The sequence below is a fragment of the Lutra lutra genome, chromosome 2 (assembly GCF_902655055.1).
Source record: "Lutra lutra chromosome 2, mLutLut1.2, whole genome shotgun sequence".
Lineage (NCBI taxonomy): Eukaryota > Metazoa > Chordata > Mammalia > Carnivora > Mustelidae > Lutra > Lutra lutra.
Window position 1 is genome coordinate 58,337,466 of NC_062279.1, and position 288,358 is coordinate 58,625,823.

Here is a 288,358-nt window from a genome sequence, read left to right on the forward strand (position 1 = left end):
AACTCTGACCTCAGTGAGCTCTGAGCAACCTAAAACAGTCTCTTCAAGGACCTGAGCAGATCGAGCAGTCTCTGAAAACAATGGTCCTCCAAAGAAGAGGAGGCCCAGTCAGTGGAGAAGGTGTCAGGTGAGGGACAGAACTTGGGCTGGCCTGGAGGCACGAGCTGTGTTTGAAAGTCCGGGAAGATAGAGCTGGATACTGGGCAGCGGGTGAAGTCTCAGTAGGTGGGTGTAGAGAAGGGACGGGCCTAAGTGCCAAGAAAGAAGGGGGTGGTGGTCAAAGTGAAAGAAAACAAGACTGAGTGGACAGCCATTGGCCTGGTGCAAAGAACTGAAACTCACGCTTTGGGTATCCAGCTCACGGACTTTCTGCGCTACACTACAGGACGGGACGATGAGGACAAGTGCGACGTGGTCGCTCCCTCAGGAAGGTGACAGGCAGGATTGTATTATTGTCCTTTCAGAATAAATGGCTTCTCCCACACTCCAGTAGCATAAGACATCTTCCACTGACTGGCACTCAGAGGAAAGACCTTCCAGTTTTCTTAAAATTTGTTTTTGTTTAAATTGTAAACAAGTCACCTGACTACCTTAGCTCAGAACTTCCTTCAGTGCATCCTGTGGAATACTAGCCCTGTTCTCTGTGTTCAGTTAAAAATGGAAAAGCCTTAAGACTACATTCCCACCCACCCCCCTACCTTTGTGGAGAGTCACCGTGCTCAATAGCGTTTTAAAGGCTCTGATAAGTCCTGTAAATAAGGAACACCTTTTGCTTTGACCAGAGAATCCTTTTTCAGGACCCTCCTAGGAACATCTTATGACACTTGTAGGCTCATACTATCATCTAACTTAACCCATCTGATCCTCACAACTACCCCATGATAAGAGATGATTATCTTTAGGTCTACTGAGAATATTGAGACCAAGAAGTCTGGTGATTGCCCAAGGACATGCAACCAGGAATGGTCAGATTAGAGTTTGGACTTGACACTTTAAATCTAGGGCATTGTCCCTAATTCAGCCTTACAAAGTCTGAGCCATCTTTTTTTTTTTTTTAAGATTTTATTTATTTATTTGACAGAGATCACAAGTAGGCAGAGAGGCAGGTGGCGGGGTGGGGAGCAGGCTCCTTGCTGAGCAGAGAGCCCGATGCGGGGCTCGATCCAAGGACCCTGGGATCATGACCTGAGCTGAAGGCAGAAGCTTTAACCCACTGAGCCACCCAGGTGCCCTGAGCCATCTTTTTAAGAGGTTATTGTATTTTTTCCAATTAATAGAGTATGCATAATTATTTTGTGGGGGAAGATATAGGAAGTTCCAGAGGAGGAACTAAAAATCACCAAGAATGACTTCAGGCCGATCAGGCGTAGACGCTCCCAGAGGTTTGGGCTGTTTTTTCACTTGGAAGCCCTATTCTTTGGATCTGTCTTCGCTCCCTCACATTTAGCTCTTATAGGCAGAGGGCAGGGGGTTGCTGTCTGGGGTGATTAGTGGGTTTCAGTTAAGACCAGAGGAGTGATTTCAGAAAAACAATAAGATGGTGAGTCAGAAGGCATACAAAAAGTTATAAAGTCACAAAAGCCAAATTCTGATATCACTTTGTGTGTATAATAACCACTTTTTACCAAAACTATCTCCTTAAAAAGCCTTAAGTTGATGAGATTTATTGTATCATTAAACAGTAGTTACTTTGAAAAAAATAGGCAACTCCAAATTCTGGGTTTTGAGAAATGACGTAGTTGTCACCAGGATATTCTGCAAAGCTGAACAACAGAAAAAGATGAACACTGGTTTGTGAACAATGGACAAAAACTGTTTTTGAAATATTTATACTTCACATACATTGCATTAAAAACTAGAGAAAAAGAAAATTCTAAAGACAAAAATTAAGAATATATGTTTTGGGGATACCTGGGTGTCTCAGTCAGTTAAGCATCTGCCCTTGGCTCAGGTCATGATCTCAAGGTTTGGGGATCGAGCACCACATCTGGCTCTCTGCTCAGTGAGGAGCCTGCTTTTCCCTCACCCTCTGCCTCTAGCTCCCCTTGCCAGTGCTTGCTCTCTCTCTGTCCAATAAATAAATAAAATCTTTTTTTAAAAAAAGAATACATGTTAAAAAAATACATATATATATATATATATATATATATATATATATATATATGCTTTATGGAGCGGGCCACAAATCCTCAAACGAAGAAACAGCAATGTTACTAGACAGTCAAGTTTGTAGAGACAGAAAGCAGACTGGGGGCTGCCAGCGGCCAGGAGGTGGGGGAAATGGGGAGTTAGTGTTCAGTGGGTAGTTAGTTAGTGAGTAGTTAGTTCAGTTAGTGTAGTTCTATAAGATGAAAAGAGTTCTGCAGTCGGGTGGGAGTGGTGGTTGCACACAGCGTCAACGTATTTCTAAGCTGTACTCTTAAAAATGGTTAGGGTGGTCTATTTTATGTCATGTGTACTTTAGTACAATTAAAAATTTTTAGAAATTAAAGAAATAGCAAATTAGAGTGAAGATATAACATAATAACATTTGTGTGCCCTGTGAGAAGAGGGAGTCACATAGAAAGAGCAGCAGCCTGGGTTTCTAGCTCTACCCAGAATAAGACTCAGGCCCTGTGGCTCTTTGCCTTCATCTGAATTTTCTGTTCTCCAGCCACACAGGCCTCTTGTCTGCCCCTCCAGAATGTCCACTGTGTTTCCATACTGGGACCTTAGAACCGCCTTGTTCCCAGGACCTAGGATGCACTTTCCACGGATCTTCAGCCAACAAATATTTATTGAGCACTTAGTATGCACCAGCCACTGTTCCAGGCCTTTGGGAGGTGTAAGTGAGCTGCCTTTATGGAGCTGATCTTCTACAGACCATAAATAATACATTAGTGATCACTGACAAGCATAGCAAATTACATAGTAAGTTAAGTCAATGAGGGTGATGGAAAAGAAAAAGAAAGTGGAACAGGGTAAGGAGAATCAGCTGTGCTTGGGGGTAGACAGCAATTTGAAACTGGACCACTAGGTTTAGCTTCCCTGAGAAGGTGATATTGGAGAAACAGTTGGAGGGATGCAAAGGAGTGAGACTTGCAAACATCTGGGGGAGTCATTCCAGGCACATGGAACTGCCCACAGAAATCCACCAGGCAGAGATCAGTTGGTGTCCATGGAGAGGCACAGAGAGCAGGAATTACAGACTTCAGGTAAAAAATATTAGAGTGACTAGGCCACTAGTCTGACTCTTACTGACTCTGACCCCTGGGCCAGATGCTGAAGGATGGGCTCTGGGTCTAATTCATGTTCGTAAGAAGATTTGGAATACCCTGCCTAAAGGTACACAACAGATGTTTGTTGAATGAATAATGGAACGTATGGAAGCATTCCTTGCAGATGTAGATGCTCTGGAGGTCAAGGACAGTTGTGGATGTTGTGTCCAGGAGCCCAGCATCGTGCCATTCAGGTTCAACACTGCTCAGTTCCTCCCTACGGAGACAGGGGATGATAACTCCCTCTCCACCCCCACCCTAGAAAGTCACTGGGTCAATCAAATGAAATCATTCAAAGACTGCAGGAAAAGTGAGCATAGGGACTGTGTTCCGGTGGGCCTGACTGGCTTCCGCGGCCAGAGTCAGAAGTATGTTCAACTCTCTTTCAATGCAATCACATTTTCAAAATACTTTCTGGGGGGAAAATGCCTATTATAAATGCCTTCTGTGACTGAATGGAAACAAACCAGTTTGGGGGCCATTCTGATTTTAGGTGACAAGGAGGTGTCATTTGAGCTACCACCTGTCTGAAGGACTCTCAGCCATTAGAAAACTTGGCCTGCGGGTCATTCTTGTACTTCACTATCAAATGTGCCCTTGCTTGTTTGGGTGACTGTACTCAGAGCAGACAAAAGGTCGGAAACAGCCCAAATGCTCTTCAACAGGGGAATAAGCAAATTGTGGTCTATGGAATATTACTCAGCACAAAATAAAAATCCAAGAAGGAACCACTGTATATGCAACAACATGGACAAATCTTACCACTATAAGAAGTGCAGTGAACCAGAAACAAAAGACAGAAATGGCCCTTTGCCTGAAGCTACAGGTTTTAAAAGGATAAGCTTTGCTCCTCCTGAAATGTTACAGTTTAACATTTCTGTGCCTACTTGTGGGTCTCATGGGCAGACACCAGACTCTGCCATTTGTGTATCATTGATTATCAATGGTAAGGAGAGGCTCAGCCAATAGCCAGGACTGCATTTGGGTCTGCCTCCTGCCCTCCCTCCAAGCAAGGGCACACCAGTGTGGGAGAGTATTAAAAAGTATTCTTTGTCTTAGGTGGAGGAGGACATCACCAAGGTCTTACTAACCCACAGGCATTTCTTTCCAATATGCACATCCCCACATCAAAGATCCGTGGACAGAAGGTGTTGAGCACAGTTCTAGCTGTTTTTAAGATTGCATTCCTAGGGATGTTTGTGAATTGATGGGTAACTAAAGGATACTTTTTCATGGTTAGGGCACGAAACATTGCCTAGGGCAGAATCTAGCTCTGCTGCTCTATGCTGTTTGACCTTGGACAAGTTACTAAGTGTCTCTGTCTCTACAAGTGGGAATAATAACAGGACCTACCTCACAGGGTTAATATATGGAAAGCCCTCTGAATGGCCTAGCACATGGTATAGACTCTAAAGTGTTTTTCTTCCACTTCCTGCCTCTCCCTTTCCCCTACCCTTAGCCCCCTGCCTCTCCTCCTCCTCCTCCTGCCTGCTCCTCCATCTCATCCCCTAGCTATATTATTATTATTTTATTATTATTACTACTTCTGTGTTTTCCCTCTGTGAAACGGAGCCTCAAATCAGAGCTGCCTCCCAAAGATGACCGGAAGGTTCAGTCACTAAAAATGATGAGGACATTTCTGACTCAGTTGTGGGTTGGCAGCTACACTGTGGGGAAGGCTGGGCCTTGGCAAACTGCCCTCTTGTACGAGGTCTGACCTTCTAGTATCGAGACTGAATTTTTAACCAATAAATGGGGAGGTGTCTTCGTGACCATAACCTTCAGAGCTCTATCCTCAGGGTGGGGAGGGGGGTGGTGATAGAAGGGAGTTGGGGGGGGGTGCCTTGTAAATTGACAGTGCTGGCCAGTGGCTCAAACTATTTTTGCAATTTTCCTGACACCTTTCCCTATCGCCACCCCAATCTGAATGTAATTACTCTCTTAACATTTTGGAGAGATTGCCTCTTGAAAATGTTTTCGGTCCTGCTTAGGTTTACAGTTATTTGTGCCTGAGGGCCCCCTCTTCCTGGATTGCAACCCCCTTGAGGTCAGGGAGCCCTTCTTACTCCTGGATCCCCAAGTCCTCATGCAGTGTCACTGCTCCCTAAGCTCTGGTTTTGTTACCAAGGTGCTTTGAGACTGTCTTTGCAGAGTTCCTGCAGCACTCACAGAACACTCTTCTGCAGAGCTCCAGTGTGGCCAGTCTGTGTCCTTTGCGGGTGGATGGGACCACAGAAAAATACATAAATTCATTCTAAGCCAAGTTTGGTGAATGAATTGAGCAATGCAAATTCGATCCTATAAATAAGTTTGTAAGACTGGTATCTTGAGTGGCTCCTGAGCCAGGTCTAGCTGCCATTCCTGTAGAAGCTTTCCAAAAATTCTTCTGCGTCGGGTTTTAGGAGGAGTGCGGAGTCCGTGGCTGAGGCGGATTTCCAGGCTCTGGACTGGGCCGGGAGGACGGCGGGGCTGCAATGCTGAGATTGGCCACCAGAGGGGGGATGTGTTCCAAACCCCAGGGGAGCTTCCGCGACTGCTCCCAGAACTTTGTATTTATAAAGATCCGCGGCGGCCCAAGCAGCTGCAGTTCCCATCTCAGTCAGCATCTAGCACGGCCGCTGGTGCCTCCACAGAACACCTCCCGAGCGCTGCCTGTGGCTGACTGAGGCGAAGCACCAACAGCACAGGGACTCCCCAACCACAGGCCTGACTCAGGCCCCAGGGTTGAGTCTTTCCTTCTGCCCTGACCCTCCCGGAGAAGTGACCCCTGAGACAAGTGACTGAGCACCGGGGCAGCCTCTTTCTATGCCTCCGTCTGGCTTTGGCTGGCTGTGGGGACGAGCTGTGAGGGGCTGCCTGGGTCTCAGTGCAGTGACGGCGGCCAGCTCTTCGGTCACCATGGCGAATGCCCGGAACTGAGCAGACCCGCGCTTCTGCGGCCTCCGCGGGCGGCGCTCAGGTGAGTCTTGGCACTTACTCTGTCCTGGCACCTGAGCCTAGTGTCCCAGAGGCTGGATGTGGCCGTCGGAGCAGGGCGCTGCGTGCAGGCATCTCACTATGTGCAACCCGAGGTCGCTGCGGCAGGTGGGAAGGTTCCAGCTGTGGGCCTGTGGGGATGCAGCCGGTGTGAGCCTGGATTTGCAGACGCCGATGCTCTAGTGGCAACTCTACCTAGTCGGTGTCACATCTTGGAGCCTATGGCGGGAGCCGACTGTGCGGCTAAGTGTGTGAAGTGTGTGTGCATTGTGCATGCCACTGGTGGGACGTGTGAAGGGAGAGCTTAACATCTGCACCTTTCCAGCTTCGGGTTCTGATTTAGGGGAACTGTTAGAGGAGAGGGCCCCCTGATTTTTACTTGGTTTCAGTGAGTTTGAAGCTATGCCATTCAAAGAGAAGATGCGAGCCCAGCAGAGTTAGATGCTGGAACCCAGACACACTGTCTCTACAGCAACAGGTGAGGCTCATGCCATTTTCAGCAGGAAGAATCAGTCGAACCCTTCTGCTGCCCCGAGAGTGACTTGCCCCGAGTAAGGGTCCTGATTTCGCTCTGGTCCGTATTCATGATTGTTGTTTGCAAAGGGAACCCCAAAGAGCACTGTTTCTGGGCCTGACTGGCATGAGGGAAGCCTCAGGAACTTAGAGACCACACCCCTCTCCCCTAACTACTTGGCAGGATCAGAAAATGCCAGGGTTGGAGGTGGGGGGGGGTTGTTTCTCTCTGGACTCCAACTTGCTGTGTACCCTTGCTCGTAAAGCCCTTCCCTGTGCACTATTCCACTGGAGGCTGGAAATAACTGAGTGGCTGGCAGATGCGCTTTTCCCCTTCACAGAGGTGATAACCTGAGGCTGAATGAGCTCAGCGGATTGGGCCAGGTTCCCGAGGAGTAGGAAGTGACTCCAGGACAGGACCCCATATCCTCTGAGCACCCCGCCCACCCCACCCAGACCTGGTGGGGTGAAGCTATGGATGTCTATGTAGCATCAAGGCATCCCTAAGAGGACAGTAAGGTATCCTGTCCCTGGGGGAGGAAGGCCCCATCCTTTGACTTGAAACACAAAATTCCAAGCTCCTCGAGATTTCTCCTTATGTCACTTTGGCATCCATACCCTGCTCAAGTTTCTACTGTCCTGGTCCCCTCCCTTCCTGCTCTTAGATCCTTTCCTTGGCCCCAGGGCTCCCACTGACCCTCTTCACTGCCTGGTTTGGAACCCCTAAAGGTGGCTCCTGAGAGGGACAAATACATGCTTTCTGGACGAAACAGCCCTGTGGCTGGGTCCGTGCCCTGGGTGGGATGCCTTTCCCTGGTGCCTCACCCTTGCCTGACATCATTGCCTCTTGCCTCTTGGGGCCTGGACTGGCTTATCTTTAAAGCAGAAGCAACACACTGATGCTCCCTGACCCCCTCACAGTGGTCCTGGGGGGGCAGAGAGATCCCGGATGACAACGGGGCATGAGCACACGCAAGGCGTATCACCACACTTGGCAGCGAGTTTGCACCTTGCTTGAGAGCACAAACTTGGCCCCAAAGGCAGTAAGACCAATGATCGAAGGGTTCAAATTCCTGCCCCTCATTTCCCAAGAAAGAAAAATAGCTCAAAATAAAACCTGGGGCAGACAGAACATTCTTAGGTTTCCTTCCCAAGTAACAAACATTAGCAGAGCTGGCCAAACACTTCCAATCTCATCTCACTCACATCTGGCCTCTGCTCGGCCCGGGGCCTCTCTTCTCAACAGGCTCCCCAGGGCTCCTGCTCCACCAGCCCAGGGGTGGGGAGAGGGGTAGAGAAGGGGCCGCCCTATAGACACATTCCAGATAAGGAGCCATGCATTCCAGCTGTGGCCCAGGGGCTGATCAGCAGAGGGGAAGGTGGAAATGAAGATGGGGCTAACCTGGCCCGAGCTCATCTCCACACCCCACCGCCAGCATGGCAGCACCCCATAGAGCAGACCTCTGGGCAGCAGCGCCTGTTGCCTTTGGCAGAGAGAGGATTATCGCTTGCAGAAGAGACACTGGCCTCCTGCTTTGCAGCTCCCCAGGCCAGAGGGAGGGGTGCAGCACTTAGTGCTTGTGAAACAAGGGAGGGTCCCCTGCAGCTTAGCAGCAGTGGAGTCGCTCAGGAGGCCCCACCTAGAGGCTCATAGTGGGTGGAGAACTTGGATGGAGCACGGGTGTTGGGAGGTTAGCAAACCGGACATAACTGCAGCACAGAGAAGCTGGGTGGGAGAGGTTTGGGGGCTCTAGGGAACCCCTGGGGCAGGGAGGGGAGATCCTGGCAGAGCTGCAAGCTCCCGCTGCCCCCCGTCTCCTGCAGGCTGGAAGAAAAGGCCCACAGAGGCTGTGAACACCCTGCCCGCCCGTGCGTGCGTGCGTGTGCATGTGCACACCCCATGCAGGCCGGGCGGCCTCTCCTTACTTGAAGAAGCCCCTGTCCGTCCTTCCTGGGCCATCGGAAGGACAGTTGTATGGCAGCTGGCCCAGTCTGACCTCTTCTCAGCCCTGAAGTCAGAGGTCTCTGGAGACAAACGTCAAGCCATGAAAATAAGGGGTTTAGGTTTGACTCTGCCTGCCAGAGCGGTTCAGCCAGCCTCCTCTTTATCCCTGTTTACTGACACGATGCCAATGCCTCCTGTCCCACTGCCTCCGAAGAGGAACTGACTGGCTTCTCCCTTCAGGCATTGTGCCCCCCCCATGCCACCTGCTAGGTCCCTGTCATCTTTTCTCAAGCGATAGACCCCTGGCTCCGCTCTCTGGGCCTCAGAGTTGAATTTGCTCCACACCAGTCCTGGGACCCATTTCTTCCTCCCAGCAGCTTTTATCTTCCAAAGAATTTGCTCTTAAAAATGGATTTTTGGTTCAATATCCAGAGAGTCCAAGAGCATCAGGACCAAAGGTCAAGCTAAACTTATGGCTGGAACGGAGCTGAAATTAGAAAGTAATTTGTCAAATCACTGAGCATATATGAAAAAAAAGAGAGTAGCAAGTGTTTTATGTTAAATAAACACTTTTTAATTTGGCTCCCAAAGTAGGTTTTTCTTATTACACAAAGAATGCAAACACGTTGTAGAAAAGCCAGAATATCCAGCAAACAAAAATAAGCACAAAATCCCCACAATCTCCACCAGAGTCTTCTGATACAGAACAACCCGGAACATCTCCAAATATAATCTTCCTTGTCACGTACTCAGGACACGTGTATATATTACAAAATGGGATGGCATTGTATACACTCCGGAAATGGTGCTGGTTTACTTCAAATCGGATGCCTTTTTCCCAAGTCAATGGGTACATTCCTAGAACACTATGGGGTAGACTCTGAGCCCCAGTGACCTGGCTTCAGGAGCCCATGCAGACTCTGGTCCCTCCCCTGGTCTCAGGCTGCCCAGGTCTTAGTGTCCAGGGACTCCACCAAGGCCACCTGCTCCTCAGGCTTGCCTGGGAGATGAATCCCTGCTGCGGTCCCACTGCAGCAGCTCCAGCACCCCAAAGTGGGAGCAGCACCCCAGCTCCTTTGGAACATGCCAGCCTGGTCAGCACATTTGCAACACAGAGCAGGAGCCCAAGTCTCTCTAATGTGCTCAAATTTCCAGAGACTAGGAGATCACTCCACTGGGGTCAAGAGGCCCCTCCAGACCCTACCGAGCATGGCCCTTAGGGCCCCTCTGGCTCAGGTTCTGGCCCCAACCAAGGGCTGTTGAGACGAATAGATGGATCCAGTGATCAGAAAGGTCCAAAGGGCCTCAGCCTTCCCAAGCACCGAGGAAGCTGGGCGGAGACTTGGGATCCCTAGGACCTGGTAGATGGTACCCGTCCATGAGGGACCACTGGTGTTCAGGCTCAGAATCTTGGGGATGGGTGCCTTGTTCTGTGCGTTCATTTCTGTCTGCCTATAGTTTATTCTCTCTCTCCCCGCACCCTTCCTCCCTCTCCTCTCCCTTCTCTGTCCTTCCTGCTGCTGCTGCAGATCAGAATGGAGAACAAAGCCATGTACCTGCACACGGTGAGCGACCGGGACACCAGCTCCATCTTTGAGGAGCCCTTTGACGGCAGGAGCCTGTCCAAGCTGAACCTGTGTGAGGACGGTGAGTGTATCTGGCTTCGTCTTACACTGCATGCCCTGCCCTGCCCCCATACCCACACCTGTCATTGCCCCAGGGCAGCAATGACTCCCCCCTCCCCCGCCTTGGAAGTCTAATACTTCCTATGTGGAAATTCATGCTTTGAAATGTCTTTTAATTGACACATCTCTACATATCTATGTGACCTGCAAGATGTGTATCCATTTCACAGGTGAGCTGGTGGGGCTGGTGTTTAAGGATCATACAGCCCGTCAGTAACAGAGGCATTCCAGCACTGAGTCTCCTGACTCCTAGGGCAGGCTTTTTGCCTCTTTGCCTTCCTCTCCTCTTAGTGGGTCAGGCTGGGATCAGGCAAAGGCATCTGAGCTAGCGAGCACAGACCTCAGGTGAGGAGCCCCCAGTCCATTTCCCAAAGCATCTGTGAGGAGAAAGCATACCTCGTCAAGGTGCTCAGCCTCCCTCTAGGTCTGAGGCTCCAGATCAGGCCCGCAGGAGGGAGTTCCCCATGCAGTGACCCACTGCATCTGTGGGAAATGGTTATTTGCTAAAACTGAAAATTCAACTGATGCTTACTCCAAAGGAGCCCAAAGCACCTTGCCAACAGACAGAATCCTGTATTCCCAGGACCAAGCTTGACACTTAGTAGGTGCTTAATAAATGCTTGCTACATCAATAGACACACTCCTTTTTGCAGTGAGCACAGGGGAGGACAGCATTGTTCCCACTTCAAAGCTGAATAGAATGAAGTTTACAGAAGAGTCTCATAAGGACTTATGGCCAATTAGGTAGAGACGAGCTGTCATAGAGTTCTCCAGAGAAATGGAACCAAGGGGATATATATGTATATACAAAGTTTTATTATGAGGAATTGGCTTACATGATTATGGAAGCTGAGGAACCTCACGATCTCCAACTTCAGACTGGAGACCCAGGAAAGTGGGCAGTATAATTTGATCTGTGTCAGAAAGCCCGAGAACCAGAGAGCGAATGGTGTAAACTGCAGTTTGAGGGCTGGAGAAGTTGAGAGGCTATGTCCCAACTCTGTGGGCAGGCAGGAGGCAAAAAGCAAATTGCTCTGCCTTTTGCTCTCTAAAGGCCCTCAACTGATTGGATGCAGCCCACTCCCACTGGGGAGGGCAATCTGCTCTACTGAGCCCACCAAATCAAATGCTGATCGAATCTGGGAATACCCAGAAATGATGTTTCATCTGGCCCCTGTAAGCAGTCGATCTGACAGGAATTAACCACTACGCAGGCCTTTGTTCAAGGCTCTTTCAAACACCATGTTTTCTCTCCACTCTGCTAGCTGCCTTTGTCTCAAAATTACTCAAAGACAGAAACACCTCCCCATCCTGCTGTAACCGTGTCTCTCCTCCTAAAAGGCGCCAAGTGCTGGAAGGGAAGTTGGGTAGCTCAGAGATGCAGGGATTGGGGACAGTCTCAGCAGGGAGAGGAGACAAGCTTTGGGCTCCTGACCAATAAGCCCCCACAGCCTGCCCTAGTAAACTGCCCACCACTATAGCTCTTCTTCTGAATTCCGTTCAACAAACATATTTTGAGGATCTTCAATGTGTCAAGCCACGGGTGGGGTGCCAAGGATGCTCCAAAGTGAAATCGAACCATCCTTGCCCTCCAAGGGCTATGATCTCAGCAGAAGGGACTGGCCTGGGGACAACTACCCATAACATAAAGTAGGCAAAAATATGTGTCAGCATGGTAGTCCCCCCTTTATCTGTGGTATTGCTTTCCATAGTCTGTTTTGCACACCAAACTGTGGTCTGGAAGCAGATGACCCTCCTTCTGACCTATTATCAGAAGGCCAGCCACAGCCTAATGCCATCACGGTGCCTTGTGTCATTCACCTCACTTCATCTCATCACATAGCCATTTTAGCCTCATCACAAGAAGATGGGTGAGTGCGGTATAATAAGATATACTGACAGAGAGAGACCACAGTCACATAACTTATTACAGCATACTCTTACGAATGTTCTATTTATTATTAGTTATTGTTGTGAATCTCCTGCTATGCCTGATCTGGAAATTAAACTTTATCACAGTGTGTGTAAATAGGAAAAAAACAGAGTACATACAGGGTTTGGTACTCTTGGTGGTTTCGGGCATCCACTGGGAGTCTCGGGAGTATCCCCCATGGATAAGGAGGGCACTTGGGTACTGAAGTTAGGAGTAGTCTTTCCAGAAAAGGCTTTAAAGACTGAACACAATTTTGTAACAGAAGAGGAGGGTGGGGAAGGGAGCCACCAGCGGTGTCACATCAAGCCAGGTCAATGTTTCTGTCAGGTTCCTGTCTTCTGGGAAGGCCGGGTCGCTGGCCAGTGCTCAGCACTCCCCCATCGGCATAGACCAAGCTGGCTTTCGTATCCTTGATCCTGCCTACTCCCTACCAGCCCCTCAGGAAAGAGGACTGGCTTGGCAAGGAAGAACGGGGGTACAGCACGGTGGGGGAGTCTGGAGGACTATTAGGGCCAGCCTGGGGTGCCAGTTGGGGCAGGGCAGGGGGAGGCCAAGGGTTTGAAGCATCACCAGGCCTCATACCCGTTACATCATCTTGCTCTTTTTCTGCACGCCAGATTTAAAAAGAACATTTGGACCAGAAGGACTGAAAATAATAGTAGTCTCAGCGATTGTGCTTTCCAGGCCCCCAGGGCAGAGATCCCATCAGAAAACAGTTTTAGAGCCCTGCCAGTAAGAATCCTCAGGGGTCTCCTGAGGCCCGGCACTCCTGAAATACGGACACAAGTTGGAAGATGAGAGGTGGAGGCTGACTCACCCCTCCAGGGCCGTGTGACCTGACTGGGTCACATCCCTCTCTGAACCTCAGTGTCCTCATCTGCCAAATGGGGGCAGGGCAGAGGGGAGGTCTCTGTGAGGTTCTGTCCAGTTCTAGAATTCTGTGTGTCGAAACAGATCTGGTCATTGCATTCAGGGTGTGGTCCTTTGAAAACTTAAATCAGAACATGATGCTGCCCTGAGAAAGCTCACAAAACATCCCCCCTCAATGAGAGTAATAACCCAGGTGCTAACAGTAGCCAAGGAGGCTGCGGACATTCACCTTGACCCTGCTGGCATACTCACCTGGGGCCTGTGCTCTTCCACCTCCTTCCCGTCTTTGCTCAAATATCACCTTCCCCATCAGGTTTCCTTCCACTCCTGGCCCTTGCTTCTCTTTTTCCTTTCTCCCACAGTCCTATTCCCACCCCCCCAGCAACACACTATGTAATTCTTATTTTATTACGTTTATATTCATTGTCTGTTCCTTGAGAGAAGAATATAGGCTTGACAAAAGCAGGCACCTCTGTTTTGCTGACTGATGGCTCTTAAGCCTGGCACATAGTAGGTGCTTACTAATTCTTGATTGGGTGAATGAATAGCTGAATGAATGGACATTGGGTTCTTGAAATCTAAAGGTGGCAAAACAAATACATCCTAAGCCTGATCTCTAAATTGTCTGGTCTCCCCCACTCTTCAGTGATCTGGCCTCCAGGCATGGGGATGGGGGGTCAGTGTGAGGAACCCAGAGAGACCCCAATGTTGAGATGAAATCAGCCACCTAAGCTCATGGGTTTCTGGTTTGACATTCCCCCCTTCCCTTTTATTTCTAAGAGGAAACCAGTAAGCTCTGACTTGGGGAAATTCAATCCAGATTTGATCTGTTTCCCCAGGATTTTCTTCTTTGATCCTCATCTCTGGAGAGTGTAACTGGAGAGGGAGGCTGATTGGAAAGCAGAGGCGGGCAGAGATGGGGAAAGGGAGGGAGGCCCGAGCTGCCTCAGGGGCCCTGAGTAGATTTAAACAGTAACGTCTGGTAGGACTTGCAGGGCTCTGAGTCCCTTCCAGGATTTTCCCCTTAAAGGAAAGTAGATGGGGAGGAGAGGTGAGTGTCTCCTCTTAGCCCTGGGGTTATTAGGATCTGCTGAAGCAAAGTAGCAAAAATGCAGCCCCGATATTAAGGTGTGACTCAGACTTGAATGCAGGTGGGACTTTAAAGACATTAGGGCCTCAACTTGTTATTTCAGGGGTAATACACTGAGAAGCCCCTTCCCCTCCTCTACCTCCCCCCTTTCTTAACTTGTCTTCTCTTTCCCTCCCACCCTGTCTTTATCTCTCCCCTTCTTTCCCTGTAGCAGGTGAGAAGAGAAGGGGAGGGGCTGTTACCTGCGTGGGTTCTTCTGTCCCCTCCCTAAGAGGCCGTCTGGCCCAGTTCCCGAATTGTGCATTGCCACACCCTTCAGGCCCACAGTCCCTGCTTCCCCACGTCTAGGGACCTCTCCCCGCTCTGCACCCCTTGTTGGGCCATGTCTCAGGACCCTGCCTGCTCCCTTGGGTCTGAGCTGTCAGCCTCCCCATCGGAGCCCCCCTGTTGACAGACAAGCCCCAAGGGCAGGGCAGCACCCCCTCTGTGCCACCCCAGGGGAATAGCTTCCCTTCCACCTGTCTCCCTGGAATTGCATGGAAGGGCTGATGGCAGAATGCGACCTCCCATGACCTCCACGACCACTTCTACCTCCCTGTGAACAGAAACCCAAAAGGGGCCAGCTGGACCTGCTTGCCCCTCTCCCCTCTTCCCTCTGCTCTCACCTTCCCCGGTGGTGCGGCCTTTCCTTTCCTTTCCTGCCTGCCTAGCTGTAGCCCTCCTCTTTCTGGCGCCGGGAGGTGGAGAAGGCGGAGGGTGCGTGTGGGTGGTGTTTGGCCCGGCCTGGCTCCTCCACGGCCCTTCCTGAGGGCCAGAGAGAGGTGTTAGTGTCAGAAAAATATTGTAGTCATGCTCACCCCGTGGCCTCAGACACTCCACCACGCTCGCGGCGTCATCAGGCAGCCGCAAATGGGAGGCTTGCGGAGGTAATGAGTTACACATGCTCCTGGCCTCGCCCAGACGCCTGCAGCCAGGCTGCTCGTGGAGTGGAGGGCCCGAGGCCCCTGTGCCGGCGTTCCTTCCCCCATGAAATTCAATTATTCTCCTCGGGGAACCCCCTCATCTGCCTTCTTACCAATCAGATCGCCTTGGTGCATCTTGGCGCGGCTTAGCGCTGGTGGGAAGCCGCCCAGGGGAAAGGGTGGGTTTCCTGGGCGGGTCTGGCTAGGGCCTCCGCTGCGGAGGGTCACCGCCCTCTACAGGTTGGAGAGTCCCGCCGCGGAGCAGGAGGAGAGCCGAGGTATTAACTGGTGCAGCGACGCCGGGCTTTATCTATCCGTGTTCCCCCAGGGGCGGCCAGGCTGGGTCTAGATGCTGGGTCTCTCTTGCCCAAACGGGCTGTCCCTCTGTAAGATGGGGAACAGCCTGGGGAGGTGACAGGCGTGTGGACATTGCAGTTTGGCCGGTCTGGGCTCAGTGCAAGGGTGTCTTGTGTTTTGCTCCCCACTCCTTCATTCCCCTAGGCCACCATTCACCGGGCGCCCTGCCTCGCTGGGTTGGCCATTGGGGAGCAGCCCTGGCAGGAGGTGGAAGGATGGAAGGCAGGGAGGGCGGAATTTTTATTCCCCCAGGGCCTGCCTTAAGGGGTCATCTTGGGCTTCCAGTGTCCCTCCACCCAAGGTCACTGCCCTGTATCAACCACCCTCTCCATACGGTTTTCTCCTTCCAGGGTCCAGCAGCTCTTCCCCTCCTTGACTGTGGGGGCTGGGGTGGTCGCATCCAGAGGGCACCGCTCTAGCCATGGTGGGCATTTCACACCCTGGCCACGCTGTGCACACATTCCTTGATTAAATCCTGTAAAGTGTCTTATTTTGACTGGGCCATCTGTTTCACTGGGGCCTTGACTTTCTAATTCTCAGTGTCCCCATCTACAAAATGGGAATGTTACCTCATGAGAGCTGTGGGAGAATCAGGTGACATAACCCATGTAAAGCACCTTGTGCACAATAGACTCAAGATACACATTTCACTTCCCTGCCCTTTGGGGAGTCCCCTGTAAATCCTGGGGAAGTGAGGAGGAAGGAGAGCGAAAGAGGAGGTCAGGAGCAACTGCGGTCCCCCCCGCCCCCAGGGTCTCCCGGAGACACCCACATTACTTCTTAGGGCGTCTTAAGGCTGGTTCTTACCTTCTGCTGAAGAAAGCACAGTTTTGGTTAGTGGGATCCCTCGTGAAGCCCAGATTTTCGGGGAAATTGAACAAAGTCTTTTCGTCCTGGTCCCCAGCTAGTAGAATTGGTAGGCAATGTTCTGGACCCTGAGGGCTGCTGGTTCTGGGGCATGTGTGAGTCTATCCATTCCCCATCCTGATCAGAGGCAGGAGGCTCCCAAGGGCCTTCCTGAGGTTTGCCACCAGAAGAATCAAGGGATGAGTTTCATTGTCCCTGGGTGGAGGCTGGTGTCTTGTGGAGGGAAGAGTGAGAGGGGCCCAGAGGCCCCAAGGGCTCCTTCAGATATTAGGGGGCCATGCAGCATTACTCTAGGGAGTGAGGGCAGGGAGGATGGCTCTGAGGGGAATGGTGCTGACCTGACCCCTGGCCTGACACACTCTGGAGTGGGGGTGCTGAGAGGAGGTCTGTGTGTCAGCAGCACCACATGTGGGAAGGAAGCTGCACAATGTGCCCTGAGTAAGGGTGCTGACCGGGCATGGCGATTCCTCATCACATCACCCACTTTTCCCCACCCAGAGACCCTGCTCAGGTGGTTCTTGGCCTTCATTCCCTTGCTCATTCATTCATTCACTCATTCGTTTTTTTTTTTTAATCCTCATCTTTCAATAAGAAAGGTGCTCTGCAGGCCCCCTACAGGGGCTTTGTCCGGGCTACATGCAGGGAGAGGGGCCAGGAGGCATGAGACATGACCCTGTCCTGTGTCATTGCACTGTCACTGTGGTTAGTCCGTCCCCTGCTCCTCCTCCCGCCCCCATGGTAGACCAGCAAGACATCGATCCATAAGCAAAGTGTACTTACCTAGAGATGATCTGGTGGGAAAGACACTCAGGGTTTGGACCACTTGGTTGGTACAGAGCAGATACAGTTTCACTCATCCCAGGCATCCTAGTCCAAACTTAACATCCTTAATGATCTTGTCTTTGCGGGGATGGCATTGCATAATGGTGAAACCCCACACCCCAAATCCACAGACTGAATTCCAACCCCACCTCTGTTGCATGCTGGTGGAAAACCCCAATCCCGTCCTTAGCCTCAGCTTCCCCTCCTCTAGACCATAAGATAATAGCCCCCAACCCAGGGTTATTGTAAGGGCTACCTGAGTAACTCCACATCAGGTCCTTTCAACAATACCTGATATATACAGAGACCTCCATCCATGTTTGATCATAGGAGAAGTATGGTTGCATCCCTCTATTTTTCTGCTTCTGCCCTGGGGTCTGCCCAAGGCACCCTCCTTCCTCCACATTCTGTGTTCTCAGTCTCTAGGACAGTCAGCTTCATTCCCACCTTGTTCCCAAGTTTATCTGGTATTGCTTCCTGGTGTCAGACAATAAATGGCATGACTGCTGCCCCTTGAGTCTAGAAGCCCCAGCTTCTCTCTTTCTCTTTCCCAGGCCCCCATGGTCCTTGTCAGCCCTTCCATTCACACTGTGCTGCAGCTGTGTCCACTTGAGTCCTTCTGGACCATAAGACCCTTGAGTGCAAATGCTGTCTGCTTTGAATTTATCTTAATATGCCCAACATGAACACCTAGACACAAGACACCATAGACACAGGACGCCCAGCACTGTGTCTTGCGTATGGCAGGCACTGTTGCTTGTTGAATGAATGCATGCATCCCTGTTCACCAAATCCGTAAGTACCAGGTGAAGGAATGCTTAAAGAGGTGAGTTTAAGACAAAAGCAACAGTGACTTCATTCATCCTAAGATGGCAGGTTTTATGGTACTGCTGGTGCATGCGGAAATAAAAGGTCATGGTTCCTGCCCTCAAGGGGCTTAAAGTCCCCTGAAGACACAGATAGGTAGACCAGTCCTGCATTATAATTTGATTCATGCTCTAATGGAATTGGGTGCAAAGTGTAGATAGAGGGGAGAAGAAGGGGCCCTAAGGAGGCCTGGGGGAGGAAGGAAAGCGTCCTGCGAGGATAGCCGCTGGAGTGAAATATGGAAGGACAGAGAGCAGTATGCCTGCTAGAAAGGGCAGAGAAGGGTTACCCAGTCAAGGAAAGTAGCACAGAGCTCAGGCTGAGGAGGGACAGTGGTGGGAGGTCCTGGACATTCACTTTTTTGAGCTCTGCTAGGCCAGGCACTGCTCTGAGCATTTGACAGGTATGAGCTCAACCAGTGAGATGAGTCCCATTATTATAGCCAAGTGATACATGAGGAAAGCAAGGCTCAGAGACCTGGTAACTTGCATGAGCTCACAGTTAGGAGGGACTGGTGTCTTTGTTCACTGGGACTGCCATGGCAGTCCCATGCAGACCAGGTGGTGTATGAACCACACATTTCTCACTCTGGAGGTGAGAGGTCCAAGTTGAAGGCACAGGCAGATTCCATGTCTGGTGAAGACCCTGTTAGATGGCCTCTACATGGATGACCATCTTCTTAGTGTCCTCATGTAGTGGGCGAGGAGAGGGAGCCCTCTGGAGTCTCTTCTGTAAGAGCCCTGATCCCATTCAGGAGGACTTGACCCTCATGACCTGATCCCCTCCCACAGGCCTTTCCTCCAAGTATCATCATGTTGGTTGCAACAGATGAATTTGGGGGGGATACAAACATTCAATGTATAGCGATTAGAATCAGGATTAACTGAATCTACCGCCCACACTCTTAATTATATTGAAGCTAAAGCCATGGAAGGTCTTCTGTCGAATCCATAGGAATTTGGGTCTCTAGAGGCAATAGGAAGCCAGCGAAGGGTTTCAAAAAAATGTAAGGAGAAGGTCTGAACTCCATTTTTAAATGGTCACTCTAGCTGCAGGAGGACATTCGATTTTTCCAGTGTTACCTCTGTTGAGCCATTTCAGTGGGTTGGGAGAGAAGCCAAGGTGCAGTGGATTAAGTCTGGATTGAAAGAGAGAGTGAAGACTCAATGCAGACTCTGCTTTCCCAGTGCCTGGCCCGGAGGTGAGGGAAAGACTTAGCCGGGTGGTAGTGGGGAGTGTCAGGTAGAGTCAGGTCAGATAATCTAGGTGAGAAATTCTGTGCCTCTGTAGTGGTGAAAGCAGTGGAGGAGGGGAGAGGCTATGCAGTGTTTAGATTAGTGCTGACGGATGGACAGTGTGTGGGAAACGAGAGGAGGTCCAGGGAAGGGGCTCTGCTGAGCGCCATGCTGAAAGGCCTGAGAGCTCAGGAGACGAGGGGGCAGCAAAGGAGGCTGAAAAGGAACAGCTAATGAAAGAATCACATGAGTGTTGAGCCCTGGAAATGCAACCAAGTAGAAGTGTGACCAACGGTGCCCTGTTGCTAAAAGGTCAAATTGGAGGAGCACTGAGCATTGGCCATTAGACTGAGCCATTGGAGATCCATGGTGACCTGACGTATCAGTCAGCTGGGGCCGCATAACAAACGGCCACAGACTGCATGGCTTTAACAACAGCCATTGATTTTTCTCACGGTTCTGGGCACTGGAAGTCTAAGACCATGGTACAGGCAGGGTCGGTTCCTCTGGAGTCTCTCTCCTTGACTTGCAGTTGTCTCCCTTGTTGGTGTGTCCTCTTGTGGTCTTTTCTCTGTGCACGCATGCTCCTGGTGTCTCTTTGTGTGTCTGCCTTTCTTCTTATAAGAACACCTGGCAAATTGGATCGGGGCCCAACCTAACAGCCTCATTTTAACATAATCTCTTTAAAGACTCTATCTCCAAATACAGTCACATTCTGAGGCAGTAGGGGCGAGGGTTTTAACACAGGAGTTTGGGGAGGACACCATTCAGCCCCTTATACCTGGCAAGAGCAATTCTGGCAACTTTAGATGGGAGGAGGCTGAATGGAGTGGATTCGGGACAGAACAGGAAGAGAACAGAATGTAGTGTGTACTTGTGATTCTTCAAGAAGTTCTGCTGTACAAGACGACAGAGAAGTGGAGGGGAATGGTGATCAAGAATGCGTTTTGTTTTATTTTAAGATGGAAGAAGTAGTATGGTTTATGCGACGGAGTGATGCTCTGCAGAGAGAAACACTGGCTAAGTAGATGTGCTGGAATTATATCCTTGAGAAAGTATGAGAAGGAATCTGATGTGAGTCAGGGGTTGGCTCAGGCAAGAGCACACACGGTTCGACTACAGTGACGAAAGGGAAGGCAGAGTGCTAGGGCCTGGACCCAGGTCAATGGTTATGGTGTGGGGAGAGTTTAAAGAAAGCTTTCTTCTTCTTGCTTCTGTTTTCTTAACTGGGAAAGCAGAAGTGAAGATGGAGGAGGAGGCATGAGACAGGTGTCCGGGGATGAGCGTGTGGTTGGCCTAGGAACAGGTGGCAAGCCGCCTGGTTAGTATCAGAGCCCACTTGGGTCTAATGGCCACGACCTTAAAGTCAGCCCAGCAAGTTTGGCGGTGTGGTTTTCTGTTCCCAGCTATGCTCAGCTGTGTGAAAGGCAGGGCAGAACCAGAGAGTTAGCTCTAATAAGATTTAGTTTTGCCAAGGATGCCAGAAAGAGGCAAAGAGATTGAAGGTGTGTCTAGCAAGCAAATAACACAAATCATGAAATGTAAGTGGGAAAAAGAGGGAAGGAAGGACTGAGGGGGGAGATGGAGGAGGGGGTGGGGGGGCAGACAGTAGGGTCCAGGTGAAGTCAGGGAGTGCCAGAGTCAGAGTTCTTGAGGGACCCCCCCTCAGGAAGACAAGAGAGGTGGCAATAATGTGGGACATTTGAAATGGAGATTAAGAAAGAGTTTCGATTATTGACAAAACCAGTAGAAATGAAATGTGAGCCCCATATGCAATTTTAAACTTTCTAGTAGTGGCATAGAAATGTGGAGACACAGATGAAAATAATTTAGATACATTAATATATTTTATTTGCTCTAATATATCCAAAACATTATCATTTTGATATGTAATCACTATAAAAAAACGATTGAAGTATTTCTATTTTTTTTCCCATGCTGAGCCTTCACAATCCACTGTGTATTTTGCATTTCAAGCCCGGCTCAGTTTGGCCCACATTTCAAATGCCTCAGGGTGGAGGTTGAAATCAAGAGAGGAAAGGAGGTCAGGAGGAGTTTGAAATGGAGACTGAGAGAGAGTGAGAGTGAGAGCAGAGAGGGGATGGGTGAGCTGATGTCCCTTAGTAACAAGAAGTGTGCAGTTGTGATGTGAGAGTCCAAGATGGGGGGGGAGAGAACGTTCTGGAAATAGTAGTGAGAAGCAAAGAAAAACACCTATTGCACCCTTAGGCCAGTTGTATGAGAATAGGAGGGAGAAAGCCACACTTGGGAAGGCAAGGAAATAGGTTTCAATTAGAACAAAAAGAAGAAAGTGAAAGAAATATTCAAAGCAGAAGTTGACAACATTAGAGATTTTTTTAGAGGACAGGTTGGGAGGTCCAAGGGCTACCCCAAGGGAAGGTTTCAGTATCTGGGCAGAGAAATGTCCAAAGGAGGATAAACAAGGCTGTTTGGGGATTTGCGTGGGTGATGGGGAGGCCGGAGGGTTCTGGGGCTTCTGTGGGGCTGCTGGAAGTCAGGACTCAGGACTCCGTGAGACTGGTCATGCTGGTTTCAGCAGAAACGGTTGGTGAGGCTGTGTTTGTAGGAGGGGTCTGTGCCAGGAGCACACAGAGTCCTAGGGCAACCTCTCTGCCCACCCGGGTGGCATGTGGACAGGGTTGGGGGGCCTGGTCCTACTGCCTCAGCAGCTCTGGAATTCATTTTGCTCTTGTGAAGGTGAGGAAGCCAAGGGAGGCCCAGGAAGGGTTGGGGCTGGTAGCAGGATGGTGAGAAGTGATCATAATGGAGGGATTATATGGGGGCTCCCCCTGGGTGAGCATGTGGCACAGGCAGGCCCTGTGCTCGGGGCCTCAGTATATTGTCTCCGTTCAACCTCAGTACATATTATTATCCCCAGTTTGTGGATGAGAAGGTGAAGTCTTAGATGAGGTCAACTGCCCAAGGTCACCCAGACAGTCAGAGGAGGAGCCTAATTCAAATACACCCGATTGTGGTCCTTAAACCCCACCCTCTGTGCAGCTCAACCCTTGCCTCCCTGCCCGGACTTGGGGCCCCTGTACCATCACTGCTGGTGGCAGTGAGGGCTAGAAGCGTGGGTTCTTGGAGTTTAAGGTTTCAGAGGTGGAGACATTCTGGAGGATGACGAAGCCAGGGTGGGGCCGTGGGAATAAATGGCAGCGATGCAGGAGACAGATGGAATGAATTATTCCAAGAGGTGACGTTGGCAGGAAATAGATAACGTGCAAGTAGGCTTGGACAAGAGCACAGGGACAGGGTCTTAAATGGCTTCAGAGGGAAGCCTGGGACACAAACCTCAAGGCAGATACGAACCTCTCAGGTCAAAGAAGTGCCTTGTCCTCCCCAGCGCCCCTGCCCCTACTACCTTGTGGGACTTCTGGCCTGGAGTCTAACTGTCGTATGCAGATTCCGCTGTGGGGTTTGGAAGATATAAACACAGCTGTGAGGATGGGGCCCCGGCTGCAGACGTGGTTGCTGGTTAACGTGAGGCTCACAGAGCTGCTGGGGGGGAAGGGGCATGTGATGGTCCCAGCTTCTGCACAGTGTCCCCAAGTCTCTGTGCTCCTCGGCCTTCCCACTTTTCCTGCTTTCAGCTTGAGATCCATTCAAGTCAAGAAACCCAAGATGTTCCGAGCGCCCACGCAGAAGCCTTGTCTTTAGAAAGTGCGGTTAAGAGAGGAGGATGCAGGAAGGGGTCTGGCTGCTGTCCTCTCCCGACACCGGGGTGTGGGTTAGTTTCTATCATCTACCTGTTACCTTGGGGAGCACAAGGAATCTAACTGATGGACTAGGAAAAGAACATACCAGAGACCCAAAGGGGATAGATGGCAGCCATCGGCTCAGCAGGGGCAGACTGAAGAGAGTTACTAAGGGCAAAGGAAATTGAGGACAGGCTTTCCTGATGAGGGCCGTACACCCCAGTTTGCACAAACGGTCTTGGTTTATGCCCACTCTCCCTCCCCCCCCTTTTTTTCTTAACATATAATGTATTATTTGCTTCAGGGTACAGGTCTGTGAATCATCAGTCTTATACAATTCACAGCACTCACCATAGCACATACCCTCCCCAATGTCCATCACTCAGCTACCCTATCCCTCCCTGCCACCCTCAGTAACCTTCAGTTTGATTCCTGAGATCAAGAGTCTCTTACAGTTTGTCTCCCTCCCCCAGTCCCATCTTGTTTCATTTTTACCCTCCCTATCCCCTATGACCCCCTGCCCTGCCTCTCAAATTCCTTGTATCAGAGAGATCATATGATAATTGTCTTTCTCTGGTTGATTTATTCCACTTAGCATAATAGCTTCTAGTTCCACCCATGTCATTGCAAATGACAAGATTTGGGGGGTTTTGATGGCTGCATAGTATTCCTGTGTGTGTGTGTGTGTGTGTGTGTGTGAGAGAGAGAGAGAGAGAGAGAGAGAGAGAGAGAGAGAGAGAGAGACCTTCTTTATCCATTCATCTGTTGATGGACATCTAGGTTCTTCCCACAGTTTGGCTATTGTGGCCATTGCTGCTATAAACATTGGGGTGCACATGCCCCTTCGGATCCCTACATTTGTATCTTTAGGGTAAATACCCAGTAGTGTGATTGCTGGGTCATAGGGTAGCTCTATATTCAACTTTTTTGAGGAATCTCCATGCTGTTTTCCAGAGTGTATGCCCACTCTTTCTGCATAGTGATTAATAGAGCATAATTTGCTCTTGAAAAGTTTCTTTGTTTGAAGATTATCTCATGGTTTGTCCATAAGTGAAAGTGAACTTGACCTTGTCCCACTTGCCCAGTGAGTTGTATTTTGGCATTTGGGTTCTCCAGTACCGTTTAACTTCCATATACTCTGCCAAGTGTGGGAATTCATCTCTTCATTCCAGAGTTATGACGATCCCGCAGCTCTGACCTAAGGATATCGATTAAGATGTAAATGCAATGTCTGAAGTATGTTAACCATTTCCAGGGTGTCCAGGGGGAGTTGCTTCTAACATTTAGGCTTATATTAGGGGTCCCTGAAGGGCATTGATGGACAGAGATAAGAAGGGCATGGTCTTGCCAGTGGACAGATGTGGACATGAGAAGAGCCTGCAGGCCTGCCTTACAGATGCCCAGGGCTGCCCCTGGGACTTTGGCTTGTTGAGTATGCCCTTTCCCTGCCCTCTGCAGATGGTCCTCCTGGTAAAGGAGTTCTGTTTTATGGTCAGAAATAAATGGTTGTTCTCATGACTCTATTTCTAGAGAAGTTTTTAAAGTTCCAACGTCCTGTTTGTAGCTAGTTTGGACTCTTGATTCTAGGAGGTGACATGCCCTTTTTTTGAGGGGCAAAATTCCATCAGCGAAGGAAACCCAGAGATGGAACAGCACTTGGGTACCAAGGTGACTTGGGTGGTTAGGGGATCAGTCCTACCTCAAGCTCCCTGGCTGCAGTTCCTGTGTTAGGGTAAAGCTGAGATAAGGGAGACAGCCACAGGGTTCTCCTGCATGCTCTCCACATTCTCCTGCATGCACTTGTCATTGGTCTGGCACGGGCTAGCTGAGGAAAACAGAGCTTCCTTTTCCATGGCCGGACTAACTGGTCCATGCAGGTGGAGTCCGGAAATCAGCAGTCTTAGCCATTACCTCTTGCTCAAGAAATGGTTGCTGAATAAATGAATAAACTGTCCTTAGGCTCCTTCCCCTAAGTTCCCCATTATGTGCACCAGGACCCCAGCCCTGGACCTCACATCTCCTTTCAACAAGGCCAAAACATCCCAGCCCTGCCACTTTGGGTAAATTACCTAACCTCTCTGAGGCTCAGCTGTATCATCTATAAGACAAAAGTAATAATACTTACTTTTGTGAGTGTTGTTGTGCTTAGAATTAATGTTATCTAAGCGCTCAGCCCAGAATAGGTGTTTGGGGGATGGAAGATGTTATTCTGTTGTGTCCCATTGTTGGAGGTTCCAAAGCAATTTTAAAATGTAGGGTTTGGGGAGCCTGGATGGCTTAGTCAGTTAGGTGTCTGCCTTCAGCTCAGGTCATGATCCCGGAGTTCTGGGATCGAACCCTGCGTTGGGCTCTCTGCTCAGTGGGGAGCCTGCTTCTCCCTTTCCTTCTCTATCCTGCTCTGCCTACTTGTGCTCTCTCTCTCTCTGTCAAATAAACAAATAAAATCTTAAAAAAAATAAAATGTAGGCATTATTATTATTCACATATGGTGAGGCCAACAGGTCAGGGGAGGACTGCCATTGAAAAGATGGCTTGTGAGGCACCTGGATGGCTCAGTCAGTTAAGCATCTGACTTTTGATTTCAGCTCAGGTCATGGTCTCAGGGTTGTGAGATGGAGCCCTGCAACAGGCTCTGAGCTGAGCATGGAGTCTGGTGAAGATTCTTTCTCCCTCTCCCTCTGCCCCTCCCCACCCACTTGCTCTCTCTCTGTCTCTTTAAAAAAATTAAAAAGAAATAAATCTTAAAAAAAAAAAAAAAAGATAGTTTGTTGCTCACACCACCCCATGCCACGGGAGGGCTTGGATGGGTGAGGCAGTGTGAGTGAGCTTGGGATGCAATAGCTTGAATCATTTCCTCAGACTCTGCAACCTACAGCTGTCCCTGGTTGTCTGGTACCCGGCTCTGGGCTGAAAGGGCAGGTGCTTAGTGGTCTGGAGGGAGGAAGTGGTAAAGGAGGTAGTGGTCGGTCATATGGGCTGTTGTCTGGGTGGTCTGCACAGGAAGGGCTTGCCGGTAGGCAAGTGTCTTTATTTGGGCCATCCCTGGGAGGGACAGTCTCCGCAGTCAGCAAGGCCGCAAGATGTTTAAGTATCAAATACAGAAACTAGAAAACATGGTTATTACAAAAGCCTAAATAATGGTTTGGTTTACCCAGTAAATCTGCATTTAGTTGATGAGTGTCATTTGACCTCAAACAGCCAATAGATGTTAACTGAGCTCCTGCTCTATAGGCCAGGACCTGTAGGATCAGAAATGAGTCACAGACGCTGCTCTCTGGGAGCTGACCCCCCGCCAATCTGTATTTTTGTGAATTGATTTATGGATATGACTGTTCACATTATTACCTACCCTAATTGGCCAGTTTCCCAACAAAGCTCTGTGATGATAACTGTTGCTGGTTCCAGGCCTTAGCAGGTGACAAAGGGTGAGTGGATCTGAGGTCCATTGTCTTCGCTCCGATCCACTGAACCCCTTTGGTGGCTCAGCCAGCTCTGTTTTCCAGCTGAAGCCACAAGCTGGAGGCTGCTGAGCCTGTAGGTTTCGGGGACACTTCCTCCTCGGTCCCGTACAGGTGGCATGCGTTGGGATCTTAGCCTTCCTCTTCCAAACCAGATTCACAGATTGCCCTCCCAACTCAACTGGGGGCATTGGGGGAATGAGACAGAGGTTGTTAAATGTATCCATTCCTGCCCTGAGGCTGGACCCATTCGCCAGACCAAGGTGACCAGGTGATGGGAGGGAGGTTCCACCAGCAACCGGGGAAGAGTAGGGACTTATAACTGAGCAGAGTTGAGCCCTGGCTTCCACACTGCAAACACATCATCAGATGACTTATTTCCTCTGACAAGGGGCCAGGAGAAGAATTGGGAATCTTTTCGAGAGGGACCCAGGGCCACTCTGTAGGAGTGTCTTTTGGCCTGAATTTAGGCAGAACCCTAAGCCCGCTGTTTGAGTGACTGCACTGACAGCATTTCTTCTAATCCATGCCCTGCCATGGTGGGCAAGAGTGGGGCATCTTCTCCTGGCCCAGGACCCACTGCTGCTTCCTGGGGACTCCGTGGCCCCTCCCTTCCTCCTGGGTCCCTGAGACCTGCCGGCTCACCTTGACTGCCCTCATCTCCCCTCCAACCTGGCTTTCTCTCTCCATTCCTCAGCCCAGCTGCAAAATATTAGGCACCCCAGCCAGAGTCCCTTCCTCCTCCCACTTTCTTTCTACTGAAAATAAGCACACAAGCCCTTGTTTTCAAGAATTTTTATGCAGAGTAACTTAGGAAATAGATAGGGACTGAGAAGAATAACAAATACTGTAGGGACATTACAAAATTGCAAGATATCTCTAGAAGTACGAGAAGAAACTGTCCTAGATCATCAGAACATCTAAACTTAATTAGCTCTGGCCATCCTGCCCTCCACACAGCTCCATTTCCTAGAAATGGATGTGAATGTCTCAGACCCATCTGATCACACAGAAGACCATGGTCACCTTTGCCTGCCACCCTTATCTGCCTCGGGGACTCAGACCAGGCACAGGTGACTGCTGTTCTCTGGATAGCAGCTGGTGGTTCAGGACCCTCCCAGACTTAGGTCAGGTTCAAGGGCTGGTTGCAGGGCTCTCCCCCGTGGTGTCTCTGCTTCACACCCTCCTCTTCCCTTTACCGAGGGAAAGCAAAGAGTGGTGCACATTCAAGCCAGAAAGGGACAGCAGCTTCAAAGACAGAGGTTATTTGGGGCTGCCTAGTACAATGAACAATGTGAGTGGTGAGTAACCAGAGTGAGGATGATGAAGTCAGCCTTGGGTGGTTTTAACAAGATCCTTGGATGAGATGAGCCCCGAGGTCCCTCCCAGCAATCAACCCTTATTTCCACCTACTGTTTATGAACTGTGGGACCAAAGAGAACAAAAGGAAAATGACTGTTGTTGGTAAAACTGAAGTAGGTGACCGCTGAATCACTTGCATCCTGTTTTTTATGTTGTTTGGAAGCCAGTTCTTTGGAATGAAGTAAATACTCACTTTTATCAATTTGTATTTTTTTTAAATGGGAGGAAAATAAATTCAAACAGATAACTCCTCAAATGCACTATACTTATGATTAAGAAATTGAAAACCTATTTTTTTCAAGGAAAGGCTAAACTGATGACAGAGATAGCTCAGAATGTTTTCCCGTGTCTCACAGTTAACACAAGACAGAGGCAGGCTTTGAACCCACCTCTACAGGGCCCCAAACTCATGCTTTCCCCCTGCAAGTGTATGAAGAAAGGGGAAATCAGAATTGCGAAGGCTCTCACCACAGTATGTCCCTGACACCAGAGACCATCTCCTTCTCAGCTCAGCAGTCTGGGGATGAGTGGCTTAGAGATAAACTTTCCTTTTCTGTTCCTTAACCCTTGCTTCCATGCCCCTCCCCACCCTTAGCACACAGTACTTTAGCCCAAACTCTTTGCAGGGTCGGGGAGGCGGGGAGACTCTCGTTGCCATGATTAAAAGGAACCTTCACAATTTTAACCTGGGAATAATAAAGCTGTTTGAGAGAACCGCATTCGAATGTGTCTTATTAAAAAGGAATCAAAATTAAAAATCTAAACTAAGCTCTTAAAATAGTGAGGCTTTCATGGATTTTCCAAGAATGTGTCTTCACATTCTCTTTTGATATGATAAATGCCTTACTCCCAAACTGTGTATCTCAGTGCCATAGATGTGTGATTTCATCTGGAATCAGAATCAGAAGATACAGGGGTGGGGCTCAGGCCCCAGGATGGCTAAGAAGTTCCATGCACGATTGCCCTACTCAGCCAGGATTAGCGTCAGTTCAGCCCTATTGAATTGCTCCCACAGTTTACCTACATGGGCTCTACGTGGCAATCTGATGTTGTGGGTGTGCAAGAAAAGCCGAGATTTTATTTAATTTAATTTTAAGACCAAATTTTTGCTCAAAAATGTGTTTTCACAGCCATCGGAAATGTATCAACTATTCGCGTAAGACAAATGTAAGACAGGACCTTTGCAGCAAAAATAAATGGTTTACACGTCTTCATTCCTGCAAAGAACCTTATTGTGGTCCTGCTGTGTGCTGGTTGAGAGGTAGAGAGCAGTCAATGAGACCCACCTTGCCCCCAGAGGACCTTTTAGACACGTTGGCAAATAGGTGTAAATAGACGATTGTGAATAATGAGCTTAGTGCTAGCCATGTGGGCAAGGTTCTGACATCATTCTTTCAGTGGCACCTAATCCCTAATGTTCTACCTTCTAGAGTATTTTTTTTTTTTTAGATTTATTTATTTGAGAGAGAGAGAGAGAAATAGTGCAAGCAGGGAGGAGGGCGGAGGGAGGGGGGAGAATCCTCAAGCAGACTCCATGCTGAGCTAGGAGCCCGATGTGGGTCTCAAACCCAGGACCCTTAGATCTCGACCTGAGCCGAAATCAAGAGTCAGCCACTTAACCAACTGAGCCACCAAGGTAGCCCCTAGAATATTCTTAATCTTGAACATCTAAAAAGTTTGGCTTTGCTTCTCTATAAAAGAATTCTCCTTCTCTGTAAATGAAACCAATTTCGTCTTGCAGTTCACCATTGTACTGTGATTTAATTACTCTTATAGAAGTCGGTGTTTCTCAGAATGTGGCTATATACAGTACAGTCATGCTCAAGAGGACTTTAAGTGATATACAGGTATAAATTTGTTTTTTTCAATAGCTAGGGGATTTATTTTAATGTGTCATAGGAAGATACTAATTGTCCACTTACAATGATACAAAGTGTCCTTCACAAATAAGTGAAAGCTCAAAAAAAAAAAAAAAAAAAGAGTGACAAATTAAATAACAGCCCAGAGATACTGGACTGTGGCAAAATCTTGCAGGCAACATGCAGACAGAGTGTGTGGAGGTGGGAAACCATGGATCTGCTTCCAGCTGATCAGGAAGCCATAGGCCCCATGCTGAGATAAACAACATCTTCCAGCCCGGCACTCAGGGGCCCGCTCTGCAAGTCACTGTGCATTTATTTTTTGGTTTCTACGTGTTTCCTTGGAGCCACTGGTCTTGCCCTCCCCAAGCCTCCTTCTCTTGGTTTTCTGATCTCCTGCAAAGCCGCCCTCTCTTCAGGAGGCTCCGACAAGATGGAAAACCCTTTCTCTTGATTCCCCTAGATCTTGGAAGAGTTTTTTGTTTGTTTTGTGTGTGTGCCATTTTCTCCCTCGATCTGGTCTTGTGTGCGACCATGTCGGCAAACAACAGCTATGTTTAATAACTAACAGCTTTGCCTGCCACTTTGCTCATAACTGTTCTCACATGGAGGAAGAAAGTTCCCTTCTTAAAGTCACAGTTTTCAAATTTATAATAGCTGTAAATCAGACGATGATGCTGATGGGGAAGATAGTGGATTCTAACTCATCTAGAAAGGCCTGCCCTTCTCAGCCCTGCTGAGTGGCTGCCTTCTTCATGCACAATCTGGGAACCCCACACAGAATGAGTCACTGTCTCTGCCATGAAACACTGGACTTGTGCCATCCCTCTATTCCATCCCAGTTTCATTCACACCTGTGTAACCGATACCTGTTGACATGCCTTCTTCCCCTCAGATGTGAGCCTCTGAAGGATGGCAGCCATATTTTAATTTCTCATTCAACAAATATTTTGAATGCCTGCTATGTGCTGGGCCCTGGGCTAGGAGCTGGGAAGGTGGAAGCAAACAGGATGACACTGTCTCTCCCTCATGCAGCTTTTCGTCTTTGCCTTTTATGGTGTCTGTCAGAAGTGTATTAGCTATCTGTTGCTGCATAACAAGTTACTCCAGAACTTAGCAACTTAAAATAACAAAGATTTATTATCCCAGTTTCTGAGGAAGCCATGGGTTTGCAAAGAAAGCCAAGATTTTGTCTACTTTTTCAGATCCAAATTATTTGTTTACATATATATGTGTTTACATATAATCTGGCAGGAATCTGGGAGCAGCTTAGCTTGGTTCTGGCCCATGGTCTCTCATGAGACTGCTGGCGAGATCTTGGTCAGAGTGTGGCTATCAAAGGTTTGATTTGGCTGGTGGGTCTGCTCCCAGGCTTACCCACATGGGTCTCAGTTCCTTACCAAGTAATCCCTTCATTGGGTGTTCATGACATAGTTCTGGCTTTCCCCTGAATGGATGTTCCAAGAGAGAGAAAGTGAGTAAGGAGAAGCCGCTGTGTCTTTTGTGCAATCTCAGAAGTGACATCCTATCACTTCTGTGGGTCATACCAACCAAATCCTGGTGCAGTGCTGAAGGAGACTAGATAAGGGATAGGGTTCAACGAGAGCCATCTTGAATGCTGGCTACCACAGTAGGGCAATTGATAGTGGGTGGTCAGTAAATGCCTGTGAAAGTTTTTACCTCAAGAATCCATGTCAACCCTTTTGTTTTTTAAATAGACTTTATTTTTTTCAGAGTGGTCAGCAAAATTAAGTGGGAAGTACAGAGCATTCCCTTATACTCCCTACCTCCACACATGCACAGCCTCTCTCAACATCCCCCACCAGCGTGGTCCATTTGCTAGAACTGATGAACTTACATTGACCTATCCCTATCACTGAAAGTCCATATAGTCTATGTTAAGATTCACCCTTGGTGTTATGTATTCAATAGGTTTAGACAAACATACAATGATATGTATCCATCATTATTGTATAATATGGAGTAGTCTCACTACCCTCAAAATCCTGTCTTCTCCTCCTGTTCATCCTCCCTTTAGACCCTGCCTTTTCCAGAATGTCATGGAGAATCATAAAGCATGTAGCCTTTTCAGGTTGGCTTCTTTCACTTAGTAATATGCATGTAAGTGCCCTCCATGTTTTTACATTTTTCTTTTCTTTTTTTTTTTTTTTAACAAATAAGTGAACATATTTTTTGCCTTGGTTTTACTGACTGTATCATTCTGGAGTGTTTTTAATCTTCCAATAAGCCTAAATAATTTAAATGGTTTAGCCAGCTAACATGCTGCTGCCACATTACTTTAAAAAGTCAGTAAATGTGTTTTAAGCAGAATTAGTAACTTGTCTTTCTCCTGAATCATCTTTTTTTTCCCCCTTACAATCACATTCTCTAGCTAACTTGCCAGAATCATTCACGTTCTGCTTGTCTAATACATTTGTGGAAAACCTCTGTTTGAAATTCTTATATGTTATACTGAAGGCAGATTTTGTTTAATATACATTTGCTTAAAAAATGATGCTCTCTAAGAAGGGGAGGCCTGTGTTGTGCATTAGTTGATGAAGGGACCTGTCACCAGTGAGTGCTGGCTATTAAACAGAAGCCTCAGATAAAGGGGAAGGGAACCTTTCTTTCTTGATGGGAAAAAATAAAACTAGATCATTGCAGTTTGCCCCAACAAAGGCAACAAAGGAAGAGCCCAAGATTGGTTTGGGTTAAACATCAGGATAATGGCATTTCAGCATGGCAATCTTCTGACCCTTTGCAGCAGTTAGGTGGCCACTGGCATCATCTAAAGAGGAAGCAGGGAGTAGAGCAGGAGGGCTGGGACAGCTGTCAGGATAGCAAAAACTTGTATTTGTGTAGTATCCAATGCTGTGCCTCCCGTTCTGACTCTCTAGGAAAACAGCCTCATCTCTAATAAGTTGCAACCAGGGACCCAGCAGCTCTCATGAGAACAACAACAAAAGTCAAAATGCAACAAGAACCCTTCAGATTCAGGAGCAAAACAGCTTACAGGGCCTGTTGTGTAAAAGGGATAGAACATTGTGGAAAAGGAGACTTAGGGGAAGTTAAAAAGATGTACGCTTCTCGAGTCTTAGTGGAAAAGCAGGTTAACTTTTCAAAATTTGCTAACAGTTAAGGGGTGAAGAGAATGGTGTTTGACTTTGTATTTCTTTAACAACTTGCTCCAAATTGTACCCGATATTTTATGGAATTATTATGTAATTGTTCTACTTAGCTGTTTGAGCAGCAGTATTTTTAGTGAAATGGAGTAAGTGAGTGGGAAAATGTTCTTCACTCAACACTACCTCTGGGGAGCCAGGACACGAGTGTGGTCACCTATCCTCTTGCTCCCGGTAACCAAACCTCCCAAAGGCCCCAGAGGTGATCATGGTACCCGAGAGGTAATGAGTAGCCCTTGAAGCATCTCACTGGCAGACCCCAAGTTGCCAAGGAATCACAAACATCATTACATCTTTAAAAACATTTCAGAGGGGTGCCTGGGTGGCTCAGTTGGTTAAGCATCTGCCTTGGGCTCAGGTCATGATCCCAAGGTCCTGGAATTGAGTCCCACATCTGGCTCCCTGCTCAGCAGGGAGTCTGCTTCTCCCTCCCCCCTCTTCCCTTGTGCTCTTACTTTCTCGCTCTCTCAGATAAATAAATAAAATCTTTGAAAAAAATTTAAAAATAAATAAACATTTCTTAATATGAATTATTTTGACTTTTTTCTCCTCCCACATCTTCCTCCACGTTTAGCACACTCCAGTTAGTTAGCAACGTTGTCCATCCCAGGAGGGGGAGAATAAGCATAATAGAGGCATGCATGTTTTGGGAAAAATGTCCTCTACCAATTCCTGCCTGCCCTGCTGGGAGTCAGGGCAAGACAACCTCTCTTCTTTCCACAGTCCATGGATGAAGCAGATGGAAGTTAGTGACTTCCCAGCCTCTGCCCTGTCCATCTGAGAAGCGTGCCTCGAAGGAGGAGTCCATCTGTAAACTGAAGGGGTTGTACTAACAGATCCATGAGGTCCTGTAGAGCACTGATATTTTTTGCCGTTCCGTATTGGCCAGAAGCTGATGAGCCTCATGTAGTTTCACGGAATGAAGTTACTATGTCTTCCTGTTAATCTAAACCTGTGGTTGCTAACGGGTGGTCAGATCTGGCATGTAAGCATGTTTTGTTTACAGTCCCTAGTGTTTTGTAAGTTTTTTGTCTTTTGTATTATTATTATTTTAGTTGTCAACACTTTAAAAATAGGGCAATTTCTCAAAATTGCTTCTGGCTTGTCTTGAAAATTCTGTCCGGCAACACCTGGCCCTTACGCCTCCATCACAACCTCTACCACACTGGGTGTGAGCTGTCAGGTTCCCCAGGCCCACATGACCCACTTTGCTCATTTCCCTCCCTTTCTGGCCTCCGTAGAAGTTAAAGTTTGCAACCTCTGTTTTAAATTTCCTCCATATTCTCTGGGTCCCATGGGACAGTGATGCTTTTGTAAAGGACACATATTGCAGCCTATCTGAGCTTTTTCTCCTGTTTTTACTGGCTCCAGGAGAATGGGTTTGTTGGGCGTATGAGCTGTGGGCATGCCTGTCTGGCTTGTTTATGAATGCAGAAGGTGGGAGGAGAGTCAAAAGCTCAAAAGCTTGTCATGTTCTTGAAAGTTCCCCATCGTTACAGCTGCATTACAGATGTGCAGAAGGTGTATGAGAGGTTCTGTGTGAGCATCTCCATACATCAGGAGAGATGAGACCAAAAGAAAAAAAAAATAAAACACAGTGGGGTGTTCAAGTGTTTCATTTTCCTCTCCTCTTCTTACTTTTATTGTCTAGGTCCATGCCACAAGCGACGAACAGGAGGCTGCTGCACCCAGCTGGGCTCCCTGTCAGCCCTGAAGCATGCTGTCCTCGGGCTCTACCTTCTGGTCTTCCTGATTCTTGTGGGCATCTTCATCTTAGCAGGTAAGGGCACCCTCTCCTGGTCTGGCCTTTAAGGATGCAGCAGGAGGTGTGTGGGGAGCAAGAACAGATGGGAGCCCGAGAGATGGAGCCTCTGCTCTTCATTTCCCCAGTCATAAGCCTGACCACTGCTCCTGTCACCATGGAAACCACGAAGAAGGACACTGGCTGGTATTTCAGACCAGCGAACTCTTAGCCACTTTGACCATTTCATGTGGGATTAGGAGTTGGCAGGGGCTATGTGATCTTGGGATATCCCGAGTCCAGGAGCAGAGACCTGTCTGCTCCCAGTGGCTTCTGGCTTTTCCCACATCACCATGGGACTTGTCCATCACACTGGTCCTCCGTGGAGCACTGTGCCGTGGTTTGCACAGAGCAGGCTAAGCCCCTTTTCCTGGGGATGATGAAGATAGTCATGAGACATTTTGCTGCTGAGGCTAATCAGAGTCATAATATACCTGCTGTCATAATACACCTTTTGCAATTACTGGGAGTGGGATGGGTTTGCCCCAGGCCAGTTGGGTTCTTCTCCCCAGTTTCCATCTATAAGACAGGCTGGTCATATGCTAGAATTGGGAGCACATTCTATGGCAAGACAATGCAGAGCTCATGGACTTAGAAAGGGATCAAATGGAGGACTCCCGTATTTTGAGCAGCCCAGCTCACCACTCACAGGTTACCCCACCATGCTATAGATGGTGTAACAGATACAGACAGAGGTTGTGGTAGTCTCTCCTGACTCCCACCCACCGTTCTCAATGGAGGTGTGTAGGTGTTGACAAAGTAAAGCCAAGGGATCATTTATTTCACCCTCACCTGTCCTACATGGGTGCCTGCTTTGTGTCAGGTTCCATGCTAGGAGTGGAGACACAGCCAAATAAGACCCATGGGCTTCTTTCAGGGAGCTCCCAGTTGGGAAACAAAGCAAAGGAACACAGATAGAGTCCTGTCCTAAGGCAGAATGTGATAAGGTTGATGACGGGGACCATATTTTGACACAGCAAATGCTGCGGTCATCTACAGGAGGCACACGTGGTGCAAGTGTGGGTGTTGCACGGAGGGGGGTTAGTCAGAGCAAGGCTGCTGGCCAGGCTGAGATGACTTCGACTGCTGAGGGTGGGGTCCTTGAGTTAACTCTAGGACAGGGATCTGGAGGTTAAGCACTTACAGATGACCCTTCGCTGGACATCATGAGGCAGATGCCCTGGACCTCACTGGTCTTGTCCTACTTCCTGTCAAGTGAGCATAGTCAGCTGGGCCCTGTGATGGGATGTTCAATGCTGCCTTCACCTTCGGGGTTCTACACTCAGGGCAAAGGGCATCATTAGAGGTGTTGTGTGTCCCACCACCCATTGACCTGGGGTTGGAGGGGGGCGGCCAACAGCAACAATGAGAGAAACTCATGATTCATCTCAAGGACCCAGGGCTAATATCCAGCCAGAGGATGATTTGAACATGTTCTTGGGCTTCTCAGTGGGAGATTGGGATCTGGGTTTTGTGGTCTTGGCAGCCACAACCATAACAAATTTCCAGAATTTTTGGAAACTGTTTCAGCCCAGCAGGAAAGCTAGGCTATGGTATTACAATCCCTCTGCTGAATAGGAACTTTTAGGTGACAGAAGAGGGTCTAGAAGAGAAAGCCAGACAGATGGGGACCCTGGGGCAGGTCTCTGGAGCCTGGAAGGCCTGGAAGGCCTGGAAGGCATCATCTCTTGGGAAGAGGAGGCCTGCCAGGGAAGGAAGGTTCTCATCTAGTGCCTGGAGGGTTGCCATATGGAAAAGAGCAGGCATGTTCTGTGTGGCCTCAGAGGGTAGAAGTAGACAAATGGGTGATATTGTAAGGACACAGATTCCCACTCAAAACAGAGGAGAGTTCCTAACAAGTAGTGCTGCCTGGCATGACGCAGAAAGACTTTCCTCCTGGCTTAGTCAACTCGGAGGTTGAATGGGATTTATGATGACATCCTGGAAGTTTCAGAAGGGAGGGTAGAACATGGTTTTCCAATCTAACCAAAATGTTGCCACGCCTCATTAGCTATTCCATGTGGAAACCTGGGAACGATATTGATCATTGTGATTACCTTTGAGCCTGAAGTTTCTGGGTACCAGATTGCCTGTGTGGCATGATAGTTTGGGTAGATTTGAACTAATCTGATGAAACAGAGCATCATACTTTATCTCTTAGCTCTGTCCCTTCCCCAGGTCCTTGTCTAGAAAATCATGTGGGCCCCTGGGAGGGGTTCGGTGAGGGTGGCCAATGAAAAATATAGTCACCAGCTGCCTCTCCCCCAGGGAGGGGACTTAGGAATGTGGTGGACAAGTCTAGGGTTCTTTAAGGAGATCCTGCCTGACCTTAGGTAGGAAGTTTCTTCAGATTACCCTGATTGAAGACCTCCATTGGAGCTCCTTTTATGAAAATATCAAGACCATGAGGAGATCCACGATTCAGTGTAAACCAGAGCTTGCCTGACCTTGCATTCGTTCTGCTGTGGCTGTTTCCCCACCTTGGAAAGAACATGTTCTTCATTGTCCTGCTGAGGTTGCCTTGCACAAGAGGTGCTAAGGACTGAATTGTGCCCCCGCCCCCAAATTTATATGTTGAAGTCTTATCCTTCAATATGATGGTATTTGCAGGTGGGCCTTTGAGAGGTTATTAGGTCATGAGAACGGAGGCCTCATGATAAATTAGTACCCTTATAAGAAGAGATGGGAGAGGAAGGTGGAAAGGGAAAGGAGGGAGAGACAGAAAGATCTTCTAAGTGAGGACACAGAAGAAAGGAGTCATATGCAAGCTAGGAAAACAGCCCTTACCAAAAACCAAATCAGCGCACTCCTTGATCTTAGACTTTCCTGGTCTCCACAACTGTGACTGATAAATGTCTGCTGTTTAAGCCACCTGGTATTTTGTTTTAGTAGCCCAGACTGACTGACATGGGAGGATCTCTGAACCACTCTCAGACTTCAAGGCCTCCTTGTTGACACAGAGATCATACATCCTACAATTGGATGACAAAATCATCCACTGCAACCAAGTACTGTGTCTGAATAACTGGTAAAAAATAACAGGGGGACAAATGCTTGCTCTTACCATGTTTCAATATTGCAAAATTATAACCTAACCACAGAACAATATTACTCTTATAGAACCTCCTAGGAGTCTTGTCTCAGTTCATCTCTTCATCCAAGTATTTGAAATAGAAGGTAAATACTATACATCCTATTTATGCATCAGCCTTGCTTCCCCTGTCTGATCCAGCCATCTGGATTTAAATTATTTTCACCCAAACTATTTTCTCAATTGGGCTTTCTACCCACCATCTACCTATCCATTCCTGACCAGCATCCCCTTAGGAACTTTACTGATGTTCCCATAATATTGCCAGGTTTTATGCACACAGCCTTTCAACATCTCTCAAGGAGGCTCCGTCAGTCCCTTCTTCCCACCCTGAAATTCCTCTAAGATTTTCTATCTCTTCAAGTCATTGCTTATGACCTGGACTGATGGTTCCCTATTATGTTTTTGTTGTGTTCCACATTCAGTTTGGGACAATATTGACCATCAGGCTTATGTTCATGAACAAGAGAGTTGAGAATGGATGGTCATGGGGTTATGAGGTCCTTGGTGCAGCACTTTAGGGAAGATGTGATAGAGTGAAAGTGTTAGAGGAGGTTCACTGTTATTCATGACTATTCAGGGACATCACCGTGGTGACAAAGGGTGGTCATGAAGAACAATGTCTTCCACCTTGCTCCTGTCATGACACTACTAAGGAATTGCAGTTCCTGCTGTAAAAATGTAATAGAAGGGGGAAGTACAAACACCTAGGTCTTTGATTTCTCGGGAAGATGGAGTTTTATGGTAATGTAGACTACAGAGCTGGAACAGGGAGAGTTCCTGTGAAATGGGTTAGGTTAGGTATTGTGGGTTAGGATTTCAACATATGAATTTGGGAGGATGCAAACATTCAGTCTGTAGCATGGGAAAAAAAAGGATAATGAGATGTGATTTCTGCTCTGGGAGGGTTTAAAATCATCAGCAGTCAGCACACATGCACGTGAGGACGTGTGACGTAGCTAATGCTATTTGCCAGAGAAGCGTCTGCTTGTGTAAAGTGGGGGGAGGGGGGAAGCTCTGACTCCCAAGAGATGGAACGGCTGGAGACAGCTGAACACTAAGTGATCCAAATGTTGTTTGAACTGAACACCCCTTTTTTTTGATCACCTCATTCCAAACAGGTCTTTGACTCTGAAATCAGAGAACAGTGTGCTCAGAGCCCATAGCCATTTATATGGCCAATTACTGATTTCATTATGCATCTCAGAATTGAGAGTGTGATGCCCTTGGACTTTATTGGGACCACCTGTTGGAAATAGTGCCACGAAATTCTCCTCTGTGCTTATTGTAGGGGTGCTGTTGAGGACGTTGTTCATTCCATTACACAACATCAACACATGCAGAAATTATTTTCTGTCTTAGTTGCAGAAGGAGGTATGCTCGCCTTGAGGAATTAGTTTATTTTCACCCAAGGAGACTGTGAATCTGAAAGTAATTAAAGTTGCTTTCAAGAGGCAATTAATGCAAACCAAGAGTGAGCTGTCACCCCACTACAAGATGTATGAATTTGAAGGTAATTAAAATGAAAACCTGGAGACAGATCTGTGGTCCTCCTACAGCTACTGTATAGACTTTCCAGAAAGCATTTTTCTGTTTGTCTCATTCCTACCTCTATTTAGCATCTCACACACGTCCTTCTTTATCTTGTTCACATCTATTATCTTACTGTATTTTCTGTATCCTTGTAAACTTGCCTTTATCCTTTTTGGAACAAAGTAGGGCATTATGCACAATTTTTGAAAAAAATTTTGCCTACTCTCTTCAATTCTGCAAGTGCATGATGTTTTTAAAAATGCAAATGATAAATGAATGAGTGAATGAATGAATGAATGAATGAATAACAGAGACATGGAACCTTGGAGGAGATCTTATTTGTTGGGGTGAAATAGGATTATTTCAGTTTTAGTCAAGTATTTAAATGGCATGGTAAATACAGGATCACCACTCAAGGACATGGGACTGGTAGAAGAAGTGTGTGATTAATTATATCATTACACATAATCACGGTGTATACTGTGCTGGCATTATAGCATTTAGGGAGAAGAGGAAGACAGGCAGTCTCACACAGTACCGTATACTGGGTAACGCCATGGACTTTGAAGACAACCTGGGTGGGTTTGAATGACCTCTTCTCTGTTACCAACTATGAGACGTTGACCAACTTACTTGATCTTTCTCTAATTGACTTTCATCATCTGAAAATGGGGAAAATAATTATGTCTGCTTCATTGGGTTGTTATGAGATTGGAATAAGTTAACATATCAAAAGCACTTTGAAAAGTGGCTCCTGGCACCCAATAGGCACGCTAGAAGGAGTACTGTTGTTATTATAGTGGGAGTACTACCACTACTATGGGTATTATTACTCTTGGGTTTTTTTTTTTTTTTCTTCCTGGTTTTCTTTGCAGTCAGTTAAGCTTGATAGTGGAAACTGAGAGTCAGAAAAAACTTGGGTTTAGTCCCAGCTCACCCACTAACACTCTGTAATCTTGGGAAAAATCACTGTCTGAACCTTAGTACACTTAATTGTAAAGTGAGCAGGTTGGACTAGGTCAGTGTTTCCCAGACTTTTTGACCATGACCTACGTTAATAAATTTTACATCACAACTAGTTCACACATCCCACCCATAATCCAACTAACCCTAAATGTGTGGTGAATGCCGATGATTTTCTAGTCTATCCTATACTCTTTATTTTTAAAAAAATACTGACAACCCTTGCATTCATGTCATGATCCACAAATGAGATACAAGCCATCATCTGAAAAACAATGGGCTCCATGGGTCTTTTAAATATTCTAAGTGAATAGCTATAACATATAGGCTTTGAGGGGAAATTTCTGGGTTCACATCCGGCCTATGCCACTGACTGAATCTTAGAGCAAAAAATTTAACCTCTCAAATCCTTAGTTTTCTCATCTATCAGATGGGATGACAATAGTATGCCTACCCCATAGAGTTGTTGTAAGGATTAAGTAAGTTAATTTATGCACGAAAACTCTTAGTGCCTGGCACATAAAAAGTACTCAGTGACATTAGATATCATCATTATTAGTGTTGCTATTTAACAATATTGTTATTACCATCATTATTAGACAATCAGAGGAATTTTGTTTTCTGAACTGCCAAGGGTTAGAAGCATGCTTGTTTAGACTGAGCACCCACTGGTTTAGTCTATAAAGAGAGCTTGGTATGCTTGGTGTGGTCGGAGGGTGTGCACCCATAGGCCACCTGCTTCTAGTAAACCCACAGGGGAAGCCTAGAACTTCCTAGAGCCTGAGGGATCCTGGACTTGCCGTGACAGTGCAGGGCTCAGCATGCCAAAAAACAGGGTAGGGTTTCCAGCACTGCATCTCCTTGGGTGGGGTGGGGGAGAAGGAGCCAGCCAACTCCACGGTGCTGTTCCCACCCGCAGCTCCCCGAGAACGCAGCCTTGGAAGGGGTCTCAGAGGACATCCTGTACGACCTCCCTCCCTCCCAGGGCGAGAACCTCCCTCCTGACTTCCCAGACAGATGAAGTATTGCATGTCTATTGAAGAGCAGCCACAAGTGACAGGAACTCTTGCCCAATCCTCCTCCAATGGCCCACGCACGCTGTTTCCAGCTCCTCTTGCAGGAACAGCTCCTAACGAGGATTCCTCCTCATCTTCATGATTGCTCCTCAGCGAGTAAAGAGGCTAAGCGAGCCTCATTCTTTCCACAGAGGCTCTTTAGATCTGGTTAGGAGACCTGCGTGTGTGCGTGTGAGCATGCGTGTGCGTGTGCACGTGCCCGTCTTCATACTTGGCGCGTTATGTAGAAATCATCAGTTTGTGTGCCTGCTCCCCTTTGTGGTCCAAAACAAACCTCCTTTAGGATAAGGTACTGTGTCGTGTTCGGCCTTGTGCTCCCGGTGCCTGACATCAAGCTCTACACATAGTAGATACTCAGCTAACATTTGGCCTCCATGTAATAGCCATCCTCCCTCTCCCACCTCCATCCAACAGATTTTCGTTGAAAACACAATTAAACACAGCACTGTCAGTGTGGTCTGGTGAGGGCACCATGTGCCGGGCGGTGGCTCACTTTGATCTGGACACTGCACGTATGCTGATGTAGCCTAAATTTGCATGAGCCTTGCTCATGGTGACTCATAGTAAGACACGACACTGCATCCAAATGATGGGATACTATGCAGCCACTAATAATCACGGCCGTTCGCCAACACCATATCTCTTTCAAAGGAGATACTGCCTAGTGGGGGCTCCTCCATCCCAGGTCAGTTGACTGGCTTTTGCTGGTTTTGTTGTTGCCTTAACTTCCATGCAGATCTTGTTAGGAATCCCAATTAAATGTCATCACACTGGGTTCTGCCAAGTATTGCAGCCTGTTGGGTCAGTCTGAATCTGGATTTGGACAGCTGTCATTAAGCTTTCCCTTTCAGGCTTATGTCATCGGTCCCATCTGAGCCAGTATCCCAACGCCGCCTCCGTTCCATAGCCTGCCGCCACGTGTGCAGGATATGACCGAAGGCACACCAGCATGCACACATTTTATTGTCCTGTGAGGTGGGATCCCCTCAAAGACCCCTCCCCCTCTACCAGCCTTTTTTCTTCAACCTAGACCCCACTCACCTGAGACACTACCTTTCCTCCTGCATCCCACCTTGGCAGTGTGAGCCTTCCCAAGCCATCAGCGCTTTTCCAGTGGAAGGGACTCAGGGCTCTTCCTAGCTCCAGGCAACTGAGATGGAGAAAGAGGAAGAGAATTTTGACATCCTGACTTCTCCACAAAAGATTCCATGACCCAGGATGAAGAACCTGTCATACCTCTCTTACTTGTGCGGATGCTTCTGACCACCCCTAAGGTGAGAGAAGTGGGCATGAGGGAAAGTCCCCTGCAAATCTGACACTATGCTGTCTGGGTCTCCAGTCAAACTGTTAGAAAATAAGATAGAGGACAGTGCAGAAGACCTATCTCAGCTACATCTCCCTGGTATCCTTCCTCTAGACAAAGGCCTAAATCTGGCTATTGCCTGTTTTGGCCAATAAAGTTTTATTAGCACACAGCTGTGCTCATTCATTTATGACATATATTGTCTATGGCTGCTTTCGCACTGCAGCGGCAGAGCTGAGTAACTTAAACAGAGACCATATGGCCTAATAAGCCAAAATTGTTACTCCCTGGCCCTTTACAGAAAAAGTTTGCCAACCTGCCTTTAGGTTTATACTGACCACTAAGCAGCCCTTCCATCTTTCACCTCTGGATTGTGCTTTATGGTTTTCAAAGACTTTTCCCATATGACATGTCATCTAATTCTCCTAACAATTGAAGGAATCCAGAAGAGAGTCCATAGGTATCACTGAAGAAACTGAGGCTCAGGGGAGATGCGCGTGCTGGCTCCTGGTCCCACAGCAGGGGAGCAGAGCCTGGACCTTGGATGATAGGATTGTGTGCTTCTCATACCCAGTCTCCTGCGGGAGGCATTATCTGTGGTCCAATGACAAAGCTTCTGGGCACTGAAGTCAGCCTGCCAGTTTATACATCTTGGCTTTCCCACTTACTGTGGGCTCTTGGGCAAGTTATTCAAACTACCTGAAACTTAGCGTCCTCATCTATAAAGCAGAAGTGATAACACTTCCTACTTCTAAGTGTCATGATGAGGATGAAATGAGTTCTTTGATGGAAACTGCTTAAAATCGTCCACGACACAGAGTAGGAATCATCAGTGTTTGTTAGGTGATTTTAATTGAATATAACTCCCTCCGATGGTATCATAATCCAGCCCTCATTTCATCATGCAGTATAGAAAACATCAAGAGAGACTTGTCAGGTGCTTTGATTTCTGTCCAAGGAGCCAGGATTGAAGGGATTTTTGGAGGCACTGTGAACGTGGCACCCGGATTTTGCTCAGAAGATGAACTTTCTTACTTAAGCAAGAGTGGATGGTGATGGACTTGCTTCCTCCTGCAGCTCACATTTCCCTCTGTGTGGCTCAGCCTTCATACTTTCAAAACTTGCCTTTCTGTCTGCCTTACAGTTCTATCTTCTGCTTGCATGTGCCCGAGCTATCAAGTAGATGTTGTCGCTAACTGATGACTTTGGGTTTGGGCTGGGATGGAAGCCGAGCCGCTCACAGGCTCTCGTTCTCCACCCTGTTGGGGAGAAGATAGAAACTCTCAGCATTTCTGTTAGGATTTTGTAGGCATTGTGCATTATCTGCCCCTGCCCAAGGGCTTAGAGCCCTCTTGCATTAAATCCAAAACAGCAAGCATTTGTTGAGTGCCAACAATGTGCCTGGCACTGAGGCACAGGGAGATATGAAGAGAAATAAAGAGTGGTCCCTGACATAAATACCTTACCAACCGGAAGAGCAGATGTGAAAAAATAAAAACAAACAACTCTGTAAAATATGGTGCAGTTCAAAAAAACAGATGGTTTAGAATGAGGCAAACCAGAATTCAAACATCAGCTTGATCACGTGTGAGTTGTGATCTGGGGAAATGATTTAATACTCATTGAAAAAAAAACATTAAAATGGGGACAATAATGATCGCTTGCCAGTATTGTGACGATTCACTGAGCTAACACATAAAATGCCTTGCACAATGCCTGACTTATGCCAGGGGCTCAATAAATGTTTCCCTATAAATCTCAAAAAAGAGGTACTAACATATTCAGAGAAGTTCTCATTTAATTCAGAGAAGCAATCCACTGGTCTTCTATGGTGCTCTGCTCCCCCCTGTTTCACCTGTAAATCTTGGAGTAACAAGGAGCTCAGTCCTTGGCCTTCTTCCCTTCATTCATTGAGCTCTCTTGCTGGTGCCTTTCCTCAAATTCCATATTTCATCTCTGTCCTCACCACTGACTTTTGCCGCAAATCCCAGACTAAAATGTTCAATTACCTACTTGTACCATCCCCACTTGGCTATTTCATAAGCATCTCAAACTCAACATGGGAACAGAACTCTTGATTTTCCCTCCCAAAATTGTTTCTCCCCAATTCTTCTCCATCTCTGTAAATGACACCAAGATTTACCCAGTTGTATTAACCAAACACCAAGGCATCCTTCTAGATTTCTCTCCCCTGCCTCCCATGTTCACCTTATCAGCAAACTCTGATGGACCCCATCATCTCTGACCTACACCCTTCCAGTTGCCTCCCAATTGTGGAGAGTTACCAAATAAAAATACAGGATGCCCTAATAAATTTGAATTTCAGTTAAATGTTGAATAGTTTTCCAGACCCATGAGGAAGAATAGCAAAGCAGAGAGCTTCTCACATAACCAGCCAGTCTCAAGTCTGTGGGGATGTTGGTGGTGGTGGTGGGTCATGGCCCTGCCTGTCTTTCTCTGGTTCCAGGAGAGGTTGGTGGTGGCCCATTGTTACGGCCTCCAGTAGATGGTATGTTTTGTCTTCTTAGAATAATGTCCACCTTTCACCCATGGCCTCCATTTCTGAGAAGTTCCTCAGAGATGGGAAGCCGGCCTTCTTGGCCCCAAATGCCCTTCCAGCTGAGAACCCCTGTGGTCTGATGGCTGCCAGGCAACTCTGGGCTCCTGCCCTTCCATGTGCAACTTTCCAAGAGCCCCATTCCCTGAGATCCTTTTTAGAGCCATTCAAGGGATACAGGGAACTCGGTGGGAGGGTGGGAAGCCCCTCCTGCAGTTCTATCCCACAGCCTCCCCTCCTTGGGAAATCCCAGAAGAAAGGCTGGCCCAGGCTCTGCTCCAGCTCAGGAGTCCCAATGGTCTCTCGCCATGCTTCTCTCTAATGAGAGCACCTGTCTGAGCTCAGCTGTCATCTAGTAGCAACCTGGAGCCAGACCCCCTTTTTCCAGAGATCCCCATTTCGAAGAGGGGTGTTTGGAACCCCTCTCCCTGACTTAGCATCTGCAAGAACATGGGGAGGGCAGTGAAGGTGACCGAAGTGACTCCCAGGAGGCAACAGTGCCAGTTCCCAGGACGGGAAACCGGGATTCATACAGGGCTGCCCTGAGTCACCCTGGGAGGGGTTTCTTCTGCACAGGGCTTTGTTGCTCCTTCTTGCTGTTGTCAACAATGAGAAGGCCAGTTGTCCTCTGTGAAACATTTCAGCATATTATCTGCCAGAGTTTTGGAAAAACTGCATCTTTCCGGGAGGAGTCTGAGGAAAGGCATCTCTTATTTACCCATTAACACTGTTCCTGACCATTAGCTGGGGCCACTGAGTACAAATAAACAAGCAGATTGCCTTAAGGAAGTCAATGTCCTGTCAGGATCTATAAAAGCAGTTTATATTCTTTGGCTCAGAAATCCTACTCCATTGGCCCGAAGGAAATGATTACAATGAAGGAAAATGACATGTATATAAAACTCTTAGCAACGTTATGCATGATTGCTCAAAACTGGAAAAAAACTAGATGTCCAACCTCAGCAGGTTGTTTAACTCAATTATGACAAAACAACACAAAGGAATATTACATAGCCATTCCAAATGCTGACTAATAAGCAGCATGGGAGAGTGTTTATGAAGTAATGTTAGGGGAAAACACACTGCCCTATTGCTTTCATGCCCTCGGTGTGCAATACGGTACAGAAGGAGGGAGGGGGGACTGGGAGGAATGAAAACTGCTGGTGGCGTGAGAGGCTTATTGGTATACATTCTTCTCTTTCAATTTCCTCTAATGTTGGTGTTTTAATAAAGCCATCCTTTTAAAAAGCCACAGGAATCCTCCTGCAAGCCTGAGAACATGGCACCTAGCATGGCTCTCACTGTCCTGGAACCATCAGCCTACTCTCAGGTGGGGCCAGTGGGTCTCTCCTTATTTATTCCCCAAATGTGTGCATGTGCTGCACCGACCTGGGTGTGCTGCCAACAGAGGCTCCCTCGAGTCCAGGACCAGAGGACACCCTTGCAACAGATGGAGAAGCTGGGCAAGTGCCCCAGGGGCACGCAGAAAGGGAGAGGCCGAATGACAAAGGAAACCAGAGCTGGGAAGGATTAGTCCTGGCCTCAACTTTGTAAATGAGACCATGGCCGGGGCGGGGAAGTGTCCTGCTCCTCCTTCCCCTTGCCTCTGGGACTGATGGGGACTTGTATCCCAGGCTCCGGAGGCCCCCAGACTCCTGTTCCTCTGGGAGGGCTTTGTCTTCCCAGACACCCTCCTCAGGGGTCCCAGCTGTCACCTCCACCCAGATACATGCTTTCTGGAGCTTCCCTTGGTTCTTGAAGCTCTCAGCGCTTGGCGAAATGATTATTTATTTCTTCTAATAACTTCTACCTTCTTTGGGGGTGAAGTCATTCTTCCAGGGTAATGGGAATAAAGTAAAATGCTCCAAGTTTCTCTCTGAACTGTTTTTTTCTTTTTTCCTTTGTCTTTAGCTCCCTGCCCCAGCTTTATTGGGTAATTGACCAATAAAAATGATACATATTTCAGGTGTACGGCGTGATGTTTTATTTACATAGGCATTGTGAAATGACCACCGCAGTCAAGCTAGTTAAAGCTCATCAACCTAACCATCACCTTACATAATTAGGATTTTTTGGTGTGTGGTGAGAAAACGTCATGTCTACCCTCTTGGTAAATTTCAGGTATACACTACATCTTGTTAACTACAGTTTCCACGCCATATATTCACTCTCCAGAACTTATCCATCCTGTATAGCTGCACCTTTGTATCCTTTGACAAACAGCTCCCCATGTCCCCCACTCGAAGCCCCTGGGAGTCACTGCTCGGCTCCTTGTTTTTATGAGTTGGATTTTTTTAGCTTCCACATATAAGCGAGACCCTACAGTCAGTCTTCTTGTGTCTGACTTACATCACTCAGCATCACGGCCTCCAGGTTCATCCATGTTGTTGCAAATGCAGGATCTCCTTATTTTTCACGACTGAACGATATTCCACTGCATGTCTGTACCACATCTTCTCTATCCCATCATCTGTCTGCAGACACGGTTGAGGTTGTTTCCATATCTTGGCTATTGTGAATAAGGCTGCAATAAATATGCGGCTGCAGATACCTGTCTCTTCAAGTTCCTAATTTTATTTCCTCTGGGTATGTGCCCGGAAGTGGGATTGATGAAGTTCTAGAACCTAGGTGAGGTTCGGTGGGCTGAGGTCCGGAGCCGATGACCAAGAAAGAATTCTTGAGACATCTTTGATACAAAATGGTGGTTTATTAAAGCATGGGGACAGGACCCGTGGGCAGGAAGAGCTACTGCCCCGGGTTGTGAGGGATGGCAGGTTAGGTACCTTGAGGGTTGGGGGAAGGGGAGGGGAAGGGAGGTTTCAATGGAACTTTCTTATGCTAAAGAGGGCCTACAAGGTGCTGAGAAATCAGAGGCCTACGGCTTGATCAATGTTGTCTTTAGGCCAACCATTCACATCAAGATAGTTGGGAGATTCCTGGTGGGATGTCACAATCCTGCTATCAATCGTCTTTGTTAGTGAGATTTAGGTTTAGAAGAGATTTAACTATGTTTACATTCCCTTCTACCTCAGCCTCCTCCAGTTTTGTTTATGGGGGGGGAGGGAGACATTAGGGCTTGAGGAACTGAGTTATTTGCCTCTGGAAATTTGTGCTATTGATAAGGTAACTTCTTTGTAGATCTCTAGATCATTTGTAAACCAAGGGAGACTCCTGTCTTGCAGGATTGTGATCTCTGCAAATTAACTATTTGTTTCTCGCTTAAGGCAGTCAGGGGTGCCTGAGGAATGTCACACACGTTACCAAGGGGAGCGGGTGGAGAGGGAGTGCAAGGTGCCAGCTTTTGCTTTGTCTTCAGCCAGCCTCCTGCTCCCTCATCAGGATTGTTGGTCCAGAAGGTAGTTCTCTATTTAAATTTTTTTGAGGAACCTCCCTAAGTCGTTTTCCATAGAGGCTGCTCCAGTTTGCATTCCTATCAGCTGTGCACAGGGCAGACTGTTGCTTTTTTCTGACTACCCCCTCCCCCCCAACTTGCCCACCTCCATCCATGTTAGGAGCATACCTTAGTGCTGTGACCCGTGTTTTCAGGTATGTACCTCCTTTCACAGATCCTGCCCCCTCGATTATGTTCTGAGGACTTCAAGTCCCTAATTCTTTTTTTATTAACATATAATGTATTATTTGCCCCAGGGGTACAGGTCTGTGAATCATCAGTCTTACACAATTCACGGCACTCACCATACATATACCCTCCCCAATGTCCATAACCCAGCCACCCTATCCCTCCCCCCACTTGCCAGCAACGCTCAGTTTGTTTCCTGAGATTAAAGTCTCTTATGGCTGGTCTCCCTCCCTGGTCCCATCTTGTTTCATTTTTCTCTCCCTTTCCCCATGACCCCCCGCCCAGATGGGCAACTGCCTTCTGAAGCGCTTCCTTTGCAGTACTCCTGGGCACCTCCGATTCAACACACCCAAACCCAAACTCAAGTTCATCTTACGGATATATTATCATTTCTTAACCAAATTCCTGTTGTTGGATGCTAAAGTTTCCAGCTCAGCCTGAGGGCTGGGACGCAACAGTTGGTTTAATGAAGATGTTGTTCTGTGGCTGACCAAGGCCAGGAGGGTGCAGGATTGCCCTTTTTAGCCTAGGGTCCAGTGGAAAAGGTGTGGGAAGAGGAAAGGGCTCCTGTGGCATGTCACCCATGCCCCTTCACTCTGTACTTTGGGGCCACTCAAAGGGTCCGTTTCCTGACCCTTGCCAGAGCCTCCCTGTTGCTTTGACTACCTGGTTCCCTAGGCCCCTTCCCCCTAGGTGTTTTAGATCCCTCCTCTTGGCAACCTACTCCACCATCCCACCCCCCTCTCATCCTACTGCTTCCTCATAGCCTTTGGTCCTGGTTATCATCTTTGAGGGCCATCTGGTTTCCCTCTGGATTAGGCTGCAGAAAGAGGGAGCAAGATCGTATTAGTTTCCTTGAGCTAGTGTAACAAAGTCTCACAAACTGGGCAGCCTAAACAACAGAAACTTATTTTCTCACCATCAGAAGCCTGGAAGTCTAAGAAAAAGATGGTGGCAGGTTTGCTTTTCCCCTGAGGCCTCTCTCCTTGGGCTTACAGACAACAACCTTCTCTCTATGTCCTCACATGATATTCTCTCTGCATATACATCTCTGGTCTCTCTCTCTCTTCTTATAAGGACCCAGTCCTGTTGGATTAGGACCCCACCTTTATGACCTCATTTAACTTTAATTACTTCCTCAAAGGCCCTTATCACAGTGCAGATTAGGGCTTCAGCACGTAAATTGGGTAGTGGTGGAGGGAGGTACATAATTCAGTTCATAACAAGGATGAAAAAAAAAAAATCCCCCACTAGTTCTACTTCAGGGATCAGATATCTGTGTGCATCAGACCTTGTTCTGCAAAACTGGGCACCAGCCTGAGGGCTCAGGGGCCAAGGTCAGCAGTGCTTTGCTGGATCTACAGCCCATGACCTTAGGTGGTGGCCTCAAAGGCAGAGAGTCACTGTTCACCACCTTTCCAAGGACTTTGGTCCATACAAACTGGGATCCCTAGCTAGACCCTCATATTCAAACTTGGGTTGATCAGAAAGTGACTGTCCTCATGTATTAGTTTCCTAGGGCTGTCATACCAAAGTACCCCAAACTGAGTGGCCTAGAACGGTAGAAATTTATTTTCTCCCACTTCTGGAGACAAGAAGTCCCAAATCGAGGTGTAAGTAACTGTACTTCCTCTGGACACTCTAGGGGAGAATACATCCTTATCTCTTCTAGCTTCTGGTGGTTATCAGCAACCCTTAGTCTCTCTTGTCCTAGAGATACATCTTTATAATTTGTGCGTCTATCTTCACATGGCTTTCTCCCTGTGTGTCTGTGTCTCTATATCCAAATTCCCTTCTTCTTGTAAGGACATCAGTGGTATTATTTAGGGCCCACCCTAATCCAGTATGACCTTAACTGGATTATACCTGCAAAGACTCTCTTTCCAAAGGCCACACCCACAGGTTCTAGGTGGACGAGAACTGGTGGTGGGGGGGCGGGGGGATGGGGAGCACTATTCAATCCAGTACACCAGGGAATGAAAGTACACTTTTCCTGGTGAAAAGCTTTGAAAGGAAGAAAGCATTTGGGACTTGCCCTTCTTCTGCAGAATCTCAAGAAACCTCCCGGTTTTGCATTCTTTCATATATGGTCAGTCAGGTGTGGCAAGTGGAGGTAGAAGAGAGGCTTGGGAAAACAGAGTTAATAGTACTCACAAGTCTTAAGGACACAGGGGGAAGCAGCAGGGTGGGCAGGAGGTAGAAGACAGGAGCAGGAGGAGCAGTTAGGCTGTGGTCTTCACTGGGGTTTCTGCAGGTAACAAAAAATGAACAACAGTTCAGGTCTGGCTGGTGTGAATAGTTTTGGCTATCTGGGTGGTCTCCAGTTGCCTGGACCTGGACCTGGACCTGCAGATGCTCAGGACAGAGGAAAATTGCCTCCCAGGGTGCACCAAGCCCCCCAGAAGAAGTGTGCCTCTGGATGGATTAGTTTGACTATCAAAAGCACGCTCTTGCTGGGGCCCTTTGCTATCTCTAAGAACTGGCTAGCCTAGGGAGAAGCAGTCTCTCCCCTGCCAAGAAGGTGTTTTAAGATGTCAGAACATTAGAATATACAAGAAAACTTAAAATATGTCCAGTACACTCTCTCTCATGGGAAAGAGGAAGGACCTGGCTGCCTCGGTCCCCAGCTCCTATAAACTCATGCAGTCTTCTGAGCATTCTGGCAGGCCTATGCTCACATTCTAGAAGGGACTTCATCTTCTGCTTTCCCTTGTGGACACAGGAATGTCAGTGGCTACACAGGGAGGACAGGTCCCCACTGGTCCCCACTGGTGGTCCAGCCTCTGGCTCTGGGTTCCCGCACTGCCACTGGCTATGTGACCTCAGGCAGGAGGCCTTGCCTGTGGGAGCCTCAGGACCTGGTCTTCTGGCACATCGGCGGTCACCAGTTACTGGCCTCCGACAAAGCCCCTTTCTACTCTTCAGAGGTTATGGTCCCTTTAGAGGGACTCTAGGTTGACAGTTTCTGAACTGGACTTTTGAAGTCCCATCAACTGTGAAAATTCTAGGTCCCAGGAAGCATCCTTGCTACCTGATCCTGCCCCGTTCCCCTTTTGTGTGCATTTGGTGCGTTTTTCATGTTGGTGTTATACAAAGGCCGGTGGTTTCTACATCTGGCTGTCCAGGAAACCACGACTTCCGTGAGCGCAGGGCCATCTTTGAATACCTTTATATCATCCACACTAGCATCAATTTTGGAATTACACAGACTTGGGGTTCCAATCCCTTACTCTTCAATTTTTACTCTGTGACTTTGGGCAAATTACTGAAGTTCTTTGAGTTGCAGTTTGCTTCTCTGTAAAATGGGGCTCTTCATGCCAACCTCTGAGGCGCATGGTGGCCCTTGAATGAGACAGTGGATTCAAACACCACCATTCCTCTTGGAAAGGAATCCCAGTACAAGGGAATCCTCTGGTCATTCTTGGTGGGAGGTACATAATAAGCGGCTTAGTCCATGCAAACCTATTCTTTTCTCATGGAGCTGAGCACTGGAGTAGGCCTTTTGTTAATAGATCTCAATGGGATTGATTGAATGAGTGCATAGATGGTATCTGTTCACATATATTTGGGGGGGTGGGATCAGAATTGAGGTTCCAATGATGGACAAGGTTAGTGCTGCCTTGAGACCCAGGCAAATGGCCTGGAGCCCCTACCCCTTCCCCATACTTTAGAGGCCCCCCTCAGTCCCAGCTGGCCACATCAGATCCCACGAGGTGAGGAGGAGTCCTCGGGACTACGAGAACATGCCCTTCCAGAGTCACCCTTTTCTCCTGGGCCATGCTCCGGGGACCTGGCACCATGGAATTCGCTGTCCTGCAGGTCCAGCTGTCTTCCGGGACACCAGGTCATCCTGCCGAGGGTCCATCACATTGCTGGCCAGAGGGCGGCAAAGCGGGAGGCATTGGCAGATGTCAGGGGGCAGGGGGATGGAACTTGGATGTGCAGCCAAGCTTGGTGTCCCTAACCTTGGCCGTAAGGCTCTCTGTGGTACAGGACTACACAGGGAATGAAAGGGGGCCTGGACCAGGTTCTGGGTAGGCATAAGTGTTTCTGGCACCTCTGAAGTTGGGATCTTGTCAGCGAAGCCCAGACACGGGTCATTGAATGGCAATGAATGCGTTTGGTGTCACTGCCTCGACCAGGGAGCTGGCCCCCAGTTGGCAGTGGCAGTGTGCTAAGTAAGCCCTTCCCTCCTTGGGGGCTCTGGACCTCCCCCTGCTCCAAGGACTCGGCTCTGGGGCAGCCAGTGGGAGGTGATGCTCTTGGCCTGGGGGAGCAGGAGGATGGTGTGCTGCTAGGGACCCCTAGTGAACCTCATCCCTGGTTAGTTTGCATATCAAAAGCTTGCTCCCCAGCCTGCCCAGCTCAGCCCTGTGGCAGCCTGATCTCCCTCCTGTGTGGCACCAGCTCTCACAAGCCCCAGGACTTCCAGCAGCTTCCTTCTGGTGACTGGGACAGCAGCTCCTCTGCCATCCCACCCCTGTGCAACCCCCAGCTCCCCTTCAGGAGCCACACCCACATCCACTAGCCTCTCCTTACCCCAGGCCCTGGCAGGGAAGGATGCAGCCCCAAAACACTGTGTGTCAGGCAGGGGCTTTTCCCATCTGGCTCTGGTTGCTGGGAGCATAGCAGTTTCCACAGGGAAAAGCACTTTTAATGGGAAGCGGTTGAGGCTGAAGGAGGTCAGCTGGGGGTGAATCAGCTCATCTGCACTCTTCTTGCCTCCCTCCCTCTCTGGTTCTCCTGCAGCCCCAGGGCCTGATTCCCCCAGCCACCCTCTGTGCAGTGCCCAAGCACCACCGCCCCCACCCCCCGCCGCCTTCCCAAAGGTGGCAACTGCTGTCCCCCACCCCCCACCGCCACCATGATATCACAGTACTGTTGTATTTCACATTGTTATGTCACTCGATTTTCACGTAATACGGTGAGCTAGAGACAGTGAGCCCCATTTACAGGTGAGAAGATCGAGGCTCAGAGAGCCTGATAGTCTTCATAGGTGAACAGGTGTTCATTAAATGTAAATGGCACCTGTAGCTAGGGTCTGAGCTGGGACTCAGCCTCTGGTTTAGAGAGCTCATGCCCCGAACCCCCACTGCCCCTGCCTGGTTTCCGCCTGCCCCTGCATCGAGGGAATGTGGATCAGCTCGAAACCAGAGCTCTGGGCCAGGCAGGAAGGGCTCTGCTCCCATGTGATCAAAACAGGCCTGGCTCTAAGTCTTCCGAAGTCCCCTGTTCTGTCCGCCACACACTTGGGTTTGGGGCAAGAGATAGAGAGGGAAACTGAGGCAAACCTGAGGGACAAGGAGGGTGACTTTCCACAAAGAAGGTTAGTTCCAAGCCAGTTCTCTGTTCTACCCATGTATACTGATTCCCACAGCCCAGCCATGTGGCTTTTCATGATGTCAGCCTCCATCGTGCATATTAGCCAAACAGATCAACAGAAAGGACTATAGTACTGCAATGCCCACTATGAAGTAAGTCAAGGATGGATTTTTAAATTTCCTTGATAAAACTGGAGGTTATAGAGAAGTTCCCATTCCTTTCTGTAGCCCAAAGCTTTTGATTTAACGAGGCATTTGGGGCTGGAATTTTTTTTTTTTTTTTCCCTCCTTTCTGTCTTGGAAAGCGTCCCACAGCTGGAACCGTGAGCTCTCAGCTGTTTGTTTTTCTTCCTTGGAGAGGGACTTGGGAACGTTACCCACCAAACCCCATAGGGGAATGGGCAGTTTGAAGGGCGTTCAAGCCCCAAACACACAAACCCCAAACACATGAGCCACAGGCTGCACTCTTCCTCCTGGAGGCTGAAAGGCTGGTGGGCAGTCCAGATGTCCCCAAAGAGCAGGGCCAGTTCCAGACTGCTCCACCTGACATTTGATGACCGAGAAGGTGGGGGAAGGGAAAGAAGATTCCAGCCCCCGGGCCCCAGGCCAGGTCCTGAAACTCCAGTTGTGCAAGTGGAGTAGGACTGCCTGGAGCGGCTCTCAGTGGGCCCATTTATCATGTGGCCTTGGGTGGGACCGGGCAGAGCCTCAGTAACGTTTGCCCAGAGTGCTTGCCTGCCGGGACCCAGCCAGACTCTTCCCCCAAGTCCCACCCTCACCCTAGGGGGCCCCTAGCCCCAGGCCTGGTCCATCTTCCTGGCTCCACCCTACCCCAGTTCCCCTCTTTAGTTTCTTTTAGAATTGCTTTTATTGTGGTGAAATAGACCTGAAACTTACTGTTTTAACCACTTTTAAATGTATAGTTATGTGGTGATAAGTACATTCACCTGTGCAACCATCATCCCCATCCATCTTCAGAGCGCATTTCATCCTCCCAAATGGAAAGTCTGTAATTTTTAAACACTGATTTCCCATTCCTCCCTGACCCCCTTCCCACCCATGGCAACTACTCTTCCATTTCCTGTCTCTGTGAATTTGACTACTCCGGGTACCCCATGTGAGTGGAATCATACCGTATTTTTCCTTCTGTGACTGGCTAATTGCACTTAGCATGATTAGTATCTTCAAGGTCCATCCATATTTTAGCCTGTGACAGGCTTGCCTTCCTTTTAAGGGCTGAGTAATATTCCTTTATGTGTCTACACCACATTTTGTTTATTCATTCATCCATCAGTGGGTTGGTTCAGCTATTAGGTTTGCTTCAGCCTTTTGGCTATTGTGAGTGATGCTGCCGTGAACACGGGTGTGCAAATACCTGTTTGAATCCCTGCTTTCAATTCGTTTGGGTGTATACTCAGAAGTGGCCTTGCTTGCCCTTCTGATTTTTAAATCAGCTTGCACTTGAATTTCCAAAGGGACATTCTGACCAACCTGAGACCTCTGTTTCCTTGGGAGAGACAGAAGAGGTTGGGAGAGCATAGAGAAGGAAAGAAGGCACTCGGGATCATGAACTCCCATTATCCCACAGCTCTCACAGGACTACATCACTAAAACAGGAATGGGGCAGGGGTGGCTTTCGGAAATGCAGATTTGCACAGCCCGCCTTCTCCTGAATCAGAACCTCCGGCTGTAATCTTCAAGTTACTTGGGTACTTTTCTGATTCATTGCAAGTTTTAGAGCTACTGCCTGAAAACTGGACATTCCACTCACTGGGATGAAGATGGCAAAAGGGACCTCATTAGAGTCTCTGGTTCTGGGTATGCTGAGGGTGTCATCCAGGACTCCTCCAGCACATCCAGCCTTGTGGATATCAGATCCTGGGCTATAGCTGTGTCTTTTCCTCTTCCTGTGAGAACACTAGTCATATTGGATCAGGGCCCACCCTAATGACTTCATCTTAATTTAATCACCTCCTTAAAGAACTTTCCTCCAAATATTGTTAACATGCTAAGGTATTGAGGGTTGGGACTTCAATATACAAAAATTTTTTTGCCAGGGGAGGACACACTTTAGCCCACAACACAATCCTTTCCTCCTTCATTCCTTTCTTGACTATCTTAAATTCTTTGTATTGCTCAAACAAAGCAATACCGTCAGGAAATAGAGTAAAAAACTATTCGTAATTCCACTGCTCTAAGAAATCAATTATTTTCAACAATCCGTTTTTTCTTTCTTTCCTCCTCCTCCTCCTTCTTCTTCTCCTTCTCCTTCTTCTTCTTTTCTTTTAGAGAGAGAGGGTGTGTGCATGGACCTGTGTCCAGGGGTAGGAAAGAGGAGCAGGGTAGGAAAGAGGAGCAGGGAAGGGCAGAGGAAGAAAGAGAGAGAATTACCGCTTCCAGCTTCCAGTCGTCGACGGGAGAAGAATTAGGCACAAACAAGTCAGCTGCAAGAGATTGGGAGTGGGGGACAACAGTCGAAAAGGACTGCTGCCACGAGCAGCTCCACGGTCTCACTTTTATTGGATAGAAACAGTAGCCAACAGAAGGACCGATGAAGGTCAAACGTCAGTCACGTCTTGGGGACAAGCGAGGAGAAAGATGAAGTTTATAGTTAACCAAGCACATTCAACGGACACATCTAACTAACAACGGGCGCTTCTGGGAAGAGAAAGGAGCGATAACGGAAAAGGAGTGATAAGCAGGCGGGTGCTCGGCTTCCCTGAAGCAGGAGGCGTTCCGCCCTGGGTGGGCCGGGCATTCCCGGCTGCCCGGCTTCTGTGAAGGGGCAGCCTCCCGCCCTGAGCGAGCCAGGCATCCCCAGCGGCCCAGCTTCACGGTCGTATATCGTCCTTCTCCCCAAAGACCTGTTGCCAGTATATGTATTTCTTAAGGCCATATCTAAATGTGCTTGGTAACTAGTAAAATCCTCCAGGGGTTACAGTTTAAGTAACAAATTGTTCCGAGGGGCAGCAACAAGAATCTTAAGCAGGCTTCACGCCCAGAGCAGAGCCATATGGGGTGCTTGATCTCAAGACCCTGAGATCTTGATCTAAACTGAAATCAAGAGGCAGATGTCCAACCGACTGAGCCACCCAGGCTCCCCTGCAATCCCAATTCTCATTTAATCCACTGTGTGTGGGGGGGTGTTCATGGGTGCTTGCTCAGTCTTAACAGCGCATGCATTTCCCACACTGTTGCATAACAGACCTCATAGCTGTCATTTGTAGGGCTTCGTCAAAGTCCAGCTAACTGATATACCCATGGTTTAATTATTCCTGATTTGTTCATTCATGAGTTTTCCATTTTTCACTTCTACAAATAAAAGGGCAATGAGTTTCTTTGTGCTATATAGTTTCCCTTCTTTGGATTATTTCCTTAGGGTAAACTCCCAGCGGTGAGATTATGTTCACAAAGGATGTGAGCATTTTTATGGTTCTTGATGCATCTTGCCAAATTGCCTTCCAAGAGCATTTTACACTGTCATCAGCGATGTATAAACATACTAGTTTTCACTGTCCTCTTGCCAGCATGATGTAGCACTGTCCCATTATTTTTAGAGAGATTTCATTTGTTTTATTTTATATCTCTTCAATAACTAATGATCTCATAATGTTTTTCATATATTTGATTATTCATTATATCACCTCTTAAGGGAATTGTCTCTTTAAGCCCTTTGCCTGCTTACCTATGTGAGGCCAAAACAGATCATTATTAAGTATCTACCACCTGTTCACTACCCCTGGGTGCTATGGGTGACCAAGGAAGTATAAGGCCTAGTTCTTAACCTTCCAGAAACGTACAATCAATGATCACATCTTATTTAGTTATTGCTGATTTCTTTGTCCCTGATCCCCTGCTTTGCACGTTTTGCTCAATAAATTTTGTTGAATGTAGTTCAATCCCAGATAACATGTTTATGTTCTTTGCGGTTCACAGAGATCTGCCTTCAATTCAAAGGAATGCAGAACCAGAATCCAAAATGAGTCTGAGACCCAGGGAGTTAGCCTAGACCTTCGAATCTAATATGGATGGTCATGAGATTCTGTGCTACAGCAGAGGGAAGATGCACTTGATAGCAGTTTTTAAAGCAAGGTTTAGGGTTTGAGGTTGGCAGCATGAGTAAATGTATGATGTGGCTGCTCACCAAAAGCGATCACAGTAGTACTCATATTAATAGAGGTATAGTATTGAGAATAAGGGAGGTGATAGTCCTCAACTCCACAACTTCTCAGTATTTGTCTTTTTTCTTTTCCATTTTTTAAAAATTTTAAACCTACAGAGAAGTTGGAAACATATAATAAGCACTCATATACCCTTCATGTTGGTCCATCAACTGTTAACACTTTGCTACATTTTCCCTTCTCTCCCTCTCCCTCTCTCTCCCTCTCTGCAAGTCCCCGCTCCCTTGTTATTACTGTTTTTATTGTTGTGGAATCCTTTGAAAGTAAATCCTTTGAAAGAAACTAAATACTTTCATATTTACTCCCAAGGGAAAGGGAATTCTCTTATATCACCCCTTATAGTTGTTAAATTCAGAAACTTAACTTTGATATAATTACAAACACATAATCCATAATTAACTTTCTTCAATTGCTCCAGTAATGTTCTTCATTGCTTTTTTTGTTTTGTTTTGTTTTAACTTGAAGCAGGATCCGACCCAGTGTCAGGCATTTAGTTATACCATGTCTCTTTGGTCTTCTTTTATCTAGAATGGCTTCTAGCCTTTCATTGTTTCTCACGACATCAATAATTTTGAAGAACATAGGTCAGCTGCTTGCTATAATGTTCCTCAATCTGTGTGCGTCTGATTGTTTCCCGATGATTGGATGTAGATTACACATTCATGGCGGAAATACATCATAAAGCCTGCTCAATGCATCACATCAGGGGGCATACTGTATCATTTTTTTTCCTTTATTGGTAACATTCAGTATGATCACTTGCTTAAAGTCTTTATCTACTGTAAGTTATCTTTATTCCCTTTGATATTGTGTGGATACCAACCATCTTTTTTCACTCAATGATTTTAGCATTGTGGATAATGCTTTCCTGACTCCACTATTACAAAGCTGGTCCTAAGGTGAGGGTTTTTTTTCTAACAATCCTCAGTGTTGTTTTCCTGTCTGGGCACAGTTATAGCTGGATGTAGACTGTGGGGTGCTGGAATTGGCTCCCACTGTATGCATCTTTTCCCGACTCCATATTTAGTGACATCACGTCGGGAACTTGAAATCAGCCATAGTGGGAGTATTTACCCCTCAGAAATTGGCAAACGCTATAGAGTGAGATTTTTGTTGTTTCCCTGGAGGACCAGTTGTTAAACCTTTACATTGGATGCAGACAAGCTGAAACACATTAAAAAAATGACTCTGTTCGTGGAGGGACTAGAAACCTTAAGGAAAGGAGATCTGTCTTCAGATATTTAAATGACTCTCTTGTGAGGAATCCTCCCTAGTTGGGAGGTAACTCCTTAACACATCCCGCCCGTCCTCCCACTGGGCACTCCAGCTGTGCGTTAGTCCTTGAAGGAATCACAGGCATCTCCCCCACATGCTTTCTGTGGGAAGCTAGTGGTGTGGCAAAGAACACAGAAGCTGTAGGTCACCTCGAGAAGGGATCTGGATGCTTCACCCTTTGATTCCAGAGGAAACAGTGTGGATGCAGAGAGGTATGAGGTGCAGAGGACATAGAGTTCATGCTAAGTGGCTTTCATGTTGGTAAAGTAGGTACAACTTTAATTCAAGCAGTGAGGGCTACAGCCGGCTTGGGCACTAAGGGGCTTGGAGGAGGTTTAGAATGACAGCTAAGGGATTTTTTTCCCAGCCCACCAACCGATTCAAAGTAGTTCAATGCCAGGAATGTTCAAACAGCATGAGCTTGGGCTAAGTCCGCACACTTCTCCAGTAGTATTGTGTGGTCCAAGAGGTAAAGCAAGGAAAGGAGTTACAAGCAGTTGCGTTGGGTTTATCATTGATGTGTAGAAAGGTAGGTAAACTCCCTCAGAGGCCTGGGACATTGGAAAGCAGCTCTGAATCCAGGTCCAACAGTGATTCAAGTATGGCCAGAAGGGAGCAAATGGAGGAGGGTTAAGTTACCAGGATCAGTTGTGAGAGACCTAACAAGCTTAGGGGTGGTTTGAAAAGAGGGGAGTCGATGTTCTGGGATCTATTGTAAAAGTACCAAATGATTACAGGTCCTGGGGTGAACAGTACTGGGGGACACTGTAGGCAAAGAAGGTGAAGAGCTGTGTGTTCAGGTCACCAAAAAGTAACAAACACAAAAAAGATCAAGTGCATGACAGTGCTTTGTGAAATGTAAACCCCTATTTGATGTTCTGTAATGAGTATGAACGCCCACAGATCTGACAGTCCATGAAGAAAGACAGGGAGGCTGGAGCAGAGGGCATATGTGAATACTAATAGTTTGAACTTGAACAGGGCTTTGCAGTATAGGTGGGGTTTTCTTTCCAGACGTTTTTCTCAAATGAGATAATATCTGTGTAAAACACATAACTGAGTGCCTGGCCCATAGTAAGTGCTCAGTTAAAGTTCATTCTTTTCTTTAGTCCTCACAGCAATACCCTACGGTAGATGATGTTAATTCTATTTTTAGATGGAAAGGAACAGACTCAGAGTGATGAATCTTAGTTAAGTGATGGGCAGGCCTTTGGATCGTAAGTTCAATATTCCTTCTTTTCTAACGCATCTAAAGGCCCACCTAATTCTTAGAATCTATGAAATTCTAAAATCTGCTTCTTTTATATCATCTTTTGTCCTTCACACAAAGCTGTCAGTTTTTGAAACTGACATTGTAAACATGACATTAGGCAGTGTTTTTTTTTTTATTACAGTATGTTTAAAGTTGTCATTAAAATTTTTCCCTATTGTAGGAAGGCTCTGAACTCACATGATTGGAACTGACGATTGTCCCTGGCAGGATTTCAGATGCCTCTTTTGCAATACTGTAGATACCCAAGCTAATAATTCAAGATGCTCTGGGGACCAATAAATACTTCAATGTAACTCTTTGTCTTAGTGTCAAGGTTTTTTACTGGAAAAGCTCTGTTTAGGTGGAAATGCTTTTTGCATTATTGTCAGTGACAATATGCAGGGACGGATGGATGGATGGATGGATTAGATGGATGAGCGGGTAGGTGGGTAGAAGAGCAGGTGGTCTGATAGAAAGAGATGGGACCTGGGTTTCAAGAAATATGAGTCCTAGCCCCGGTTCTGCCGCCAACCATCTAGATGACCTGGACCATTTCATATCCCCTTTCTCAGCCTTCATTTCCTCATCTGAAAATGAGAAGTAAATGATTATTCAGGTCATTTTCAGCTCAAAGCATCTTACTGCACCGTGAATCTGATTTTGGAAGAACAGCAACATGAGAGATCTGACACGGGGCTGCCAGCCTCATGTTTGGAGAAGAGGAAACCCAGTAAGTGCCTAGATTCCTGGCAAGTGTGGCCCAGATTCCTTACATGCCTCTTAGCGAGAATCATTTCCAACCTCCTTAAAGTACTTTACGACAGGCTCAACAAGGGAAGAAAGATGGATTTGAGAAAATCGTCCAACCAAGAGCCGGGTGGAAACCCTGGGGGACTGATATGGAGCTGTTTGAAAACAAACACTTATGGAACAAATTGTCCAGAAAGATAGAAACGAAGAAACACGCTTGCTGCCCTCACCAATGTCAGATTAGGGCCTCATGTGACTGGCTAGGGGCAGACGTGGGAGCTGGAGTGAGACTCCCATAACTCCTAGAATAGGCTCCTGCTAGAGCAAAGGGGGTGGACCACACACTAGGGTAGGGCAGAGTTGGATAGCTGGGGTTGAAAGCAGGCTCTGCCATCTACCCGCAGTGTCGTCTCCAATGAGCCACTCAATCTCCACAGGCTTTCCCTTTAAACCTGGACACGTGAACATGTTTTGTATTTTTATTCTGAATTGGTCTGTCAGGTGGTGACACAAGAGGGGACAGAGGAGAAGCTCAGGAAAGCAGAGTTTAGTGGACATCCGGGTCCTGGGAGGACCTGGCAGGAGGCACTGGCACCCACACAAGGCCACATGGGGGAAGCAGCAGGAGGCCGAAAGTGGGCGTGGTGGGAACCGGGAGAGCAAGACCTTTATTGTGGTTTCTGTGAGAAAGGCAAGGCAGCGCGGGGAACGTAATTTAGGATTGGCTAGTTTCGATCTTTTTGGTGGAATTTAGGCTACAGAGGTAGTCTCTACTTGCCTCCTCCCTTTTGCTAAGGTGATGGAGGCAGAGGAATACTGCTTCTGGGGGCCAGAGAGAGGAGGTGTGGCTCCAGATTGGACAGCAAAGGTGTGCTCCTGGCTGGGCCCTTTGCAATCTCTAGAATTGGCTAGATCCAGGAGGAGCAGTTTCTCCCCACCTAGAAAGGTTTCTTAAGATGTCAAGACATAATTTATAGGAAACAATTATATGTATACATATAATACATAAGTTTTATATAATTATAATATACATTTAATTTATATATCTGTATACATTATACATATATAATATTTTATCTATTTATCTGTTCATATTTTATATAATTATATATTTAATTATATATTATACATATAAAATATTATGTGTACGTGTAATATATTATACAATACAGAACACATATCATCTAAAATTGGACATACGAACAATGATCTCAGAGCATCACATGAGATAAAATAGTTAACAACACGCAGGCCATGGTCTGGTACTAAGTAGACACCTGTACTCAGGAGTAGCTTCCTCTCTTCCTCCATCCATCTCAACAGATGGCCCATCTTTTACCTCTCTCTTGACCTGGGGCAAGAGGGTCCTTCTGTCTAGAACCCTGTCTTTTAACTGTGAAGTAAGGAACAGCATCCAGATGCTTGCCAAGATAACTTTCAGGCCTGATGTTTCCCCTTGCTTATTTGATTCCTGCTGAGAGCTGCCACGCACATTTGTGGGTCAGAAGGGCAGGGACAAGAGGTCCCCCTGGGGGACCCAGCAAAGGGAGCTTGGAGGTTGGAACAATGTCATCAGATTGAGAAAGAGACTGGCCACACCTCACAAGCACAGACCTCAGTTCCGACACAGTGGCCGGCCCTGGAGAGTCTTTGTAGAGCCACACAAGTATTCTTTCCAATTCCCAACCATGGACCCAGACTTGGGTGAGGCAAGGAGAAGGGGCATGCTCTTTAAGGTCACGGAACACAAAAAATGTCTGTTCTACCACATATACACCACTTTTTCAAGATTTTATTTACCTACGTATTTATTTAGCGGGAGCACATGAGCAGGGGGAGGGGCAGAGGGAGAGTGAGCATCTCAAGCCAACTCCATGCTGAGCCTGGATGGAGCCTGACATGGGGCTCGATCTCATGACCCTGAAATCATGACCTGAGCCGAAAATCAAGAGTCAGATGCTCAATTGACTGAGCCACCCAGGCACCCCCCTGCATATAATTTTCACATTGATGTGAGTCTTGGGCCTGTAGATCAGAAACTCTAGGTTGCCCCATGACATCTATCTCTGAGGACTGCTATAAAAATGAAATGAAAATGAAAGCGTCTAGCACGATGCCTGACGGTCAGTAAGGGCTGGCTAGGTGAAAGTGTTCCCTCTTATTAAATATTCTGGGCCTGATTATTCCATAAGCAGAGGATATTTCTGCAGTTAAGTGCTGAAATTATCTCATGTCAGTTCTTAATAAAGTTCAAGCCATTTGTTTGCTTCTAGAAATATGTAACTGGTCAGTTGGCTAGATCAGGGATGGGATGAGATTTTAGAGAGGAGCTTTGGCTTTGTGATAGGTAGGTACCATGTTTGCATAAAAAGGGTCATGCATGAAGGGAAATCCAGCAAGGGTGGGGGGGGGGGTCCCTTTATTTTTCAAATAGGATGAAAACTGCTGAGGATAAGAGCAAGTCTGGGCTCTAGAAGAGTGGTGTTTACACCCTTCATTCTTGCATTGTGTCATTACGGATTGGCGGCTTGATTATACTGTTTATCAGTGGGGACTTAGCTTAGACGCTGAAATGCTATACTAGGAAAAATCAGTGTATCACATGCAAGTTGTCACTTTTCTCTAAATGGGACTCCATTTTCCACGTGTGCTTTGAGAATAGGCTTTGGGTTTGTCAGGAGAAGTTTTTATTGTTTCTAGAACTATATTCAATGACGAAGTTTTTTTTTTTTTTTAATATATTCTTTTTTTTTTTTAAGATTTTATTTATTTATTTGACAGAGAGAAATCACAAGTAGGCAGAGAGGCAGGCAGAGAGAGAGGAGGAAGCAGGCTCCCTGCTGAGCAGAGAGCCCGATGTGGGGCTCGAACCCAGGACCTGGGATCATGACCTGAGCCGAAGGCAGCGGCTTAACCCACTGAGCCACCCAGGCGCCCCCAATGACGAGGTTTTTGAAGGCCACTTCCTGGCACTAACTGCAAGAATGGACCGACAAGCCCCACTGAAGTCTGGAGAAGATTCCCCACAAGAGGATTTTTTAAGTTTCTAAGCAGAATTGTCAGACCCCAAGTGTGTGTTACCCACAGGTGGCAGGGATTTGAAGAAGCGCTTGGTAGTCAGAGCCCACAGCAGCCTGGGCCCATGAGGCTCACAAGGGCCGCAGTTTAAGTCCTTCTGAGTCTGTGGGCCTGGTTCCATCTAAGGGTATGACTAAGGCTTGGAAATCAGCAGTCACCTCTACGGTCCACCCCGCCTTCCTCCCAGTTCATCTCCAGTAAAGGGCCTCACTTACCCCTTGTCATAGGTTAAATTGTGTTTCCCTCAGAATTCCTCTGTTGAAGCCCTAACCCCCAGGACTTCAGAATGTAACTCTGTTCGAAGATACGGTCTTTAAATAATGTTGCTAGGATGGGCCCTAATCCAATATGACTAGTGTCCTTATAATAAGAGATGAGGACACAGACACACAGAGAATGAAGACCAGGTAAGGACCCAGGGTGAACCTGGCCATCTCCAAGCCAAAAAGAGGGACCTCGGGAGAAATCAACCCCACAGACACCTTGATCCCAGACTTTCAGGCTCCAGAACTAGGTGTCTGTTGTTTAAGCCACCCAGCCTGTGATATTTTGTGGTGGCGGCCTGAGCAGACACAGACACCACTTACTTGTGTTTTCAAAAACTGATCTTTCTGACCAAAAATAAATAAATAAAATAAACAAAGACCAGAAAGAGAGAGGGAAACAACAACTAAGCCATCCACAGGGACAATGTATAGTAGACCTGCCTGTCCCTAGATGACCCATTCAAGCTTACTGGGGGATTTCAGGTGCAAGTTAGGATAACCACAAGCAGTAATCTCACTTATAACACTTGGTTATAACATCATCCCACTTCTTTTTTCCATGGTGCCTGTTTGTTTTCCCCCTACCATGATGTGAAGCCAAGAGGAGAGTCTAGTAGAGAGAGAAAAACTCTGGAGTTGGCATCAGAATACCCAGGCTCCCATCCTGGGTCCATCCTTCCCTGGCTCTGAGATTGGGAGAAGATTGATTTAATTTCTGTAAGCTTTAGCTATCTCATCTTCAACACAGGGCAAACAATGCCTATTTCACAGGTCGTTTTGAGGACTAAGTGGCATGGGGTGGTGGATGGAGGGACCGAGGTATAGGTAGAAATCTGACAAATACAGATGGACTGATGTGGACTCCAGACTCTTTTGGAATCTGACCGTAAAGGCAGAATACCACATTTGTCTCTGTTCTATGCAGTCCTCTGTCATGTGTAATCATTCACATCTATTTCAGTAACTTTGGATTTCAGTTTCATCATCTGCAACGTTACTCTTGCCAGCTTTGGTCATCTCCGGTCGGTCATCAGCTGCGTATTGGCTCAACAGGGCTGAGGACTGCATGTCACCAGATGCCAAGTCAGTCAGTGGTATTGAAGCCTTCCTCTTTGCCAGCCTCCCATTCCAAGAGGTCACCAAGTTCTGACAATGTTATTTCTTCATCGTGCCTTCTGTGTGCCCTTCTTCTCCTGACAGGCATGGTCTTGCTTCTAGACCCTCTTCTGTCACCTGGACCACAGCCTTCCTACCCTGCTTTCCTCCTTGAGTTCCTGACCTCCCCAATTCGTTCTCTGCTTTGCTGATGGGGGCATCTGACAAAAATATAAACAGAAGCCGCCCCTACCCCCGACTACTGAAGAATGTCCGCTGATTACACTAATCGTATCTACCTTCTTCAGATGATCTTTATGTTGGGTTTAACATGTTCTGTTCCCAAGGGACATTTTGAAACACAGTAGAAAAAAGAGTTTTAAACAGGTTTCTTTTGGTGTGCAGTTTTCTCCCTAAGTAAATGATAAGTTTTTTTGATAGCAAAGCTTGCATTCTAGACTGCTCTGTATTATTATCACCCAGACCCGTATAGGGAGTCAGTACCTTGTACACAGGTATTGAATGAGGTAATGCATGAATGAAAAATGAATATCCTAATTTCAAATTTATCTGTGGCCTCTTGGGACAACAGGGAACCAAAACGCAAAAAACGAAAAAACAAAAAAAGATGGGAAGAGAGCCAGCCCCCTAGTGCTGAGGGAGAAAGGGATGCCTCTTGTCTTAGTCTGGGATATGGATATCCAAGCCTGAGACATGTGCTTGGAAGTTGATTGTGAAAAGTGATCCTGGCAAGTAGCAGTGAGTGGAGAATGGGGAAGATCAGAAAGAAGGTTAAAGCTAATACAAGGATGCATCCTTGAGTTGGTCTCCACCATGGCCACTGGGGGCCAGTCCTGTGAGGACATCTAATGAGCAAGGGCTGCAGAAGTGCTGTCTTGTGAAGAGCTTTTATCCACCGGCCCCTGACCTCATAGGGCAGGTTTCCTCTGAAGATCAAGGCCATTCATGGATGCCATCCAGGTGGTTTTCACAATTCTGAGAAGTCATAGAAGCCCTGGAGGAGAGCAAGAGAGGACAGCGTAGATGCAGTGAAGTGCTGCCAGCTTTCACTCGCCTGCGCGTGGCTCCCTGTGGACCTGGGTGGATCAAATGTGGGCTGAGAGTGTGAGGCAGGGCCCAAGGGCTGCTCCATCCATCACTGCTCGTCCAAGCCCTTCTATGTCTGGGAAGAGAGGCAGGTGCATGCTTTCCATCTCCGAATCATTCACTCAATCATTGACAGCTTATTCACTGACCGCCTACCTGGTTCAAAGTTCTGTTAGGCATTTGTCTAAACAGCAAGTCCCTAGTTCCACTTGTGAATTCACAAAGAGTTAGTCTCTTTCCTAGATGTACGCATGCCATCGAAACAGTGCGTTTCCTGACATCTCTGGTCATGATTTCAGATGCTCTTAGTCTTGAAATGGGAATCCTGGTGACAGTCTCTCAAAAGGAGTCATTTGATTTATAATTCATCTTGGATCTCATTTCCACAGTAACAGGTGGTAAATTATCAGAGACTCCATCTGCTTGGACCACCAAAAGGAACCCTTGTGCCAGGAGCACAGGGTATCAGGCCACACCTCTGCGGAAAGTAATGAATATATTGGTAGAAAAAAATATTTTTCTTCCTTTGCAGTTGTACCAGGCCATCCTAATATGAGCATCTGTGGCCATTAGCTGGCCATTAGCCAGCCTGGTCCGTGCACCCTCCACTTCGCAGTTTGGGCTCACCGAAGGGCCAGAGACAGGATCTATTTGCAAAGGCTGCACGTCTGGGTTGCAGCCAATTCCAGTGGGCAGGTGGTCCTCACCGTTTGCCTGTTAGCTGGACCTTGCATGTGAGGCTCAGAACTGGCTATCTTTGCTTGCTCCTGCCTGTCAGTGACCCGATAAAGGCTAGTACAGGTAGGCAGTCAGGACACCAGACCTCATCAGACAAAACTTGTCACCCTGAGAGCTACTGGTTGATGAGTCTCCAACCTGACAGGGCATCAGAAAACACAGGCCACCCGCCCAAGGACAGAGATCATGTCTGGCTTCTTTCTCAAGGGGCCCCATGTTGCTCTGAGCTGCAGCTCGAAGCTCCTGGCTCCCTCTTGTGTATTGTAGGGGCTGGGGGTGGGGGGACACCAGCAAAGAAAAATTTCAAAAAAATTTCGAAGAAAAATTTCAAAGAAAAATTCCAGCCTGTAAATGTGTTTATCCCGAGCATCCTGCTGAGCTGGAAACAAGAGTGTATAGTACTTAAAGATAGATAGATCGTTCCATCTCACCAAAAATGTACCAATCTGCTGCCCTCCTCTTTGGGTTCTTATGAGTGTTCCCCAATACTTCCCTTCCCCATCTGCTTCACTTCCCCTGCCTCAGTCCTTCCCCATGCCCACATGTGGCCAAGGTCAGGCTCTGTTGAGCAACCCATCCCCCACCATCTGGTGAATGGCTGGGTCTAGAATGCAGATGTGACCTTGTAAGAGCCCCAGGACTCTTGGGGCTCACCCTGACTGTACTGCCAGCTGTCCTGGGATCCTGAGCCCCTCACACTCTCTCTGCCTCAGCAGGCTCCATTCCTTTATGCCTCTAGCTCCAGGACTGGCTCCTGCTTTTGGTGCTTGCGTCGAGCCTGCCCTTCCCAGCTCTCCCCCTCGAGGCTAGGCCGTACAGTCCTGCTCACTGACTTGTCTCATGGCTGAGATGCCCTCATCCTGCAGGTGGTCCTTTTGGATGACACCTATGTGGCTAGCTAAAGACCCCCCTCCCCGCCCCGGTGGTCCTGCTGCTGTGCTGAGACCACCCACTGATGGCCCAGGGTCACTCTGCTCAGGCTGCTACAGCTTAAACAACAGACATTTATTTCTCATGGTTCTGGAGCCTGGAGGTCTGAGATCAAGGTGCCAGCATGGTCAGGTTCTGGTGAGAGCTCTCTTCCTGGTTTGCAGACGGCCATCTTCTTGCTGGGTCCTCATGGGGTCTCTTTCTCTCCTTACAAGGACACTAAGCCCAGCATGAGGTCCATGGACCTCATCTAAACCTAATCACCAGGGCGCCTAGGGAGCTAAGTCCATTAAGCGACTGCCTTTGGCTCGGGTCATGATCCTGGGGTCCTCAGATTGAGCCCCATGTCAGGCTCTCTGCTCAGCAGGAAGCCTGCTTCTTTCTCTCTCTCCCCCTCTGCCCCTCCTCCAGCTCGTGCTCTCTCTCTCTCTCGCTCACTCTCTGTCTCTCAAATAAATAAATAAATAACTTTTAAATAACTAAATAAGTAAATAAACCTAAGTACATCCCAAAGCCCCCACCCCCAAATGCCCTCCCACTGAGGATTAGGGCTTCCGGCATTCATCTCCTGCGGCTCCCTGGCAAAGTACCCTACTTTCTCAAAGCCCAGGAAGTGAGAAGTGTGAGAGCAAAGCACCAGCAGGGTTGGATTTTTCTGCAGGCCCAGAGGGAAAATTTCCTGCATCTCTCCAAGCTTCCGGTGGCTGCCGGCTGTCCTTGGTGTTCTTACTCTTGTGCCTGCATCTCCCCAGTCTCTGCCTCCATCTTCCCATGGCCACCTTCTCCATGTTGTGTCTCTGTGTGTCCTCTTCTTTTCTAAGGATGCCAGTCTCTGGGTTTAGAACCCATCCTCATCCAGTAAGACTTTACCTTTACTCATGACATCTTCAGATAAGGTTCAAATAAAGTCACATTCCGAGGCTCCAGGTAAACACAAATTTGAGGGGACACTATTCAACCCCCTACAGTACTCTAATGTTAAGTTATACTGAAAAAAGGGGTTATTTTGTTGTAATTCCTGCCTGTTTCTTCCCCACTCAATTCCTTGAACAAGTGCCTGGGGTCTGTGAACAGATACGGTGCCTGCCCCCCTGGGCTCTCAGGATAACGGGAGAGGCTGATGGGTATGATTAGCTCCTGCATTGCATTTTATGGTGATTATTAGTATAATAGAGATAAAAGCGACAATTCTATCCAGCTGAGAGTAGAGAAGGCTCTGGGAGGGCTTCTCAGAAGTGTGAACTAAATGATGGTTAAGACAAATAGTTATGGAAAGACAAGGCATTCTAAGAAGAGGGACCAGTTTGGCCATAATTCTTGAGGTGATCCTTTCAGGAGCTCTTATAGGACCTCACAGTTTCCCCACAGAAGTAAACAGCTCACCTGGTGTCTGGGTTGGGGCTGCCAAGAAGGTCCCCCATCTCTCTATAAGTGATTGGTCCCTGGCAGATGGCCCATTAAACATAAGCCATGCAGAGCCTCTTGAAAGGCTGAGCATTGTTTCCTGGCCTGTCTTTGCCAGCCACAAATGTGAGGACATTTATTTGACCAAACCACATGACTATCTCCAGTGTTGGCACAAACCTTCATGGAGTACTTTAAACTGAGAGCTTAGATATGGAGAAGACTGGGAGACCACGTGCCTCCCTTGCATCAAGGGAGCTCATTGTCTGAGGTGGCATTACAGAATGTCTGTTAATGCTCATCGGTATCCCAGGGCCTCCTCCTCTCCCCTCAGGACACCAGTCCCACCCCAAGACTTGTCCTGTCATCACGGTTGACCTCATTGATTTGTGCAACATCAACATATATGTAGGGCTGGGGATTCCAAAATCTGCACTTTCAGCTGCAAACTCTCTCCTGGTTGGGGCCCACTTCCAACAGCCTTCTGGATACCTCTGCTTGGAAGTACCTTAGAAACCTCACACAGTATGAACCAAACCTGCTCCCCTCAATAGTCACCTTGCAGATCTGTCCTGTTCTGATCACTTCTCACTGCACAGCTGCTTGGAAGAGTAGATTGGACATGCTAGTCCTAAATAGTATTCTCTGTATCCCCAAGAATGTGGCAGAAACCCATTCTCTATGCCTGTGTAGTTCCTGGTAACTGGATATTAAAGACACCCCATGGACTGAATTACCCTGTGCCCCAGATTTGTATGTCAAAGCCCTAACCCCCAATGTGATTGCATTTGGAGTAGGGTCTTTAAGGAGGTCCTTAAGGTTAAATAAGGTCATAAGGGTGGGACCCTAATCAATAGGACCAGTGTCCCTATAAGAAGGAAGAGACAGCAGGGATGCACATTATGAGAAAAGGATGTAACTAGAAGACACATGTCTGCAAGCCAAGGAGAGAGGTCTCAGGAGAACCCAACCCTTCTGGCACCTTGATCTTAGACTTCCAACCTCCAGAACTGGAACATAAATGTCTGTGGTTTAAGCCACCCAGGCTCTAGTATTCTGTTAATGGTGGCCCGAGCCAACTAAGATAGACCTGCCTGGGATTTAACTATTCAGGGCTGCTATACAGGCCCCAGAAGATGAATGGTGGTTAGTTTTCTCCAGGACCCGCTACATAATTCACAGGGCCCAGGGCACCAATGAAAATGCAGGGTTCCCTGTTCCAGAAACAGGGAAAAAAAAAAAAAAAAGGGGAAAAAAAAAAGCTGTTTCTTTTCTTCTATTGTTTCACCACCTGTCACGTTGGTTTTTATTTGCTGTTTACAAGGACAATAACAGGCACAAAGATTCTCAGGCATGAGTACAGATCCTCATAGGAACTGACTGCACCCTGACATCCCCATGGGGGCAGAAGTGAGGGTTGCAGGGGCCCCCGGGGTGGGAATGGGAGGCCAAGGCCTCATCCCAGGCTCGCGGGAGGTGGGACTGCACATGAGCTGAGGGGCCAAGGCCCCATCAGACTTCACTTACAAAAACTCCAAGAAAAAATTCTCAAAATTCCAAGATGGTGACCGCAGGGCATGAAGCCGCCAGCACAGTGCCTTTCCAGCCTGGAGCCCTGTGGGCCGGCTGGGGGAATGCCCTGAGGCTGGCCTGGCTTCTCTCCTGCATCACAACGTCAGGGGAACCCTAATAAAACTGCATCACTCTAAGTGCTAAAGCTCTACTGAGATCCTCATCGTTCGGCAATTCTGGAGGAATATTATGCTCCACTTTCAATTTCATTTTCTGTCAAAGTCACATGTATCCAGAGCTCAGCACGTTCAAGTCAGCTCTGCAGACCACCTGAAAGAAGGCCCCTTCTCTTTCCCTTGGTGTTTATATCCACATGCTTACTTTGCTGTTTCATTTCAGCCCCATCCTTTCCCGTGTGTGTGCTTTATACGATCTCTGAATTCTGATACCCACCTGCCTGCCTGTCTTCAGTATCACCAGCCTAAATGAACACAAGGCAATACCACTGCATGGCACAATGGAAGAAGAGTGGGCTCCTGCGGCAGGGTGGCCAAGAGCTAGTTACTTACTGTCTCTGGTGTTGGTGTTTTCTCCTATAAAATGGTGATACCACCTGCCCACAGGCTTGGGAGGACCACAGGAGAACTGCATGGCCTCCAGCCCTGTTCTAACATCTGCCCCCCCAAGACACCCCCCCACATCCCCTACATGGGCCACCTCCCCTCAGACTGCTCAGATGCCACTTCACTTGGTGCCCTCCCGAGCCACTAACTAGTCCTTCCACCTTGCAGGCTGGAGTAGGGCCTCCGCTCAGGTGGCCTGCCAAAGCCCTCCAGCCACGCTCCCCTAGAAGGATAAGGGACAGATGCCCTGTGCTGTTTTGTGCAAGGAAGGAAAAGTGAGAAAGCCCCCAGGACCTTCAGAGACTGAGCAGGCTGAGCCTGCTTTCGTGCTCTGCTACCTTCCTGTGCTTCTTCACCTGAAAATGGGCACAGTAATTCCTACTCCGTGAGGTTGTTGGGAAGAGAGAATCTCCTATAAGAGATAAGAACTGAGTTTGGCAGGAAGCAGGTGCTTAATAAATGGCATCTGCTGCCCTTTCCCATATAGCTTTTGGAGTTCAGCATGTGCTGGACTATCCCAGCAGCAAGTGGAGAGGGACAGTGGGCTGGATTAAGGGACCCATGACCCCGATTCTTCCGTATTTTACACCCCTGGCAATCTTCTGACTTCTCTGAGCCTCTCTTTTTTTTTTTTTCATTCTTACATGAAATTATGAATACTTGCCCTGCCTACCTCCCAAGGTGAGTTATGTTGAAAATTAAGTGAGGTGATGGATGTGAACTTTCATACAAAGAGAAAGTGGTCCAAGGTTTAGGCCACTAAACATCAAACAGAATGCTTGGCTTTCTTCCTCCCGGCCCACACCAGGTCCTCTGCCTTGCCGGCATGACAGGTATGCCAGAGGCATTTGGGGAAGACAGCCCTGAGGTCAGTCACATCTGGAGCACCTTCACTTGACCAGCATGTGATTTTTGTTTTCATGACTATAAAGGACAACTACAGAACGGAGGGCTGACTCGGGGCCCGGGTATAGGTGGGAAGGCAAGTCTCGATGGCTGTGCAGGAAGAAGGCTGCAAGAGATGTGTGTGAGCAAGCCTCCTAGCCTCAGGTGCAGCCTAAGGCAGCCCCCAAGGCATTCATCATATATTAGTACACTCTTACATGCAGGAATACGCGAATTAGGATTCAGCCCTCAGCGCTGCATCAGAATCCAAATTTGAATGTCTGCATGATTCCTGCCGAGCAGCCTGACTCCCACCTGGGTTTACAATGGGGAACTCACTACCTTACAAGCTTAGTCCACATTTGCCTGTCTCTGTTAAAAAAATGGTTCTGTGCCTTCCCTCCTTTAGTGGTACTGCAGAGGGGTCAGGAGCCAGGAACTCTGGGACCCAAGGTGGTCTCCTCCCTTTCCTGGTTGTGTGACCTCGTGAGCTCCTTAACCTTAAGTGCCTCGGGTTCCTCGTTTGGAATATGAGGGTCCTAGTAATACTTATCTCATAGGGTTGTTAGGTGATCGAGTGTACTCATGTGAAAAGCACATCGCAAGTCCTTGGGAAATGCCAGTTATGACTGTTACGCTCTGATTTCTTGTCCCCCTTGTGAAAGTATTAACATCAAGGAATAATGAAAGCACGTTAAAAGAAAATATGCTGGGCAGAGAGATAAATGAACTGTTTGCATAAACATGAATTAGGAGAGTCACACTCAAGGAAGAATTGTTCCCTGTTGAGGACAGCAAACATCTGGAAGGAATTAAATGGGGGAAGAGGGTGGGTGGTGGTGGTGTGGGGTGAGAACACGCTGTGACCGTTGGAAGGAGATAATTCATTCTGGGGTGGGTAAGTGAGCCCAAAAAAAAAGGGAGGCTGCTCTGGGCTTATGCAGCATGATTTGATGCCCAGAGACTATTTACCCCTCCAAGTAATTTCTGTTCTGATTAGCATGGGTACCTAAAATATCAAAACCATTCCTTTGAGCTGATGCATTACCTTGAAAAGGCCACTTCTCTTCTCAAATGCAAATATATTAACATAAAAAATAACAAGGTACTGTTTTACATCTGTGCAATTAACAATACAAGGATTGGGGTACTCAGCTGCACTGATTTTCTTTTTCTTTTTTAAACATTTTATTTATTTATTTATTTGAGAGAAGAGAGAGACAGTGAGAGAGAGCATGAGCGAGGAGAAGGTCAGAGGGAGAAGCAGACTCCCCGTGGAGCTGGGAGCCTGATGTGGGACTCGATCCCGGGACTCCAGGATCATGACCTGAGCTGAAGGCAGTCGCTTAACCAACTGAGCCACCCAGGCGCCCAGCTGCACTGATTTTCTATCTGCCTGTTTCAACAGGCACCCCAGAACATTTATGACGGACACATGAATAGATGTAACTTTGGGGGAAGTGATTTGGCTGGAGTTCTTTAAAATCACAAAAATTGGGGCCCCTGGGTGGCTCAGTGGGTTAAACCTCTGCCTTTGGCTCAAGTCATGATCCCAGGGTCCTGGGATCGAGCCCCGCATCGGGCTCTCTGCTCAGTGGGGAGCCTGCTTCTCCCTCTCTCTCTGCCTGCCTCTCTGCCTACTTGTGGTTTGTGTCTGTCAAATAAATAAATAAAATCTTAAAAAAAAAAAAGAATCACAAAAATGTTTATACCCTTTGATCTACTAATTTAACTTCTGGGAATTTATCGTCAGGAACATTTTCAAAACAAGGAGAGACCTTTCTGCATTTATTGTCCATGACTGAAAAAAAATATTCGACGGTATGAGAATGGGTAAATTTCAACACATCTCCTTGATGGACTCTATGGGTGCAGCCACCAAAATTATAATTGCAAAAGAGAGAGAGAATGATGGGAACATGTTTGTGAAATAATCATACTAGGAAAAAAAGAAAAACAACTCCGAAATCAAATTGTAAAGAATGAGGATGCCTATGGGTGGAGCCAGAAAAAGAAAACCAATGTGCTTTGTTGGAGGCTGTGGGATTGTGGAGGAATTATTTTCTTTCTTTTATTTGGGTGTATGTTAACACCGGTTGTGCAATGAACAATAATAAAAGACCCAAATGAACTCTCAGGGCAGGGGTAGCCCACTGTCAATCACTACCACGTGGGCAACTGTCAGCCCAGTTTCCTGGACAGAGAGAGGAGGCCCCAGAGCTGGCAGGTTCGGGGGAGGGGGCTGCTGGGCAAGGCCAGGACCATCCAAAGGTACAGAGCACCTGTCAGGCATGGGCACCACCTGCGGAGAGAAGGAGGGAGCAGGGAGCCAACAGAGAGGGGGAGTAAAGGAGACTGTCTACTTCATGGTGTGGGCAGGCCTGGAACTTAAAGCAAGTAGGTTGCCCTGTTCCCCTTAGTCACTCACAAATCCCACGTTTCAAACCAGAATTTGCAAAGCCCAGAGTGTTTTTTATTGCAGCTGATAAGCTGTAGTGTCTCTTTGAACTCCAGGGGCATCACAGGCAGGGACTGTAACTAAATTATCGGCCTTTCTGTTTTCCAGCCACCCTGTCTCTAACACTTGCCAACCAATCTGGGTCAAATACTGGACAAACACACTGGTTTTAAAATCAAATCCTGGCCTATGAGGATTTCTTCAGCAGACAGTTCCTGTGGTTACTTAGGTGGTGATTGGGTCATGGGTTCATTTCCCCAGACCCTCTACTTTTATCGACAATGCTTCGGCTATGCTTCCAGAACATGGAGCAGAGACAGGAACCATTGGACCAGGAGGCAGGAAGCTTGCCATTAGGCAGTTCACTTACACTGTCTTGGCCTCCGTGTTTTCACTGGAAATTGGGGGAAATTTTCACCGAAGACTGCATAGACCCCAATCCAATGGCCAAGGTCTGAAAAGTGCAGACAGATGAAGCTCAACAGGGCCCAGTTTTGGCCACAGGACATGTGTCATGCCCAGAACGAAGGAGACGATCCTTCTGCCATACTTTGCCCAGTGTGTCCACATCTTGGAAAACCATAGTTAGATCAGGCACCACCTCTAAGGGGATATGGACACCCTGAAGTGCGGGCAGAGGAGGGCAGCCAGGATGTATGAAGATTTAGAACCTAGTCAGGAGAGAACAGATGAAGGAAATGCAGATTTTCAACCAGAAATTTTGAAATTCTGAAGACCTGTCTTATGGAAAAATATTTCACTATGTCTATGTGATCCCCCAAAGGGTAGGGTTAATGGATAGAAACTATAGGAAGGCAAACTTCCAGTCTGAAGAGAATGCAGAACATTCTAACAGTTAGAAGTGATTGAAGACAGGCGGTATAAGCAGATTGTAAAGATTGGGGATCATGTGGATGGAGCAAGAAAAGTAGGTGCCAAGTGAGTGACCACTTGGCATGTGGTTTTCTTGGAGATTAAAGTTCCAGGGGAGGGAGAAGCTGAGATGGGGACTTCGAGGCCCCACCTAGCACTTTGGGCTTCTGGATCTAATCTGAAATGACTTAGCTTCTCCAGAAGCATGGGGGCAGCCGGTCTTCGTGTGACTCAAGCACCCGAACAACTATCTGCCCCCTTCCCTGCCTGGGGTTCTGGAAGAGAGCTATCCTATCCCAATTTCTCAGTGTCTGGACAGGCTGTGGACGAAGTTCCCTGCTGTGCCGGTTCCAAGATTTCCAAGGCAGAATTCCCTCTGGGCCTCATCTGCCCCCACCTCCCAACCTGTTCCACTTCTACTAGTAGTTTCCATTTCTCTAGTGGTGGTGGGTACAGGTCCGGCCAGTGCACAGCAAACAGACCACAGGCATCCCGAGGCTCCTAGCACCAGGATTTCTGGTATACCTGAGTCAGCGCGGTCCACAAGCTTCTAGAGGAGACACCAGGTTGCAATTAGTAAGAGGCACATCCCTCCCCTCAGTATTGTAAAATAGCTGCTTATCACGAAGAAGGAGGAAACCTCTGGAGAGGAAAGGGCGAAAAGTCACTGAGATGGGTTCTTTGCTTCAGCAGGGAAATAGATGATGTAGAAAAAGGATTGGAGGGGGCAGAGGAGAGAGCGGATGAATATAAAAGCATCTTTACCTGCACAGAGGGGCCCTCGCCCCGGCAAGGGGGGGGGGACGGGGTGAGGGGGTGGGACCCTGAACCCCGGATACTGGGAAGTACAGTGTTGCCCAGAACCGGGCTGAGTCCGCTGCGGGCGTGGCTCCTTCAGTCAGTTCTGGAGCAGACTTTGTAGGGAAGCACGCTGGTTCTGAAGCAAGCAAACCCTGCGGGGTAGAGTCCTGGCTCCATGACTGACTTGCTGTGTGCTACCTTTGGTGATTTTAACAGCTGTTGCCCTGAATGGGGGTAAGAATAGCATCTGCCTCCTAACGTTGAGAGGCTAACACTCAGTATCTTAGGGCTAGCCACCTGAAACTGCTGATAGCCAGTCGTGTTCTGCATACAGAAATGACAATAGCACAGGGACTGACCTCAGACATAACGGGGAGCTGAGTACAATTAGTGCGCCCCCTAGAATGATCTCTGCTCTTTTAGAAACGCCAAAGCCCCAGGTCGCACCCCAGACCAATTCAATCACCGTATTTGTGAGTGGGACACCTCACCAGGTGAGTCTAATGGGCAGACAAGTTTGGGGACCACTGGCTTAGCACAGTGCCTGGGATCTGTTAAGAGTCCCCCTCTGCTTTCCCTTCATCTGTCATTTCTTGATTACCTACTGCATGCCAGGCCAGCCTCTTGGGACCCGGGACCCTCCCCAGCAGAGCTGACCTCTCCCCTTCCCCTCTGCAGTGTCCAGGCCCCGGAGCTCCCCGGACGACCTGAAGGCGCTGACTCGGAACGTGAACCGGCTGAATGAGAGCTTCCGGGACTTGCAGCTGCGGCTGCTGCAGGCACCGCTGCAGGCGGACCTGACGGAGCAGGTGTGGAAAGCCCAGGACGCGCTGCAGAACCAGTCGGACTCGCTGCTGGCGCTGGTGGGAGCGGTGCAGCGGCTGGAGGGCGCGCTCTGGGGGCTGCAGGCGCAGGCGGCCCAGACGGAGCAGGCGGTGGCCCTGCTGCGGGACCGCACAGGCCAGCAGAGCGACGTGGCGCAGCTGGAGCTGTACCAGCTGCAGGTGGAGAGCAACCGCAGCCAGCTGCTGTTGCGGCGCCACGCCGGCCTGCTCGACGGGCTGGCGCGCAGGGTGGGCGTCCTGGGCGAGGAGCTGGCCGACGTGGGCGGTGCGCTACGCGGCCTCAACCACAGCCTGTCCTATGACGTGGCCCTGCACGCCACGCGGCTGCAGGACCTGCATGTGCTGGTGAGCAACGCCAGCGAGGACACCCGCCGCCTGCGGCTGGTGCACAGGGGCATGGAGCTGCAGCTCAAGCAGGAGCTGGCCCTGCTCAACACGGTCACCGAGGACCTGCGCCTCAAGGACTGGGAGCACTCCATCGCGCTGAGGAACATCTCCCTCGCCAAAGGTACGCAGTGTCCCTGCCTGGGCCCTGCCTGTTGGTACCTTCTTCCTGCCTGCCCCTCCCCAAGGGCTCTGGAGTCCCCCCTCCCACCTCCCCTAATCCACTTGCCATGAGGAGTGGATGCCCCATCTATTAAATCCTGACCTACAGGACCCTGGAATTTTCTGTCCAAATGGCCTGTGCCCCTTTCCCAGCCTGTGTGGGTCTCTCCCCTGGCTAACACTAACCTCCTTTCCTCCTCTGGGAGAATACCCTTAGCTTCCACCCACCCCTGCTCCACCCCTAATGGCCAAGGGTGGCTAATGGGGGACCAGGTCGTCAAGAGCTTGGCTGTGCCAACGAGAGCCTCCAAGTGTTTCTGGCTGCAGAAAAGCAGGGGTCAGGCTGCAGGTGCAGGCGGGGAGCAGGGAGGCGCTCCTTCAGGGTCATGGTGTTCCAGCGCATAGAGCGCCCAGGAATTGGAGAATTCCCAAATTTGACCTTGGCCTTCCAGGCCAAGTTATGAAGTGTGTTCATCGAGATGGAAGAAAATATTTTATTTAACAATTTGTTAGCTTTATTTATAACTCTTAAATATGATGGCGGAAATGTGTAGGCCTCCACTGGTATTCTTGCTTCAAGCCTACAGACTCGAGAACCAGCTTCCCTCTTTTCCAGGCCTAACTAGTCCCCTACCCTCCTCTCCCCCATACCTTCCTGCTGCTATCTGCCCTGCGCATCAGAGGCACCTTTTGTGAGATGCACGTTTCCCACTTCACCCCCCTGGTCAGAGCTCCACCATGGCCCCCCAGGTTCTGCCAGATTCAATAAATACTCCTTAGCTTGATAGTAGGCAATAATGATATTACAGCGAACACCAGCTGTGTCAGGTACGGTGCCTTGTATGAACCATGCCTTGTATGATGCCTTTTCTTTTTTTTTTTAAGATTTTGTTTATTTTTTTGACAGAGAGATCACAAGTAGGCAGAGAGACAAGCAGAGAGAGAGGAGGAAGCAGGCTCCCTGCTGAGCAGAGAGCCTGACGCGGGGCTCGATTCCAGGACCCTGAGATCATGACCTGAGCCGAAGGCAGCAGCTTAACCCACTGAGCCACCCAGGCGCCCCAGATGCCTTTTCTTTTTACATTTTCATTGAAGTATAGTTGACACGCAGTGTTACATTAATTTCAGGTGTACAGCATGATGATTAGATAATTCTGGATGCCTTATGCTATGTTCACCACGAGTGTAGGTACCGCCATATAATGTCTTTTAAAAACAACGGTGAGTTGGGGCGCCTGGGTGGCTCAGTGGGTTAAGCCGCTGCCTTCGGCTCAGGTCATGATCCCAGGTCCTGGGTTCGAGCCCCACATCGGGCTTTCTGCTCAGTAGGGAGCCTGCTTCCTCCTCTCTCTCTGCCTGCCTCTCTGCCTACTTGTGATTTCTCTCTGTCAAATAAATAAATAAAATCGTTAAAAAAAAAAAAAAAAAACAACGGTGAGTGTACTAATTCGTGAAGCTCCTCACAGCCTCATGCCAGGAGGTGACAGAGCCAGGATGGACCCAGTGGACCCAGACTTTTCTGATCCTAGAGCTGGTGTACTCTCTATTGCACACCTGACCCCAGCTTGACTTCCCTGCCTTCTCCTCTGATTGTTCCCATCTACCAGAGGTTACGAAAGGAATAGTGTGTAGGGGCAGGTTGAGCAATGCCCGTGAGTAAAGTGACCTTGGTGTCCAGGGAGTAGTAGGAGCTAGGGCAGGTCCTCTTCATTTGGGCCAGGCTGGATTCTGGACCTGGCATTGACAGAGTCTTCCTGTTTTTCGTAAGAAACCAGAAATATGGAATGTTCTAGAAATTGTTCACTTGTCTAATTCTGTGGGTCGTGTATGGTCCATAAACAGCCAATTTCCACCCTTCCACCCCCGTAGGAAGCATCTGATCCAGTGGAACATGTCTTGTCACTGCTCTAGAGACACAGCCTGCCCTTCCCACAGCCTTAACTTCACTCCAGCTCTTCCTCCTACTGCAGGGCCTCCTTCCTCTTCCTCTTCCTCATCCTCATCCAGATCCCACTAATCCTTACTCAAACCCACCTCCCACAACCCTGCCGGCCCCTCTAGCTCACTGAAGCCTCCCTCCTCTGAGCTTCTCCGTGTATTAGAGCGGAAAGTAGGAATGATGGGGTCTCCCACTCGCGTAGTCCTTTCCAGTCTACAGAGAGCTTTAGGGTACATTACTTTGTTTTAAAGTGGGTCCCCAGGACCGAATATGAGGTTGGTTGAAGGAGGGCTTTGTTATTGAGGGCAGGGTAGGATTCCTGCAGAAAAACAACTGAGGCTCCCGGAGGAAATGCCTGATTTACACAAGGCCACACAGCTGGTAATGATCTGACCCAGGACTTTTTGTTTTCAAACAGTTTTAATGAGGTATAATTTACATGCTGCGGGGTTCACCCATTGAAGTGTATAATTCAATGATCAGGCCAGGATGTTGAACCCACTGGCCAGTGCTTACCACAGTACACTCCACCCCGACCCACCCCCCGGGTTCCCCCTGCTTCCCCCAGTGCCCAACAGCACAGTAACTGGGACCCCGTAAATGTTGGTGAAGCAACTGTTAGATCTTGAACCTGGACAGTGAGAGCACTGGTTTTCTTGTCTTGGGATGCTCAGGAATCAAAGGAGGACAGGAGGTAGAATTTGTTCTTCTAGATCCCCACCACTGGGATTTTAGTTTTTCCTGCCTTCTCTCTTCCTCCGCCTCCTCTGTCCACAGCAGTCTGTCAGGTAGTTACTAATAATAGCGATGGTACCAAATTATGACCCACTCTGAGCCAGACATTAATTCTTTAAATAGCCGTTAAAGACTACAGATCCTCACATCCTGTAGAACGGTATTACTGTTCCCATTTTATAGATGAGAAACTTGGATAACTTTCCCACTGTTTCTTACCCAATTGGCAAGTGGCAAAGTCAAGGTCTGAATGTGAGTCTTTCTGGTTCGGAATCCATGTTCTTTTTTTTTTTTTTTTAAGATTTTATTTATTTATTTGACAGAGAGAGATCACAACTAGGCAGAAAGGCAGGCAGAGAGAGAGGAAGGGAAGCAGGCTCCCTGCTGAGCAGCGAGCCCGATGCGGGACTCGATCCCAGGACCCTGGGATCATGACCTGAGCCAAAGGCAGCGGCTTAACCCACTGAGCCACCCAGGCGCCCCCGGAATCCATGTTCTTGTCACTGACCATCCTGCTTCCTGTGGTGGGAAGTTGCCAGCTCTGAGCAATGAAGGGGGAGGAGAGCATGGTCCCTTGGACTCCATTTGGGGGCCCTTAGGGGTAGTCCCCTCCCCGCCCCTTCCTTCCTCTTGCAGTCAGCAGACATCACCTGCCTCCTGGGGGTGCCTCCTCCTGGGCCTCTCTGAGCATCTCACAGCTTGCCTGCTTCTATAATTTGCAAGTGCCCTCTCCTTGGCTTGGACTGAAGCAGCTCTGGGCATCCATTCACGAAGGTTCTTCCAGTGGGATCCTCCAAGTAGTCTTTCTTTGGTTCTTAGACTAAGGTTCACACTCCATTCTCTGGAACTGAAAGTTTCACCTCAGTCCTGCCCACGCCTGCCTTCCAGTCCTCGAGCTTTGCCTTCTCGATGGACTGCGGGACTTTGGGGATGAATGCCCCCCAGTCCCTCTGGCTCCCAGGATCACCACCACATCGGCACCTCCCTTTCCCACCTCCTCCCTCTCTCGTGGTTGTCGGGGACCCAACTGGTATGATTCCCAAGGATTCTATTTGACATACCTTATGTAACTACCATTCAGCTTTAATGAGACAGAATTCTACCCTGGCTTTTGGATAAGGGATGTGTTACCTGCTAAACTTCTAGGCATTTCCATACTGCTCTCTGGAATGGCCTTTCTGCCCTGACTTTGTTAGTTCCTCTCTTAGTCGTTAAACACACACACAGACACACACACACACACACACATTCACACACACAAACGCATACTCACACTCTTCCACTTTTTGCCCTTGGCTGCAGAATCCACAAATACTCAACTATGTGTATTTTTCAAACACGACCTTATTTATATTATTCTGGGATTTGACCCCAAATGGCTTCATTCTCTCACTTCGTTATACAGTTTTCTATGAATTTTGTCTCTGGCTTGTCTTTTGTGGACGCTCACAGCAGTGTTTTCTGTTTTCTGCTTTGGATTTTCAGTATTAATTATGTCTGTTGAAATCTGTCTGTGGTTGGAAGGAAGCAGAGAACTCAGATGATCAGAGTGTGAAGACATCCAGGGTAGCGGGTAGATAACCAGAGAGGGGAGGCCTCCCAGAGTGGGGAGATCACCAGAGAGTCGGGGGGCATAGCAGGAGGGAGGAAATATCCAGAGTGGGGGACATAGCAAGAGGGGGGAGATGACCAGAGAGAGGAGGCATACCAGGAGCAGGGAGATAACCAGGAAAGGGAGGCATCCAGGAGGAGGAAAGTGTGAGCCAGGCAGGAAGGCTGGACTCTCCACCATCTTCAGATGGCCTGTTTGCTAGATGGACGGTTACAGAATCACAGAGCCTTACAGTAGTAACAGGCTCTGCAATCAGCTAGTCCATTCCTCTTGTTTTACAGTTGAGGACTTGAGGCCCAGAGAGGGGGACATGACTTGTCCAAGTAAAATCCCAAGCCGGTGGTCCAGCTGGGACTCAAAAATCCATCTCTCAGTTCATGAAAACAAGCTGTTGGCAGGGCAGGTTTATGTGTGAGCTACTTTTTCAAGAAAGCACACCATGCAGTGGAGAACGCAACAGTGTTTGTAAAGGGCTGACGTGATGGAGGGAGGCCTGGGGTCCTGGGCTCCAACTCTGGCCTCTAGCGTGCAGCGACATGTTGGAGGGATCAAGGATCTCTGTGAATTGGGCCATTTGTAAAGAGCGTTTCTGCCCCACCGAGGCCTGGGAAGCATGGACTGGGCAGCAGCTCCCTGGGCTCCCTGTCGCCTCCCGCATCAGCCTCTCTGCTGGAAAGGGAGTGGAGAGCCTGGCCTGAAAGCAAACAGTGGCCTCAGCTTCAGTCTGTGAGGTCCGAGGAGAGCTGGCGCCGCAGTGTGGGCTGAAGTGGTGGGCAGCCCCTGTGGGTCTGGGCCGAGTGTCCCCCAGGCTGGGCAACGCTGCTGACGGGCACTGCCCCCACACAGTGAAGGAAGGGGGAGAGCGTACAAAATCCTAAAGGCGAAGCTGACAGCCCAGGGCCCCAGTGACGTCAAGGGGGGAAGGAGAGTGATTAACTGAGGGACTCCACCTTGGTCAGCCACGCTGGGATTAGCGTGTGTGGTGCAGCTGGCAGTGTCTGTATTATGATCTTGGTCTTGGTTCTGCTGGCTTCAGGCCCACTTCATCAGCTGTCCCTGTCCTGTTTCCAGCCCCGGCATGTCCTCCACCCCATCGCTCATGCCCAGATCCGGGAAGGGAGAATGGATTGCTTCTCCCTCCCTGTTGGCTGGGCCCAGAAGAAGCCAGTGCGCAGTCACATACGCTTTGTTCTGTTCAGGAGAAGTTTCCAGCTGGTGTAGCCCAGAGGCAGCCCTCTCAGGGGGCAGAGCTGTACTGGGGACAGTACAGGGACAGGGGGATGGGGGAGGACAGGACTGGACTGGTGGGTGGGCTCTGGGAGGGCACTCTGGGCACAGGGCCGGAGGGTTCTCTCCAACCTCCTCCACCTCCTCCTCCACCTCCTTCTCCTCTTCCTCTTCCTCCCTCCCATCCCCCATGTAGGAGGTGGACCAACAGAGAAGTAGGCCCTGCTCCTCCCTGTCCCAGACAACCTCCATGCTCTGGCCTGCTCGAGTGACAGAAGAGATGAGCAAGTCAGAGTGTCAAGAGTCAAGAGCTTAAAAAGCTCAGCTGGGTACCATTAGGACCGCTAATACCGTAACAGCTTCTGTGACTGCCCGGAACTCCTTAGTGGACTCTCTGCCATGAGTGAGGCAGAGGGCCTGAACTCCTCGGGGACCACGGTGTAGGATGAGTGATGGGTCCCAGGAAGTGGGCCCAGGGTGGCCTGCCCAGGTTCAGGGGTGCTCCCTTGAGAAGTTTGTCTACAGTCATGTCTGAGGGGCCTTCCAGCTCTCAGATTTGGGGGCTCTGCCCAGGGGCCCTAAAAGATCAGAACGGGTATGCATGGAGATGAGCGTCAGGCCTGAGGGGGATGGGGCTTTTGGAATAGAAAAGATTTGGTGGATGTCTGGGGGCAGCGAGAATGTTTTTGCAGAGGTGAAAGGAAGCTTGTGTCCAGAAGCATCAGAATGAGTTTGCAGAAGGGGTCGGGTGGGGAATCTGCAGGGGTCTCCAATAGAGGGGCTATGACCCCTTGGGCTATGAGGGAGCTCAGAGACGGTGAGTTCACTAGCTTCTGACTTGATTCATGGGTTTTAGTGAGATTGCAAGCAAGGAGGTTTTTAAAAAGGCTGGGAGCAAGACCCGGATGAGTGTGGTAGCTGAGAGGAAGGAGGTGGGGGCATGACATGGGAATGACCCCGATGGTGAGCCTTGGTGAGCAAGAGGGTATGGGGAACAGAGAAAAGGGAGGAGTCAAAACAGGCTCAAGCTTTTTGGCCTGGAAAGAAAAAAAAAAAAAAGATTTTTGGCCTGGATTCCCAGGAAAATGATAAGAAGTCAGACCCCAGGTATGCGTTACCCACAGGCAGGAGTGATTCAAGAAGACCTTGGTCGTGGGAGCCCCCAGCAACCTGGCGCCATGAGGCTCACACAGGCCACAGTTTAGGTCCTTCAGAGTCTGCAGGGCTGGTTCCATCTAAGGGTATGACTTAGAAATCAGCAGTCACCTCTGCTGTTCACCCCATTCCCTCCCAGTTCATCTCCTGTACAGGCCCACAGGAACCACTCATCCGTGTCTTAAAAACTATACCCACGTCACGTAGGATGTTTCCAGACCCGCATCTCCTTGAAAGAGCCAGCTAAGCTTGGCAAGGCGATTTCAGGGGCAGCCCAAGATGACCATACCTGGTAGTCTTGGGATAGTTCTGATGAAGCGTTATGAAAGAGGGTGGGGGTACAGATGGTCAGCATGGCCTTGCCACTCAAAGGTTACCAAGCCCCTTTTTATCCAACATGTCATGTAATCCATTGACTCCTCAAATGTCTGGGAAGGAATTTTAACTTAGATTTTATAGAACCAGGACCTGAACCCAAGACACTTCATATTCATACTCAACACCTACCTTCCAAAGGATCTCCACCACCCCGAGAGGCCCCATCCCCAGGGCCATTCCCTGGGCAGAGCATTACTCCTGGGAAGACCATACATTGAATCATGCCCACAGGAGAACAAATAGAGTACTAGTGCTCAGTCCATTGCCTCCTTGACCCACTTGATTCTGGAAGCACTGAGTTCCATGTGGCGAGGGTGGAGGGACAGAGGACAGTGACAAGGAGGGGAGTGTACTGGGCACTGGGAGAAGGATGTCCTTCTCAGGGACAGCTCGTGGAGTGCAGACATCCAGGCAGCCCTCTGACCTGACAGAGATTGCTAGAAGAGGGGTGGGAACCTCATCTGCTCCTTCCCCTATGCCTTTCCTTTGCCGTGTAATCTGAGATGTGTTCTAAGCCGGTTCAGTGTCTAAACGCTGTCGCCTAAAAACTGAGATTGCTATAGCCAGGCTCACTTTGCTTTTCTTCGTAGAAGAGAGGAAGATAGCCACAGAACCCAGTCCCCTTTAAACGATTTGTGTGTGTAACGCATGCATTTTTAAGTTGTTGATTGCTTTCCCCCCGTGTGTGTGCCATGGAATCATTAAAGAGCTGTCAACTTGGGTTAGGGTCTGAGGACAGTGCCAGCTTTTGGAACGTATCAGTACATCTTGATCTTGGCCGCCTGATTGTTTTCTATGTATTAACACCCTCTGATCTCATTCATTCATCAAATATTTATTGTGCAATCTGTCTCTGCTATGCCACGAGTGTGCATGTTTTGGTTTCCTAGGGCTGCCGTAACAAAGGACCACAAACTGGCAGCTTAAAACAACAGAAATTGATTCTTTCACCATGCTGGAGGCCTGAACTCAAGGTGTCCGTGGGGTCACATTCCCTGTGTGAGCTGCAGGACACAGTTCTTCTGGGCTTCTTCCTAACTTCTGATGGTCGCTAATAATCTTTGGCATTCCTTGGCTTGTAGACATGCAGCCTCCCTTGTCACGCAGCGTTCTCCCTGGATGTCTGTCTGGGCTTTATCTTCTTCTAAGAAGCCCCGCCATTGGTTTAGGACCCTCCCTGCACTGGGTTAGGACCCACCCTGCTCTAGGATCACCCCCCTCTTAACGAATTACATCTGCAAATGACCCTATTTCCAAATACAGTCACATTCCGAGGTCCCAAGTGGACATGAATTTTGGAGGGACGCTCTTCAACTCAGTACAATACGGTTTTGGCATTTTCCTTGGTCTTTTTCTGTCACAAGGCAGCAGGAGTGGGGAGCTTGGCGTCTGGCGATGTTGTTAGGAAACAGAGAACACGTACGGTTATGAGTGGAGGACAAGGCAGGGCGAGATAAGTGCAGGAGATTGACCTGGTGGGCAGCAGGCTGGGGGGTGGGAAGGTCTAACTGTGTTTTGGGAATGGGGAGCTATCTCCTGTGACAAGTGAGGCAGCAGGGGTGGGGCCAGAGAGACCGGAGTTGGAACCTGTGCTCCTTTTTTCATTACCCAGCTGTGTGGCCTCAGACAAGTAACTTCAACACTTAGCCTCGTTTTGGGGACTGGATCCAGTCACATAGGCTAGAATCCCTGCCACAGTGGTGCCTGGCCCTGGAAGAAAGCCCCGCTTAGGAATAGTTAGACCCGTTTCCTTCCCTCAGGTGTTCAAGCTAGAAATCTGAACCTGATCCTGGTCTTCTCCCCTGCCTTCACCTATGTTTATCCAACGTCTGTCTGTTCTGCCTCCACACAGCTGCTCACAGCCCTCCGGACCACCACTTCCCTAATTCAGAGTTCCACTGCCTCCCACCCGGATGCAGCCTCTTCGTGGCCTCCCTGCGTCTGTGTTCTTTCTCATCCTGAGCTGTTTTCCAACATGGCGGCCTGAGCCATCTTCTTCCTGCGCAGATCAGATCACACTCTTGTTTCCCTCATGCCCCTCTATGGCTTCTGGTGCCCTCAGGGTCAAGTCTAACACTTGAGCCAGGCCTCCAAGACCCCCACTTGTTCACCCTTCTCATCCTGTCATGTGCTCCCAGCTTCTAATCCCACAGTGGCTCACATGTCTCTTTCTTCAAGCTCTTGTAGGGATTGTTCCCTCTGCCCAGAGCTCTCCCTTTCATTCTGTCTCAGTCAGTCCAGGCTGCTCTAACTAAATACCACGGTCCAGGCAGCTTAAACTGCAGAACTTTATGTCTCCCAGCTCTGGGAGCTGGAAGTCTGAGATCTGGGTGCCTGAATGATTGGGTTCTGAGGAGAGCCCTCTTTCTGGCTTATAGGTGGCTGCTTTCTTGCTGTGTCCTCATATAGCACAGGGAGAGGGAGAGGGAGAAAGAACATTCCAAGCATGATAAGGGAGGGAAGGAAGGAGCAAGAGTACTGTCTTGTGTCTCTTATTGGGGTCCCTATCCTCATGACCTCATCTAAACCTGATCACTTCCAAGGCGCCACCTCCAAACACCATCACATTGAGGATTAGGGCCTCAGCATGTGCATTTGTTGGGGTGGGGGGTAGATCAGAGATATGCAGTCCTCCCTTTACTTAGCCACCTTCTGTTACTCCTTGAGATTTCATTTTAGATAACACTTCTTCCAGGAAGCTTTCCCTGATCCCCCCTGCACCCGTATAAGACTAGGCTAGGTGGAGCCCTGTGTGCTTCCAAAGCATAATGTTGACTCTTCTTCTCTTGAAGAGGGAGTTTTTGTTTCTTCTACAGGTGTCCTGTTCCAGAAAGCTACCTTCTAACTTTGGTGCCATTTGTAACCCTTTCAGGACCACCGGGCCCCAAAGGTGATCCAGGAGATGAAGGGAAGGAAGGAGAGCCTGGGATCCCTGGATTACCTGGACTTCGAGGTGACTGGGAAGCCCCAGGAGGAAGCTGCACATACAAAGAAGGGGAGGGTGCCCCCATTCCATACCTGGCCCTCTACTTTCTTGTTGACATTGGTGATGGGGTTTCCTGGGAGAGTGCCCACTCAACCTACCTTCAAATGCCCTGTTCTGTGAAGAGACTGATAGGTTGTAGGTATGACAATAGGATGGAGCAAACACTTCTTCATAGAAAGTACCAGGATCTGAAGAAAAGGAGTGCATGAGAGGCTCACAGTTCCCTGAATCCACTTCCCACCACAAGAGTCAGGGTTTACATGACCAAGGCCTTCAGAAGCATTGGAGAGTGTTCTGCAAGTGTGTTGTTTCCTGCAGTGTTTTCCAAGTCACCAGACCCTGGATGTTCCCTCCTGCTTGCTGATTCTGCCCAGATCAATGAACACGCGAGTGACAGCTCTGAAGGTCCAGAGGCTGGCAGGGAGGGTGGCTCCTGGCCTTCTGGAAAGAAGGCGTTCTTCTTTGACTCATTGTGTCAGAAGTTCCTGTCCTGTGACTATCAGACTTGGCATCCAGTCTGTTCACTTCTGAGCCTCTGCTGTGAGCAGCATTTTTCTAGAAGAGTACAAAGCCTTCTAAACAATGCAAAAAAAGGGGAAGTTTATTCGGGGAAAGATATCTGTTTATGTCAGGAATTGTATCTCTTAGCTATCCTCTTCCTAAATCTTGAGGAGGTTGTGAACCAGAGAAGGGGCAGAAGATAGTGGAAGGAGAGCCTGTGACCTGGCCTCCAGCCCTGGCTCCCCTCCAGGGGAACTCCCCAAATTTAGAACCAAGGATGCTTAGACACTCACAGGGCTGTGGAATCTCCTTTTCTGCCTTATTGAATTATACGATGGGGAGCTCTGGGCATATCTCATACTAGATTTAGAATTCTAAGGCAACAAGGCGGCTGGACTCCAAACAGGTACCTTGCATTAGGCAGGAGAAAAGAAACCAATCTGCCCTTCTCTGAGGTCCCACCATCCTCTGGGGCCATGCGTCCTCTTCCAGACATTTGATGTTAGCTCTGGAGAAATAATTACTGGAAGACAGGTTTTTCCAAGTCACGGAAAAAGACCAGAGGAAGCCAAGTTCACATTCAAAGCAGGAAAGAACAAGTAATCAGTTAATTAAGCGTTCTCTGCTTTACAGAGATAACTGTGGGCTTAGGTCAGGCCTCTGGGGGCGCAGGGCTCTCACTGGGTGAAAGCATTTGTTGATTCTGGCTCTCTGTGGTGAAAGGCAGGCAGTGGCCACAGGGCCTCGTGGCCAGGAGCCCCGGGGCCTGATCTGCCAGCAGGTCATCCATCCCATTTACTGGCCTTGCTGACTTTCTCCCTCCTCCTCAGCCTACGGTCCCCTTTGCTGTATCTCTCTGGATGTATAGCATGGAAGGGATCTTCATGGTTTTTCTCTTAAGGAGGATGGGGTGCTGTTTCATCTTCCTCCTACCCTAAATGCCAGTAAGTCCTTTTCATCCAGCATGAGGCGAAGCTGACTGACCACAGGCTTTCAGTTCAGGAAGGCCAGGGCTCAGATCCCGCCCCTGCTACTTTCTGCTGTGTGACCCTGGGCAGGATACTTAACCTCTCTGGGCCTCAGTTTCCTCCTTTGTCACATAGGTGAAATAATACCTCAATTTATGGTGAGGATAAAATGAGATACTTTATGAGAAGACTCCAGAACAGTGTCTGACACATAGAAAGTACTCAAGAAAAAAAAAAGTTTGCTGATTTTAAATCTCCAACATAGCTAGAGGTAGAGGGACGTCTCCCAAATGGATAGGGCACCACTGCTACCACTCACAATAGAATTGGACCTTTCAGGGGGTGGCAGGGAGAGGTCCAGCCTAACTGGATAAAAGGTGCCCGTGGGGAAGGCTTGTGCTGACTGTTCGGACAATTGCTTTGGCAGCATCTTTAAGTTAACTAAAAGGAATCAAGAAGGAAAAGCTACAGCGGGATGTCTGGTTGAGGCAGACTGCTGGGCCGGATCATGACCTGCAAAGACCCTTCCACTTCTGAGTCTGATGCTCTACAACTTGTCCTCTGTCTTCCCAGGTCTGCCAGGGGAGAGAGGCACCCCAGGACTTCCAGGCCCCAAGGGCGATGATGGGAAGATGGGAGCCACAGGACCCATGGGCATACGTGGGTTCAAAGGTAATAACGAATCCCTGAGTCCCCATGTAGCCTTGCTCGCCACTAGCCCTCTGGGCACCAGTGTGGACACTGGAGTGAATGGCCAGAGTCTGCCTTTTGGCTCTGCCACTGATCAGCTAGCTCAGTGACCTTGGGCAAGTCACTTAGCCTTGTTAAACCTTCGTTTCTTTGTCCCAAACCCAGAAATCCTCTTGATACCATACTTCGCAGGGCTGTCACGAGGATGACATGGGTCATGTTTGTGTGAAAACCTTTTGTCCACTCTGCAGTGCAACAGAAATGCAAGCCAGTGTCCCTGGGGGTTGCAGATCAGTGGTATAGCCAGAGGAAGCCAAGCTGGGAGACTAGGCTTACAGGAGAAATGGGGGGCTGCAGACCCAGGATACCCACCTCCTTCCCCATACCCCCGGATTCCCAACAGTCCGTCCCATGCTTTTGACTCCCCCAGTATTTGAAACTTTAATTCAGTTCTCAGATTTGCATTGCTGATAGTGTTGCTGCTGAATTGGTTTTCCTCCTGAAGGCAGTCCCCTCGTTCATTGTTAGGGGGCATCCACGGTATTAGTCAGTGCCCGGCTTTCCACATTCTCTTCAAGAACTCACAGACTTCTACCGTAATTGCATGGCTAGATGAGGAAATTGGGTGCTGGTTCCCCCGTGTTGATCTCCTCCCTTGTGAAGATGAAAGCGAAGAAAGAGTACTATTCATCATTCTCACCCCGTGTCTAGGAGGATCTCTGCATCTTGGATCACTGGGAACTTTTAGGCTCCTTTCTAGTGATTAAACAGGCTGAGGTTTTCCTCCCTTTTATGAAGGACATTTTTTTCTTAAATGATTTTAAAATAGACTACGAAAGTAGCACATGCTTGTTAAAAAAAATGTGACAATACAGAAGTATGTAAAGTATAAACTAAAAAGGGAGTCCCTTCCCTGAGTCCCTTACGCTATGACTCTTTAGAGTAACTACTGTAAACACTTTGGGGCATACCCTGCCAGATCTTTTTCTAAGCATGTTCATATTTACGTATATGATTGCCTTGGGGTGCTTTGTTTTGTTCTGTTTTCAAAACTTGGATCACATAGGCATCCTTCCCCGGAACTTGCCGGCTGACTTGCACCAGACAATATGCCACAGGATTTTGACTTGCAGATATCTTTCTGGAAGTCCTTGGAATAGAATTCCCTGGTCATTTTAGTGTCCCCTCAAGAGGTGTCAGGACCTTCTACTTCTTTGGAGTGTAAGATGCTAGCTGGAAAAAGAGCTCTGTCCTTTCAACCATATCCTGAGAAGGAAATTCTACAGTTTCCCCGGAAGCTCTCTCTCATGTTTCCCAGACTCTCCCAGCCCCCACGGTAAATCTGCCTGACCTATAACCTCTGTCTTCCCAAAGTAACTGAAGACCTTCCTCCATCTTTTCCTCCTGTGCTTGTTATAGCAAACTTGGCCATGTACTTCTAAAACCTTGACTACTTACTAGAAATAGCTTTGTCCTGTCAATTCCCATTGAATACCATGACTCTAGCCTGTGCTGGTAGACCCTGCTCTTCCACACTTTAATTAAGAGGGAATGAAATTTCTCAGGTGAACCCCCTGACCTCCTTCTGGGGTGACCAAAGCATGAAGCATAATTGACTCAAGCTCTTATCTTTCCTTCCCTGCCAGGCCCTCCAGGTCTTGGGTCTTGGGTTAATTCATCTCTTGCACATAATATTTTATCCATGGTCAGGATTTATTTCCACTCTAATGTCAATTTTCCTCCTCTGTGTCAGGTGACCGAGGCCCAAAAGGAGAGAAAGGAGATAAAGGGGACAGAGCAGGGGATGCTGGTAAGGACATTCTACTGGGGTTACTGGATTCCGGGGCAGCTGGCATCCAAGCAGCCCCAAACGTTTGGGAGATGGGAGGTTGGAACCATGGGCCAGGGCTCCAGTGTCAGAGGAGCTCCCTACCCCCACCCCCAGTTTCAAGGCTCTGCTGGCCCAGTAAGAGACAGCTATACTCCAGGGGACACAATCCACGCTTCCACTGGTGGAAGCCCAGTGGTTGTATGGAATGATCTGGAAGCAGGCTGCCTGTGCTCCCTCCTGCCTGCCTCACGAGATAGCTAAGTAATCTCTGCACCTCAGTTTCCTCATCTATAGAATGGGGCTAAGAGGAATCCTTACTTCATAGGATCATTGTGAGAAGTAAATGAGTTAATTCACATAAAGTGCTTATTACAATGCCTGGACTGTGGTTAGGACTCAGTATGTGTTGAATATTATTATTCTGTGTGATACCCAGAAATTAGTTCAGACATGCTGACTTCGCTGGTGCTTACATGGGGAAAGGTGCAGAGGCAAAGCAGAATCTCTTTTGTTTTCCTCCTTTGCCATGAACTGAGCAGTGATGTTGGAGATCTCATAGTTGGGCAGAGCACCGAGTCTAGAAATGGCGGTCTTTCTGATGAGGTTCTCCCTCACATGTTGAAAGGGAGGCCAGCCTATCTAGTTATGACACTCTTTTCTAGGGTTTCTCCTCCTACTCCCCCTCTGCAAAAAGGGCTACATATAGAACCTCAAAGATATTATCAGAGAAGAATGAGTCTCCTAGCCAAGTTTTAACAAAATACCAGCATATGGTATTTGCTGGACTCTGGAATGCTGCCATTCCTGGTGAAGCCAAGAGCAAATGATCTTCTTCTGGGGCATCTGTGCTCCAGTCCTGGCTCTCTAGGAAGATCGGGCCTGGGGAAAGAGCACTTGCACCCAGGTTCTGCTGTGACACTCAGGGACCGATGCCACTGCACATTCATACACTGGACCCAGACCAAGCATTTCCCAAAGTTTGGTCTTTAGTTATAGGAGTAAAATGACACTTCCATCCCAGTCATGCAGGACCAGGAAGGAGACCTCTCTCCCAAGTAGCACCTTTTTCCAAGATCTCCTGAAACTTGAACTTGCCTCCTACTTCCTCTGGCCTTCTCTTTCCCAGGGTAGTGATTCAGGATCAAACAGGGAGAGGTGCCTGGGTGGCTCAGTCATGTGATCTGGGTGGCTGAGTCACATGCCTTCGGCTCAGGTCGTGATCTGAGATTGAGACCTGAGTGGGTCTCCCTGCTCAGCGGGGAGTCTGCTTCTCCCTCTCCCCCTCTTCCACCCTACTTGTGATCTCTCTCTCCCAAATAAATAAGTAAAATCTTAAAAAAAAAAAAAAAAAGGATCAAACAGGAAAAATGTACAAAATAAATAAAATCTTAAAAAAAAAAGGATCAAACAGGAAAAATGTACGTGACAGCACTTTGTCACTCTGAAGCGGTGGCCATACCTCAGGACAAGCTATGCCTAGGCTTCCTGGGCTCACTGCATCCACCTTACCTCAGATGCTAGAATCCACAGAATAATTCAGGCGGTACAGCCTTTCTAGTATTGTCCTTAGCCCCTTTCTAGGGCAGCCACAGGTTTAAGTGGGAGTGTCCTGGCTTGATGAGGAGACCTGGTGGACTTTGCTAGGAGCCAAAGGGAGAGTTTTGAAGACAAAAGAAAGGAGTCTGGCTGTGATCTAAGACATCTGCGACAGATCTGATTCACACTTATCTAATGGACTGGGCACTGTACTTTGTCTTTGGGGTGCTGCCTTCGGCTCTGTGTGGTGACTGCTTTCTGAGGGAAGGCTGCCAGTATAGCTGAGGAGGACTGTGGCATTTAGCTCTGTGAAATAAGAAATTCCTGATGGGGGGGCAGGCAGGGAGGAACTGTGGAAAGATGACCTTTGAGAGGGAGATCGGCAATGCTGCCTGCATAGCAGGGGGTTCTTGTCAGGAACTCTTTGGCAACTATTCCTCAGTCAACTTGAGAGGAGAGAGGAGGTCTCTGCTAGCCTGGGAAGAGGTGCTGGTTGCCAGTCACCATTAATCCAAAAAAGACTCTTTCATTACTATTTACCTCGCTTTTCTGGGCCAGGCTGGCTGGGCTCTGCGATGGGATTGGGCTGTGGGGCCGAGGGCGCAGTGTGGGAAGCTGAGCCACAGTGATGTGAGGCTCCCATAGGCGTGGGTGGGGAGCAGGGGGGAAAGGCGTCGTGTCCACTTGGCCCTGGAGTCTCTGGACCACACCACAAGAGGCTGATGTCAGCTCAGGACAGCCCGTCCCTAGGGAATGACAGCGTTCTTTCCTGCCCTGAAGAGGCTACGCCCTCCCTGGAGCCCAGAGCTCAGATGGTGGCCTTGACGCAAAGCTCTAAGCTTTACATGGCAGTCTCCTGACAGGACCCAAAAATATCTCCATGGGTGATGGACCTGGAAAGGGAGCTGGCTCAGCAGAGACAGCTCCACAGATGGGAGGCTTTACACAGGGTGCAGAGGAACATGAGAGTCACATAGGACGCATAGGACGTAAGTGGTGGGCCAGCCAGCCAGCCTCTGCTTCCAGAGGCTTTCAGTGGAAGGCAAACTCTCCCAAGGCAGGAGCTGAGGCAGAACAGAAAAGCCAGGCCTCTGGCTTCTCCAATTCTGGAATAAAATCTTAGGACCCCATCTTGAAGAGTCAGCCCCTAATGAGTCCCTAACCTGGAGATATGAATTTAAGGAAACCTTTGACTTAATTAGAGACTGCCCCACATGAGGGGCGGGGGTACTGCTTTCCCATGGCCTCCACCCCATGGCCTGCTTCTGACCACACCAAACCCAGACTCTGGGTTTGGTTTTTAAGGATCTCCAGCCCAACAGGCGTTAACTGGATCCCTGGGACCCAGGCTCTGAGGAGGAAGCCAAGGATCATCTTTCAGGAAAGTGTGGAAATTCTGATGAGCACCAAGTACCCGCTTCTGGGAGGTTCTGTCATTCCCAGAGCCCAGGGCAGCTCCACCATAAGATCTAACAATGGGGAGAAAGGACGCAGCACCAGAGCTCTGGCCTCCTCCACAAAGGAACACGGTGGAAGAGGAACCTTCCTCAGGTAACCCGACCTAGGGAAGCTTTACCAAACACCTCCCACCTTTAGCAGCAAAAACCTAAAGTTCCAGCAGGTGGGGATATTACTACATAAAGGGATTGATGAGGGACCCAAGTTACACACCCCACAGGACAGAATCTGAAACTGGGGGCTTTCCTTTGATGAGGGCGTTATAGAGGATTTCTCGGGACCGTGTTTTGAGCCAATATTAAAATATTTTTCAGAATAGGATCTTGCGATTGTTTACCTATGCTTTGATCTGGAGTCATATGATTCTAGAGCCAAATGGGGTTTCAGGCTGACTCCTCTCCTCTTCCTGAGCGCCCCCGCCCCCCGCCGCACTCCCCCACCCCCTGTTCATTGAACGGGACCATGAATGGAGAGCTGGAGAGAATCCCCACATTCCATGGCCAGGTCATGGTTCAGACTGAGTCTAGAATCCAGATCTCCTGATTTCTGCTTTATAAGAGGTCAAGTTTTCTTTTCTTTTTTTTTTTTAGGCAAGGCTGATATCAGTCATTCGGTTAGATGTTTGGCTTTTGGGAATTTGGCCAGGAAAAAAAAAAGTTACATATACATATCTCAAGACAGAAAGACATTTGTTTTACCCTCATATATGGTCCATTTACAGGAAAAATAAATAATATTTTTGCAGCTCAGGGGTGGGTTAAGGATCCAGTTTTGTTTAAGTCTCACAGCATGAATTTAAAGCAGGATATAAGTTCCAATTGTTTGAAAACTTTTCCTCAATTTGGTTTCCCGTGGAAAAAAAATATGCAGAATGACCCAGGGGTAAATTCTAAGTCAGTGCTTGCTGATAGTTCTCAGTGGCATCTCAGAAAACCCGAAAAATATTTAACACGTTGTAACATGTTTTCAGTATTTAGGGAAGTAAGTTTGCAGGGGGGAAGAGCAGTGAACCCCCTGTTGTGTAGTGTAAGCTCAAAAGAAATTAACTGGGAGGTGATTTCTGGGCAATTTTTTCCACAGCTGCTGAAATATTTCTGTCTCTGTGTTAGAATAAGGAATGCAAAAAGTCCTTCACAGTGCCTGAATTCCCTTCTTCCCATCCCTGCACTTAACACTTAGCTGCCCCAGGGTGCCCCGGGAATCCATTTGGCACCTGAAGTTAGCATTCTTGCTGGCCTGAAGAGACAGAGCTTCTAGACCTTTATATGCAAATACATTTCTTTATTAACGTAACTGCATACATATCTGTAATTCCTTATACAACGTTAATGCCACAGCAACAACACACTCTAAAAGTAAACCGCATTTCTAAGAAAAATTAACCACTCACAAACTACTACTCTCAGCCATGTAACTCGAACGGAGAGGAGTCAAGTTTCTGTGCACAATATTTCACTAACTTTTCACAGTTAGGAGACTGTGGCTCTGTCGCTTTCGAGGGAGGGGGAGGCTAATGGTAGAGAAGGAAGCTGCCCAAGGTCACCAGAGTTCATAAAGGGCAGAGCCAGCTTCTAAGTCAGGCCTGTCAGGCCTCGAGCCCACTCTCCATCCTTTGCTGCCTCCTGGGACTACCTTTTATTCTCTCTGGCCTTTGACAGCTTGGGGTCCTCGCGGGCCACTGTCTATTCTCAGCGGGTTTGATATGAAAGTGCTAATTCTCACTTCGAAGGTCTTTTTTCCTGTCTCATAGTTTGCTTACTTTTACCACACCTTGGCCACCTGTGGCTCCACAATAGGCCAGAGCCAAGTTTTCACACCAGGGGTTCTGCATCTACCAGCAAAGCCCTGCCCTGGCCTGTTTCCCCTGTTCCCTCGGACTGGGTCACCTGAGCCCACGGGCCTGACTGACGTAACATCCACAGCTGCACCGGCACACAGCAGGCCCTGTTCCCTCACACACTCGTTCAGGTCACATAACCCTTCCTTCCTTCTCTTTATCCTCACACAGCGTGGGTGGGACAGATGCATGTGTGGAGATAGTCAAGTGTCTCCTCCTCTAAGTTTATGTCTAGTGACTGAAAATACACAGGGACACGGGGTCCACTTGGAAAAGTTGTCCCATGGCAAACCCTGCTTTCAGTCCGGGCTGAGACAGAGTGGGAGGCGCCAGAGAGCCAGAAATGAACAACCAGGACCTGGATAGACGAGAGAACAGGATAGAAATTGAGCAGGAATTTAAGAGACAGCAAAGGCCAGAAGCCCATGGGTCAGAAACTGGGGCTGGTGTGGAGCAGGCCGTGGAAGGGACCAGAGGTGAGACAGATTGACCTCCCTCACTTCCGTCGTAAAGAAAAGACAGAAACGTGACAGGAAGGAAACATTTAGGGAGGAGAGCATTGCTTTATTCTCTTCTTTGGCAAACTGGTACTGAGGAACTGGCTGACAGCTGGGGAACCAAAGAGGAGTCAGGTCTGGCCTCATCTTGAGGAGCTCACTGTCTAGCACGTGAGAAAGACTCACAAACACATGATCACAGTGGCATGTGGTGAGGACCAGCATAGACGTTATGTATGGAGGTGAATCCTGCCTGCTCCTGTGGGAATCACTTGATGAGGTGTCTTTGACAAAATGGCGTCCAACAGGTGGGTGTGGAAGGCCCAGGTATTCGAGGTAAAGAGAACCATGCATGAAACAGGAGAGCATTGCCCAATAACCCAAATAGTTTGGTGTGATGAGATTTATGGCCAGAGAGGTATATGGGGGTGAGTGGTCAGGAGATTAGGGTTGACCTCTGGGCACTGGGAAGCCAGAATGGGTGTAAGCAGGGAGTGACACGGCTGCAACAGGAGGTGACTGGCCAGGGGGAGAAGCACACTGGAGCTGGGACCAAAGGGTCACAAGTCAAGGTCATGAAAATGAAGCCTCAGCCATCTGCAGTAACCCTCAACTCTGAGACCAAGGCCAGGCTCACAGTAGGCAGACTCTCCCTCCCACTAGAAAAGTCCGTATTCCAAGTCCCGTTTCTCTGCTGCTCTTGCTTCTTCTCTTGGCTGAGCTGCTCCCCTTTTAGAAAATCCTCCAGAGAAGATGAGACGTGAGCTCTAGAGGAACAGTACAGGTTGCAGAGTCACAAGCCTGAGACCCAAGTCCCCTCTGGCCCCACTGGCAAGGCAGCTCAGAGTCCAGGCCCTCAGCCTCCACTACAGCAATGTCCTCATTTTTTTTTTTTTTTTTTAACCTCCTATTCTCTGCAGAGGATCGGATCTGGCCTACCAGACATTCTGGTTTGCCAAGAGTTTATCTTAAGCCTTCCAAAAACAAATCTACCGACTTTTCTTGAAAGCTTCCTAGTGACCCCTTCCAGGAGAGCTTTAAATCGCTACGTGCAGAAAACAGTTCAATTCAGATTAATCCGTGCTGCCCTTGGTGTGACTGGCTTAAAATAAATTCAAGAGGGTCTGGAAAAAACAAAAGATCTGGCTCCTTTAAGAAATCAGGTGGTAGAGTGGGGGTGGTGGGGGGAGGTTGGGGGGCAGCTGCCTGCGAGTGCTGGAGTGCTTGGCATGGAAGCTATTGGTGTCTTCTAAAAGGGGAGCGAGTAAGAGCTGCAATGTGGGTCTGGTGAGGAAAACCTGCTTGGGTGAGGAGAAACAGAGCCTCTTTGCAGGAATGGGTGCTCTCTGGGAGGCAGAGGGGTGCTAAGAGGTCATTAGCAGGCTCGCGATAAGCTCTATTCTCATAATAAAGTACGTGAGAGAAAAGAAAATTATAAGGAAGAGAATAAACATATATACACGGAATGGTATTGTATTTAGTGGAAAATACCTGCGTTTAAGTGAACCCACGTGATTCAAACCCGTGTTGTTCAAGGGGCAACCGTACCCCAATTCTGCAGACAAGCTAAGTGAAAGCAGGACCCAGGCGAGGGCCTTGCCAAGGGCGAGCTGGAACAGAAGCAAGCCCTGGTTTGCAGCAATGTTAGGAATTTGGGATGAGGTGTGTCAGTGAATTTGGGAAGGTTTGCTCCTTCTAACTGACCACGTGTGGGGCTCTTTCATACTGCCAGCAGAGGTCGATTGTTCCTGAAGCATCTATTCGTTTCACGGTGAGCAAGCAAGGGAGTGTCACATGCCCTGCCTTCATTGCTCTTATTACCCACATTTAGCTGACACTGCTGTCTTCGTCCTACCAAGAGGAGTCTAGAAGCAGCCCCACAAGGACTGGCTTTCCCAGTTCCCTGGCAAACACATGGTGGTTTCTGGGATTTGCCCCAAAGAAAACTTTTTTTTTTTTAATATTTTATTTATTTGAGAGAGAGAAAGAGAGAGAGAGCATGCGGGGGTGGGCAGAGGGAAAGGAAGAAGCAGAGTCCTCACTGAGCAGGAAGCCAGACATGGGGCTCGATCCCAGGACCCTGGGATCATGACCTGAGCTGAAGGCAGAGGCTTTAACTCACTGAGCCACCCAGGCGCCCCAAGAAAACTCTTTTAGTAATACAAACCTCAGGCTGAAGGTGAACAGCGAATTTTCTGTAACACCACCACCTTGGAACCACAGAAGAACTGAAGTTCTGGTCTTTGATGTGGGTTTTGTATGAAGAAGTTTTCAGTTGAGCCATACATTAAAACCAGGCGTGGTTGAACTGTTTATGGAGAAAGCAGCTCAAACAAACTTAGGAATTGTTCTTAATCCCACCACCCTGCTCTCCCTGCTCTGATGTTGGAGGTAGAGCCTGCCCAAGGCCCTGCAGATTGAACCTGGGAGGTCTGTGTGGGGGCTTTGTGACGTCACTGAGTCAGCCATAGCCGCCTCTGTATTAAATACATGGCTCTGCTTCCCGTCCTGCCCTTGGACAACGGCGAACACCGTTGGGGTGTCCTTGGAACCAGTTATCAAGAGGGACCGACTTCCCTGAGTCCTGGCCTTCTGCCTGTCTCTGAAAGCGCACTGTTGTAGAGTTCTGATGGGAGAAAGAGAAGAAGAAAGCGGGAGGCCAAGCCTGTGGACATCCTGGGAGGTCTTGTGGATGGTGTGGTGTAGAGGCGGGGGTCACGGCTGGATTCCTCACTGACTCAAATGCTTGGCCAGTCCCTTGCCGCAGTGCCTCGGTCCTCGCCCCCCGCCCCATTCCCCCTTACCCCCAGCAAGATCCTTGGGTCTTAGGTTGAGTTCAACTATTTCTTGAGAATCAAGTACCCCAGTCACGGAGCTCACACGTATTTCTGAATAACTTTCTAAAGCGTGTACCAGATGGGGAAACTGTGCTGAGAGGTCAAATTACTCGCCTAAGGTCATAAATCTAGAAAGTGGTGTACCTGGTGCTGGAGGCAGGTTCTGCCTTCAAGAAGTTACAATAGCAGGGCTGGGAAGCATCCCAGCCAAGGACTCTCAAGACCCTGAACTTGAAGGAGAATGGAACTGAGAGAGGAGACAGGACAGGGTGGGGACAGTGTGGGTGAGGGCAGAGGGGAAAGTACCTTTTTAACAAAGGCCACTCGTCCTGGACAGGGGACCTGGAGGTAAAGGTGGCAAGTCCACAAAGACTTTAGAGGAATGCCATATAAACTTTGGAGCCTCCTACAGCTACAGGCGTGATAAAATGAGAGTTCGGTGGCTTTGACTTTCTCCCAGCTCAACTGCATTTCTTTCTCCTCCTAAAGGCCTGTTGCCACTCACTGACCCTTCACTGCCCTTTGAGATGCCCAACAGCAAAAGCAGGGCAAAGAACTCTACCTCTCCACTGGGCTGCCCAGTAAATTCCCATAAATCCCCCTCTGGGCATTCCCACTATGATGGGGTGAGCTCCTGGTTCAGGGCTGGGCGGGAAAAGCATTTATTATTTGATCAGACACATCAGAGTCAACCTCTACGAGGAGCTGGGCAGCCATGAGCAAGGCATCGGAGAAAGAAAATCAGACCAGACTAGCTCCCAGTTTCCAGAAGAACAGGCAACAGAGTTGGGAAGACCAACGTTAAAAACAGTTAAAAAAAAAAAAAAAATCCAGTGTACTAAGCTCAGTGCTAACTTGGGAGTATCTGTGCCACTGTTTCTACCAAGCAAAGGCCAAGCACCCCATGTGAGCCCCAAGTACAGTGGCTCCTGGGGTTGGAGACAGACCCTAGTGTGGCCACTTTATCGTGTAATACTTCCTTCCCTGACTCTCAGCTACCCCGCTGGAACATGGGTATTATAAGTACCACCCTCTCGAGGGGAGGGCTGCAAAGATCAAAATGAAACCAGGGACATAAAAGTGCTTTGAAGAGGCACAAAGCACCATATTAAGTTAAGAGCAGATTACCGCTGGGAAGTAACATTTTATAAAACACACCCACAGGCCAGACCGCATTTTAAAAGTGATGCCCTCCAGCAGAGCCTGACCAGAAATTCCTTAGTTTGCTTGTGGGATGGCTTCTGTCCTTCCCATAAGGACCACATTTCCCACAGATGTCAGGGAAGAGAGCAGTGTCCTGTCTAGAGAAGGCCGGAGCCCAGCGTCCCCCACCTCGGGGAGGTGGGGTGCAGAGCCCCTGTGCTGAGGGCTGGCGGGGGCCATGGGGAGTTCTTTCTTCACAAGAGAATGAAAAGTTCAACTTCCTTAATGGGCAGATGGTCCAAATTATCCCCGGGGCTCTACTCTGCAGCTGCAGAAAATCAGAGCCTGTTTTCCCAGCCCCGTGTGTTTATTTCTATTCTACACAAACTCCTTTCTTTTAACTTGTTTTGCTTTGGCCTAGAAGGCAGGATAAACAAATGGAAGAGAGCTGTGATGCTTCGGACTCAGGCTGGGTTTCCCTCCTCTCCTAGTCTTTAGAAGCAAAGTGCCCTGGGCTCCAGGGGGCCCTTCTGATGCACAGCCAAGCAGGGTCTCCCGGAGCCCAGCCCAGTTCTGTTCCTGGAGCCCAGCAGAAAGCTGTGAATCCCATTCATACATCCGATCACTCACTCACTCGGTACAATGGGTTAAGCCCTGTGCCCACAAGTGAGGACCGACCACATTTCCCACAGATGGGGACCACAAGGGTGCTGAACAGCTTTCCCTTTCACGGAGCTTACCCTGATGAGTACACACAGACCTGAAAGAGGGAATGACGGTATAATATTGCTAATATGTGGGGAGTGTGTGTTTGGGCAACAGATCAGGGAAGCCCTCCTGGAAGAGGTGATTCCTATGTGTCTTACAAGGTCCGACAACTGATAAGTTGTGTAGCCGGGGCTTGATCCCCGATCAGTCCTTCATGCACCTCCACCCCGAGGTGCACAGATATTACCCAAAAGTTGCTCAAAGCCCCTGCAGGGCTAGATTTTAAAGCATCGCCCCCACCCCATGATTCCTACCTGCAGCCCAGGCCTTAGAACCACCTCAACACCAAGGCTCCTGCCCTTACTCTTAAAGACACTAATTCCTACAGACCCCATGGGGCTGCTGGGTGGTAGGTGAAAGACACTTTTCGTAAGACAGCCGTTATTAAATTTTGTCTGAAGTATTAGCCTGGTAGTCAGCTTTGTGGTTTGAAAATGAAAGGCCTTTGCTCTTCTCCTTGGTTCTCCCTGGTATCCGCTGTGCGACCCTGGGCAAATTGCTTGGCTTCTCTGAGTGCATTTCCTCCTCTATGACATGAGATCCATGATAAATTCATGGATCTGTCGTGAAGAATCAATGAGAGAATGCACATATGAATCACTGTGTACGGCGTCTGGCATGTCATAGGACCTGTGTATGTATTAGTTCCCTTCAGAGCCCATCCTTGATTTGAAATCTCCGGGGGCGGGGGTGCTGTCTAGAGCATGGCTTGACCGTATTTGGGTTTGGGGCAGTTCTGAGCCGGAGGCAGACAAGCTCCACGGGCAGTAGACATTTCTAAGCCTAACCCAGCCCTGGAAACCGGTTATGAGATGGCAGCCACTGGCCATTAAGCTGTCCTCTCAGACCTGCTGAGGGATCCAGTGATGAAACCACTCCCTTGGTTGTGCTCTCACGAGATGCCGGAGAAAGAGGAAGATATTCTGCCTTTTGCTTCCCAATAACTGTGAAACCTGAAGCATATAGAGGAAAACAAGGTAGGGAGTCATCTGGATGAAAACCCCTGGAGCCATCCAGAGATGCCAGCACACTGTAAATGAAACCAGATCCTGGCTGTAAACTCCTAGAATGGGCTCCCGCGGGAGGCAGGATGAGCCCCTGTCAAGACCGGTACAGAGTGGAGAGGATTCCTGTGTTTAAAGTGGGATCAGGGGTTCAAGACTGACATCCAGGGCTCTTTCCAGTTCTGGGGTTCAAGGGTTCAGAGCCAGGCGAATCTGGACTAGACCCAGCCTGCTTTGGGAAATTGCTTTTCCTATGTATATATTTATAAGGCAAAGAGAGCAAAGAAACATTTGTTTCGAGAAGCAAAACCCCACCTATTAGATTTGTAAGGTCTGTGCTTAGAGCCCCAGAGCAGCCTCAGCCAGAGTGCTGCATTCCTGGACCATTCTGAAGCTGCTTTGCTTCAAGAGTCACATTCAGCTCGCATTAGTGAGCAGAAAGTTGCTGACAGCAGGAGTCAGACTGCTGCTGACGCCCCTATCCCCCTCCCTTAATATACTAAGAAGCCAGGAACTGAGCTCTGGGGAGAGCAGAGGAAGTAAGGAGATGAATCCAACTGGAGGGGTGAGCCCCACTGCCCCCACTCCCCACACAGCAGGCTGACTTTGCAAAGAAGCTTTCAAGGCTATGATCCCAGCTCAGGCCACTGTCTACCAGCCCTCCTCAGCAGCCCATGAAGACCTCTCAGGGTTGATGACAAGTTGCTGGGCAAAGTATGGGACAACCAGTGCGGGGGGGCTCCCACTGACGGGTGCTCCTGATGTACCGAGGTCGTCACATGTGATGTGGTTCCCAGCCACCCCCATTATACCCGTTTTAAGAAGAAGGAGGTGTAGAGAGGTTGAATCTGGCCAACAGTGGAGCCAGAATTCGAACCCTATTCCTGAGTCCAGAACCAGGCTCTTTCTACTTTCCCCTGTTGCCTCCCCTCGGGGATTATCACCACTGTGTTCTCCTCCATCCTAATTCCCATATCCACCCAGCATCCAAGAAGCAAGTAGCTCACCAGGCCTTAGACTGACGGTTGGCATTCCCAGGTTCTCTCTTTGGGCATCTTTGGTAGCAAGGACCAGACTCACTGGGTCACTTCAAGTAATGGGGGCTTATAGTAAGGCCACTGGGGAAGACTTTGGAAGATCAGGAATCATAATACAAATAGGCCTTGCGGAGTCTAGGATGCAAAGGTCATCCAGAATCCGAGGCAGTTCTGGGGGCCACGGCAATTGGGGTTTGTGGCTTTAGTCTATGTCTCATCTCCAACATGGCTTCTTAATTTCAGCCTCTTCTTGAGGCTGCTTCTGCTCATTTATCTCCATATCCCCCCAACTCACATTCCTAAGGGAATCTGGGTGGTCCTGCTAATCATCCTCATAGTGGTCCAAGGTCTTGAGCCAGACCAGTCATTCATGGCATTACCCATGTATAAGGAAGTGCTCGCAAGCAGGGAGTGTGACATACACCTTGACCTTGTCTAATGCCAGTCTTATCGCATCTGATGTCAGAGTTAAACAAAGCCGGATGCTAGTTAAAGTGGTCAGGACAGATCTTAAATTAGTAACATACTCTTGCAATAGGGAAAAGAGGCCAGTGTGAACTGAATTCAACTTCCACGTGTACAGAGGAGACTGGGTGATTTAAAGAGAGAAAGAGTGAAGAGGGAGTGAGTGAGTGGAGATTCAGAAGAGTCAGAAAAGTGAAAAATGACAAAAAGCAGGAATGAGGTGGGTCCCTAGAAAACCCATCTGGGTTTGCTAACTGGTTCTTATCCAAGTTAGGCTCCTTCCCTCCCACAGAGCCTGGGAGACAGGGCTCTATCTTCAGGTGTTACGTGGAACAAACACTAAATTCTTTTGGAAGCCTTGAGTTTTCTAAGGCAGGCACGTTAAAGGAGGCTGGGGTCATTCCAGGGATATGGCCTTGAGCTGTTAATAATTATGTTCTTTTTCGTTCAAGACCTAATGGGTCAAAGTTGAGGCCTCCTAGGAGCCTGCCTAGGGTTTCGTCAAGCAGAGAATCTTTGTCACTGATGTGCCCTCAACAACCCTGGGCAGCGAATATGACAGGTGAAGACATGAAGAAAAAGTATCTTAGTGCCTCTAGACTTAAGAACATTAGCACTGTGGCTTGATCAGCCCCCCATCAGTCCCCTCCTCCTCCTCACCATGCCACACCACTTGTCTTGGATCTCTTGTGCTGGCAGAGATGGCCTGGAATCGCCTCATAGCATTTTTGTGCCCCGAGGAGAAGCATGGGTATATGCCTCAGTGTCCCCAGGACTGGGTCAATACTTAGAGATCGAGCAGCAGTAGGGAGTCTACAATGAATTACAGAAAGACAGCCCAAGTAGATGCAACCCAGGACCAGGGGCCCCAGTCGGTGTGTGCATGGAGAGCACATGGCCTCTATCCTGGGGTAACACTATTCCTGCCCAAGCTGATGGGATCAGTGGATGGGCACAGGCCCATTCTGCATAGTCAGGCACTGAAGGTACTAGAAGCAGAGATACAAGAAAGATCCAGAGAGACACGAGAAACATGAAGCATTCAGCTGGGGATTCCAATCATACCCACTAGCAAAGTCATGCAGCCATCAACCGATCTGCCCTCCATCCCACCCGACACTGAATCAGCATCTTCAGCCAACCTGGTACCATATTAAGTATCAAGGGATCATGGACAAACAAAGCCCCATTTCTCTGCCCAAGGGAACATGGGCTATGTTTCCATAATTCTCAGAGACACCAGGCTTTGCTTGAGCTATCTCAAGCAATGCCCCAGTCTGGGGAGTGCCAACCTGCCACCGTCTTGGTTACTGGTGTAACCTCAGACTAGCTAACTGTGGCTTAGGCGGTACTGAAAATGGCCTGTGTTGGAAGGAGCAGTAGTCTAGAAAGAAAAGGATCTGATGTCCCCGTGACTGCTGGTTCCTTCTTCTCTCTGAATGTCAGTTCCCTCATCTCTAGGTGAGGGTTTGGACTCGGGAGACCTCTGCCAGCTCTGACATTCTGTGCTCTTATCTGTTGTAGCCCATCGGTTCATTAGTCAGGTTTGAGGGCAAAGACGACACTTACCCATTCTTAGCCCCTAGTATAATTCTGGAAGGTGGTAGGATTCCAGAAATGCATCTGGATGGATAAGTAAATGAATAATTAAAAAGAGAAATATATACATTGATGAAGACATGTATAAAAAACTAATAAACATAATGCAGCTTCAGCACCCCAAATCTGTGCACAGAAGGTAGAATCACCATGGACTTCAGTAAATATTAGCACCGTTCTCAAAAGCTAAGGCTGGTTTCTCTTTCCCCTGCCCTGGAAACAGAGACACGATCATCTTCAAATACAAATTCGGCAATTGCCGTGCTTCACAAGGACATCCCCGCATTCTTGGTCCTCCCATAAGGCATAGGAGAAGCCAAACTGTTCCTACGAATTGAGCGTAGAAGCATTATAGTTCAAGGGTTAAAGGAATTATTTTTAATGTGACTCTCCATCAAAAGGTATCTCGCATCAGAGTCGTAAGGCAGAATCAGGGGACTCCCCCCGGCCCCCCGAGAGAGCTCAGAAAGAATGAGTGATCTCATGAAAAATGAAGAAAGAATGGTATAGACAGAGAATTGGCTCAAGGGTTAAGTTTCAAGGTCAGGTCCCAGCTCTTCTACTTACTCCCAGCTATGAGATGACTGACCATGGACCAGATCCATCACCTCTCTGAGCCCCTGTATCCTCAAGTATCACACAAACAGTTTGCACTGTGTGATCTCCAAGTCCCCGGCAGCTGGCAAATTCTAGGATTCCCCATCGTTTGGGACAAAGTGACTAAAAGCAGCTCTCTGCAGTAGTCTGTAGCCCCTACTAAGCCTGGAGAAGTCATTGCTAGAGATAGCCCCAGAATATGTAAAGGTTCCCAGTCCGGACACCATGGCTTGTTCTTCTTCACGCTCTAACCCCACCTGTGCCTCAGCACCCCCGCCCCTTGATGGAGGGGCCAGGCCAAGACTGGAGCGGGTCTGGGGTTGTCCCACAGGAGGATGGACCAGGGCCACATGGCAGGTCCCAGCAGTGGCCTGGGTGATGGGAAGGGTCAGTAGAGCAGGTGAGGGAATGAGGAGGTGGGTTCTATGATCTGGAGATCTGGAGCTGCAGCTAGGCAGAAAGCTCCAAGCAGAGATTAGCACCACTGATGCTCTAGAAAATTTGTTGGAGAAATGCTTGATCCTTTTGATCTGGGAGAGGGCAGGGAGGCTTCCCAGCTGGAGAGAGCTGGTCTTCGGCCCTGGGTTCCTGTTCGTGAGCTTCCTGCCCTAGGCTTACACAGCCAGACAAAGAAGTCACCACTTCTGATATGAGCTTTTTTGAAAGCACTCTTCTCTGTCTGCTTCTCTATATAAAAGAGGAGCACCTCTGATCCCAAATCTGGCAGCAGAGCCAAAAGACACAGAGGCCTGATCCTGTAAACATCTGGATGTCTCTGCTCTGGGGTTGTACTAGGATACATTCTGCCCAAGATTTACTGGGCCAGGGACCAGGCCAAGCTCTCAAGTCAGAAAACTCTCCAGGTTGTCCTGCAGGTTTTGGATGAGGAACAGTTCCTTGGTATTTCCCTTGACCTCAGATTTTCCAGAGTGTGTTCCTTTTGCAAAGAACTTGTGGTCATGACTGCCCTTTCTGCTTGCAAGCCATGGGCACATATCCAGGTAGGGTCCAGTCTGCAGGGTAGAGACCCCAGAACAAGAGAACTCAGAGGGTTCCCTCTATGAATGAAAATCAGATATCCATGTAAGGATCGGTGTGGGGCAGGGTTTTCAGCGGGGTTGTTGATTTTCATTTTGCTCAGGAAGGATTTTTCAGGGCCCCCTGAGGTGGGATGTAAAGAAAGAGGTAAGTGGTGTAGGGAATGGCGCCTGAGTGGCTCAGTCTGCTGAGCTTCTGCCTTCCGCTCAGGTCTTGATGCTGGGGTCCTGGGATGAGCCCAATGTCCCTCCTCAGCGGGGAGTCTGCTTCCCCCCTCTCCCTCTGACCCTCCCCCTGCTCATGCTCTCTCTCTCTCTCAAATAAAAAAATAAAACCTTTAAAAAGAAAGAGGTCAAGGGGCCTGTCCGACAATGCAAAGGCACTTATTAAGGGAGTCACGCGCAATTACCAAAGCCTGTGGTCGCCAGGAGCACTCTTGCCCTTTACCCTCCACTGGGGCGAGCCCTCTTTCTGTTGGCCTAGGCATGCCTGAGTTTTGTACCATCCAAAATGTCTGCCTGCCCTTCTCCTTTCCTGTCATGTGCAGAGAGGTATCTCCTTGACCTCAAGTAGCCCCACATACTCCTCGTGGACCACTCTGGGCAGGTGTCTGAGGAAGACACTCGCTCCCCAGACTTACAAGAAGTGTCCTGGGTGGGGGTCACAAACCAGGCCGAAACCACCTCTCAGGCACCACATCTGGTTCTGTGGGGGCTGACGCATCTGTGTCAGAGTGTTTCCGAGGGGTGGCTGGTTGCTTGGTGGGAAAGATTTGCCCTGGGACAGAAACTGCTGGGAAAAGGCAGAGTTCAAACCCTCTGCCCACAGAAACCCCAACCTTATACCGAGTCATCACATCTTTCCCAGGCCAGAAAGGGGGGCCCTGTTGCAGTCATTTGGTGATTCCCCAAAGCCTTGCAGGAGGTGGCCGCTCAGGCCTGTGGCCATGCCTGCCTGTGGCCTCCCTGCCGCTCCTTGGGAGGCCAGAAATACTGTCCACGGAACAGCCCCTGGGACGGTCCAAGGCCCTGCATTGGGGCAGTTTGTAGCATAATCAGATCAAATCTCAGCCTGTGGTTTTCCCAAGGGAATTATCCACAGAGCTGAGCTTTTATTACATGACAGAAAAGGAGGCAAAAATCAGCCTGAGTGTCAAGTTCTACAAGACAGAACTAGGACAGAATTTTCGTTTTGTTTCATTTCCATGAGTCTGGGGGAGGTCATGTGGATTTCAGAATCATTTTAATTCTTTTGGGGCATGCCGCAGCCCATGAGCAGGTGACTGTGTTCAGCCTCCATTGTGAGGAGAAACCCTGAATCTGGAGAATCTGGGAAAAAGTTACAGGGGACAGGTTCCAGGGCTCAAGGAGCAAACCTAGGGTCTAGGGGGTGGGGTAGTCCTCAGGGCCGCAACTTTGCTTGGCTTATGCGGATTGTGGGGCATAAACCAGAGAGATAGCCTTGAAATTGATGCTGTGAGTCTCGTAATTATGGTTACCACATGTGTCTAATTTTTTGAAGTTGTCCTGTTTCCAAGTATTCTTTTGCCTCTTCCATATACATTGAAGACTCCTGGGAATTCCAATACTTCAGCATCCAGATGACATTTTCCAGATTTCTTCCAGTACCCACCATATCATATGACAGACCACATCCTTATTTTCTCATTGGGAATGTATAGTCATTGTACCAATAGCCTTGGCCTGGGGTCCAGAACCTAGGACCATCCCACCAGAAGAAGCCATCAGTGAATGAGTGAGTAGAAGGGGCTGTGATGTCATAAAGTGGGTGTTGGAGCTGTGGGATGCCCTGATGCCTGATTCTCTGGGCTCATACCAAAGCCCTAGGCTCTGAGGAGCTATGTCCGATAGACAGGACCCACCCACCTGGGTCTATTATCTGAGTTCATTCATTCATGCACACCTTCATTTTGCAGAGCTTGGACATCTTGACGTGTAAGCACTGTATCAGGCCCTGTGATCTCTCCCCAGAATGCTCACAGTGTCCTAAGAAGACAGATAGGCAATTATTAGATGAAGTGATAAATGCGTCCAAAGAAGAGTCCCCCGCCAGGTGTGGGGTATGCAGGGAGGATTTTTGAGAGATGGGACATGCAAGCTGAAATTTAAAGGACAAGAAAAGCTGAGGCTAGAGCACGAGGGTTTTGGTTTTTTTTTTTTTTTTTTTTTTTTTTTTGAGATGGGGAAGTTCATGTACTTCTCTGGCCCATTCAGATCTCTCCTGAAGACCTTCCTTCTTCCCTCCCATCCAAGATGGCACCTCCTTTCAGTCTCCATTCCCTTCCTTGTTTCTCTCTCTCTAAGATAGCATCTTCCCTCATTCTTCATTCCCTTTCCTATCTCCAAGAAGGCACATCCCCTCATTCTCCATTCCCTTCCTTGTGTCCCTGTCCAAAATGGTGCCTTCCCTCACTCTTCATTCACTTTTTTTTTTTTTTAAGATTTTTATTTGTTTATTTGACAGAGATCACAAGTAGGCAGAGAGGCAGGCAGAGGTAGGGAGGGAAGCAAGCTCCCCTCTGAGCAGAGAGTCTGATGCGGGGCTCAATCCCATGATCCCTGGGATCATGACCTGAGCAGAAGGCAGAGGCTTAACCCACTGAGCCACCCAGGCACTCCTCTTCATTCACTTTCTTATCTCCTTACCTAAGATGGCATAATGCCTCGCTTTCCATTTCCTTTCTTGTCTCTTCAACCAAGATAGCACCTCCTCTCATTCTCTGTCCCCTTTCTGTGCTTCCATTCCTGTCCATGCACTCATTATTACCTGGCCATAGTTACTCCCCCTGCCCCCAGCTTTACTGCTAGTCTTCCCATTAAAATACCAGCCATTCCAGTGATGGTTATTAAGGAGGGCAAGTACTGCATGGAGCACTGGGTTTTACACGTAAACAATGAATCATGGGGGCGCCTGGGTGGCTCAGTGGGTTAAGCCGCTGCCTTCGGCTCAGGTCATGATCCCAGGTCCTGGGTTCAAGCCCCACATCGGGCTTTCTGCTCAGCAGGGAGCCTGCTTCCTCCTCTCTCTCTGCCTGCCTCTCTGCCTACTTGTGATTTCTCTCTGTCAAATAAATAAATAAAATCTTTAAAAAAAAAAAAAACAATGAATCATGGAACACTATGTCAAAAACTAATGATGTACTAAATGGTGACTAACATAACATGATAAAAAATAATTAAAAAATAAAATAGGGGCGCCTGGGTGGCTCAGTGGGTTAAGCCGCTGCCTTCGGCTCGGGTCATGATCTCAGGGTCCTGGGATCAAGTCCCACATCGGGCTCTCTGCTCAGCAAGAAGCCTGCTTCCCTCTCTCTCTCTGCCTTCCTCTCCGTCTACTTGTGATCTCTCTCTGTCAAATAAATAAATAAAATCTTAAAAAAATAATAATAAAAATAAAATAAAATACCAGTTCTTGAGGGTAGCGTATATCCATAGCTCCTAGAACAGGACCAAGTCTTTAACAGATGGTTAGTCATTTATTTTTCTAAACAAAGACATGAATGAAGTGAATTCAGGCTGGCCTGAGCAGGGAGGATATGGGGGAACTCTGAACGTCAGCCTTGGCTTCCTGGGTCGCAGGTGGCCTCTTCCTATTATTTTGACCTGACACCCTGAACTGTGCCTGGCCTGCTCTGAGACACACAACATTCTCCTTTCACTTCTCTCTTCTACTTACGACCCCACACTGAGGCTTCTGTTGGAGGCTGGCCTGGCGTGGCCCACTGCCACCGTAACAGGCTGCTGACAGAGGCGAGGCAGGTCTGTGAGAAATCAGGGCTGACATCTCAGCTTCGGCCAACCCACCCAGGGCAAGCCCCCAGCCAGGGGCCAGGCCTCATGTGCTGCTGCTGCCTCCAGCTTAGCTTGTCATTACCGCTCCCTGGGGAGTTTCTCTGTCTCAGACTCAGTCTCTGCCTTCCAGCTTCTCTCCATGTTTTCCTTCTCCAGGACTCCTGTGTTCTCTTGCTCTTCCTCAGCCTTGACAGCCTGGTATGAGCTTGTGTTTTCAACAAATCCATATGAGGAGTATGGTCGAGGATGAAGGATGTGTAGAAAATGCCATTTAACATTTCAAGAAGCCTTCCAGAGTCATCCATCTGTGATCTTTTGGAGCCTTGAGAATGCTGTGGTTTTCTGGTGACTTCTTTGGTTCCCCTGTACAGAATATCCTTGGGGTTTCCCCTGTCCAGGCAGCACATAACAGACTTGTGGCCAATTCTAACTCCTGTCCTTTCTCATGTGGTACAGACGTGGGATTTATCAATCCTGCCATCTCCTCCAGGGGCTTGTGAAGTCACAGTCATGGGAAGGGGAGATGCCCCAGCCCACCTGGCCACAAAAAGAAGAAAAAAATGGTCCGAGAGTGCAGTACTTACTGGGCAGGGAACTTGATGGGATTTGCTGTTTTCTCTGGCAGTTCACATAAGGGTCTTTTTGCCATCATGGCACTCACGTGTCACCGTGTCAGCGTACAATGATTTCACCACCACCCTACATGCCTACATGTCCCAAGTGGTTTCTGGCTGCAAAAGGAAAAACAAAAAGAGCGCAACTTTGACCTCTTGCATCTCTTCCCTGGCCTTAGAATCACTGAACACTGGAGCTGGAAAAAACCTTACAGATCAATCTACTCCCGTCACTCCCAGATGCCTGTGCGCATACATGTAATACCTTGAATCATGGGGACATCTCTAAAAATTACAGATCCCTGACTCCCACCTGCTGATCCAGTAGGTCCAAGTGGTCCCACGAATCTGCATTTCACAGCCATTCTTAATGATTTTGATGTGTGACTAGATTTAAGACCCAACGACCACTCCGATATCTTGTCAAGGGAGGAAGTTCTGGTCCCCGAGGGATGAAGATCGCTCTGGATGGTGAAAAGGCCTTAGAAGACACATGAGGGGACCCGAGCTCCCACTAGCAGCATTATTATTATTTTGACCTGGCACCCTGAACTCTGCCTGGCCTGCTCTGAGACCCTGACACTAGCAGCATGAATGGCCCGACACTGTGACCTCCCTGCCAGACCCTCCCTGGTTTTGAGATGATCTTAAGGCTTGTTTCAGCTGCTCCAGTGTTCTTTGAGCCCCCCAGGTAGCCCCCTGGAGAAATAACGCAATGCTTCGTCCTGCAAAGGAACGAGTCTTCATTCATCTGTGTAGCACATTTACTGTTCATTTCCTAGAGCCAAGCTCTGTGCTAAGTAGAGTTTATAGATGAAGGTGATAGAGTTTCAGCCACAAGAGAAGGAGGAGCAGCCTAGGGTTTGCTGAGGGTCTACAGTGTGCCAGGCACCATGCTCCGAGCCTTATACACATGACTTCATTTAGTTTTTTCAGGATATTATTTATGTATTTATTTTAAGAGAGAGAAAGAAAGGGGAGGTGGGTGGGGGGGTGGGGTAACTGGGTGATGAGCATTCAGGAGGGCGCGTAATGCAATGAGCACTGGGTGTCATCTGCAACTGATGAATCTCTGACCTCTACCTCTGAAACTCATAATACACTCTATGTTAAATAACTGAATTTAGATTAAAAAAATTAAAAAAAAAATAAAAGAGAGAGAGCATAAGCAGGAGGAGAAGCAGAGGGAGAGGAATGAGCAAACTTTGTGCTGAGCATGGAACCCAACGTGGGGCTCAGTCCCATGACACTGAGATCATGAGTCCAAAATCAGGAGTCCAACGCTCAACCAACTGAGCCCCCCAGGCGCCCCCACATGGTTTCATTTGGGCTACACAATAGCCCTACCTGTTGTCCCATGTCACACTTGGGGACATACCCTTAGAGAGGCTGTGAGTCTTTCTTAAGGTCATTCAGGTAGAAAGAAGAGCCTTCTATGTGCCAGGTGCTATTCTGAGCTCTTCATGGATTGTTGCCACGTCTCACTGATTCTGTGACACACAATTTCACATCTCTGAAGTCTGGAAGCATCTCGCAATTGATGTAACTTGCACTGTCACTGGCAGAACTTTTCCTTCTTAGTAGCACATACAGTAGTGATGTGCCTTACGAAAAGGACATCTTATTTTTTTTAGGATTTTATTTCTTTATTTGAGAGAGAGTGTGTGTGAGAGAGTGCATGAGAGGGGAGAAGGTCAGAGGGAGAAGCAGACTCCCTTTGGAGCTGGGAGCCCGATGTGGGACTCGATCCCAGGACTCTGGATCATGACCTAAGCAGAGGCTTAACTAACTGAGCCACCTAGGTGCCCCAAAAAGTGCATCTTAGATTTGAGGAACTACTGTCCCCCACTCACAGACAGTGAGTGGCAGAGACAGAATTCACACCCAGGTATGTCTGGCTTCACACATTCATGCTCACAGCCTAGTGGGAAAGTAGGCATGAATGCCGGGACTCAGGGCTAAGACACTCCGTGGGGATGTCCCCAGCTACTGGGCTGTACAGCAAGGCCACCTGCTGGGAGGGTCTGGATCCTCCCTTGGTTTTCTCTGTTCCCCCGGCCCTCTCCTCCCTGGCAGGTATGACTGCTGGTCACCAGGTCCCAAAAGGTGGAGAGAAATCCAACAATCACACTCCTTTGGGATTTACTCAAATGAGTTCAAAACTGATGTCCACACAAAAACCTGCACAGGAGGGTTTAAAGCACCTTTATTCATAATTGCCAAAACTTGGAGGCACGTGTCCTATAGGAGGTGAATGAATACATAAAGCGGGGCCCATCCAGACCACGGACAGTCTTCAGCGTTCTAAAGAAATGAGCTATTAGGCCACAGAAAGACATAGAGGAACCTAAATGCATACGACTAGGTAAAAGAAGCCAATCTGGAAAGGTTCCATATTGTGTGATTCCAACTGGATGACAGACATTCTGGAAAAGGCAGCACTATGGAGAGGGTAAGAAGACCAGGGGTCACCAGGGGCTGGGAATTGGGGAGAGAGGAAGAGGAGGAACACAGAGGATTTTTAGGGCAATAAAACTACTCCATAGGATACTGTAATGGTTGCATACATGTCCTTAGACATTTGTCCAAACCCATAGAATGTCCACCAAGAAGGAAGGAACCCTAAGGTAAACAGTGGACTCTGGGTGATAATGACGTGTCAAGGTTGGCTCACTGATTATGACAAATACGACCCTCTGGTATGGGCTCGTAATAGTGGGGGGAGGCTTGCTTATGTAGGGGCGAAGAGGAGACAGGAAATTTCTCTGGGAACTTAAAACTGCTCTGAAAAAATGAAGTCTGTCTTTTTTTAAAAGATGTATATATGTATGTATGCATTTGTTTATTTATCTATTTCTTTATTTGAGAGCGAGCTGGCATGTCCACCACAGCAGGGAGCGGGGCAGAAGGGAAGGGAGGGGAGGGGAGACGGAAAGAATCTCAAGCAGACTCCACGCTGATCACAGAGCCCCATGCGGGGCTCAATCCCACCACCCTGAGATCATGATCGGAGCGACAACGGAGAGGTGGAGGCTTAAATGACTGAGCCACTCAGGTGTCCCCCAAAAGGAAGTCTATTAAAAGGAGGAAAGAATGGTAGAAAGAAGCAGGCCGATCAGGGGCCAGGGGAGACCCAGCCGGGTTTGTTCTGGTCTTGGTCTGAGTCCCCTCTGGCCCCTGCAGGGGGTGGGGTGGGGGGTCAGAGGGAAAGCAGGGCAGGTCCCTGGGTGGCCCCAGGAGTGTCCAGAGCACAGCAGTGACTATGGGCTGCTCCCAGCAGGTAGCATGGAGGCCGTGATGATCCGGCTGGTGAATGGCTCTGGGCCACACGAGGGCCGCGTGGAGGTATACCACGAGCGGCGCTGGGCACCGTGTGCGATGACGGCTGGGACAAGAAGGACGGCGACGTGGTATGCCGCATGCTGGGCTTCCGTGGTGTGGAGGAGGTGTACAGGACAGCTCGGTTTGGGCAAGGTAAGCCCTCTGGGGGAGAAGGACCCGGGGAGAGGGCCCAGGAGTCTTCATCGCTCTCCTCCCAGAGCCCAAGTGCCCCCCACAGCAGTCCCAGCAGGGGGCACCTGGCCTCTGCCCCCCATACTTCCTGCAGTGGGAGGCTCTCTGTCCCCCAGGCAAGCTGGCACGTCCTCACACAGTTCTGTTTATTAGAACATTCTTCCTTTCCTTGAATTGACCTCCTTTTATTTCTTGTCTCCTGTCGGATTCCCCTGTGGGCTTTAGTTCTCAGCCCGGCGTCTCAGGTCCAAATCCACTCCCACTTCGCTCTGTTATATTTTTCTGATGGTACACAGCGAGTGTTGAATACTTATATAGTGCCGATTGTGGGCCGGGCTTGGTCCAAAACATGTTACAAATATTCACTCCTTTAACCCTTAAAACACTAGGAAGTAGATAGGGATATCATCCCCATTTTCCAAATGAGGAAGCAGATGCACAGAGAAGTTGAATAACTTGCCCTGGGTCCCACATCTAGCAAATGGCAGACCCTGGGTTCAGACCCTAGCAGGTGGCTTAGGAGGCCAGGCTCTCATCCATTCCACGGGCCGTCCCTGACCGCCTCTGGGTCTTTGCTTCTTCAGATGAGTATTTCCAGTAACTCTGTCTCGTCTTCATGTGACAGGATTTCGAAAGCCTTCACCATCTTGGTTGCTTTCCTTTCAATATGCTCAAGCCCGCCTCCCTTCCTGCCCAGGGTACAAGACACTGTAAGGGAGCGGTGCAGACCTCCTCTGGGCAGATGGCTCATTTGAACCATCCATCCCTTTCCCGCTTTGAGGAGGACAGCTCTGCCCAGCTCCAGTCCCACCCATGGCACTGTGTGTGTCCCTCAAGCTAGCTCTCTGCGTTAGTGCGCTGGGCCACTGTAACAAATAGCACAGACCTGTGGGGCTAAAGCAACAGAAATTTGTTGTCTCACAGTCCTGGAGGCTGGAGGGTCCACAATCAAGGTGTCAGCGGGTTTGGTTTCTCCCGTGGCCTCCGTCCTCAGCTCGTCTGTGGCCGTCTTCTCCTTATGTCTTCACCAGGTCTTCCCTCTGTGTGTGTCAGTATATCTTCTTCTAAGGACAGAGCCATCTTGGATTAGAACCCCCGACAATGGCCTTGTTTTACCTTAATCATCTCTTTAAGGGGCCTGTCTCCACAGTGACATTCGGGGGTGCTGGGGCTTAGGACTTCAACACAGAAGATCGAAGGGAACACAGCTGAGCACAGAGCACTCTGTACCGCGGCCTGCTTGCTGTGAGCACCGCCTGAGCGACACATAAAATGGGGTCACTCGTTACACACCTACCGACATGTGCTAAACATCCATGGCACTACATACACCCCCACACTCAAATACAAAATTCACGTTCACACACGCTTCTTCCTCCATCAGACCTTGAACTCCAAGAAAGCTGTGTGGACTCCCAACTAAAACAACAGTCCCTCATGCACCACGCGCAGGACTCCCCACCCACCCTAGGAGGGTGTGCTGACCCCGTGGCTATGTGATCCTGTTGCTCCTTCACGGTGGGTCTTGGCCTCCCCGTCTGTAACTTAAAAGGGCTTGCAGACTCTGTGATGTGCCTTCCAGCTCAAGCCCCTTGGGACCTGGAATGTTCCTGCTCACCTGTCAGGAGGACCCAAGTTCTGACAGGTGTGGGGAAGGATTTGGAATGGTCCACTAGCACTCAGTTGCCAGGTCCCCCTTGTGACCTGTGGAGGAACAGCTGGCCCGGCCATGGGGCCTCCATGGGTCATGGAGGGAAGACAGGCATGTTCCCTGTCGTGCCCAACACCATGGCTGCCCGACCCACCGTGTCGGGTGACTAAACGGACTCACGGTGTGGCAATGTGGCATGAGGGAAGGGTCGGACGCATTGTCTCCGGAGAGAGAAACAGAGCCACGTGGCACTCTCCACTCCTCAGTCAGCATTCACCTCCTCCCACCAGGGGCTGCTGCCCCTCTGATTCAGAATCCAGCCCAGAGACCTCAGGCACTGTTACAGACTGAATATTTGTCTCTCCCCTGAATCCACAGACAGAAATCCTAACCCCCAGCGTGATGGGATGAGGAGGTGGGGTCTTTGGGAGGCAATCAGGTCATGACATGATAGCACTTGGGTTCTCATAAAAGGGATCCCGAAGAGTTCCCTCTTCCTCCTTCCCCAAGGATACGCGGAGAAGTAGCCAGTCTCCACCCCAGAAGAGAGCCCCCATCAGACCCCAGTCGGCTGGCACTCTGAGCTCCAGAGCTGGCAGAGACCCAAGTCTCTTGTTGAGAAACCGCTCAGTCGATGGTACTTTGTTACTGCCCTCTGAGCCGGTGGAGCAGATCCCAGTGACTGAAAGTGACTCTGGGTACAATTTGTTGTGACAGCTGGCAGAGAGCAGCTGTCCGACCCCGCCCGTCCTGGCCTCTCCACCCAAGGCCAAGGCCGGGGCGCATGGGGAGCTCCCGGAGTGCAGCTCCTCGGAGGCCAGCCCACGGGGAGGCAGCGCTTTCCTCCCACTGAAAGCTTCGGGCCGGATTGCCACCAGCTTTCTTCAAGGAAAAACGCCATCTCCGTTTACAGGAGGAACAGGAACTTGCTTTCCCTTCTTGGCTTCACTGAGGACTCCTTCCTAGTGAGTGGAAGTCCAACCTTGTCAGGGAAGAAGTGGCAGAAACTCTTTCAGAGAAGCCAAGACAGGTCGTTAGGTCTTGGGCGGTGTTAGTCCCAAACAGACCCATGCATGGCCTCTTTCACCCCCCTTGACCTTTGTAGCATGTGACATGTGGAGAAGCCCTGAAATCACCACGTTATTATTGTTTTTTCAAAGATTGATTTATTTATTTGAGGGGGAGAAGGGCAGAGGAAGAGAGAGAGAGAGGGAAAAAAAAAATCTCAAGCCGATTCCTCTCTGAGCAAGGAGCCCAATGCAGGGCTCTATCTCACAACTCTGAGATCATGATCTGAGCCAAAACCAAGAGCTCACTTCCCAAAGGACTGAGCCACCCAGATGCCCCTGAAATCATCACTTTAAACCAGTCAGTGCAAAGTCGGACTCTCTTCCCCTCGCATATCATATCTGCATCGTCATTTCCCCATCATGGTCTAGTCTTATGTGATGTTGGAGACCTCGACAGGTAGGCTGGCCAGGTGTTATAAATGGGCTCACTCACGGTGGGAAGAGAAGGGGCTGACCCAGCTGAGGCTCCTCTGAGTCCTCGCCCGAAGCCAGACTGCTCTGCCTGCTTCCTCAGCAGCTTCTAGGCACCTCCCCTCGGTGGGCACTAGGCTCAGTGCTGGGACACAAGCCTAGTAACCGTCCTTTCCAGCCTCAACACACGCAGCATAGAGGGAAGAAGGGAAGGTGTATTTACTGATTCCCAACAGCATGGGAAGGGCTCTCGTGCTGTGGTGGCTATGGGGGCGGGGGAGGGGATGCCACCTCTCCAGGCATCGCTGGGCTGTGCCTCAGATCGCACTACCCCTCTGACCACAGTGCTCTTTCCCACTAGGGCCCGACTCCTATCTGAGACTGCCCATCCCCAGCCTCAGTCCTCCCAACCCCTGGCCCCTCCCTCCATGGCCTGGCTTCTCTCTGCCCTCTGGATGCTTCCAGCCCTGCCCACCAGGACTGCTGGCGTGTCCCCCATCCTGCTCTCTCCCTCTCCCCACCCGTTCATGTGGCCAGTCCCCGGGTCCCACAGATTTTTACCAGCGTCTGGTAAAGACTCTCCAGTGTCCCTTGATTCTGTCCCTTGCTCTTTGTTCTCGGTGTTCTTGCCTTAGGAGCCCAAGCAGGGTGGAGCAGCGGTTAGGAACTCAGGCTGTGCGTCCAACCGGGTTAGAATTTCCAGCCTGCCCCATCCAGCTGGTGGCCTGGAGTGGATTTTGTCGCCTCCCCCCGCTTGAGCCCTTCCACGTTAGAGGGACTGTGGCACTTGCTCGATGAGATCACGTGTGTCGAGCAGCAAACAGAGTGCGGGCGCCGGTGTGCTCGCTCCTCTGCTCTGTGTTGGGAGGAGGTCAGGTGCCAGGAGGCCTGGGTACAGGGTTGGCCATGGCCCTCCACCAGGTACTTCCTCACCTCCACCTCCAGCCCAGCTCCTGTCACCTCCCTCCTCATGGCTGCCAGAATCCTTTCTAAAATGAGACCCTCCTCCTCTGCCTCCCACCTCCCTCTCACCCCCCAGCGACACCCGGACCCTTGTGTTCTCTGAGCTCCCATGGTTGTTTTGCGTTTCCTTATCTTCCCGAGTTTGGTCTGGCATGCCTTCCCCTCCTTCTTCGTCTAGCTAATTCCTGTTCAGCTTTTAAAATCAGTCCAGTCATCAGCTCCTGAGGGGAGCTCTGCTGGTGACTCCAGCCCCACCCTATTCTGAGCTCCCCTGGTGTCCTGTCTCTATCATGGCACCTCCTCTGATGTGTGTGAGAACATCTTGAGGGCTTTACCTTCACAGTTCCCAAACCCAGGACTGTGACTCGGACTTCATGGGTACCTGAAGGGAGGGAGGGAGGAAGGGCGGGGGGGACAAGGGATGGAAGAAGGAAGGAACTTCTGTGCCCACCTAACCTGAGTCCTTCCCAGTAGAATACAAGAAACTTCCAGTCCCTGGCCCTTCTCTTAAGGGTCTGGCACCATGGAAGTTTCCCTGGATGGGGCTCAATCATCAAAGTATCTGTTTCTCTGGGGAAAGAAGCACTGTGTGGGAGAATCTTAAAGGTGTTTTTCAATTTTGAATAGTTGAAGAGGGAAGAAATGCAGATGGAGAAGATGGCGGGGGAATGGGTGGAAGGAGGTCCAAGAAGACAGGGGAGGAACCACACGTAGCCCAGCTGAAGGTAGTCTTGGATCTGCAGAGAAAATCTTTCTGGAAGACAGACAGACAGAAGACAAAGTGAGGTTGGGCCCAGATGCAGACAGGTTTGTAGGTGAGAGTGCAAGGGATGGAACTGGGAGTGTTCAATTCCAGTCATATTATTACCTCTAAGACAAGATCCAAATACTGGGAGACGGCTTTGTGCATGAGTCAGCAAACATGAGAGGGCCGGGTAAATAAATATTTTAGACTTTGTGGGCCAATAGTTTCTCTCACTACTCTACTCCACTCTTGTAGCAGGAAAGCAGCCATAGACAAAACATAATCAACCAGCTGGGGCTATGTTCCAATAAAATTTCATTTACAAAAGCAGACAGTGAGCCAAAGTGGCCCACAGTTTGCCACCCTTGGCCTGGTGTTCATGCTGGGCACTGCATCCCCGTAAGGCACGAGTCCCAGATTGCCTGCAGCTCAGAGGCCTGGGTCATGATGTCCAGCCTTTAATCATTATGGGACAAGTCACTTAATCTTTCTGAGTTTTCCCATCTCTTAAATATCTATTAGATAAACCATCCTCATTACCTCTGTGTGAGGCTCTGAGGGGAGCCTGAACTTAGTCCTTCTATTAATATTACTGCAAATAAACATGTAGAAGCTCAAAAGTTAGTTCTGTGGGGCAGAGATTTTTATTGTTGTTCTATCATTTTTTTGTTTGTTGATGTAGTCCAAACACCCAGAATAGCACTGAGCTTGGAATAAACCCTAAGTATATGTTGAATGAATGAATGAACAATTGAATGAATGAGGAGGATAAAATAAAATCTCCACCTACTCATTCCCAACAATATCACCTTCAAGCAGCCCCTAGTGTCTGAGTGTCAGAAGACCTGGCCTCTGATCCCGACTTTGCCTCCTCAAGATAAAATGTCACCCTACTGTTTCCTTTTTCTGACCCCAACAGTGGGGTACAGAGCACCCTACCCTGCTTAGTTATCCCAGGGCTTTGTTCGGGAGCTTGTGGAGACATCTATGTGGAATTACAGACCTCATCTAGAGAATGGCTCCCCAGACTTGAATGCGTGTGTAAATCATGGAGATCCTCTTTAAAAGATTCTGATTCAAGTCTGGGCAAATGCAGACCTCTGATTTCTAACAAGCTCTGAAGGTCATGCTGACCGCTCCTGGTCTTGGGGCCACACTTTAAGTCCTCAGATACCAGTTCTAAAGCTAAAGTGACGATTGGTGCATAGAGTGGGATTTCCAGGCTCTGACATGGCAAACAGCGGGGCTGGTTCTCAGGTTAACCGGCCGTCGCTATCCAGCGCTGTTGATTTAATGACCCTACTCTTATTTTATGACCTCTTCATGACTGAACAATAGCCCGAACTCCCTGGCAAAAACACCCACCAGAGTTTGAAGTTTCCTGAGCCTATGTATGCATTTGCATGGGTTACCTTGGGCCTGTTCTGTATTTGTCTGGTTTCCTTTACTGGCTTCTTTATTTGTTTTGGGTGTGACTAATCCCACAGAGCTCTTGGGCCTGCAGGCTTTTCCTGGGTAATTTGTAAACTGATGTGTTTTCCAGGAGACATTTAATCTGCAAATTATTGCTGGGCCTCAAAGGGCTTATTGTGTAAGATGCACAGGGTATCCTGGCCAGCGAAGAGGCTCTTGTGATGAAGCAACGGCCAAGAGAGCGGAAGGAGGCCTTTCGTCCTCCCAGCTCTGTCCCCACGTTCACCAACCGCTCAGCCATCCCATGACAGACCCTGGAAATCTCTGCGTAACGAAAATTCTTCTAAACTACATAGCTCCAGCGGTAGACTTTGTGGGCAGCAAAATGGGTTCGATGTTTCCTGGATGTTCTTTGTGAAGAGAATTCTCCCATGCAGTTCAAGAGAGCATGGCGGTTTGAAGGTTTTTGTAGTTGTCCGGACAGTGCCTCTGAAAGGAGAAGTTGTCTGGGTGCTAAGAGATGGGGCGAGGAGGAGACAGGGCTAGTGCCAATCCCTGAGCTACCTTTTTTTATCTACCTTTTGGTAGATTTCAAAGCCCTTTAAAAATCAGGAACAATTTATTGCCTCATCCGACTTGCTCGGGTTGATGCTGCTAGTTTGTGACCTTTGACCTCATGCTTTTGGAGGCCAGCTCATAGACCTAACGAGCTAGGGTCCTAGAATATACCTGGTTTTAGCACTGAATTTCTCACATCTTGGGAAACCCTTCCCAGTTTTACAACTGAAATGGGTCCCAGGGGCTGGGAGTTGAATCAAGATCTATCCTACTTACTGTAGATCCCTACTTCTCAAACTTCAGTGCATAACCTCTTGGTTAAAATGTAGATCCTGGTTCAGTATTCCTAGGTGGGCCCCAAAGTTCTGCATTTCTAATAAGGTCTAGATAATGCTGATGCAGCTAGTCCAGGACCACACTTGGAGCAACCAGGCTCTAGGCCACTGCTTCTATGGGTGTCCTAAGGCTCAGTCATATTTCCAGAGGGCTCCCAAATGAGCTCCCTTCATCTGGGGCCCAGCATGGCCCTCAGCACAGAGAACACGCCAGAACCATGAGTGATGGTCCTGCCAGTTGATCAGTGGGGGCTCCAGGTGACTTGTGGTGCAGCCCACGCCCCTCTCCATTGACCCCTCGGGCCCCAGACAGGCCCTCTCTATTCCCTCCTGGGGCCTCACCCAGCTGTCCTATTTCTCTGACATTCAATGAAGAACTTCAATGCCGGGGCGCCTGGGTGGCTCAGTGGGTTAAGCCGCTGCCTTCGGCTCGGGTCATGATCTCGGAGTCCTGGGATCGAGCCCCACATCGGGCTCTCTGCTCAGCGGGGAGCCTGCTTCCTCCTCTCTGCCTGCCTCTCTGCCTGCTTGTGATCTCTCTGTCAAATAAATAAATAAAATCTTTAAAAAAAAAAAAAAAGAACTTCAATGCCAAGTTTCTAGCTCCCAAGGCTCTGGAACATTCCTGGGAAAGCTAACTAAAGCGTGCTATCAGACCAGCAAGGGTGTCCCCTTAAGATCTGGGTAAACAGACTAGCTGTGGGCAAAACTCCAGTAGATTGTCTTAGGGACCTTACACTTTGGGAACTGACCTAATTCCTTCTGATTAGGGATGCTTCTGCCTGTCATTAAATAAATGTTTGACTATAATGTTAAATTCGGGGATCCCCTGCCATTCTAGCACCACTATTTTGGGCTCGTAGGATGGAACCATCTGCTGTAAATTTCAAAACATCGGAGGTAATGCTGACACTGACCTATTTAGATATGGGGCACTGACTCTGTCTCATCTAGGATCTGTCGGACATTGTCCCTCAGAGTAAGGCAATGCTTGAGTATTCATCAACAAAGCCTGATAGAAATTACATCTCAAAAGCCATGAGGTGTTGCAACTAAAGCATGGACCATACCAACTTGAACTTGACTTCAGATCCTGCCACTTAGGAGCTGAGCAACCAAGCACCAATTGCATCCTGAGCCTCAGCCTTCCATCTATAAAATGGGTGCAGTAATGTTGATCCCACAGCTCCATGATGGGGATGGAGGAGGATCAGGTGTGAGATGTCTGACATGTAGGATAAATACTGCCATCACCCCAGTTACTGTTATCCTGGCCTCAAGAAACTGAGCCTAGAAAATGAGTATCTGATCTTGGTGGGGTGGAGAGGGCAGGCAGGCACCACTATATTTGAGAATTGCTGGCAGAGCCTGGGACACTCTCATCAAGAACAGACATGGCAATGCCCCTTTTGTCTTCTGTCCTGCTCTCCCACATGTCTGCTAAGAAACCGTGTTGACTTGTCCCCACAGGCACAGGGAGGATTTGGATGGATGACGTCGCCTGCAAGGGCACGGAAGATTCCCTCTTCCGCTGCAGTTTCTCCAAATGGGGGGTGACAAACTGCGGGCACGCTGAGGATGCTGGGGTGACGTGCAACAGACACTGAGAGTGGGCGCGGTCCACCGTTGGGCCCTGCTGCCGAGCCTCCTTCCTGCATTCCTGGGGCGGAGTCATCACTTGGGACCTCATCTCTGCCCTCCCCAGCCTGGCAATCCCCGGACTCCCATATCCCTGTCCCAGGACCATGGTGGCCTGTCGTCATTCTCCTCTTGGACATTAGCTCCAAAGTGCAACTCTGGGATCTACTGCCTGTCTCTCCCTCTACCAGGGTCCCTGCCTGTGATGCCCTGGTCAACTGGACAGTCATTTTGCCCAGTCTTCCCAGCACCATGCATCCACCGATACCCATGCTCACCTTTGGTCTGTCACTTCAAGGCTGAGAGTCTGCTGGAGAGAAATTCAGCAGGTGGAGACAGGAGGGAGGCCCAACAGGTCATTTACTCTGCAGAGTAATTCCCTTAGTTAGGCCAAGAGTTTCAACATCTTCCTTCCCAGCAAGAGACTATACCAAATGACTCATTCTTTCCTCTTTGCCTCTGCACACCATTGGTTAGTTCAGGAAGTGACAGAGAGGACGTGCCCTCACGTAGGAGGGAGAGGGAAATGACAGCCTCTGCACGAGACAGCCTGGCTTTGGAGAAGGGCAGTGACACTGACATCCACGGAGACTATTGCGCATACTACATAGTATCTTGGGTGCTAAATTCATTTATCCACTTTGCAGCATTCCCACAAGGTTTGTTAGCTGGGGTAAGACCTTACCTCTAGGTAGCACTCAGCTGACCCGTTCACCTGGCCAGTAAGCTGGAAGATTGAGAATGACTATAACCATTGTTTCTACCCGAATGCTAGCGTGTCTTTACTAGGCTTGAGCAGGGAGCTTGGGGTATAAGGCATGTGGGACAACAGGGTTCCATACTCCAAACCTACAGAGTATAAAATCAGACATGGACTGGCTTCCAGGCCAACCGCTGACCTAGGAGGAAGGCTTATTTGGAGGGTGACATGGGGGCTGTCTGGGTTAAACTGAGACCAATACTCAGCCTTCTGGCAGTCAGGGTTAAGGCCAAGTTACTTGAGTCTCGGAGCTGTTTGGAGGCGATGGTATTGAAGCTTCCAGGATGCTTTGGGTGTGCTCCTGTGATCAGGACACATGTCCTAGTGGATCCTGTAGGGAGATGGGGATTCCCTATCACCTCTGGCAGAAGAAGGTGCCATTGGGCTCTGCTAGTCCTCAATCGGCTCCATTCTCCTAGTGACAGGGAGATCATATTCTGCTTCTGACAGGAGGAGGAGGTCAAAGCAAGCCATATACATGTTCTAGGACTAGAGAAGTTACATGGTAGTAAGTGGGCACAGACACCTCCCTTGGGGAGTCACAGACTGAGGCAGGCCTTAGATACACAAATACCTGTCACATGGGGTGAGCATCAGCTTGGCTGGGGAAAGTGACACCTGGGACCCTCCAGGTGTAGGACCAGCAAAGTTCCTGGCGGACAACTAAACCAATATGTGCTATTGGTGGTTTTTTGCTTACAATATGCTTGTTATCCATTAATGTCCTAATGATCAGAGACTCTCCTGATCAATTGCTATGTTTACATAACACGCATGTACTCATGCATCTTTTTCCAGAACCAATATATGTATGCATATATAAACACGGCACTCTTTACTACATAGCTCAGAGCATTGCAAAGTTTGTGTTAAAAAAAAAAATACTGAAGGTAGAAAGATGTCATGTTGAACAAAATAAATTCCAACTCAGTTCTGTGGCAAAGAAGTCGGCTGTTTCCCATCAATGAAGACCCATAAAACTTTCTTACTTGGTCTTTTCATTTGGGGAACACAAGTCTCGTTTTACATCAAATAAAAATCACAAAGATAAGTGAATCGAAAAGTCTTTAATCGAAAAGTCTACTAGTTTACATATTTACTTAAAAGGACATGGAAATAACCATGGACCTGGATTTCAGGGACTAAAAGAAATTAGGCCTGGCCTAAAATACATAAGACCTTTTGTAAGAAAGAATTTCAATAAAGCTAAGAACATGTCACTAACAACTTTTGTGTCCCATTCTTTCTCCTGAAATTCTGGTGAGTGTGGGAAGGACTGGTAAAAACTGGATGGTCTAATTATTTCTCACTGGGGATTGGTAGAATGGGCAGCTTATGAGAAGCTGCTTTCAGGGGTGCCTTGGGTGGCTCAGTTGGTTAAACTTCTGACTCTTGGTTTCAGCACAGGTCATGATCTCGGGGTTGTGAGATCAAGCCTCATGTCAGGCTCTGTTCTGGGTGTGGAGCCTGCTTGGGATTCTCCCTCTCTCCCTCTCCCTCTGTCCCTTTCCCCTACTCACTCTCTGTTGCTCTCTTAAGAGAGAGAGAGAGAGAGAGAGAAGCTGTCTTTGTACTTCTGGAGGACAATAAACACAGTCTAGACCAAGAACATGGTGGAACATGACGTCTCAAGCCTTAGTAGGTAATCTAAGGAAAGTGTCCCAGGCAACAGACATCAAGGCCCAGCTTATAGGAGAATTGCATTTTTATTCAGTCAAGGAAAGAACACCTATTTCCTCACATCTCCAGAGTTCTTACTTAGGAATGAAAGGGTACTTACTATAATTATCTTCCCTCTGTCATAACCAGAACATTGTCCAAAACTGCTTGAGACATATAATTTCAAACATTGGACAACGTGGAACAACAAGACTGTGATCCTTGAGAAATGACAACAAGTGAGGTAAGCCTACCCTGACTTGAGCTCTCTGTCCAACTGTGGCAATACTTGAGGGAGCCCTGAGTCCAGAATCTCAATAAGGTGAAGAACAAAGATTGGAGATAGGGGAGGCCAGGGTGGCTGGAGTTTGCAGGGCATGGTGTCAAGAGTAGAGAACATACATAGAAATTTCCAGATAGGTTCATAGGGGTGTCAGCTGAATAACAATCTGTGTGAAGCCCATGAGACCAGCTAAAACAGCTTCTGAGGAAAGTACCATTATCAGAGCTCAGGCAAAGCTGAGAATCATTTGAGTTCCTTCCAGGCTGAGTGGGAGAATTACCTAGGGGACTCAAAGTCCTTCTTGAAAGCTCTTTAGCCTATTTTAGTTGGGGGAGGGGAGGGTGAGCTGGTAGAGAGGGATAAATAACAAAGCTGCAGTCAAAAACCCCACCTCCGCCCCCAAAAGGAGTGGAAGTTGGAGGGAAAGAAGAAAAGGAGGGAAGGGAGTGGGGTATTCTATGGAGGGTTGAAGGGAGAACCATTCCAAGAAGAGAAAGACAAGTGATTCACAACATTTGACATTTTAATAGAAATGTTAGCATGACTGTCATAATGCAACTGGAGACATTAAGGGGTGCTTAGGTTGGAGAAAGTTGTGGATCCTTTCCACATACGCGAGTCCACTAGAGTGGTTGGCTTAACTACCGCACACATAGGCCCCAAAGGTTGGTTCTCACCAGCATTTGAGATGAGGACATTAGTGGCGCCTTAGGGATATTAGGGCAAGAAAGAGAGAGACCACTGCCCTCCTCCATGAGGACTGTTCCTAGTACGCTGGCTGAGAGAAGCTGAAGAGGAGCAACGAAGAAATAAAATAAAATTACAGAAAATAACAAACGCCTTAAAACAGACAAGTCACCAAAACAGAAGTCTTGGTCTCTTCAATAACCACTTGAGTTGAGTCCCAAAGAGCTGAAAAGCATTCCCTGGGCTCCTTGCCTGGCCCACTTCCCTCTCAGTCCCACCTATGTCCACACAGGGGTGTCTTTGTGGACCAGACCATTTGGTTCCTGCCCTCATGGAGCTTACATTCTAGCTTTTATCCTTTTTTTTTTTCCTCAAGATTTTACTTATTTGAGAGAGAGAGTGCACAAGAAGGGGAGTGTCAGAGGGAGAAGCAGACTCTCTGCTAGGGAGGGAGCCCGATGTGGGACTTGATCTGGGGATTCCAGGATCATGACATGAGCCGAAGGCAGTTGCTTAATGCACCGAGCCACCCAGGTGCACCTGGCTTTTATCCTTTTAACAGGCTTTCGGCATGACATTAACCATACAGAATAATAATGTCCCCAACAAGAACTGTGCAGCTGAAAGGGACAGTAGTTGTTTGCCAAGCTATTAACACAGAACACATATGCTTCAATTGTTTAAAAACGCATCTTCCTTGCTAGTGAGATAATAGTAGCAAAAGTGACACTGGTTATACAAATTATCATCAATAGGAAACGGGGAAGAGTAAACGGTAAGTTGTCATGCCATTTGTTCAAAATCGTAGTAGATAAGCAGAGATCGTATGAAGGAAACCATGGCAAACCTCCCTAGAGCATTTACCTTCAAGGCTTTACAAGAATGAACCCCGGTGGGCGCCTTCATGGTTCAGTGGGTGGTCTGCCTTCTCCTCAGCTTCCCTGCTCAGCAGGGAGCCTGCTTCTCCCTCTCCTTCTGCCCTTCCCCCCAGCTTGTGCTCTCTCTCTCAGGTGAATAAATAAAAAATCTTCAAAAAAAAAAAAAAAGAATGAACTCTCTGAATTTTTAAGCACTGGTTCTGTTCTAATCATCCCAATTCTCTGGGGGTGGCGGGGAGACTGAGGTCCTGGGAGGATCATCCCATGCAGAAGTTAGGATTTGAATCCAAGAGATCTTAAACACAACACCAACTGTGACAGAAGCAGTCATGGTACAAGCATTTGAAGAGGTTAATCCGAGGATGGTGGAAATGGAGATCATAGCTCAATTATGAGTACACAATATTTCCACCCTTGAGTCAGTATCCTGCTTACTGAAATACACAGTTCTCTATTCGGTTACCTACACTAAAATGATCCCAATGAACCCCCACAGAGGGAACTCACAGCAAGCCCTTTAACAAAGACCAACCCACACAGAACAATCACAGACTTCCTCTGACCCCCAGTGGACTCTCTCAAGAGGCTGGAGACTCCTCCTTCCTGGCTGATTCTGGAAGATCTCAGGTTTTCAGAGCCTTTGAAGGAGTCAAGAGAGGGTGAAGTTACAGAGCTCCTAGGCTCTGTCCTCCTGCTACGTCATTAAAGGAGTCCATCTGTGATCCAAAATGCTTTGCATGTCTTTCTTTCTCTACCCATTTTACTCAGCACCTTTGGTCTTTCTGAAATGATTCCTAAAATCTTCCCTCACAGCAAAGGATTTCAACCCAAATCATTTTTGAGTATCATTTCTTCCTTCTTTACACTAGTTTTACATATTTATTTATGCTTGTATCACAAATCAGACTGAAGAGGAAGTTGTTTGACATTTGGAACTATATAACCTTATGCAAAGAAGAATGTCAAGCAGGTCCCACCACAGCACACGCTAATCATTTCCCAAATCAAGATTAAGAACCATTTACTATTTATGCTGAACAGATTTCCTGGGCCATCCAGTTCCAATCAGACAAATATCTTATTCCTTCCATGTGTTTCTGAGACATAGTGCATGAGCATAGAAAACCAGAAAGTTATATTATATGTTTAAAAAAATAATAAAATTTAAATTAAAAAAAAAAAAAAAAGAAAACCAGAAAGTTAAGGACTCTTTCTTAAAGTCCAATCTTTTGAGGTCCTTCCCGGATAGCTTATTCCTGGACAGTAGAAGGCAAAAGGCAGATGGGATGTCTCCCCATTTACAGAGAACAAGGTATGCCAGAAGAGAGTGGTGTCAGAGTAGAACATGAGCTTAAATGGTGGGAGAAAATGGGCTTGAGGGTCTCAGTCAGTTAAGTGACTGCCTTCGGCTCAGGTCATGATCTCATGGTTCCGGGATTTTGCCCCAAGTTGGGCTCCCTGCTCAGCAGAGTCTGCTTCTCCCTCTGCCCCTCCCCCTGCTCATGCTCACTCTCTCTGTCTCTCTCAAATAAATAAACGAATAAAATCTTTTTTTAAAAAATGGTAGGGGATAAAATTGGTTTACAGTAGGAAATTCAGAACAGGAGTTGGGTTTGTTAGAGATGATGAAACCAAGTTTTTGGTGAGGAATTAGAGTTTTAAGTTAGGAACCAGAAACTTTAAATTCAGTGGTATAAACAAACCCATAGAAAGACAATTAGAGAGGGAGATGAACCATGAGAAACTGTGGACTCTGAGAAACAAACTGAGGGTTATGGGGGGGGGGGGGTGGGGAATGGGTGATTCTGGTGGTGGATATTAAGGAGGGCACGTATTTCATGGAGTGCTGGGTGTGGTGCATAAACAATGAATCTTGGAACACTGAAAAAATAAAATAAAATTAAAAAAAATAAGTAAAAACAAACAAACAAAAAAAGAGACTCAATTAGAATCAGGGCTCTTATTATAAATAGCAGGAGGCCCTCTCCTACAGTCAACTTCTTGTCTACAATTTCAGGCAGTAATACCTTCTAATGGCAAGATTCCTCATGTAAGAAACTGGATGTTTGAGAATGTTGTTTGGTGATTGTTTCGTATACTTAGTTGACTAATCTCCTAGGACACTGTGCTTTCATTTAGGATCATCTCCCATCAGACGCCTTAAGATGAGCTTTCATTGGAACGACACTGGCAATATAAAATCCAGAGCCATGAGCTTTCTATGCATTCTAGTAAATGTCAAACCAGTAGTCTTTATTAAAACAGTTACATAGAATATTTGCTCATTGCACTAAAATGATGACCGTAACAAGCAACATTGGACGAACTGTCCAGTCACGTACCTGCTTCTCTCAGTGTGGCGTAATGCCCACTCAAACTCTCACCTTTTACAAAGATTCCGTAGTGATTCCTTGCCTCCTTTAGAGTGCAAAACCTTGAACCTATGGACCTGGGATATCAGACCAGCTTGGCCTCCAAAGCCCTTGGTACTTTGCAATGGCCACTCTGAACGTGTGTGTCAATGATGAAGTTCATATTCTCTCAGCTCCAAACCCATCCTAACGCTCAGCTTAGGAATCCTTTGTGATCCCCAGCAAACTTCCTCTTTGTGTACTTCCTCTTTGTGGGCTCCCTGTGGTCCTCTTCACGTAGGCAGCACCAGAGGGAGACTGCGAAGCCGGAGGACAGAGAAGGACTTGATCCTGTCTGCTCCTCTCTGCCATTCCAGGGAGAAACCTGTTTCCTCTCTGAGCTTTTCTTGCTGGCTTGAGGTTTTTGTAAGCATCACCCCAGCAAGACATCTTCCCAGAGCATCTGGGGGACCTTCCTGTAACGTCAGCTGGATCTAGAATACAGTTCTCCCAGGACTGTAGAACCAAATTCGTCACGGCCTCTCAGAGACACCAGCACTGTCCACTGGGATCCCGTCCAGGGCTCTGTGCGGCAGCTTGGCAAGACCCTTCTCTAAGGCTCCCCCTTAGTTCCCCTGGTTCTCCTAGCTACAACGGATGGTGGTTGCTTCCTACAGTTGCTACCACCATGGTCTCATAGAATTCCCCTTTAGCACTTTCAGTTTCCTGGTTAACAGCTTTTTATCTTGAATATTCTTTCAAGTAACTGGTATGGCTTTGCCCTCTGGCTGGACCCCGATCGCTGTACAAAGCATAAAAAATCATTGCCAGGGACTCCTTCCTTTCAAGATAGCCACCGAAAGCCACCATTTCCTCTGGCCAAGTTGCATTTTTAAACACTTAAACAATCAAAAAATAAAACACAAAACCCCAAGATTTTGATAAACAGCAATAAGTAAGATTGGCTCTCCCTTCATTTGGACTCAAAGAAGTGGAATTGAAATGCAGGAAGTACTTACAACTTGCAAGGTTGTATTGCATTGATTGCAAAGCAATCAATGAAAGCAAAGCAATCAATGGCCTTAAACCAGTTCTGTAGGTTAGTTTTCCCATTTTATAAAGAGAGAGACCTTGAGAAAAGGTAGTAACGACCCCAGGGTGACAACCAGTTAGTGGCAGAGTTGGGACTTAACACTCAAGATCTAAATCCAAAGGCATCCCATGTTGCCTCCACAAGCTAGATGGCATGGACCCGTCACTTCTCAAAGGCAAGGAAATGAGTTAATTGAAACTGAATCCATATAGTACAGTTCTAGAACACAGGAAAGCCAGTCTTAACAATGAAGAAAACAGCATTCTTTCCCTCCAGAAAGCTCTCACTCTAGTGGGAAAAACAAGATAATGCCCATGTGGTCTTCATTAGTGCAACCCCAAGGAGTAGGGGAAACTGCAATGGGCTAATAACGGACCTCTCTTCTGGCTGGTGTGAGGAACAGTGATCCTTGGACAAACAGGTCATTACCAGCTCTTCTTCGGTAGTTGATAATTGACTCTGATATGGAATATCAAGAATGTGGAATGTGAGAGGGGAAGAAAAGGAAAGGAAATCGAGAAAGGAAAGGAAACTCTACTTATTGGATACCTAATAGCTGACAGTGTTGCTACATGTTTCACTTATGTGAAACATAAGTTTATTTATTAATTTATTAAATAAATCCTCACAGCTACCCTAAAGGAGTAAAATATTATTATTCCCATTTTACAGATGTAAAAACGCAAGCTCAGTAGAGTCAAGTAACTTGCCCTGGTGTCATGTAGCTTCAAAGGGGTAGAGTTGGGTTTTAAGCTCCTGTCTAGATGAAGGCCAGAGCCACAGGCCTCGAGTACAAGATGTTGAACCTGAGAGATTTTAGGAAACGATGCTTACCCTTGGTGCTTCTGGCTCTCCGTAAAGCAAGATGGAAGATAGGAAGTTGATAAACCAAGCATCTTATGCCTCATCGATGCCTCGGCACACTGCTGATGCTACGGAGAAGGAGATAGGAGTTCCTTAGGGTAAGCAAATTAGATTCAGTCTCTCGCTGACATTTGTGTTACCGAGTTAGGAAGGGGGAGACTGTCTGTTCTTCGGTAGCTTTGGAATGTAGAATAAGGAAGAACTTGCTGAAAATTAAGCAAACGGGCATTTATTTGGGCATCAGAATTGCAATTTCAGGAGACAGAGACTCAGGTAGAAACCTAAACCTGTGTCTGAGGATGACAGAGAGAGGTAGAGTAATAAGGCAAAAGGTTACAAGAGTAGTTCTCCTTGAGCTCCACTATGCAAAACAGGATTGAAATTAGATCAAGTGGGGTTGTTTGGGCTAATATGCAAATGAGGGACTGAAGCTTGTTAGCTGAAATGACCCCTTTTCAGAGTGAGGAATGGGGGGATCCAATTGCCAGGGTAAAGAGGAGGTCAAGTCCAGACTGAGGGCTTGTGGCTGTCTTTAAAGTTCTAAAAAGTTCCTAACTCTTCCTATGAGGACGTGCATCAATTGTTCCCATATGGCCTCCTGACCCTACTTTTAAAAAGACTCTCTTAGCTCTGGGCTTGCTTGCTCCTTTTTGAAATCTTCTTTTACACTAGTGAAGAGTACGTCTATCAACCTATGGTATATCCATCCCACTCTTACTCATAGCCCATCATGAATACACCCCGAATCCAAATATTGCTGCAAAACCTGTCTTCACTGCCTCTGATTGCTGATGCGTGGGCCAAAGCTATCTTGGATGGTCCCCCTCATGCCTTCTGTTCACAGAGAATGTAAACACCAACACATCTCTGTTGTTTATCTCGACTGGCATTATGCTGGCATATGCTAAAAGATCCCCTCCCTGCCAGAAGGCAAAGCAGGGAGGAAATAAAGGGGATGGAGGTGCTGAAAACCCCACCCTGCGGATAGTAGTACTTCTGAGCTGCATAGGTGAGGCAGGCCTGTTAGTAAATGAACAGTCCTCCCGAACAAATACATTCAAGGTCATGTAGGGTCTCTATTCAAGGTATATAACAAGAGCTCCTTACACCTCTTAACAGCCAGTTAATTGACCCTTCCCCTTCTTTTCTTTTCCTTCCTCCCCTTAAACAGTCTATGCTGTGCCTCATGTATATTGAGAAGCCTAATTTATATTAAGAAACTAAATTATGGTCTACTTTTAGGTTTCTTAACTTGTGTAATAGCTGGAAATAACACATCCAGATGCTTATTGAACCTTTTCCTGAAGACAGGCACTCTGCCAGGTTCTGGAAACATAAAGTTATAAAAGACAGTCTGTTCCAGCCAGGTCTCAAATGAGCCACTCACTACTTGATCTAATCAGCTGTGGCCAAGCTAGAGGAACAATGAGAGAACACAGACACATGTTGGACTCCTCTACCTTTGCGTTAAAGTTTCTGGAAAACTCAGATGAAATATAGATGAAATTGAAGTGAATTAGAGATAATTTTTCAGTGCCAAAAAAGCCATCAAGAACTTGAATAGTGCAATGATTCTCTAAAGAAATAGAATCTGCAGATGGTTTAATAGGTAGCTCCAATTAACATTCAAAGAACAGAGCTTGCAAGTCTTATACAAGTACTTCCAGAGAAGGGTAAAAGAGGGAACATCCCTCAACTCATTTGATGAAACTTGGACAACCTTCATGACAAAAACAAGGCAAAAATGTATGAAAAAAGGAACAATTAGAGGCCGATCTCACCCATCACATAGAGCAGATATCTTAACAACATATTAGCAAATGGAATCCAGCAGGATGTAAAACACATTCTACATGATGCCAAGTTGGAGTTTATCCTAGGAATGCAAACTTTGTTTAACCTTAGAAAATCATTACTGTAATCATCACTTCAAACAGACCTAAAGGAGAAAATGTGTAATGGTTATCTCAATAGATGAGAGAAAATCCAATATTTGTTAATAATGAGAACTCTCTGCAAACAAGGATAGATGGGAACTCTCCTAAAGGTATTCATCAGAAGCCTGTAACACACATACTTAGATGCAAATATTGGTAAGGTTCCTTTAACATCAAAACAAGGTAAAAATGTCAAGCTATCTCTGCAAACTCTCAGCAACACAACAGACCTCTTAGCTGGCGCAGTGAGAAGAGAAAAAGAAATTAAAAGTATGAGGACTGAAAGAAAGAAACAAAGCTAAGTATTGTAGATGACATGATCTTTTTTTTTTTTTTTTAAAGGCTCCCTGCTGAGCAGAGAGCCCGATGCGGGGCTCGATTCCAGGACTCCGAGATCATGACCTGAGCCGAAGGCAGTGGCTTAACCCACTGAGCCACCCAAGCGCCCCAGATGACATGATCTTTACACAGAAAACCCAGACTACAGCTGAATCATTAGAATTAATATGGGAGTCAAATGGAGATCAAAAGAGAGGTAAACGTGCAGTCCTTCGTTCTGTGGTCTGTTCACTTTCAGGTGTACTCCTAATTCTGAAATTTTACAGAAATGAAAAGTTATAATCCAGTGTTAATTGTTAAGCTCCTCAGAAGATACAAATAGCAGCTGATTGCTTCCATGAAATGTTGAAACAGATGGACTTATCGCCAAAACTTTAGAGCACAGGCCATCTCTCTAGCTGTGCCATGGTCCACTGCCCACTCTCCTACCCCCTCCACTCTCTCTACCTGACAGGCTCAATGCCATTGCCTCTGCAGAGAGAGCTCTTCCTCCCCTGCCCCACTCCCAACCCTCACTAGTACTATCCTTCAGGTCTCAGCACTAGAGTATGCCCCCTTTATAATCAGCTACTCTGCTCCCCAGCTCTTTCCCTTCCATACTCCTGTTCCCATTTGTCCATTGTCCTAATTCCCTCAGTAGACCGTCAACTCCACAAGGGCAAGAACTAGTTCTCCACTAGGTCATGAACACCTGCTAGAGGGCCCTGCAAACACTGGATGCTTACTACCTGAGAAAGAAAGGAAGATAGAGAGGAAGGAAGACAAATCTCCTTTCTGCACTAGAGAGAGAAGAAATGTTGTATGTTGTATGTTAGGGGCTGGGTAGACAGATGGCAGATGGTTGGGGGGAGAAGCCAGTGGGGCTTACCTTCTGGGGAAACATTCTCATCCCACAGTATTTTAGAATATTATTATTTCTAAAGTCCATATTGCCCAGTAGCAGTTTCCCAACCACAGACATAATGGGATCCTCTCTAGAAATTCCATTATCTAATTTGTTATTACTGGTGACTTTGCATTGCTGGAAAAAAATATCGGTAGGCAGAAATGTTAAAATTCCCAAATAAATATCTCAATGGTGAATAACTACAGTTTGACATCATTCATTGGGCAGAAAATTTGATTATAATTAGGGGAGCCACTTGGTAAAATAGAAAGATTATGGAATATGGAATTAGAAGACCTGGATCCAAGTCTTAGTTCCTCAACTTACTGAATGAACCTCCAGCCTCAGGATCATATCTAGAAGCCGGGATATTCTTACACACCCTATATTATGAAGATTCAGAAATACACATTAAATCACAAGTCTTTTACAAATTCTAAAGGGCTATGCAAATAATGACATTTATATAATAACTTGGAACACTTTGGCCTTTGGTTACTGGAAAGATGGTCATTCCAATTTAAAATTATAGGAAATTGATGGATAATGTGATTACAATACAAATGCCCTATTAAATAAATAAATTCTGGGACCTAATAAACCCTATTTCCTCTTATTACATTGTTAGGTGATATCAATCACCTATTTACCAGAATTGTTAGGCAAACACAGGATTTGAGTTTTTTAGTCACTCCATGGGAGTCTACTTGAGACAAGGGGGGCTCTGGGGTCTGGTTCTTTTCTGGAAAAGCAGACATGGGAATTTGTGGTGTGGACAGCTTCAGAATACACTTGGTAGCCCACTGCACTGCAGCTTACTGGGTAACAGGCCAAAGAACTAAAGGGAATCTGATGGGCTGGAGGATAGGATAGAGAGTTAAGGGGGAGAGAAAGGCTCTCTGTAGTTCCCACCGCTCCAGTGAGACCACTCTTGGCTCTCTGGTGACATCTTCAGGCTAACGAGAGAATGGGAACTCAAGCCTGAGGGAAAGAAGGGAATGTCTAGGGCCAAAATCCACTAGACTTCTAAAGCCCATCATCATGTGTACATGAATCCCCTGGGGTGTTTTGTTCAAACCTGGCTGTTCATGCAGTAGGTCTAGGGTGGACCCAGGATTCTGCAGGTCCGTCTCCCTGGTGACGCTGCGACGCTGATTGGCCACCACCATGTCAAGTAGCAAGGCTCCAAAGGACTTTGAGAACATTGAGTGTCACAGGAGGAAAGGATATTAGAGGTCCTCTTTTTCAATCTCCTTATTTTACAGGTGAGGAAGCTGAGAACAGAGAGAGAAGGCAGGCACCACCACAAATGTGTATAACTTAAGATGTTTCCATTCTCTACACCTGGCTCTCTTGTCTGTACTAGCAAATGATGGAGCTGAGAAAGACTTTCCAGCTATGATATTTAATGACAATATCACTTGCCCAAAGCTATACTATTTAGACATGAAAACAGCTATTTCATACGAAGGATGCCTTTTTCTCCATTTCTCTTTGACATGCTCCTGGCTGGAGGAGTAACCAGTTCTAGATGAAGTAGAAGTTGCTCCTGGTTCCAAAGGAAATTGCTATTTCCCAGATGGTAAGAGCCCAGTCCAGTTTGCTGAAGGGGAGTCAAGGTCAGAAATCACCACAGGTTCTTCCTGCTGTCATCTCTGACCACAACAACAAAGAAAGACGAACTCCCAAAACAGTCACTCCAAAGCATCATCTACCAACCGCCAGGTTGCCTCAAGCCTGACCCTTAACATTGGCCAGAATATTCTCTTCTCTGGGTTTTGTGGACACCCCAGCTCATGCTGCAAATTGCTCTCTGTCTCCTCATTATTGGAGAAGTAAATAGGACTATTGATTTTTAATTCAAGGACATTTAGAAACACATTCAGCAAACTCTCAATTGTATTAGGGGTAATTGGTCCAAGTTTTGGAATGAATTACCTTGAGAAAGCAGCTGACACAGCACTTTATAATCCAGGACCTTGGAATGGATTACTCCCAGACCACAGTTAATTGGCAGAACATGGAAAAGAAGCACTGACTCATGAAATTCATTAACATTATCATGTAAAGTAACGGTTAAGCTCTATGAATTCAGAAATGCAGAAGTTGACACTTGTGTGTATGATCTGGTATGGGTCGTAGAAAATTCCCTGATCTGGGAAGCAGAAGATAAGGGCTCTTTCCCTGAATCTGCCACTTACTAGATGTGTGTCCTTGGGCAGGCTCTTTAGCCTCTCCGGGGCTCAAATCTACTACATTTGCGAGGCAAACGGGTTGTATTAGATGATCTCTCCGTTCTCTTCCAGCTGCAATAATTTCAGACCTCAAAACCTGCAAAAGACAATTCATAATTTCTACACAAGAAAAATGTTGCTAGTAAGAGCACTCTTGTACCTTAATGCTGTGCACAGAAATGTCTATTCTGCCCAAGAACTGTCTACACAGCTAGTTGCCTGTCATCTGGGACCTTGATCATATTTAGCTGTTTCCTTGGCAAATGGTGAGACAGGGAAATGGAAGGGCGCCCTGAAAAAAAAATGGCTCTTTTGCTCCTTTTCCTGCTTTTTTTCTTGCTAGGACATGAACCCCTGCCCCACACGTGGCTTATAGTACTTGTAATAAAATGTCCTCCTTATAGAGGTCAAGAAGTCAATGATCTCTTTGGAGTCCTCCAGCATAACAGATACCATCTAAGGAGTGATCAGGCCAGGTCATCATGTACATTTTCCACCTTAACCCAAGATCCCTGGCTCCAGGGCGTACATGACCGAGGGGGCTAGACCTTTGAGCACTTGTTCTTGTTCTGCCTCCTGGATGACTGAGAGGACATGAGCCCTGGAGCACAGTCATCATATATAAAAGCCCCAGAGCCCAAACAAAGATGAGACTCCTCCTTTCTGCATCTCCCAGATGCTCTCTTTCTATCTGCTCTCTCTCCATCTTCCATAAACACTGCTCTCACTTCTTGCTGGCTCGGGTTTGATTGCTATCCTGCATGTAGCGAAGGACCCTCTTGACTGGTCCTGTGGGACCCCCGGGACCCGGCCTGCCTGCATCAGCAACACTGTGCCTGGCACAGAGCGGGACCTCAGAAATGTTGAGTAAGTGAATGAAGAGTTAAGTCCTAATTTAGAAATCCTAAAATTCTCACAAAGTGTAAGAACACAATTTCCTTGATCCTCTTCAAAATCAAATCTGAGAAGATGACTTGCTTCAATTATATTATAATGTGATGTATGACTGGGAAGCCTGAGTGGCTCAGTTCATTAAGAGTCTGTCTTTGGGGACGCCTGGGTGGCTCAGTTGGTTGGACGGCTGCCTTCGGCTCAGGTCATGATCCCGGAGTTCCGGGATCGAGTCCCGCATTGGGCTCCCAGCTCTATGGGGAGTCTGCTTCTCCCTCTGACCTTCTCCTCGCTCATGCTCTCTCTCACTGCCTCTCTCTCAAATAAATAAATAAAATCTTAAAAAAAAAAAAAAGAGTCTGTCTTTGGCTCAGGTCATGATCCCAGGGTCTTGGGATTGAGTCCCTCAGTGGGCTCCCTGCTCAGCGGGGAGCCTGCTTCTCTCTCTGCCCGCTGCTTCCCCTGCTTGTGCTCTTTCTCTCTCTGATAAATAAGTAAATAAAATCTTAAAAAAAAAAACCTTAAAAAAATAGTGATGCATGGTGACAGATGGTAGCTACACTTGTGCTGAGCACAGTGTAATGTATTAGAAGTTAAGTTGCAATGTCATACACCTTTCTAGCAATTTGTAACATTGTGGGTCAGCTATACTCAAATTAAAAAATCAATTAAAGAAAAAATGACCTGCTGACTCCATTTCCTCAGTTCCCACTCCCTTTCTCATCATGTTCCAATCTGACATTTACCCTTTTAGGGACACTGAAATAATCTGAAGCTCACCAGTGGCTTCCAAGTTGGTACAATATTGTGAAATAGGCAAACTTGGTGTTGGTCTCTGGTTCCTGGGGCAGAGCTCCCCAAATGCTTGTAATTTCCCGAGTGATAAGGATGAGAGGAGGAGTCTCTTGGTACTCATCATAAGACCCCATTCAACCATACCTGTTTATGCTAATGAGGTGACTCTTAGAAAATGAGGACTGGTTACCAGAGAAACCAACCATTTGATGTGATGGTTGGGAATTTTAGCCCTACTCTGATCTCTGGGAAGGGGCAGAGGAGGTAGGGACTGAGTCAATCACTATTGGCCAATGATTTCAATCAATCGTGCCTAATAATGGAACTTGCATAAAAATTCTAAACAATGGGACTGGGAGAGTTTCTGGGTTGGAGGGTGGCATGCCCGGAGAAGCCATGGAAGCTCCAGGACCCTTGACTCTACCTTGCCCCATGCATCTCTTCCATTTGGCTACTCCTGAGTTCCATGCTTTTGAACAAACTGCTCATTGTAAGAAAAGTATTTCCTTGAGTTCTGTGAGCCATTGTAGAAGATTATCAGTCCAACGGAGAGAGTCACGGGACCCCCTGATTTGTAGCCAGTTGGTCAGAATATGGGAGGTTAAGACTTGCTATGGGAAGCTTGTGGGACTGACACCCTAAGCCCCTAACCTGCAGAGTCTGTGTTAACCCCAGGTAGTTAGCAGAATCGAATTAAATTGCAGGACCCCCCGTTGGTGTCTACAGAGAATTCAAGAACTGGATGGTGTGGAAAACCCACATGTTTCGTATCAGAAGGGCTATGAACAGAGTTGGTAAACCAAATGGGTCTTCTATAGTGTTTATTAAGCATGGTCACTCACCAGCTCTGTTGTTCACTCTTCTTGTTGTGACATGTTCACTTGGCTGCCTTCACACCACACTTTCCAGGTTTCCCTCAACTTCTGTGGCTGCTTATCTTCAGTCTCCTTTGCAGGCTCACCTTTTCCCCTGACCACTAAGTGCTGGAATTCCTCAAGACTCAGTCCTATAAGCACTCCTTGGACTTTCAAGCAGCTATACACCACTGAAATCTTCAGACCAGATGTCTCCTCTGAACTCCAATATATCTTATATATCCAATGGCCTACATCATCACCTACCTGTCACAAAGTTGGCCCAGCAGGATGGCCAACTCACCAAAAGAAAACAAACAACCTGATTAAAAATTAGGCAAAAGATTTGAACAAACCCCTCAACAAAGAAGATAAACATATGGAAATAAATGCATGGAAAGACTTTCAATGTCAAGAAAATCACCGCACTATACACCCATTTGAGTGGCCAAATTTTTTTAAAAACAAAAAATGACAATATCAAACGGTGATGAAGATGTGGTATAACTAGAATTCTCAAACTTCACCAGTGGGGATGAAGAATGACACAACCTTTTTAGAAAATAGCTTAGCAGTTTTTTATAGTTAAACATCCCCTTATACAAACCAGCAACAACAAGCTGGGAATTTACTTAAGCAATGAAAACCTATGTTCACATAAACAACTGCACACGAATCTTTCGTGCAGCATTATTCATAAATGCCCCAAACTGGAAACCCAAATGTCCTTCAGTGGGTGAGTGGTTAAACAGATCGCGGTATACCCATAGAGGGCAATACAACTTACGAATTTTTTTTAGGGACACCTGGGTGGTTTAGTCAGTTGAATATCCATCACTTGATTTCAGCTCAGGTCTTGGTCTCAGGGTCGTGAGTTCAAGCCCTGAATTGGGCTCCATGCTGAGTGTAGAGCCTGCTTTGGAAAAAAAAAAAAAAGCAATTTTTTAAGTTGAAATATTGATACACACAACTCCACAGATGGATCACATATGCGTTACGCCAACTGAAAGAAGCCAGGCCCAAAAGATTATATGTTGCATGATTCCTGTTATCTGACACTCTTGAAAAGGTAAAATTATAAGGCCCAAGACTGTATCAGTGGTTGTCAGGTTTTAGAAGTAAGAAAGATTTGACTACAAAGGACAACAGGCAGGAATTTGGGGAGATGAAATTAGTATGTATCCTAATACTAGTGGTGGTGATGTGAATCTGGCCATTTGCCAAAATTCATAGAAATGTATATTCTCCCCCCCACAAAATCCCTGAATTTTATGTATGTCAATTTTTAAAAATTATAATATAATAATTCTAAAACCGAATCCAGGATCCACAACTATCTGTGACTGCCATCACGTGATGGCCCACTGCCTTCTTGGACTCTCTAGTGCAGGGAACATCACACCACTGTCCAGTTGGCATGCTGACAGTCCTCTCTCCTGCCACTACATCCAGTGCATTACCAACCCCCCGGCCCACAGCCCCCCCGCCCCCCCGCACATAGACCTCCTCAGCCCATGCCCCCAACTCCCTTGTGCAGCTTCAGTACCTTCCCAGCTTGTCACACCATTTCTACTCTTGCCTGCCTGCAACCATTTTCCCATACAGTGGGCAGAGAGAACGTAAAAAAATACACACTTGTTCTGTTCATTCCCTTGAGAAAAATCTTTCAACAAATTCCCTCTGCTCTTAGCATTAAATTCAGAATCTGCTTGGTTTGGCCTGTGCCTCTCTCCCCAGCTTCAGCTGGTGCCTCTCCTCCCCACTCCCCCTGCATTCCAGCATGCTGACCTTTCCCTTCACCAGCAGCATCAGCTCTATCAGGCCTCAGAGTCTTTGACTCACTCTTCCTTGAGGCTAGCAGTTCTTCCCACTCTCCACCCTGTCGCATTGATAAACTACTAGTCATTTGTTTAATTTCAACTCAGTGTCCTTTCTTTCTTAAAGACTTCTGAGATCCCTCTAAATGAAGGAGCTTTTTTTTTTTTTTTTAAGTAGGCTCCAGCAGGGGGCTTGAACCCATGACCCTGAGATCAAGACCTGAGCCAAGATCAATAGTCAGATGCCCAACCAACTGAGCCACCAGGCACCCAGCTTCTTTTTTTAATGCTTTCGTATTACCCTGCCATTCTCCTTCAGAGCACTTCTAGCAATTTGTAACAAGAATGAAAATTTCCTATCCTCCTAAGATGGTTCTCAGATTGTGGTCTTTGGAACATGAGAATCACTATCTCCCGGGAACTTACTGGAAATGCAGATTTTCAGACACAATCTAGACTTTCTGAATCAGAAATCCTGCAGAAGAGGTCTTGAACCCTGTGTTTCAACAAGCTCTCCGGGTAATTCCCAAAACACACGAAAGCTTGAGAACCACTATCCTAGTAAATAACTGACTATTCTCTGGCGTGTGCTAGTGAATAACCACAAGAACTGGGGTTAAACCTGTTTAATCAAGCATTACTCACTTGCGCACCTGGGTGGCTCAGTTGGTTACGCGTCTGCCTTCAGCTCAGATATCATCTCAGGGTCCTCTGTTGGGCTCCCTGCTCAACAGAGAGTCTGCTTCTCTTCCTCTCCCTCTGCCCCTCCCTGCCTCCCAAACTCATGCTCACGTTCTCTTGATAAATAAATAAAATCTTTTTAAAAATGGATAACTCACTGGAATAACCATGCTTTCTAAAGCTAATTCAATCATTTGTAGCCAATCAGTGATTAATCATCATGATTATCATCATCAATAAAAATAAACCCTTATAGTATTATTAGGTTACAGTATAACCTAATTTAAGTCAGTATGTGTATTATTTGATTTTGTTTTCATATTGCCCAATGAGGTGTTTTTTATTTTAAGATTTTATTTATTTATTTGAGAGAGAGAGAGAGACAGAGATAGGGAGAGGGAGCAGGAGCTGGAAGGAGAGGGTTCAGAAACAGGCTTCCCGCTGAGAAGGGATCCCAATGTGGGGCTTGATCCTAGGACCTCAGCATCATGACCTGAGCCAAAGGCAGATGCCTAATCGACTGAGCCACCCAGGTACCCTCTGCCCTGTGAGGTTCTTGAGGCAGTTATGATCTCCATTATGTAAAGACCCTGAGGCACAGCAATGTTAGGTGAATTGCTTAAAGTTACATAGTTTGTGTTATGGTTTTGAATTTTTGTGTGTGCTCCACTCGCCTGCCCAAATTCACATGTTGAAATCATAATGCCCAACGTGATGGTGTTAGAGGGTAGGGCCTTTGGAAGTGACTAGGTTATGAGGGTAGAGACCTCACGAATGGGATTAGTATTCTTATAAAAGAGACCCCTCAGAATTCCCCAGCCTCTTCCCCTATGTGAGGACCCCAGTAAGAAATCTGCACACCTGAAGAGAGCTGGCACCCTGGTCTTGGATATCCAACCTCCAGAACTGTGAGAAATAAGTTTTTGGTATTATAAGGTACCCAGTCCATGGTGTGTTGTTATAACAGCCCAAATGAACTGAGACAGCTGGTAAATAACAAAATTAGAATAAAAGATTTCTGGCTTCTAGTCTAATACCTTGTCTCAGTGAGCTGTAGAGAAATGTTTTCATGTACAATGATACCTTGGTAGCTGACATTGAAAATACTTTTTTATATAGAGACATGAAAAAGTTAAGGATTATCTCCAGGTTATTCTCATCATCAAGAGTATTATACTTTTACGTGACTCTTTGCTCTCCTATTTATGCCACTTGAAAGAAAACTAGGAGAACTAAAAAGAGATATTGTGGGGTGCCTGGGTGGCTCAGTTGGTCAAGTGTCTACTTTCAGCTCACATCATGATCCCAGGGTCCTGGGATCAAGTCCCACATCAGGCTCCTTGCTCAGTAGGGAGTCTGCTTCTCCCTCTGTCTGCCACTCTCCCTGCTTGTGCTCGCTCTCTCTCTGAAAAATAAATAAATAAAATCTTTAAAAAGAGACATAATGTGTTCCACTCAAGGAAATATTTTTCTAGTAGCTAAAATGGGGGAGCTTCAAGGGAAAAAATCCAGAACCCCAATCACCATGTTAGAGAAACTAAAGAAATTTTGGCAACAAAATCTGCAATGCTTGTACAAACCACTTCTGACTCAAAATTGACCAGAAGCGCAAAAAATTTGACTCCAAGATAGGATTTGTTACTCATGAGAATGATGCAGATCAGCATATCCTAAAGCTTATTCAGGTTCAGAAAAGTAAAGAAATCTGTTTAATTTTATTTGGCCATTATTCTCCAAACTTAAAAAAAAAAAGTCTGTTTTTGCCAATCTCTGCCTTTGGTTGGGCTGTTTAATCCTTTTACATGTAATTACTAATAAGACAGGATTTAAGTCTGCCATTTTGCTATATTGTTTTCCATATCTTATGTCTTTTGTTTTTCTATTCTTCTATTACTGCCTTTTTGTTGAATATTTTTTAGTATACCATATTAACTCCCTTTTAAAAAAAATTTTACTCTCTTTTAAAAGTTACTTTCTTAGTGGTTGCCCTAAAAACTATAAGTAACATCTTAATTTACAGCAATGCAGTTTGAATTAATACCAACTTAATTTCAATATTACACAAAAACTGCTCCTACACAACTCCATTTCCTCCACTTTTCTTAGTATTGTTATTGTCATCATACAAATTACATCTTTATATATTGTGTATTCACTGTACAGAGTTATAATTATAGTTGACCCTCGAACAACATGGGTTTGAACTGTGTGGGTTCACTTATATGTAGATTATACAGTATACAGTACTGTACTATAAATACAGTACAGTACTATAAATATATTTTCCCTTTCTTATTATTTTTAATAAAAATGTATTTATTTATTTGAAGACAGAGTGCAAGCAGGGGGAGGAGCTGAGGGAGAAAGAAGAGAGAAGCTTCAAGCAGACCCCCCTGCTGAGCACAGAACCTGACAGGACAATCACGACAACAACATGGGGCTCAATCCCAGGACCCTGAGATCATGACCTGAGCGAGAAACCAGGAGTTGCACACTTAAGTGACTGAGCCACCCAGGCACGCCCTTCTTTATGATTTCTTAATAATGTTTTCTTTTCTCTAGCTTACTTCATTGTAAGAACACAGTGTATAATAATATCACATACAAAATATGTGTTAATGAACATTTATGTTATCTTCAAGACTTGCAGTCCATAACAGGCTATCAGTGGTGAAGTTTGTGGGAGTCCAAAGTTACATGTGATTTTTTGACTGCCCCCCTAACCCCTACACTTTTCAAGGGCCAACTGTATTGCTTTATACAATTGTTTTTTTTTTTAATCAGGTAGAAAAAAAGAAAAGACTTATGAATAAAGGCCACATTACATTTAACTATGCAGTTGTCTTTACCAGTGCTCTTTATTCAAGTTACTGTCTAGTGTCTTTTCATTTCAGCCTGAAAGACTCACTTCCTTCAGTGTTTCTTGAAGACCACATTTGCTCTCTTCCTGTTTTCCTTTTTTTTTTTAAAGATTTTTTTTTATTTATTTATCAGAGAGAGAGGGAGAGAGAGCAAGCACAGGCAGACAGAATGGCAGGCAGAGGCAGAGGGAGAAGCAGGCTCCCCGCCGAGCAGGAGCCCGATGTGGGACTCGATCCCAGGACGCTGGGATCATGACCTGAGCCGAAGGCAGCTGCTTAACCAACTGAGCCACCCAGGCGTCCCTCTTTTCCTGTTTTCATTCTTTTTTATATTTTCTTTGCATTAATGCTCACTATTTCTTGAGCATTTTTCTCATACTCTCCTTTAGTTCTTTAAACAGGTTGTCTTTAGTTCTTTAAAAATATTTATAATAACTGGGAGTGCCTGGGTGGCTCAGTTGGTTAAAATACTTATCATAGCTGATTTAAACTCTTTGTCCAGTAATTCCAACATCTGGTATTCCTCACAGTTACTATCGACTGCTATTTTTCCCCCTGTGTATGGACCACATGTTCCCATTTCTTTGCATTCCTCACAATTTTTTCTTTTTGAAAATTGGACATTTAAGTAATACACTATGGCAACTCTGGAAATTGGTGCTGACCTAAATAAGGAGGTAAACTGAGGCAAACTCAAAAAGATGAGTTTTATATGGGAATTGCAGAGGAATTGCATTTCAGAACAAGTGAAACTGCAGCAAGCTATAGGTTGAGTCCACTAAGGCAGGAATGTAGAGGAACAGTTCAACTTAGAGTCAGTTAAAAATAAAAATAAAACATAAATGGAGACCATCCTTGAAAATTCCCAAGCAGCCAGAATCAGTTCAGTCAAACATACAAAACCCAATTCAGGGGGCGCCTGGGTGGCTCAGTGGGTTAAGCCTCTGCCTTCGGCTCAGGTCATGATCTCAGGGTCCTGGGATAGAGTCCCATATCGGGCTCTCTGCTCAGCAGGGAACCTGCCTCCTCCTCCTCTCTCTCTCTCTCTCTCTGCTTGCCTCTCTGCCTACTTGTGATCTCTGTCTGGCAAATAAATAAATAAAAATCTTTTTAAAAACTCAATTCAGCCCACTTTGTGAGATCTGTCTGACCTGGGTCATCTCCCATTCATGCCCTGGAAAAACTTCCCAAGGTTGATATAGCTTAAGATTTTATTTATTTATGAAAGAGAGGGAGAGAGAGAGGGAGGGAGAGTGGGCAAGAGCAGGTGGGAGGGGTAGAGGGAGAGGGAGAAGCAGAATCCCAGCTAAGCAGGGAATCTGACACAGGGTTTTGTCCCAGAACCCTGAGATCATGATCTGAGCCAAAGGCAGAGGCTTAAGTGATGGAACCATCCAGGCACTCTGACATAAGACAACCTCTGATCACCCTCTCACCATCTAAGAAAATTCCAACACTATCAGTTTTCTGTAAATCAGACATATATAGGAAATCAATATCTTAATGCTTAACTTTTGTCTTTCTGAGGGCACATGAGTGAAATTCTCCATTTTATATTCTTTAGTTTTATTTTAAATTGAAATTCTTTCACATGATCTCCCACCTTCCACTCCACAGGGTTTTTTGTTGTTGCTGTTTGTTGTTATTGTGACCGTTTGCTTAGTGACTTTCCTAAGTGAATTCTGTAAAGCCTACAGTTGGTGTGTAACCATGGAAGTCTCTAGTAGGTTACCTTAGTGGTCAGCTAATGGACAGATAGGAATACTTTGAACCAACAAGTCTTCCAGTCTTTGCCCAGAGGCTCTGAGTGGCATTTGGGAAATGCTTTCAGTGTTCTAGCATGCAGTTTGCAACACTGCCTCTGCCTTCACTCCCTGCTTGCATGGAGCTTCAAGGTCAGGCAGAGGTGAGAGATTACAGTCTTCACAGGACTTTCCTGAGCATGTTCACAGCCCTGCACATGTATGTATGTGGTTTTCTAGATTCCCAGGAATGTGTCAGAGCTTTTCAAAGCCCCTGTGGAAATTTCATTTCCCAGCTTTTCTTTTTACAATTTTTTGTCAGCTATTTGTTTGTCCCAACTGTTAGTGCTGCCAAAGCCAGCTGTGATGTTAAGCAATTGCCACTAATTGTTTTCAACAAATTCCCTAGGGAAAAGGCTGTTCACACTGAGCAAACTCTGAGTCAGATCAAATAAAGACAAGCCCTGCAAGTGGGTGTTTCCAGGGAACTTCCAGTCAGGTCAAATAATGACAATGCTCTGGGAATGGGGCTTTAAGGGGAGGCAAACACATTTTCCCCTTCAGTGGTTGCTAGCCTGCTGATTCATGGATACCATCATTGTGAGGTTGTTGGTTTTCAAGGCTACCATGGAGCTGAGGAGAAGGGAATGGGATAGGGCAAGTTAAAGTGCTACACAGTTCACTCTTTTTACTGAGATTCAGCTGTCTTTTTTTTTTTTCCTAATAAAATCTCCTCAGACTGTTGCAAATCTTTAATATCCAGAGTTATAAAAAGGTTGATTTTGGCAATTTTTCAGTATTCTCACTGATTTATGGAGGATTGGGTTTTTGTAGATCTTCAATACATCATTCTAGAAGTTGGATTCTTCAAACTTTTTTTTAATAGAACTCTTTATGCAACATCTATGAATATCTTATTAATAATATAATATATAATATATAATATACTAATATTAATAGTATTAGCTAAGATTAATTGACTGGATATGAAATTCAACTTTTACAACAAACATAATAAGCAGTTGTTATTATTATTATTACCATATCAAATAAAGAATATGGAATATATAGGCTAGAGTAATTGTTCAAAATCACAAAAGCTAATAAATGGCCTTGTTACAGAGAGGGGCATGTGCAGGGAATGGGCAGGTAGCCTGTAGAAGCTGAGGACTTAAGTCATACAATTATAAGTAACTCAATGCTGCCAATAACCAGTGAACTTAGACAAGGATCCCAACCTCAGATAAGATCACTGCCCTGCCCAACACCTTTGCTGCAGCTTTGTGAGCTCCTAAACAGAGTACCCAGTTAAACCATGCCCAGACTCCTGATCCACGGAAAATATGAGATAATGCGTAGGTTTTTGTAGATTTTTTGGTAACGACTTTATTGCTATACAAGCCACATATCCTACAATTCACCCATTTAAAGTGTATAACTCAGTAGCTTTTATTCAAGCACTGTGAAACCATCACACAATCAATTTTATAATATGCTGGCCATCCCCATAAGAAACTTCACATCTTTTAGGAGTCAATCATCATTCTCCCATTCCCCCAGCCCTAGACAACCACTAATCTTTCTGTGTCTACAAATTTGTCCATTCTAGACATTTCACATAAATGGAATCATGTAAAAGCCAGTGTCTTGTGACCGGCTTCCTTTACTTAGCAAAACATTTTCAAGGTTTATTCATGTGATGGCATGGATGAGTACCTAACTTTTTAAAATTGCTGAATAATATTCCATGGTATAGATAACACCTTATTTGGTATCCATTTTTCAGCTGCTGTATGTTTGGGTTGTTTCTGACTTTTGGCTATTATAAACAATGGTGCAGTGAGCATTCATGAGCAAGTTTTCATGGGGACAGATATTTTTATTTCTCTTGGGAATATATGCATGAGTAGAACCGCTGGGTCATATGGTAACTGTGTGACTGAACTGTCGGGGAACTGCCAAACTCTTTCTCAAGGCAGCTGCGCCGTCTTCATTTCTACCAGTGTACAAGAGTTCTGATTCTCCAGATCTTTGCCAATATGTAGCTGGGGTGCTTGGAAAAATCTGGTGGTCTCCCCCTCCCAGGAAGATCCATATCCCTTAAGTGAAAACTAGGAGAAGAGAGAGCCCTGTGTTCTTGGCTTCACCTGCCTGGAGTGGAGTTTCTGTCACACTGAGCCAGGAGTAAGGAGGGAGCCAATGAGTCACTGTTCAAATGCTACAGACTCTCACTGTTCTACCCAAGTTTTGCTGGATTTTCTTGAATGAATATCTATTTTTTTTATACCCTAAGGACAATTTCCTAAGGCTTTAAATATTGGATTTTAAGAATAATTCTCACTAGTTATGTTGTTTTTCTGGAGACTGTGGAGCTCTTCGAGAGGTCATTCCAGAAGTAAAAATCTAAATGTTTGTTGTTTAAAGCTGCTAGGATTCTGGTAATGTGTTCGGTATACAAGGAACTAGTGCTATACAAAATTTATTTTGAAAAACACTGACATAGGCTAATCAAGCATTGGAATAAACAGAGAATTAGAGTAAGATGAGAGTGATGGTATTTAATGATTAATGGAAAACACATAGACTATACCTATTTCAACAGTAAAATATGATTCATATAGGATTTTAAAAGGAAGAGCTTATTTATGTCATTTGATAAAGTATGCATGGCCAAAGTGTTATCACCACCTCATGACAGTACATATTCATCACAGGAAAATACATTTCAGAAAGTTAAGCCAGCCAGTGGATTCCACACTTTGGAATTTTACTGACCAGTTAGTTACCCCCGCCCCTCAAATCAGGAGACTGTTATACATACAGTTGCCTACTTTTAATATTTGTCGTATAAGGACATCATTGAAAAACCTTCTATACAAACCAGCACAATTTCAGATCAAAGAGGGTGTTTAAGCATCAATAAAGAAAAAAGGTCATAATCTCAGGATTATGAAGCATAATCTTTTAAATCAAATGCATTTAGTTTTCTAAAATATTTATTCTCCTTATTTTCTCCAAGTATGGTATTCATGTGGGAAATATGTTACAGGCAGATTAGAAAATTGGCATTTTGGAACCATCAAAATTTGTAAGCTAAACAAATAAAAATGTCAAACTTTGTTTGGCAAGTTACCCCCTCCCCCATGTTGTATATTTTGGATGAAACCAAGACTTAATTCTTGTCAATATATACAAATAACAAAATTCTGGGTGAATATTAACAAACTCTCCTCTAAATACATAGCTATCTATCACCTAGATTTACTTTTTTTAAAAGATTTTATTATTTATTTGACAGAGAGAGATCACAAGTAGGCAGAGAGGGCAGCAGAGAGAGTGAGAGGGAAGCAGGCTCCCTGCTGAGCAGAGAGCCTGATGCGGGACTCGATTCCAGGACCCTGAGATCATGACCTGAGCTGAAGGCAGCGGCTTAACCCATTGAGCCACCCAGGCGCCCTATATTTACATTTTTTATACTCAAGTACCTGTCAAAGAAACTTGGAGAATAGAGGGATTAAAAGATTGCAGTGTGACATTGACATTCAACCATAATGGAGATTAAGCAATTTTGAAATTATAAAGTATTAAATGAGGAAGTAGGGTTGGGTATGAAACATTAGATTTAACACAACGATTTTCAGGAATATAGCTATTTTGTAAAATTTAAGAGTACTTATGTTCATTAGTCACATAATTTATGGTTAAGTCCCAGGATACTTTTCTCTTAGCACAATATATCTCTGAGAAATTTTCCTGCACTTAAAGAGCAGTACAGCTGCTCTGGGCTTCATCCAACTTATGCTAATATCTCTATAATTCTTTATACAGCTAATAAAGTCTCCGGAGCCTTCTTACTGAGATTAAATGCTAGGAAAGGCCTTGCCAAAGCCACTTAGCAAAGAGCTGGTATTGCAGGTTTCCAGTAACTGAGTGGCCACAGGCAGTAATAGCAAAGATCAGAATCAAATGCTGTGGAAAATATGTCACATTTGAAAAAAGGAGCCGGCATTCATTTCTGGCATTGTGGATTCTGTGGTCAAGGCGTCCCTACACAATGTTTGCGGGAGGTAAATGGAATGTATAAACTGGTGCCTCTTTTTCCATTTTTAATTCCATGTTGCTTCTCCAGAGAATTAGGAGTTATTTTTCTCTTCCTTTTTTTTTCCTTCACAAGAGAATCAGGTAATCCATTCATTCCCACAAATTATTGGAAGATGAGAAATAACCTGGGGGCAGAGCAAAATATCTTCCAAACAAACAATGTAAGTGTCTTTTCCCTCCCTTTCCAAAATGTAAAATGTTTTGAAATAAATAATAATTCTGACAGAAAGAAGACTCTTCCCTGGACTTTAGGGTGGGAAAGAAAGCTCAGATTCCATCAAGCCAAAGGGAGATCTGGGCTGATGATATTCCATGCTCATAGATCACGACGGTCCTTTCCTGAAGTGTTTTCCTGTTTGAGAAAGCCTAACTGCCTTAAAAGACAGTGTAATCAGGGCTTGTTCTCCATAAGCCTTTCTGTTGCAACTTACAGCTCACCAGAGGCATCCTTTGGGAATCAGAGCTGTGGGTCAAGATTTGGTGACCAGACAGTCACTAGCAAGGTTATTAAGCAAGAAAGGAGTCTCTAACCCTGACTGAATCAGAAAGTCCAGATCAACTAGACACGTGTTGAGACCTGGAGTCCTCAGGGGAACACAAGTCTAGGATCTAAAACCTAAATGATGAGATGATTGCCAAGAAGAGGCCAGGTAAAGTCAGGGACTGAAGTGAAAAATGTCTAGGGACATCTTGTCCCCAGCGTGTCCTGGACCAGCCTATCTTGCCACTAGCAAGGCTTGTGAGAGGATAGTTCTCATTTATAAATACTTACCAAGGAGTAATGAAGCCTATGCTTGGACCAGGAATACAAAGGACCAGGAATACCAGGAGAGACTTTCAGAACTAAAAAAAAAAAATGGTAGATTGGACCTATGTACCTCCTTTTACTCCCTCCCCAAATCTTAGTGAAATAAGAATAAAGCTATTTTGTCTTTTCTAGACACAAACCTACAAGAGTGGGATAGTAGGCTGGGAGACAAAAGCAACACCATTTTTGAAATCAGAAAGCTGATGGGTAAGTAGTGACTGACAATAGACATGAGAAGGCCAAATATAAGGCTGAATGAAATGGAGAATTCCCAAAAAACTTAGGATTCTGTGGTAGTAGGATTACTTTTGGAGATTGGGGATAAAGGTGGGCTAAACTAGATGGACTGTTAAGTCTATTTAAGAAATAGTAGACCTGGGTGTGTTTGGCTGGCTCAGTCAGTAGAGCATGAAACTCTTGATTCTCAAGGTTGTAAGTTTTAGCCCCTTTGGGCATAAAGATTACTTAAAATAAAATTAAAAGAAAAGAAAGAAAAGTAAAGGTCACCTGGGTAGCTACAGTCAGTTAAGTGTCTGTCCTTTGGCTCAGGTCATGATTCCAGGGTCCTGACATAAAGCCCCAACTAGGGCCGCCTGCTCAGTGGAGGCCTGCTTCTCCCTCTCCCTCTGCTGCTCCCCCTGCTTGTGGCTCTTTAGTTTTCTCTCTCTCTCTCTCAATAAATAGATAAATTTTAAAAAATCATTTTAACAGAGAAAAGGAAAAAAAAAACAGACTTAAAACAGTGACCAAATCAAAGATCATCCCGAGCACCAAGATTGTGGCATTGAAACATCATTTCCACTTTATTTTTTTTAAAGATTTTATTTACTTATTCGCAAGAGAGAGAGAGAAGAGGAAAACATGAACTGGGGGGAGGGGCAAGGGACAGTGGCAGAGGCAGAGGGACAGAGGGAAGAGGGAGAAGCAGACCTCCCTGCAGAGCAGGGAACCTGACCCAAGGTCGATCCTAGGACCCTGAGATTCATGCACTAAGCTGAAGGCACATGCTTACCCAACTGAGCCACCCAGGTGCCCTTGTTTTCCCACTTTAAAAAGAAAAACACAGGGTTTTTTTTGAAAAAATGGCCAACATCAAGTCTTGGGTGAGAAATGTACAAGATGAATCTGAAACACTCTTGTCACATCAGTTAGAGATGAAGTTACCAAAAACCTATTAAGGTCATGTAAGTAAGATTCAGAAGCCACTTGAAGCGGCTTCTACAAGCCAAAGATGTACAGTATGAGTGTGTAAGGACAACAGTTGCAGTGGATTAAAAATCCATCAGATCTGTTGGAATCCATGTATTTATAATCATATTTCAGAAAAACTTTAAGTGGTCACTTTAGAAGGATGATTTTCAACCAACTCATTACTTTGAAAATTGATAAACAATGGAAAAAATGAGGCATTTATACAAATGGTATAACTACATAAAAATAATAGCTGAGAAGAAACTACTAAATGAAAAAGAACTGATAGAATTAAAAGTGACCTTTATGTAACTTCCCAAGAAGCTAATGGATCTAGGGAGTGGACGTCAATAATACTAACATAAAGAGGGATACAACCAGACATTCTGTGTTTTCTTTTTTTTCCCTTAAAGATGTATTTATTTATTTGAGAGAGAGAGAGTAAGTGCAGTGGGGAGGGGCAGAGGAAGAGGGAGGAGAAGAGAACCTCAAGCAGATTCTCTACTGAGCACAGAGCCCAATGGGCTCCATCTCACCACCCTGAGATCATGACCTGAGCCAAAATCAGGAGTCAGATGCTTAACTAGCTGAGCCACCCAGGTACCCCCATTCTGTTGCCTCTTCATGAAAAACCTGCAACCACTTAGGTTTTAATACACGTGAGGCAAAAACTAACAGAACTAAAAAGAAAAAATGAGACAAATCTATATAGTTCAAGATTTTATCACCCTTCTCTAATTAACTGATAGAACAAAGTAGACAGAAAATCAGTAAGGATTTAGAAGCCATTATATAAATAGAATATATGTTGTTCTACATTTAGAACAAAATTCATCAGCTGACATTCATAGGGTAATACACTCCAAACTTCAAAATGTACTGTTTCTAAACATGAACCTGAAAGTTTCTCTAATTCAGACTGAGCTTTGGGTCATAAAAATAATTCTGCTAATTACAAAAAAAATCTTATAAAGTATGTTCTCTGACTAAATAGAATTAAATAAAAATCAATAATACTAAGATATCAAAAAAGTCTTCAAATGTTCAGAAATTAAAAATCATACTTCTTGGGAAATCTGGGTGGCTCAGTTGGTTTGACGTGTCTGCCGTTGGCTCAGGTCACAATCCTGGGGTCCTGGGACTGGGTCTTGTGTCAGACTCCGTGCTCAGCGGGGAACCTGCTTCTCACTCTTCCTCTGCTACTTCCCCTGCTTGTGTGCACACACTCTCTCTCTTTCTCTCAAACAAATTAATAAGATTTTAGAAATCATACTTCTAAATAAGCCTAAATTAAAAAATTAATCACTAGGGAAATTAGAAAATATTTTGAACTAAAGTATAATGAAAATGCAACATGTCAAAATCTATCTGATGCAGCTAAAGCACTGCTTTAAAGGGAATATATAGCTTTAATACTCACATAATAAAAGAAAAAAACTTAAAATTAATGATCTAAATCTCCACCTTAAGAAGTTAGAAGAAGAATTAAAATTTAAAAAAAGAGAGAAAAAAAAATAAAAAAAAATAAAAAAAGAGAGAAAATTAAGTCCCAAACCACTAGAAGATAAGAAATTAAAAAAAAGAGTGATAATGAATCAGAAGATAGACAACAGAGAAAATGAACAAAGCCAAAAGTATATTCTTTGAAAAAAAGAATAAAATCGATTATTATCTCTTAGTAAGACTGATTTTAAAAAAGAGGGAAAACATCAATTACATTTTTAAAATCAGGAAAAAAAGAGGGGCATCACTATAGATCCTACAGATAATAATAAGGGAATGTTATGTGCAACTCTCTTCTCAGTAAATCTGAGGACTTAGAAAATAGACAAATTCCTTGAAAGATGCGTTTAGCAACCTAACTCAGAAACAAATAGAAAATCTGAATAGCCCATATCTGCTAAGAGTTAAATTATAATTTTCAGGAAGAAATAATACTCATCTTAAAATCTTTCAGAAAATAAAGAAGGAGAGGAGTACTTTCCCTATATTTTTACAAGGTCAGCATAACCTGGATACCAAAACCCAATAGGGATGTGTACAAGACAGAAAAATTGCAGGCCAATATTCTTCATGAATATTGGTAGAAAAATCCTTAATGAAATACTAGCAAATTAAATTCAGAAATACATGTACTTGTTTTGTGTACATTAAGGAATCTCAAAAAAAAAAAAAAAACCCTACTAGGGCGCCTGGGTGGCTCAGTGGGTTAAGCGCTGCCTTCGGCTCAGGTCATGATCTCAGGGTCCTGGGATCAAGTCCCGCATCGGGTTCTCTGCTCGGCAGAGATCCTGCTTCCCTCTCTCTCTCTCTCTGCCTGCCTCTCCATCTACTTCTGATCTCTCTCTGTCAAATAAATAAATAAATTTAAAAAAAAAAAAAAAAGAAAAAACCCTAATAGAACTAATAAATAAGGTAAGTGGCAGGTTATGAGCTCAACATACAAAAATTAACTGTATTGTTTATACTAGCAACAAAAAATGGAAACTGAAGTGGAAAACAAAATCACTTATAGTAACATCAAAAACATAAATATTAAGAACATGTTGACAGCAACATATAAAACCTCTATGCAAAAAAACTATAGTGTATTGCCAAGAAGTCCTAAATAATGGAGAGAGATGCTTTGTGAAGTAATCTTCACATGAAGATACAATATTACTAGAGATGTCAATCGATCTATGGATTCAATGTAATCTCAATCAAAATTCTAAGTTTTTTTTGTTTAAATTGATACTTCTGAAATTTATATGGAAAAGAACCTAGAATAACCAAAACGACATGAAAAGAACAAACCACAGTAGAAGATGTCCAAATCAGATGATCTGATTTTTAAAGACTTGCTATAATATTATAATATTAATAATAATCAACACAATATGATTTTGGCATAAGGACAACAGACCCATGAACTATATTCGAAAGTTCAGAAATATACCTACATGCATACTGCCAATTGATTTTCACAAAGTCACCAAGGTATTCAATGGGGGTAAAGTCTTCAGTAACAGTGCTGGAAGAACTGGATATGTATGTGGAATACGAGCCTTGAGCCCTACCTCATGTCATACACAAAAATTGAGATGATCAGAAACCTAAATTAAAAGCTAAAAAAGGAAGAAAACTTAGGAGAATATCGTTGCAGCTTTGGGTTAAGCAAAGTCTTTTTAGAAAGGACATAAAAGCACTACCATGGGAAAACTGTTGAATTGAATTTCAGAAAAAAATTTAAAATCTGTTCCTCAAATGGTGTCGGACAATCAAAAGCAAGTCAAAGGACTAGGAGAAAGTACTTCCGTTACATGTAAATCATGTATTTGTATTTTGTATTCAGATTTGTATTCTGATTTGTATTCAGAGTACATAAACAACTCCTACAGCTCAATAATAAAAAGGTAGGGATGCCTGGGTGGCTCAGCAGGTTAAGTGGCTGCCTTCGGCTCAGGTCATGATCCCAGCGTTCTGGGACCGAGTCCCACATGGGGCGCCTTGCTCCGCGGGGAACCTGCTTCTCCCTCTGCCTCTGTCTGCCACTCTGCCTGCCTGTATTCTCTCTATCTCTCTGACAAATAAATAAATAAAATCTTTTTTAAAAAATAATAAAAAGGCAAGCAATCAAATTGAAAAAATGGACTAAACACTTTAATAAACACTTTAGAAAAGAATGTGAGTGAGCAATAGACATGTGAAAGGATGCTCAACATCATTAGCCATCAGGGAAATAGAAATTAAAACCACAATATGATACTACTTTGTACTAGAAACAAAATCATGCATTGTTAGTGGAAGTGTAAAATGGCACAATTTTGAAAAAATGAGTTGGCAAGCCCTCATACAGTTAAGTATACATATCTACTTCATGACCTAGAAATTCCACTTTCAATATTTATCCAAGACTAATGAAAACATATATCCACAAAAAGACTTGTACTAGAATGTTTATAGCAGTTATATTCATAATAGTCCCAAATTGAAACCAGCTCTAAGAGAAAATTAGGGAAACAAATCGTCATATATCCATTCAGACAAAAAAATGAAAAAAAAAGTTAATAGTGTATGATTCTTTAATGTGAAACTCATAGACAGGTAAAAGTAATCCAATGATAAAAATTAGAACAATGGTTATCTATGGATAGTGGTGATTATCAGGAAGGGGGCTGAGGGAACTTTCCGGGTGATGGAAATGTATATTATTTTGATTGTAGTATTTATTACCCAGAGGTACACATTTGCATATTGTATGAGAGATAAGTCAAACTTACTAATTGTGCACATAAAATCTATGCATTTCACTGTATGTGAATTTCAATTCAACATGAATGAAAATAAACGCATTTTTCAAAGCATCTTTAAAAAAGAAGAAAGAAAGAAAGAAAGAAATTAAAAGAAGATGCAAAAAGGTATGCTTTCGGTCTTGATCCTGCCTGGAATTTCTACTATATATTAATGGATTTTTTGACCTAAACCACAAAGGGAATTCAATGTGATGTCAGTTTAGCTTGGTGGATGCCTTTCCTAGCTTCCTTTCCTTCCAGCTTTCTGTCTCTCCCTACCACAGGGGAGCAATATCTGGGAAAGCCCTTTTGGCCTTTTTCCCTCGTTTGACCATTTTCCAATACTCTTCCTGAGGGACTAACCTCCTTTTGTTTTGGCAATAGGCTTCTGAAAGTCTCACAAATTTTACAAGTGGATTCTGCGCTGCAAACACTGCAGATTAATTTTGTCCATTCCGGGCACACCATCACCAGCCAGTTTAACCCTCTTGATTTTTTTCACATGGACTTCCGAAAGAATTTCCCATTGTCCGCCCCACCAGTACACACCAAGGAGATCTCTCCATGTAACATGTGATTCTGATCATACAACTCTCCTGCTTTAAATCCTTCTGTGGCTCCCTACTACAAAACAAAACCAAATTCCTACCATCAGAAAAGGCCGTGATTTGACCTCTACCTATTTCCCAGTCACTTTCCCTGCTATTTATTGTCCTCATACTATACAGCCTTTATCATCTTCCACATGCTCTGTCCTCTGGGGGCAGATCCCTGCCACGCCCCTTCTGCCCACCCATCAGGAGGGTCACCCAAACTTTGCATTCTGCAAGACCACATCAGTGAAGTCTTCCCCACATCTCAAGCACAGTCAGGCTCTTAGTTTTCTACTTAACCTGTTGTCTGTGTGCTCCCTGGAGGCAGGGTGTTTTTGGGTTTTGTTTTCATCTTTTTAATCTCTGGCATCTGGCTCAGGATCATGTGTTCAATGAAGAAATAAAATGAATAAAGGAAGGAGGTAGGGGATGAATGAGTTCACCCACTTCTGGAATTCTCATGAACACTTTTTTTATTTTTTATTTTTAAGATTTACTTTTAGGATTTATTCATTTAAAAGAGGAACGGGGGCGCCTGGATGGCTCAGTGGGTTAAAGTCTCTGCCTTTGGCTCAGGTCATGATCCCAGGGTCCTGGGATCAAGCCCCGTATCGGGCTCTCTGCTCAGCAGGGAGCCTGCTTCCTCCTCTCTCTCTGCCTGCCTCTCTGGCTACGTGTGATCTCTGTCAAATAAATAAAATCATTAATAAAAAAATAAAGAGGGACAAATTCTGTATGCCAGCAAGGGTGGGGGGAAGGAGCAGAGAAAGAATCTTCAGCAGACTCCCTGATTGAGCACAGAGCCCCACACAGGACTCTACCTCACAATCCTGAGCAAAGTCAAGAATCAGACAGGACACCCTGGATGGCTCAGTCCCTTAAGTCTGCCTTTGGCTTAGGTTATGATCCCGGGGTCTTGGGGTCGAGCCATGCATAGGGCTCCCCACTCAGCAGCGGGCCTGCTACTCCCCCTGCTTATGCTCTCTCTCTCTAACAAATAAATAAATAAAATCTTTTTTAAAAAATAAAAAAGTAAATTTAAAAATAAAAATCAGACAATTAAACAACTGAGCCATCCAGTGTCCCCTTCATAACCAATTGTTAAAGTGTAATCTCTCCACACATAGGAAGGAGCCTCATCAAAGTCTACTTAGTTCCCCTTTACAATTTAAATAAATAAATAAACAACTAGCTCCTATTCACTACAATGGCCACTTCTTAATAAGCCATAGATCTAGCTTAGGGCCGTTCTCAGATTCAGGACTGCTGAATTTGTGCTGAGAATATTAATAGGTCCATGAAGCGTCATAGCTTTGGGGATTTCGGGGTAGAAGGGGGAGGTCCTTCCCTTCTGATACCCACTTAGCTCTTCACAGCTCTAGAGGAATAATTATTGCAAAAAGTGGGTGTATCATGTTACTGGAAAAGTGATCTCTGGTTAATGGTGTTCTGGTGGTAACAAGCTCTGGGCTTGTTTCTGTGGTTCTGCTTCACTGGTTTTAATATATAGCACATGTGTGTACAGACTGACCAGCCTCTCCATGTAACTGTCTTCCTGGGGGAAAGGCCCTGAACCTAGGATTTTTAGATGCCTTGAGATCATCTGGTCTATTTCTCACGACACAATCTGGTCAGTAGATGCTGTGGCCCTAGAGGCGGGATAATTTCCAGTAGCACAAAGGAACAGGACTTCCATTCCCTCTAAGTTCCCGATACATTCCAGGTGGAGTATTGAGTGAGTAAAATAAAAACCACCAAAACCTCTTTCCTGCCGCTCCCTGTATCGATTCATTCCCAAGAAGCCGAGAGTCAAGAAAGTGTTTTCTGGCTGCATTAGAAAGCAAAGAACACTGTGAAGCAAAACAGTGTCAGGGTGTCCAAACTGTGGCCAGATGTCAGGGCCAGCCCAGAAGTCTCCTACCATCCCCGAGGCTGGAATATTCATCTTTGTCAGTCTTGAAGTAGGCGTCTTCCCTGAGGGAGGTTAGAATTCTCTGTCACATCTTCTCAGTTCTCTGGACCACAGTGGAGGAAGGAACTCATCAATTATAGGCCACTCAGATCCCAGCACTTTTTTCCAAAGCCCTTCTTGTTTTTCAAGCTCATATTCCCAGAACAAGCCAATTTTCCCTTCTTATTGGGCGGTAGGAAAAAAAAAATCAGAGTTGCAAGTGGAAATCTTTAGCCACTGACGATGAGGAAATGCTGGTGGAGTCCAGCCTTGCTAGGAGGCCGCTGTGTGGAGGACTTCCCAGCTCCTGCTGGCCTCCAAGGCTACAGCTGCACCCTCGCCCAGATCCCCAGGGTTAGGGCGCTGCTCTGGGCAAGCAGTCTCTCTTAGAGTTTGCTGATACTCCCATTCCTGTCTTCTCTTTTCTCTCCTCAAACGTTTCCATCTCTTGATCACAAGCCATCTGAACTAACTTGCCCTTTTACTGTCCTCAGGGAGAGGGGGCAGACTATGAAGCCAAAAAGTGATTACACTGCACTAACGTGTTATACTTGCCCCATGATCTATCACTTCCCTACTTCCCATAGATGCATCCAAGAAGCAGGTGACATGGGACACCTGGGAGGCTTAGTGGGTTAAGCGTCTGCCTTCGGCTCAGATCCTGATCCCAGGGTCCTGGGATTGAGCCCCGAATTGGGCTCCCTGCTCTGCAAGAAACCTGCTTCTCCTTCTCCCACTCCCCCTGCTTGTGTTCCCTCTCTCGCTGTGTCTCTCTCTGTCAAATGAAAAAATAAAATCTTAAAAAAAAAAAAAGCAGGTGACAACCATTAGGCCATGGTGGTTTCTTTGGGAGATTAAGTGCAAAGGGCAAACATGGGTCCTCAGAAACATTGTCTCAGAGGCAGCGGGGCTTTGGCAGGTTTGTGGGTCCTTGTGGAATACAGTGGGAGTGAGGAGAGTTAATCCATGCTTTGCCTCTCCCAGCCTCCTTGGTCTGTGTCCACAGGGCCCTATCTTCACATTGCCTTCCCTGTGTGTGTGTGTGAAGTCACCTGTTTCCTCCTATAAAGACACATGTGATTGCATTTAGTGCTCTCTGGATAATCCAGCATAAACTCCCCATCTAACATCCTTTCGCTTAATCCCATCTGCAAAGACTTGATTTTCAAATGAGCTCACGCTTACAGATTCCAGAGATTAGGACCTACGGGCTTTGGAGGCTGTTATTTAGCCCAGTTAGAATGCTTTCGGCCCATTTTCTGTCTGGATTGTTTTCTCTGCTGTTGAATTTTGAGAGTGTTCTATTTAACAGTCTAGATACAAATCCTTTGCAGATAGGTGGTTTGCAAATATTTTTTTCACCATTCTCTAGCTTGTCTTTTCACTCCTTTCACGGGGTCTTTGGAAGAACAAAAGTTTTTCATTGTGATGATGGTTAGTTGATCATTTTTTCCCCTTACAAAGCACGCTTTTAATGTCAGAGCCACCAACCCTTCATCCCGCCCTTGGTTCTGGATTTCTTTTCCCAAGGAGAACCGGTTAGTTTACTTCTAGAAGTTTCATGGTTTTACGTTTTACATTTTTTTCTAAAAGCTTTAGCATTGTTGATTTTTCCTTTGAATCCATGTTTTCCTGTTGTTTGCCATGATGAAATTTATTACCCAGTTATGAAGATTTCTAAGATTTCTACCGCGGTGGACTGTATTGTTGTTTGCATTATTCGCTCTCCCTCTTTCCTCTATGAGGATCTGTGCCCATTGCCGGGTAGGAGATTGAGACTGGGAAAGTCAGGTTCAAGGATAACCACCCAAGCTGTAACCCACAGGTGTAGAGACTGCCATTGCCAGGCAGATGTCTTTTAATGTCCACAGGAGTGAGTGACTAGACACTAGAACACAGCTGCCAAAGCTACCAAATGCCACAGCTCTGCTTGCCTGGGGACATAGGCGAAGGGGCGGAAAGGAGGATCCATCTCACTTCTGCCTTCCAGACCACACTGGGTACATCCGGTCGGGGGAGTCAAATGCATAATCGGAGCCCAATCACTCACTCCCTCAGCAGGTTACCAAACTTCTCAGGCCCACCTTCCATCATAGACTTTCTTTTCCTTCCTTTACTCTTGTTTCCAAGCTCCTTTATGGTAAAAGAGAACAAAAATGTACTCAAGCAAAATGTGAGCTCAATGATTGATCAAAGCAAACCCTCCTGTAGCATCGTCCAGGTGAGAGCTAGAATATCAGCACTAGAGAGCCCTTCCGGTTCTCCAATCACTTCTGCTCCTTCCTCCTAAGTGACAACAAACCTGTTTTCCGCCATTGTTTTGGGTGGTTTAAATATATATATGTATATGTACATATACATATATATATATGCCAGTTAAAGTAACATATCCCTAAGTACTATGGTTTCATTTGCCTGCATTTGAACTTTATAAAGTAACATGCCTTTTTTTGTGTGTCCAGTTTTTTGTTCAGCATTGTGATGTTAATCCAGACAGTGCAGATAATGACATGGCTGCATAGTATTCCACAGTATAAATATGTCACCATGTCTTTAGCCTTTCTACGGTTGATGGTTGGTCCTTTTCCAATATGACTATTACAGATAATACTGCTATAAATAATTATGTATATGTCTTTTGGGGCACTTACGTGCATTTTAGCTGGGTATATATGTAGGTGTGGATAAAGTGACATTTTTAGTTTTTTTTTTTATAAGGTGAGTTTTAGGTAAAGAGTTTTCTTTTTTTGGGACGCCTGGGTGGCTCAGTGGGTTAAGCCGCTGCCTTCGGCTCAGGTCATGACCCCAGGGTCCTGGGATCGAGTCCCACATCGGGCTCCTTGCTCAGCAGGGAGCCTGCTTCTCTCTCTCTGCCTCTGCCTGCCTCTCTCCCTGCTTGTGTGCTGTCTCTCTCTCTCTTCCTCTCTGACAAATAAATAAATAAATAAAATCTTTAAAAAAAAAGAGTTTTCTTTTTTTTTCCCCTTTCCCTTTTTCCTTTCTCCTTTCCTTCCCTTCCCTTCCCTTCTCTTTTTTCTTTTCCTTTCCTTTCCTTTCCTCCCTTCCCTTCCTTTCCCTTCTCTTTTCTTTTTCCTTTCCTTTCCTTCCTTGCCTATGGATGTCCAATTGCTTGTTCCAGCAACATTTTTTGAAAAAACAGGACAGGTGTTTTTAATGTTCCAGCCAAATGGAACTAAACTAAACCTCCTAAACTAAAATCAGACCATGCTATTCTCCTGTTAAAATTCTGCAATGGTTTCTTGCTGCACTAAGAGGACACCTACCTCTCCAGCTTCATCCTGGACCAACTTCCACCCCTTCCCACTATATCCCAGGCAGCTTTCCTTCCTTTCAGCCCCCTAGACAATCCAATTGCTTTTGAGCTCACCTTTCCTTCTGCTTGGAAGGATCTTTCCCTGGTTCCACAAGAGACAGGCTCTTTCTATTTCCTGAAGCCTCAGTTTAAAATCATCTCCTCCGATAAACTTCTCTGACTACCCTGTGAGAGTAGAACCTTCTACACAACTGCCCATCATTCTCTGTCACAGCAGCCTGCATATTTCCTCCACAGCTTTGATCAACGTTTGCAAGTGCTTTAACTACTTATTTATTGTCTGCCTTCCCCCTTAAAGGGGCCAAGTTGTTGATCTTGCCCACACTGCTTCCTCAGTATGTAGCCCTGTGGATTGCATACAGTAGTTGCATCAAAAATATTGGTTAAGGGGCGCCTTGCTGGTCAGTCAGTAGAGCATGTGACTCTTGATCTTGGGGTTGTGAGTTCGAGCACCATGCTGGGTATAGAGAGGACTTTAAAAAATATATATTAGTTAAATGTTGTCATTAGGCTAAAGTTTGTGATATGTCCATTCTTGTCACAAAATGAGGAAGAATTTCCCAAAAACTAGAGCTGTGTGAGAAGAAACAGGTTGCTTGGAATATCTGAAGTCCTCCCCCTGGAATGGGGTGACACAGAGGCATTTTCACATCTCAAGAAGCCTGACAGCACCTGAGGGACATGTAGAGCTGACTGGTTGTATATACAGATATAACAAGATGAAATGGTGAAATTTATTTTTATTTCTTGTCCTAAAATATTCCTACCATTCTTCTAGCCAATCAGTAGATCCATATGGCCTCAAAGAGAATGCAAATGTAACAGCAGCAGAAAAGAGGAAAAAATGTTAATATTCTTTTTCTTTCTTTCTTTCCTCTTTCTCTTTCTTTCTTTTTTGCTTCAAACTAGGCTCTTGAAAGCCAGAAGGAGAGGCCCTCGTTAGAGCAGAAGTTGGAGTTTATGCCATAAAAAAAGGTGACAATAGAGATATTCCTTTGGGCACAACCATCCCAGAGCCAAATAGAGTTTGTGGTTCTTTTGCCTAAACCAAGGATTCCAGACCATTTATGGAAGAAATGGCCAATCCAATTTGGCAGCTGTTTCCATGACAACTGACTGGCATGCAAGACTTTGAGATTAATGATACCATTTCACAGGCAATGACATTAAGCTTATAAAGTTCAGATGGTTCTAGGGATAATCTCTGGAGATACTTTTTTGGTTACAAGATGGGGAACAAGATGGTTATAAGTTTTTACCCAAGGGCCTTCATTCTTGTGAATATTTTCTGCCTGGTATTACATCTGTGTCAATACCCTCATCTCCCTAGAGTTTCTTTTCACAAAAACTGGTTAATTAAGTGTCTCTCAGTCTCAGGATTTAGGCAGGATTTTATTAGCCAATAAGAATAGAAAATAGAGAACTGTAAAAATGTTGGACTAAATTAAAAATGTAGAAAACTATAAATTTTGGGGCACCTGGGTGGCTCAGTCAGTTAAGCATCCAACTCCTGATTTCCCTTCAGGTCATGATTTCAGGGTGGTGAGATCAAGCCCCACATTGGGCTCTGTGCTCATTGGGAGTCTTCTTGGGATTCTTTCTCCCTCTCCTTCTGCCCTTACCCCCCATTCTCTCTCTCTCAAATAAATAAATAAATAAATCTTTATGCCCCCCAAAAGAAAATTATAGATTTTTTAAAAAGGTGATGAGGTTTATATTATACCTCCACAGAAAAAGCACGCAAATTGAGGGAAGTTTCAATAAGACCATCTATGTTTAGGAGAGGATGCCCAAATGAGAAGGCGCTGGAGGTGGAGGGGTGTGTGTGTGTGTGTGTGTGTCTGTGTGTGTGTGTGTATGCGTGTGTATGTGTTGGAAGAGATTTTGAGTACATTTGTTAAAGAGGAAGGGGCGCCTGGGTGGCTCAGCGGGTTAAGCCTCTGCCTTCGGCTCAGGTCATGATCCCAGGGTCCTGGAATCGAGCCCCGCATCGGGCTCTCTGCTCAGCAGAGCCTGCTTCCTCCTCTCTCTCTGCCTGCCTCTCTGCCTACTTGTGATCTCCGTCTGTCAAATACATAAATTTAAAAAAAAAAAAAAAAAGAGGAAGTCTAAGCTCAACATGGGTTCAAATTCTGATCCTACTGCTTACTAGCTCTGTGACTTTAGGCAAATGACCCTTTCTGTGCCATAGAGTCCTCATTTGAAAAATGGGGTTTATAAAATGAGGGTTGCTGGAGGGGAGGTGGGTGAGGGATAGGATAACTGGGTGATAATCATTAAGGAGGGCACATGATGGAATGAGCACTGGGTGTCATATGCAACTGATGAATCGCTAAACTCCCCCTCTGAAACTAATAATACACTACATGTTAATTAATTGATTTTAAATTTAAAAAAAAGAAAGATGGGGTTTATGGTCATAATAACCTACAAAATAGTCTTTTTTGTATTATATTGTGTGCATATGTGTGTGCGTGTTTTCTTAGGGCATTTCCTCACCCTCCCCTTCTCCCACCCCATAGAGTCCAAGCTCCTCCTGAGCAGGAGGTCATTCTATGACTTGATCATCATCTTTGTGCCTCTTGTATAACTACTATAGTCCATACCATGCAGTGGACAGTCAACACACACTTCGCCAATGGTAGGTGCCCTCCCATGATGCTCTAGAAAGAGATGAACAAATGTTGAACTGAATGTGGTAATTGCAAGAGTTAGCAAAATTTCCAAATATCTGTTTGTCTTCGTAGCCAAAAATGATTGTTACCCTAGGCTAATGTGTTTTTAGAGTGTGTCAAGGCCAAATCAATCTCTAATAAAAATTTATATAATTATCATTACACATTTTGAGAATGGTGTTTGTAATTGGGGAAGAATTTCGGCCTTAAGTACATGCATGGATAAATACTCTTTCTAACCGAAGTTGTCCCTCTGAAAGGCTGACAGGAGGCATAAAAATCAGTTTGTCTTTTCTTTCTTTCGTTTGTCTTCAAGGCGTCCGCATTTAATAGTAAGATGGAATCGCTGAGATAGGAAAAGCCAGTGGGGGGTGGGGTGGGGGAGGGAACGCCTAGAACGAAGAATACGGTTTGTTATGTCCTTCGCGCCGCCCCGTAGTTTGCCGCCGCGCAGGGGCGGCGCGCGCGGGTTTGAAAGCGGGGAGGGTCCGGTCCCAACGACTGTTACGGAGTACTTGTGTTGGCGGGTGGCGGGCCCTGAGGCAGCCCGGGTTGTGCTGAGGGCCACTCGGGATCCGTTTTCAAGACAGCCTTGGCCTGGACTGTTCCACCCCGGGGCGGTTGAGGTAAGGTGAGCTTTGGTGGACCCCTAACCGCGCGTGGGCCCGGCTTGGCGCAGGACCCCCTTCCCCCCGGAGCCGCGGCCTGTGTTTGCTTGGTGACAGCTCAGAGCCCAGAGGGAAAGGTGACGTTGGGAATGTGGCGTTCAACGGGGAATTCCCTTAGGAAAAGTGTTTTCGACCCAAACCCGCGTGCGCATCTGAATCGCAGGGTAGGGTGGGGATTTCAAGAAAGAAATTCCCCTTTTCCTCGAAGTGAAGCCTAACAGTCTGTACTGTTTATGGAAGATCCGTAGGACAAGATAATGGATCTAGCGGGTTGCCCTTATTTTACGGTTGGTTTCACAGACAGACGCCAAGAGGCCCGGGTCTCTGCTCCAGGCGAGACCCCAGGGTTTAGGGACATCTTAGATGCACCAGATCCGAGCAGAGGCTTGGCTTGGTGGGAACGATGGTTTCTTACCGCCGCCCAGTGAATTTCAGTTCCAGCTCTTAGGGGCGGCTGGAATTGGCGAGGGATTTCTGGTGGCAACAGAGAGGGTAGGGCTTGAGAAAGAGGGTTCTTGAGAAAGTACGGTTCCCTCCTTTGAACTTCATGTCTAATGTTGCTTCCAGTTTTCAGGTGAGGTGACTGAGCTGGTGGAAGAAGGATTTTAACTACCAGCCTTCTGGAAGCTCCTGGATTGGTGGGGAGAGATGGAGGCGGTGCAGGGAACCGGCGGGGTGGCTAAACGGGTTGTGCTTCTACCTCCAGGAAGCTCTGTGATGTAAAGCGTGCAGGACCTTAGAAATAATCCGATCAGAACTTTGCCTTTCTTGGGGCACCTGGGTGGCTCAGTGGGTTAAAGCCTCTGCCTTCAGCTCAGGTCATGATCCCAGGGTCCTGGGATCGAACCCCACATTGGGCTCTCTGCTCAGCAGGGAGCCTTGCTTTCCTCTCTCTCTCTGCCTGCCTCTCTGCCTACCTGTGATCTCTGTCTGTCAAATAAATAAAATCTTAAAAAAAAAAAAAGAACTTTGCCTTTCTTTTTCAGGCTTCTTTCCCCCTCTATTTCCTTTTCTCACTATCCTTACCAATTCTCTATTTCTGCTTTTTCTTTGTTTCTTTTTTGTTTTTTGTTGTTGTTGCCTGTCTATACACTTCATTTCTGCCTAGTAGTATCCATGTGTTTAGTCCTACAGTGGCTCCGGGTACCAAAGTTATTGACATCTGATCCAATAGATCTTTTTTTTTTTCTTAAAGATTTTATTTATTTATTTGACAGAGAGATCACAAGTAGGCAGAGAGGCGGGCAGAGAGAGAGGAAGGGAAGCAGGCTCCCCGCTGTGCAGAGAGCCCAATGCGGGGCTTGATCCCAGGACCCTGGGATCATGACCTGAGCCGAAGGCAGCGGCTTAACCCACTGAGCCACCCAGGCGTCCCTGATCCAATAGATCTTTTGATTAACTTGCTGAGCTCTGTTAATTTTTAAATATTGCTTCTTAAACAGTACTTGATTAAAATAATCTCCTAAATGCTCCATAGACAATGACATTTTGCCCACAGTCATAATACTTTCATTTCTAATGTATCGTCATGTAAGATATTCACAATTTTATGCTGCTTCCTTTGTAAGAACCTTGTGATTCGGAACACTATGGTTATTTAGCAATTTATATATAGAGAAAGAGATAGATCTATATGTATATAGATCTCATATATCAAATCTGTGAGTTTGGACTAGTGGCTAGAAACCATCTCTCAGTTGCCTGAGGCCTGAACTGTTTTGCCATAACAAAAGGTGCTCAGGCAACTGTGAGATGGAGACCGTGTAGTGTGTTTAGGTGCAAGTAGGCTGTAGCGGGAATTGGGACAGAGTCCTTGAGTGTTCTAGAATGTAATATTAAAAGCTTGTTTAAACTTAGATGTTTTTAGTTGGAGGAAGATTTTATGCTGCTTCTGAGTATCAGATCCTCTTTATGCTGAGGGAAAGGGCAATGAGACTTAAGAGGCAGTAAAATTTCCAGGATACCTCACTTTGTGGGATTTTTTTGCATCCTAGTTTTCTGGCTCCTTGTCAGTTTACTCTGTTCTTCATCTCTCATGTTGAGATTCCTCAGAGTTCTGTGTTTCCTATCTTTACTTACTCCTTAGATGATCTTAACCAGTCTCTTGGCTTTAATACCATATATATACTGATATGCCACAAATTTGTACCTTCAGATTGGATTCCAGACCTATATCCAGCTGCCTATTTCACGTTTTTTATTCAGGTGTCTAATCAGGTATTCAAAATTGACTTCCTGGGGCATCTGGGTGGCTCAGTTGGTTAAGCGGCTGCCTTTAGCTCAGGTGATGATCTCAGGGTCCTGGGATTGAGCCCCTCATCAGGCTCCCTCTCAGCGGAGCCTGCTTCTCCCTCTGCCTCTGCCTGCTGCTTTGCCTACTTGTGCTCTCTCTCTGTCAAATAGATAAATAAAATCTTTAAAAAAAAGTTCAAAGAAAAAATGACTTCCTGATCTGAGTAATGGTACCTCTATTCTTTGACTTTTCTCTCATTCCTAACAAAAATCCAAACATTAGGAATTCTTCTTGGTTCCAGATTCGTAATACGTCCAGAACCCAACCATTTCTCACCATCTCTTTACTGCTACCATCCTGATCCAAACCACCATATCTCTCCTGGATTATTGCAGTGTTGTGTCTGTCCTTGTTCCCCTTCAGTTAATAAACACAAGTGGGAGTGATCCTGTCGAAACATAACATGGAGTATATCACTCCTCCTTGTAAAACAGTCCAGTATCTTCCCCTTTCTCAGCAAGAGCTGAAATCCTTACTGTGGGCCGAAGCTCTATGAAGAAAAGATGAGGTCTTTGTGGCTTCAGTGCTGCACTTGGTTTGCTCTCCTTCATGCCCAATCTCTGTGACTTCATTTCTTTCTCCCTTTTGCTAGCCCTGCCCTCTTAGCTTTCCCTTGAATACTTTCAGCCTCAGGGCCTTTGTATTTACTACTTTTGTCCTGCAGACTTCCCCTAGATATTTGCATGGACTAGCTCCCTTACTTCTTTTAAAACAACATCTCAAGGAGACCTCCCTTGACCACCCCAGTTCAAATTTCAAGCTCCTTGAAAGGAGCTCCTGTCTCAGCCCATCTCACCTCACTGGTGTATATTTCCCCAGCTTCTATACCATTATCTTCTGTATTTGTGTTCTTGTTTGTTTGGGTCTTGTTCACTGTTGGGTCTCCTGTGCTTAGAAAAGTGCCTGGTGCATAGTACATGTTCAATAAGTATGTGTGTTAACTGAGTGAATGAAGAATGGCTTCTCATAGGTACATAGGAATCTTAGAAGCTCATTGAGTGCTTCTTCACAACTTCTTTTGAGGGCAAATGAATGAAGATGGAAGAAGGGCAATCAGAGCCATATGGGGAAATTATTTCCCAAGTAGAAGTAGCTCCTCCAACCCCTCTGTTAAAATGGTTTATCCTTCCTGAAAGACCTGAAATGTCCTCAAAAATGTGTTCCTTCCTTTTAGTCAAATGTTTCACTTGATAAAATTAGTGTACTTTTGCACGAAAAGGAGATCTTTGGTGTTCAAAATTCAGGCAAGTCTGAAAACAGTGGTGATTGTAACTAATTTAAAAAAACAAACTTCTCATTAATAGACAATTAAAGGTAGGCCTTTGAGGTGATTTTTCTTGGCAGAGTTTTTAAAAATACTATTTATTAAGAGCTCTTTTCGAAATTTAAAGATTTTATTTATTTATTTATTTATCTGACAGACACAGATCACAAGTAGGCAGAGAGAGAGGAGGAAGCAGGCTCCCCACCGGGGAGCCCGACCCATGCGGGGCTCGATCCCAGGACCCTGGGATCATGACCTGAGCCGAAGGCAGAGGCTTTAACCCACTGAGCCACCCAGGCGCCCTCTCTATTCAAAATTTAAACGTATGTTCTCTCTGCCTGCCAATTTTTATTTTATTTTATTATTATTTTTTAAATTCCAGTGTCGTTTGCATACAGTGTTATATTCATTTCAGGCGTACAATATAGTGATTCAACAGTTCTGTGTATTACTCAGTGCTCATCGTAAGTGTACTCTTTTTTTTTTTTAAAGATTTTATTTATTTGACAGAGAGATCACAGAGAGGCAGGCAGAGAGAGAGGGGGAAGCAGGTTCCCTGCGAAGCAGAGAGCCCAATGCGGGGCTCGATCCCAGGACCCTGAGATCATGACCTGAGCTGAAGGCAAGAGGCTTAACCCACTGAGCCACCCAGGCACCCCCATAAGTGTACTTTTAATCCCCTTCACCTATTCTACCCATCTCATCCCTTCCTCCTCTCTGGTAACCATCCGTTTGTTCTCTATAGTTAAGAGTCTGTTTTTTGGTTTGTCTTTGTTTCACCACCTCCAGTTTGTTTTGTTTTTTAAATTCCACGTATGAGTGACATCATATGGTATTTGTCTTCACTTAGCATTATACTCTCTAGATCCATCCATGTTGTTGCAAACGGCAAGGTTTCATTTTTTATGACTAATATTCCACTACATATATGTACCACATCTTCTTTATCCATTCATCTATTGATGGACACTTGGGCTGCTTCCATAATTTGGCTATTGTAAATAATGCTGCAGTAAACATTTGTGTGCATATATCCCTCTGAATTAGTGTTTTGGTATTCTTTGTGCAAATATCAAGTAGTGAGATTACTGGATCATAGAATAGTTCTGTTTTCAGTTTTTTTGAGGAACCTCCATACTGTCTTCCACAGTGGCTGCACCAATTTGCATTCTCACCAACAGTGCATGAGAGTTCCTTTTTCTCCACATCTTCACCAACACATGTTGTTTCTTGTGGTTTTGATTTTAGCCATTCTGACAGGTGTGAGGTGATGTCTTACTGTGATTTTGATTTGCATTTCCCTGATGGGGTGATGTTGAGCATCTTTTCATGTTCCTCTTGGTCATCTGTTATGTCTTCTTTGGAAAAATGTCTATTCATGTCTTCTCATTTTTTAATTGGATTTTTTTATGTTCTTTATATATTTTGGATACAAACCCTTAATCTGCCTCCCAATTTTTTTAATAGGCAAACCAAACAATCTTACAGACATGTAGTGACAGTTTGCTTTACAATAAATCTAATATGAACCAAACTATTTTTAAAAAAGAAAAAGTAATATTTAAAATTTTTATTAAAAAGGATTCTTTAACAGATGTATTACAGAAGAAATAAAAAGCTTGGATTAACTTGCTTGTATACACAGTATGTATATTTTTTGTTGATAGGTAATTTTTATATAACATTGAGATATATAATTTACATATTATTAAATTTACTTTCTGAAAATATATGATGTAGCGACTTTAGGAATAGTCTGAATTGAGTATATTAAATCACTATCCAATTTTAGAACACTTTTATCATCACAAAAAGAAACCCCACACCCACCAGGAGTCACTCTGTGTTCTCCCTTCTCCCCAGCCCCTGTCAACTACTAATCTGTTTTCTGTCTGTGGATTTGTTTATTATGGACATCTTCTGTAAATGGAATCATATATTCCTCTTGTGGCCTCTTGTGTCCGGCTTCTTTCACTTAGCATAATCTTTTTAAGTTCATTCATATTGTAGTATATATCAGGACTCCTCCTTATTACTGAATAATATTCTGTTGTGTATACTGTATGCCTCATTTTGTTTATTCATCATCTGATGAATACTTCTGCGTCTTCTTTTTGGCTGTTATGAATAAATGCTGCTTGCACAGACGGTTTCTCTAAGATGTATGAAAGACCTGTTAACAATGACGCCCGGGAAGTGAGAGGGAAATTTTATGTCCTAGGTGATTTTTTTTTTTTTAACCAAGTTCATATATAACTTTTTTTCCCCTAGTGTGTATATTACTTTTTAATAACAAACAAGCATAAAAACCTAATAATTAATAGTATGACATTGGGTAAGTAGTTCTACTTCTCTAGGTCTCAGTGTTCTCATTGTAAATAAAATTGGACTAAATATTTGTCATGGTTTTTTTCAGTTCTCAAATTTTATGTTTATATGATAAAATGAGTTACAGTGTTACAGGGTTTTTTTTTCCTTCACGAATGAGAGTTGTATTCTGTATAACTGCAGTGTAATTTTCAGTTTGTTTTCATCATAGGACCTAAAGTGTTTATTACAATGGAAGAAATCAATAATTTCAAGACACCAAGCAAAGTATCTGAAAAAAAGAAATCTGGTAAGATATAAAATCTTTTTTCATTGTTATTGCTATAGAAATGTCTTAGCATTATTAGAGTTTGATCCTTTAATTATTATTTATCATACGCATACAATTTTAGCTTAAGTCCTCTTTGTAATGTTGATTTTAATAAGACTTGTTTTGTAGGCCAGGGTTTGGCCATCTAGTGGGTAATTTTATTGATATTCTAACAGATTTGGAGGTTCTCTCTGATAAAGAATTAATTTGAACCCTGAAGTACTTTAGCTTTCCCCTTCTGGTACATGCAGTACTCTTGTGAGGGGAAGAGTTTCTAAGGCAATTCAGTGAATAAAGGGTAATCTTTTCAACAAATAAAAGCTTTTGGATATTCATATGCAAATTGATCTCCACTTTAATCATACAAAAATGATTAAAATTATACATTTTCTGGAAGATAATTTAGGAGAAAATCTTATCTTGTTCATTTCTAGTACATAGATTTTTGTGTACTGACTTTGTGTCCTGCAACCGTGCTTAAGTAACTTCTTCTATTAGCTTTTTATGGGTTCCTTAGGCTATTACATACATAGTTGGTACTATTGTAGATGAATATATGAAGATAGTGTTACTTTTTTTTTTTTTTATCAGTCTGTGTTAGTTTCTTTTTTTCTTTCCCTATGTCACTGGCTCTAGTATATTTTTGAATAGAAGAGGTGTGAGTTAGACATACCTTCCTTGTTCCTAGTGAAGTTTTATGTTAGATGTAGGTTTTTCAGTTATCTTTTTTTTTTTTTTTTAGATTTTATTTATTTATTTGACAGAGGGAGAGAGAGATCACAATTAGGCAAAGAGGCAGGTAGTGGGGAGGGGTGGAAGCAGGCTCCCAATGAGGGACTCGAGCCCAGGACCCTGAGATCATGACCTGTGCAGAAGCAGAGGCTTAACACACTGAGCCACCCAGGTGTCCTCAGTTATCCTTTATCAGGGTGAGGGATTTCCTTTTAGTATCCTTCATCAGGTTGAAGGTTATTATGAATGGATGTTGAACTTTGTCAAGAGCTTTTTCAGAATCCATTGAGATATTTTGCTTTTTTTACTCTTTTAATGTAACTTATGTTAATTTTCAAATGTTAAACCAACCTTCATTCCTGGGGTAAAGTCAGTTTGCTCCTGGTGTATTTTATGTATTGTTTGATTCAGTATGCTAATATTTTCTGTGTTCATAAGGGATATTGTACTGTATAGTCTTTTTTTTTGGAATGTCTTTCTGGTTTTGATATCAGCATATTTTATATTCATAAAGTATGATGGGGAGTGTTTCCTTCTCTTTCCTTGGAAAGTATATGTGGAGTTGATAATTTTTTTTTTTTCCTTAACTGGTTTTTCCTCTTCTACTGATAGTAAAGCCATGTATGTGGCCGGAAGTTTTCTTAGGAGGAAGATTTTAACTGTGACTTCACAGTTAATTGGCATAGGGCTCTTCAAATTATCTATTTCTTCTTGTGTAAACTTTGCTAGTGTTTTTCAAGAAAGTTTTTCACTTTAAAATTGTCAAATATACTGGCAAAATGTTATCTGTGATATACTCTTTATTACCTTATTACCCTTCTGATGTCAGTTGGATCTATAGTGTTATCTCCTTTTTCATGTCTGATACTGGTATTTTACATTTTCTTTCTTGACTTGAGGTTTATTTATTTTGGTGAACGTTTCAGGCACTTGAAAAGTCATGCTGGGGCGCCTGGGTGGCTCAGTGGGTTGAGCCTCTGCCTTCGGCTTGGGTCGTGATCTTGGGGTCCTGGGGTTGGTCCCCGCATCTGGCTCTCTGCTTGCCAGGGAACCTGCTTCCCCCCGCCCCCTGCCTACTTGTGATCTCTGTCAAATTAAAAAAAAAGAGAGAGAGAGAAAAGGTCATGCTTTCTGCTGCTTAGGGGTACAGTGTTCCATGACTATCATTAGGTCAAACTGATTGACTTACGTTGTTCAGGTCTTCTGTATCTCTACTAATTTTACTTATTCTGTTTTTGAGAGCGGTATCTCCAACCACAATTGTGGATTTACCTACTTTTTCCTTTGAGTGCTACAGTGATTGTTTATATATTTTGGAGCTTGTTATTAGATACTTTTACATTTAGGATGGTTATTTCTTTTGATGATTTACCACTTTACTATTATGAAATGTCTTTATCCAGTGTTGTACTCTTTGAAGTTCATTTTATGTGATATGTGTTCACTTTTATGTGATAAAAGCAGTCCAGTTTTATTTTGATTACTGTTTGAATAGGATGTTTTCCAACTTTTTACTTTTAATCCATCTATGTTTTTATATTTAAAGTGAGTTTATAATAGCAGATAATTATGGCTTGTTTTGTTTTTATCCATTCTGACAATTTCTGCCTTTAATTGGACTGTTCAGTCATTAGCCACATGTGGTGATTTAAATTTAGGTTCAAATGAATTAAAAATAAAATTACAAATTTAGTTCCTTAGTTGTACTAGCTACTTCTCAAGTGCTCAGTAACTACATGTGGCCAGTGGCTACCATACTGGACAACACAGATAGAGAACATTTCCATCATGACAGAAAATTCTACTGGACAATAGTATTTAGATAGCCTTTAATGTAATTCTCTGTGGTTGGATCAAATCTACTACTTTGCCGTTGTCCCAAAGCTCGCTGATGATTTCTTTGTGTTTTTTCTAATATTTTTTTCTGTACTTCATTTTTGGAAGTTTTTGTTGCTTTGTCTTAAAATTTAGTTACCTTGTTCTCTAGATGCTTCTCTAACAGCATCTCTAGATGCTTCTCTAACAGCATCTCTAGATGCTCTAATTCTTATCCATTGTCTTTTTTATTTCTATAGTTCCATTAGAAGTTTTTTTACATCTTTTTTTTTATTGTTACACTCACATTTTCCTTTACATTATTGAGCATATTTTTAAGATTTCTATTTTAAGGTTCTTACCCCCTAATTCTACATCACTGTCATTTTATGGTATGTTGCTATTGGTTTATTTTTCTCCTGGTGTGGGTCATATTTCTTCTTTCATGCGTGGTAGTTCTTTTATTGGCTGCTGGACATTTTACATTGTCGAGGGCTAGATTTCGTTATTCCTTGGAGGACTGTGTGGTTTTGTGATGGTCCAGTTAATGTTACCTGCACATTAGCTTGTTTTTTTTTGAGGTTTGCTTTTAAGCTTTACTGTAAACCTTTTCCTTGGGCTACAATTTAGCTGGTCTGTTTAGAGGACTTTATTCAATGCCCTGGGTATTAACCGAGTTACCACACCCTGGCTGTTGGTAACTGAACCATTCCTGGACCCGTGTGCTCCCTGACAGCTGTTTAGTCTACTGCTTACACTTGGTGTCTTCCCTGATTTGGCAGGGGGCGGGGCGTCTATCCATTGGATGTGCTTATAACCAACACTGAAAAGAGGGAGACCTCTTTTCAGGTCTCTGGAGCTTTCTCTCTCATTTTGTGGCTCCCTATAGTTCTCTACTCCACAAATTCTAGCTACTTAGGTCTCTTGGACTTCTGATCTTTGTCTCCTGAGTTTGACAAGACTTCTGGGCTGTGTTTCTTTGCACTGCAACCCAGAAACTGCCTTAAAACAGCAAGTTAGGGCTATGATAGGGCTCACATCATTGTTCTCTTCACTCAGAGTTCACAACCCTGCTCTGCCTGTCGTCAAATGTCTGAAAACTTACATTTTGTCAAGTGTTTTAGTTATTCATAGCAAGAAGGCTGTTCAGTTGTTCCATGAACAAAAGTAGAACTCCTCCATATCATCTTCTTTAATGACTACATAAAGCTCTGCAATACAGATACAGTGTAATTATGACCCTAATGATGCCTACTTAGGTTTTTGTTTGTTTTTTTTGCAGTCACAAAATCAAATACCAATATTCAAATATATATGTGTGCATGCATATGTGTATGATGTCTGCACACATGCTGTAGTACACAGTTGGCAAACAACATACAGTAATAGTTTGGGCTTTGTGGGCCACATAGGGACTCTGTGGATTATTATTCTTTGTTTTTTAACAACACTTTTATAATCTAAGAACAAATCTTAGCTTGTGAGCCAAACGAATATAGGCTGTTTGCTGACCCCTGCTTCGGTGTTATTGTAAGACAGGGCCTCAAAAGTAGATTTGGTCAAAGGGTTTCCACTTAAAATTAGGGGAGTTAGTATCAAATTGCTCTCTAGAAGATTATGCCAATTAATGCTTTTGTTGAGGTCTTTTCAAATACTCATTTTATATTTTTTATTTCTCTTTCTGACATTTAGCATTATGCTCAACTCCATGTATAAATATTCCTGCCTCTCCATTTATGCAGAAGCTTGGCTTTGGCACTGGGGTAAATGTCTACCTTATGAAAAGGTGAGTATAACATTCCACATTAAACTTTTCACATGGAGCCCTAGTTGCTCTGTAATTGAAGACAAGAAGGAAGATGAAAATTCAAATATTTTGATCCCAGATATGTTCCTGATCTTATCTGACTGCTATATTCCTGTCCTAGAACCTTTTATAACTTTGCCAGAGTTTTGCCTGATTAACTTTTCTCTTAACTTCCTCCTGATGGATTATTAAAGGAGAAGGAATTTGCTCAGTGAGGAGTCTGCTTCTCCCTCTCAGCTGCTCCCCCTGCTTGTGCTCTCTTGCTCACACACACACAATTTCTTTCTCTCTTAAATAAATAAATAAAAACCTTTAAAAAAAAAGGGTATACGCATGATTTTAAAGTAGGAAAATTATGTTAAAAGAAGAATGAAATTATAGGTGTCAATAAACATTTTTTTAAAGTTGTTTCTTTTATCCATTACTCTGTACTCTTATTTATTAAGTGGCAAATAACTTAAGTCAGTATATATTCCTCACTGCGTTCTTGGAATCAGCCTGACTACCAGCATATCGTTAGCTTTATCTAGGTTTATAATGTTCCCAAATAGAAATGCTTTCTTCAATAAAAAAGGTAATGAATTGAGACTAGCATAGCAATTATTTTAGTAAATGGCTATTCTTGAATATTTGTAGTTTAAACACCCCCTTCGTGTGTTCTTGTGCTATTTGTTTTTTAGACCTTCATTTTTTTAATGTCTAAAAGCTTGTTATTTTGAAAGAAAAAATTCTCACAGATTTATGACTAGTCTCATTTTTCCCTCCCTTTAAAAAAATATCCTTAAATGTAAAGTGTGTGTTACCAACAAAGTTCTACTATAGGCAAGACTTAATTAGAAAACCTCACATTGTTGATATTGAACAATAGTAGTCACCTACTGACCTACCACTCCTCCTAACATAGCTTTGTACACCCGGATTTTTTTTTTTTTAACTAGTAGAGATTTCCTTCACTTCTCTGGTGAATTGGGCCCTCTGTTTTTCTGTATCTTCTATCTTACTATTTCTTGGTTTATATTTTATTTTGAATGAGGGCACGTAGTAGCTCCCCATTGAGAGACGTACAGGAAATAACTTTTTTGCAGATCTGCATTTATGAATATGTTTTCATTTTACTCTCATTCTTGAATGGGCCTTTTTTTTTTCTGAGTCAGAATTTTTTTTTTTTTTAAAGATTTTATTTATTTATTTATTTATTTGACAGAGAGAGATCACAAGCAGTCAGAGAGGCAGGCAGAGAGAGAGGAGGAAGCAGGCTCCCCGCTGAGCAGAGAGCCCGATGGGGGGCTCGATCCCAGGACCCTGAGACCACGACCTGAGCCGAAGGCAGTGGCTTAACCCACTGAGCCACCCAGGTGCCCCTGAGTCAGAATTCTTATTTGGAAATAATTTTCCTCTAGAATTTTGAAGTCATTGTTCCATTGTTTACTAGCCTGTAGTGTTACTATTGACATTTCTGAAGCCCTTCTGATTGCTGCTTCTTTTTATGTAATCTGGTTTAGGTTATTTGTCCCTCCTACTGTCCTGGAACCTCGTATGATCTTCTGTTTGTCACCAGTGTTCTGAAATTTCACAATGATATACATGGGTGTGGGCCTTTTGGAATCTGAAAATTCTTACTCTTAAATCTTTGGAAATTATTTTTTAAATTACTTTGTTGATAATTTTCACCCCCATTATTCTCTTCTCTATCTGGAATTCCTATTCTTTTTTGAGTGCGGGGCTGATTTTCTTTTTGCTCTGCTTTCTGGGAGCTTTCTCCAACTTCATCTTCTGATACTTCTATTTTTTTCATTTTTGTCTGTCTTGTTTTTCATTAATTATCTTAACGTTTTCACCCCCATTATTCTCTTCTCTATCTGGAATTCCTATTTTTTGAGTGCGGGGCTGATTTTCTTTTTGCTCTGCTTTCTGGGAGCTTTCTCCAACTTCATCTTCTGATACTTCTATTTTTTCCTTTTTGTCTGTCTTGTTTTTCATTAATTATCTTAACGTTTTCCATTTTCAGATGGCATCTTAAGTCTTTTGAGGGTGCTATAAATGCTCTGTATCCTGGTCTGGATGTTAATAAACTGGTATAACACATGTGAAAACACATTCAGCATTTAATATGCATATGGTCATGGCTTACTCTTCCCGTGTGCTTCACGAGTTCTCAACTATGGCAGTAAACCTCAGGCTAAAGTCCTCTGCTTTAACCCTTCCAAAGTGGGTCTCCAGTGTTCAGAAGCTGGGGAAGTAGCTGGACAGCTGATGCAGAATCAGGGAGGGTGTGTCTAGAAATTCACCTGCTTTTTAAGTGACTTTCAAGAAGGTCAGTAGGCCTGTTTAGTCTGTTACTTTCATGGGCTTCCCCATGCTCTTCCAAGCTTCCGAAAGTGTGTTGTTGTCTCCTTTTCATTATTTCTATCCCTGTCATTGGGTATAGGTCTTAAAATACCCATTTTCTCTTATTTTAATGGGGCTTGGGACGGATCATAATTAATTGTGTAAGTACAAGCTAGAAATCTATATTTTTAACCTAGAAGTCTATTTTTTTTAAAAGATTTTATTTATTTATTTGACAGAGAGAGAGATCACAAGTAGGCAGAGTCAGGCAGAGAGAGAAGGGGAAGTAGGCTCCCTGCTGAGCAGAGAGCCCGATGCGGGGCTCGATCCCAAGACACTGAGATCATGACCTGAGCCGAAGGCAGCGGCTTAATCCACTGAGCCACCCAGGAGCCCCTAGAAGTCTATTTTTTATGTTAAATTAACATTCCTAGATTAACTTAGTTGTGACACATTATTTTTTAATAAACCTGATGAATTCATTTTGCTATTTAAGATTTTTATGTCTGTGAAATTGGTTTGTGATTTTCCTTTTTCTGTTGTCCCTATTTGAATTGTTTATTAAGGTTATGCTAGATTCATAGTCCCTTTTCTTTCTATTCCGTGGAACAATTTGTGTAAGATGGAATGATAGGTTCCTTGAAAGTTTAGTAAACTGACCTGTAAAATTATTTAGGCTTTGTATTTTTTATGGGAATATTTTAAACTCTTGATTACATTTTCTCTTTTGTCAGGTTTCTTAGATTTTTCTAAGAATTTATCCATTTTGTCCTTTAAATTATTGGGGTAAAATTTTTAGTATTTATTCACTTATAATTTTTATCTCTGAGGAATCTGTGGTTATGTCTCTATTTTTGCTGGCAATATTTTTTGGGTCTCATTTTTTTCCCTTGTGCAATCTCATTTAAAAAATCTGCCTGTTTTGTCTTTTCAATGAACCAATTTTTAGCTTGGCAAAATATTTTATTCAGATTTCGTAAATATGTTCTTGGTGTTTGGTAGATTCAGATATGTTGTGGAAAAGGTGAAGATGGATTTGTTCACTGAATTCTAAATCCTCAGAAGCTGAGGGGTACCCTTTGAAACTTGAAAAATATATTTTTCATAATAAAATCACATGGAAGAGGTCATCCCCAAATGCTATTGTTATCTAAAACTGGAGGTTTAAGAATACTTTGGATAGACTTATGATAGATGGATGTGAACTAAGAAATCTAGTGATCCTTTGAGTGCATGTTTTTTGATCTAAAAAAAAAAAAAGATCCTTTGTTCAGTCTGTTTTATCTTCTTATGGTGATACGTTTTATCTCTAACTTTCGAGGCTCTTTCATTAGCTTTCCTGCCCATATGCTGCATACACTTTGTCCTTAATTTGCCGTCGTCCCATGAATAACTACCTACGTTATCAGGTAACCTTTTCCCTGACTTTGTCCTACCTGTTTATTTAAACCTTAGAATGTTTTCCCCTTAAATATTCTGAAAATGACTGACTCTTCCTAGAAAACAGACAGTTTATGTTTTTTCTCATTTGTATGTTTATTATCTCCTTATGCTTGTGTCTTTGAGTATATGGTGGAAGGTATAGGACGGATTGGTTACTGTGGAGGCACAATATTGTTGGTGAAGAGCATTCTGTTACTCTTTGCACAATCGTATATGGGCCAAATGTTTCTCATACATCTCTTCTTTAAACTTCTTGAATAGTAGTCTTTATTACTTAGCATTCTATAACTTACCTCTGGTACACATAGTTCAATGTTTGATAAGTAGTTGGTAGTCTGACATGCTGAAATGGAAAAATTAGAAAATAGTATAGTAATTTTGAAGTTTAGAATTTATAATGTTCATCTTTTTCCTTTTAGTTGTCTCTTTTTAACCCCTCCCTTTCAGCAATAGATATCAGACTTCTCTTGTAACTAATAGATATATGAGCTATATATCTTCCAATTAAAAAAAATATGTAGCAGAGGTGTCGATAATCAAAAATACTTTATCTTAAAATTTTTTTAAAGATTTATTTATTTGAGAAAGAGCGTGCGTGGAGGCGGGGGAGGGTCAGAGGGAGAGAGAGTCCTGAGTAGACAGTGCACAGAGCACAGAGCCCAATGCAGGGCTCGATCTCATGACCCTGAGATCATAACCTGAACTGAAACCAAGAGTTGGATGCTTCAGTGACTGAGCCACCCAGGTGTCCAAGTAGTCAAAAATATTTGTAAAAAAATTTTAAACAAATTATTATTGAACCCTTTCCAAAATCTGAATGTTCTTGTTAGTAATTTGAAATGCATTATGTTATTATTGTTTCCATACATTGTTTGATTATTTTTTTAAGATCTCCCAGAGGTTTGTCTCATTCTCCTTGGGCTGTGAAAAAGATTAACCCTAGATGTAATGATCATTATCAAAGTATGTATCAAAAGAGACTAATAGATGAAGCTAAGATTTTGAAAAACCTCCATCATCCAAACATTGTAGGTAAGTTTAAATTTATCTTGCAGCAGTGCATGTGTTTATTCAGAAACAGTTTATAAAGTCTCTTGATCAGTGTCAAAATGAAGGTGGTGGTGGAGTTTGGCAAGAACTAGATTATTGTGAATATTCTAAAATAAGAATTATATTTTTAGATGCTTATGTATTTTTAAAATTTAATGGGACTAGATATACTCATTATGATGCTGGCACTGTAGAGAATTCAGGAATATAAAATGACCTCCATTTAGGTAATTTCCTTATTTTCATCTTTAATGTAAATAAGACTAGTGAAACCATTATATTTAGGAAGGCATAGAACATTTAAAAATATTTTAATTTGTGTTACTATTGGCAAACACTGAAGTCATTTTAAATTGTATCTACTGAATTAGCTTTATAAATAATTTTTTCATTGTATTTTGTCAGTTTCCAATCACATCGCTGTAAAAAAACTCAAATACTGTTATTTTTTCCTATTCCTGTAAGAAAATGTCCTGTTTTCTTTAAGGTTATCGTGCTTTCACTGAAGCCAGTGATGGTAGCCTTTGTCTTGCTATGGAATATGGAGGTGAAAAGTCTCTAAATGACTTAATAGAAGAACGAAATAAAGACAGCCAAGATCCTTTTCCAGCAGCCATAATTTTAAAAGTTGCTTTGAACATGGCGAGAGGGTTAAAGGTAAGCAGGCCATTATATTTTAAATGGCTCTTGTGGAACATAAAGGAACTACCTTATATACCTAATTACAAGGTGGGATTTTTTTTTTCCCCAAAAGAAGTAGATGTGCTAAGTGAAAGTCCTTATCGACTCTCATACTGCTGCGAGCAGAGCTTCCTTACCTTGATGAGCAGAGTATTGTTTGAGGCCTTTACAGAGCCTGAAATAATCCAAGTCAGGTAGTTTTATTTAGAGAGATCATATGTTAGGTTTGGTTAAAAGGATTAATCAGTTTAACACAAATTTAGTAATTATTCCTGGGGGAGGGGGTGACCTAATCCTCTGTGGATGTAAACAAACCTCTTAAAGATTGCTTTGTGAGATGTTAAGTTTTGGATATCAGTATACATCTATAGGTCAAGTGAAAAAAAAAAGCTCTTTTAGTGTTGTCAGATAAATTGTTGTGCCTTTGAATACATACAACAAAAGGAAAAGAATTTGTTATGGTAGGTAACCGAACAGGAGAAACGGCGGCTTGGGAACACTGTTGGATGACTGCAAAGTGGAGCATGTATTGCTGTTGATGTCAAAGTTGCATGTTAAGAGTTCATATAAAATTGACTTGTGAAATATGAAACTGCATAAAAGCAATATTTCTAAGTACATATTTTCATATGTATGTAGAAAAACTGATTTTAGGATAGGATAAGCTAAATTAACCATTTGAATTATTTAATAAATAACAACTTTATATATGGATAGAATTAATAAATTTCACTATAAATATATTTGAGCATACTCAATTTATGATCAACATTTAAATTAAGCACAGTAGGTGTTTGAAAGTATATACCAAAAATTGTCTCTGCACTAGTTTCAAGCAGCTCACAGAGTAGTTGCTCAAATGCCGATGAATGAACAAATAAGAGTTTGACAGGATTATTTTTGATTATGAATGAGTATCATTACTAAGGGTTAATGTGTAAAATAAATTATTAGTCTTAGATGACATTTCTGCTTCCTCTTCTTGTTGTAACTAGTGCCCTTATCTGTTCTGCATTATCTTGACAACTTGTTTGTGAAAAGTGTGCCTCGTTTTGAAGATTCCAAATTCATTTCTAAAACTTACTAGTCTCAAATAGAATTGTGATATATTTTTAAAGCCACAGTATCCTCTTTTGCTGTAAAAGTATGAAATGCATTTGAAAAGGAAAAGTTAGCTTATCTATAAACAGACATTGATTTCTAAAGCCTCCTTTATGGCAGACTGGTCAGTATGGCAGACTGGAGTAACCTGGGATGTTCTCTTGTCTGACTTCAAGTAATCTGAAATGATGGACAGATACCATCCTGCGTGTAGTTCAGGAAGGGAGTTCAGTTGTTTTTTTGTGTTTGAAAGATACCATATGTTTTTTTATCAGTTGATGTGTTTGCTCTGATGTGTTAAATTTCCCACTATTTTAGTATCTACACCAAGAAAAGAAACTGCTTCATGGAGACATAAAGTCTTCAAATGTTGTAATTAAAGGTGATTTTGAAACAATTAAAATCTGTGATGTAGGAGTCTCTCTACCACTGGATGAAAATATGACTGGTAGGTAGTATTGAAAATATGACTGGTAAGTAGTATTTGAATTTTTATTATTTTTTTAAACAATTTTATTTATTTGAGAGAGAGAGAGAGAGCGCAAACAGCCGGTAGGGAGAGGGCAAAGCAGACTCCCTGGGGGCTCAGTCCCAGGACCCTGGATCATGACCTGAGCAGAAAGCAGACCCTTAACCTGACTGAGCCACCTAGGCGCCCCAGTAATATTTGAATTTTTAAACTTTATTCTTATGCGATTTTTAAATTTCTAATTTTTATGTATTTTAATAGATAAGTTTACGTACTTCACAAATCAAAAACCATGTATAAAAAGTGTATAGTAAACAATATCCTTCCTTTCTCTCTTCCACTTAGCCTCCAGCCCCCTCCCTTGCTACACCCATAATATAAATTATTTCATTTTTATTAACATCTACTTTAACTGAAGATGACTTTAGGAACTATTTCTAACCAGGATTGAGATTTTTATATGGTAAAAGATCTGAGACTAGAAAACAAAGTTTTCTTTTAATAAGGTTTTATAAAGGAATTCATTTAGTGACAAGATTGGAGAAACAATGGGGTAGAAGTAGGAAAGTGGGGTGCTACTAAAGGCCTTCTGCTTCTTGTCCCTTGGCCTGTCTTTACTCATTCTTTTCACTCTAATATAAATACTGACATCCTCAGAAAATTTAAGATCTCGATGAGAACCGAAAGCCAGCCTTGTAAAGAAAGCCTTTCCTTTCAACATGTTATTTAATAAATAACATTTAAATTTGCTTCTTGATATGAATATAAGGTAAAAGAAAGATTAATGAATGCTGTTAAGAACTTTTACACACTTTAATTTCTAGCTAAGGTAAAATAATCTATGAGTTAGGTCGAAGGAAAAAGCCAAGATGAATAGAGCACCTTTATAAAGATGTCTGTAATCATTCATGAAGGTAGGCCTATTATGAGCCTTTAGGTTACATAACTGCTACAGAGTTGAAACTTTTAAATATTAAAGGAGAAATTGTGAAACAATAAAAATAAGATTTTTTTAGCATAATTTTCTCAGTCCTTAATAGATCAAATAGACAGAACTAAGATGTTGAAGTTCTGAGTAGATAATAAGGTCAATCTCTATGTATCCAAGTATTTATTAAAATTGAACATGTATTAAGTTATAAGAGAAAACCTCAGATTACAAAAAGTGGAAGTATTGCATGGAGTTCTGGGTGTCGTGCATAAACAATGAATTTTGGAACACTGAAAAAAAAATTTAATAAAAAGTGTAAGTGGTCTAATTGTTGACATTCATTATCCCTTAGCACTAAAAATCTAGAAATTAATGACACGATTAGAAACAAAACACCTGCATTTTTTAGGAATTCAAAATATTTGTAAATAATTCTTAGCTGAAATCAAATTCCACCTACACAAATGTTTACAAAATGATGAGAATGTAACAACAAACCAAAACCTATTTGATATTGTCAACACTACACAGATTAAAACATTTTCATTATTTAATCTTTATGAAGTTTGAGTATTCAACTCTCATCAGAAAAAAAATGAAGCCCTAAAAAACAGAAAGCAGAAAGTGAATGAATTAAAAAACACATAAATTCTGCATTATTCCAATAGGATCTATTTTATTTTAGAACATGTCAAAGTTCATAGTTTATAAACATGTAAAACAGTTCATAAACATATTAACAGTTCATCCTTGATACATGTTCAAATGAGCCAAGAAAATTCTATGAAAGAATGACCAGTAGGAATTTTCCCAAGGAGATGTTAAGAAGAAGTATTATAAAGCCACAGTAATTAAAGCAGTGATACTCATGAGAAAAAAGGCAGAAAAATATAAAGTCAGGTATTCCCAAATATATCAAATTTGTTATAATAAAAGTGACAATTTAGCATTAGTGGGAGAGGGGTGGTTTGAATCAATAAATGATGATGTCTGGATGTTTTAGAAAAATAAAGCTGTTTTCCATCTTCACGCTCATCCTCGTAAATTGAGGATGTAAAATAAAATAGTGGAAAAAAATTGTAAGTAAATATTTCCTTAATATTGGGCTTAAGAAGGACACCAAAGTTAGACACGATTTAAAAAAAAAAGCCATGACTATGAAAAATTCTTTAAAAAATTTCTCAATGCTACTACGAGTGATAGGATAGCTTTAATGTGTACTCTCATACATGATGTAGAAGCGCGACTGGTGTACCATTCAGTTTAGGCTAAGTTGTGCTGTGGCGGCAAACCCTCAAAAACTCAGCGGCTTCAACAACCAAGGCTTTTTCAGGCTGCACGTCCAGATGGCTGCGTTCCACGCATGCTCACTTGAGGACCTAAGCTGCTCAAACATCCATTGTATGGAATATTGTCATCGTTGTATGTATGGAGGGTAAAAAAGGCTCTATGGCTGTGCACTGCAGTAGATACTAGCTACATCTTGCTATTTAAATTAATATTTTAACATTTTAAACAATTCCATTCTCAGCCCGCCCACCCACCCACTTTGCAAGCGCTCAGTAGCTATGTCTGGTTACTGGCTACCATATTGGACAGGGCAGATATGGGACATTTCTATTGTCACAGAAAGTTCTGTTGGAAAGTGCTGCCCTAGAAAGTCTTGTGTTAACAGATGCTCAAGATTAGAAATGACATAAGTCCCCTCTTTCACAACTTGCTGGCCAGGACCAGGCAGATGGCTCCATCTGAGCTTGACAGGCCAGAGAGTGCAATCCTTACATGTGTCCTGAGGGGGGAGAGTATGAACTACTTGATGAACGGCACTGGTAACTGCTACACTGGGCAATTTGGAAAGGGGTATTTTTTTTAAAGAAGAAAACCCTTTCAAAATGCCCTTTGATCCTATAATTCATTCCCAAGAACATATTCCAAAAAAATAATTGGGCAGAGTAGGTATTTTTTTTTTCAGAGTAGGTATTTTTAATAATGACATGATATATTAATTTAGCAAAACCAAAGGAGGCATAGGCTTATAGAAGAAATAGAATTGAGACAGAAGAATCAAAACCCATGTAGCTTTAAAAGCAAAGCAGAAACAAAAGCAGTAACTATCCTGATAAAAATACGAACACTTGGAATATTGGCCGACCCTCAGCCTCAGTCTATCCTGTGTAAACATAAACCCGGGTTTGCGCTTCCTTGAGGGCATTTATTTTCAATAGATACTTTTAATTAAAATTTGGGCGCCTGGGTGGCTCAGTGGATTAAACCTCTGTCTTCGGCTCAGGTCATGATCTCAGGGTCCTGGGATTGAGTCCCGCATCGGGCTCTCTGCTCAGTGCAGAGCCTGCTTCCCCCACTCTCTCTGCCTACTTGTGATGTCAAATAAATAAAATCTTTACAAAATAAAAAATAAAATTTTAAAATTTGATCTGGTTTTCTCAAGAAAAAAAAATATTGGCAAGCTTAGGGGAAGTGTCTGGGCAGCTCCTTTACTGGAACTCTCACCTTCACGAGACAATTTAAGGTTAGAGTCAGCCTAGCAGTTCCTAAAGCTGCTAGACCAGCCGTGCATTAAGAGAAGGCATTTCTCGGGGCACCTGGGTGGCTCAGTGGGCTAAGCCGCTGCCTTCAGCTCAGGTCATGATCTCAGAGTCCTGGGCTCGAGCCCCGCATCTGGCTCTCTGCTCAGCAGGGAGCCTGCTTCCTCCTCTCTCTGCCTGCCTCTCTGCCTGCTTGTGATCTCTCTGTCAAATAAATAAATAAAATCTTTAAAAAAAAAAAAAAAAGAGAAGGCATTTCTCTTCTCTTGAGCTAAGGCTTTCTCTTTGTTGGGAAGTTTAAAAATAGCAGGTAATGGGAAAACAAAATTAATCTTTTCATACCTCATTGTTTCTGCACTAATTTGTGTTAATATACGCACAAAAATATGTGTTGTAGCAGAACAGACTGCAGAACTTTAAGTGAATGTCCATCAGTAAGGGATGATTTAATTTACTGTACCACCACACAATAGAATTTCATTAGAATTACATAGGTTTATATTTGTAAGAATGGTATGTCCAGATATATTAAGTGAAATGAACACATTCTAAAATAGCACTTAAATATGTATATATTAAGACAAGTTTGGAAAAAATACATCTAAATCTTTAAAACTTATTTTTAAGTTTTGTATTTTAATAGGAGACATATTCACGTCGATTATACACGAGGTATTCTGTGACAAGCCCAAATTTTAACAATGGTTATCTCTAGATTGGTTGATTGATTTAGCAAATATTTTTGTATTGAGTGCAGTCAGCTATTGTGCTAGGTACTATGAATGTAGAGGAAAATGGATGGACACAGTTCTTACCCCTTCTTAAAATTTTTATATGTATTTTTTAAATTAATGTATAGGTGACACATAATATTATGTTGGTTTCAGGTATGCAACAGTGATTTGACAAGTCTGTATGTTCTGCTGTGCTCACCACAAGTATAACTACACTTATCACCATACAACGCTGTTACAGTACCATCTTTATTCCCTATGCTGTGCCTTTCATCCTGTGACTTATTCTTTCTATAACTGGAAATCTGCACCTCCCACTCCCTTTTATCCACTTTTGCCATCCCGCTGGCAACTGTCAGTTTGTTCTCTGAATTTATAGGTCTGTTTCTATCTTTGGTTTGTTCATTTGTTTTGTTTTTTTAGATTTCACATATAAGTGAATTTGTAGTATTTGTCTTTCTTGGAGTTAGTTCACTTAACATAATACCCTCTGGGTCCCTCCATGCTGTTGGAAATGGTGAGATCTCTTTTTTTTTTTTTAAATGGCTCCATGATATTCCATTGTGTGTTTGTGTGTGTGTACATACATACATACCACACAAGCATATATGTACATGTGTGTAAGCCACATCTTCTGTATCCATTCATCTCTTGATGGACACTTGGGTTGCTTCTGGGTCTTGGCTATTGTAAACAATGCTAGAGTAAACTGAGGGGGGCATATTTCTTTTTGAATTATTGTTTTCATTTCCTTTGGGTCAATACCAGTAGTAGAATTACTGGTCATATGGTAATTCTATTTTTAATTTTTTGAGGAACCCCCGTACTCTCTTCTACAGTGACTGCACCAGTTTGCATTCCCACCAGTAGTATACGAGAGTTCCTTTTCTCTACGTCCTCACCAACACTTGTTATTTCTTCTCTTTTTGATACCAGCTATTCTGACTGGTGTGAGGGGTTATCTTGTGATTTTGATTTGCAGTTTCCCCATGATGAGTGAGGTTGAGCATCTTTTCATGTGCCCATTGGCTGTGTGTGTGTCATCTTTGGAAAAATGTTCGGATTCTCTGGCCATTTTTTAATTAATAGTTTGGTTTTTTTATGTTGAGTTTTATGAGTCTTTATGTATTTTGGATACTCACCCTTATTGGATATATCATTTACAAATATCTTCTCCCATTCAGTAAGTTGTCTTGTTTTGTTGATGGTTTCCTTCACTGTACAAAAAAAGTACGTTGTTTTGTTGTAGTCCCAGTAGTTTATTTTTGCTTTTGTTTCCCTTGCCTGAGGAGACAGATCTAGAAAAATGTTGCTAAGGCCAATGTCAAAGATATTACTGCCTGTGTGTTCTTTTAGGAATTTTATGATTTCAGGTCTCACATGTAGGTCTTTAAGCCATTTTGAGTTTGTTTTTGTTTATGGTATAAGAAAGTGGTCCAGTTTCATTCTTCTGCATGTAGCTGTCCAGTTTTCCTAGTACCATATATTGATTGCTTCCTTTGTCATGGATTAATTAGCCATATAAGCATGGGTTTCACTCTGGGCTCTGTTCTGTCCCTCAGTGTGTCTACTTTTGTGCCAGTACCGTACTGTTTTGATTACTAGAGCTTTATAGTATATCTTGAAATCTGTAATTTGGTATTTCCAGCTTTGTTTTTCTTTCTCAAGATTGCTTTGGCTATTTGAGGTCTTTTGTGGTATCTATAGTCTATATTTCTGCCACTTCTCTTCTTTGTTTTGTTTTGTTTTAAGAGAGGGGAGGGGCAGAGGGAGAGGGAGAATCTGAAGAAGCTCCCTGCTGAGTAGGGAGCCCCACTTGGGGCTTGATCCTGGACCCTGAGATCATGGCCTGAGCTGAAGGCATGTCAGATCCTTAAGTGACTGAGCCCCTCAGGTGCCCCAATTCCTGCCACCTTCTAAGAGAAATGCTGTTTCTCTAGACCCTTGCCAACTGGCCGGCTTTTTGAATATTTTACAATTTAATAAGGAAAAAGTAATTCTTATTGAGATTGAGTGTATTTTCATGTTTATTACCTACATTTAGTAACCTCTAAACTACCTGTTAAAACATTTATCCAGTTTTCTTTAGGTTGGTTGCCTTTCTTAGTGATTTCTAGTGCTTGCCCTAAAGACCGACTTTCTTGTATTTTACTTGTTTCAGTGACTGACCCTGAGGCCTGTTACATTGGCACTGAGCCTTGGAAACCCAAGGAAGCTTTGGAAGAGAATGGGATTATTACTGACAAGGCAGATATATTTGCCTTTGGCCTGACTCTGTGGGAAATGATGACTTTGTCTATTCCACACATTAATCTCCCAGATGATGACGATGAAGGTATAACTACATATTTTTACCATAAACCCCAGTCTCTTCATTTTGAACTAAAGATTAGCTGGTAAAATTATATTTCATCTTTCTATTAAGTTAAAATTTAAAAGAGGAAGTTGTTTGATCTAGTGCATGAGATAATGGATTATATTAATGTGGACTAATTTGGCACGATCTCAGTTTAATCTCCTACAAATGAGATGTATGTTAATTGACAATAAATAGGGAGATAAATTGAGAAGATCCAGCAGAGCAGAAAGTTTCCTTGGAAACTCCCCTCGCCTATGGAAATGACTTGGAGAGCTGTCATATAGTAAAAAGGGAGGGGTTCGTGACCTGTAAACTATGACGATAGCTGATCTCTGCCATGGCTGGGTAATGGAAGAGACCACCTGCCTCCCAGGTGATGAGCTCTCGTTTTGGAGGGTGAGTTTGAGCAGATGCTAAGATTTTCCATGACTTAGTGTTATTTTGTTTGTGTCAACTCCTCTTGAGCAGATCAAACTTTTGATGAAAGTGACTTTGATGATGAAGCATACTATGCAGCTCTGGGGACAAGGCCGCCTGTTAATATGGAAGAACTAGATGAAACGTACCAGAAAGTAATTGAACTCTTCTCTGTATGCACCAACGAAGATCCTAAAGATCGCCCTTCTGCCGCACACATCGTGGAAGCTTTGGAAATAGATGTCCAGTGATCCCCTCATTTTTGTGACTCCTGAGCTTTATGTTGGCTCATGTATATAACTGTTCTGTTTAGTGTAATACATTATATAGTTACTGTGATAAGCTGTAATTACTATACTTTTTGAAGTGACCAGCTTTAGGACCATAGCTCCTAGAACATTTAAACAATTATTTATATTTAACATGTTTACGATGGTAAGCATTTGAGATTGTAGAAGTTTTCTATTAAGTTTAAGAAACTAGCTACTTAAGTATGTGAATTTGTTTGTACAGTTTAAAACACTAGCAATAACATAATGCTATAAACTCTATGTCTAACAATTTAGATTGAGTGACCATTACTTTTATTAATGCCCCAAAATTCTTTATTTTAATGGATCTATGGAGATTAGCACTTTGCGCACTACAAAATAAGTCTATGTTTGCTTATTTTTTTAAACCATTAAACTTTTTCCTGGCCTTTTTGGCTGATGTGCTTATTACTAAATATGGTGCCAGAAGCTGAGAGAATGGGGCTCAAAAGACTGGCTTCTTGGGTATTTACAGGCATTTTTGGTTCAGACTTGTCTTGCTCTCTTGGATCTCCCCAGGTCTTTTGCTTTTGCTTTAATTTATTAAATGTATCTTCTGCATGGAGATCCCTTTTTCATTTTTATTTAGTGATCTGTCTTAAGCATTTCATAGTTCCAGTGTAAGAACAATAAAATTTGAATAGGATGATATAGAATAAAGGAGACTTCAGTTACCAGAATTTGTCTTATTTTATACGTAATTAATTTGAGTGTCATCATTAAATGTATTGAGTGAATGTGAGTTTCTTGTGGCCTATAAAACAAGGGTGATTTGGATCAGCAGTTTCTCTGCCACAGCTGCCTGGGCATTTTTTTCTTTTTTTAAGATTTATTCATTTATTTGAGAAAGAGACAGTAAGGGGGTGGACGGAGGGAGAGGGAGAGATACTCTTCAGCAGACTTCCCGCTGAGCACAGAGCCCAATGCAGGCTCATGGGGCTCCATCCCAGGACCCTGAGATCATGACCTGAGATGAAATCAAGGTTGGACACTTAACCAGCTGAGCCATCCCAGTGCCCCCTGCCTGGGCATTTTTAGTTAGTGAGTTGTGTTTGTGACTCCAGGTGATACACCTGGACTTGACTATACAAAGAGTTGGAAGAGTTACTGTCCCTTCTTGTGGACAGAGGAAGAACCATTACACACTGAGCTTTAAACAATTCTAGAATTCGGGGCACCTGGGTGGCTCAGTGGGTTAAGCCTCTGCCTTCGGCTCAGGTCATGATCTCAGGGTCCTGGGATCGAGCCCCGCATCGGGCTCTCGGCTCAGCGGTGAGCCTGCTTCCTCCTCTCTCTGCCTGCCTCTCTGCCTACTTGTGATCTCTCTCTCTCTCTGTCGAATAAATAAATTAAAAAAAATTAAAAAAAAAATTCTAGAATTCATTGGAGGTTCCTTTTAGAATGAGATTGTACCAAGCCATAGTACACAGATATTAATGGGTGTATGTTCCATCAACATACCAGTAAAGTGACATTAAAGCAAATTGAAAGCTGACTCATAGAAAAATCTAGTATACAAGTTTACACGCTGTATGTAGCTACCCTCACGTTGACTTTTATATGATCTCATTAGGTCTGCCAAGTTGACAAGTCACTTGGTCCATTCTCATGAATTGCAGCTTTCTTTTTAATACATAGTCCAAAACTTTTTTTTCCCTTGAGAAATTTGTTTCGGGTGCTATAGTTGGAATATCTAAATGGGAACAAACTAATACCCAAGAACTGGGCCAGCAAATTCACAGCACTTGTCACTTGTCAATGGCAGACACTGCAAAATGTTCCTGGCATTGTGTCTGGATGGGGGTCTTAAAGTCCTCAACACAAAGTTGTAGGCGATCTGCTGCCAACTCCAATAAGTTTTTTATCCTGTTCTGGAACTTGCTCTGTAAGTCTCAGATGTTACCTTGTTTGGGACCATTTGCCTTATTCTCAGAAAAGTAATGTGACTGAGTGAAGGATACAGCAGGACTAATCTTTTTGCTGAATTAATTATAATTGGCAATTCTACACAGCCTTCTCCCAACTAGCTTTCTCACCTCCCAGAAAATTTCCCTTTGTTATCAGGGCAAGGCCTCCAAGAACCGGTTTGCACCTCTAGAAAATAGAGATCAGTAGCTGCTCAAGAAATGTGGATTATTGGGGCACCTTGGTGGCTCAGTGGGTTAAGCCTCTGCCTTCGGCTCAGGTCATGACCCCAGGGTCCTGGGATCGAGCCCCACATTGGGCTCTCTGCTCGGCAGGGAGCCTGCTTCCTCCTCTCTCTCTCTGCTTACCTCTCAGCCTACTTGTGATCTCTGTCTATTAAATAAATAAATAAAATCTTAAAAAAAAAATGTGGATTATTCATTGGCTCCTGATTCCTACTTTATCCACAATTTGTTGCTTAAAATAAAATTGATTTTTTTAAAAAGATTTACTTATTTGAGAGAAAGCAGGGGTAGGAACAGAGGGAGATCGAGAATCCTCAAGCAGACTCCCTATTGAGCACAGAGCCAGACTTGGGGCTCAACCCTACAACCCTGAGATCGCTACCTGAACTGAAACCAAGAGTCAGACACTTAACTGATGAAGCCACCCAGGTGCCTCTAGAAAATTTTTCATTTTTTTACAAATTCTTATTTCTTAAAGATTTTATTTATTTGACAGCACAAGCAGGGAGAGCAGCAAAAGGAGAGGGTCTCCACTGAGGCTCTCCACTGAGCAGGGAGCCTGATGTGGGGCTCAATCCCAGGACCCTGGGATCATGACCTGATCCGAAGGCAGATGCCCAACGACTGAGCCACCCAGGCACCCCACTAGAAGAGATTTTTTTTTTTTTAAGATTTTATTGATTTATTCAACAGAGAGAGAGAGAGAGAGGTCACAAGTAGGCAGAGAAGCAGGCAGAGAGAGAGGGGGAAGCAGGCTCCCTGCTGTGCAGAGAGCTTGATGTGGGGCTCAATCCCAGGACCCTGAGATCATGACCTGAGCTGAAGGTAGAGGCTTAACCCACTGAGCCACCCAGGCGCCCCTAGAAGAGATTTTTAAGTAATCATATACTATACCTAAAAACTTGAGGGTGCAGCTAAAGTGGTGCTTTATAGAGATTTATAGTCTTAAATGCTACTAAAACCCTGAAAAACTGGGAAGCTAAGTACATAGGAAAAACAAAACTCCCAATAGAAGGGATGAAATGAGCATAAATTTAAAAACAGAATCTACCAAATAAAACAGAAAACAAACCTATAATAGAATCAACAGTGTCAAAAGTTCTTTGAAGATACAAATAAAATTCATAAGCCTATTAAGCCTTAGTAAGAGTCATCAGAGAGTAAAAAAGGCATCACTAATGCAAAAAGGAAACAGTGCATACCCTACAGATACTCAGTCTCATTCATGAACAGCTGAAAACAATCCAAAAGTATTAGTAAACCAAAACCAGTAATATAAAAACTTCAAGGCCAAGTTGAGAATTATTTCAGCAAGACCAGGTTGACTTAACATTCAAAGAACAATGTAATCATCATATTCGCCCAATGAAAATTCAGTGATCTCCAAAGAAGGAAAATTTTGATAAAATCCAGTTAAAGACATTCGAAAGCTTAGAAAATAAAAATAAAAGCCTCTTAGAAACCTAAAAACAGGGGCACCTGTGTGGCTTAGGGGGTTAAAAGCCTCTGCTTTAGGCTCAGGTCATGATCCCAGGGTCCTGGGTTCGAGCCCCACATCAGGCTCTCGGCTCCACGGACAGCCTGCTTCCTCCTCTCTCTCCCTGCCTGCCTCTCTGCCTACTTGTAATCTCTGTCAAATAAATAAATAAAACCTTAAAAAAAAAAAAAAAACTTTCTCCACATCCCCTCTTACACTATTGGTGGGAATGCAAGTTGGTGCAGCCACTTTGGAGAACAGTGTGGAGATTCCTCAAGAAATTAAAAATAGAGCTTCCCTATGACCCTGCAATTGCACTACTGGGTATTTACCCCAAAGATACAGATGTAGTGAAAAGAAGGGCCATCTGTACCCCAATGTTTATAGCATCAATGGCCACGGTCGCCAAACTGTGGAAAGAACCAAGATGCCCTTCAACGGAGGAATGGATAAGGAAGATGTGGTCCATATACACTCCAGAGTATTATGCCTCCATCAGAAAGGATGAATACCCAACTTTTGTAGCAACATGGACGGGACTGGAAGAGATTATGCTGAGTGAAATAAGTCAAGCAGAGAGAGTCAATTATCATATGGTTTCACTTATTTGTGGAGCATAACAAATAGCATGGAGGACATGGGGAGATAGGAGAAGGGAGTTGAGGGAAATCGGAAGGGGAGGTGAACCATGAGAGACTATGGACTCTGAAAAACAATCTGAGGGTTTTGAAGGGGCAGGGGGTGGGAGGTTGGGGGAACCAGGTGGTGGGTATTAGAGAGGGCACGGATTGCATGGAGCACTGGGTGTGGTACAAAAACAATGAATACTGCTGTTATGCTGAAAATAAATAAATTTAAAAACAAAACAAAACAAAAAAACCCCTAAAAACAGATAAGAGGAGCTTCCTTAAGTGTGTCTACATCTAACAAGTCAAAGTTAACATTTTATAGTTACTATGGATAGAAAGTTTATGTCCCCCTAAAATTCAGGTTGAGCCTAATCAATCCAAAACGTGATAATGTCTGGAAGGAGGGACATTAGAAAGGTCATTAGGTCATAAAGGCAGAACCCTCAGAAGTGGACTTACTGTCCTTGACAGAGATATGATCTCTGTCCTGTGAGGCTGCAGCAAGGCTGCAAGGCAGGAAGTCAGATCTCCCCAGGCCTTGGATCTGCCAGTGCCTTGATCTTGGACTTAGCAGCCTCAGGAACTGTGAGAAATAAATTGTTTAAGCCACCCAGGCCATGGTATTTTTGTTATAGCACCCAACTAAGACAAGAGTGAAATGCTGAAAGCTTTTCCTATGAAAAATGGAATGAGACATTAATTCAAAACTGAAAATCCAAAAGAATCTACAGATGAACTTTGGATTAAGTAAGTTTAGAAAGGCTGCTGAATGCAAGGTCAAATATAGAAAAGTCAGTTGTATTTTATCAGCAAACAAATGAAACTTCAACAACTTTACTTCCAGATCCTTTCAAAGAAAGGATCAAATGCTTAAGAATAAATCTATATATATATTGGGGCACCTGGGTGGCTCAGTGGGTTAAAGCCTCTGCCTTTGGCTCAGATCATGATCCCAGGGTCCTGGGATCGAGCCCCACATCGGGCTCTCTGCTCAAAGGGGAGCCTGCTTCTCACTCCCTCTCTGCCTGCCTCTCTGCCTACTTGTGATCTCTCTCTGTCGAATAAATAAGTAAAATCTTAAAAAAAAAATCTATATAAATTACACAAGAACATTGTGTAATTTCCCTAACATTGAAAGCCCCAAATTACAGAGAAACTAAATAAATGGGGAAATAGAACATGTGTACAAATAAAAGATAAAATAGCTTCCGCAATCTTTCCCAAATTGGCCAATACAATTTGATGCGATTCTAGTAAAATCCCAACAGTTGTTTTTTTAAATTGGTGATGGCTTTTTGAGAGTCTTAAACTGATTGTAAACTGTACATGAAAATGCAAAGGACCAAGAATAGACCCAATACTTTCTTTTTCTTAAAGATTTTATTTGTCAGAGAGAGTACAAGCAGGGCAAGCAACAGGCAGAGCAGGTAGAGGGAGGAGCAGGCTCCCCACTGAGCAGGGAGCCCAATTCAGGGATGTCAGACTCAATCCCATGACCCTGGGATCATAACCTGAGCCAAAAGCAGACACTTAACTGACTCAGCCACTCAGGTGCCCCAAGACCAATACTCTTGTAGGAAAAAAAAGTGGGAGCATTTATAATACCAACATCAAGAATGTAATAACACAATGTGGTACTAGCATAAGGAAAACCCACAAGGCTAGTGGGAATAAACAGGCAGAAATAGACCCATATATTGGACACAATCTATGACAAAGGTTGCAAATCAAAAATAAATAGATCAGTAGTCACAACCAAAGATGCTCATCAACAGTAGTATAAATTATGGTATATTCCTATAATGGAATATACAGCAATGAAAATGGGTTTTAGCTAGATGGAATAACATGGATGCATCTTGACAACATATTCAATTTATATAAAGTTAAAAAACAGACTAAAATTTGAGACATCAATAGATAGTTACGGGGCACCTGGGTGGCTTAGTTGGTTAAGCATCTGCCTTTGGCTCAGGTCATGATCCTCTGATCCCAAGGTCCTGGGATCAAGCCCCAAGTCAGGCTCCCCATGGCAGGGAGTGTGCTTCTATCTTTCCCCAGCCCCTGCCCCTCCTCCTGCTTGTGCTCTCTTTCTCTCAAATAAATAAAGTCTTAAAAAAAAAAAAAACAAAAAAAAAACAGTAGGGGCACCTGAGTGGCTCAGTCAGTTGGGCGTCTGCCTTCGACTCAGGTCATGATCCTGGAGTCTGGGGATCGAGCCCTGCATGGGGATCCCTGCTCAACTAGGAGTCTGCTTCTCCCAGTGCCCCTCACCCGCTCATGTTCTCTCTCTTACTCTGTCTCTCAAATAAACACAATCTTTTAAAAAAAAAAAAAAAGGGATAGTAACATTTGAGGAAAATGATTGAAGAGAACATTCTGAGTGTTTTTTTTTTTTTAACCAGGATAGTAATTATGAAGTTGTTTGATAACTGAGGTGTACATTTTTAAAAATAAACTTTTAAAGAAATTTTAGATTTATAGAAAAACTGCAAAGAGAATTCCCATATACCCCACACCCAGCTTCCCCTAAATGTCAACATTTTACGTGGGTATATTTGTCACAATTAAAAAACCAACGAACCGGGACGCCTGGGTGGCTCAGTTGGTTAAGCAGCTGCCTTCGGCTCAGGTCATGATCCCAGCGTCCTGGGATCGAGTCCCACATCGGGCTCCTTGCTTGGCAGGGAGCCTGCTTCTCCCTCTGCCTCTGCCTGCCATTCTGTCTGCCTGTGCTGGCTCGCTCTCCTCTCTCTCTGACAAATAAATAAAATCTTAAAAAAAATAATAAAAAACCAACGAACCAATACTGATACATTAACTAAAGTATACTTAGTACTTAATTTAGATTTACTTGGTTTTCACCTAATGTCCTCTTCCGTTCTAGGATCTCATATTACATTTATATGTCATTCTCATTGGTTATAATAATTTTTCAGGCTATCCTTTTTTAAAATTTTGTTTTAGGAAGATTTTATTTTTTTAGAGCAATTTTAAGTTCATAGCAAAATTATGAGGAAGCAGAGATTTCCATATACTCCTTTCCCCACCTCACATGCACAGCCTCCCCCAACTATCAACATCCCCTATGAGAGTGGGACATTTGTTGCAGCTGATGAACCCACACTGACAAATTAGGGGTTACTCTTGGTATTGTCCATTCTATGGGTTTGGACAAATGTTTGAGATGTATCCACGCTTACGGTATCATATAGACTAGTTTCACTGTCCTAAAAATCCTGTGTTCCACCAATTCATCCTTCCCTCCCTACAAACACCTGATGTTTTTACTATCTCCATAGTTTTATCTTTTCCAGAAAATCATACAGTTGGAATCATACAGTATGTAACCTTTTCATATTGGCTTCTTTCATTAATTCAGAGTAAGGTTTCTCTGTGCCTTTTGGGGGCTTAATATTTCATTTCTTTTTAGCACTGAGTAATACCCCATTGTCTGGATGTACTTTCATCTACTGAAGGTCACCTTGATTACTTCCAAGTTTTAGCAATTATGAATAAAGCTGCTATAAATCTCCATTGGGCAGGTTTTTGTGTGGATATGTTTCCAATGATCGGTTTTTACAATCAATGAGCATGTACTGTTTCTATAATCACAAAAATAATTTAGAAAGAAAATCAATACATTTGGTTGTATAAGAGAACAGACAGAGGGGCGCCTGGGTGGCTCAGAGGGTTAAGCCTCTGCGTTTGGCTTAGGTCATGATCTCAGGGTCCTGGGATCAAGCCCCACATTGGGCTCTCTGCTCGGTGAGGAGACTGCTTCCCCCTCTGCCTGCCTCTCTGCCTGCTTGTGATCTCTCCTGCTGTCAAATAAATAAATAAAATCTTAAAAAAAAAAAAAGATAACAGACAGAGAACACTGAAAGGAATTTTAATTGATTTATCACAAAGCATTAAGCAAGCAAAATAATGTTAATAAAAATTTTTAAATAAAATATTTAAAACAGCAGTGCAGAAAACAACATTAAAATGTTTGCATATTACAGACATTTTAACACTTCCACATTCTTTTTGGAATCCAGGCTTTTAAGTCTGGGGAACATGTTAAATTACAGGCAAATAGAAGAATGAAGATGAACTGATTCTAGAGTTATAATCTGGAAAACTATTTCCCTAGAGTCCTACCACCAGATAAGCAGTTACATGAATTTTAGAATCAAAATAATATTCTTTGCTCTTCAAAGTAAGTATCCAAGAATTATACTAGAAAAATGTGTGCATACTGATGTGTTTACATAATGTCATCACATTCTCTGCCCCTTCCACCTAGATACATTGATTTACTGACCTCAGTTATATATTACTATTGACTTTGTCAGCACATTTGCCAGACTCAGAACAAGTCAGATGTATTTTAAACACGCAAACATATTAAAAATATAACCATATGAATCATCTAATAAAACTGGGGGTCCATTCTGTTAATGCCATCAATCCCCAGCAATGAGCGCACTGAAGGTAAGCAGCACAATGAGCATTTTCACACTCCCAAAAGTCATGAAATGACAACAGTACAATTACTACATTTATCAGTAATCAGATCCAGTGACAGGTACATTTTGCTTAATAGGATTTTTGAAAGGATTAAAACCTTAAGCTACAGAATTCTGTTCTACATAAAAGGATATGGAAATCTTGTACATTCTTTATCATAAAGATGGAAAAGCCCTCTCACAAATTAAAAATTCAAAATACTTTCTATATCTGTTCAAACTGAGTTCCTCCAGCTGATATCTATAAAGTGAGAACTTTCTCACTTTATACAGAATTCAGGAATTAACTTTAAAGACCAGGCATTGAAATTATTTGCCCATCTTTAAATTTTGCTATTTGCTTCTGATTGGGCATGAGATAATCCTGGTGCAAAAGTATGCTTTATAAAATGGTCATGTATCTGTGGAAACAACTTGCTTTGCCAATGTTTTTAGTAGGAGGCACCATTTTCCAGCTATAGCTACAAAGTTTCATAATTAAGGATTCCAGTGCTAGTCAGTATATATTATCCAAAAAGTTTTTTTTTTTTTTTGAATCCCCAGATAATTTTTAACAAATTTATCCCTCACTTTTCAATTCATAAGGAACAAAACTGATACAGGTTTATGTGTGTATGTGTGTCTCAACAGATTTATTTTGATATTTGTCAAATAGTTCACATTATATGACATGGGGTTGTCTGAACTCATCTACACAGTAACTGCCCGATAATAGACATTGACTTCAACTATTAAAATTGTATACAAGGAAATTAGGGGTGTTGCAGTATTTGGTTGCAAATAACTTGCCATCTGGTGTTGGGTCAGAAAACGCTATATCGTCAATCTTGAGGAAACAGCCAAACATGAAGCAATTCCTAAAGAGGAAAAGATAATTTAACAGTGGAACAAACTTAAAATTCTGGCTAATCATTATAATTTATTTAAAGCAATCCAATTATAAAATTTCAATCCCCTTAAATACCCATGATTAAAATAAAAATTATTAAATGATAAAGAGATTTAATGCCTTAGATTTAGAGATGGAAGTTTAATGATACCATTTCACAGATGAGCAAACTGAGGTCCAGAAAAAATTCTGCTGAGAGGCAAAAGGAACCATAAAAGTCATCTAGCTGATGCTGGGGGATCCATGGTGATGAGCAATGAATAGACAATAATATTGCTGACTAAAAGCCACAGTTCATTAAAACCAAAAAACCACCATCAATAATTTTAACAACTATTCTCCTCAACCACACTCACACGCTCAGAGCTTTAAGGAGGCAAAAGCTAACCTGTTAAAAAAAAAAAAGCTAACCTGTATTTGACCACAACTCTCCTGACCCAGCTCAGCTAGGATTAACAGTTATAAAATCAAATGGTTAGAAGAATTCAACAAAATTGAGGGACATTCCAAAAATAACCAGCCAGTACTCTTCAAATTCTTCAATGCCATAGAAGACAAAGACTAAGAAACTGGTCCAAGCGAAGGAAGATGAAGACGAAAGAGCTAGGACAATTATGTGCAATATGATCCTGGCAGGGAAAAAAAGTGCTATGAAGGACATTTGAGACAAATGCCAACAGAGAAATATGAACTATACATTCATGAAAGCATTATATTCCCATTCAATACCCTGTGTTTGATGACTGAAGTATGCTTATGAAAGAGACTACCTTTTATCTTTGGTCTCAAGAAATACACACTGAAGTAAGAGGAGCTGAGAGGCATAATGTATATAACTCACTTCTAAATAATTCAGGAAGAAAGTAAATGTTAAAACTTGATGAATCTGGGCAAAGGTAAATAAGGGTTTCTTTTTACTATTCTTGCTACTCTTATAGGCTTGAAATTAGTTCAAAAAATAAAAAACTAAAGATTGGATTCAATTAGAAGATACAAGCATATGGTATACTAAGCAATTTCATACAAAGTTTACTGCTAAATTTACTAGAATCCAAGGCAAAATATTGGTTTGATTGAACAGGTCTTACTATCTTTATAAGTGGTATCAGCTATGGAGAGAACATTAGATCTGTGGGTTTGAGCCCTAACTCTGTCCTTCTATTTGCCTATCAGTGTAGACGTGTATTAATAATCCCAGGTGAGCCTCAGTTGCTTCTTAGATAAAACTAGGAACAATATCGGACTCTTACAAAGATTTAAATATGTATTGCCTCTATAAATGAGAGAGTTGAGCCCAAAGTTCCTCTTAGACAAGATAGCTGCCAATTATGCTGCCTGTAGCTTTAACTCATGGACGTGAAAAGAAAGAGATGTTCTCAAATGGATGTGTTTTTATTTTTTCATTGAAGGCAATGTAATTTTTATTCATTATTGCTTATGGATAACCTATTGCTTGGGTACCCAAAGTACTATCTACAGACCAGAAACACTCATCAGCCCCTGAGAGCCCCATAGGAATGCAGATTCTCAAGCCCCACTAGCATCTCTGAATCACACCTGCATTTTAACAAGATCCCCAGGTGACTCATACGCACGTTTACATTTGAGAAGCACCATACTACGGACTGGTGAAGATAGTCTTATTCCCCATATTCCCATATGAAGACGGTCTCATATTCCCCATGCCAAAGGCATGCATCTCTTAATACACAGAAAATAGAGATAGTTTATAATTAACTGTCAAAAATCTTACAGACACTAATTTTTCTCACTGCTCCCCTTTATAAGGAATGTGTAGGGGAGTAGGATGATGGCCCAACACTGGATCCCGTAGTGGTTTTGTTTTTAAAAAGTGTACAGGACTCAAAATTCTAGACAAGTGCTACTCGAAGCCTGGTTCCTGGTCTGGTCAAAGTGTGGTCAAAGATAACAGGATTGTAACCTGTTATCTCGGGTCAAGAGAGTAAGTTTTGCGAAACTCATCCAGCCAACCTAGATCAGGTAGGTACATGAAGAAGGAAGAAATTAAGTTCATCTGTCATGGAAGAAACTTCAAATAATTAAATGTTAGTTGAAAATGTGCAGCTGGGAATTTAAAATAGCAAATCACTATTTTTAATTGAGATATAATTCATACATCATAAAACTCACCCTTTAAAAGCGTACAATTCAGTGGTTTTTTTTTTTGTATATTCACACAACAGTGAAACTACCACCAATATCCATTCCAGAACATTTTCATCACCCCAAAAAGCAACCCTGTACCTATCTATAGTCACTCACCACTCACCTTGTCCTTAGTCCCTGGAAACTCTAGTCTGGAAACTCCTAGTCTATTTTCTATCTATGGATTTGCCTGTTCTAGGTATTTTTTGTAAATAGAATCATACAATATGGGTTTTTTTGTGATTGGCTTTCCCAATTAGCATACCATTTCCAAGGTTCATCCATGTTGTAGTACAGGTTAATACTTCATTCCTTTTTGTGGCCAAATAATATTCCATTGTATTATTGCATGGAAATTCCACATTATATATATCAGTTAATCATGAATTTGGTTATTTATACTTTTGGCTCTTACAAAAAATGCTGTTATGAAGCTTCATGTATTAGTTTTTATATGGACACATGCTTTCATTTCTTTTAAGTATATACCTTAGGAATAGAATTGCTGGGTCATACAGTTAAGAGTTTAGTTGTTTGAGAAATTACCAGACTATTCCACAGTAGCTGTACCATCCTACATTCCTATCAGCAACATGCAAGGATTTCAATTTCCTCCATATCTTGACCCATATTTGTTATTTTCCCCCTTTAAAAAAAAACTTATAATCACGCTACTGAGTGTGAAGTGGTAGCTCATTGTGGTTTGGGTTTGCAAATCCCTGATAGGAGCCATATGTATTTTTTCTTTGGAGAACTATGTACTGAAATCTTTTGCCCATCTTGAAGTTGGGCTACCTGTCTTTTTATTGTTGTGTAGTAAGTGTTCCTTCATATATACTGGATATACTAGACCCTTATTAAATGAATGATTTGTAAATATTTTCTCCCGGGGCGCCTGGGTGGCTCAGTGGGTTAAAGCCTCTGCCTTCGACTCAGGTCATGATCCCAGGGTCCTGGGATCGAGCCCCGCATCGGGCTCTCTGCTCAGCAGGAAGCCTGCTTCCCTCTCTCTCTCTGCCTGCCTCATTGCCTGCTTATGATCTCTGTCTGTCAAATAAATAAATAAAATCTTTAAAAAAAAAAATATTTTCTCCCATTTTGTGGGCTGCCTTGCTAATTCACTTTTACATTTAGTTGCACCCGTGAATTATAGTAAAGTCTTCATTAATTATACCTGGTCACACACTAGTCAATGAACAAGTACAATTTCTATAGTTATTTTTTAAACTTGAATTTTGTTTGTATAAATTGCATTTATTGCAATGTTAACTTTTATTTACATCTGTTGAATCTAATAAAAATTTGGGCTTATATTTCTCGTTTTCTAGCAATTCGTCTCATTTTATTGTTTTTATTAAAGGGTTGGTATATAATTAAGCTAGTTTTTCACCACAGGTAGTTTCAGTAGCTCTGGGTTATCATGTTTCACACTTGGAATATTGTGCCCTAAACTGGGTTTTCCGCCCAGTGCCAACACTTGCCTTAGCCTGACTTTGGTAATATTTAAACAAAGGTGTCTTAACAACATCATTCCCTTTGACTCATTCCCTTTGACTCACAAGCTGGAAAAGGTTCTGGGAAAGCTAATCTGGGTCTAGATCCATTTTATTTTATTTCTTACCTGAGAGTATCTACCAATCGTCGTGCAATGCGCTTTCTTCGTTTCAGTCTGAAGACCCAGATTCTACTTATTCCACAGACTGCAGGCTCTGGTACATCTGAACATTGCCAAGCCCGGTGACATTCTTTAGAGCTTGGGGATCCTGGACCAGTTGGTTCAGAAAGGACACGGAAGGCCTGCAATGATATACAGACACATCTAGAGCTAACAAAAACAGCTGTGTTCATATTTCTTTTTAAAAGCCATTCCTTAAAGAAAACTTAAGTATCTAAAATTAATCCTGTTATATACTTTCACCAAAAATGTTAAAATTCTGATACTTTTTGGATTCTTATCCATTTAGTCACACAATGCTTAAAAACAAAAACTAGTGGTGTTGAGATATTCCTACATTCTAGTGTATTATATACCATTATGAAATTCCTTCTGATTAAAAAATTATAAAAATCAGACTCTTACTTTTTATTTTTTAAAGATTTTATTTATTTGTTTGACAGAGAGAGATCACAAGTAGACAGAGAGGCAGGCAGAAAGGGAGGGGGAAGCAGGCTCCCTGCTGAGCAGAGAGCCCGATGCGGGACTCGATCCAAGGACCCTGAGATCATGACCTGAGCCGAAGGCAGCAGCTTAACCCACTGAGCCACCCAGGCGCCCTCAGACTCTTACTTTTAATCCAGTACATAAACTTCTCCCATTCTCTCCAGCCTCAACCATATTTATGATATCCAAAAAAACTGATAAAACTAAGGAAGATTTTTGCATATTAATTAATACTATGAAATTTGGTTGGTATTTAAGGATTTTTTAAAACTTTCTATTTTGAAATAATGTATCCTTCACTGGGTTTCCTCCAGTGGTTATATCTTTCCTAATTATAATACAATATCAAGGGGCAGCTGGGTGGCTCAGAGGGTTAAAGCCTCTGCCTTCAGCTCAGGTCACGATCCCAGGGTCCTGGGATCGAGCCCCACATCAGGCTCTCTGCTCAGTAGGGAGCCTGCTTTCCCTCCTCCCTCTCTGCCTACTTGTGATCTCTGTCAAATAAATAAATAAAATCTTAAAAGAAAAAATACAATGCGAAACCAAGGAATTAACATAGGTATAATGTATGCATATAGTTCCATGTCAGGGAACAATTCATCATACCTGTATATTCATTTAAGTAGCACCACAGCCAACCCGTACACAGAGCTACTGTATCATCTCAAAGATCTTTCTCTTTCTACCTCTGTATAGTGTCACCCACCTTTTTCCCTTTAGTATCTCTAAGGCCTGGCTACTTCAATCTGTTATGTCTATAATTCTGTTATTTTGAGGATGTCATTTAAGTGGAATCATACATCAGGTGACCTTCTGAGATGTTTTTTTTCACTAGCTCAATGCGCTTGACATCTATCAAGTTGTTGCATATATCAACAGTTTGTTCTTTTTTATTGCTAAGTCATATTCCACTGTATGGATGTACCAGTTGTGTAATCATTCCCTACTGAAGAATACTTTCATTGTTTCCAGGCTTTGACTACTACAAATAAAGCTGCTATCAACATTCAGTCATGGGGGGTACCTGGGTGGCTCAGTGGGTTAAGTCTCTGCCTTCAGCTCAGGTAATGATCTCAGGATCCTGGGATCGAGCCCTGCATCGGGCTCTCTGCTCAGCAGGGAGCCTGCTTCCCCCCACCCCACCGCCTCTGCCTGCCTCTCTGTCTACTTGTGATCTCTGTCAAATAAATAAAATTGTTTAAAAAAAAAAAATCAGGTATGGGCTTTTGTGTAGAGTAAGTTTTCATTTCTTTGGGATAAATGCCCAGGGGTAGGATTGCCGGGTCATATGAAAAACGTATGATTAATTTTTTAACAAATTGCCAAGGTGCCTGGGTGGTGCAGTTTGTTGAGCGTTAAACTCGTGGCTTTGGCTTGGGTTGTGATCTCAGGGTTGTGAGATCGAGTCCTGCACTGGCACTGGGTCTGGCATGGAGTCTGCTTGGGACTCCCTCTTTTTTTCCCTCTGACCTTCCCTACTGGGTGCACATTCAGGCACTCTCTCCCTCTCTCTGAAATAAATAAATCTTAAAAAAAAAAAACAAAAAAACAAACAAAAACTGCCAAATGTTTTGCAGTCTTAACATTTTACATTCCTCCAACAATGTCTAAAAGATCTAGTTTCCCTGCATCTTTGCCAGCATTTGGTATTGTCACTATTTTTAAATGTAGCTATTCTGATAGGTGGGTACTTAATTTTTAACTAACATCAAGAAAACTTTGCTTTTGAATGAAGTAAGAAATAAAAAGTAGAAGAGAATATATTTGGCTGTATTTGCCTATCATCACTACATAAATAGTCTACTTCCTTAAAATGAAAGAAAAGGCCAAATTGATCACTAATACAAACCAGTAACTTTTCTCTCCATTTTCTGATAAACCCACAAGACACCCTATATTATGTGTGAGTATATGTGGATATGTCTGTATATATCTCATATATATACACACAAATATTGTGTATATATCTCATATATATACACACACACGTTTCCACATACACACACATATTTATGGGTATCACATATATACACAATGAAAAGGCAGATTAAAAAAAGAAAATAAGGAAGAACAATAAAGATAGTAGAAATGAGGGGTGCCTGGGTGACTCCATCTGTTAAGCATCTGACTTTGGCTCAGGTCATGATCCCAAGGTCCTGGGATTGAGCCCTGCAGCCGACTCCCAGCTCAGCCAGGAATTTGGTTCTTCCTTTCCCTCTGCCCCTCCCCCCGACTGTGCGCATGCTCTCTCTCAAATAAGTACATGTGATCTTTAAAAAAAAAAAAAATAGGTTGTAGAAATGAGAGGAGAAAGGGAAGACCTATACAAAGGTAAAGGATAAATTTATGCTAATTTCATTTTAAGACATTGAAACAGTATTTTTAAAAGGAGACATAAGGGTAGAATACTATAAAGTCAGGTAAAAAGAACACATTTGAACTACAGTCCTCTCTAGCTAAAGATTATACTGTAAGCTCCTTGAAGGCAAAAACTCTCTAGTCTAGAACAAATGTTGGCAAACTTTTTCTGTGAAAGGCCAAGTTGTAAGTATTTTAGGCACTTTGAGCCATGTGGTCTCTGTTACAAAAGCAACCCTAGATAATATGGAAATAAATAAGCATAGCTATGTTCCAATAAAATTTTATTTATAAAACAGGTGGTGGGCTTCACTTGGTCCATGGGATGAAAGTTTGCCAACTCTTCTTCAAGAACATTGCTAATTAGCATTTAAAATAGATGCTAATTAAGGAACAATAATTATTTTACCAGATATATTAACCTGCATTAAGCCACATGTTCAATATCTGGGCTCTATAGATTTGCTCATTTAAAATCCCTGTATTTTACAGCCCAGGTATGGAGATGACTACATGAACATAAGACTGACTTACTCTGCTTACATATGACAAAATACCAAATCTAATAGAAATAAATGACTTCAATTATCCACATGGTCAAAAATACTTTAGTAGGGAAAAAAGTCATTAATGGTAGCATGCTTAAAATGCTTATTGAGATTTCACCCAACTGCTTTATTTTGCTCACATGTTATGACAATAATTTAAAAGACATATACCATACCTGTTTGATGGGCTCTGCAATTAAACACCCAACTACTCTCTTTTCATCAGATATGAAGAGAAAAGTCTTGGTTTTGTTTGGACATCTGGGAACAACTTGGTGGAAGCCCAATTCATTATCGACCAGTTCTTGGACATCTTCTACCTAACGATGTTAGACATGAGAAGAGATTAATTTATGATTACTATCATTTAAGCCTCTTTTACCTCTATTTCCTAAATTTACACACTCCCTAAATTACTTCACTATTGATGTACGTATCTGTCACTCTGGAAACAGGGTCTGAAAAACCGATTTTATAGATCACTCTCAGCGGAAAGAAATGCAGACTCCTGGGGGAGCAAGGAGTGGGAAGTGCCAGAAGAGACTGTTTCAGCTTTATTCATTGTTTACTGGGGGCACAACATCCCGCCCAAGAAACGACAATACCAATACAGAAAAAGACTATGGGGGCAATTTCTCAATATTAAAAAGCTTAATTTATCTTTCATAAGTGAAAATGAAGGTAAAAGATAAAACAGATAACTGTTTTCTTTAATCTTTTACTGACATTTTGTCTTATAATTTTTAATTTAGTTTTGTATAAACCAAAATGAAAGTCATACATGCATGTGCACTGAAGTGGATTAGCTCTTAGGAATAGTATTTTATACTTAGGTTGATTTCTTGGTGAGAGGAGAAAGAGGGAGTAGGAGGAGAATAAGGATTAAAAAACTAATGCTCCATACCTTTCTAATAGCATAACTTGGATCACGTGGCAGGACCAACACAATTTTCCCATCCCAAAACTGTGCTACTACACGTTCTTTTTTCCAGCCCTGACAAAAAGAAAAAAAGTCACAGTTTAATTTGAAGAAGGGGGAAAAAAATCATCAAATAGTCTGGAGAGAACAAAAAGATGAACAATGAATGCTACGAAAAAAGACACAATCCATGTAAAGGAATGTGAGAAGGGAAATAAAAGATGCCTAAAATAAAATGCCAGTTCTCAGGAGGCTGACACCCTGGTGGGAGACATGTACATAATTTACTACAAAATAAGACGAAGTCAATTAAAGAGCCCTTCATAGCAATATAGAGAAAAAATGATGATTTAATAGCAGTAGGAAGGTGGGGGAGGGCTAGAATAAGCAGTTTTAATAAACCACACTAAAAATAGAGGAAAAAAGGAAATGCATTTGAGTAGCAGGAACTGTCACAAAGCCAATAAATAACAAGATGTACTGGACTAGAAAGGTGCTTAATAAAAAGATGGAACTTCTCTTATGAGAAAAGAAAGAGTCTGGAGAAGTCAGACTATCTACAAAAAAGAAAGTAAAGTGAGGAGGTCCAGGGAAGTGAGGGTTTCCTCAAGTCTTTGAGTTTTGTATCCTCATCGTTCAGCTCTGCTCAAAAGGCTAGACTTAGGAATAGGGTGTTCACTCAACCTAGAACAATACTTCTCTTATATTAGGATAGAAAGTTTGAACTGGCACTTTTATTAAAATTCAGCTTTTGAGTATCATCAGCCTCAAATATTAAGACAATAAAACTACAGATGGTATTATTTATGGATCATATATGCCTTTTCAACATCTAAGCAAAAGAAAAAATATATATGTATACACACCCACACACACACATATATATATTTATTTATTTTTAAAAGAAATATATCTTCTAAGGCAGTTTTACTTTTAGACCAAACTGAAAGACTATTTTTGACTTACAGTGTATTTGATGCCCTCCAGAAATCTGTAGTGATGCTGAACATGCTGCAGTTCATCTTCAGGGCTGGAAGCAGTATAGATCATGCCGCAAGACTTACACATGGTGGCTCCAAAGTGTTTCTGACCTGCGTCCTGTATGTGGGAAAAGAAAAAGAGAAAGCCCATCTTAAACATATCACAAATAGCTCTATGTTTAGTTCATGTAACCACTCACTCAAATTTCTCCCTATTTTTCTTTTATGCCGGCATGAGTGAGATACTAAATCAAAGTCTGGTTACTATACGCTCTTCCCCCATCTCCTAAAAATAATGGAATGAGAAGAAACCTAAAAATGCAATAAATTGATGAAAGAAATGAAACTGTTTCTTTGATGGTATAAAAAAATCAAGATTCCTTGCCTGGACCCATAGTTCTAGAAGGAATCAAATCATAAAGGCAATAGTTAAGACGAACAACAGAGCCTCTTTATTAAGCTCTTAAATGAGAGATCTGAAAAGGCCTTATTTCAAAGGGGAGGGCAAAAATCTCAGGACTTGTATATTTGTTATATAGTACTTTTTCCTTAAGTGATTAGGAATATTAAAATTCTTTGCCCTAAGAGTTAATAAAAAAAAAACCAAATGTAATACATAATAAAAGATCAGAAAAAGCACAGATAAATTCATGACTATAGGATAGTTAGGAATATTCAATTGTATGGCTTATTAATTTCCATTTTATCTCATAAGGCAATACTTAATGCTACTAAAAACACCAAGTTCTGAATGAATACTGGGGCTGGAAAACTTTTTCTCCAAGGGGAAAGACAGAAAATATTTTAGGCTCTTTTTGTCTCATATTCTTCTCTTTTTCTTTTTGCCAACCCTTTAAAAACGTCAAAGCTATTCTTAGTTTACAGGCCATAGTTCAGATTTGGTCCATGGCCATAATTTGCCAAGCCCAGGTCTAATACAGTGTGGCTATGCTCATTACATCTTTTGTGGATCACCAATAATTTTCCTTATCTGGAGACAACTTATTCATCAGTATTCTACTAAATTACTAGCATTGTCTAACATTATGAGTCTGAAAATCTACTCGACTAGCTTTAAAGGCTATCACTACAACAAAGCTGGCATTTACAAAACTCAAAATGTCTCTAAACCATGTTAACTACGCTAAGCCAAGATGTCTGACTTCATGTTCTGTATGTGAGAGCCACAAAACAGGAGGAGCTTTGTTTTAAATTTACTCACAATGATGAGCTGCTCTTTTGTTCCTTTATTTGTATCTCTGGTATTAGTACTTTTCTGCTCACTGATCTGTTTCAAGGAGTTAGCAGATACGATGGGTCTCACAGAAGACTGTTCGTCAACTAAAGATCTTTGAAATGAAAGTTAATTATTATTTAATATTTAATAGCATTTAATTATTTAATAAATTAAAAATGTCTAAGGACTTACAATGAAAACATATATGTACATAATACTTGCAGAGAACCTTGCAATTTTTATTGCTCTTTATTGACAGTAACTTAATGAATATGGCTCAGAACAATAAGAAACCTGAAACCCACTCAGAGAAGATCAGTAGTTTCATCCAGGCAAGGTAGTAAAGAATGGCAGTAAGACACAAATCCTTGTTTTCTAACTCAAAATCCAAGGGACTCTCACCGAAAGTATCAGATATACATACATAGCTGTAAGTTGACTTCCTTCTTAAAAAGTGAAAAAAAAAAAAATTTTTTTTTTTTTTGCTTTACCAAATTTTAGGACATGTAGGCATAATACTACCCACGTAGGCGGTAACAACCATACAAAATAACACCATACAAAATAAGCAGATTTATTATTGAACCTCACAGTTCCATAGGAAGTCAGCCACCAGCATTTCATGATCTAACAACTCTTTACTTGAGCAGCTGAGTGAGGCTAATATATTCACTTGTCCTCATACCAAATGCACCACTCCATTATTCTCAAATACTTAGGAAAAAAATATTTTGGCTGGATAGATGGTGTTGAGGCAACCTGTTCTCATTAGGAAAGAATGTTGGGATTGGCTTACAGAGGTTGTAAACTGGGCCAAATCCAGCTAGCAGGTATGTTTTGTTTGGCTTACACAATGTTTAAAACTTTGGATTAGCTACCAATATTTCAAAATCTAAAGACTTCACTTAAAAATGTGTATTTCCAATATTGCAAGAGACACTATAAGATCACCAGACCACTATTTCTTCAAAGAATGTAACTAATAGAGTACATGCTCTTTTAGATGAGGTATGCACTCTTCACCAATCTCTGTAGGCCAAGTTTGTAACTCTTGTCTTATAATGAAAGGACCTTGGTTTTCCAAGAATGAAAGGAATAAAAATCTGTGGAGGGTAGAGGTAAAAGAAAATTAGCAGGAAAAAACCAAGGGCCCAAAGCAAGAGATTCAGAGAAAACTAACAAGTTAAACAAACAAATAAACACTGGAAAAAATCCTGTCCAGTGCTTTAAGGCTAAGCCAACCAACCCTGTTATCATTTGACTAGATGAATATTTTTCAGACTGATTTGGCATTATGGTAAGAAATGTATTTTACATTTTGACCAATATAGACACATATATAAAACTAAAAACAAAAAATTTCCACTAAATAACTTACTGTAAATAAGTAACTGTGAGAGATGCATTATTCCTTTTAAAAAATGCTAGATATAGGGTGCCTGGGTGGCTCAGTGGGTTAAAGCCTCTGCCTTCAGCTCAGGTCGTGATCCCAAGGTCCTGGGATCGAGCTCCACATCGGGCTCTCTGGGCGGCGGGGAGCCTGCTTCCCCTTCTCTCTCTCTCTGCCTGCCTCTCTGCCTACTTGTGATCTCTGTCTATCAAATAAATAAATAAAATCTTTAAAAAAAATGCTAGATATGATGCTTTTAAACTGACCTGACATACCTCTAATGGTACACACCTGCAAAATAAAACACATTCTCGAGGTTGCTTTAACCCCTCCTCTTTATGCAAATTTTGCTAAGGAACTCAGCTCTTCCCACCCCTGCATGTATGACCACAATCTATTTCTTTCTTTTTCTTATAATTTTATTTATGAAAGAGAAAGAGAGAGAGCACAAGCAAGGGGTGAGGGGCAGAGGGAGAAGCAGACACCCCACTGAGCAAAGAGTCCAATGCAGGGCTCAATCCCAGGACCCTGAGATCATGACCTGAGCCGAAGGCAAATGCCCAAGTGACTGAGCCAGCCAGGCACCCCCCCTTATACTACCTTAGTAATTTTAACACTTTATTACATGTACTCATTTAAATCCTGTCTTCCTCCAACCATAACTTCAATGATAGGACTATGTGTTATTTATCTTCACAGCTCCAAAACTCAGTATAGTTCAGTACAGCATAGTACTCTATAAATGTTGGCCAAATGAGTGACTGAACAAAAAATAAATGTGAGACAAGGTGCCTGGAGAATCTGTAACCTACCTAAATTAAAAATCATAGGTTAAACTACAATGGATTGATGAGATTTGACCTTTTGGGTCCTACATAAAGATAAATTTTGAGCAATCCAAGCAATAGTATCCTAATATCTCCTTAGGCTAGATTAGTGTATATATTTTTATTAGCCAATTGTGGCAGGTTTCAATTCGCAATAAATAGTCATGAAAGAAGACATAGATGAAAAAATGGAAATGTACAAAAACCCGGAATATGGCCTTTGAAGAGGGAAAGTTGTCTACCCAACCCAGTCTCTGAGGTGACAGAAGTTGAGGTGTTCTGAAAGTAGAACCTAGTTACAAGCTCCTTGCTCAATACCTTGCTATTTATCATCCAGTGGGGAAAGAAGGAGTAAAACTACTTAGGAAGATGTTCAGACTATAAGAAACTTCTTTTCCAGAGCTTTTCCACCTATCCTGCTCACACCTGCCAATGCTCCCTCATCCCAGTCTTAGCTTTGACTAGGATAGTGGTAGCTTCACCTGGCATTTATAAGAGCACTGAACTGCTGCAAGTTACTCACTCCTCTGGCCAGTTTCCCAGTCTATAAAATGGGGTAATAATGTAATAATGGTACCTACATCGTGAAGTTATAAATGCTTATTAAACATGAACTATTATTAATACATTATCACCCAGGAAAGTCAATATAGCTGAACGGGCTTTAATTCAGATATGGATTCAAATCATGGCTATTAAAAGTTGTTACACCTAAGAGTTGTGCAATTGTAACTGAATTACTATCAGTTTCCTCAGCTGAAAATGAAATTATTAATACTACCTACCTTCTAGGTTACTGTAAGAATCAAGTGAGATAAAGGATATAAACTATTTACTATGGGTCAGGTACTGTATAAAAATGTTAGCAAAATGGGGTGCCTAGAAGGCTCAGTTGGTTAAGCATCTGTCTGCCTTTGGCTCAGGTCATGATCTCTGCGTCCTGGGATTGAGACCAATATCAGGCTCCCTGCTCAGTGGGGAGCCTGCTTCTTCCTCTTTCTCTGTGCCTCTCCATTACTCATGCTCTCTCTCGCTCAAATAAACAAAATCTTTATTTAAAAAAAATGCTAACAATTATTATTGCTCAAACCCATAAAGATTTTTCCCTTCTCTCATCTCTTAGGTTCTTATGAAGTTTCTATGACAGGACCTGATTTCATCTTATTTTCAATATTCCCTTAGTGGGGAGGAAAAAAAATATTCTCCAAATTAAAGAGCACAAGAAAAAAAGATACCCAGAGGACCCAAAATTAAATACAACTTAAACATTAAAGAAGAGCAATCCCCACCTTTTTGTACTGACTGGAGACACACTGAAGATGGGATAAACAATGGACTCAGGAGAAACTGGGAGGGGAAAAAAATGACAATAATTTATAACATAAACTCAAAGCATTAAATCATAAAATTTTAAACGTTAATATGACCAAAGTATTCAAATCGCTTGATTTCAAGACTCAACAATTAATCAAAACCATATGGTATTGGCAAAAGGACAAACAGATCAATGGAACAAAACAGCACCAAACAGACCTACACATATACAGCCAACCGACTTTTGACAAAGAAGCAAAGGTAATTAAGCTGAGAAAGGACAGTCAACAAATGGTGCAGTCATATGCAAAAAAACCTGACAGCACTTTTCATAAAGATTAAGTCAAAATGGGGAGGCCTGGGTGGTTCAGTCGGTTGAGCGTCTGCCTTAGGTTCAGGTCATGATCTCAGGGTCCTGGGATAGAGCCCCACATTGGGTTCCTTGCTCAGTGCGGGGGCTTGCTTCTCCCTCTGCCAATCTCCCTGCTTTCTCTATCAAATTAATAAAATCTTAAAAAAAAAGTTTTAAAGACTGAAGTTAAAATAGTAGTTGACTAGAGAAAAATATGTTGCAAGTGGGCTGCATAGAAAAAAGCAAACTTTAAACTTCACATTGAAAAATAGAGCTCATTCTCTAGAAACAAGGCCAAAACAGGTCTGATTCGCTGTGGCTAAGTTACTTAACCTAAGTCCCTTTCCTCTTCTATAAAATGGGCATACAAACCCATTTCCTAGGGTTATTGTGAGAAATGATAAACTAATTATGAAGTACTAATTAAACTTTTACCATTTGTATACTACCTTTATGAATTTTACCATATCCTTATGCCATCTGTATTATTTTTTATTCATTAAGTATTTTTTCTTTAAATGGACTTAGTGTACTGAAATAAATTTATTTTAAAAGAAAACATTAGGGGTGCCTGGGTGGCTCAGTGGGTTAAGCCGCTGCCTTCAGCTCAGGTCATGATCCCAGGTCCTGGGTTCGAGCCCCACATCGGGCTTTCTGCTCAGCAGGGAGCCTGCTTCCTCCTCTCTCTCTGCCTGCCTCTCTGCCTACTTGTGATTTCTCTCTGTCAAATAAATAAATAAAATCTTTAAAAAAAAAAAAAAAGAAAGAAAACATTATAACTACTGCAAAGAGAAAACCGTTATTGTTCTGTTACATGTTCTATTATATCAATAATAGCACAACCCATACTAAACACTTAGCACTGCCTGGCACAAATTCAGCACCTACTAAATACTAGTTATTAACAGTGTATTTCAGAATTATCATTATGAACAATCCTTCTGTGTATATCATTAAGTCCTGTTATGTGCTATTGTTCCAGATTATGCTTTTAGTTTTATCTTTGTTTTCTTCCTATAAACTGCAGTTTTCTCATTATAGTCAACATATATACTCCTAGAATTTAATTTATTTCCAAAATTACAGATATAACCAACAAGGTAAAGTTACCAAGAATCTGGTTGGTAAATAAAATGTTAATTAACCTGTCTGTATATTCATAGTTTAGTAAATACTGTTTATTTGAACAATGACACCACAAGTTAGTAATGGGATTTCAGAACTAAGAGAAATTTAAAAATGAAGACCAACCCCTTACTTTAGACATCTCCTCCCTAGATCACACAGTTAAATAGTGGCAGACCTAGACAAAATCCTAAGGTTCCCGATGCCCAATTCAGTGTTCTTTCTATGGTTTTGTAAATTATGCTTATTTACAACAGGGCTTTGATCACATATATATAACATAAATCGTTTTTACTCCTTCCTATTATTTTGGGTAAAAGATAGGTAGGGTAGGTGTGATGAGAAGACCAAGTTCTAAGGAGCCTAAGTAACTTGGCCAAATCCCATAGACCAATTATGCATCAGTATTTTGTCTTAAATTCCAGCCCAAGTTCTCCTTGTCTTCAAAATGCACCGCACTGCTTACCATTGAAAACAGTGTCACTGAGATAAACACAAAGATACAAAACAGAAGCTACATACTAAATAAAAAACCCGACAACATATTATAGTATATAATTCCATATTGACACATGAATTATCATTACAAGTAAATAAACTCATTTGGAGAAGTTTTCTCTTACTTACCCGCCTTGTTTTCACTGAGAAAATCCTCTGAAGGAAAACACTTATTTTCATTAGGTTTACATTCTCTTAAAGAAACTACTCCATCTAATGAATCCTGAAAATAATAAATAGGGAAAATTAAAGGAAAGTTATAATTCTTAATTATTTTCTATCTCATGAATGAATCCCAATAGATTTATTCCTAAAGCAAAATAACAAGTTTATTATAAATTACACTTTTAAATTGATTTTAAATCCTCAATTTTCAGACTATTTAAGGAAATTTCCTGTTTACTAAATGTACATAATCTTTTAAAAGATAGAGGCCACATATTTAATACTGTAATTGTCATCCTGTCAAAAACATATTACATTTCCTGGTAAAGATGGTAGATTGAAGATTATAAAACATCCCTTCTATGATAATGAAGTAAAAAAAAAAAAAAATTGGCTAAAATTTCCCCAGCAGCCACCAAACTGAAAGGAACAACCTTTCGTCATGAACTTTAAAAAGAGGCAGCCAAGGGGAAAAAACAAAAAAACAAAAAACAAAAAACAAAAACCACTCTGTAGTAGCTGGAGAGACTTCCAAATCCTACCTGTTTGGGCAGTAGCAGGGAAGGGGGGAAAAGCAAAGTAGAAAACACTCTCAAGTATTTCACTAACACTACTAATTTGGTAAGACTCAGAATATGTAGCTTGGAGGGAAAGGAAAAAACTCCTTTTGATCAAAGTAGAACTCTTATTCAAGACCATTACATCTCAGTAGAAATGGGACAACACATCAGTTCACCATTTCTCAGGGCACCATAATGAGTTGGGGAAAGGTGATGTACCCGCAAATGAGAAGAGGATTCATCCTTGGCTAGGTGAGATGAATACTATTAGCAGGTATTTAATGAAATATTAAGAATCTTGAGCAGAGCTCAGTTTCACAAATTTAAGATGCACAAAAACCCAGCTTCTCAAAGATTACTGAGAACTAGACAGAACCCAATACCCAGCCCCTCAAAAGGAAGTTCAGAAAAGAAAATAAGGCAAAAAAGACAGTTGCAGAGAATTCATCAGGTCTCTGTATAAATGTTCTCTATTACCAAACAGATAAGGAGAATACTAACCAGAAGATGGATGGGTGGAAATGCAGAAACTACCCCCCACACCACCACTTGGTTTTGCTAAATTGAGAATTTTACCCTGAATTGTGCATGTTTAAAAACTTAGGTACATTTATGTAAAGTCCACAGATATAAAGTATACAATCTGATCAGTTTTGATAAACTTAAACACTTATATCACCAAAACCCAAAACTCCAGTCAAGATATAGGGGTGTTTTTTGACAGAAAAAATAGGAAGAATTAGTAAAATCATAATGTCATGGCTTAGCCAGCAAAAACAAGGTATTAAAAAAAAAGTTGTACTTTGTCTTCTCTAAATGTTCTACAATCTAGCACTTTAAATAATGAGCTGAAACAAACAAAGCAATATGCTCATACACTGAAAAACTACTACCCTGGTTTTGTTATTTCGACTTTCTAAAAATACTACCAAGTAAAAATTGCTAAGCTTCTCTGGACTTTAGTAATAAGGAGATTTAATGAAATGCATACCTAATGCAAGAAAATGTTTAGGTTTCCTTATGCCAAAAAAGAGAGCAAAAATCCCATCATTCCACCCTGCCCCTATATTCTTTTATGGTGATTAAACATACTATTTGGCTTCATAAAACAGTCCTTTGGACAATAAAATAAAATTTTTTTCAACCATGTTATGTATACATATATATTACGTATACTGAAGTTTTAGTTATTTTTAAAGTTACATATTTGGTTTTCTTTACCTTTATTAATTTTTCTTCATTTTTACTTCTTGCATGAAGCAGCTCGACGTTTGGTTCTTTTTCTAGTAACAAGCACTTTGGCACTTGCCTTGTCTCAAATTTTTTTCTTTTACTGACGGTCTCTACATCAGAATCTTCAATCACTTCTGATATATTCTTTTGTGTGAGTCCCAATGATGGCTTGTTTTCCAGAGACAATTTTCTAAGACAGGGCTTTTTTCTACTAACAAAAAATGCCGCTCCACCCTGAAGTGTAACTTGTGGTTTGACTTTTTGGCTTAGAACCCGAGGAGCATTCAGATTATTTTGAGCTGAATAATAACTATTCTCTTTCTCTATAATTGGCTTATAGGCCACTCGATTTTGCTTGGAATTTTTAGAATTCTTTGATAGAGGCTTGATGCATTTATATTTTGGTTGACACTTAGAAGTTAAACTCTTTTGTGGTTTTTTATTCAATCTCTTGGAGCAGACTGGTTTTCCCTGCATTTTTTCTGTCACAACGGGAAAAGATTTGTCTTCATTATTAGTTTTTAGACAAATGGATCTACTCTCTTTTATCAGCTTTCTTTCTAGTGGGTTGAGGTACCACTTGTCTTTGTTGTAAAAGGATACAGTAGACACAGCAGATTTAAATGGCGAACCTTGATTTGCAGGTGGAAATTTGTTTTTTTTAGTTGTTTCGAGTGGACTTGAAAGGAAATGGCCTTGTTGAGAGCAATGTGCCTTTTCTTCACTGTTATCACTTCTTTGGCAAATGTAATTTTGATCAGGTGATGGAAGTATATTCTCAGCAAAGTCCAGAATTAATTTCTTTGATGGAATGTCTGATAATAGGCTATGAAAAGAAACAAAGTCCATTTTTAAGTATCATCTTGCTTCAATTTTATGGCAATCTACTGCTAAGTAATAAACAACCATATTTGTATGTCATACTAAAAATAATACATCTTCTCTACCAAACATCCACCCATACACATTATCTATTAAACAGGATTATCAAATTGTGTCTTTACCAAAGCATTCAAATATTTTTCAAAAGTAAACTCCCAATAATGCTTGCAAAAACAAACACTGTTAATAAAAAAGCTTTTTTTTTTTTTTTAAGATTTTATTTATTTATTTTGACAGAGAGAGAGATCACAAGCAGGCAGAGAGGCAGGCAGAGAGAGGGGAGGAAGGAGGCTCCCCGCAGAGCAGAGAGCCCGATGCGGGGCTCGATCCCAGGACCCTGAGATCATGACCTGAGCCGAAGGCAGCGGCTTAACCACTGAGCCACCCAGGCGCCCCTAAAAAAGCTTTTATATTGTGGCACGCCCTTGCTTTAAAACCTATTTCTAAGTTTTGGCCATATATTCAGAGCTCACCAGGCTTAACTGGCTACAAGTTCCCTAAAATTATTAATTCTATGTAATAAACTGACCTTCTCAAGCCTGTTCTGTGCAGAGTAATTTATCTCCTATTATAACATGTAGTAAGCAGTGAGTAAACAGACTTTCTAGGATTGTTCACAGAAAAGTACTGAATGAAAACCACTATGTTAATTATTATAGGAGAACAGAAAGGAGGAAGGTAATAAAAGATTTAACATACATTTCCAAGTCAGAGAAAACAGCTCTTCCTGATTCTCTCCAAAGGCACTGAATAATTAATTTTGAAAGTTTACAGTATTTCCAGATTCGAATTGGAATTTAAAATGTTGCTAGAGGGGCGCCTGGGTGGCTCAGTGGGTTAAGCCGCTGCCTTCGGCTCAGGTCATGATCTCAGGGTCCTGGGATCGAGCCTTGCATAGGGCTCTCTGCTCAGCAGGGAGCCTGCTTCCTCCTCTCTCTGCCTGCCTCTCTGCCTGCTTGTGATCTCTCTCTGTCAAATAAATAAATAAAATCCTTAAAAAAAAAATAAATAAAATGTTGCTAGAGCCACAAGTAGACAAGTGGAATAATGGAGATTTTAAGAAAAAGAAAGGAAATATAAGAAAGACAAAAAGGTGGATTTTACTTTTTTAGGAGTTTCTAGCCACGGGATGAGACTCACTTCTCATAGTTTGAAGAATGCTGCTTCCTTTTTCTTGGAGTAAAAGCTGACATCTTCTTAACTGAACTCCTAAAAGCAACAGGAAAATTATAACAACCAAATTAATCCAATATGTATAAAAGTCACTGTATCAAAATTATACTTTTAGAGTCTGAAAAAGTTTTTTTGATGGATGAGGTACTTTAAAAAGAAAATCACTTTAATAAATATTTAAACTGTGAAGGTTTAAAAAAAAAAAAAAGGAAAACACTGCCTCACAGTAGCAATTAAGAAATAAAAGTAGAATTAGTACATCTGTTTCAAGCTGAAAATGATCCCACCAAGGAAGAAATTTTGTTTGTTTGTTTGGTTTGTTTTTTAAAATTCCATTTCAGGGCACATTTTCCCCTTTAGTTAGCCTGATTAATTAACACCAAGTTTAAATACTTTACCGGTATATCTTCCTGTGATTTCCCTCACCAGACCCCACACTTCCTTAATACGACATTTAACACATTTTCTTGGTGGTTTAACTGTCTTCCTCAACAGCCCAAATGCTCAGTGAAGGCAGAGACCGTTTCTAGCTTTTTCTTCAGAGTTCATGCAAGAAAATGGGTTTAGCATAATCCTCTCCCATCTTCCTGAGGAGCCTAGAGCAAGCCGCTTGTTCCTTGTTTATAAAACACTAGGAGCTCCTCCCGCTGCTGAAAATAAACACAATCCTGCACATTAATTCTCGAGCATGAGAGAGCCTGGTTATGTTGCTCAGTAGTTTCTCCTCCTTCCTTCGGATTAGGTACATTAAAAAAAAAAGTAAAACACAGGCAGGACTTCAAGGTTAAAGAGAAAACCGGGGTCTCTGGAACTCAGAGGTCGAGCCCCTGCTTAAGAGAGGACTCTTCTGGAGAGGAATGAAGAAAGGTATGACAGAAAAGCGCGCCTGTCCTCAAACCCTGTCAGGGCAAAAAGACAAGAAAACCCTAAGTCAGAAAAATGGAAACCCGGTGACCTCAAAGTGCGGAGAACCCCCCGAGAGGTTTCGGTCTCGAGCCGCCGCGGCGCCAAGCCCTCAGCTAAAGCCCTTTTTCCTTGACATTCACCCGCACGTTCCACAGAATCTCCCGTTCTCCTCAGTCTTCCCCCCGCGCCTCGGCCCCCGCAGCCCTCACTTGAGGTTCGAAGCCGGGAATCTCTCTCCGGTGGAGCCCGTTTCTCCTCCACTGTATTCAAATTACCGCGCGCCCGTGAAGGCTGAAGCCGCTGCGTTTTGATTCGCCGCTTTTCAGACCCTCCAAGGGCTGGCTCGGTGATTGGTCGCTCATTAGCCATTGCCCCGCCTATCTGGGAGGGGGTCTCCAAGATTCTCCCGCCCTTGGCAGGTGAACCGCTCTCTTCAGGCAAGGAATCCACACCTTCCATAATCCCTTGCGGGAGCGCCGGACTCCGTTCCCTAGGTCTGGTTTAGATGCATTCTGGGGATTGTAGTTTTCGGCGGATAAAGTCACCCTCTTGAGGTCGAGGCACCTTCTGGGGTTACTGGTTTAGCATGTTTTTGTAAAGTAGCCTTCCCAAGATTCTCGAGGCAGTTGTCTTTAACGTTCGAAGCTTTGTTCATTAACTATTTTTATTAGTAATATGTTAGATTTCTAGTTCTTTTTTTTAATTTTTCAAACTAAATTAAAAATAAATAAATAAATAAATCTTGGCTCTAAACATCTGTGACGTGCCGGGCAGTCTCACACCCTTTACGAGTTTTATTTCATTTACTTCTCGTCACAACCTGTGAGATATGTATTATCATTCCCATTTTACTGAAACTAAAACTGAGGGCCCGAAAACAATTACTATTTATAGGATATAGCTAGGTTCTTGCTTTGGGAAGCCCTGTGGTTCTTAAAGTACTCATGGGCTGTGAGCTACTGTTACTCTTTGTGTCACCAGATCCTGGTAGAGTCTTTGGCACATTTTTAGTTCTAAATAAATTTGGTTGAAGAATGCACTTTTCTTCATAGAACGTAGTCTGTCGGAGTGAAGAGAAACCATCAGGTCAAAACTAACAGCTGGGGAGCTTTACATAAGTAATATTATTCCCACGTGACAAAAGCAGTTATATTTCTAAGGTTCATTGGTTTGGAATTCGCCCTATCACACAGGTAATGGATGGCCCATCATAGAGTTTACAGCAGAACAGTCCTGAGTCCAAACCCCAAGAAGTATATACCTCTGGGAATATCATTAACAAATCAGTTTAGTCAACCGTTCACTATGTTCTAAACCATTTACAACCATTTACACCTGTTAACTTACTTCACCTTGGAAAAAGAACCTATGAATTAGTTGCTGTATTCATCTTCATTTTGCAGATCAGGTTAGCGAAGCACAAAATGTGGCCAACAAACGCCTTGTAAGTGGCGGAGCTAGAATATGAATAGTGGAAGCATTTGGGTTCATTTCAAAATAAAAAGTTTCTACTACGTGCCAGCTACTGTGATTGGCGCAGGGAAGACTGTGAAGGAGGCAGTGGTTTCTGCTGTCCCGGAGCCCATCAGGGGGTGATGGGTAGCAGTGAACAACAGATAAGCCTCAAGATAAGACCGCTCACTTGGTGGTGACTCTAAAAGCAACGTCGGCCAAAGGCATTTTTCTTTTAAGAGGATAGAATTTCCTTGCTGCGTTTTCCAACTACGAATTGTCCTAACTCCATCTACTTTCCTTCTTCAACCCCCAAACTAGTGAACGTTATTAGCCCGTCCGCACCCTTCCCCCACTCACCCACTCGCCAGGATTAAAGATGGCGCCAACGGCTGGCGTTATGACGCGACCCGACGTCCGCCGGAAGTGCGCGAGGAGTTCCGGGGAACAGGAGGCCTCTCTCTGGTATCCTGAGCTAGCGAGTTGAGTGCTGCTGTTGCGCGCTGGAGTCCCCGCGCCGCCGCCGAGATCATGGTGTTCTACTTTACCAGCAACAGCGGTGAGTGGGCGCGGTGACCTCCTCCGTCCCTGCTCTACAGCGGGGCTCCGAAGCCGGGACCCCCGGCTGTTCAGCCTGAACTTCATCTTAAAGCTGCTCCTCCTCGGCAGTGGGGGCTTCTTCCTGCGCCCTTTCGGTCCCCACTTTGTGTCCGTCCCTGTCGTCCCCCTGTGCCCCTTGTCTGGGTCTGGGGGAGTGTAGATGGACCATCACTCCTGCTGTCTTTGCATCTGGGAGTTCTTTTTCCTCGGGAAGACCTCCCTTCTCTACCTGGAATTGGGCAGAGTTTGTGGGCTTCTTCACACCCCCGTCGCAGGTCTCACCTCCACCTGCTTGACCTTTATTCTGACTGCGTCCTGGTAATTACCCACTTGGAGAGAGAAGGGGCTTACCTGCCAACCACACTGCCTTCCAGGAAGTGCGCCTTACCCTTCTAGGATAGCGTTGTATGTCCTGGAATGCAACAGAAAACAGTAAAAAACAAAACAAACAAACAAACAAAAACAAAAAACAAAAAACAAAACCGTGGAGTGGCGGTACAGCCACTCACTGGCTAGAGTTGATGTCCCAGATCTCAAAATTTGACACATGATAGTGTTTCTGATTTGTCTTTGGCAGCCAAGGAAAGGGTGCTTTTAGTTCCCAGGAAATGCTATGTCTTGACCTCGTTTTTTGTGCTTATGTTGTTCCTTTTGCCTGATCAATCTCATTAACTCCCCTAAGACAGCTCTGGCCCATCTTTTACAAATGCCTCTCCCAACCTAACCCAGAGATTGCTTAGCTAAACCTCTTTGGGGAACCCCCTTAACACCCCCTGTATATCTTTGGTATTAGATGCTGTCTGCTTAATCTAGAGTGTAAGCTTCTTGAGTACAGGGGCAGTCTAGTGCCTGGCTTATAGTAGTTAATAAATGCTTGAATAAAGGTATTTTTTGACTTAGTCACAGCACATACTATTTTGTTGTTACTCTCTCTGCTTGCTTGTTATATGTGAGATTGAAGCAAAACCAGCCTCATGTTGTTGAATAAGGTGATACTTTCTCTAAAGATGAGAACATTAGGGCCCAGGGAATTTGCTCACAGACTGCCCCCATCCTCATTCCATAACACTGTCCCATCTAATTTTTTTCAGTAGTCTAGACTTGACAGTGTGCCATAAGCCATTTGTCTGCCTTTATATAGTTGTTTTGTCTTACCCATATTATTAAAATTATCAGAAACAATTCACACTAGCCTGAAAAGCTGTTATAGGCCCCTAATAGCATCCTCCCTTTTTTTTTGTTTGCTGACTTTGTCCTAACTCCAATCTCTTTTAGCTTCTCCACTCATGAGAGTTCCCAACAATATAGGTATCCAAAGAAGAAGCCCAACAATGAAATAAAAAATACAGGCGGGCTTTATAGGTACTACATGTATTTTATGTTAGCTGCTTTATTCTCCTTAAAGCCATTCAAAATTCTTTGAGCACTATTTGTACTTACACAGATGCCCATAATAGAGCAGTGTTTTAGCAGATTATGGGTCATGTTTTCCTCATTGGCTTCCATTATAAGGTCAGAACTGCTTCCCGTTGGAAAAATATTTGGCTTTTAAGTCTAACAAAAACGCACTTGGGCAGCAAATCTTTTAAAATTGCAAAGGGGCGCCTGGATGGTTCAGTCGGTTAAGCGGCTGCCTTCAGCTTGGGTCATGATCCCGGGGTCCTGCTTCTTCCTCTCCCTCTACCCATCTTCTTCCTCCAGACTCTCTGTTGTTCTCTTGCTCTCCAATAAATAAAGAAAATTTTAAAAAATAAAATTGCAAAGTTAATGGAAAAATTATAACTTTGTCAGTAAAATAGTAATAGAACTTTAACATATCCTTTTAGAGAAATCAACTTGAACATACAGATTCTAGGAAAGTACTTGCCAAGCTTTTCAGACAACTTAGGGTTTACTGTATAAAAACTTTTTTTTAAATGGGGAGAAAATCTCAATACAAAGTTATTGCTTTTCCTTTTAAAATTAGTATCTGACTAAAATCTGTTTGACTTAATTCGTGTTTCATGCTCTGTCATAATGGAATAATGAAACATTAGCCTTACTGTATTTCCACTGTCAAATTCAAGACCATCTGATTTATGGACCCACACAGTATCTGCACTTGGCTCATAAATCCATCTGTACTTCTGGTACCTTTTTTTTTTTTTTTTTAAAGATTTTATTTATTTATTTGACAGAGAGAGATCACAAGTAGACAGAGAGGCAGGCAGAGAGAGAGAGAGAGGGAAGCAGGCTCCCTGCTGAGCAGAGAGCCCGATGCGGGACTCGATCCCAGGACCCTGAGATCATGACCTGAGCCGAAGGCAGCGGCTTAACCCACTGAGCCACCCAGGCGCCCCACTTCTGGTACCTTTTGATTGCATCTGTAAATAATGAAATTATTTCAGAGCCTCTAAAGTTGGATTGGTTGCTATACCTGAATTCTCTACTTTTAAGATGACTATATTCCATACTAATCAACCTTATTCTTTGGGCAAGAATAACAAAAGTACTAGAATAATTCAATTTACTTTTCCTTTATCCCTCTTAACATACACGGGAACTTCCTTCAGATTTCTTACTGAGCAGTCATTTTCCTTTTTTTTTTTTTAATTTTCTCTTTTGACTAATTTCAGTCTTTCAGAAAAGTTACAAAAATAATAAAGGATTTCCTTTATAACCTCTTAGATCGCCCAAATTCTAACATTAGAACTTCTTTCCTTCCCTCTTTATTTTTCTTCATCTCCCTCTCTTCACACGTGTGTGCACACATGTGTACACACACACACACACACACACACACACTTTTTTTTTCTTGAGCCATTTTTTGGTAAGTCACATTTTACCCCTAAATACTTAAGGATTTTTTCCCCCTAAAATCAAAGATGTTTTGTTATCAAAAAGCATTCCTCGTTATCAAAATTAGGAAATTAACATTGCAGCAATACTACTAACTCATCAGCTTTTTTTTTTGGTTTTCATTGGTGTCCTAATAATGCATTTATAACAAAGGAACATTACAGATCATTGTTGCATTTGGTTGTCATTCATTACTCTTCAGCCTGTTCTAATCTGGAGCAGTTGCTTAGTCTTTGTCTTTCATGATGCTTTGTTGAAGAATTATTTTGTAGAATGCCTCTCAGTTTGCATTTGACTTATGTTCTTAATCACCTCATTTATAGGTCAACCATCCAAATAATTGTCTGTTACTCTCTTGGCTACAATTTAGGTGGCTTAGCCTGCACAAACAGCTTTATTTTATTTTAATCATTTGAAAAATTACTTTCCTTCTGATTATAAAAAACCATCTATATATTTGGTAAGCAAACTAGCCAAGGTAAGTATTGGTAACAGTTATATGTATATCTTCTCATACATATAAAGAAAATATATGCATATATTAAGCATATGGTTGTAAACCTGAATATACAACTATATATTCATTTTTTACAAATTGAATCTTGCCATATGTATACAAAAATATTGTTATTTAATTCCTGCCTTTTGTTTTCAGTGGGTACATGGTATTTTGTTTATGTATGTTCTACCATGTTTAACCAGTCTTAATTAATGGGTATTTAGATTGTAAAAAGAACATCATTGCTTGATAGAGTAATTATAGTATATACTTAGTGGTGACATTACAGGATCAAAGAGTGTACACATACAATAACACTGGGTTGTACAGAGACAACCTGAAATGGTTTTATTCCTGCACTTCTGGCATTTGTTATAATGGCTGTTCTGGCTATGCTAAGGTCTTACCAAGCTAATGTAATTCTCAATTATAGATGCGTATTTCTGTCAACTAGTCAATGCAAATACTCTCTCTTTTCCAGATAGTTCCCTCAACTACTTACAGGTAATTTGGGTTATGGTATTTATAACAGTTAACTGAAGGAAATGGGATTTTCCCGCCCCAAGAGAGCAACTATGATTGATATTTTAAGGAGTTTCTCATTACTGAAAGTACAGGCAATTTATTTAAAAATTTATAAATGAGGGGCACCTGGGTGGCTCAGTGGGTTAAAGCCTCTGCCTTCAGCTCAGGTCATGATCCCAGAGTCCTGGGATCGAGCCTCACATTGGGCTCTCTGTTCAGCAGGGAGCCTCCTTTCCTTCCTCTCTCTCTGCCTGCCTCTCTGCCTACTTGTGATCTCTGTCTCTCAAATAAATAAATAAATATCTTAAAAATATATATATAAATGAGAGTGCTGCCTCTGGCCTTCGGAGCTCCACTCATATGTACTAGTTTGTGCCCTGGAATGACAGCCAACAGGCTGCCCAGACTGGGGTCCAGTGACTGTTAACTCAGGAGTTTAGATCCAGATGGGGTCAAAAAAGTTTTGGTAGACTAGCTTGGAAACCCAGTGCCCAGACAGAATTTCAATTTCGGAAACTTAAATTTTTGTTTGACCCCAGATGGAAAGATGCCTGCGGCAAGTCACTAGCTCAGTAAAACAAATGTCATTTCTAAGGTAAGCCATATCTAGAATATTCAGTTTGGTTTAAGGCAGTATTTCCTAACACTCACTTCACATTGGAGATAGTTGAAGATCCTTAAAAAAAAAAAAAATACACCATTGCTTATCTACCAGAAATCTGGATTTGGTTAGTCTTAATGGACCTGGGACATAATTAGGTGATTCTAATGTGTAATCAGGGCTCAGTCACTGATTTTGAAGATGATTGACAAACTGTCTTTTCCTGGATGGGATAGTGCATTATAATTTGCAGCTCACCTGAAGAGAATAATATTGCCAAAATAAAATTATGAAAAAACTCAGCTAAGTATAGGAGCCCATTTTAAATGGTTGAAGCGAAGGTTAAATTGTTTGTTTTTTACTACTCTTTGAAGAAGGCAAAAGTATAGGTTGAACTGGAATTCTATTGAACTCTATCCCTGATGAAAGTAGGAAAGTATCCATTGTATAAGGGTCAATAAAATTTTCCTATTTGGGCCACATAGTAAATATTTTAGACTTTGTGAGCCACAGCCAGTCTCTAGCTTTATTCTTCCTCATTATGTGTTTTGAACTCCTTAAAAATGTAGAAGTCATTTCTTTCTTTTTTTTTTTTTTTGTTTAAAGATTTTATTCATTTATTTGACAGAGATCACAAGTAGTCAGAGAGGCAGGCAGAGAGAGGAGGAAGCAGGCCCCCACTGAGCAGAGAGCCCGATGCGGGGCTCGATCCCAGGACCCTGGATCACGACCCGAGCGGAAGGCAGAGGTTTTAACCCCACTGAGCCACCCAGAGCGCCCCGTAGAAGTCATTTCTTAGCACACGGGCTTCCAAAAAAGGGCCAGATCTGGCTTGTGGGCCCTGTGTTGCCAACCCCTAATCAAAGTATTGTTGTGTATTTTTCCCATGAAGCAGTTTTGTTGGGGATGAAATTATCTACTTTTTATATTTTTGTTTTGTCGTAGTTAATTCATCTGCTTACACTATTACATGGGAAAGGATAATATGAAAGTAAGTTTTCAAAAGCATTTGATTTTGAAATTTCGAGCAGGTAAGTGTTAATTACCTCCTCCCCTACCCACCCTTGGTTGGTCAGATATGAGTTTTCAGCTAATTACTACTAATTAAGCCCATTATAAGGCATTCCAGTGGGTTAACTTTCCTGGGATTTAATTATATCAAATAATATTGGGGTCTATTGGACCACTTGTTGTTGATTAGAAACTTAACTCTTACTAAGAGTTTTGTGGTATCGTCTGATATAAGGTGATATGAATCAGAGGTTAACCTGTGCTAATTTGTATCAAGTAAAAATCATGTGTGACTTAGTTGTAAAGATCATTTTCTGTATGTTTTTACCACATTTAAGAATAGAGGGAACATACTTTTAGGATTTTTGAGGCTGAAGATGGCTCTTTTTGAGTTATAAAATGTTAACATTATTTTTTCAAACTTTGTTGATCACTCTGCTCAGAATGAAATACATTATTCCACACTGTACACATCGATGTAACTAAAACAAAAATTTACAAAAAATGCCCATACTTTTTGCTGTGCCCTCTTTTTTGTTTTGTTTGATTTTTACAAAGCTAGACTCAACCAGCTATATTAATTTTTTGACCCACTAATCAATGTAAACTAAAGTTTAAAAGGGAAAACCGCTTTAGGGATGTGGCCTTCTGATTGCCCGAGTGAGGAGGGAGATGAAAACGAAGGTGAGCTGTCTTGCTGTGGAGCAGGGAGTTGACAGCCCTGAGCTGAGGGAGAAAAGATATGCAGCAAGGGAGCTTGGAGACCTGACAGAACCCCTCTTCTTCAAGCTTGGAGAATACACAGTGGCTCTTCTCACAGGGTTTGTGTCATGTTTTGGAAAAAAGCACTCTGAATTCAGGCCCATGTGGGTTAAAATGCAAGCTCTTAGCAGACTGGCTGTAGTCACTTTACCTCTCTGAACCTCACATTGCTGAGGTGTACAAAGAGGATCATGGGCCGGTGTCTGCCTTGCAGGGGTGTGAGGGTTAAATAAAGAGCCTGAGTAAAGCACCTGGCCTGGGGTGGGCGCTCAGCAATGGTAGGGGTCACCGATGGAGCTTCTTTAGCTCCCCAGAACCAGCTCCTCTTGCTCCTGGGACTGTTCCATGGCTGGGTGACCACCTCAGGACTCTGAGAGCTGGCCAGTTCCCTCCAATTACTTTTCTTTAACCTCCAGGGTATTGCTTTATTTCCCCCCCGCCGCCACCCCTAAAACCATCAGTCTGTTCCAGGTGCAGTTTGAAACTGACAACAGTTTAAACTTGATTCTTTAAAAGAGGCAAGTATAACATTCTTCACTATGAGACATTTGACATGAATGAAATTAACAAAGCCAAAAATGAAAAAATGTCAGACAACAGTAATGTTATATATTACTATAGTATATGTAGGTGTAGAGTTCTACATCTATAGTTAACTACATGTATAGTTAACATATACACATATCTAATATAACATACAATGTAATATATATAAAATGTATAATGTGATACATGTAATAGCTGTGTAAATATATATAGGTATTAATCAGATCTGTATAAATGGTTTAGAACTTTGCAATAATACTGGTTGTATAAAGCAGAATGAGAATAGCAAGACTATTACATCCTATCCAAGACAAAAGAAAACCCTGAAAACAACAAAATAAAATAATTTTTAAACAGTTTTTCCTTGTATTGAATTTATGACATTGTCTCTGGTGTGAGTTATGGAGAAGCAATCTGCTGTATATTAATACTTGAGTTTTCTCTTTCTCTTAGTAACTCATACATCATCATAGGTAATTTGTATTTTTTTCATAGCATCCTCCTGATGAATGTGGCTGAGAAGAGGATGCTGTCTCCTTGTAGTACATTGAGCAAGGAGGAACAGTTAGAACCAGTCCTGGTTACCTACACTAGATATAGATCCATACCTGATCAAATCTACTTTTCTTTCTACTACATTGAGGATGCAAGCCCAAGACTTAGGTTACTGAGAAGCACCTAAAGGAGAGCTGCTCCATACGGTTGTGTGGGTTTTGCGCTGTATGACTCTGGGCAGGAAACTTTATTTCTTACAATGAAGGACTGCATTGATACTGCTTCTCATTGACGAGCTCTCAAGGCAGCTGTGCTAGGGACAGTCCCACCATGTCTCTCTTTTCCTTCCATTTTAGTTTACTATTTGCTGGGGCTGATCTGTGTGGGTCCACATGCCACCCTCTCTGAGTAGCCAAAGGGGAAGATGTAATCTGTGCTTTCCCAGCATTAAAGATGGAGAGGTACACACACACAAAAATAATGATCATTTTGCTGTGAATCTAAAAACTGCTCTTAAAAATGAAGCCTATTTTAAAAAGTATGGGTTAGGGGCTCCTGGGTGGCTCAGTGCATTAAAGCCTCTGCCTTCGGCTCAGGTCATGATCCCAGGGTTCTGGGATCAAGCCCTTCCTTGGGCTCTCTGCTCAGTGGGTAGCCTGCTTCCCCCTCTCTCTCTCTGCTTCCCTCTCTGCCTGCTTGTGATCTCTGTCTGTCAAATAAATAAATTAAATCTTTAAAAAAAAAAAAACAAAGTATGGGTTCACTGAAGCAGTATGAGTAAGTGCTGTAGCAGTAGAGAGGCAGAGAGTAAGTGTGATTGGGAGAGAACCAGAAAGGCTTCGTGGAGAAGGAAGAGCTAGGATGGGCTTGATTGTAGCCCATTTAAAGGAATGTCCATTGTAGAAACTTTTATGTACAGATTTATATCTACAGACATAAATTAGATTCGCAGATGTAAATTTAGGTTCTTTCCAGAACCCACTGGAGTGGTGTTTTGCTGTCCTTAAAATGTATGTAGAAAGAAATCTATGTATAGAACATTTTTTCCCCACGACCGTTTGGAGATATTTGGAGGTGTCCGTTTTCCTAGTCAGCTTTGTATGAAAATATTAAATTTTTCTTAAAACACCCCATTCTCTTGTGCTCCTAGCACTTCATACTTATTTCTAACAGCCTTGATGACTTCAGACAAGTTACTACGTGGAACACAAGTGAATTTTTAATTGAATAATTTTCTTTTACTGAAAAGCTTTCAGATGTTTTCTTTCTATTAGCCAGCAGGTGTCACCAGGGAGCCAAACATGGCCTGCCTGAGGGAAGAGGTTTTGTATTTCCCTTTACTTTTTTTTTTTTTAAAAGATTTTATTTATTTATTTGATAGAGAGAAATCACAAGCAGGCAGAGAGGCAGGCAGAGAGAGAGGAGGAAGCAGGCTCCCTGCTGAGCAGAAAGCCCGATGCGGGGCTTGAACCCAGGACTTAGGATCATGACCTGAGCTGAAGGCAGCGGCTTAACCCACTGAGCCACCCAGGCGCCCCTCCCTTTACTTTTTTTGATTACTTGTTGGCTATTGGCTCAGCTTCCCATTTAAGCTAGTAGGAAGCCCTTCAGAAAATTTATGGTGTCTGCAGTATCTAAGAGTACCCTCACCCAAGATTTGTCATCCCTTTGTTTTTCTGGAAAATGAATACCCCTTTCAAGTTAGATAGATTACACTTTCTTTCTTTTTTTTTTTTTTTAAGATTTTATTTATTTATTTGACAGAGAGAGATCACAAGTAGACAGAGAGGCAGGCAGAGAGAGAGAGAGAGAGAGAAGCAGGCTCCCCGCTGAGAAGAGAGCCCGATGCGGGGCTCGATCCCAGGACCCTGAGATCATGACCTGAGCCGAAGGCAGCGGCTTAACCCACTGAGCCACCCAGGCGCCCCAATAGATTATACTTTCTTGAGTACATTTGAAATCATCACATTAATCATTTTGTTTACCTTACAGTTTTTAGCCTTGTGTCTGATACTTTAAGTAATGCTTTTGTATTAAACACAAATTAGTTTCTAATTATTAATGTGGCTTTTGGAAGTGTATATTGATATTATTTTTCTGTAGTGATAATATATTATTAGCCTTAAAAATGTTAAAGTATACATTTTGAAGGAATAATTCACCTTTTATAAATATGCTTGAAGGAAATAATCAGGAATATGGACATATTTATTTTAAAAATATTTACTAAAGCATTTATTATTAAGAACAGTCCAAATGTGAACAGTAGAAAAGTTTATTCACATGATCGAATTAAGTAGTCATTGTTTCCAAAGAACTTTTTCATTTTTTATTTTACTTTGCTCTAACAAATACATAGCTTAGAACTTCAAATAGTAACAATGCGTATCATAAAAACATTTGTTTTTCAACCTATCCTTTCCAACACCCATGTTCCATTCCAGAGAGACAGTTTTAATTTCTAGCTATTTCTTCGATTTTATTTTTCTTTTGTATGTGACAGAATTTTAGGTGATTTTTATTTCCTTTTTTATACTTCTGGTGGTTTTTGTATCTTCTAATGTCCTACAATATTATAATGGAGAGGTCTTTTTTAAAAAAGTAAAATGCGGTCCGCTGATTAGCAAAACCATTTTAACAAATAAATTTCTTACAGTGCATCAGTTTTGTAAGACCTCATCTAACTTCTTAGGTGCTCTTATTTGAAGTTTTACTACCTTTTAATAGAAATATCTTTGAAGTTTCTTAGAAATGTTATTATAAAAATAATAACAATTATCATGGCCCAAATGTAAAAACCATTTTTACAAATTTTTCTTTTTCCTGTGTTTTCAAGCATCATAGCCTCTCTGAATTACTCTTTCCTCCATTAAGGGAGAGAAACGGTTGTGGAAAGGCTTGGTATTTCTCCACTCCCCAGCTTACTGTAAACTCTGGCATATTTTCATTTGACAGGGTTTTTTTTTTAAACCTTTTCTTTGTTTTCTTGTTTCTCACTATAGATGAAGATCTAATAAAGCATGGCTGGCCTGAAGATATTTGGTAAGAAATAATTTTGCTTCTGCTTTCTATGCCTCGTTTACTTTTTTAGATTTGGCCAGCCCACCTGATCTTTATGTTGAAACCTAGAACTTACGCTTTGCATTTTGTTTATGAATGGTCAGTGGTAAGTAGCTGCCTGCCAGCTCCCCTCATTTACAATTGCCTTGTAAACTAGGGATGACCACAGAGGCCTCTGGAACCTAGGCTTTCCTTTAACCTCATGTGTGTCTTCTCATAGTGGGCTAATGAGACCACCTCACTCACACACTCAGACCATTCTTCCTGAAAGGACAAAGGATCAGTGAGGGCCTCACAAGTTGCAATGAGGAAAATAGAAGCTTCCCTGTAGATGGAATAGATAGAGCATCTGACCAGGTCCAGCTTTAAAGAAAACAGAGTCTGGCTTCCCTTTGTCTTTCCAACTCCCTCATGAGGTTAGTACCATCTTGATCCAGCCTCTATTCCCTCTTTAAAATATTTTCTGGAAATTTAAAACATAATAATTACTTTCTTTGCCTCCTTCCAGGATTATTTTTGCTGCTCACAAAACCCAGCCCAAAGGACGATGACCAATGATCAAAAAACTCCTTCATTTTAGTTGAATTATTTTCTTTTTCTGACTGCCTTAGAATGCCATATGGGCATTTCTACCTCCCAGACCTTGAACCTTTTAGGAGGACATGGACTCCCATGACTTTCACAGAACACTGTTGGGCTCAGTTTGCATTCCTTTTCTGTCTTCAGCTTCTACTCTTGTGATGTGTCTCTCCTGGAGCCTAATTCTTTTTTTTTTTTTTTAATTTTTTAATTTATTATTATTTTTTAATAAACATATAATGTATTTTTATCCTCAGGGGTACAGGTCTGTGTATCGCCAAGTTTACACACTTCACAGCACTCACCATAGCACATACTCTCCCCAATGTCCATAACCCCACCCCCCTCTCCCGACCCCCGTCCCTCCAGCAACCCTTAGTTTGTTTTGTGAGATTCTAAGAGTCACTTATGGTTTGTCTCCCTCCCAATCCCATTTGTTTCATTTATTCTTCCTGGAGCCTAATTCTATGTAGAGAGCAGGATATGGTCTCCACAACTCCACAAACACTGCCCTTCCCCGCAGTGCTGTCCCTAAAGATAAGCACACAGATCCTATTTGCTTTAATGATAGTAATAACGAACATGTATGGAATACCTCACTGTATGCCAAGTACTGGTAGGTGTTTACTGTATTAATACCTTTAATTTCACAGTAACCCTGTAAAAGAGTTACTGGTATTATACCCATTTTCAGATGAAGAAACTAAGGCTCTGGGACACTGAACAGATGTGCTCTGATTGTTGCTGTTTCCCCAGCTGGCTCGAGTTCTGAAGTACCAACTTTTTTCTTCCCTTCGGCTGCTGCTCTCTGGCTAAGGGTGACTTCCTTCCTCCCTCGGGCCATTGCTGCAGCTCTCTCTGGACCTCCTTTCTCTTAAGTGTGGGCCTGGATCCTTCACTTAATTCCCTAGAGAGACAGAGGTTAGACACTTTTTAGAAGGGCTGCTTCAGTTTCAATAAACTGGACAGCATTGGACATTTAATAGGAAGACTGTTGCACAGAGGTTAACTTAAGCTCCCCCCAGAGGTAGCCATCCTCAGAACCCCCAGGCCCAGCTGCAGGTACCCACCAAAGGGCGCCTTCTCTCTTGCTTCAGTCTACCCCATGATGGAGGGGGTAATTCATGACTAGGAGGAAATGCTTTCCTTTCTGTCTTCTCTGAAGTCCGAACTCCAGGAGCCAGGAGGCACTATAAACCTGAGGAATTTTAAAGTCTTTTTTTTTTTTTTTTTTTCCCAATCTGCCCCCTCTTCCAGCATAGTGGCCTGTCTTCTGAACTCAAAAATTAGGGGTCCTCAAGGTAAACACTGCTTGGTTCCCCCTTACCTCAGGTGGGCAGTGTGCACTGCCAAGGGGCTTTTGGATTGAGTACTGCTTACCTTCCTGGAACTCTAGATTATATGCCTCATGAGGACAATGATCACTTTACTTACTATCCCGTCCCATTACCTACCATAGCATCTGGCCTGGATACGTATCCTATAAATATTTGTTAACTTCCTGATTAATTCTCTGCCTCTCTAGCAGTCATCTCTACTGGACATTTCTCTGCAATAACTGCATTCCGGTATCTCCATTTTGAGGATGTATCACTGAGCTGGCTTATTTCAGTTGTCCTTAAAACCCAAAGAGCTCCAGATCCTGTCAAGGGAGATGAGAATGGCTGCCTCTGTTATGTAGTTATCTGCTGTGAATTTCTAACATGTCACGTTTGAGGTGTAAATACTTGCCTAGTAAAGGTGCCACATTCAGAGTATTCAGATGTACCATGGAAGTCAATTTACCACAGCCTTTTACCTTAATTTAAAAAAAAAAATTAAATACATGGAAGAGAAATTTCTATGCCCTATGTGTTCTAAGTTGAGTTTTTTATTTCATTATGGTTTACTCTCTCCTGGAATCCCATTTAACCAAATTAATGTCTATAGATACCTTGATACCCATCTTGACCAACTCTTGAGACTAATGACTATTGTTGGAAGTGATGGACTTTTACGTTCAGAAGCTATTCGGGGCCTAATGTAAGGTGGAATAGCCAGCCCTCAGTTTCAGGACTGTTTTGGCAATCCTGGGAACATTCCTTGGCATGCTAGGAATGATTCAGTTGATCAGCATTCCAAGGTGATTTTTCCAACCTGTGTCTCTCCAAGGTACACTTTGGAACTTTACCTGAGTTTATACCAGAAAACCTTCTGAGGCACCTTTTAGCCTCAGCACCTTAGCAAAGGATTTTCCCGGGACTAAATGAGAATGAAACTGGGTTTATCTTTAAACAAAAGAAAATAGAAAAATAGAAATAGATTGCCTCCAGACACCCTAGTGAACACTATTTCCAGGGACCCCATTTTGAGGAGTTAAATGACTCAGTTCTGAGGGTCTGCATCTCTGCATCTCCCAGTCATTGACACTCATTTATTGAGCTTTCTAGTCTTTGCATTCAGTAAAGAAAACAGGGATGAAGTAAGAGAGAGGAAGATAACAAGGACAAGAAGGAACTAGGGAACTATGGGGCATAATTGAAACTTTTTGGAGTAAACATTTTAGGTTTGGAAGGGTTTTTTTAAGGAAACTTGTAGAGCTGGCTTTTTGGGGGGTTTTTTGTTCGTTTTTACGGTTCAACCAAGCCCTGTATTTCCCTGCATTCCCTGTGCCCTCATAGAGGTTAACCTACCAGCATGGAATTGGTCTGTGTAACAGCAGTGATATATTCCCATGTGGGTTTTGGGTTTAGATATACATTGAATTATTTGTGTACTTCTTTTGACAAAATTCCATATCAGAGACCTTTTCTTAAGGGAAATCAGAATACAATTAAACTACTGTGTGTATGTGGGAAAAAGTTGTAAGTGGAGAAGTGGTTTAAAACAAGTTGGAATGGGAGGAGTTACTTCTCAGCTGAACTTGCTTCCTAATGGGGTCTTTCCTAAGATTCTGAGAGTAATGAGATAGAGAATTTCTAGATTTGCAGAAAACACATTTTTTTCCCAATGGAAAAGGCCAAGCTGAAGACGATAATCAGTAGCAATCTTTTATATGGGAATGCAAATGAGTAAATGAACCAGTTGGGGAAAAATCAATATCCACTTCTGGCTAGCAGTAATGGTTAAAAATAAAACCTAGAGGGCGCCTGGGTGGCTCAATGGGTTAAGCCTCTGCCTTTGGCTCAGGTCATGATCTCAGAGTCCTGGGATGGAGCCTGGCATAGGGATCCATAGGCATCGGGTTCTCTGCTCAGCAGGGAGCCTGCTTTCCCCTCCCCCTCTGCCTGCCTCTGTCTGCTTGTGAGCTCTCTCTCTCTCTCTGTCAAATAAATAAATAAAATCTTTAAAAAAATTAAAAAAAAAAAAACCTAGAGTCATCATTGATTGCCAAAAATGTGTACTATTTTTCTGTATCCACAGTGACTAACAAGATGCTTAATTTGTTGAAAAGAATATTAGGAACACCATAATCTTAACATTTATGTAGAATCACGCTGTCTGCATCTTGTACTAGGTGTGAGTGTGTGACTGTTTTCACTTCTGAAAGATACATTAATGCTAAGAAAATGTCTTCAGAAATACATAATGGGATGCAGTGGAACCTCCTTAGGTTTTTACAGAAAACTCTACAGCCCGGGACGTTATGGACTAAGGAAGAGACAATTCAAGTTAACAGAATCCCAAAGTGACCATCATGTGTTACTGTTGTTTGGTGCTAGAATCCTGGGGGGCATCTCTGGATGTTGAAAGAGAGAAAGTCAACTTTATTTGGCGAATTATTAATATGAAAACCTTAAACACTAGACTAGGTGAGAAAGGGATTAAGTTTAGAAAGATTTCATTACATTGGTGGGTGATAGAGCCTTAATAAAAGGTAAGGTTTTATTTGGGACATTGAGATGGGAGGACATTCCAAATGCTTTTAGGACAGTATCATAAAGGGTATGCCCCATGCTTTCCAAGAAGGCCTGTATTAGGGCCATTGCCAGATGTGAGGTAGGATGAGTTGTTGGTCTGACCCATTTTATGACTCTACTCTGTGCTTCTCTTTGGATTGTTTTGTCATGCCTTGAAACTTAGGATGTCTCAAACCAAACCTCTCATCTTTTTCCCAAGCTGGTGTCTTCTCCAACCGTAAAGTATTTCCCCCTGTGGTCCTGCCAGTCTCCCAGGCTTGCGACACGGCAGTCTTGATGACGTCTTTCATTCCCTTCTCTCCTCACCTGAAATTCCTTTCCCTGTGTTTCTCTAAGTCCTCTGCTTCCTTCAGGGACTCTCTAAACCTCAGTCCTTCAGAGAAGCCTTTGGTCATGGGTAGCTCTTTCTCACTGGAAAAATCACCCTTTCCAGGGTATTTCCATTTCTCCATTTCCATTTCTATTCATCTTGGCACTTCGTCTCACACAGCTGCAGAACTTTTCATGTTTATCTTACCTCTCCCAGTTGATAGTGCCTTTAGAGGCGGTGGTTGTGTTTTATACTCCCTGTGGTGCTTGGCATGTGGTAAGCACTGAGTTAATACTTTCTGGATTGGAATGCTTTAAATGTGAGGGGCCTGAGGAGATGGTTGTCTTATACCTCTTTCTAAAAGTGGTTTTCATTCTTTGTAGGTTTCATGTGGACAAACTCTCTTCGGCTCATGTATACCTTCGATTACATAAGGTAACTGGATTTAAACGTAGACTCATGACTTTTTCTCTGGGGATGAACATCCTATCTTGTCCTCTGTCTTTTTTTTTTTTTTTTTTTTTTTTGCAGTTTAAATTGCTTAAAGTAATAAATATGTATAACAATTGAAAAATGAGCAAATGAAGAGATGTGTTACCCCTGACCTGGAACATCACTTAAGGGAAAGTCTGGTGATTTTTGGATACTTGGAAGGGGGCATTGTCCATATACCCCAGCTAGAACCACTGCCCTGACTGGCATAATTATCCTGCCAGTTCAGCTGTGTGGTTTGTCACCTCTGCTTCCTCTCCCTTTCATTTCAGTTGACAATTCTGGACCTCTATCTTTTCCTGTGGAGATCATGTGTGGTTCCTTTTTCTCACACTCATGGGATTCTCCTGCCTCACTGAGGACTGATGTTCCCAGTTATCAGGGGCTTCTTTGAGACATTTAAAACAGCATTAGAATAGTAAAGGGAAAAAAAAAAAATGCAGTGTCTCCTAGTAACATAAAAGCGCTATTTTTCTAATATCTTTACATTCATATATTACATTTTATACAGTTGAATCATAGGGCGTATATACTTGCTATGTGTATTACTTTTTTTTTTTAATGTCTTACTTTGGAATGATTTTAGATTTAGAGAGAAGTTGCAGAGATAGCACAGAGTTCCCCTAGACCCCATGCCTTTATTCCCCTATTGTGATTATCTTACATGACTATGGCAGATTGGTTAGAACCAAGAAACCAACGTTAGTACATTACCATTAACTAAACTCTGGACTCTATTTTGATTTCACAGTTTTTCCATTAATGTCCTCCTTCTGTCCCAGGAACCAGCCCAGTGTCCCACACTGTGTTTAATGGTCACATCTGCCTAGGCTCTCATACGTGGCAGTTTCACACTGAAAATGTGAGACACTCCATATTTCTCATGACCGTGACAATTTAAGAAGCACTGGCCAGGTTCTTGACAGAATATCACTCAGTTTGAGTTTATCTGATGTTTTCCTCATGAATGGAGTTCTGGGTTTTGGAGGAAGAAATAGCACAAAGGTGGAGCACCCTCCTCATCACATCATGTCAAGGGTACATGCATTTGATAGAACTTAGCACTGACGTGGCTAACCTTCATCTCCTGGCCAGGCCAGTGTTTGTGAGGTTTGCCCACTGGAGTGTTATTTTCTCCCCCACTTCCATACTCTGTTATTTGGAAACAAGTCATCAAGTCCAGCCCATACTCAAGGGGGTAGGGATGGAATTAAGCTCTACTTCTTGCAGTGGGTGGAGTATTTACATATATAAGGAAGATTTACCTCTTTTCCCCTGTATATTTAATACAGTAATTTATTTGTATCACTGTGGACTCATATGTTTATTTTATACTCTGGGTTATAAACCAGTTCTGTGTTATTTGGTTGCTGAAATTGTCCCAGCTTCGGTTGGAGCTCTTTCAGCCTGGCTTCTGTGTTCCTTTGATATGCTCCCATCCTTTTGTTTTTGAGCACTTCCTTACTTTCTGGCTCGCTAAGATTCTGTGGACTTGTCTTATATTTTCCCTGCACAGTCCTAGAATCAGCCCTTTCTCCAAGGAATGCTGATTCCTTTTATTGGGGAATGGTACTTAGAAGCCAAGTCTGGACATGGTGTGCTCACTGCTCCAGGAGTGTCATTGCTTCTGGGCCCTCTCCGAGGTCTGGGAACTACATGTATGTATATGTCAGCTACAGAGCTAGGAACTACATGTGTGTATACTAACACATGTTAGTAATTCCTACAAACCTTTGTTTCTGTGTCTCCATTTTTATCTATTTTAAGCCAAACATGAGCTCATACTGATGTCTCTGACTAATCTGTTATTACAGAGGCCATTCTAGCCTTTTCTCCTTGCTTCTCTGTTACTTCCTTCCCAGAGCAAGAAGCCTGGTTCCCACGATCCACCATCTATTTGCTTACTCAACTCCATTATTTGTATAAGTGGTTTCAGATCTGTTCAGATATCTCCCCGTGCAAAACAACTTTATCAACTAAAGTACAGTGTTTATATGCCATTATTTTTATCTTTTTGCCTTACAGTTTCCAGTCAAAATACTGTTTTCCAAAGTTATTTGTAAGCTGCTCCGTTTTTTACCCGATGCCTTTCAGTGATGTCATGCCACGCACTCAGATTTTTTTTGTCTCAGTTTATATTCCATCCTGTTGTATTATGCAACAATTGTTAGTTCCTCTAGTTAATTATATTACTCTTTAAAATGACAGTTTGATAAGCTTTTTCATCTTACTGTATTTCATATTTATTGTTTTGACTGGATGCTTTGAGTTGATAGATATTGTGCCACAATTAATACGGAACCTCTCTTGTCAGAACATGAGTTCTTTATGGTTTTCGGCATTATGAATTGCCAACAAGAAATTTTTTTTTTTAATGAACCATTTTCTGTTTTTCTTTTGAATTAAGTTTTTTATAGTGATTCTCAGAAATGGAATCACTGAGCCAAAAGATACTGCCCTCTAAAAATAATTGCACTAGTTTAAAATGCTACCTGATAAATACAGGTTTTCCAAATCTTTCCTGGGATTTTATAACTTAAAAACAATAGCAATCTTTTGACAATTTTTTAATAAATTTAAGATGCTATTTCATTATGATTATAATAATATTTACTTCTTAATTTATTAGCAAGGTTAAACAGTGTGCCACAAATTTATTTATACTGTTTGTTTTTGAGAACTGTGTTGTAAAGGAAAAAGAGGAAGGTTGAACTCTGTGATGGAACAAAAGTCTGGATTCTCCTTGGCAACTTCTTGCCATTTTGGAACTATTTTAACTTTAGAGTAAGTAGAGTATGGTGTTACCAAGTTTCCCTTTGGTTCGGATTAATTTTTTTTTTCCTTTAGACTCTGCTTTGTCAGGAGATGGAAGTAATAGTGGTAGCCCCAAGTTCATTTACCACCAGTTACTCCTTGTTTGAGAAGAAGTTTAATTTCATTTTCTTTTGGAAGCACGTCATGTGTTCTATAAAAATACATACTCTTTAGGGAAGTTTACCTGATCAATCTGCAGTAAATGGCATAGCCTTTTGTACTTAGTAGGTCCTAAGTGAGTGTTGGAGCTGGAGTCAGACCAAGTGGTTGGGGACCCAGACTGCTGGAGGTGAGCCGTGGTTCTCTAGCTGTGTGACTTTGAGGAGATCACCTTGTTGTGCCTGTTTTCTCATCTGTAAAAGGAGCTAACAGTGCCTGTCCTCCTGGGCCATTGTGAGGATTAGCTGAGCAGTTAGAATAATGACTGAAGCAGTTAGAATAACGCCTAGCACATGCTAAGCATCGTATGTGTTAACTTTTTGGTTGTTGAATTCAGTTCAGTTCAACCCAGACCTTGACGATCATGGATTTTCAGCAGTGTTTTTTCCTCAGCTTCTTTGAATTTCAGAAACCTGTAGAAAATCCTCACCTATCTAGAGGTCTCTTATCTCGTTGACAGAGATGGCACAAAGCCCACAGTCACAGTTCTGACATTTACATATTGAGAGCACCTCAGACTTCTCCAGTCAGTTCACTCTGACTTTATGCATAATGCTAAGCTGAAAGATTGTTTTAAGTCCGCTCATATTGTATTAGAAGTAGCCAACAGAAAGATGAGATCGCTTCAGCCATAGTGACAGACAGATAGTAAGAAGGGATATCAGGATGTAGCCTAACATCAAGGATCAAGAACCTATGTTTCCACAAGAATTCTGAAAGCACTGTACCCTGGGGTCAGTTGCTACAACGCTTGGGCCTGTCTCAGCTCTGTCTCAGTTCTGTCTCAGCCAAGAGAGCCTGTCTCTCAGCTCTGTCACTTACTAGATTTGGGGGACCCTGGCCCAGTTACTTAACCTTGCTAAAGTTCATTTTCATCATTGCTAAAGTGAATGCTGTCTATTTCATATGACTGTTTACTCAGTGCCTGGCACATGGTGGCTACTTAAAAAGTGGTAGCTCTTTTTTTACTTACTCATTTGAATTTATTTAGAACAGAATGTCCTTCTGTGCGTTTTAGAAGCTTCTGAAGGCATCACTATCACCATTTAATGGCCTAGTGTAATGGTTGGTGGTCTTAGTAATGACATTGTATTATTAAGATGTAAATTCAGAATCCTTTCTTAAGTGGTCAGGGAATTGCTTAGCATGAGGTATGTCATTGAAGTAGTGGCAAACTTAAATCATGTATTTTTTTGGTTAAAATTCATGTATTTGAGTGATCCCCACTTTAAAACAAAACAAAACAAAATTCAGAAACGTCATGGAATAAACTTAATTTATCTCAAGTTATTTGGGTGGGTAGAACATTTCATTCCCATACAGAAGTGGTGCTTTAGTCCCATGCCTAGTTGTAGCCAGCACTGAGGTGATTCCCGCTTGCTCTGCCTTTGAAATATTTTTGTTCTTTTGGGATGGCTTTGCTTATTCAGCTTGGACTTTGTTACAGTATTTGTACAGAAAAATGAGTCAATATTATTTTTCCATTAGGGTGGGTGGCTATATCGAACACACAAAGAGCTGGATTCCTAATTAAGGCTGGTAGATGACCTGCCTCAAATGACATTTGAGACCCACGACCATAAGATATCTCCGTGAGAGGAAGGTCGAAGGGATCTCAGCCAAGAAGACTTCTAATTATCAAAAATAGGCACCATTTCCCTACAATGTTTCCAGAAGTAAGAATGAAGAGAAGAAAGTAACAAGAGAGAGGAGAAATTTCCTGAGACATAATTCCAATTAGTATTTTGGTGGTTTTCTTTTATACCCTTTCCCCCCACTTATTAAGTATTATTATTTTCCATATTACTTGTACTGCCTTCTCTCAAACATTCCCATAATATAGACTTCACTTTTCAGTGTTCAGAGATACGGTGAAGACCTTCTGCTTTTAATTGTGCCTAGTAAGGCACTAAAGCCCTCTAAGTGCTCTGGTATTGATCAGTCACAAGGTAGTGAACCATCTGGTTTATTTTTATGTTCCAGGGGGAGAAGATAGAAGACATTCCAAAGGAAGTCCTGATGGACTGTGCCCATCTTGTGAAGGCCAATAGCATTCAAGGTCAGTTTTCCTAGAGGTGTTTCAGAATTAATGCCAATGTCTATGTCTGAAATTGAATATATTTTAGAAAACATGTCAGTGACTTCGCATGAGTCAAACGAATAATCCGTAATATACCTTTCCCCTGTTTTGTTCTTTAAGGTGGCAGTTCTGCTACCTGTCCAAGACTTGAAAACTAATCTCTCCACCCCTCTCATATTCCTGGTCCTTTCTCAGTTCTTTCTACCGTGTTCTCACTACCTTGACTGGAAGCTTGTCTAGACGTGCCTATCCTTGGTGTTGTTCGTAGAAAGACTTTTGGGGATGCCTGGGTGGCTTAATCAGTTAAGCATCTGATTCTTGGTTTTGGCCCAGGTCTTGATCTCATGGCTTGTGAAATCAAGTCCCTTGTGGGACTCCATATTCAGTGGGAGTCTGCTCGGATAGTCTCTCCATCTGCCCTTGCCCTAACACTAGTGACTCGCTCCCTCTCTTACACACAAATAAATAAATCCTTAAAAAAAAAAAGAAAGAAAGAAAGCTTCTGGAAATGAGGTTAGGTTAATAGCTAAGCAAGAGATTGTCTCAAGGCTTTATTTTTTAATGCTGTGTGATGTCTTTCTTTTCATCATTTGTTCTTAAATTCTAGAACTCAAACCTCTATATCCCTGTTTCCTACTCTTTCCTTCTCTTTTTTCATTCCTTCTTCTCCCTGTATATTGTGAAGGTATCAAGTCTGTTGATCTTTTTATCTCCTAGAGAATCTCATTTAGGTGGTCTGGGGTGATCCATAAGTATCCATATTTTTCCAGTGTTTTCCAGGAGATTGTAATGTGCACAGAGGGTTAAGAACAATTGGCCTGTTTTAGGGGAGGCCTGCAGTTCTGGGTTTGGTGCTTGTTTAGTTCTGTCAATAGTAGATTTAATCAGTCAGTAGTTGGTACAGGTCAAGAAGGATAATTTTGGGGGAAGAAGTGGGACTTAAAAAGGAAGTCAGGAGATGATAGTCTGCTAAGAATGGTTGAGCTAGTAGGTTGGATTTTGGGGTGTAGGACATAGAGTTAGATAGAGTGGAGTTAGAGTTAGATAGAGTTAGATAGAGTAAGTTTGGTGAGATGTGAGGTTATGAGATGATCTAGAGGGTTGGAAAGTAATATGGTTTGGATAGAGGGCGGACACATAACTGATAGCAGGTACCAGGGCTGGAGATTATAGGATAAGAGCTGGCCAGTGTACCCTTTCCTCATCACTTAGACAGGGTTTCCTAAATCTAAGTTGGGCAGCTTTACTGAGTCAGATACTGAGCCAAAGAAAGTAGAAGTCTGGTCTTGTAGAGCCAGTGATTTTCAACTCCATAAATCATTAAATTGCAGTTAGTCTTAGGACATTCCATTTTTATGAGTAGAACAGAGTCCTTAAGATTTCCAGTCACGAGGGGTGCCTGGTGGCCCAGTGGGTTAAGCCACTGCCTTTGGCTCAGGTCATGATCTTAAGGTCCTGGGATCGAACCCCGCATCGGGCTCTCTGCTCAGCGGGGAGCCTGCTTCCTCCTCTCTCTGCCTGCCTCTTTGCCTACTTGTGATCTCTCTCTCTGTCAAATAAATAAATAAAATCTTAAAAAAAAAAAAAAAGATTTCCAGTCACGAGCTTCAGTTATTAAAGTAAAAATAATAAAATTAAAACAATCTTATCCTCCTGTGTGTTGCAACCTCTTTCACGTGATCTTGTCCTCTTTCCATGCCCCTGGTGAGGAGATGTGACTTTATTAAGGGATCTTTGGACTCTTTATTCTGGGCGTGGCCTCTTTCTTCTTATTCTTTTTGTAGTTTACTAGTTTTAGAGAAGACAGAAAAGACAGAAGAGTTCTGACACTGCCTTCCACTGCTTTCCACTTCAGCTTTCCCCGGTGAAAGCTCTCTTAGCAGAACAAGTAGCTGAGCCCAGGAACCTCACCCAGGAGTTGACAGCAGAGGATGCTGAGCTGTTCCATTTTCATCACTGTGTGGTTGAAATATCTACCCCCCCAACCCCCTGCTTGACCACCTCTGGCTCTTGGAACCAAGAAATTGAGTTAAACTTGTTTGTCATCATGGAATCTGGGCAGTTTATTCGTAGACTTCTTTGCCAGATTAAACTTTCTAAAATCTTAGATACTTTCTATGGCATGCCTCCCCTTAATTACACAGTTAAGTCCAGACTTCTTAAGCTGGAAGTTAAGTATCTATGCTCTGACTACAGGCTTTTTTTCCCTTCACATATTTCACCCTCCAGCCAAAGCATGTCTTGGCTGTTTTCTTCCCATACACCTCTGCTTATGTTGTCTTCTCTTTCCTCAGTTTTATCTGCCTTGTCAGTCATCTTATGTCTAGATGCAAGCTAAGGTTCAAGGTCCACCCAGTGGTTGTAGTAATGGTACTAATAGCTAACCTTGAGCGTTAATTACATGCCTGGCACTGTGCTAAAAACTTCACAGATTATTTCATTTATCAACTCTACTGAGATATGCATTATTATTTTCATTCTAGAGATGAGGGAGCTGAGCTTAAGGGAGTTAAGGAACCTGCCCAAGTCCTCAGAGCTCTGAAGTGTGGCAGCAGGTGCATTTGAAGTCAGTCTGACCTAAAAGTCTTCTGTCTAAACCACTAAACTGTATTAACCGATCCAGTGGAGCCTTTGCCTTCTTCCAGTGTGGGTGATCACTGCCCTCTTGGAGCACTTTACCTCTACCTTTCAAGTAGCATTTGATGAGTTCTGTTTTTCTTATCTTTCCCCCCTTTTTTTTTTTTTTTTTGAGATTAGATTGATTTATTTTAGAGAGAGAGAGTGGGGACCAGGGGAGGGGGTGTCTGTTGCAGGGAAGGCAGAGGGAGAGAAGCAGACTTCTTGCTAAGCAGGAAGTCAGGAAGTCTGACACAGGGCTCATTCCCAGGACCCTGAGATCATGAGCTGAGCCAAAGGGAGACACTTAACCGACTGAGCCACCCAGGCGCCGTGGTGAGTTCTGTTTTTCATAGTAGTGATTTACATACTTACCTGCCTTCCTTTAGTCTTGGAAGGCAAGACCCATTGTCTGATCCATGTTTAGATCTCCCGTAGCACCATGCACATGGAGATCTTTTTAAATCTTCATTTTGAAAAAAAAGTTCCAAAGCTACAGAAACGTTGCCAAAAAAATACAACTCCTATATGCCCTTCACTTAGATTCAATAATTTTTCCATATGTATTTGCTTTCTCTCTATAATGTTCTAATTATTTGTTTTTTTAGCTGAATCATTCAATGGAAAAATTCTAGACCTCATAACTCCTTAGTATGCCCTAAGAACAGGAGCATTGTCTTAAGTAACTGTATTACTGTAACCTTATTCAGGAAATTTCATGTGGATAGAATACTATCATTTGATATACAGTCCCAGTTGTTTTCCCAGTTGTCCCACTACTATCCCTTTATAGCATTTTTTTTCCTGACCCAAGATCATATGTTATAGTTATTCATCATTTCTCTAGTCTCTTTTAACCTAAAGACGCTTATTTTTTTTTAAAGAACTTTTCTTTTTTAAAGATTTTATTTATTTATTTGACAGAGATCACAAGTAAGCAGAGAGGCAGGCAGAGAGAGAGAGGGAAGCAGGCTCCCCGCTAAGCAGAGAGCCCAATGTGGGGCTCAATTCCAGGACCCTGGGATCATGACCTGAGCCAAAGGCAGAGGCTCAACCCACTGAGCCACCCAGGCACTCCGACACTTATTTAATTTAATTTAATTTAATTTTTTTCAGTGTTCCAAAATTCATTGTTTATGCACCACATGCAGTGCTCCATACAATATGTGTGTTCCATAATACCCACCACCAGGCTCACCCAACCCCCCAACCTTACCCCCAAAACCCTCAGTGTTTCTTAAAGTCCACAGTCTCTTATGGTTTGTCTCCTCCTCCAGTTCCCCCCAACTCCCTTCTCTCCATCTCCCCATGTCCTCCGTGTTATTCCTTATGCTCCACAGGTAAGCGAAACCATCTGATAATTGACTCTCTCTGCTTGACTTACTTCACTCAGCATAATCTCTACCAGTCCTGTCCATGTTGATACAAAAGTTGGGTATTCATCCTTTCTGATGGAGGCATAATACTCCATTGTATATATGGACCATATCTTCTTTATCCATTTGTCTATTGAAGGGCATCTTGGCTCTTTCCACAGTTTGGCGACTGTGGCCATTGCTGCTATGAACATGGGGTACAGGTGGCCCTTCTTTTCACTACATCTGTATCTTGGAGTAAATAGCCAGTAGCGCAATGCAGGGTCATAGGGAAGCTCTATTTTTAATTTCTTAAGGAATCTCCACACTGTTTTCCAAAGTGGCTACACGTACCAACTTGCATTCCCACCAAAAGTGTAAGAGGGTTCCCTTTTCTCCACATCCTCTCCAACACTTGTTTGCTGTCTTGTTGATTTTGGCCTTTCTAACTGGTGTAAGGTGGTATCTCAGTGTGGTTTTGATTTGAATCTCCCTGATGGCTAATGATGATAAACATTTTTACATGTGTCTGTTAGCCATTTGTATGTCTTCTTTGGAGAAATGTCTGTTCATGTCTTCTGCCCATTTTTTGATGTGATTATCTGTTTTGAGTGTGTTGAGTTTGAGGAGTTCTTTGTAGATCTTGGATATCAGCCCTTTGTCTTTATTGTCATTTGCGAATATCTTCTCCCATTCTGTGGGTTGCCTCTTTGTTTAGTTGACTGTTTCCTTTGCTGTGCAGAAGCTTTGATCTTGATGAAGTCCCAAAAGTTCATTTTCGCTTTTGTTTCCTTTGTCTTTGGAGACATATCTTGGAAGAAGTTGCTGTGGCCGTTGTCGAAGAGGTTACTGCCTATGTTCTCCTCTAGGATTTTGATAGATTCCAGCCTCACATTGAGGTCTTTTATCCATTTCGAGTTTATCTTTGTGTATGGTATAAGAGAATGGTCAAGTTTCATTCTTCTATACATAGCTGTCCAATTTTCCCAGCACCATTTATTGAAGAGATGGTCTTTTTCCACTGTATATTTTTTCCTACTTCTAAAGACGCTTCTTTATCTTTCAAGATGTTGACCCTTTGAATGGAAACCACTTGTAGGATATCCTGTAATATGTGTTGGTCTGATACTTCCACTTGAGTCAGGAATACCACATAAGTGAAATCTTGTGTGTTACAGTTGGGAGGCACATGGTACTATTTTGCTCCATTTTTGATGAGGTTAATTTTGATCACTTAAGCAGTTGGGCACCAGTTTTCTCCATTGTATATGGTGATTTAATAAACTCTGTAATGTACTGAAGAGGGCCTTAAAGAGTGCTAGACCAGTGACTAAACTGAGGTTCTTCAAGATGCCTGAGAAGCAGTCCCGGGCAGAGGGGAAATGTGAGGTGGAGGTGGTAGGAGGAATGAGTGGGGTATGGGGTACCTGGCACCCCTTTCATCCAGAGCATCTCTGCTTTTATTCCTTTGATACGTTTTCTTTGGTAAAAGAGGGGGGCCACTGTGAAGAGAAACAAACAAACAACTCTGCTAGTCCAGTCGCCTCCTGTTTCAGCTGAGATTCCGGGAGCCGTGGGCATGCTCTCTAGGGGACACAGCCAGTTTGTGTTGGTGCCAGGGGCACATGCCGGTCTCTTGAATCTCAGACCGTGGTTTTTTGCTTTATCTCGATGTTCAGCCTTTGCTGAATCAAGGACTCCATTGGGAATCTGAGGGAAACCTGTTTAGTCCATTTCTCTTTTTAAAAAATGCGTATCCTAGATTTCACAATCAATATTTGGGAGTCTCAGAAGTCCCTGAAGCTGAGCTACAGACCCCTGCTTTCCTTCATAATAGTTCTGCTTGAGTCGTGTTGGTCACCTTTATCATTTGCCTATAATGGGCGCGTTCGAGAAAAAAGTATTTGGTGGTTTGAATCCCTCCATGGCCGTTCGCGCTGCCTTTCCCTTTGTTGGACTTTGGTAATTGGCCAGTGGGTGAGGGAGCGCATTGCTCAGTATCCTCCGGCCTGCATGTTGAAGACAGTCTCTCTTGGCAGGCTGCAAGATGAACAACGTGAATGTGGTATATACACCGTGGTCTAACCTGAAGAAAACCGCTGACATGGATGTGGGACAGATAGGCTTTCACAGGCAAAAGGATGTAAGTGTTGCACACCGCCAGAGGGGGGCGGGGTGGAGCCCGGGCTTTGCTGGCTCCTGCCTTGGTTGTTGAAGGCTCCGCATGATGTCTGCCTTTGGATCCCTTTCAGCTGGGTTGCTCGGCTCCTTGAAAACATCGCCTCTGTTCTGGGGGGGGGAAACCTACAATAAAGATTCTGTTTTGTCCCCCCCCCACCCAATCTCCCTCAAAGGTGAAAATTGTGACTGTGGAGAAGAAAGTGAATGAAATCTTGAACAGATTAGAAAAGACCAAAATGGAGCGGTTCCCAGACCTTGCGGCAGAGAAGGAATGCAGAGACCGAGAAGAGAGGAATGAGAAAAAAGCCCAAATTCAGGAAATGAAAAGGAGAGAGAAGGAGGAGATGAAGAAGAAGCGGGAAATGGACGAACTTAGGTATGTTGGAGCTGCAGTATTGGTGTTAAACGAGGAGATTCATCGCCGCTGATTTTCATCAGGGACCAGCCCATAGGAAGGTTAGACCAGTGGAGGGCAGGACAGATGACAGACTCAGGGCCTGAAACAGCCTAGGAAAGGGCAGTTATGCTGATGCAGTAGTCAAATGACTCCCTTTTATAGGGGTAGGATATGAGTGTGTGTGAAATAAAAAAAGCTAATTTTATTCTTAAACTGTCATAGGTTATCTTTAGAGTTTGGTTTGTAAACATCTTCAGGAAAAGAAAAGATGCTATATTAAGGGTTTAACATTGACTCGCTGTGGTATTTGAGTAAGATGTTCTTAGGTCTGAAGACCAATGCTAGTAATTTTTTTTTTTTTAAGATTTTATTTGTTTATTTGAGAGAGCACAAGCAAGGGTGGTAGGGTGAGGGTGTTGAGAGCCAGAGGGGAGAGGGAGAAACAGGCCCCCAGCTGAGCAGGGAACCTGAGATGTGGCTCCATCCCAGGACCCTGGGATCATGACCTGAGCCGAAGGCAAACACTTATCCCATGGAGCCACCCAGGTGCTCCAATGCTAGTAATTCTTCAAATCTGTTTTTTGGGGCGCCTGGGTGGCTCAGTGGGTTAAGCCACTGCCTTCAGCTTTCTTTTTTTAAGAAAGAAAAACATTCTGAAAGTTGGAAGTGATTAATGTAATGAGGCCTACTCCAAAGCACTACATTTTACAATAATAAATAGTACGGGGTGCCTGGCTGGCTTAGTCAGTAGAGCATGTGACTCTTGATCTTGGGGTTGAGTTCAATCCCCATGTTGGGTGTGGAGCCTACCTAATAAAATAAGGCATAAAATCTTTAAAAAGTAAACAAATAAAAATGAGTAAATAAAATGATAAGGAGTAGTTAAAATATAGCTTGGGTCCTAAAATTCTAGTGTATGAGAATACTGACTATATTAGTTTTCTGTGGCTACTGTAACAAATTATCACAAATTCAGTGGTTTCAAATAACAGAGATTTCTTATCTTACAGTTCTATCCATTCATATGTTCAAAATCCAACATGGTTCTCAATGGGCTAATACCAAGGTTCAACAGGGCTGTGTTCCTTTCTGGAGCTCTAGGGAAGACTCTTTTTCCTTTTCCAGCTCTTAGAGGCCACCCACATTCTGTGGCTTGTGGCCCCTTCCTCCCATCTTCAAAGCCGGCCACATGGCATCTCTGAAACATACCCCCACAGTTGTAGCCCCATCTCTGAGCACAGCCTTCTCTACTGTTGAGGACCAGTGTGATGACATGGGGCCCACCCAGACAATCCATTGCCTCTGCATCCAGGATCCTTAACCCAACCTCATCTGCAGAGCCCCTTTTGCCAGATAATATGCCAGGCGACATATTTGCAGGTCCTGGGGGATTGGGATGTGGACATCTACAGGTGGGATCATTATTCTGCCCACCACTCTGAATCTATAATTGATGTATAGTTTATACTTAAAGAGACTACTGGGTTTTCTTCGTCAAAGAGGGAATTTAATCCTACAACTTCTACTCACAGGATTTCTAGATTTTCCCACAGTTCTCCATAGATACCATTTGTGTTAAGTATACTGAAAAGAAAGGGGGGAAGAAAGGATACTGCTGTGCCTCTGCAAAAGGTTTATGATCAAAATGAGCTGTCTTGCCATGTCCTGACTCAGTTTCCTTGCAATACGCTGGATGATTAGAAAGAGTATTGGGTCCTGGTGTAGGTATAATGATCAAGTACTGGTATTTCTTAGTTATCTGCCTACATGTGCCCCTTTTGGGGGTTCTGCTAAAGTGGGATAAGTGGCTTCAATGAAAACATAATATTCCAATGGAGAACTCCAGAAGTGTTATCCTGAGTTACAATCTGCTGACATGAGACAAACAAATGCACAGATTGGGTTTGACCTAGATTGGGAGTCTGCTTTGTGTCGTGAATGAAAGAAAAATTATCAGCTCGATCAGCGCAGTAAAATGTGTGGGATTTTGAGCAATGTGGGATTGAGAGCAGCTTATTCATTTTTGTTTTTCATGTGAAGGGGGGAAAAGATTGAAAACACACCTGCTGGTACCCTTTCTAAATCTAACAATTTTGTTTAGAAACATAATAGGTTAGGAATATAATATCACTTAATTTACCTGAAAACTTGAGAAAGAATGGCTAACATTTTGGGACCCTTGTCATCTGCCAAACGCTATACTATGTTTAGCTCCATTATCTCATTGAACCCTAACAATAATGGATATGAGGCAAATGTTGTTATTACTTGCATTTTCTAGAAGAGGAAATTGAGCCTGACAAGCAGTTAAGTAACTTGCCCAACGTCACATCGCTAGTCTTTCTGATTCTCAAGCTCATAACATGCTATTACCACTCTCTTCTGCCTCTGATCAGTCTATTCAGCTTTAAAGTAAAATTTATTGCATATGAATCAAGAAATTTCTAGATATGGGAATCATCTTGAAATGTATATCATTTTTATTTCAAATCAAGCTGTGTACTAGTAAAATTTAGGGGATTTTGTATGTTTGATTTTATTAGTTTAAAACACAATGTTCATATCTCCCAGATTTTCTTTTATAGTATCAACAACCCATAAAATACTTACATAAGTTGAGGGGGAAAAAATTCTCATTGTTGTTGAATGAAATTTTTGCCTCAAAAGCAAATTTATCTAACCAGTCCCATATTCTAAGCTGTCCCTTGTCACCTGTAATTTTTCCATTTGTTTCCTCAGACACAGATTTTTATCATATATTGCTCTGGCCCATATTTATCAAAAGGAAAGTGTAAGTGAACGAAATGGGGAAATCACTTTTCTAGTCCATGTTTTTCTACACAGTTTTGTCCCTGATGCTTTCTTTTTTAATGAATGATTGTGGCTCTGAGAAGACAAAAAACGACTGATATATTTGTTCCCGTGAAACCTGTGCTACCACAGTGACTTACTTTTCCAAACTGCCGAGGCTGGGAGGATGTGAGGCAGGGCTGCTGTGCAGGGAACCAAGACAGCAACCCACCAAGCCCCTGCCTGTTTGCATGCTGTGCCCTGCAGCTTCTGTGAAGTTCCAGCCATAAGCTCTAAGCTTCTGACCTGCTTTAGAATCTGTTTTTATACATTATAGTGCTTTATCCATGACCTGAGTTTCTACCTTTGACTCTTCCACCCAGGAGCTCTAGTTGGTGGGCCTACAGAATCATCTCATCCTCAAGTCTTTCCCTTGGCTGTCTGACATTCCCCTTCCATCCTTCCCTTGGCTGTCTGACAATGAAAATTTCATGAGCTTTCACTGGCAGATGGTTCTTTTATTTGGACCTTCTGGTAGGGAATGTCCACTTCAGTTGGTGTGATTGCCTAAGAAACTGAGAGTCTGCAGGGGATTCTGCAGAGAAACCAAGAGATATTCTCCCGGAAGTTCTCCCCAGTGCTTCCAGATGATTGCAGCAAAGAAATACTCAACAGCCTCATATCTGGAGATAGCCCACTTCCCTCCAAGTCTAAAGCCATTTAGATTCTTGTCCCCTTTCTCTTCTCAACTTGTTGAACAAGAATGGCAATAAGCTTCTCCTTTCCAATGTCTACCAGGAGAAGCAAAGGATGGAATTGCCATTATACAGCTCCAAGTTCTCTGAGCTCTAGTCTGGATCCTGTCTAGCCCTCAGCTCAGCAGTGAACAAAGCCCAGCCCACCCTGTGGAAGGCACGACTTCCTGCTCCACAGTGAAGAGTGGTAGCCCCTGGAGACAGAACTCCATCTTGTTCTTGCCGATGAGCCTATACTCCTTATACTGAGCATGCAGAACCTGGAACGGTCTGATAATGTAAATAGGTCTACATAAAGATCATCCTCTTAGATGGGTTTTAGCAGTATTTGGGTTGTTGGGAGGGCACTATATTAACACCCTCTGCTCACCATTTATTTTCTTCATCCAAACCATTTGAAAAATTTCCCCTTCCTTAGACTTTGCATATTCTCACTTACCCATCTTACTTGTTAGCTCCTTGGACACATGCCTCGCGAGCCTAGAAGCTTATGGGGCTTGGGGTTAGAGAATCTTTGTGTAGGGTATGGTGTAAGGAAGAAGCCTTCTCACGGGTTCCTTCCTTTCTGTGACCGCTACACCATAAGCCATACATTGAGCAAGCTGAGATGACAGCAGAGACTCAGCACAGGCTTTCAGAGTAGTCAGTGTCTTAGACGTGACCTTGAGAGTGAGAGAAGCAGACTGGCTTCTTTCTACTCAGTCTACATTTGGTTGGGGAGAGCAGGCATTTAGAGAAATCCTTTCGGCAGATTACCTGTGAGTCTCCCAGTGGATACCATCATCTATTGGCAGGTGCTGGGAAAGAGCATCTCTGGCTTCCTTCGGTGTGTCCTAGTAGTGTTGTTTCATCTGTGCAGTGGAATGCATGGTTGCCTGCAAATGAAAGCTCGCCGGTCTCTCTCAGACTTGTATTCACTTATTTGGGCTTTGTGGTCTTAAAACATCAATGTCAAAGTCAAGCTGTACCATGTGATTATTGAAACCAGATGAAATAATAGAGAAATGTAGTTAATAGAGGATAAGTTGAGTAACAGATCAGAAAAGAAAAAGGTAGGGACGGACTATGGCTACAGTCCCAGTTTAAAAACTGGGAGTCTGGGAGGTCGAATTTGAGTCCAAGGCTCGGGTACTCAAAGTCAGACAAGTACAAGACCCAGGTGAAATGGTTAGTCACAGGTGAATGGATCATCAGTTTGAACAGTAACCTGCACTTGATTTGGGGACAAAGATGACTTTAGCAAGGTGGTCAATGTTTGGAAAGTTATAGCTATTAAGTAGCAAAGCAGGAATTCTAACTCAAGCCTAGAGTCCTGAGGTCCACACTGTGCTGCCTATAAGGCAAGAAAGGAGCAGGTTGGCTAGGCCAGAGTCAAAGTCATATAGGCAAATAAAAGAATTTAAAAAATAGGCACATCAGAGAGTGATTTTAAAAGGTTTTGCATGGTACAGAATTTCAGGTTGTAAGTGATAAGGAGCCATTATAGGTGTCCTAGGATATTAGGAAGTAGTAGACCTGTAGGATGAGTTTAGTGGCAACATGTAGAAGAGGCAACAGCAAGACCATTAATTTAAAAGATGATACAGTCCAGTGTAGAATTGACTGCTTTAATTGTACCTTCTTTTGTTTCTCTCTCACATATGAGCACTGCTGCTTTCTATAATGTTCTGTGTGCCATAGCTCTTCATTTTAATGATAAGCTCCTTCAAAGAGGCACTGATATGCATCTTTGTATCTCTTTTGTGTGATCTGGTGCTTTGCATATGCAGTGAGTGATTGGTTAATATATTATGGATTTATAAATAACTGAATTTGGCTTCTTTGATACAGTGATCCTTGAGCTAAGATCAGAACTCTGTTTGCTGATTAAAAGGGGATTGGGTGGCAAGAGGGCTCTAAGCAGAGGGAACTAGGTGTGCAAAGACTGTATGGGAGGGAGCAAGGCAAAACACAGGGCCGGAAAGGCGGGCCCAAATCTGTGGAGCGCAGGAGTGAGGGAATGCCTGGATCAAAGTGCCCATGCACACAGGGCCTGTTGGTCATGTTTGTCTTCATCCTCATCAGACGTTCATGAGGTTATCAAGACTTTTAAGCAGGGGGTTGTATGATAAGGTTTGTATTTTGGAAAATTCATTTTACTGACCTGAAGGGAAGGGGATCCAGGTGAGGGTGACTATGCGGGTTAGGAAACTATGGCAGATTGCCACACGACAGATGATGGTAGCTTGGAATATAGGGGTGTCATGAAAATAAGGAGAAATGGACTGGGGAGAAGTAATTTTGTAGATAAAATTCTAAGATTTGAAGCTAGATTGGCTGGAGGGGATGGGCAGGGGAAAAGAGTGAGTCCTAGGTTTCTGGGGTGTGAGCTGGAATGGATGGTGGTGCCGTTCTCTGGGCCGGGGGATACTGGGAAAGAACCAAACTGGTTTTGGACCATGAGCTGCCAAGGAACCTATGAATCTGAAAATACCTTGAGGTATCCAGAAAAATGTCAGATAAGCAGATGGATGAATGGGGTGGAGCTCAGAGGACAGGTGTGGCCTTATGAAGGGTAAATCTGTGTGTCACTTTCATCGAAGTGGGCTCTTGGACCCAGTGGTTCTTGAACGCGGCTCGTGGATGCCCATCTTCATTGGGTGATTTTGAAATGCAGCCAGGATTGAGATTCCCTACTCTACCCACTTCATGCTCAGCAGGCCTCTCTCTGCTCATGCAGCTTCTCGATATTGCCTGTGTGTTTCCTAGAGATACCACTTCCTCCAACAAGCTTCACCTGACCACTCTCTCCAGAGGTCTCCCAGGTGGTCGTCACTGACCAGGACTGTTCTTCCCTCTCATTCTCAGTTTTCCGTTTCTACACTGCGTATTCTCTACTTGGATGTCTCTCCATCCCTTCACGTGCAACATGTCCCACACCGAGCACACCTTCTTTGCAACATATGCCCATTTCTCTCAACTGTAGCATTATTTTCTTCAAGTCACCCAAGCTGGAAACCTTGATGTTATCATTGATTCCTCTCAGATTTCTTTTCTTACCAGGACAGATGTTGGAACAGTCTGGATTCGTGCCCTTGCTGGGGGGATATTGCAGCAGATTGGATGGAGTATGACGGCAGGAGTGTGAGCTCGGAAGTCAGATGTGGGTTCTCAGGCTCGCTTCTCCCCTAGTTAGCTGGGAGGCCTTGCACAACTTCCTTAAGGTCCACGGCTCTGCCTCCTAGGTCTTCAGTAGGCATGAGACTCTCCCTTGCCTTATAAGGTTGTTGAGGCAATTGACAGTAATTTATGAGGCATAGAATGCAGGTCCTCGCAAACAAAGGATACTTGGTAAATTGTAAATACTGTTATTATTAACTCATCTCCTTGCCTTAACTTCCCTTCTCCCTCTCTTCTGTCTGCTACAGATTACTCTTTTTAAAACACTGGTCTCACTTTCCTTTTCCTTTTGTCTCTGTGTATTTTTCCTTTGTCTCTTTGTGTATTTTTAACTGAACTTATTGCATGTTTATGGCCGAATAGGTCAGATCTCCTCTCCTGGTAAGCTCTTTGGGGCTAGGCTTTGTCTTATTCATCAGGTTCTGTTTTCTTCCCATCCCATCCTCCACCAGGCTTAGCACAGGGCTTTACACATCACGGATATTTAATAAATACTTGTTGACTCTCATACATCTCTCCTCTGCTCCCGTCTCATGTTGTGGCTTCTTGCTGATCACGCTGTGTTAGTTCATGCAGTTAGGACAACATAACTGGGCCCCACACATCCAGCCTACTTTCCCACTACTTTGTCCTCAGACTCCACTTGAATTGGCATGGAATGTCATTATAAAAACCATCTCTTTGCCTTTACTCCTGCCATCTCTGGATCTGCCTCCACTGCTCACCTGTATGGCTTGGGCTCGCTTTGGGTTCCGCCTCACGTGAGAAGAGAGCCTCTCAGCAGCCCTGCTCTGCCCACTTGGATGCATCACCTCCCGAGTTCTTGCAGCCTCCACAGCCCTCGCAGTCTGCCCTAGCGAGGAGTCTGAGCTGCTCTTGGCCATAGACGGGTTTCCTCATCTGACTAACACCACCCACCTCACAGTTAGTGTGGAAGTGACATGAAATGAGTATGACCAAGCACTCTGTAAATTATAAAGTGCTGTGCACATCTTATTTACTGTTCGAAGATAGCTACCCTTTTTTTGTTGCAATCTCCTTGAGGTCAGGGATCATATTTTCCTCTGAAGGACCCTCAGCAGTGCGGGATACATGGGAAATGTTCATGAAATACTCACTGACTGGATAGCGCTATTGTATTTTATTTTATTTTTAGAGAAGTGGGGAGGGGCAGAGGGAGAAGGGGAGAGAGAATTGTAAGCAGGCTCCACACCCAGCTGACTTGGGGCTCGATCTTACCACCCTGAGATCATGACCTGAGCTGAAATCAAGAATTAGGACGCTTAATCGACTGAGCCGCCCACATGCCCCCTGGATGACCTTATTTTAAATGTGTTGTTTTCTTCTAGGAGCTATTCATCACTAATGAAAGTTGAGAATATGTCTTCAAATCAGGTATGTTCAAGTTATTTGTTTCAGTGTTGTGCCTTAATAAAGAATTGTTTAATAATCGGGTGACTAGCCAGTATTGAGTCACATGTTGCTGATGGCCTGACATGACTTGGCAACTCAGGTGCATTCTTTGGGCATTGCCCCTCTTCCCTGGAGCAAGAGGGCAAGCGGGGCAATGTGTTTTTAAGTAGGTCACCTCACGGAAAGAGATCGTTGCACTCTTTATGATGTCCAGGTCTGTTTCGGAACTTTCCTGCTCATTTCCCTCTTTCCTAGTTGTAGCAGGCCCAAGGGCCCTTATTAATATTCTACATTAATGTGACTCTTGTTTCTATATTAACAACTAAAAACAAAATCCTTACCTTCAATTAAAAAAAAAAAGGAAAGTCTTAACCCCAAGATCTTTCCTGCAGTCTAGGTGACAACATTGGTGGATTTCATGTTCCTCAGGACCTCAGATAAAGAGAAATGGAGATTCAGATTATAGTACGGAAAGAATTTTCTTAGCATCAGCAGCTAATGATTTTATTGGAACTATGTCAGGGACTTACTGTCCCTGACTACTCTGTTCCCAAAATTTATTTGGAAGTGGCTGGAGATAGCTCAATTTAGCTACCACTTACCAGGCTGTAGAAAATCGAAACTGGGTGGATATATTTGCTATGTTGCATATTTTATAATTTACAAATACAGTTGACTCTTGAACAGTAAGGGGGTTAGGGACACCAGTCCCCTTACACAGTTGAAAATCTGCATGTAACTTTTGACTCCCCTAGAATTAACTATTGACCAGAAGCCTTACCCATAAACGTAAATAGTCAGTTGACACACATATTTTGTATGTCATATGTATCACATACCGTAGTCACACAATAAAGTAAACCAGAAGAAAAGACCATAAAGTGATAGGGAGAAGAAAATACTTTTACGGTCCTGAGCTGTGTTTATTGAAAAAGGTCTGTGTAAAACTAGACCTGTGTGGTTTAAACCCATGTTGTTCAGGGGTCAACTATGTATGCTTGAGATCTTATTGTTCAGGATACTAGGCACTAGTTAACATGTTACCATTTAAATTTAATTAAAATAAAAAATAAATTTAATTAAAATGTACTTTAAAAACTCAGTTTCTTGGTCATACTAGCCACGTGTTGCTAGTGGTCACCATATTGGACAGCACAGAAATAGAACATTTCCACCATCACAGAAAATAATATTAAACACTACTTCCTTTGATGCTTAGAAACAGTTAACAGAATTTAAGATCCCTTAAAGGTCAGCGAGTCAAACCCCATATTTAGTTCACCAGTTGGGTTTGTTAGTAGTATTTTATACCTTGTTATGTCAGTGTCCTTCTAAAAATGAGTAAGGACAATATTCTTATTCCTATCTCTGTGAAGAAATAAATTTATGGGGTTCTCTTATGAGTCAGAGCTGTAGCTTTGTAATTTATTCCTGAAAAATTCAAGAGTAGTATTATGTAGTTAAATACAGCCTTGAACTTGAAGGTTAGAGCCTAATAAAATTATTTAACCTCTCTGAGGGAGTATTCATCAGCAGTGGAAGGGAGACCTAATGACTTCCTGCGTCTGCACTTGAATTCAAACAAGGGCATATATGTGAAAGTTGTTTCTTAGTCTCTGAATATAAATGGTCATTGTTGCTTCTCATCAATATAGTCCTTAATTGCTCTTTTCCCACAGACTTTCAGTATTAATGATGATGAGATGTATTTAATACCTTCTGGAAACTACTCTTAGATTTCTTGGAACTCTTAAAACAGCTAAACAGTTAAACAGAAGTCTTTAACATACCCTCAGCCCATTGTCTTTGTCATGGTTATTGTTGCTTAAAAATTTTCTGTGATTTAGAGACTCCTTTCCAGCAGAAATCTGGCACCTGTATTATGTTAGTCTTAGGCATTTTCATTTCCATCATTGTGGATTATTAAATTTTGGATATTCTGGAATTAATACACATGCACACGCAAATATACATATATACACAGACATGATCTGAGTAGTGGCTGATGTTAAAAGCTCCAGAATTAGTGAGGCGGATTTATAGACAAAGGACTCCTCTAACTGCTCTGCTGTTCCTGTCTGTCTGTTGTTTGCTCCCCTGTCCCTGAGCTGAGCTCCAGGTTTCAATCAGATTCGTGTTTCCAGGGAAGTTTTGTACTGGGTGTTTTTATTCTGCCTTGTAGTGGAAGGACTCTTAGATCTTTCTCCCAGTACTGCTGAAGAAGTGGTTTCCATTCTCCTTGTAACCCTCTTGCGGGAATACAGACCTTTTGTGATCCAGTTTGGCCGTGTGATCGGTTGGTCTTTAGTTAAAGCTTTGTGTTTATGTAAGATAGGACTTGAGTTTTTGTGTGGCTTATGTAAATTTATCAGGAAAAAATAGTCTCCACTCTGAAGTTGGTTTTAATTTTGAGCTCTTGCTCTCCTATTTAGTATAATCCTTGTCAATCTGTAATTTCTTCCTAATCTTTTAAATTTGGTATCAGTAAACAGTTCCTTTCAATTCAGTTTATTTGTTTATCACTTTATAGGTGGATGACAGGAAATCTATTTGCTATATTGAAAAACATTGACTCTTTTTTTTAAAGATTTTTATTTATTTATTTGACAGAGATCACAAGTAGGCAGAGAGGCAGGCAGAGAGAGAGAGGGGGAAGCAGGCTCCCCACCAAGCAGAGAGCCCGATGCAGGGCTTGATCCCAGGACACTGAGATCATGACCTGAGCCGAAGGCAGAGGCTTTAACCCACTGAGCCACCCAGGCGCCCCCATATTGACTCTTAAAGGGAATCTTAAATATAAAAATTGGCCAAATAGGGGCACCTGGGTCATTCAGTTGTTCATGCGTCAGACTCCTGATTTTGGCTCAACTCATGACCTCAGCGTGGTGGGATTGAACCCACGTTTGACTCCGCACTGGAGCCTGCTCGGGATTCTCTCTCCCCCATCTCCCTTTGCCCTCCCTCTCCCCCGCCCCATTCGTACACACCATTTCTCTCATTCTCTCTAAAAAAAAATTAAATTGTCCAAATAAAGTCTTAGATCTCAGATGTATATTTAAAAGTTATTGTAATCCCCAAATACAGATTCTCAGACACATGGGACAGACACTCTGAAAATCTGACTCACAGCCTTTATTGGGAGTGACACATTGTCATTGTCACCAACCCAAATTATCTTAGAGCATTTTTCCACCTCAGTGTTCGGAATCTAATATGGACCTTCCAAGATAGATGGTGACTCTTCGAACATCTCTAATGCTGTGATTTCAGCGTAGGACACTAAGGCAGTCTCAATTCCAGTTCGTGCATAGAATGCCAACATGAGTTTGCTCTTCATACAATTATTTAAGGCATTTTTTGCCATGGCCTCAGGTTGTTGTGCTCATTGATGAGAAGCACAGAGAGAACTACTGAATGAAACCGGAGATCAGAGCGGGCCTCAGAAACCAGTGTTTCCTGCCTGTATTTCCTGTTTCCTTGCCCTTCTTTAATAAGAGGTAGTAAGGGGGAGTAGAGCATATACACCTGGAAGCCTGAGCCCTCCCCTTCTCTCACAGCTCAGGTGTCAGGCCCCGGGAGGGAGAAGCTGTAACAAGTGATATGTTGAGGTTGTGACGTTTTCAAGCAAATGTCCCAAACTTAGATACTTAGTGAATGGTGGCATCCAGGGCAGTTTTCTCAGGGTGTGCAACAGATCAAAAAGGAGTCAGGCTCTACTCTTGTCCTTGTTCTTTAGGACGTGTCTGTAAGCCACACAATGATGTCTTTAAGCCACACAATAAAACAAGGGCCTTTCAAATGTATACCATCATATAAGGTTTCTTAATCAAAAACTTGGCAGGCCACCTAATTTAGTACCTAGCCCATGACTTCCTAATCATTTTATCTATTAAAAAAAAAAAAATCCATCTTGTGACAACCTCGAGGCTCAGAATAATGGCGTCTAGACCAAAAATGTGTTTGCCTATTGGCAGCATCGTTGGTAAAGGATATGAGGCAGGATCTGTTTGGATTCCTAATTTGCTGTTGTTGGAGCAATCCCATTTTGTTTTCGTCACACCTGTTCCATCCTATCCTGGGTTGGGTGGGCCTTTACTTCATAACTTAGAAACTGTTGGTCACTTGTGGCTATGTAACTCAGGCCATATAATGACACCATAGAAATCCAGCTAGTCTAAACGACTCCTACTTTAAGGTAGAGAAGTGGTGAGTGAACTTAATGATGTTACTTTTTACTTTTATTTTCTGAACTTTGCAGTTATACATCAGGAAGCTTGTTTCTTAAGATATTTTTAAAATTTGAGTAGTTTATGTTGAAGGCTTTTACAGTTGCACTTTTTTGTTCCCTACAGGATGGCAATGATTCAGATGAATTCATGTGAATGGAGGAAAGGACCTTTGAAAGATGTGAATTTTGGGACAGTTGCAGACAGTTTGATTTCATCTGTGTTTGGTGTTATAAAAAAAAAAAAACACAACTAAAATTCTACCTTCATTCTACACAAATATTACCAACGTTGGCGTCTAAAAAAAAAGTTTCCTTCTTTGCCGACGGAAAAGGATCAGATATTTATAATATATTTGGACTTGAAAAACGGCATATAACTTTAGGAAAGTGAAAATATTTTTGCTGAAACCTGTCTTGGTACCTCATGAAAGTTGGCTGCCCTCGTTCTTGGGATAGACTTTAGAACAAACCAGCCCTGAGAAGTATTTGTTACTCTGGTGTGTCCCTGAAAACAGATGTCTTGAAAAGCTTTCATATTCTTAAAATAGCTTCACTTCTGTTAAGAAGAATGTATCGGTGAGCAATATATGCGAGTGTGCCCTTGGCCCTGATGTCCTGACTAGAACAAAAAAGCTTATGCGTTTCGAAGGCGATAGTGACATTTTCAGAAGACTGGCGGCTTCAGTACACCTGTCCCAATGTCGTGTGAGTGTGTTAGCAGCGTTGTCCTTAGCTCTCCCCTCATCCTGGCTTCTACCTTCCACATACTTTCTCTGAGCGAGGGCCTCCCCCCAGTTACCATCATGCTTAGAGAGGCAGTCTGTGTTAGTCAAGGTCAGGCATGTGGCAGTGTTTACCTGAGCACAGTGTAACCCAGACCACATACGTGACAACTTCCAGGCTCTGGAACCATTTCTCAGCACTGACGGGAGAAATAGGACGGCATGATGTGAATCATTTTGAGGATGTCAGGTTACCTGATTTTTGTTTTGGGATACAGCAGAAGGCAAAAGTCCCGTGTTGGGGTTATGATTTTAGAGACAACTAAGCATTTCAGGGGCCAGCTAAGTAATTTGTTTATTTACCTTGAGATAATATTGACTTTGAGTTGTATCCTCAGAGTTCAGATTTCTCAGTTGTAGGCCCAGTAACTTAATATGTAACAGGACTGCTCAACTGAACCACCTACTCTCCAGTGGGATTCTGAATAGAAGGTGTATTTTTGTTGCCATCCTGGTAGGAAGAGACAAAACAGCGAGAGGGGAGGAGAACAAAGCCTGCAGGTCAGGAGGCATACAAATTCACATTTTAACCACACCCAGAACTCCACATGCAGCTTTTTTCTTGTTAATTGTATTCCAACCCAGCAAAAGTTATCCTGTCAGAGCACTTTGGAACTGTGGGTAATTCAATGTTTCTATTTATCCCAAATCGTTGTGTAGGGTTGAACTGGAAAATTACCCTGAGGCGTAACTCAGCCAGATTTTGAGAGAGGGTATGGGAGATGACTCCAGAAATCAGAGATTTTGTGTGTGTGTGTGTGTGTGTGTGTGTGCGCGCGCGCGCGCAAGCACACGTGTACATGTGTCTGATAACATTCAGCCTGGAGTTCTGTGATTTTAGAAATGTAAAAATAAAAAACCATTTTTTTAATTTGGAAGGACATTAATATATGAACTCTCAAAATTTGCTCGTTATCCCCTTCCCCTGGCTTTGGGGTGCTCTGACTGTAAGAGATCCTTGTCCATCTGAGGCTCAACATGGCAGCTTCTAGAAGGGTACCCTCTTCCTCCCTCGCTGCCCCTTGTGTCTCTCCCCCACATGCCCACCATGGGGCCAAGGTGGAAGCCCTTTCCCACCCTCTTTGGGAGCTAGTAGGGCTCCAGTTCAGCACCTCAGGCACTCGTTGCACGCTGTGGCCAACATCTGGAATGGGCCTCACTGTGTCACTCTAGCCTGCCAGTGCTTCTGAAGGACTCCTGTGTATGCCCCGTTACAGCAGGAAGAATTAGAGCTTTTGAAGCAGACATCTATATTTGGTTTAATGTGCGAGATCCTGGGGTCCAAATTTTAAACCTGTCCTCATTCTTACCTCACACTGGTTTAAAGTGTCAAAGCCTCTCCTCCGAATTGTCCCAGATCGATTTCCTAGCTCTCTCAACTTCCTGAGCTGCTCTGTGCTGATCTCCCCTGCCTCCGGGTAGGGGGCAGTCTTTTCCCCAGCGTCCATGAGCTCAGAAAGAACAAGGACCTCTTCTCTTGAGGATGTTGGCTCGGGACTGACAGGTCACACTGCTGGCACTGAAGCCCTCTCATTTCTTGCTAGTGGCGTGTTCGCTAAACTTCCTCTAGGAAAGTTCCAGGTCATTATTTTTATGAGCTGTGCCCTTGATCAAATCCGTGCATCCTAAGGGCGTGTCTTTTTACCTGTGTCTCATTGCCCTGTGCTCCAAGCGGCATGCTGGTGAGGGTCACATTATTTAATTGGCTTCACAAGCTCGGCTCTTTTATTCTCACAGCTTTAGAATTCGTTTCTTTTTTTTTTTTTTTTTTTAAGATTTTATTTATTTATTTATTTATTTGTCAGAGAGAGAGAGAGAGAGGGAGAGAGAGCGAGCACAGGCAGACAGAATGGCAGGCAGAGGCAGAGGGAGAAGCAGGCTCCCTGCCGAGCAAGGAGCCCGATGTGGGACTCGATCCCAGGACGCCAGGATCATGACCTGAGCCAAAGGCAGCTGCTTAACAAACTGAGCCACCCAGGCGTCCCTAGAATTCATTTCTTAATGGCCTTTGTGGATCTGGGGTCACAATCTTTGGGCAAGGCAGCTCCGTCACAGTGCCGGTGCTGAAACACATGTTAGGAAGCTTCCAGAAGTCTGGAAGGTGTGGTTATTAGCAGAATAGGCAACAAGCTTCGGTTGAACCCTGTCAGTAGCTCCTGTTCATTTTGTTGTTTTTTTGTTTTGTTTTGTTTAAAAAATTTTATTTATTTACCTGACAGGCAGAGATCACAAGCAGGCAGAGAGAGAGAGGGAAGCAGGCCCCCCGCCGAGCAGAGAGCCCGACACGGGGCCCCATCCCAGGACCCTGGGACCACGACCCGAGCCGAAAGCAGAGGCCCCAACCCACTGAGCCACCCAGGCGCCCCTCTTGTTTTATTTTTAACACTTTCTCAAAACATGGCTGTTGGTGAGCCTGTTAACTGCTCAGTGCCAATAGTCTCCCCACTGAGGAAGGAAGGTGTCGGGCATACATAGAGCAGGAGGAGAAAGAATGCTGCTGTAGCATCCAGCTGGAGACCAGAGCTCTCCCTGCCGCCTCTGCATTTGAGCGGCGAAGCCCTTGTTCTCTGGGTGGGAACAGGTTCTGGGGAACAGTGTGCCCTACAGGGAAATAGAACCACCTTCCCAGTTTTTCCTGAGCTGTGATACTGAAGCGTGCTTTGTCTCTGTTTGATTGCAAATACAGCTTGGTGAATAACAAATCCCATACTCAAAGTGATGGCAAAGTGAGTGGGCAACCTTTTGATTTTAAAGTAGACTATAAAACAATCAAACTGTCTTACAATCCAAAGTGTAAATTAGAAACTGAAATTCCAAGCTCAATGTCAGTCTCAACCCATCTAACTCCATCCAGTAAGTGTGACGGTTCAGAAATGAGGCCGCTGCCAGCGCCCAGGCAGGGCCCCATTCCAGCTTCTGCCCGCCCAGGCCCAGCACACAGCAGGAGGCTTTATGCGCACTGTGTCATTTCACAAGCGAGAAGATGCCAACTGCATATTCATCACGTCCTGGATGAATGATATGTAAAATACAATAAAAGCTTATAGTTTTGAGTAGAATCAAGTGTGTGGGGGGGGCGGATTTTACTTTTCACCTTGCTTCCCCAAGCCTCTGTCTCACTGATGGGATGTGCATACTTCTTTTAGGCAAGTAGGAAGAAGGAGGTTCTTGGCTGCCTAAAATGATGCCCTTCAAACAGTCAGTTTTGCTCCTTAGCAGGAGGAAAAGAGCAAATTAGGGTGAAGGGAAGATTGCCCAAGAATTCCAGGAAGAGAAGCAAAAAGCCTGGAGCCCAAGGGCCATGATGTTTAAGTGCTAGTATTTGAAGTTTACAACTTGATACCCGACCTTCCAGAATTCCTAGGGGGTTCTGCTGAGATTTTGACCAGGATGAGGCTGTACTTCTGAAGACTTGCTGGAATGGTATGCCTCCTTTTTTTCTTTTTAAGATTTTATTTATTTATTTGAAAGAGAGAAAAAGAGCACAAGTGGGGGGAGGGGCAAGGAGAGAGGGAGAAGCAGACTCCCCACTGAGTAAGGAGCCCAACGCGGGGCTCGAGCCCATGACCCTGAGATCATAACCTGAACACTGAACCGACTGAGTCACCCAGGTGCCTTGGAATAGTATCCTTGATGAATGTAGGGGCTTTGGACCAGTGTTATTTACAGATTCACCCCTTCTGTAGTGGTGCTTGTTCTGTAACTGAGTACCTTTGCAGGGGGAGGTCTTGGGGTAGAGGGGAGCCACAGAAACCTTCAGATGTCTCCCAACTGCAAAAGCATACTTGAATTCTTCAATGACTATTAGAAGACGTTTTTGAGTCCTATTTCTCACTAGTCAGGGAAACCTAGATCCTTTTGGTTTGAACTGCCTTAGCTATGAGAATTCTTGGATTTCAGTATTTGAGTAAATTAACTGATACAAGGAATATAGGTTGAAACCAGAATTTTCATACCAAAAATGTGGAGACCTGTGCATATACTTGGAATACACTACAAATAGCTAATCTCACACCACATGCTCCCCATGGTTTACCGTTAGAATTGACTTAACCTCTCTTTCTGGCTCACGTCGATGGCTTCCTCTGCCTTTCCGATCTCACAGTATCACTTATGGCAGGAACTTCCCACCTTAGTGGTTGTGACTATAGTTCTGCCTCGGAGCCAGATGAAATAAGAAACTTCTCTGCTGCTGGCAGGCACCGGTCGCCACTGACCTGGCATTTTCTGCCTTTGCTGAGAGCCAAGGAATGAAGGCCAAGGGGAAACAAAGGCTCAGCCTCAGTATCTTCCGTAGCCGTTACTCGTTCCCGAGCCTGGTGAGTGGGTGGCGATATTTAAGGCTCAAAGAAAAGAACTCTCCTAAGTCAGCATGCGTTTTCATTCCCACCTCAACCCCATCCTGTAGCCACTGCAGTAAAAATACAAAACTAATGGTCTGACATTTCACATCCTGCCTGGCTGAGGCCGTAGGCGCCCGCGCGCCTGCTGGTATTTTGGGTTTTGCCTCCCAGAGAGCAGGCTAACGTGTGCTTCTCACTCCTGCATTCTGCTTCTGAGAATAGGATCTTTCAGCTCTCAAAGGCTGGTCGTTAGTCTTAAACCTTTTTAGCTCCTCGGCCAAATCCAGGGTCAACGGGTCAAAATTACAGACCGAAGAAGGTCAAGAGAAAAATACTGCTAGAGGCTGCCCTTTACACCAGCTCAGCCTTGCCAGAATTCTCTTCGGGTGTGAAGCCCTTAGCTCTGTTCTGTCACTTCAAGACTCCAACTTTTTCATTTTATCAAAAATGTCCTCCGTATCAGCGAGGCTTCCATAACTTATTTCAAAACTAGAATTGCTAGTCTTTGGAACTCTTCTAGTCCATTCTCCCTTCATTCCTAAAGCCAGTTCAAAACTCCCCTCCTCCGGGCAATTCCCTGCTTGGCCTCACTTGCCAGCCTTCACTCGGATATGGCTCTGGAGTGCTCAGCCTTACTCTGTTTGCTCTGGTAGCTCAGGTTACACTGGAGCGACAATTGGGGGATGCCCTGACCCCGCTTCCCTTGGCCTGGAAGGCAGCCCAGCCTGGGACCTGGGCCTGGACTTTTATCTTCATGGCCTCCAGTGTCCTGTGTGACCTTGGGTGCCTTAGTTAACCTCTCTGAATTCCTGTTTCCTCTGGAGGAGTTTCCAAGCTCCAGTGTTTCTTCATCCCTGCCCTATGGCCCATGGGAAGAGGATCGTGCAGAGTAATGGAACTTGGGCCTGAACAGGATGTTCAAGGTAGAGAGTGATTCCCAGCACTTCATTATCTCCCCTACTCCTACCTCTGTCCTTTTCTATGTGAACTAGCACAAGACAGTTTTCCCCTCTGGGCTTCCTTTTGCCCACCGAAAAATGACTAGGACAAGGGCGAGGTAAATTCCCGTGCTGTGGGGTTTAGAAATTCATATCCAGGCGGCCATCCCCCTGGCCTCTGAGACCATGGACTGCCATGACTTCGACCTGTTTGCCAGTGAGAGTGTGTCTGACCACGTGGTTCTGCCAAGAATGAGAATGGTAACCTGCCATTTTCAGCCAGCCACTATACATTGGCTTGTATGAGAATGTCACCGTGGGGACCTCTGTGCTCACAGTCCTGCTCCAGACCTCACGTGAAACCTTGGGCCCTGCTCGCCTTGCCTTTGCTGTTTGCTGGTCTCCACCTCACCTCTGAGAGCCTTCATTTCTCACCTGCAAAATGGGCATGAGACCTCCCAAGGCTGCTGAATGTTGGATGTGAAAGCATCCCCTGGGCAGTCCCCATCCACCATCATGCCCCAGTCTCCCCCAGGTGCTTCCAGAGCTTCTAGTAGGAAGCAAGTTTTGTGGCCTCTCCGACCACCCTGCCAGGCCTGGTCTCCCCTGTTCCTGCCTTTGCCCAGGATCAGCCTGGTCTTCCCACCGCCTTTGCTGCATGAGAAGTTAAAGTTATAGCTGTCTACTCAGGGACTGTGAAATTCCTTCTCCCTGGCCTTTTCCAGGATGTTATTAACATGCTTCATGGGGGGGAAAAAAAGTCTGGAAATGGGTGGAAGGTCTCAAATAGACAAAGCTTAAATTTCGTCCCAGAGAAAGCTTTATGGATGCCCATGGTTAGAAAATGTTTCCTTTTGCCACAAGAAGGGAGAAGGTGGTCCAGGTTCCTGTCCCTCACCCCCAAAGTGAGGCCCTCTGCCTGGTCTCCCTTCTGCCATGGTGAAAAGTGTTATCCGCCATGTTTAAAACCAGACGACTGAAGATTTGTAACATCGTAAAACCTTGGTGAACAGCACAATACATTGATTAGCTGGACTTTTTCTTCCTTGCTCGTATTCAGACAACTCGAATAGCAGGGACTAAAGAGAGTACAGGGACACAAAACCTCCCTCACTTCATCTTGCCCACGGCTGCCTCCAGGTGCTGCAAGTGAGCTTCCCTGGAGGACTAACCCCCACACCCCCAGGATCTCCTGGCATTCTGAGTTGGGAAGAATGTTCAAACTGTTTTCCCTTATATGAATTAGGGACACATGGTTCAGAATTCCAAATGTATAAAAGGGCAGAGGGCACAGAGTTCTCTGTAGGATCATGGTGGACACATGTCAGTAGACATTCGTCCAAACCCACATCATGGACACCGAGAATAGACCCTAAGGGAAACTGGGCTCCAGGGGATGGTGACGTGTCAGTGGCTAGGCATTAATGGTAACAAATGGACACCTCTGGTGGGAAGTTGATGTTGGGGGAGGCTGTGTGTAGGTAGGGACGGGGGTAGATGGTAAATGGGCACACTCTGTAGCTCTGCTCAATTATGCAGCAAACAGAAAACAGCTCTAAAAAAATACTTAAAAGAAGGAAAGGGTACAGAGTGATATGTTCCCAGTTCCCCCTTTTTGGAGGCAACCAGTGTTAACGGTTTTTTTTATCAAAGGTAGAATTTCTCTCTCTGGACTCAGCTGAGCTGGGCCTGGATGTAGCAGAGGCTCAGCTAAGGAGGGAGGGGCGAGGGGCTTCTCTCTGTGTTTGCCTCCTGGGACATCTAATCCAAAAGAAAAGGCCCAGCCACTTCCCAGACATCATGCCGGGTTCCTGGGGCTTTGGGGTGGGTAATGAGGTCTGAAATAGAGAGGAACAAAAGAGTTAAGAGTGTCTCGGTGTCCCCACCCACAAAACAATGTCTGCTTGGACAGGCTGCCTCTTGAGGATCTCCTGTATACTAGTTCAGCCTGAGCTCAGTGGAGAAGGAACACGAGGAAGGAAGAGAGCTGCTTGCTTTGACCTAAGTTTGGTGCTTGGGGGTGGGAGAGAAGGGGCTGGGGACAGAACTGGCCTCAAGTGACTCAGGAGGTCCATGCCCAACCCCCTGCGACTTGGCTACCTCACGCCCCAGCGCCCCTTCACCCCTTCCAAGGGTTGGGAGAAAAGGTCTAGTGTGGTTGAGGATAGGCACAGGAACGTGAAGGAAAGGGAGCCATACACCAGACAACATTTCCATGGATTTTACCTTTAAGAGTGTGGATGTTAGGATGAAACTCAGCTCCTTTTCTATGTGAGCTAGCACAAGACTGTCCCCTCTGGGCTTCCTTTTGCCCACTGGAAAATGGACTACAAGTGAGGTAAATTCCAGTGCTGTGGGGGTCAGGCAGGTAATGGGAAGGAGGGCCGGCGAGGTGGACCAAGCTTGAGCTTCTAAAGGCGACAGCTGCCTCTCAGCTCAGGACAATTGCCATGGGGAAACGAGGTTTTATTAACCGATTCATTAGAAGGGCTGAGCTTGATAGCACAGGAAAAAAGAAGTGGCTGTTTCCTTCTAGGTCTTTCTTTGGCAGAACTCTGGATTCCCCTGTCCACCTTTTGATGACATCTTGGGCCAAGAGATCAGATTCTGGGACTTTCTGATCAAGTGCCCAAAATAGGAACAGATTCCCTTTAAAATGAGAACGTCCTTTTAGGTATTAAAAAGTGTTGCCATTTAAATAAAAATTTGAATCCCAAATATAATTCAAAACTTCAGCCCACCAGCGAGGTCACCGCTTCTTTCAGTTCTCCCCCCGACCACACCCCCAATGCTTCCCTCTTCCCCAGTGGCCAGCTCTTCTAGAAGGAGGGGGGGCAGAGACTGGAAAGGTAGACAGGGCAGGTGCAGGCCTTTTGTGATGGTGCTATTGTCCTCTTGTTATTGGCATGGCTTGCAACTGAAATGTGGGCGTACTCACCTACATGCTGCTCTCAGCTGTGTGACTTCGTGACTATCCAATAGCAAATTACACCACGAATCTGATTTTTAAGTCGTTTGTGTATGTTAGCTCAAAATTACCCAACACTCCTGCGCCAAATCAGTCCTGTCCGTGGGATATCAATCGAGGGCTGACTTAGAACAGGTCTGAAGGTCTCTTCCAGTCATTGTCATCTGCAAAGTTACAATTTTCTTAGATTGAGTAGGAACCACTGGAAGTCATCCAGGCTTTCCCCTTAGAGACAGGGAACACTCCTGTTTCCCTCTAGGCCTCCTGGAAATGAATTCTCCTGCACGGACACCACCAGAACCCTGCAGAAACAAGACCTGAAGGGAAGGGCCAGCAGGTGGCAGGAGAGAATAGCACGGGTCTCAGCTTCTGTCCAGTTGTGGTTCCCACTGTCAACTTGTGAGTCTGTATCGATGTCTTGTATTTGGATTGGGGGAGGAAGATAGGACCTCAGGTATCCCTCCAGCACCAAGAATCTTGAAGCACATCTGGAAAAGCTATGCTTTGGTGTCTGGGTGGGTGGGAGGGAGGGGTCTCAAAGCTCTTTGCCACTGAAATCTTAGAAATTTGGGGTAGAAAGTGCCTAAATCTTCTAAACCAATACCATGTACTGATTTAAAAAGAAAATGGCTGTCAAAACATAATGCTTATCTTTAAAAACAGACTTGTTTTGTTTCAGATTCAGCCTCTAGCTTTCCCTTACAGGCATTCATGCACAGATTTCATAGAATAATGGATTTTCATAGAAACATGTGCCGTGGAGTTTGGAAGGGACCTTGAAGGTCACCAAAGGCGATGGACCTCTTTGTGCCCTTTACGACATCCTGTTACAGAACTCCTTCAGTGTCAGCATGAAATCATTCAGAGACAGGAAGCTCAGTACTTTCTAAAGCCGTTTGTCCAGGAGCACCTGGATGGCTCCGTCGGTTAAGTTCCTGACTTTTGGTTTCCGCTCAGGTCATGATCTCAGGGGCATGAGATCGAGCCCCACGTTGAGTCCAATGTTGGGAGTCTGCTAGAGATTCTCTTCCTCCCTCCCTCCCTCTGCGCCTCCCACTTGTGCTTTCTCTCTCTCTCAAATAAATAAATAAATCTTCAAAAAAAATCTAAAGCCACGTGTCTGTTAGAAAGTTACTTATGGGGACGCCTGGGTGGCTCAGTTGGTTGGACGACTGCCTTCGGCTCAGGTCGTGAACCCAGAGTCCTGGGATCGAGTCCCGCATCGGGCTCCCAGCTCCATGGGGAGTCTGCTTCTCCCTCTGACCTTCTCCTCGCTCATGCTCTCTCTCACTGTCTCTCTCTCAAATAAATAAATAAAATCTTAAAAAAAAAAAAAAAAGAAAGAAAAAGAAAGAAAGTTACTTATGGAGCCACACAGGTCTCAGTGACTTCTACCCATCATTTTGTCTTTTGCCCCCTGGGATTGCTCCTAAGTGTCCCCTTAGCAGAAAAACAGGTTTCTGAGGACAGAAGATGACCTCTCACATCACATGGGGTCAGCGCCCCTCACTCAGTCATTTGCCTAACACCCAGGGAAGGAGCAGCTCCCCAAAGATTCACAGTCCCTGGCCCCAACCCCAGTGGTTTGTGCAGAGCGGGGCTGAAACCTGTCTTCTCTGCATGTAGCCTCAATCAGCTGACTCTTTGACCAACACTGTCAACCCCAAAGTCTTTTCCACACCTCATGGTGATTAAATTGTTGGGGCTTGGGGGAGTTTTTTGGGATTCGAGGACTTTGGCCTGATGGATGGATGGATTGATTTTTTTTTCTGTAAAATGTAACAAATACACAAAGAAGTGTGTAGAAAGATACATTCACTTAGACCCTTCCTGAAATTTTTTTCAATGATTTGCTTTTATTTTTTTAATTTTATTTTTTATAAACATATAATATATTTTTATTCCCAGGGGTACAGGTCTGTGAATCGCCAGGTTTACACACTTCACAGCACTCACCATAGCACATACCCTCCCTAATGTCCATAATCCCACCCCCCCTCTCCCAACCCCCCTCCCCCCATCAACCCGCAGTTTGTTTTATGAGATTAAGAGTCACTTAATGATTTGCTTTTTTCACTTAATATATTTTTAATGAATTTTTCCTATTAAAGTTATCTTGTTTGAATTCATTAACTTAATCCTGGTTTTAATTATTTACTCCAAAATAATCCCCTTTACAAATATTACCTACCTATTTATAAATATTCCTTCTATATTACAATTTAAAAATTTGGGAAAACGTTGAATGCAGATGGTCTCGGGCTAGGACCTTCCCAGCAAACTTCTAGAACCATCCTTTCTGATAGATTAATCAATTATTCAGCACTCTTTGGGCACACTCTCCCAGTAACTAATCCTCTTAATTTTACTTTAATACGGACCATATTTTTCTCCTTGCTTACTTGGGTATCAGAAAACACCTTGTTTGAAATCCAGATCAAATAGATTTATGGCATTTGATTTACCTGTTGAGCAACCTTGTCAAAATGAGACTTAAAGAACTTGTACTAGCTCCTGTGACATATTTTTAAACCACCTAAAGCAGCCCTTCAGTAATCCTTCCTGAGAATGATGGCAAGCTCACCAAGCCTGAAGTTGTAGGACATCACCACTGATCCTCAGAAAATCAGAACTCCACTTTCTAATCTATTGCCTTCCATGAGTTCTGCGTTCACAAATAACACTTGCATGACCTCCCTTGGCAAGTTTTCAGTACCTGGAATGTCCTTCGCCTGGGCCAGGCAGTTATGACTTGGAGGGAACAAAATTAATCTGCTGGGACAAGGAGGGCATTTTTAGCACAAAGAGGACAAAACCCTTAATGATTGGCTTCCAGAAAGTGGCAGATAAAGACATTTTCAGAAATTGGCAAGAGGAGTGGGAATAAAATTTGGGGTGAAGGAGCAAGATTGAGATAGTGACTGGAGTCATGAAAGTGTGCTTTTATGAGAAAGGCATCAGATTGCCAAAAGGAAAGAGTAGAGATAGGATGACTTTGCAGTCGGTCCGTTTAGCATGGAATGATAACCTTCTCCACCAGCCAACTCCCAGCCAAGGAGCAGGAAAGGAGAAGGAAGACAGAATAGTCTCAGGCTGAGCGTGCACCAACTAAGGGGTAGATTTAGGGGAGTTTAGGCCATTTGTGGGGGCAACACCAAAGGGGCTGAGGGGCTCCAGGTCCCAGGGGAAGGAAATCAGGTAGAACAAAGGGAGTGGGGAAAATGTATGTGACTGAGGGTTTAATGAGAGGTGAGTTTGGTTATGGTAGGAAAGGAAGGCCCTGAGTAGGAGATGCATGGAGTAAGGTGATATGTGTCCTAGAAAATGGTGCTGCCTGTGGCTGAAGAGGTCAGGCAGGTGGAAACAAGCTCAGGTGGGGCACCCCTCTGAGGGTGAACACTGCTGACTATCAGGGCACCAGGCCCACACCTTAGGATTGAAAGGGAACGTACTAGAGCCAGTGGGCAAGATCTTCCAAGGAGGAGCAGGGGACAGCAATGAGTTAATGGTCTGGATGTTGTAGCAGGGGACAAGCCAGTTTTCCGCATGGCCCTGGAATGCGATGGCAGTGGGTTTCCCAAATGTCCCCAAAGGACAGGGTGGAAACCACTTTATGAAGGAGAAGGGCCAAAGAGAGAAAGGCAGTGAGAAGGCATGGAAGTTGGCAATGATGAAGCTGGAATGGCAGGGCTCAGGGACAGCAGCTCTGGGAGTCAGACTTTCAGGAATGGGCTGAGGCCGAATGGAGAGTTGCAGGACCTAACAGGGGAGCTGGAGGCCGGAGGGGGGGGGGGTTCAAGGAGAGATGCTGAGGATAATATAGAGGAAGGTACAAAGAGTTGGGGGGTCTGTGTGAGGACCAGGAGTGATCTTGTTGCAGCCTCAGATCCCTCTATGGGGTGGAGATCTCTTTGCAGATCTCTAAATGCAGAAGCCCAAAGTCGATAGGAAGGTAAATGATGAGTACCCTGCGAGCAGGGCCTACCTGGGTCTTTACTCACCTCCATGCCCACAGGAGCCTCTGCCCAAAGTCAGAAGTTCATTAACAGGATAATTTACTTGGCACAATACCCACGAGCTTTCCAGGGCATAGGAAATCGGCGACACCTTTAAAAGCACATCTGGGCTTCCAAATTGAAATAGGCACCAACACAATCTAATATACATATACTTAACTGGGTCTACAAATGTAATTCTAGGATGCCATCCTTATGCTGAAATTTAGCATTCATAAACATTCCATTCTAAGCTTGTAACTTAGCAATACACATCTATAAAGGGATCGAGTTTATCTGAGCCAACCAACATCTGAATCATCTCTGAGTCAAGGCTCAGCTCCAGGATCCTGAGTTCCTGGCAAGAACTTCAGTCTTACCAATGTTATCTCCCTAGGGCTAACTCCAGGGATCCTTTATTAATACTGGCCTTGGGCCAGAACTAACCGCTGAAACCCAGGGAACTTCATGGGCAATAAACCAACCTCACCCCCATTCTGGCTTCATTTTTCAAATTTATTTTTTTGCTTTTTTCCCCCTTGCTTTATTTTTCTCCCTAGCATTTATCACCATCTGCTGTTATATATATATATATATATATATATATATATATATAGACACACACACACACATATATATAAGCAAAAAATATACATACATATATATGTGTGTGTATACATTATATATATATATATATATATATATATATATGTATTTTTTTAATCTATTTGTGGAGCTTGACCCCATGTAGGCTCTGTAAGGGAAGGGATTTTAGTTAACTGTGTACCCCAACATCTAGAACAGTGCTTGGCTCATACTAGGTGCTCAATGAAATATTTGTCAAATGAATGAAATTTTCAAAAGTGAAGATGAAGAAGTTCAACTTATAAGTTTATTTATTTTTTTTAAGATTTTTATTTTATTTATTTGACAGACAGAGATCACAAGTAGGCAGAGAGGCAGGCAGAGAGAGGAAGGGAAGCAGGCTCCCTGCCGAGCAGAGAGCCCGGTGCGGTGCTCCATCCCAGGACTCTGGGATCATGAACTGAGTTGACGGCAGAGGCTTTAACCCACTGAGCCACCTAGGCACCCCTCAACTTATTATAAGTTTAAAAAAAACTTAAGAACACAGCACATCTGAGTATATATTTAATGGTTGATACGAATGCATTTTGTTGCATTTAATGTGAGGCAGGAAGAGGCTTCTTAAAAAAGTAATAGGGGCTTGGGTGATTTTTAAATAGCTTTGCTCATGAAACGACTGAATGAATGAAAGAGGAAAGGAAGGTGAAAAGGACCTTAGAGATGAGCTAGACAGAAAGGTGCTCTAATTTCATCGTCTAGGGAGTGGCAGAGGCAGGTCTGGAACAGGGTCCTGACTCCCTGGCCAGTACTATCTTTGTAACCTCCATCCTGTGTCCTTGCACAGACCTATACCCAAGGTCTATATTTTTGCATTTGTTATGTTCTGTTCCTCTTCTTAAAAACTGTCTCCTCCTCCTCATATCAGTTTCAGGCTCCCCAAAACTGGGAATCCATCCAGTCCTGGGCCCAGACTGAACGGCCTACCCTCACTTCCCACTCCCACCCCATATACATATCCCTAAACCACTAACCCACCCACCTCCCTGGCCCACCAGACCCCAAACTTGGTTGAGAGACAAGATTCACAAGAGGTTAGAAATGGAGCCGTTTGGGGGAGAAATCTCTCCTCTTCCTGGATGAGCTCTGGCATGGCTGGAGAGAAGGGAAAAGGCAGTCTGTGGCAAGCGAACCATTCTGTGGGCTGGGATGGTAGTCAGGGAGGAAATGGAGTCCTGCCCAGGGCACCTATTACCTCTGTACCTTCCACGCTCAAATATGGTGCTGAGAAGGCCAGACCTTCAAGCTCACATGAGGAACAAAGGAGGAAATCTGGGCCTGAGGATGTGATCTTGGCTCCATCCTGCTTTTGCTGCCTCTGAACCATCAGGCTCCCCTGGACTCTACTGAGCAAGGCTGGAGACCCAGCCTCCATTACTGGGGCTGCTCAGCACCTCTTGATTAGCGTTTGGTGGAATTAGGCGCACTTTCTCACCCAGATGATACCCAGCGGTGGGGCACGGCTCATCTCCTATAATCTCCATAACACCAACCTGTAGGTCTCTCCTGGGGAGGATCCCTGGTCCTCTCTCTTACTTTGACCCTGCCTGACCTGTGAAGGCTTTACTCTCCCTGATCCCCTGCTCTTTCTCTGTGTTCCTTGGTTTTCTGGAATGATCTCTATTTAGCACTTCTCAAAGTAAATGGTAATCCATCATTTGTCCCCAGAGGGCAAGGACTGTGCCTTTTATCATTTAAACCCAAAGACATTTTGGTGGCAGAAGCTCAAACAAGTGAGGAGGGCTGGGTTTCAAAGGAATCTACCAGGTTGTGGAAGAACATTCTCGGTAAAGGGTCTTCCGTGAAACCAAGGCCACAGCGGGGGAAGCACATGGATTAGATGAGGTATGTGCCTAGTGCTCGGCATAACCTGAGTGCCTTTGAGTGCCCATAAATGTTTACAGTAGTAATAGAACCTGAGGGAGGGTCAGGGCCGGGGGCAAGGTTGCAGGGGTGTGAACAGAGATGAGAACAGCAAGGAAGCTTGCTTGAGACAGAAGGACAAACAGAACTAAATGCCACGATAAGGTTTAGGTGGAACAGGGACATGGTCGGAGTTGTGTTTTGCACTTCTTAAAATTGGTTTATTTTTTGAGTAAATCAATACTTGCATGGTTTGAAATAAAAATTATGTGAGAAGGTATGCATTGGGAAGTCTTGTCCTTGTGCCTGACTCCAACCATCCCTTCTCCCATATGCTGGTGTCCTAGCTTACTACTTTTTAATTATTTTTTTTTGGTATCATTCTAATGTTTACATCTACACTTCCATCTCTACATCTATCTGTAGCTACATCTACACCTCTATTTTATTTTGGAGCCATTTCGATCTTATAGAAGGGTTGCAAAAATGCTACAAAGAACTTCACCAAGAGCCCCCACTTACATTACACCAAATGCCCTGGAGATATTCTAGCATGGGCCCCAGTGCAGTCCTGGGGTACACGTCACACCCAGCTGCCACGCCTGTCTAATCTCCTTCAATCCAGAACAGGTCCTCTTTGAAATTCAGACCCTAGACATATATTTTTAGGATTACAAGGCCAGCCTTTGTAGGAGATCCTGCAACTTGGATTCATGTCATATTTCCTTGAAATTAGACCCAGATTATGCATTTTGGGGGGCAGGAATAGCACAGAAGCGATACTGTGTTCTTGTTACACCCTATTAGATTTCACGTGATTTGACTTGTTCCATTCCTAGTGGTATTAGCTTTAATCACTTAATTAAGATGGGGTCTGCCAGGTTTTGCCACTGGAAATCTATGTTCTTCCTACTTTGTACCAAAAAGGTACTTGGTATGGCAATCCTTTGAGACTCTGTGATTATTCTATTTCTTATTCCGCTCTCACCTACTAGTTTTAACCTCTGTCGATTTTTGTTTGGGTCTGATTTAATTATTCCTCTGGTGGTTGTGAATTGGGGTTTTTTTTTTTTAAACTTTATTGTTCTTTTGTATTTATTAGGTCTTATTTTATTATATGAAAGAGCTTTCTCTTCTTCCCATCTATTTATTAGTTTGTGTACATATATCAGTGTGGATTTCCTATTTTAAGAAATGGATTAAAATCTATTAATGTTGGGGCGCCTGGGTGGCTCAGTGGGTTAAGCCTCTGCCTTCAGCTCAGGTCATGATCTCAGGGTCCTGGGATCGAGCCCCGCATCGGGCTCTCTGCTCAGCAGGGAGCCTGCTTCCCCGTCTCTCTCTGCCTGCCTCTGGCTACTTGCGCTATCTCTCTCTCTCTCTGTAAAATAAATAAATAAAATCTTAAAAAAAATCTATTAATGTCATGGTTTTGATGCTTGAAGTGTTCCAGATTTGACACACAGGAGCCCCTGCAAGCTAGTTTCCATGTCCTTTTACATACTATTATCATTCTTTGAGAATTTCCTTAATTTCTGGTACTACAAAAAGAAAAAGAAGAAGGAGAAGAAGAAGAAGAAGAAGAAGAAGAAGAAGAAGGAGGAGGAGGAGGAGGAGGAGGAGGAGGAGGGGGAGGGAGGAGAGGAAGGAGGAGAAGAAGAAGGGGAAGGGGAAGGGAAAGACGAAGAGGAAGAAGAAAAGAAAAAGAAAAAAGAAAAGTTCCAGGCTCATCTTGTACTTCCATTGCCCCAGCCCGGAAATCAGTCATTTTTTCATGAATTCCTGGTTCCTCTTAGTAGAGTGTGGTATTTAAAGGTCAGGGCCATGGAGATGTCTGAGCCAGACATGCTCATTTCTGCTGGGGAATTCTGCTCTCAAGCCCTCTCAGCATATCCATTTATCGTCTTTCTTCCTATCTATCTATCTATCTATCTATCTATCTATCATCTATCTATCTATCATCTATCTACCTATCTATTAAACCATGAATTCACACTGATACTTTTAATTTTAATCTATACTGCAGGGTTCATTCTTCCTTTCTTCGTTTTCATATGTACACCGATTGTCTCTGTCAATGAGAAACCTGATTCCCATTGTCCTCAATTTATTAAGTTATTTGTTCAATCTCATGCATGTAGCCAACCACTGGGCATCCCACCTGCTCTAATGCGATGTTTGTGTGGCTCCCCATTACTGGCCATCTCAGCCAACACACACACAGACACACACACACACACACACACACACACACCTTTTTTTTTTTTTTTTTTAAGGAATTGGCTCATGCAATTGTGGGGTGTGGCTGGCAAGTCTGAAATCTTGCGGAGCAGTCTGGCAAGCTAGAAATCCAGGCAAGAGCTGATGTTGCAATTATGAGTCAATAGGCTGGAAACTCAGGCAAATGTCTGTGTTAGAGTTTAGAGGCAGAAGCCTTCCCTCTTTGGGGGACTTCAGTCTTTGCTCTTAAGGCCCATCAACTGATTGGATGAGGCCTACCTGAGCTATACAGGGTAAACTCCTTTCTCAAAGTCTACCGATTTAAATGTTAACCAATCTAACAAAATACCTGCACAGCAATATCTAGATGGCTCTTTGATAAGCTAACCGAGGACCCCGGCCTACCCAAGTTGATGCATAAAATGAACTACTTAGGTAGCATAATTATAATCAGTGTGAGCTGTCTGGTATAACAAATAGTCCCTACATCTCAAAAAAGATTTAATTTTTGCTCACAACAGTCTGGTATTGGTTGGCCAATCATATAGGCCTTCAAGAACTTTGCTTCTAGTTAGTAGCTCTACCATCCACTAAAGCTTTGGAAAAATCTTCAAGATCCTATGGATCTAACCAGTCATATAAGAAGAGAAACAAGGGCAAATGACCCCCTGGACAGTTTTATGGGCAAGGCTTGCAAGTGACATTAAATCACTTTTGCTTACATTCTACTGGCCACAATTTAATCAATATTGCAATGGAGGTTGAGAATTGCTGCTTAGCGGTGCCAGGAGAAAAGGGGAAACATTTTGGAAAGTAAATAGCCAGTGTCTGCTGTGTGTATATGTACATGGGCCTGCATTTTTATTTTTCACTAAAATGTCTTGGAGATCTTTCTTATTAGTATATTTCTTTTAAAAAAGACTGCATAGTATTCTGTTCTGTAGATATACCATGGTTTATTTAATCAGTCCCATTTGGATAGGCACTTGGATTGATTCCAATAGGTCATAAAGTAATTAAGACAGGATTGTCGTGTTCCCAAAGACAATATAGAGCTCTCCCAAATCAGGAAGTCAAAAAGGAAAGTAAGGGGCCAAAAAAGAAAAGAACAAATGGACATTAAACATAGGAAAAGAGGGGTGTGTGACTGGCTCAGTCAGTAGAACATGCAACACTTAATCTCTGGGTTGTGAGTTCAAGCCCCACTTCAGGAGTGGAACCTACTTAAAAAACAATATAAAAAATGATCAACTTCTCGCTCCGGTCCGGGGCCGCCCCCCGCCCCGCCCCTGCCGGCCGGGGTTCCCGCACGGCTTGCACTACGACCCCCGCGCATCTGTGAACATGGCGCTGCGAGCCGTGCGGAGCGTGCTGGCTACGGCCTGCAGCTTGCGCGTCACGTCCGCGCCCACTGCACCCTGTCTGCTGCGGCCCTGGGGACTGAGGGCGGGTACCGTCCGGACACTGCGCACAGGCTCGGCTCTGCTCTCCGTGCGTAAATTCACAGACAAGCATGAATGGATAACAACAGAAAATGGTATTGGAACAGTGGGAATCAGCAATTTTGCACAGGAAGCTTTGGGAGATGTTGTTTACTGTAGTCTGCCTGAGGTCGGGACAAAACTGAACAAACAAGAGGAGTTTGGTGCTTTGGAAAGTGTGAAAGCTGCTAGTGAACTCTATTCTCCTCTGTCAGGAGAAGTAACTGAAATTAATGAAGCTCTTGCAGAAAATCCAGGACTTATCAACAAATCTTGTTATGAAGATGGTTGGCTGATCAAGATAGCACTCAGTAATCCTTCAGAACTGGATGAATTAATGAGTGAAGAAGCATATGAGAAATACATAAAATCTATTGAGGAGTAAAAATGGAACCCCTAAATAAACTAGTATGAAACAACTTAATCTAGCATAGTTGTCTTAAATTAGTGGTACACAGAGGATTTTAAAATAGCAACTATTAGCAATAACAGTAGAAAAAGAAACTACTTGCAACAATGCTAACGGAAGAAAATACCCAACTTTATAATGACTGCAGAAAAACAGTATGCCTCTGTTTTGCAACACCATATGATTTTTATGCTCCAGTTATGATACGCAGAATCCTGAAATTATCTGTGGTTAAAAACTAGTTATAAAAACCATGTAATTGAAGGATGACATTGTTACCTTAAGCCTTAGGGAATATTGTTTAACTTCCTTACAATCTATCCGTGGATGGGGGGTCAAAATACTTAAATAATCTTTCCATTGGAAATAACTGGCAGTAGAGAAAGGTTAGTTGTTCAGTGCCAGATAAAAACAATACTACCTTAATTTTGCAATATACTGCACTTGCTGGTGCTATTTTTATACAGTGAAGCAACAGCTTTGCAAGAAGATAAGTCGTTTAATAATAAAACATTCAACTTCTTCATTAAAAAAAAATGATCAACTTTACTCATAATAAAAGAAATGCAAATTTAAACTACACAGAGGTGTCACTTCTTATCTCTTCAACAGGAAAAAGCTAAAAGTGTGATGACATATTTTGATTCTGATAATTGCAGAGGACAGGGGCTAGTATAAGAGGGCAAATAGTATCTTGACTCCTGCCTGAGTTAGATCTTTTGATCCCAGGATGTTTTGAATCAAGCACGCTAAGAACACGGTAGACTAGGGAAGAAAAGCTTGCTTTCTTTTTCTTGTTTTTGTGGCTTGCATAGTTGTTTGGTTTGGGTTTCTTTGTTTTGTTTTGTTCTTTGTTTTTGTTTGTTTGTTTTTGGTCACCACATCTCTCTGTTAGGTTCATTCTTTCTTCCTACCTTGCTAACTTATATATTTATCAGTAAATATTTATTGAGCACCGATTTTGTGCCAAGTGCCATTTTAGGTGTTTGCGGTACTGTAATGACTTAAAACAGTTCCTGACTAGCTTCACAGAACTTCCAATTGAACCAATTCTTCTCTTCTCTCCCCGTATTTCTACCCCATCATTCTGTTTCCCCACAGTTTCTGCTTCTTCAAACTTTGGTTTATCATGACTCCTCATGGTTCCATGTTCTCGTGACTGTATCAACATCTTTTTTTTTAAGTTTTTTTTTTTTTTTTATTGATTTGAGAGAGAGAGCAGGGGGAAGCGCAGGGAGAGAGAGAATCCTTAAGCAGACTCCCCACAGATTGTGGGACCCAACATGAGGCTTGATCCCAAGACCCTGAAATCAGGACCTGAGCTGAAATCGAGAGCTGGGAGCTTAACCAACTGAGCCATCCAGGTTCCCCTGTCTCAACATCTTGATGGACATTTATCTTATCCCTAATCTTTTACTGTTACAAACAGAGCTGCAACAAATAGTCTTGAATACATATCTTTTCATATTTATGCTGGTGTTGTGTCTTTGGGATAGATTCCTAGAGGTAGGGTTTGTGGGTCAAAGGGTAATTCTGTATGTAAATAGAGATTTATGTGGTAAGACTATACTGAGTAGTAAAATATTACATGGTAGTAAGGTTTCAAGTATATGTTGGTAGATATTGCTAAGATCCTCTTAAAAGAGTTTATATGGGTTTTTGTGGCTCTTGAATCCTTTTTTCTGACCATCCAACTTTTGGAATGTCTCCGCTCTATCCTGCACCCATCCTGAAGTAGCCTCCTTCAGAGAGATGTTTCTGCCAAAATTCCTTACCACTCTCGGTTCTCTTTTCTCCCTCTAATTATTCTTAAAATACAAAGGCAAATGAAACATAACCACATTTTGAGTCAGAGGCTTAATCACACTGAGTATAATATTTTAATTGACCTAAAAAGCATAATAATTTGTCTGTACGCTCTTAGAAGTGCCCTAAGGATAAAAGGAACTCTGAAAGTTCTAAAACTTGTTTCACCATATTATTTGTAATGGCATTGGTTTGATTATTCTGAAACTACTAACTATCTAGTAAGGTGGAATAAATAACTAATAATCTTGGGATGCCTGGGTGGCTCAGTGGGTTAAGCCGCTGCCTTCGGCTCGGGTCGTGATCCCGGCGTCCTGGGATCAAGTCCCACATCGGGCTCCTTGCTCGGCAGGGAGCCTGCTTCTCCCTCTGCCTCTGCCTGCCATTCTGTCTGCCTGTGCTCGCTCTCTCTCCCTCTCTCTCTGACAAATAAATAAAATCTTAAAAAAAAAAATAACTAATAATCTTGATGTCAGGAATCAAGATTTTTGGCTTAAGAGAAACAGTTAAATATATAGAATCAAAGAAGTTAAGTAAAATTGTGTACTAAATCTGAATCTAAATCTGAATTGGAAATGTTATATATACTCAAGAAGTATTTTCTCTTTATTTAAAGAAAAAATATAGCGATCCCTCCTTTTCCTTGTCTTCTTCTGTTTTCCTTTCATCTTTCTTTCTTTCACAGAGAGAGTGAACAAGAGAGAGCACAAGCCAGGGTGGGGCAGGGAGGCAGAGGGAGAAGCAGACTCCCTGCTGAACAAGGAGTCCGATGTGGGACTTGATCCCAGAACCCTGGGATCTGGGCTAAAGCTGAAGGCAGACACTTAACTGACTGAGCCACCCAGGCACCTCCCTTCATTTCTTTTCTTGAACAATTCACTCCTAAAACCATAATGTGGAGCTGAGGAGTAAAATAGGTGTCCACGGGCTTGGGGCTTGGGGACAGAGAAGCCCAGGGGGTGCAGAGGGTGTCCCTGTGGACAGGTGGGCTGCCAGTGTGCCAGGTCAGAGTTGAGTGAGACAAGGAGATTGCCTGTGAAGAGGAGCAGCCCGACACTGGGTATTGGAGTTGTGCATGATGAAGAGGGTGTCCAGGTAGTCAACGGCACCCAGTAGGGTGGACAGAGGGATCCTCATAGGAGAGGAAGTGGCAGCTGCTATGGAAGATTGTGGGGGATTGACCCAATGAATAAATACATTATGGATAATGGAGCAATTGTCTAACCATTGGAAAAAGATATCACAAATACAGAAAGGGAAAAAGCAGAATGGACCCTGTGGTGTTAGATTGGAATTGAACTCTATGGAAATAGAAATAAATATAGGTGTGTGTGTGTGTGTGTGTGTGTGTG

General features: G+C 44.0%; 5 protein-coding genes across 9 annotated transcripts; 4 read left to right on the forward strand and 1 right to left on the reverse strand.

Annotated features, from left to right (window-relative positions):
- The first annotated feature begins 5,830 nt into the window (after positions 1-5,830).
- On the forward strand, positions 5,831-127,348 carry SCARA5 (scavenger receptor class A member 5). The gene is given in 10 exon segments (XM_047717498.1): positions 5,831-6,216; positions 10,221-10,338; positions 34,611-34,739; positions 78,091-78,765; positions 88,722-88,802; positions 90,878-90,976; positions 92,748-92,804; positions 116,345-116,431; positions 116,434-116,541; positions 125,197-127,348. Coding segments are annotated over 10 exon segments (1,545 nt in total). The 5' UTR covers positions 5,831-6,162; the 3' UTR covers positions 125,334-127,348.
- A 41,022-nt stretch (positions 127,349-168,370) lies between these two features.
- On the forward strand, positions 168,371-194,167 carry PBK (PDZ binding kinase). Of its 2 annotated transcripts, none has more exons than XM_047717499.1 (8): positions 168,371-168,529; positions 174,668-174,745; positions 179,006-179,099; positions 183,781-183,923; positions 184,429-184,598; positions 186,042-186,171; positions 192,565-192,738; positions 193,231-194,167. In XM_047717499.1, the coding sequence occupies exons 2-8, from the start codon at positions 174,688-174,690 to the stop codon at positions 193,428-193,430; spliced, it is 969 nt and encodes a 322-aa protein (XP_047573455.1). In that variant the 5' UTR covers positions 168,371-168,529; positions 174,668-174,687; the 3' UTR covers positions 193,431-194,167. The 2 variants fall into 2 exon arrangements, with proteins under 2 accessions (XP_047573455.1, XP_047573456.1); XM_047717500.1 differs by having other exon boundaries at positions 168,373-168,534.
- An 8,710-nt stretch (positions 194,168-202,877) lies between these two features.
- Positions 202,878-224,619, reverse strand: ESCO2 (establishment of sister chromatid cohesion N-acetyltransferase 2). Of its 2 annotated transcripts, none has more exons than XM_047717501.1 (11): positions 224,153-224,619; positions 223,005-223,073; positions 220,971-221,808; positions 219,154-219,247; positions 217,025-217,082; positions 213,504-213,630; positions 212,268-212,399; positions 211,287-211,376; positions 210,559-210,702; positions 206,937-207,112; positions 202,878-203,117 (listed from the first exon to the last, which is right to left on the reverse strand). In XM_047717501.1, exons 2-11 carry the CDS (start codon positions 223,055-223,057, stop codon positions 202,985-202,987), a joined length of 1,845 nt encoding a protein of 614 aa, XP_047573457.1. In that variant the 5' UTR covers positions 223,058-223,073; positions 224,153-224,619; the 3' UTR covers positions 202,878-202,984. The 2 variants fall into 2 exon arrangements, with proteins under 2 accessions (XP_047573457.1, XP_047573458.1); XM_047717502.1 differs by lacking the exon at positions 224,153-224,619 and adding an exon at positions 223,993-224,075.
- A 1,191-nt stretch (positions 224,620-225,810) lies between these two features.
- On the forward strand, positions 225,811-267,212 carry CCDC25 (coiled-coil domain containing 25). 3 transcript variants are annotated; one of them, XM_047717503.1, is made up of 9 exons: positions 225,811-225,954; positions 231,404-231,449; positions 236,275-236,314; positions 241,504-241,555; positions 246,569-246,644; positions 252,676-252,779; positions 252,991-253,193; positions 261,268-261,313; positions 264,704-264,792. In XM_047717503.1, the coding sequence occupies exons 5-9, from the start codon at positions 246,605-246,607 to the stop codon at positions 264,743-264,745; spliced, it is 435 nt and encodes a 144-aa protein (XP_047573459.1). In that variant the 5' UTR covers positions 225,811-225,954; positions 231,404-231,449; positions 236,275-236,314; positions 241,504-241,555; positions 246,569-246,604; the 3' UTR covers positions 264,746-264,792. The 3 variants fall into 3 exon arrangements, with proteins under 3 accessions (XP_047573459.1, XP_047573461.1, XP_047573460.1); XM_047717505.1 differs by lacking the exon at positions 264,704-264,792 and adding an exon at positions 265,684-267,212 and having other exon boundaries at positions 225,812-225,954; XM_047717504.1 differs by lacking the exons at positions 225,811-225,954; positions 231,404-231,449 and adding an exon at positions 233,715-233,733.
- A 17,358-nt stretch (positions 267,213-284,570) lies between these two features.
- On the forward strand, positions 284,571-285,210 carry LOC125094216 (glycine cleavage system H protein, mitochondrial). Its single transcript, XM_047719888.1, has one exon. The coding sequence runs from the start codon at positions 284,655-284,657 to the stop codon at positions 285,174-285,176; it is 522 nt and encodes a 173-aa protein (XP_047575844.1). The 5' UTR covers positions 284,571-284,654; the 3' UTR covers positions 285,177-285,210.
- The last annotated feature ends 3,148 nt before the right edge of the window (positions 285,211-288,358 follow it).

Coding starts and splice junctions, on each gene's coding strand:
- LOC125094216 (XM_047719888.1), top strand. CDS start 284,655: ATGGCGCTGCGAGCCGTGCGGAGCGTGCTGGCTACGGCCTGCAGCTTG.
- ESCO2 (XM_047717501.1), bottom strand. CDS start 223,057: ATGTCAGCTTTTACTCCAAGAAAAAGGAAGCAGCATTCTTCAAACTAT. Junction 211,377..212,267: donor TGGAGGGCATCAAATACACT/GTAAGTCAAAAA, acceptor TCTTTTTGTCAG/GGCTGGAAAAAAGAACGTGT. Junction 210,703..211,286: donor CAAGTTATGCTATTAGAAAG/GTATGGAGCATT, acceptor TAACATCGTTAG/GTAGAAGATGTCCAAGAACT.
- CCDC25 (XM_047717503.1), top strand. CDS start 246,605: ATGGACTGTGCCCATCTTGTGAAGGCCAATAGCATTCAAG. Junction 246,645..252,675: donor GAAGGCCAATAGCATTCAAG/GTCAGTTTTCCT, acceptor CTCTCTTGGCAG/GCTGCAAGATGAACAACGTG. Junction 253,194..261,267: donor CGGGAAATGGACGAACTTAG/GTATGTTGGAGC, acceptor GTTTTCTTCTAG/GAGCTATTCATCACTAATGA.
- PBK (XM_047717499.1), top strand. CDS start 174,688: ATGGAAGAAATCAATAATTTCAAGACACCAAGCAAAGTATCTGAAAAA. Junction 174,746..179,005: donor ATCTGAAAAAAAGAAATCTG/GTAAGATATAAA, acceptor TCTGACATTTAG/CATTATGCTCAACTCCATGT. Junction 192,739..193,230: donor CCCAGATGATGACGATGAAG/GTATAACTACAT, acceptor CCTCTTGAGCAG/ATCAAACTTTTGATGAAAGT.